The 288,358-nt window shown below is 37.7% G+C and overlaps 1 protein-coding gene across 2 annotated transcripts; it reads right to left on the reverse strand.

Annotated features, from left to right (window-relative positions):
• Positions 1-18,312: 18,312 nt before the first annotated feature.
• Positions 18,313-193,443, reverse strand: LOC149088405 (zinc finger protein basonuclin-2-like). 2 transcript variants are annotated; one of them, XM_089247493.1, is made up of 5 exons: positions 192,945-193,443; positions 187,637-187,950; positions 103,722-103,824; positions 32,162-32,397; positions 18,313-23,980 (listed from the first exon to the last, which is right to left on the reverse strand). In XM_089247493.1, exons 1-5 carry the CDS (start codon positions 192,976-192,978, stop codon positions 20,906-20,908), a joined length of 3,762 nt encoding a protein of 1,253 aa, XP_089103619.1. In that variant the 5' UTR covers positions 192,979-193,443; the 3' UTR covers positions 18,313-20,905. The 2 variants fall into 2 exon arrangements, with proteins under 2 accessions (XP_089103619.1, XP_089103620.1); XM_089247494.1 differs by lacking the exons at positions 187,637-187,950; positions 192,945-193,443 and adding an exon at positions 144,496-144,612.
• Positions 193,444-288,358: the final 94,915 nt, after the last annotated feature.

The following is a 288,358-nucleotide window of genomic DNA, read 5'->3' on the forward strand; positions in this document are numbered from 1 at the left end:
ATATATTGCGATGTTTTAAGAAAAACTCGAAATTTTAAAACTTTTTAAAATTTACAGCCTCGTATCTTTTCGAATCTTAGAGACACAGACTTGGAACTCAAAATAAGTTATAACAAATGTACTCTTCTTCAAAACAACACTTAGTTCACTCGGATCGGATTTTCAGATATAGTCCCGTTTATGGACACATGTTGAATCCGGAAAGTCTAAAATAGTGGGTCCTTTATGCACGTCCACAGTTCACGCCGGTTGTCTGTTACGAATGTCAAAGTGGTACAGATACAAACTTTTCCATCCTTCGTCTTTAAAATAAGACCAAGATGGCTTCGCTATGTCTATTTTCCGTTCATTTCTTCAAATTAGTACAGTCATGTCATCGGGTAATGACATGACCACAGAAAAAGATAACTACCGCAGAGAGTCCCACACCGAGGGGTTAGCGCACCAACCTCTCGGTGAGTATGAAAAAAAAATCTGCCGTTCGGAATCGGCAATAAATTGTAGGTCTCGGCCTAATTAGCCCTCATGAGCTAATTAGAATGACCGTGGTGCGACAAAAAATGATGATTTGATGATCTTTGCTACTAAGAGTGGCAAAAAATAAGTAAAAATAATTATATAGGCCTACAAAAGTAAATTCAAGACTAGTTGAAAAAAGGTTAATCTTACCAAGAACAGGTAGAAACGAGGGTGTACAACATGAATTCAGACACCCATGGTATAACAGAATTTAAATGCAATCGAATTTCTGAGAATTTTCAGGGGTTATTGGATTTAGATTAAAAGAATAGTTACATGGATATGATACAAAAAAAAAATGAATTTTTTTTCCAGTCACCTTGTAGGGCAAATTAGTTGTAGTGCCATTGATTTTATCCTTGTATTTGTAAACACCCTGTACGTATAATCCATGGAAAATTACTTTGAAATAAGAGAAATGCCTTTTTGTTAAGATCTGAATAAAATACCATTATTATAGAATTAATATTTTCAGTGTAAAGATGCGAATTGTGAGAGATTTTGTCTTAGAGTAGAAAAATGCACGAATGTACAGAAAAACGAAGTCAATGCAGGGAATCGCGGGATTTCTTCATATTTCGTCTGCGTGGAATTTTGAAGGGAAAAAAAAATCTTTAAAAAAAATAGCTTAAAAAAAAAGTGATTTTTTTTGTGCATACAAAAGAGAGCAGGACGTAAAAATAAAAATAGAGAAGGTAATCGGGGTTGTGTTTTTTTTCTTGCGTGGTGCATTGAGAGGAAAATGTTTAGGCGTAAGGGGGTAATTGCTTGTGCCACCAAAACGGGGGGGATTTAGCACAATTGCCAACCGACCGTACAAAAATCCTAAAAACCTCTTTTTTTTTTATCTTCGCCCTCTTTCCAATGTCCCCACCTACAACAACCGTATACGAGTATACACTCACTACATTAAGTCTCGATGACAAAAGAAGAGGTTTTCATGCCACACGGGGTTTCGAAGTGAAGGTCGGGGTGCGAAGGTGTGTTTTAAAACCCGTGTATGGGGCAAAGTGTTTCGAGTTAGTTTTATTTTTTGTTCTTCATCCACTGATACCCGTTAAATCAAGAAGAGAGGAGGGAAGTGTTGCTCTGAGTGAGTGTCATGTGCGAAAACATCCATCTTACGGACATTTTTTTTCTGTTGCCCGTCCTTACAGCCCAGACTGCTTTTTTTAAGTACTTTTTCCTTGTACTGGGACACGGGTGTGTGGGACAAGGTTTTTTTATTTAAAAAAAAATTCTTTATTTTTTTTCCCGTCGAGCTCAATTTTCAATCTATGTTCAAGAACCTATGATTCGAGGGACCTTCCACTAACATAAAAGAGCTCTCCATATGACAAAACTTTCACGATACGTCGGGGTTAATAACAGATGAATTGCTGGCGTAAAAAACGATGCTTTATTCTTGAATTTAAGAATTAAAGCATCAGTAGGGCCATTTTAATGAGTTTGAGTGTCCGAGTATATTTTAAGCGCTAATTTGGTATATTTTGGCAATATAAATTTAACATCGATAAAGGTATACATAAAGTAAAAAATTGCCGAAAGAAAAGCCTTTAAAAAAATATGCTCTTCTAAACAGAAATGAAAATTCAGAATTTATATACAAGATTAATTTCTTAAGTGTTGCGCAAGAAATAATTTCAGTATTAATACAAGTAATAATTTTAGAATTAATGCAAGAAATAATTTTAGAATTAATGCAAGAAATAATTTCGGACTTAAGTACAAGAAATAATCTCAGAATCGTAATGATATGTAAGAAATAGTTTCAAAATTGGTAAAAGAAATAAGTTCTAAATTAATGTAAGAACTGATATAAGAATGTAAGAAATAGTTTCGGGATAAATATAAGAAATAATTTCAGAATTGTCTATTCTTCCGCTCAGCAGGGTCAAGAAAAAATTGTTTACGAATTTGATTCTATAAGTACATAGGATATTTATATAAATTTTTGAAACCATATTCCTCTCTAATGTGAATTTCATAATTATACAGTATTTTCTTCCATTTTTGGCAGGCTGTAAGTTGCATATTGAGTGTTATCTCATGTTCAATAGTAATTTCTACACCAGGTGACACGGACTCTGGCGGAAACTACAAATAAGATTATCGGAAATTGGTCTAAAGAAGAAAGACAATCCTCATTTTTTTTTTAAATTTTCCATTGCGATAAAAAAAAAATATTTCAAAGAAGCATTCATTTTAGTGTGGCCTAGAACCACCAGTTTGGCGAAAAAAAATTTTTTTTTCTTTCTAATCATTTATGTGGTCAACAACACTCTTCCAAAGATTGGGCATACCAGTCTATGAATACAATCTGCTACAGTCTACACCTCCTAATGTGATCGTGTCGGTACTCGGGGTTTCTGATAACTATATATGAAAAAAAGTCCTTTTCGCAAGCACGTTCACCATAGATCCCGTTTGGTTGAACGGGATGAATGGTAAACGGGTATTGGCAGCGGGACAACTGTTTTTCTTTTCACATAATTGGTTGCAAAATAATCAATCGTTACATTTTATATTTATTTGCTTTGTTCTATTCTGAGAAACGGGACCTCTTTTTTGTTCTTTCAACCTAAAATTTTGCATTTTTGTTATTCATCCAATGTGAGACGTTAGATTGGAACTGTCTAATGTTTATCACAAAAAAACTACGATATTTTTTAATGTACACAATACGTTTCACAGATCCCTTGAGAAAGTCTCCCGGGAAAATAAAGTTGTATCTGGTCAAACTGAAAGAAACTGATCAAGAACTGAACTCAAACACTTTTTTTTCGTCATACATTTACCTTCACTATAGAAAGGCCACTGCAAAAGCACAAGCACCTCTATACGTATATGGATCACAGTGAATACTACGGACCGATTACGGCAGTGGTTCTCAACCGGTGCTCCACGGAGCCCTCCGTGTGAACTGTCCAGGGACTCCGCGGCCGTTCGAGGAAAATATAAAAAAAACTGTAAATTTGGAAAAAAAATAATTATATATGTTTTTAAATAATAAAAGTGAATCAGCGACTTTGCTGAGTAAATAAAAAATATGCTTACGGGGCTCCGCCATAGACATTATATACCAGAAAGGACTCCGCGAGTCAAAAAAGATTGAGAACCGCTGGATTACGGCATTAAGCACGGAAATGTTTGTCAACAAAGAGGATGGGAGAGAACACCTTCTAGAGCCTCCTACGTAGTCTTGCCACCTGATGACGATAATTTTGTAGGGGGAAAAATAATTTTGGATAAGCCTCAACTTTCGAATGTGCAAAAAATATTTCGACGGAATAAGATTTTGATAGCATTATCCAAAGTCCCGATAACTATAAACGAATTTTTCCCATGTTATGATATTGGTCCGTTCCGTTCCTTTCAAAAGTGATAACAATACCCGAATCATCCATGATTTTAATAAGTGGCGTCAACTGTATTAAAATTCATGTTGAGCAGGAATTGTGTGAGATGTTTCCACACGTAACTTTATTATAGGAACACCCCCTTGACAGGCCGTATTTCGTCCACAGACCGGAGATTCTGCAACCCTGGACATAGGACAGATAAGACAAAAACCTCTCGCTCATTATTTAATTTAAAAAATTACAAATCTTGCGAAAATTAATTTTCATGGATTTTGGATCTATGATCATTTCGATGTCTTTAGTTATTCAAAGATTAATTATAAAACTTGATGATATTACAAGTAGTATTTGAATTAATTCGTAGCTGATTAGCGTGATGAAAGCCTAAGTTTAAAATCAGGAACTAATTTAACTGTAGTCAAACTCGGTTATAACGACATTTCGATTATAACGTCAGTAATTATCCATCCTGGCTGATTCCTATGGTAAATAATGTTAATGAACATTGCTTATAACGTCGATCAAAAGGACCAACTTTGGATATTTTAAGACAAATTTTTGTTCTCTGCTTCCGTTTCGCTGACGTTTTCCCAAGAAATTTTTAAGTTTAGAGCTGATCACACCCAAGGACTTTTTCGTTTGCCGTTTTGTTTATACCTAAAACTGCGATTACACTATAAAAGTTTTATAAAAGAACTTTTTAAAACATTTATAGTGTAATGCCAGCCTAACGTTGAAAAAAAAAATTATTACATGTTTGACGCTCCGACTTGCTTAATGACCACTTTACAAAAAAATTTCGTGTTTTGTCCTTCCCGAATATTTCTCTGCAAAAGTGTCCCGTTTTTAAAGCGACTATTTTACTTAAATTTTCAATCTGTACTGCAATCTGGGATGAAGCGAATTTGCATAATTTATAAATTGCGTCAAAATGAATATGACTATAAATCAGGGCTGGACAAATCCCAGGAGCCAGGTCATCATGACGACTTAAAAATTGGTATTGGTGCCTAGAACTTTCTTTGTGAAGTTACTAAATTGCAGGCTGAGAGTGGCACAAACTTTTTTGGAATTTATTGCAGCATATCTGCCAACATATGAAAAAGGGGGGTCACTCAGGGCCATCTTTTAAACTTTTTCCGGGGGGGGGGGGCAAAGAACATGTACTCAATGCATTTATAATTATATATATATATATATATACCATTTTTAGTGTATTTTCAAAAGCCGGGGGGGGGGGGGGGCAACGGTCCCTTTGACCCCCCCCTTTCCCAAATGACGGGCCTGGGGTCACTATGTCCCGAAAAAGTCAAAAGAAGCATTATTTTGGAAATTTTTTTTCGGGTACAAAATTTTTGGCGCTTAAAAAAATTGTTCTGCCACCTATACATTTTTTTCGATTTGTCCAGCCGGACTATAAATATTCATATTACATATTTGTTATGTTCAAAATTTTTCCTATGAAACAAATATTAGCATAATTTAAAAACGGTGTTTGGTGATTTCGTCGAAAATTGGCAACGTGCTTGGTGAGAATTGGGGAAATATGTCACGTATCAAATAATTATCCTAATTTGAAGTATTTTTTTAATCAAATGTTGTTACCATAATCATAATGAAATAAAATCTAATAATCTATTATCTATCTTCATTGGAAGTATGTGATTCCATCTCATTATATTTTTCGTAAAAAGAGGTATTGAAAAGCCAACCTCGTTGTAACGACGATATTTCGTGGAATATTGAATTTCGTTTTAACCGAGTTTGACTGTATTTATAGTCTCTCGGACATTTATAGCCACCGAACACGATAAAACACCTCTGCCTATCAGAAGAAATTGCATCTAATCTTTAAGACATCAATCTCTATGTGTTATGTCTAATCCCCATGTTAAAGTCAATATGCAGCATCAGCCGCGAAAAACTTGCCAAGAAATTTGTGATTGTCCCCCTTTTTTATGGACGTGGCTCAAAACAAGAAATTCCTGCAGTCTTTTCGGGCGAAGGGGGGGTCAAAATTACAATCCGCCATTTTGTGCACAGTCTTACTTTTTTTTTTGTGCTCTCCTTTTTTTTGTGTGTGTGTGCGAAATGTTGAGTCAGCGATGAAAAGGGGCTTTGATGCAAATGATCCTCAAAGAAAAGACTGGAGATTACCCCGAGGGTGGGGCGAGATTAATTATATCGCTATTGAGACCCCCGTCACCATTTTCTTTCCCTTCATGCCCCAATCGTGGATGAAAGGATTGAGGAAAGACTCTCCAGGGGAATAACCATGACCAAAAAAAAAAAAAAATTAAAATTAAAAATAAAGGAACATGGAAAAAGAGCTTTGAAGGGGGGCGAAGGTGAAGAGCTATATCACCTGACACCTTTAAAAGATGGTGCAAAAGGAAAAGGAACAAAAAAAAAAATTTTTTTTTTTTTTAAAAAGGAAAGAAGAGAGAAGATCGGGAATTTTCTTTTCAAGATGAGAAAGTAATAAAATTATTACAACCTGCGAAATTAGTATCACACACACACACACATGCAAAGTAAAACCGCAAAGAAGATTGTGAAAAGCGCGGAAATACGTTCTTCCTGGAACTCTAGGGTTAAATTAATTTTTTGACTGCTCCACATGAGCTTAGTGGCCTGAGTTATCATAACACGGAAGAGACTGGAATTTTGAAACAACGGATTTGTATTATGTGCGATTAGAGGAAAATTCATCAACATGTGAATTTCTATGCTGAAAAAAAAAATGTTATTACGATTCTCATACTCAAATCTTGTCCCCTACGCGAATAATGAAAAATATCAGAGATAGTGAAAATTATGTTTTGCATATGATTAAAAGTATCCAGACACCAGTAAATTTTATTTTGTGCCGCAAATTAGTGTTGGAAACTAGAATAGAATTCTCAAACTCTTTACGTTCGCGGTACTTTAGGGAACGGTATTATAAAATAAAAATATCTCGCGGTGATCTAGTTTGATTCCGAGCCTCTTTGGCGACATCCTAATAATTGATTAGGAATTATTTTATCACGTTTGAGCACCCCGATTTGATCTATTCGATGTGCGACGGAAAGTTCCTTCTTTAAATAGAGAAAATTGTTAAATTAGTGTCGAGAGTACAATAAATATACAGGGTGTCCCATGAATTCGTAAATAATTTTAGTAAGCGTAAAAATAAAAGAAATTTGTATATTTGCGATGGTTTGTGTGAAAAAGTTATTCTCACGAAGGAGGAATTTTGCTGGTACAGGAAAAAAAATTGGTTCAAATTTTCATTGATAAAGAGCGCCGCACAATAGCTGACAAAATTGATCTCAACTTCAAACCTCACAGGGTATATGTAAATGAGCATCTTTCCCAAAAGAGCAAGCATCTATTTCACCTGATCAGAGAGTTTAAAAAGACCTATGATTATAATTATGCTTGGAAAAAAGAGGGAAAAATTTTCCTCCGGAAAACTGAAAACAGCCATGTATGGAGAATTAGAGATGAGGAAAACCTCAGGAAGTTGAACAGAAATGACGAACAATGAATATATAAATTATATTGAACTGGAGCAGAACGAAGGTTTTCTGGAGGAATTGACTGATGTAGATAAGTTTTTTAATTACTCTCAAAATTCTAACCAGTATATAAATTTCCTAATTGTAAATATACAAAGTTTAAAATCTAACTTTGATACTTTCCTTGTATTCTTGAGATCTCTACAAGTTCAAATAGATATAATATGTCTTTCAGAAATATGGGTGAAGGAGGATGAACTGTTCAACTATAACATTATTAATTATGAATGCATTACTGACTACTATTCATATTCTGGCTGTAGAACATACAACAAATCAGGCGGAGTCATTATGTATGTAAATAAAGCCCTTAAAAGTACTAAAAAATCTAGCAAATTCAAAACTGCAGAAAGCGTATGGATAAACTTCCCAGATCATGATGTTGAAGTGTTATTACTCTATAGATCACATTCTTTCACCATATCCCAATTTAATGATGAGCTTAAGATACTTATTCAAAGCACAAGATAAAATATGCTAATTGTTGGTAATATAAATATACTTGATAACAATAACGAAATCTCTAATTACTTAGATATAATGGCTGTTGGTGGCTTTGTGTCCTTACAAGAAACAACGAATGGTTACAGAGAAAAACAAATAGGACCTCGGTAAGACTTAAAAACGAATATCAAATACCAAACACGAAAAAACATCTCTTCCAGAAAAGTTTCTCTTTCAATGCACCTAAAAAATGAATTTTTTCCAATCGGAGTACCAAACAACTAACAACACTAACAAAAAGTATGAAATATATCAATATGTAAAAACGTCTGAAATAATGAAAATGATCTTTTCCTAGCATTATGAAATGTTTTGATTGCTCTATTTCATTTTCACATGTCCTTCCAATAGCATATCTAGATACTATTACATAAATTATGTCTTGCACACTGAATCACCTACAATATATATAATTCTCGAATTTTTTGCGAAACCTTCACAATTATGAGGTTACAATCGTCTATTTTATATTTTTTTTCTCTGATAAATTTTATCCCATTGCTTTATGTCTTCATGCAAATAGAAAACCTAATAACATTGTAATGTACTTTGGTTCAAATTGGCGGCTAAACAAATAGAAATATTCAAAGGAAGAGAGAAGAAAAAAAATATATATATGTATCACTCATTATATTACTTTTATAATTATTATTTTTTCTTTTTATTTCTTATTTAATTTAATTTTTTTTTATCTCTTATTTTGCTTGTGTAAACAGATAAGATATAATTCTTATAGGCTTCCTGGAAGGACCCCTTGGGGCCACACAGATGTCTTTATTGTTTGTGTGCGCGCTCAGCGCTCAATTTCATATGTATATTTGTGTATTGTTAAATTAATAAAAAAAAAAAAATAAAAATAGCGAATTACAGATTTCCACTTCAGAACCCATCTCCAACATCTTTTGTGACCAAAAAAGTTTCAGCCGGCGATTCGTGGCTGAGGTAAAACAACTTTGCCAATAGTGCTTTATCCACCTTTGCCAACAACACAATGAAAACCTTATGCAAGCGTCAGCAACAGGAAAAATTCAGAAATGAGCTGTTAATCGCACACCCTGCATTTTATGACTCTGTTTTGCATAATTCCAGTGATATTTTTCCGTGCAGCGCCCTATATCGACAAAAATTTGAACTCAAAAATTTTTTTTGTGCGTCAAAAAAAAAAAATCCTCCTTCGAGAGAATAAATTTTTCGCCAATCGCATTCAAATATAGCAATTCTTTCAATAATTGTGAATTTTTAAACCATTTACGAATTTATGGACCAGCCTGTACATGAAGGGACGTGGAAAAATATTTGAATTGAGAAGCTGTTAAATCCACGTGTCCTGAATCAATCTGACAGAACCTTATGATGTCACGGCACCTCTTTGATAGTTACTTACTAGAGTCTCCCCGAACAAAGCTTTCTTAACGACAGGCCCCCAGCCCACCCCCGGGCAAAGTGATGTTCTATGGGGGGGGGGCAAATACTTGGCTTACTAAGTCACCGCCAACGTAGCTGGAACTCCTACCTGGCTGGAAGCACCTGCCTACTAATTATACTAATTTACATATTTTCGAAAATCATTGCACCAGATCTCTTCATCATGAAGTCCCTAGGCCGTGCCCATGTGAGCATACGCGTCAAGACGGCCTTGCCTATGAAAAGCGGGCTTATTTTTTTGTCGAAGCACCAGTTGCCACTATAACTGTATCATGAAGCGTATTAACCAACAGAGTGTCTGTGATATTTAAGTCGGATGAAAAAAAAACCAAACAAACTATTACATGCAGAGTAAGATATCTCCAAATAAATTCTTCAAAAAAAGGAAAAAAGAAAGAAAGAAAGAAATTGAAGTTGTCACATGTTATTACATCACTACGTTGCAAGACGGTGTAAACAGTATCACGGGCACTGGAAAAGTGATATTCTGGGATGGGGGGATAGCTACTACTACTCAACCGTACATGCACCTCTTAAACATTGCTCTGCGGAATTTATATTTAATTGGTGCATGCCAGAATGTGCGTGTACGTGTTATGAACCTAACGTGAAATTTGTTTCAGCGTAATGCTTGTTATGTGTAGTTCTTTCTTTCAAACCGACCACAACTCAGGTCTATCACCATCTATGGTCGATTTACTACCTAGTGAGTTGTGCCGGAAGTGTAACTGTGTGTGTACCTAACAGTCTGAGTGCGTATGTAGTGTTGTGTTTGATTTTTCAGTGCCGCCATCTATATTTCAGAAGTGAAGTGAGTGATGTGTTATGATTCAATTATATTTGTACTGTTTGTAGGTCTGTTGCTCTGTGTGGGGAGACTTTTTAAAAGGAAGATCGGCTCGCATTTGCCCGTTGAAGTTGGGAACCAAAGAAAACCAACTTCAGCCGACCACCACTGTGGCAACGGTGGGGTCCGAACCCGGGACCTCACGATGCGAGTCCGTCACAATGACCACTCGACCACTACAGCAGCTATGTGTAGTGCTGCCATCTGCGGAAGGGGGGGGGAGGCTACCTAGCTGTAATTACCTGTGTAGAGCTATATTTATACACTAATTGTATTATGATTCCCTCTCTCACGAGAGAATGTGTCCGGGTGTATCCATGCGTTAACACGGCTCAGTCAAGTTGTTGAAAGAAATGAAATGATGTAGCAGAATTCCACCATATTAGAGTTCGAACTTTCTGAGAAAAATGGTGATTTTCAGAGGGGAAATGGAAAATGCAGAAATTGAATCGGAGTAATGCCGTACACGGCAAGGGCACTGCAATCTTTAGGGGAGTGCGAGCCACTTCACGGATTTGAAAATGTATCACAAGTCACTTGAGTGATCTGGAAATGTGCCGTAAGATACTTAACTGATTTGTAAATATGTTGAGGGTCACTCAAGGTGGATCTATAGCTCGCTATTGGAAGGGGTGATTTTACAAATCGCTCTAAAAAATTGTCTCAGCATGAGACACTTGAGGGCTCTGGAACTATGCCGCAGGTCATTTAAGTGGTCTGGAACTAGCAGCGGTACACTGAAGCGATCTGGAACGGTGCCGCGGGTCATTTAAGTAATCTGGGACTGGCAGCGGGAAAACCTAAATGATCTGGAATTGCGTCGCAAGTCACTTGAGTGCTCTGCAACTGCGTCTCAAGTGACTTGGAACGTGCCAGGATCCACCTGAGTAATGTGGAACTGCACCGTGGGTCACTTGAGTGCTCTGGAACTGAGCCGCAGGTCATTTAAGTGATCTGGGATCTGCGTCGCAAGTCACTTGAGTGCTCTGGAGCTGAGTCGCAGGTCATTTAAGTGATCTGAAAGTGGCAGCGGGACACTTAAGTGTTCTGGAATTGTGCAGCAAGTCACTCGAGTGCCCTGGAAATGAGCCACAGGCCATTTAAGTGATCTGGGACTAGCAGCGGGACAATTGAGTGATCTGGAAAGGTGCCGGAAGTCACTTGAGTGCTCTGGATCGGTGCTGCAGGTCACTCGAGTGAGCTGTAAATATATGCTGCGAGTCACTCGAGTGAGCTGTAAATATATGCTGCAAGTCACTGGAGTGAGCTATAAATATGCCGCGAGTCATTCAAGAGTTCGGGAACGTTCCAGGATCCACCTGAGTAATGTGGAAATGCACCGTGGGCCACTTAAGTAATGTGGAAATGCACCGTGGGCCACTTAAGTAATCTTGAAATGTGCCGCGGGCCGCTTGAGTGATAAGGGAGTGTGCGCTTAGTTCAATAAAAAAAAAATTAGGTTCAAGGTCACGGTCCACATCAGATGGCTTTGAGGGACACATTTATTCCGCGGGCCATTGGGTGAGCATGTATGGCGTAGAGACTAGTAGGACAAACGTAGAATCAATTACTTTAACGAAGAGAAAAGATTTCTCTCAGGGATTTTCCAATGAAATGAATCATTGGTTACGTTGGGAAAAGATGTATCAGGTTCATCTCTTGACACAATGAATTAGAACTTCTTTTAAAGAAGAGGGGAGGGGCCTCCCTCTCTATATATATTTCTTCTCTCATACATGTACTCATTTTATTTATTAATTTCTTCTGTCATACTATACCGTACTAGTTGAAATTTCTATCTACAATTTCTATCAGTCGTTGAGTAATAAGCAACACAGTTACTCATCTAGATTTTTCTTTTACATATACGGCACACCCCCAAGACTTCACTCAAGATATTGTTACCAGGTTGCTTGGTACCGTGATTGTCAATTGCGATTTTCTCGCAATCCTTTATCGTCGACTGGTAGAAAGGCACAGAGTTATGTATGGCCCTTGACAACCTCGGCCGGTCGCACCTACAAATCATATTGCGGTAGCGCAGCTGGAGGTCCATACAAAAACCTCGCAAGGCCGACAAATTGTCCGAATCGAGCCGCGCAGCGTCTGGTCGAAAGGTGAATCCGCTTCGAATGAACACATGCATTTTTTTTCGAGTTCTATTTAACCCTTGCTGCACGTTACCTTCCTTTAAAAAATTAAAAAAAAAAAAATACGAAAGAAGAAATTCTCTGTCATTCTGGTCACGGTGACTTCTCGCAAGGTTTACCAGTAATAGATGAAGGCCCCGTGAGGGATTCATAATACTGTTCTTGTAAGATGAATCTAACTCTTCTTGGCACATGCGCACGTCCGTTGTCATCCGCCTACGTTGGTTCATGACATGAATAGACAAAACTTTGATCTCTAATGACCTCGTGGAAAAGAAAAATCGGTCTTTGACGCTTTTTGCCCCGGAACTAAGGAGAGAGAGAGAGAGAGAGAAAACCATTGTGGTTATATATTGTTACGTATAATAGTGATAGTCAACAGAATATGAACGAGGGGAGAAAAATATATTCTCTGTGAGAGAGAACAATTCGTCACTTTTTCTGTTGATGTAAAAAAAATGTAATAAGGAAGTATAGGATTTGGTGGTTTATGCAGACCAACCTGTTGCTCGCGAGCACCACGGTGCTTCCTAAAACACCCGTACTCTAGAAACACCTCCCGAAACTATCCTGAAACACCCGTAGTGCTCTATGCCCGTGTCCTATTCAGGGCCGTCTTAAGAGCATCATGGTCCCCCCGAGGCCAAGTGATTTTTCTGAGGCCCTACTGGGCGACTTCTCAAAAAATTCAACCACTTTCTATTTTTCTGAGGCCCCTCTTCTCTTGATGCCCCCGGGCCGTGCCGGGCCCATGCGTTAAGACGGCACTGGTCTGATTTCGTGCTCGAGATCACTTTATCAAAGTCCCGATTAAACGCGTTGTATAAATTTCATTCAAGTTCGTATATGAAACTTTCCGTAAGGACGCTCTTCTTTTGGTGATGGGTACAGGCAATCAGTGTTGTCCGAAAAAATAATTTTGAAGAGCAATTTCACTCCTCTTAAAAATTTCAAGGGGTAATTTTGTAAAAAGAGGGGTATTTTTTTTCATCAGCGACTAATAACTCTTTTAAAAGATATTATTTAAAATTTGAAAGAGTATTTTCACTCCTCGACGAAATTTGAAGGGGTAAAATTGAATTTTGATGCGCGAATCACACACGTGTAGAAGCGTATTGACGAACACTGCAGGCAATGCTCACGACTAGAAAAATGTTGAAGATCCCTAGGTTAGAGAAACGTTCAAATTTTTAAGGTAACTGCTTACTGCAGTATTTAAGACTTCAATGGTATAATTTATAAGAAGTCCCTAGAGACTCGGCACTCCCTGAAATAATGCGGACCGCTCAGTCAGTCTCAGTTAGGTATAATATATTTATTATTCAATTTTTAAGCAAACCCTATTCTTGCCATTGACAAATATACAAGGTATCCTATAAATTAGTAGACATAAAAATTCATAAAGATTGAAGCAATCGGTATATTTTAATTAAGTATTTGCGAAAAGTTATTCTCACGTGGGGGATTTCTTTGGATGTTCAGAAAAATAATTTAGTTCTAATTTTTTGTCGACGGAGGAAGCTGCACGAAAGCCAATTTCAGAATTCTGGATGCGAACATTTCTTTAACCTCTTCTGTGTCCGAAACGTTCTTAAAGCTTCATTCGGCGATTCGTGGCTAAGGTTAAAAAAACTTCACGAATAGTGTTTTATCCACCAATGGCCAACATCACAATGATTAATTCAGAAATGAGTTATAAATCGTACAGCCTGCATTTTATTTGACTCTTTTCAAGTGATTTGCTTTCGAGCAGCTCCTCTATCGACGAAGATTTGAACTAATTTTTATTTTCCCGTACCTATAAATAATACCTCCCTTCGTGAGAATAACTTTTTTGCAAACTGCTTTCAAATGTTAAAATTCCTTCATTTATTATGAATTTCTAAATTATTTACGAATGAGATGAAGAAGACGAAAGAGTTCGGTACTTTGCACCAACTTCAGGGGAAACTTTGTCTAAAAACTACTGTAATTGGGCCGTCAGCGATCGGGAAGCAATACAAGATGTCTACAAATGATTGGAGAGATATCAACATTTATTGTAGGCATATTACTTGACACATAATCAGGAAGTTTGATAGTTCTTCTAAAATACTTTTTTAAATATTTCATTGACTACAAGGGTATATTTCACTACAGGGGTATGATACACGCAGAACAAAAGGGGAGTCAACGCCTCACCGCAGTAGGGCGATTGCCCTCACTCTAATTTTCATTGTTATAGGCGATGGGGAAAGGAGAGGATTTTGAAACTTCTCAGACATATTATTTAAATAACCAGTAATCATATGTAAAAATTATATGCAATTTGTTCAAGAAATTGGAAGAGCGTTGAAAAATGTGTTGCTTTCGCGTCCTCTGCTGCTTATATAAAACATTAATATCTGAATATGCATGTTATAAGCATGTTTATCTCTTCTTTTGAAAATTTTATGCTGTAAGTTATTATTGTGATAAAATTTATTACAGTTGAGCTCAATCGTAAAGAAATTTGACGCAGACAAATATCGATTAACATAATTTTGTTTAATTTTGTTTCTACCGGGAAAATTTTTCAATCAAGATTTTGTTGCAGTAATTTTGCGTGACAATATTAATTAGTGTGGTTGTTTGGCTTCATCTATTTTTGACACACTTTAAATACTATTTAAATACTATCAAAATAACACTTGGTTCACTTGAATTGGATAATTAGTCTTTGTGAGCTATAGTCCCGTATATGGACCCATGTCGAATCCGAAAAGTCGAAAATCGTGAGTTCACTTTGCGCGCAGGCAGTTCCTGAATTCCTGCCGCCATAATGCCAAAGTGATGGTAATCTGGCAAAACTTTCATTTTTCTTCTTTAAAACGAGACCAAGATGGATTTGGTATGACTATTTTTGCTTGAGTAATTGACGTTTGGAATCACTTCGATAGAAACTGTCGCTCATTTGGGTGCGATTGTTCCCCTCTCCCCACACTCGGCACCGATTTTAAATACGTTTTCACGTCGAAAAGGCTGCCAGTTAAGGTTTGAAAATGAAATTTTTTGAGTTGTTACCGTCTTGAACCAGCCCGTCGATATAAATAAAAACAGCTATTTTCCATGAGTCTTGTTCACTATATGGTACTCATTGCAGCATCCAAGATCACTCGAAATCATCTGATATTATGTGTTCAATTAAACACCCATTTATGGTGGCATTATTCTTATTTGAATTTGAGTTGCTATAACGAGTGCTCTTCACCTGATGGTGTGTATAAACCAGGCATCTTCAACCCGTTTCTCGCGAGCACCACGGTGCTGCTTTCTGCAGTACTCAATGCTCGTGTCCGATTTCATGCTCACGAGCACTTGATCAACGCTCGATTCAAACATCTAGTAAAAATTGCATTCAAGGATTGAAATCATCTTAATTTCATGTATTTGTAGGCTAAACTTGCTGTGTAAGGGGGCTCTTCTTTTGATGATGGGTATAGACAGTGCTCGCGACTGGAAAATGATTGAAGACCTTTACCAAGGGTGCTCAACCTATAGGAGATTGCGGATCATTTCATTGCTTTGAAAACGTGTGTTGGGCCACTTTAGCGATCCGGAACAGCACCACGGGTCATTTACGTGATCTCTAAATGCGCCGCGGGTCACTCAAGCAATCTGCAGGCTTAAGTATGCCGCGGGTTTTATCTGTAAATGTGCTGGGGGTCATTTAAGTGATCTGTAAATAAACTGTCGCTGTGGTCTCTTGGAGTGATCTGGAAATGTGCCGTTCACTTCATTTTTAAGATTAGATCTCGCGAGCCACATTATATAATTCCGAGAGCCACGTTTGGCCCGTGGGTCATGGGTTGGGCAGGTATGGTGTAAACAGTACTCGCGACTCGGAAAAAAGGTTGAAAATCCTGTGATTAACAGTTTCTTTGGATATTTCGTCACTACGGTATTTACTTCTACAACTACGTGGACGATGCAAGTGTGTTTCGAAGATCCGCTTTAGCGCGTATAACATGGACGTTGAAGCGACAGAAATCCGGTGGCTCCCCGCGGGGCAGGTCGCTGCCACGCGCCACGTGTCTTTCCCAATCGGATCGAGATTGATTTAGGTTGTATTTTCTTTGCATGTTAAAGTGATGTTTTTTCTATTTCAAGAACTGTCTGCGACAACCTCATTTTATTATAGCGCGAATGACCCAAACGGTTTTTATTATTATTATTATTATTGTAACTTACGCGTATGCAAACTGATGGTTTTCTGTCAAGAGTGTCGGAGGTATCCAACTGTGGGCACGTGGGCGTCATTCCTTGACCTTTGGGATGTCGAATGCACAGGTACAACAGCAATTCTTCATAAGTTCTCTCTGTCTCTCTCTCTCTGAATTCCCAAGGTTTTTTTTTGGCTCTCTTGCGACTCTCGCGATAACATGACTCAGAATGTCATCATTGGTTCTAGAAATAATAATAACCTTCCCAATAACACAAATTTTTTTTTGTACAGATAAGAATCTTTAAAACTTATTTGTCTTGCTACAAAGTTTTCTGAAGGAATCAAAATGGGTGGAGGCAGTGTCGTCGATACGGCTGCAATTTCCAACGTGGATACCTTTTTTACATTGCAATACAATTTATTTGGTATGCTGAAACTGGGGACTTCATATAAATATTGTAGGACTTGTGTCTCAACGAGATTCACTCCCTATTTCCTGAGAAATAGTGTATTAGAGTACCTCATTTCAAAAGTGTACCACGCTCCTGGTATAGTAACCAGGAGACGTATCAACACTAGTGAGGTGCAGTTGAACTTGTATCAGAAAGATCTATCAGTAGACAAAACACAAATAACGCTCACGTGTTGTATGTTACTGCCAAAGCCCGAAGTAGTCCACTTCGCGAAGTAGCCAGCCCAGTTTACCGGCCAATGTCCAAAATTCGGGTTTCCGCCGGTCACTATATATTGATACCTATGATTCGGGTCATCGCCGCATTGGCGTATTTTCTGGTGATAATTATGGCCATTTATAATTAGTCATAGTTAACCATAACTATGGCAACCCTAACGCTCAAAAGAATCTGATTATCTTAGTGATACATATATATATGGATCGACATATATACGAGCCGGCCAAAGCCCGAATTTCGGACAATTGGCCGGGTCAACCGGGCTTTGGCAGTAACATATATATATACAGAGTTCCCCCACACACAAATTCGTAGATAATTTAAAAATTGAAGGAATTGGCATATTTGTGAATGCAGTTTTGCGAAAAAGTTATTCTCACGAAAGAGGATGTTCTTTTAATTTAACTTTTTGGCCGATGTAAGGCGTTGCACGATCACTGGGAATGCGTAAATCAGAGTATTATAAAAATGTAGGGTGTGTGATTAACACCTCATTTCTGAATTTTCCTGTTGAATTTTCCACTTACCAGTAACAACATTGGTGAATTCGCACTATTGACGGAACTGTTTTACCCAAGCCACGAATCGGTGGCTGAAGCTTCCCGTACGTTTCAGACACAGAATAGATTGAAGAAAGGTCCAAGAATTATGTAATTTGATTTCGTAAAGCGCCCTCTAGCGATGAAAATCTGAACTAATTTTTTTCTTTAAAAAAAAAAAATAATAATAATAATAATAATAATAATAATCTAACCCCTTAGTGAGAATAACATTTTCGTAAACCACATTCAAATATACAATGAATTTCAATATTATTTACGAATTCATGGGACACCCTGTAATTCCACGATGAGTTGCTTCTCGAACTTTTCGTTACGCGAACTTTTCTGTGCTCACAGTAGGGCCACTCAAGTGGGCCACTCAAGTACACATCAACACCAAAGGGTATTTTGCCTACAAACAGTACTACCTCACTATATATGTACCAAAAGTATATGCCTACCAAATATTCATAGAATTGATTATTGATGATGAAATGAAAGACACACAAACGAAACATTACACTGAAACAAATGCACTTTAATGTATTTTATCACTTGATGAGTTTACTGAAAGGTAAACAAGTTGTGTATGCGCACTTTTTTTTTTGATTACCGATATATCGGCGCTAACCAACATACAATCTCGAAATAACTTAATAATCAATCGTGCACTCTTCTCGTAATAGAGTAATCAATATTATGTTTGTCGCAAATACACACACATATTATATATACATACTTCATTCTGTTTTCAACACGAGTTAATCAGATTCCGCAGAAAAGCGTTGTATCGGGGTAAATAAAAAATATTAAAGGAGATTTTTTTTTAATAGCAAATAAGCCACCCAGCGTGTATTATTCACATTAGGTTCTCTTTTGAATCTTCACAGTCATAATAATTGGCACGTGTTGAAACTTCCGTTGGCACATCTTTGTACTGACTGACTTCGTACAGCAGTACGAGTGATTCAATAGCGATCAATAGAGTCCGAGTAATTTCCTCGATGTGTAAAAAAAATCTCATAGATCTGCATAATTTGAGGGAAAGTTAGAAACATTAAAAAAAAAAATTATACATATATACAGGGTGTCTCGTAAATGGTTTGAAAATTCATAGAAATTGATGCACTTGAATGCAAAAGTTATATTCACGAGGGAGAGGGTTATTTTGGTTGGAAAAAAAATTCAATTTTAAAATTTTTGTTGATAAAGAGAGCTGCGTGGAAGCAAATCATTGAAAATATGCATATCAGAGACCCTGATATAATGCAGGGTATCATCATAAAATGCAGGGTATACAGATTAACTGCTCATTTTCGATTTTTCCCGTTACTGGCGCTTACATCAGGTTTTCATTGTGATGTTGACATTGGGAGACTATATATTTGTGAAGCTGTTTTACCTTAACCACGATTCACCGGTGAAGCTTTGTGGATGTTTCAAACACAGAAAGGATTGAAAAAGGGTTCAGGTCCAATTAATAAGGATTTCGTTTGTGCAGCGCTCTCTATTGATAAAAACTGGAGTTAATTTTTTTCCTGTGAAATATAACCCCCTTCGTGAGAACAACTTTTTTTGCAAACCGTATTCCGATATACAAATTCCTTCAATTTCTATGAATTACGAATTACGTACATCGAGACACTCTAAGTACAGTGGTAATTTTCTTATACTGTTCTTAATTGGTCGGTAGTTACTGATGTTAGAGCGAAGGCAGTCGAGAAACTCCGGCATTGATTCATAAATCAAATTGTTATGCATAAAGCTAAAGCCGTTCACCCACAGGTCTGAAACATTTAAAGCAGGGGTGCACAACCTTTTCGGTCCGCGGGTCAGGCATGCGGTATTTCTGCCGTTAGCGGGTCTTGGCCGTTCCACCTTAAGAGAGGGAGTTTCAAAAGAAACTTCATATAATGATAATTTTAACTCCGTCAGTCACATATTCTCACATATTTTGTCGAACATACTTTTTTATGGTGAATTTTGACTTGTAGTACCCAGCATTTTTCGGCGATTTTTCAGTAACTTCAGCGATCGTTGCCAACTTCACTTGCTTTTGACAACTTTTTTAGGACGTAATAGCTAAATTTACTTTACTTTGAAAATTCTTTTCGGCTGTTTAAATTTGCAAACTTTACCATTTTTATAAGATAAATGGAAATGTAGAGATGCTGATATTTACCATTTTTTATGAAAGAAATGTGGAAAAACATGTATTTTATTATACACTGTGTACTTTTTTTGTATTTCTTTATAGACTGAAATTTTTTTCGGTTTCAAGTAGAAAATTTCTTTGCAATCGACGATTTTTTCTGGCTGTGATGGCAACTTTACTTCTTGCCTTTGACAAAGATTTTAGCTCTAAATGACAACTTGCTTTTGACAATCTTTGACGGCTTTAGTTGGCAACTTTACTTGCGTTTGACAATTTTTGGTTGTATAAATGGACACTCTTTGACTGTAAATAACAACTTGCCTTCCGTAACAATATCTCGTATTTTTAATGAAAGAAATATGGTCATCATCCGAGTTGTTAATCGCGTTGTGTGTTATTTGGTAATTGTTCTACAGGAATTTAATTTCACGGGCCGGATGGAACCCATGGGCGGACCATATTTGACCCGCGGGCTGGAGGTTGTGCACCCCTGACTTAAAGGATTTATACAAAAAAAAAAGTCTGAAAAATCTTCACGGGATAAATTTCAATAATGGCGTCTATTGACATGCGTTTAATTGTTTTTTCCATATGTATATATATTATGTATAAGCGAGAGAGAAGAACAATTTTCCAAGGTTTCAAATCAATATCCAGATTGGTAAAGTACTAATATACATTCAACTTTGGCTATAGTTTTGGTTTCATTTTCTGGTGAATGTCTTTCTTTTTATTTCGATATGTACAAATAAGAAAATTGCATTGCATGTTCTAGGAGATGAAAACGACAGACAACAATAATAATAATAATAATTAGGAAAAGCGCAAAAAAAAGCATTTTTCTGTACAAAATGGGCGTGACAGGAGCCATGGCCGCGCGCACACATTCGGCTGAAATTGTTCGAATCGTGGCGAGTTTATGTCGTTTTGTGATAATATTTTGTGTGTGTGTGTGTGAGTGAGTTAAGAAGCCTGGATCACTTTGTCCTGCTTGTGTATTTCGTCGGTATGCAGGCTACGTGTCCTTCCCGACAGGAAAGCTTTGTTGCAGTGGTTCTCGTTGCACTTGAGGAGTTCGTGGGCGTGATATTTCTCGTAATGTTCTCTGAGCACGATGTTTTCGTGGAACTTTTTCTCGCAGATGTCGCAAGAGTACCTTCCCTCGGTGTCCGGCTTGAGATCTTCTTCGAGTTTTACGGGCTGGTCATCGCGTTGAGGTGGGGAATCCTGAGGACGAGGGCTCGAGGTGGGACTGCTCACGGAACTCAGTGGACTGTCTTTACCACTCCCGAGGCCGTCGTTCAGAGGGTGCCTGGTCGTGAGAGGCGCGGTCGTGGTAGGAGGTAGCATGAAGGCCGGGTGGAATCCGGGCATCATGTGACTCGGATACTGCGATCGGAGGAAACCGCTGTCCGTCGTCGCCGGCAGGCGATTGTGATAGAGTTCCGCGAAACTCAGCGGCAACGCTTGAGGGTCGTACAGCCTGGCGAAGAAGTCGCCGCGGATGGCGGCGTCCGCGGCGTGGTACGAATATATGGCGCTCTTGTCGAAAAACGGTGGTTGCTTCTCCGACGTGGTCGAGAGAAGTTTGCGGTGGAGGTTTAAATTGGCGCTGTGACGATCCCTGCTGCGCTTGGACGGGAAAGCGGCGTTGCAACCTTCCACTGTGCACTTGTGCATCAATTTTAAATGAACGTTTTGATAATGGGTCTTCACTCCGAAATGGTTCTGGAAGATTTTTCCGCAAGCGGTGCACCGCCTCGGGTTCTCCTTGTCGACGGGGATCTCGACGGCACCCACGATAGACGCGTCCCTGTAGACGGGTAACAGAGGCATCTGCTGGTCCTGGAGTGAATTTTCCGGGTCGCTGGTATTGTTTCCACCACTCATCTGCTGATGTAAAGATGGTGGTGAAATTAGAGAGGAAGGTGAATGGTGATTTTGTAGAAGTAGTGTCTGGTCACCGTGAGAGATAGGAAGAGGCGGAGGAGGCGTCTCACTGCGACTTGTCGTTGTCGAGGAACCTAAACCGAGTCCTGGTGCGTGGAAAGACACCCCTGAAGACGATCTGCCGAAGCTGTTCCTGTTGTTTCCCATGAGATTCGAGAAAGAACCCAGGGACAAAGATTCCAAGTGTCTCAGAGGGTTTTCGCTGATGTCATCGGCTTCACGATTCACTGTGCATTTCAGTTCGCTTTCTTTGGAGGGACTTTTGTTGTCCTCGCTGTCGAAGCCATTCTGCTGCTCCGTGTCATACTTTGGCGTCGGTGCAGCAGGGTAAACTACGGCGCTCATTGCCTGCGTTGAGTTGGCTATTAGAGGAGGGGGAGGTGGTGGCGGTGGCGGGGGAGAAGAACCGGACGTCCGGCTCTGTGTTTTTTCGGCGCTGTTTTTGTTACTATTGTGACCTGTTCGTGAACTGTCAACGTCTTCGTCGTCTTCGTCTTTGGAATCGAGACCATCCGAACTCAAATAGTCGGACTTGGAATCCATGATTCCGTTCTCTTCGTTCTCGTGGTCGATGTATGTGTCGCTTGACGAATCGTCCGTCGATACGTATTGCAAATCGTCGTCACTATTCACTTGACACTTCGTAGGGTTCATACTCTTCCGCTTCCTTACCCCTTTAGACGTATTTCTGTTACTGCTGTCCTTTATAGACAAGTCTATTCCTTCTTCTTGACTCTCGTTTCCTTGAGCTTCGACGAAGCTTTCTGTTCGACGTTTCTTCGTGAGTGACAGCGGCATGTTGTCGTTGGGGTCCACGATGATGGGGTTGCGGTTGTGCAGCTCTTCCGCGTGCCGCGAGAAGGAACGATTTTTTTCTCTGGATTTTTCACTCATCACACGGTCAATGTCCACTTCGTTCATTTCGTCCGTGTCCACATCTGCGTGGTTACTGATCGTGCCGCTCAACATAGGGTTATGAAACCCCGGTATTCCGACTGGAGGTATCACTGGGTAGGGATTGGCAGAACGTCCGTCGTGAGGGTTTATTTTTCGCCGATAATTAGGTGTGTGTAGCTTAGGATTTGGATTGGCACTGTGACGGTTGCGGCTTCTTCTGGAACTGAACATCATATTGCATCCCTCTACCGTACATTTATGCATCTCTCGAAGGTGAACAGCACTGAAATGTATCTTTAGAGCACCCTTATCACAAAATGTCTTCAGACAGACGTGGCACTGTACTCTCTTCTTACCGGTTGCCGGGTTCGTTGATAACGTCGACAGGACCATGGTGTTCCACCTCCTCTTCATCGGGTTGGCGGATTTCCTCAGATGGCGAACTTTCCTGGCCGCGAAAACAGAGTCCATGTAGCTAGTCGTTGTCGTTGCAGAATTAGATCTGGTTAGATTGATGGCACTCGAACTGTCATCGTCCGAGAAACCAACGTCCGTCCCGCTGTAATTTGGACTGGCTGCGTTCAGCCTAGTGATGTCCGAGGTGAGATTCATCGATGTCGTGCTCGAAGTGGACACGGCCAACGTGGAAGCACCCGGTGATGACGAGGGGCTTCTGTATGGTACCACTGTGCCTCCGACGATACCGTCGTTGGGTCTCTCTTCCGGGGTTGCCCTGTCTCTTCTGTAGTCGTAGGGCTGCATGTTCTGTAATCTGTTTAAAGGTGAAAGTATCGCGGGGCTACCGCTATTGTTCAAGGGAGAAACAGCACTGGGTGACACTGACCGCGTCGAACTCACGCTGGATGAAGTCTGTCGGGGAACAGCCTTGACTGTCGGAGGTATAGACGAGCCTGAGAAGCTGTTCAACGCATGCGTCGATTGTTTCGGTGACGTGGTAGCATTGGAAATGACTGCAGCTGCTGACCGTTTAGTTCTTTCGATGAATCGCTTGATGTCCGATTCTGCTCGGGGAGAATGAACGACGAACTCGGGTTTCTCACAGCTCTCCTGGAGCAGCAACTGCTGGGCTATCGGCTTCGTCTCGCCGAACCGCAAAAACTGTTGAAGGATCAACGGTTCTTCTTCTCGAGATGCCATCAGCCATCGTTCCATTACGCGACCACTCTGGTCCTACAAAAAACCAAATACCGTCATCAGTGACAGAGAAAATGTCTACGATGTGTGACAAAATTTTATCATAAGTAAAATTTTCCAACAACCAAATTTTTGATAAACAATTTTTTTCAGCATAAAGTGACCAATTTAGTTTTTTCTTTTTACCATTTTTTTGTAACGGCTGACGTTTTGGAAGACACGGGACATATAATCTTGAGCCTAACATTGAAAATCTTTCACAGGAATAACAAAACGAAAAGTCTTGAAAATTATACAAATTATTGTACGAGTGCTCAGTATAACTGTAGTAAATTCATATTTTTATTTGACAACAAAATTTTTCTGATATTTGATGTCCCCTCCTCTATTTCATTCTACGAATAATACAGTATTTAACAAAAGGTCGAAAACTTGCTAAAATAGCGAACAGCTACTTTATTTGACAGCATTCACGAGTGTTCGATGCGTCTTCCATCACATCAAATCTCATTCTGAACGAGAGCTCATCTTAAAAGACCACGAACATTAAACTACAACAAAAAGATCAAAGTATTTTTGTAGATGGGGAGCTATTTCTAATAGTTATATCAATTTTATATTTATTATTATTTGTGGAGAATCACCCCCCCCCCCCCCATAAGCGGAATTCTATTTATATATTTATTTATTTTGTTGCTAAATAAAATCGGAATTTATTACATGAATTTTAGTTCAAACTCAAATGACGATTTGTTTAATTATTAGTGATTTTTGGTTAAACTTGTAGATGAGTCCCGTTAACTCATAAACCCCGTTTATATGTGCAATATTGCGTTAGCATTGCGATTTGTAGCACCCGCTTGACAACTTTTTTTCCTTCGTAAGGGAATTGAGAGCAGTTATTTGTGAAAATTCTTGAAGAGGGGTTTTATACCCACTTTGTCTATTTCCCATGTAAACGGGCTATAATGCACCACTGGCAAATTTTGAAAATTGTCAAATTGAAATTTTATCGACAAATGTCGGAATTGGTCAAATTTCGATTAGGTAAGACAAAAAAAAATTTTTTTTTCTTTCCTAGAGAGAGTGCAGAATATTGTGTTTTATTCTATACATGTTCTACCCATGGCCTGTGGACCAGATGTGGTCCTCTTAATACCTCAGTAGCGCAGTAGGCAGCGCGTCAGGCTCAAGATGTGGTACTCGAAGTCATCTGATGTGTCCCGTGTCCTCAAACATAATTTTTTTAAAAATGAGCTAATCGACACATTTTCATATGACATAATTATCCGCGGTGCAGTTCCACACTACTTGCGTAACGCGTGACATATTCCAAGATCACTGAAGTGGCCACCAGCTCATTTGCAAATCACTGAAGTTGCACATTCCCAGATCACTTAAGGGAACCGCGACACATCTGCATATTACTTGAGTGATCCGCGGCACAACCGTGACCCACGGAATATTTACATATCACCGCGAAAAAGCGACAGAGCAATTTGAGACCCATGGGGCATTTAAAAATCACCGCAGCGCAGTTCTAGAGCATTTAAGAAACCCGCTGCACCAGTGCCGTAACTAGCCATTCCCGTGCAAGATTTTGCATTCAGGCCCCCCCCCCTTTTCCAAGTGGGCCCTGTGCGGGTGCACCTACATAGATAACATACGTGACTCGCGGCACATTTAAAGATCACTTAATACGACACGTTTTTAAATGAATAAAGTAACTCGCACTCTTTAAAAGATTGAACGCCCTTTTGGTTTATTCAATGTCATTAGAATAACAAACGAGGAAACTATAATGATCACACATTGTAAATTACCTTAATCCCGTTGATGTGAAGTATCAAGTACCAAGGGGATTCAAACATCATCATTTTCATTATGTACCTTTTTGTGTCATTACTAGATATCAAAAAAACTTCCATATTTATTTATCTTGATTTTGAATTAAAATTTTTCCAGTGTGAAAAGAAACGCCTCTGCTTTTATTTTTTTAAAAGAGAAAGAATTTGGCCTTCATAATTTCGATTAGTTTTTTTTTTTTTTTTCCCTCGAGAACGATATATCAACATTCTGTGTAGTTTGTCGGAGTCAACAGATGGCGCTGCAAGTACTTCCGAAGTATCGTTCCGATAACGAAACAGCGGCTGCATCTTACCGTTTTCGGCCCTTGGAAACTTTTTTTAATGAGTGGTATGGAATTCATATCACGGAAGGATGGTTACGTTCTTTTCGCCGAATTCGATACTTATTTTAGGCTCTCAATAATTAAAGATCACAATACTTGTGATAACGTACATAGTTTTTTTATTTATTTGCTCGCAAGAAATAAATTTTTAACAAAATTTCAGAAAAGAAAATATTCGGTGTTCAACATGAAGAGGAAATATAATCAACGTAATCCATAAATAATAATAATAAAGGACCAGTGACAATAGTTTCGGCACTCATGGGTGCCGTTGCCAAAGGAGATAACAAAGCGTATACAACTCAGAAAACTTCGAAATAATTTTTTGAGGACTATATTGGCAACTCGAAGTCTCTTTTCCTGTGTTTAAGGAGTAGTTTTCGATTCAAAATATCTTGTTTAAGAGTGTTATTAGTACTTCTACTGCTACTTAACCGTACATGCACCTGGTACACATTCCTCAGCGGCATTCCCAACGAATCTGTTGCATACCGGAATGTGTACTGAGTGTATGTATGCCCTAACGTATTTATGATATCAGAATTTTATGCTTGCTCCGTGTGCTTGCTGGTGCTGCCATTTGCCTTCCATATTTTGAAATGAAGATGATGAATGCTTGAATTCTTTCATGTTATGTAAGTATCTCGTTGAAAGACTGTCGGCTGTCTGCGGAGAGGCTTTTTCGAGTGGGATGTTATTAGTACTGTAAAAATATGGATGTTGTACTTTCAGAGAGAAGTTGGTATTAATAGCCTATTTAGTTCGGTGATTTGTTTCGGTATCAGAGTTTTTGAATTCTGTTGTTAGTCATGTGATTAGTTTTGTCTGTTCAAATACCATTCATCAATTGTGATAAAGCAACGAAATAGATTAATTTATTACAATTGATGAATGGTATTTGAACAGACAAAACTAATCAACTAATCATATGACGTCTCTAACAATAAAATTCAGAAACTCTGATACCGAAACAAGACATCGAACTAAATGGGTTATTAATACCAACTTCTCTCTGAAAGTACAACACCCGTATTTCATATACTTAGGCCAACAGTTGATTTTCTGGATCAAAATTTGAAAATCAAAAATCATTCATTGTTGATTTTGAATCAACATTTGATTTTCAGGATCATCTCCGGAAACTTGAAGCTGTGATTTTCACCCCAATAATAAGGAGCTGAAAATCAGCACCATCTTTCCATGGTAAGCTGTTTTGTTCCGGATTGAAACGTCATCATGACCTTGATCTATTTTGACGTATTTTAGAAAGTGTATTGCATCGTCATTGAGTGACAGAAAATACGTTCTGGAAATTATATGAGTGTTATTTATCGGGGAGAAAAAAAATGTCAGTAAAGTATACTTTTTTAAAATTAATTTAAGACTCGCTATTAGATTTTGTTATCAACAGGCTCACTTTAGAATGATCAGGAAGAAAAGATAGAAGAGAATTATTCGATGACAACCATAATTTTTGGACAGATTATTTTATTTTTAGCTGAGTTTTATATATTGTATTCTTGTTTCTTCGTTTTACTCTCATTTATTTTGGTTTACTGTACTTGGATTTACGTAATTGATATCCATATTTGTTTTGAGTATTTTTTCCGTCATTTCGGGGAAAAATTCCTGTTGTTGTCTTTGTATTCAATTTTTCTTATAAAAGAAAGGACGCTTCCTTAAAAAGTAGTCCGTCACTATCAAGCACCTCGTGGATGCGAGTTACTTCTAAGAGAGAGTACATTAATTAAAGTTAAATAAAGACTCACATCCGTCACTTTATAAGTCCATAGTTTTTCACTACAAAGTAATTCTCATATTGTAATAATTTAAATGAACTTAAACTCTGCATAGCCCAACCAAGTATGAGGATTACAATCGCAGTTGTTGTAATGCTGAAACAAAATTACCCAACTCACATTAATACGGGGTAAAAAAAAAAGAGAAACACAACGTAGTGGGGACTGCGTTTTATCGCTCGGTGACTCGTATCCTCACGAGGCCTTCCAAAAAAAAAAAAAAAATAATAATAATAATAATAAAGCAGAGAAGGGAGAGTTGCTCACCGAAATCGTTTTATGGTTTACCACAAAACGACTCAACGATGGATATATAAGAGCCAGGACCTCTACGGTAGTACGCACCACACTCGAACGGACATGAGCGTCAACGCATATAAAAGGCCACGCAGGCGAAAGATGGGCCCAAACATTATAACCATTTCTTTCGCAGTATACCCGAAATGATTCCCAGGAGGAGGGGAAATCCAGGATACGCTTTTTTTTCCCTTCTACGCGCTCTATTCTGAGAATAAACATATCAAAGTATAATGTCCTAATATTGGTGACAACTGTGCGAGAGAAACAAAGAGAGAAAGAGGGGAGGAAGCACAAAGTATTATATCAGATAACAACTTAGAGATAGCAACGTAACATTCATCTTAATCCTAGTTCCTTTTTTACCCGTGTGATTGTAACCAAAAATTCTGAGTCAAATTTTAACTATTAGATCATCCGAAATATTAATGTACAAATTTATCTGATCGAAAGTTACATTTTAGCTACTTGATGTTATAATTTTCAAAAGCATGTAGACACGCTATTGCTCGATTGTTCATAAATATCTATGGAATATGCGAAAGTATTATGCAGACACAGTTGGTTTTTTCTTTTCACTAACCACTACTTTTTAATTATTTCTTTTATTTTCCTCGTAAAAGAATTGTCTTCTTTTTTGTTATTTTGTTCATTAATATGTGTTTTTGTTCGTTCCATTCATTATAAATTTGCAATGCGTCAATCAGTACGGGTCTCTTGACCCTTGGCTGACTTCTTTTTTTTTCTCATTTTGAATATTTGTAAGAAATGAAATTAAGTTGAAATTGAAAAATTGAAGTTCACGGAGATGTTACATGGGTTTGCAACATCTGTCTAACGATTTTCCTGACCAAAACTTATGAAAAAACAAATGTAATTCAAAATTTTAACCATTAAATGTGTAGCTATGGATATAGGCAGTGCCGTCTTAACGCATGGGCCCGGGGGTCTCACAAAAATGAGATCCGGTTGAAATTTCCTAGGATTTACCAGGTAGGGCCTCCGAAAAACCACTTGGCCCGGGGGCCCATGATACTCATAAGACGGCCCAGGATATAGGCAAATGGTTCTTTAAACGTTCATTACTGCAACCAGTTCGAAGATAAAAATTCAGAATCACCTTTTCACATAAGGTAAGATCATTATCTTTCCATTTAATCTCTTTAATTTTCCGGTAGATGTCTCAATTAATGACAACTACTCTTTGTTGTACATCATGCGCGATTTCGCAAATTTCTTGTTTTTGCATTTCTTTTTTTTCCCCGTAGGTAGTTATAAATATAGAAAGTGAAATCTCGATACGACGATACGCTGCGGACCAAGGAAAAATATCGTTTAGGGAAATTATCGTTATATCGAGCGGTGATGATCGTTAAAGAGAAATTATCGTTATATCGAGAGGTGATAATTAAACATTAGTTTCTCTGCAGGCATTTCCAAACAAGACTAGAAAAATATCGTTGTAAAGGGATTCATTGTTTTGTCGGCTATCGTTGTAGAGGTATTTATTGTTATATCGGGTATCGTTGTAATCTTTCACCGTATTACTTCAATACATTTATTTTATATGCGGTTTTATTGAGGTTTTGCCCATATTCAATACGTACTTGTATAAGTCGTACGATTCAAACTAAATTTTTTTAAATTATTTTTCCAGCTTTCAAAACGTGTCATTAAATATGAAAAAAATGATCAGAAAGCGCACATATACAAAAAAGAGTATTTAATGGTGAACTTGCCACATTTTCTTCAAGTTTCAGTTTTTTCTCCGACTTTTATCAAACATTTAAATATTTCTCTGATTTCTGTCGAATATTTTACACTTTCCCTGACTTTTGCCGAATGTTTCAAATTTTCCCTGACCATTTTTTCATATCTCCGACATTCTAGATCCCTGTAAAGCAGTGTCTCTGAAAGCGCGCGTCGCGGCAAGTTAGAGATATTCGTTGACGTGCCTATTCATGCTTTGAAGTGGTTCTTTTCTAAGTGAAAATATCTACTAAACTATTGTGGGGAGCCGCAAATGCATCATGAACTGAGTAAGGGAGCCGAGGGTAACAAAAATTTGAGAACCGCTGCTGTAAGATATTAAAAACTGATCAGTTCCTGAATGTGTTGGGACAGTTTTGAATTGAACAAGGCCGAGAAGAAATCGAAAGATTGGCATTTCCTGTAGAAAAGCATTTGGTAATTGATGCTTTAAAAGGAAGTTTGTATTGAAAACAAAAAGAAATGCTACACATAGGTACTACGCGAAGCAAATTTTGTTTCTTGAAGCATTTGGAGTTCCGTTCGATTTTTTTTCCATCCAAAAAAAAAAAAACCCAATCAATTTATCATTTGTTTGTACAAAAGAAAGCAAAAACAATAGAGAGGAAGGAAATTTAGGAAATTGATATCCATCCGGTAAATTTTCAAGAGTTTCAAAAACACCTGACAGAGTGTAATTAAGTGCTAATCACAAAAAACAAAAGAAAACTTTGTTTCAAAAGGAATCATGTCAGATTATATATAAGTGAAATAAGTGAATGAATTTCAGGTTACGCTAAACACATCCCGTGCTCATCCGCCATCTGCCGCTGTTTCAACATGTTGTTCACTTGAAAAAAAAAAAAGAGCACAAGCTATCGGATGTAATCGAAGGGTCTCGGAAATCGGTTTCACGGGGTTCAATCAATCCCAAAAGAGCAGTCAAGCGCGTATAAAAAAATAATATAGCTGCTGGATTATATTTAGCGTGGTTATCCTTAACCTACTATTACATATGTCTCTAAAAGTCTAGCTGACAGGGCATACGAAAAATGGCGAAATTTCATAGGATGTTCATAGGTTGGATCTAAAGAAACGCATCCGTGTTATTAACATATGAGTATTTACTTTCGGATAGTGATGTTATCTTTGATCTTGTACAAGATTACATTATATATAATCAATTACAAAGTTTAATTATCAATAAATGATTGCATCCCACCCTTTTGTTTCGAAAGAGGTGATGGAATCGTGAAACCTCCAACTCGTGTTTTAGATGCAAATCTTCTTGCTCGAATTTTGTTTGAGACTTCCCATCTAAATTGTAGACCAGCAAGCCAGCTGCTGTCTGATCGGATTTGGGCAGTGGCTATAGTGTCCAACAGCAATGTTTTCTAACCTGAAGCACATGTAACATAGGAAGTATGGGGTGGCCCATTCAGGGGTGCGGGAGAAATAATCAGGAAGCGATAAAAAAAAAAAGGAGAGAAAGTGCAAAACACGTTAGACATTAGTTATAAAACCCTTTAAACAAGATGATACGCAAGCGTTCTCATAGGAAGGAAGAGGTAAGCAAGTCTTTTATACTATAGGAGTACGCAGGCCTTCATCCATTTACGCCTACCATGTTACTATACTATTACTAGCAGTGCGAAGCATTTGCATTTCTAAGGATACGCAAAGCCTTATATGTTCTATGGAGGTACGGAAGCCACACACGCATTTCTAGAGGGCACTTCAAGCATCAGAGGTAGAGAACCAATATGTCGTAGATCAGTGGTTCTTGACCACTTTTCCACGGACCCCTTGATGGTCCTGGAAGCGGTTTCAGGGGATCTTAGACCTTTGATGGGAAAACAATTTTCCTATTGCTTTTACGTCATTACATGCTGAATATTTTTCAGATTATTCTAGATTAGGTCAGTGGTCTTCACCTAATTGGCAGAGGGGAAGGGGGTCCCTAGCCCTTGTCTCATTGGCACAGCACGGTCAGTGGAACACAAAACGTCACTAACACAAAAGATTAAGAACCCCTGTCCTATATAGAGAAAAAAATCGCTAAACTTAAACGAACTAAAAACGTAAAATCTCTAAAGTTCTTAACTTTGAATGCAAAAAAAAAAATAAATAAATAAAAGATGATAATTGATTATTAAGGGAGATGCAGCGTTATATGTTTACCTGCAACATGTATCCCCTGTTGTAGTCATCGCTCGTCCACCCGAATTCGTGTAGCGCCTGCAGTACTTCGTCCCTCCTCAACACGCTGAACAGTCTGTCTAGTAGAATCTTGAGTCTGACCGGAACGGCTTGAGTGCCGTATAACATGAGCGAAGCGACGTCGAATGCAATGCTAGGCTGCACCAGCTCCACTTGGTGGCAATTCAAGAGATGTGTGAAACCGAGTTTGTCCAGAGCTGTAAAAAAACATTAGATAAAATTACAATCACGGATTTTTTCATGACTACGATTTAACTACATCACTTTAAATCAATAGAAAGCAAAAGATAGCAATAGAATCACCGAAAATCGAAATTATTATTATCATCCAAGTATTGTTTTAAACCTTAGGCCAAAGGCCACTTCAATGGCTTGAAAACGTTTGCGGGCCACTCATTTAAGTGATGCGGAACAGCACCGCTAGTTATGTAAGTGATATGTAAATGCACCACGGACCGCTTGAGTGATCTGGAACTGTGACACGGGTCACGCAAGTATCTATATGTGCCGCGGTTCATTCACGTAACATCTAAATATGTCGTGGCCACTTAAGTGATCGGGGAATGTAACGCGGGACACTTAAGGGATTTGTAAATATGCTTTGGGTAACTTAAGTGATCTCTGGGAATGTGCTGCGGATCACTTTTAGTAACTTGGAATTGTACCGTTGGCCACTTAATTGATTTGAAACCACGCCGCAGGTTACTTAAGTAATATATAAATGTGCCGCGAGTAGCTTAAGTGATCAGGAACTGCGCCACGGTGATATGTAAAATATGCTGCGTGTCATTTTTGTCAACAGAGGCCACTGCACAAAAACAAATCGGGAGTTATTGGACATGAACTTTTAATCAATCCCTTCTGCGTCCGAAACGTTAAAGCTTCAGCCGGTGATTCACGACAGAGGTGAAACTTCAATAGTGTTTTATCCCCTAACGTCAACATCACAATGCAAAGCTTATGTAAGCACCAGTAACAGGAAAAATTAAAATATAGGTGTTAATCGTACACACTGCAGTTTATAGGACTCTGATTTTTTTGCCATATGCCCAGTGATTTGCTTTCGTGAAGCGCTCTGCATCGACAAAAATTTGAACTATTTTTTAAAGGTCAAAAATATTCCCCTTCGTTTAGAATAACTTTTTAGCAAACCGCATTTAAATCGAAACCAATTCGTTCAATTTTTATGAATGTTTTAGCTATTTACGAATTTATGGGACACCCTGTATATAAATTCAATGAAATCATATTCTTGTATACAGCGGTAATTCTGAAATAGCGCAGTTTTAATAGCTAAGAAAGGACAACATGCGACTTGGTACAGAACGGGTCACGTGCTTCCCTGAGGAAATCAAACATGGGGGAAAAATATTTTTTTTACTCGATTTATAATAACTTTCTTACAATTTGAAATGAAGGTTAATTAACTACTCAAAAAATTCAGGTTCTTACTCCAACCGACAAGTGTACCCTTTCCCATACAAACAACGTAAGTCCACGTTCGACTCATGATTTTCCGAAGAATTAAAATGAAACGGAATAAACAAAAGTAGCGCGTCGAAACTGATTGAGCGAAATTGTCTGTCGGATACATTACAGAGTCATAACCTGAATACATTAAACGAAGTATCAGTTTGTCATTTCGAAACGAACGCGATTAAACAACGGTGATATCCCTCGACCTACTCAAGTGGTCAACAAAAATGTTTTCGGGGTCTCAACAGATCCTCAGTTGACCGAACAAAAAGCTACGCCCTATAATATGATGGAGAGGAGAGAGAGCTTACACACACACAAGAGAAAGGCAATAGAGCTATGGATCGGTTCTCCTCAGTCAAAGTGCTGCTTCTTGTGTAAGCTTTTGTCTGTCAGGAGATGATTGGTTACTTTCTAGTAAATGAAGCGTGAGTATTTTTTTCATTTTTTGCTGGAGGCTCAGCTCGTTTTCTTTCTCGGACACCCATGGAATATGAAAGAAACAAAGAATAATAATAATACCAGGCGAAAAAGAAGTCTTCCAAGTTGATAACTTTGAAAGGTCGCTGATGTCAACTAGAGTTTTCGAATAACATAATTGGAGAGAGAAAAGAAAAACCTCACTCACTCTTCGGAGAATAATAAAAAACGTTGTTCTTTTTTTCGGTGCGGTTCGAACACGAGAACACCTTGGGATTTTTCAGCGCCCACCTTCGATTTTTATTATATTCCTTTCATTTTGTTCTTTTGGTTTTCCTCTCACCACTCGCTCCGTCCGTACTCGGTTATTGCTAACCAAGTCTGGACCGAATCACCTCTATCAAGTCACGTTTGACGAAATTTTTTTCTTTTATATACATTATTTTTTTTTCTTACCCTTGTCTTAAGACCTTCTGAGAGAGTTAGCGTGTACGTATTTATCTACGTATATATCTACGTGGCTTATACGTACGGGTCGTGATTGAACCCACCCTCTTCAGTACTTCAATATCAGGTTTGCCATTCCTCTAGATATTGGGTGTCTCTTTTTTTGGCAAATTAACGCTGTGCCTGCTCTCGGCATGTAAGCTTGTTTAGATATGCCGCTGTGGTTTTTACCTTGACGTTTGATAATAATGATATGTAATATGTTAGATGGGGTGATGATCTAGCACTATCGATTAATGATCGTGTATTCCGTAAAAAAAAATAATAATAATAAAAAAAAAAAATCAAAAATTAAACGACAGAGAAAACGACTAACCTTTAACTCTAAAACTTTCAAAGAGAATGTGCCTTTTTTTCTCAACCAAACCTATAGGATCCCATTAGGTAGTTTTTAGTACTTTTGGCTTCTATTATCCAACCCAGCGCTCTCACCATGAGCAACATCTCCCGCTTTGAGCAACACTACTATAAAACCTTCTAGGACGGTTTCAAGACACACTCTGTCCCGCTTAATAGGACAACGGATAAACGGGAACCCCGCTTAAACGGAAAAAATCCTCGGGGACCAAAACCCTGACAATATTTAAGTTCCCCTCAACTTAATATGATAAATGACGACTTAATATGATAATACTTTTCCCCGCTTAATTGATTACGCTTCTCTCACACACACACACAGAAAAAACACATAATATTTTTATTGAATGAAACATTCGGAACTAATGGAGAAAATATGTTACTATAAGTTCAGATAAATACATTTGAGAGTAAGTACTGGTCTCCAAGTATTCAAGTTGTCTTCAATACGTACATTTAATTATTTTATTTTGGTTCTCTATTAAGCCAATAGACGGCGCTAACTTTCCTAATGAAAAGTGAAAATCTTAGGTATTATAATCATTGTAATTAAATATAATTTTCGTTTCATTTTTGATGTCTGATTTATTCGAGAAGCTTTATTAATATTGATCCTTCATCAGTTTTCAATATACAAACTATACTAACGGTGTAAAATGGCAATTGAATTGTTGTCCTGCATAATCGGATGCCTCGCTTAATCTGGTATTTGTGCTGAAATCGTTCAATTCTGATTTTTCAATTGTTACATTCAATCACGTACATAACGACGCTCCACCTAATATAAAGTCTATAAGTGGTTGTCCTCACCGATTTCCATAAAAAATAATGTCAATGAATCTCATTTTGTAACGTCAACGACCTCGCATATAATGACGCATTTTGGGCACTTTTTCTTTCGGTGTGTGGAGGTTATTCCGAGAAAAATGCATAGAATTTTATCGGAGCACGATGATGATTGGTCTGGCTGTTTTTTGTTGATAACTATGGAATTATAAATGGCCGTCGATCGTGGTTCGAGTGAACGATGATTCACTCGTAGACAACATAGAAACATTTGTAGAGCCGTATATCATTAATTGTTAGGTTGTTTTAATATCCATAGAACTTCTAAATATGGAAAGTGAATGACAGCACCAGTAGAACACGAAACAAATATAATTCTGACAGCATAAATACGTTATGGTCACGCATATATTCATACGCACACGTTCCGACATGTAACCGATTTGTTAGGAATTCCGCAAAGGAATGTGTACGAGGTGCAGGTACGGTGAAGTAGTAGTAATTATCTATGATAGCTAGTAAGTGTTCCAACTTACTTCTTCAAAAATCACCAAGTAGCCATATTTTGTGCCATAAATTTTTTTTTAAAAATAATTTTAATAAAAAAAAATCCTCTTGTTAAATAAAGTATGCAACACCATAGTGTTGAGACACAGCACGTTTCAAGACATTTGAATGAGTAGTTGCTCGAAAAAATGTTCCTTATATAACAGAAAACTTTTAGAAAAAAGCATTTAGTGGAAAACATCAGCATATATAATGCCTGCTAGTAGTTTATATTAAAATATTTTTAAAATATTTCTAGTAGAGGGTAGAACAAAAACTTTAACACAGACGCAGAAAATTTCATAGTATTTGAAAATTGAAAAATTCTATATAAAATGTTTTTTTTTGGAAAATTTACATTCACCACCCTCCTTAATTTGTTTCGGAACTATTTAAATTAGGGGGAGGGGGAGAGAAGCAATCACTTCTCGTGATAGCATCATCAGAGGTAATATTATATTATTTCATACAGGAATCTTAAAAACTCTCAACTTCCGTTTTAACGACACCACGGTGGTAACACGATCCCACTGTCAAATGTCATAACAACCGCATTTGACGGCATATATTCGAAAATAAAAACTAGTCAACTAAACTAGAGGACAAAAACTAACGAGATTTACTCATTAGAAGAAAAAAAATCGAGACACTATACGCGATGGTTCGTCGAACAGGATAGAAGAAGAAGCTTTTTGACAAGCTGAAACGCGCAGCCGCGAAAAACAAATAGACAGCGTGAAAATTTGCAAGAACGTGTTCCCTCTTCTAGTACTATTATATGATTTTTTTTTTCCTCTCTAATCTCAGATTCCGATCTTCAGATGCTCTTCTTCTTCGTGTGAGACTGACTCTCTACTATGCATATAAAAGGCAGAGATAGATGAAGATAGACACATAGAGAGAGTCTAGCTTTCTCTTTGTGTGCTTGCTCCTCACCTGAGCGTCATTACGAAAAAGAGAAGAAAAGGGTCTTATTTTTTTCTTTACGGTGTGTGTCCTCGGACCCGGAACCAACAGATACCCTGAGGTGATGGGCGGCAACCATTCGGACCGAACAAGAAGAGCCGCTTGCTTCTTTTCGCTTATAAAAACTCCATCTTCTTCGTCCACTATACTACGGTATGAGTGTGTATTATAGCTTTGGCACCCCTATCGCTACGAATGGTTTTTAGTTCGAAGCAATTAATGGATAAATCGATGAAAAACTCAGTGATTTGACTTCATAAAGGAACATTTGAATGGTAATAATAATGGTAGTAAAATAAAATTTAGCTGATATCCATTAATGATAGATAATTTTTTTATTAGAGTTTGTTTCAAAAGAGTTACCGCATATTAGAAAAGTTTTTTTCTTTTCAATTATTATTAATAATATCCAATGACTTCAAGATTCATCAAGGGAGTCTCAGGGAAAGATACCGATTGAAAAATACTAAAAACAAAGAAAATTAAGGAAAACTAAGGTGTAAATTGCTCACAAGATATTTTTCATGACAGGATTCCCAACAGAATCTGTTTTTCTTGTGTGCTTTTTTAAACTGAAAAACTTATCTTAAACCTCTCTCCCCCCAACTAAAACTGAAGAAAGAAATATCATTTAAAAAATCTTGACCTTTCAAATTTATTTCGAATTTCAGTCTTTTCCCCCTTCACAGAATGTTTACCCGACATTTATTAACCTTTTATACCTTGACGGTACTTTAAAGTACCAAATTAGGTAATTTGTTTTAAACTAACTGTTTCAAAACATTTTTTTTTTGCCGTTAATTAGAACTAAAATGACCAAATAATTTACATGATAAATATTTATTATTATCATTATACTGTATTTATAGTTTCATATTAATTTATTATAATTTTCTTCTTATTATACTTTTCATAATGTCCGATATAAAGGGTTTAATACTTGCATATTTCCCCGAAGTTTGCAAATATTTTACATTTGCCCTGACTTTCCCAGCTCCCCCCCCCCCAACATCTTGAAGTGGGCAAACAGGATTTCTCATGCTCTCCTTTCCTGTAAATTTGCGTTATAAAAATAAAAAAATATTAAGGTGGGTCTCGGTTATCACAAACCGAAGCGATTTCCTATGCGAGATCTATGACCACCACGGTTGTAGAGAGGTGGTGCTCAACCGGGGGGGGGGGGGAGTATATGGCCTCTTTGGCTCTGTTGAAAATCAAGTAAAAAATGAGCATGGCATGAGAATAACGAGGCCATAGAGATCTGAAAAAAAAAAATTACATAAGAAGAAACAAAATTTAAAAGTAGAGTGATATAGAGATGTTATTTTTTCAAAAACGTAACATTACATGTAATGCTGTGATGAAATTGAAAGCGTAAATTTTGAGAGAAAAGGTGAGATTAATTATAGAACCCAGTAGAAAAAATACAAGAAGGAGTCCAACTGGGCTTTGAGACTAACTTTATTTACAAAAAAAAAAAAAAAACATGCACTCACAAACGTATTTAGAAATTAATTTAATGAGTAGAAAAACTTCTGTTCTGGATGTCGGGGCACTGGTTAAAACAGGGGTCAAAAAGAAAAGAAAAAAGTTAAGAAACACGCAACAGAGTAGGAATCGGACGTTCTTACGTTTTAGTGTGAGTTTTTTCATTAAATTAAATGATGCTAATTTTTATGTTTATTAGGAAATAATTTAATTTACTACAAACATTTATGATAGCATAATACAGGATAGGTTCTCTCTCTGTCCTCGCTTTGGAAGAAAAATGGAAAGTTGTTTTTCGGAGTTGACAAGGCTTAGAACTAATGCCTTTGGCCGCACCCCACGTGGAAATAAAACAATGCGGATAAGAGGAACGTATCCGCATGTAGCTCCTACAGATGAAAATTGATTCCTTTCCTCCTCCTCTTCTTCTCTTCAGGAGGAGGAGGGGAATATAAGGAGGGCAAAAACAGCAGATACGAAGTTTTATGACAACCTAAGATTTAGCGTAATATCGCCGAAACGGAGACATGTTATTAATAGGCCAAAAGGTTAGATATGAGGGCGGGTGGCGACAATCCGCCTTCTTCAGATTTTCCCCTCCATCCTCTCTTTTATACGGTATATGGGAGCGGCCTTAACAAATGCGTTTCCACATATCTCTGTCATACGTTCCTATTCTTTCGACACTTCCGGAAAAATAATGTAAAACGTCCACCCCATGGCTAGGCTGTATCGTAGGAGAAGCAAGTCCGTGTAAAAGTTGGAGAGAGAGAGAGAAAAAGGAAAAAAAGCGTCCTTTTGCATCTTTCTGCAGCCGAACCATTCTTTTCCCCTTGTATGTTAGTATGTGTTTTGTCAGTCGATGTCCAGCGGATTCTTGTGGACATTTATCATGCGAGTGTTTGAAAACGGGAAAGAAGGCCACAGGCCCGGCCCAAGTTGAAGTGAAAGGAGGCAGAGACGAGTGAGTGTCCGTAACGTCCATCAAGTAAGTGTGGGAGGTTGAGACAAAAGTAGCAAAAAAAGAGTAATGCGCTTTCTACTCTTTTTTGCTTTGATTAATAGTGAAAAGTAGACACCATTTTTCGGTGGAAAAAGTGGAGATATTTCTCTAAGTGAGCGGAACATTTCTACTTTTTTCAACGAATTCAGAAAATACTGAAAAACGTCGTAAAAATGATTCGAGAAAAGCAGAAAGCTGATTATGAGAAAAAAAGCCAATGGCGATTTCCGATACTCCGCGCTCATAAATATTAAGTTCGCTGTTTTGTTGTCCATATAAATGAACGCAATTCAAACAAATTTCAATAAGCTCGATATAAACACATCCAAAGAACTTTCGCAATTTGTCAGTCTTAATATATTTACTTAACCTTTTGTTGTCCTATTTGCATAAAGAAAGGATGAGAAGAAAACTTACTCGCCATTGTAATGCCAATCACGGCGAAACTCGTTTCACAGCCCTTGAGAAGTATGATCTCATTTCATAGATTAAAGACAAGAGGATTCTTTCATGTATGAATATATATATAGGAAGGGATTTAAAGGAACCAAACCTCTTCTAATTCTTTAAACAAAAACCCTTGAATTTCCAATAAATCGAATATCAACAAAAAATTATTGTTTTGCTATGAAATCGATTGAAAAAACTCTTTTATTTTAAATATTCAAATTTACCACGTTTATTTCCAGAACTCTCCTAGTTGTGAAATTTAGATGTAAGACTATTTATTAACCGCTTCGAAAAAGCTTTAAAATTATTTATATGATAAGTTAAGATTATTTATTGGATTAAGATGTAGTTATAGGGAATTCCTTCTCCCCTCCTTAACACAAATAATTTCGATTAGAACTATTCACGCATGTATTTTCGGTGATGCTTCAGATAATACAAAGTTTCTACGGAACTCTGGTTCATAAACATCGGTCTATATTCCCCCATCTCCACCCTGAAAAAATTCCCCCCCCCCCCTCCAGGTAAACCAACCCATAGAATCAATCCCATGTTTTATCTGACGCTTTTACCGCCTCCTTGGTCCGTTGCATCGCCCACTTTGGGAAACACAGTCTGCTCCCCTTAATCGGGCATCAACGATTTCAGTACACATATCCGATTAAGCGGGGAACAATTCAACTGCCATTTTACAACGTTAGTATAGTTTGCATATTGAAAACTGATGAAGGATCAATATTAATAAAGCTTCTCGAATAAATCAGACATAAAAAATGAAACGAAAATTACATTTAATTACAATGATTATAATATTTAAGATTTTTACTTTTCATTAGGAAAGTTAGCGCTGTCTATTTGCTTGATAGAGAACCAAAATGAAATAATTAAAAATGCACGTATTGAAGATAACTTGAATACTCGGAGGCCAGTGCCTACTCGCAAGTGTATTTATCGATTGACCAATAGTAACGTATTTTCCATTAATTCCAAATGTTTCAGTCAATAAAAACATTATGAGTATAGTGGTTGGCTGTGTATTAATAGTTGGCGTATGAAGCCAACGTAATATTCCATTAAACGGGGGGGGGGAGGGGGGAGGGGGGGGGAGTCGTTGAAATTATCATATTAAGCGAGCAAACGTTAACGTTGTCTCTATGGGAAAAATTTTGGTGATGGAGGATTTTGTTCGTTCGAGCGAGTTATTCGTTTTCATATATTATATCCGCTATCCGAAAAAGTGGGGCTGACTGTGGTGGTCTAAATTGATCCTTTGATAGAGGGGAAAAGATTCGACTTTAAGACAATTACTGTTGGTTGAAATATATTCAATTTTCATCAGAGGAAAGACCCGTGACCTGAACTTGGCTCATAGGGGCTTCCTAGATTGGCCGAAAATATTCATATATAATCTAGTTATAAATCTATTTGTTGCGCCAATGGTTTCCGGAGCGTCCTAACGATTTCGGCAGCCTTGGCCAAACAGCTTTTTTGGAACTCTCTTATAAGCAATAATTTTATATATTTATGCAGATATTTATATTATATATTTATATATTGGCATTGAAAGAGAAAGCATAACATTATTATAGAATGTACGAGAATACTGAAAAATATCTATGCAAAAATATGAGCATCCTAAACAAAAATTAATGAAAGAAATATATAATTCAGGATTCAAAATTAGGGGTCGTTCGAGTATTACGTCAGCAAAATTTAATTATTAATGAACCCCCTCTCCCGTCACCAAAATTCTGACCCCATCCCTCTTTGTCAGCGAAATTTCATCAGCTCTGCCCCCCCCCCCACCTCAAACGCATATTGGAATCAGAGACATACGCACGGGGGGTGGGTGGTATAGACGGACTTCATCCTCCCTCCCAGACGATCAAAAATTTATTTTTTTCAAGGAAAAAAATTTAAAAAGATTTAAAATTTCGGAAGAAAATACCCTTATATGTCATTATAATCATTTTCTGTTGATTTCAATGCTATTTGAAGGCTAAGAACTCAAAATTTATTTTTAAGAAATTCATCCCGACCCACCCTCCAAGACATATATGCTAAATCCATGGCCCGCGGAACACATGTGGCCTTCCGGGTTATCTGACGTTGCCCGCCACTTTAAACCGAATTTTATAAAAATGAACTAAGCGGCACATTTTTACAGATCCCTAAGTGACCCGTGGCACAATTCCAGAGCTTTTTAGTGGCCAGTGGTAAGTTTTCAGATCATTCAAGTAGGCCCAGGGCCCATTCACAGATCACCTAGGTGACTCGCGACGCAGTTCCAGAACACTTAAGCTATCCGTGGCACATTTAGAGATCCCTTGTGTAATATGTGGCACAGTTTTAGAGCACGTAAGCGGCCCTCAGTGCAGTTGTACATCACTCAAGTTACCCACGGCACATTCCTGGATCAATTGTGTGAAACGCGGCACAGGCCCAGAGCACTTGAAGGGTCCACTGAGCATATAGAGATCACTAAAGTGGCTATGTAGAGCAGTGTTTCTCAACCGCCGGGCCGCGGCCCGGTACTGGGCCGTGATATCATTCATACCGGGCCATGACTGATCTGCCGTTTCCTTTTCCTCCATTCATGTTCCGTTAATCATGTGTCTGAACGGGCCTTCCACTTACAAAAATAAATGAAACCGGGCCGCGGGCTTCCAAAGGTTGAGAACCACTGATGTAGAGGACTTATCAATAGGGAGAATGTTAGTCCAGGTGCCCACAAAATAGGGAACGGTTTTTCTCGTTTTTTTTGGCATACCGAGTAAGATGCTATCAAGAATATTTCGGAATATTTCTATCAAGAATATTAGTTCTTGAACAGAACCCGAACCCCCTATCCCCCCATCGATGCTGACGTAATACTTGAACGACTCCTTAATGAAAGAAATGCATAATTCCAGAATTAGAAAAAAAATAATGTCAGAATTGAAAGATATATTATAATTGAAAATTAATCACAGAAATAAGTCCAGAATTTATGAAAGAAACAATTTTATAGTTAGTGCAAGCTTTTAATAATAATTCGGGGTTCTGTAAGCCCACCAGTATAAAGACTGTTCCAATAAATTTTAAAAAACAAGTATTTTGTTATTTAGGGAAATTTTTAACAAGCATTTTTTAAAAGCTCGAAAATAGACATATGGATCACGAATTTGATAGTGTAGTTGATTATAGGTCACGGCTAAACAAAAGAAGTCTCAAGACCCCCTGACTTATGCTTATTCTGACTCCCATCTAACTCATCTGAACATCTGAGTGGAATGCGTCCTCAGATTCCATTGCAAATATTTTGTTCGTCATAATATACCATCATGTGCACTATTTTGTTGGAGGAGTTCGTACATGGGAATAAGAGAAACATTGACAAAGGAAGTGTGGTTGGTCATCTATCTGGTTGCATCTCTTATAGGAAACTGCGGAAGGGGTTCTTTTGACAGAATTCCAAGTTTATACAATACACAGATAGATAGAGGTAGAGAGAGAGAGAGAGAGAGAGAGAGAAAGGGCCGCTCTCTCTCTCTCTCTCTCTCTCCCTCTCGCGGAAGCAATTTTCTTATTAAGAGGCTCGTTTTCACGCTGTCATATTTCATCTGGGGAACTTTAACAGATGTCTGATTTCATGTTCTTCGGGTTTTTTCTTTTTTTTTTTCTTCACCCGACGTCTTCGGAAACCTTTTCCTTTTTTCTTTATAATATTTTGGATACGAATATGATAAAAGAAAAGGAATAGAAAATAGGTCTAGGGGCGTATCGAAAATTACACGGAGAGATGATTTTTGGAAAAAAAATCTACTCCACAATAATTTTACTTTGACATTTTAATTTCTTTTGTTTCTAAATCTATCAGATAGAGATAATTGAAAAAAATTACAATATCACGATTATTTGAGAGGTTTATATCAAATATTTTAGCAGTAATTATGTGATTTGATCATATATGAGTACAAAATCTCAAAGAGACCAAAAGAATTGAGAAGTAATGTGTTTTTCTTTGAGAGGGCAAAAAGTTTTCCTACCATTAAATCGAATTAAATACGTCAATTCCAGGCTATCAGCTCATAACCATTTCTTTTCTTTCTTTCAATTGTTATTAGGAAATATTAATAACTCATTTTAGCACATACAACACTTGAAACGGTGATAATTAAATTTTGAAATTGCATAATTATGGTCAATGTTAAATTTTTTTAATGTAGCGGTCGGTTTTAACGAAAGTTATCCAGAATCCTATGGGGAGAGAACCTGGGAGCTAAATTCACGACATTCTAAAATCAAGAACGATTACTTGGAAAAATAATTTCTTAGATGAATGACTGATGGGAAGGGGCAAATTTGCTACTATTTATACAAATTCATAGCAATGATAAGATATTGAATGACCAGACACACACTCATACAGGTAAAAGCTCACTATAACAAGCATTACACAGAAACAAACTTCACGTTAGGTTCACAACGGATGAGGTGCATGTGTGGTTTAGTAGTAATAGCAGGTAAAAGCTGATGATCACTTTTTTTTCCCGGAATGGGATGTATATCACCTAATCCAGATTGACAGAGTCAGTAAGAATTTTGTAGTTATAAGTCACTACTGCTCCAAAATTAAAGCATACATTTAATATAGAAATCAAGGAAACCAACCGAGACAAATCTAGAGAATTAATTCCAGAATAAATAAAATAAATGAATTAGAGAAGAAATAAAGTAAATAAATTAAAGAATAAATAAAGTAAATGAATTCGGAGAATATATATATAGATTTTGGGAACCGAAATAAATCTAGAATAAACGTAAGAAACCAAATATATAAATATATACCTCGGAATATACCGAGAATAATTTTGAAACAAAAAAATAACATTTGAAACACGTAAATATAAAAACAAAAACAAAAAAAATCTAGAATAAATGTTCAAAAAAAAATCTAGAATAAATGTTCAAAAAAAAATCTAGAATAAATGTAGGAAGACAAAAAAAAATCTCAAAATAAATTTAGCACATGGAAAAGAAATGTATTATAAATTGAATACGAAAACGAACAAAGTATGTTTGAAATAAATTTGTGAAAAAAAAGAAGAGAGATCCAGAATAAAAACTGTAAGATGCAAAAATATACAAAAGAAATATTCAGTGACCAAAAAAAAAGCACATTGACGAACCTAAATCACTTATCGATCAAAAAAGCTTGATCGAAACTATTTCCGGCACCACCTGAGGTGTATTAAATTTATATTGTAATTTACTTCTTCAAGCATACTTGCAAGGGTAGCAGCATATAACCTTTGATGACAAATAAGCCAAGAAACAAACACCATGCATACACATACATTTTCACCTGATGTCAAATTGGTTACAAGCACAAGCCTTGCTACATATAATTGAATCGAATACCACGGATCCCGATAGATATAACAGCAAGAAAGGTAACATTAATAATAATTTTTGAGCGGAAGGAGGAACGATCTAGAAAATCGCACGAGTACATTCCTTGGTTCTTCCCTCGTTATAAAGAGAACTCCCATAAATCCACTAAATCTAGAATAAATGTAAGGAAAAAAATAATTAAAAAATAAAAACTAGAATAAATACAGGGAACCGGAAAAAATTTAGAACAAAGTCTAAGAATTCTGAGAAATTTAGAATAACTATAGAAAATCAGACTTGTAAGAAATCGAAAAAAATTAGAATTATTATAGGAAGCCGAAACAAAAAGATCTAGAACAAATGTAGGAAACAGACATGTGTAATATATAGACTAATAATAATAATAAAACATATATTCATAGTCTATGGTAACCATAAATGGTCTGGAGTCAAGACCAATTTTGTTGGATTCCTACATTCAGTCTAGACGCTAGACTAAATGTAGGAATCCAAAAAATTCTAGAAGAAGACTTGATCGTAAGGCAGATAGAAAAAAATTGATAGAAACTTGATCATAACTGTTTCCAGGACCACCTTAAGGCGTATTAAGTTTATATTATAATTCACTTCGAGAACTTTCAAGGGTAACCAGCACGTAATCTTTATAATTTGATGACAAATAAGCCAGCAAACAAACACCATCTTTTCACCTGCCGTCAATTGGTTACAAGCCTCGCTACATATAATTGAATCGAATATCACGAATCACAAGCGAACAACAATTGATCTAACAGCAAAAAAAGATAACAATAATAATAAAATAATAATAATTTCTGAGCGGAAGGAGAGGAACGATCTAGAAAATAGTGCGAGTACATTCGCTGGTTCTCCCCCCGTTATAAAGAGAGAACTCCCATGCGAAGGATAAACAATTAGAGCAGATGCTTAAACTTCTTGGTTCGGGAGAGATAGGTAGGCTGTCATACACATCGCCTTACGTATGTGGTACGGAAAAATCTGAAAATGTGTGTGAGAGCGTGCACACAAGGAGGAGGGCCTAGGGATCAGTATAAGGCCAACAAAACTCATTACCTTTGGCCTTTTTTTTTCCTCTATCTCTCTCTCTTTGTAGCGTCATTCTTCCATTTTTTTCCGCAGCCCCCCTCCCCCTTGCAAAAGAACGATTCTTCTCATAAGTAGAAAATCCTAACCTAAAGCCCACCCTCCAATCTGAAGGGAGAAGAAAGTGATTTCGCTTCCGCTTCAAATGATGGATATTTTTCGGTAAAACGGCTAATTTTCGAGGAGAGAGAGAGAGATCCGTACTACAGTGCTCACCTGAAACAGCTGGTATGTGGAGAGCACCAGTTGTTTCTGGGGTTCTTCCCGTTTCATATCGGTGGATGGATGGATTACAGTCCATTCACGGTACATTATAATAGAGAGTATTTTGCGCCACTTTTTTTTTAGATTAAAAAAAACTCTGTAACGTAGAATATGACATTGTTTTTAGAAAATGTTATCGTGATGAAAAGAAGGATGAAACTGTACGGTATTTAGTGGAGGAAATACAAAATAAAATATCATAAAAAGGTTACGGAGTATAGGAATACCGTTTTGTAGAAAACCCGAGAAGTGATCCTTCAATATAGCTGAATACAGTGGCATCGGAGCCGAGGGTCACAGTATTTTGTAGCATGGGCCCCAAGCCAGCACTTCCAAGAGAAGAGGAGACACCTCCTTCTCTGGAAGGTACTGCCCAAGTACTCCCAAAATTAATTTGTGTTGAATGTGCTGCAAGAAAATTAGAATTCAAATCTCACATTTCCAAGTGTATCGTAAACGGAAAAGATTTGTGAGTACCTAGTATAGAAGTTTGTGTTTTTCAACCTCCTTACCTTTGTGAAAAAGTTTTAGTAATTTCCATGTTCTAGGGTAGTAGTTTTTAAATGGTAGTACGTGGGCCACAGGAGATCAAGAAGAGTCGGCTTAAGAAATTTAGAGCCGAAACGAGTGAAAATATAGAAAGTGGCAGTGACATATAGCCCAAATAGTCCTTGATTTCTTTCGTGCTTGACCAAGGGTTCCTCAAGTTGGTGCTAATTTAAAAACGTTGTTCTAGGTTCAAAAAATTTTCACCGGAGCTCAAGATGCTCCTACGACGGCCCCGAACACACTGAAGGGATTCTGTAGAACATTACCATAACTATTTGCTCCTGTTATTTCTCACAAAGCCCCTAGCGATATCTTGGGAAATTCTAAAATTCTAGATCCGTGGTTTCTTCTCCTAGTAATCATAAATTTTATAGTAGTTTTCAATTCAGAACAATATATATATATATATATATATATAATGCAAGAAAAAATTAATTATTTTCATAGTTGACCAAGAACACATTTAGGGTTTTTTACAACCCTGTGGAGTCAAATATTTTCTACCAAATACAACGAAAATTCTCTTACATACGTGGGGTCTACTATATATTCAAGCAAGTCCCTACGCTACGATTTTTGAATTATACTCAGACCTAAAAAAACAGTAAGAATTCGGTAGAGCGTCAACCACTTTTACCGTCACCTCGTTGACAAGGTCAGTTTTTGAAACATTTTTCTGTATAAAGTGTATGTTGGTCTTGCTTTGCTATCAAGTTTCCCCGCTTATGAAGTCATTTTTATTCGAGCTGTAGTGGTGACGTTACACCGAGGTCTGACTGTAATAAGGTCGATTTCTGGGCCTACAGACTAGAGCCTCGTCAGCCTCTCTCTTTTGAGAGCAATAGTTAGTCTGGTTTAAAAAAATATAGAAAAAACAAAACGAAATTTCATTCTTCCAATGATTTTCTGTAATATGCGATTACGGGTCAGGATTTTCCCTTTTTTAAATTGAATAGTAGGCTGATAGAGAAAATTAAAAAGTTTTCCACACTCGACTCACTCACAACATGCGTGATCCATAGCGGGTGTAAACAACAGGTGAGATGGAAGGTCAAGTGAATTTAGAGGCGGTCGGGCAAACAACAACATATACACAATAGTAATTTGTTCTTTACATCGCAAGAATAAGAGCTTATCATGAGAAGCAACGGCGGCGGCGGCAACCAAACAGTTTTCTTCTGTGGTCTTCCTTGTAAGATAAATTACTCCGGTAGCAAGGGTACCAAGAACCCTCTCAATCTCTCTCTCAACCATCCTCCCTTCCCAAGAAGAAGCCCAAGATAGATTGGAAGTCGGGAGGGGGGGGGGGCTACACCAAGTAAATGACAGAGAGAGAGAGAGAAGTAGTGGAAAGCGGCTGAGGTGAAGTAGTCAATTAATTCGCCATTAATTGGGTTTCCCTGTTTAAACGATTAATGGCGGGAATTCATTACCGTTTCCAAGAGGCCCGCAGAGAGTGCGGGAAAGATCTAGTCCATCTACTTTGGGGGGGGGGGGCATCATCATTACTACTAGCACTGGCGATTATCGACGACAGTCGTTCGTCGTTTTGGACCGTCATAGTTACCATCATCGTTAACCCAGAGGATCAGGTTGAAAAAGAATAAATAAAGATCCCTCCCCCCGTAAAGGATAGGGAGAAAGTTGATATCATCCCCACTCCACTTGATCAGATTGACGGAATCGGAACAAGCCAAATTGTTGTTTGTGGAAATAAGACATTAGTTTTTCTTTTTCTGCTTTTAATGTGTACTCATTAACATTTAATGATCTTTTTTTTTCTATTTTCCAGAACAGGAACAAAAAAAAAAAAAAACTGTATCGATTACTAAATATTAAAAAAAAATTCCGGCCAGTCAAAATGGAACTTCAGAGGAAGAACACCGTATTCATTACTACAGTGAGTGTACGTACACCTGGAAGGTGTGAGCTTGAGAATATTCAATATGCATGATACTCATATTATTGGCTCCACGTACTTTGATTATTTGAATGGATAAGGAATGTAAATTGAACAACCTGGGGTGTTGAGAGGTGGGATCAAGGTGATGCTGCCAAACAACAGTATCAGAAACCACACACAACATAGCCGTATGGTTAAAAATGCATATTTTTACCGGAATGATTAATTTCAGCAACTAAACTACTTTATTTCGCATTAGTCACAAATGCAGTTAAGTTTACATGAGGAAAGAAAACGAGGGGAAAAAGAACACATCAAATAGCCCGTTGATGTCTCAAGTATTGAACATCTCCCCCCCCCCCCCCCCCCCCCCGTCCAAGTATCAGAAATAGAGCACCCATGGGAAAAATCTGAAAATCTCTGGCTCAAATTATTTTACTCAAGGCTGATTGACTGTTAGTACTTGAAAGCATCTTGAATGAAATGATCAAGCTAAGAGTATACCAACAAGTAAAAACTTGAAAGTATAAAATCAGGTACGAACACTGTCTGTACTCATCATCAAAAGAAGAGCACCCTTACGGCAAGTTTGATATACGAATGCATGCAATCAGGATGTCTCAATCCTTGAATGCAATTTGTGCAAGGTGTTTAATTGGAACGTTGGTCAAGTGCTCGCGAGCACGAAATCGGACAAGAGTATCGAGCACTCTGGACACTTCAGGGAGCACCGTGGTGCTCGCGAGCAACGAATTGAAGATGCCTGCTCTAAAGCATAGTTCCCAAACTTTTTTTGCATCGCCCCTTCTTCAAAAACTTTTTCTCTCATCTCCCCCGAACTCAAGCAAACCCATAGGATCCTATGTTATACCCGTAGTTTCTATCAACCCCCCTGGAACATTGCATCGCCCACCAGGGGGCGATATAGCCCACTTAAGGAACACTGCTCTAGAGAAATGTTTACGAGGTGCATGTACGGTTAAGTAGCAGTAACAGCAACATTTTAAAGGTGCCGTCAGAACAAAATCCCACGAATATGTTATTTATTTTTAAAAAATAAATAAAATACAGAGAAATATTCATGGAAATATTTGGATCGTGATCAGTTAAAGCGCGCAGAAGTCTTCGAAGTTTCTAAAGTCGGAAGCACTATTTTTTTTTTTAAATAATAATAACGTGATCAGCACGTATTCCCAAGAGATCGTTACGATCTGTCCAGGGAATTTGTTAGTGTTAGTAGACATCCATGCCCGACCCGGGATGAGTTATGCTGAGCATCATGAAGTCATCGGTAACAATCCTGACTTACTCTCATTATAAAGTGAATGCTTTTTGTAACGTGCAAAATATGACTTCAGTTAAATGTCAGTCAAGTCCTCGCGATCATGAAGTCATGCACAAACACCGAACATTTTAGGTAGCTTCAGTGAGCACCGATTCTCTCGCAAGCAACAGTTTGAATATGTCTGCCGTTAAAAATGCATCTTCGACCATCATTGATGATATGTTACGGATGTCATACCTTAATAAATTTGATCGCATTGCTAAACCGTAGGACCAAAGGGAGTGAAGTACGCACTCGCATACATCCACCACGAATTCTCCCTTGCCAAACTCCCCTTCAAACTTGTTAATTTAAGTCACGTGCCCGCAGCCAGGCTTTTATTGGGCATTCACGTGGTCATTGGAAAAAACGAGTGGCCAACATCTCGTTGCCGTATTCGAGACGATTAAACCCGGCCATCACCGGGTTTGTTCTTTTCAACAAAAAAAAAGAAAAAAAAGAAAGACCAGCAGAGAACTGTTTAACATGCGTCGCGGAAATCTCCTTCGAGCAGCATTGGATAGACGGGATGGAATTCCCGCTTTTCTACTATGTCCCATGCCCTATCTCTTAGTTATTTTGCTGCTGCTGCTGTTGTTATTGTGGCCGACCCAAAACTCTATCGCAACTGACTCTCCACAAACTATAATTACTATGAAAGTAGAGATCGTGAGCCAGTTGTTATTTCGCTGCTGCTGTTGATGTGCACTGCGGATGGAAGGCAAGAGAGGTAAAGTCAAAACGAAAGGATAAACTGCAATTGATGGTGAGATGCGGTTCAGTCATGAGAAGGAGGAGATGGAAAAAGTCCAAGAGGTCACCGTAAAGAAAAAAAACCTTTTCTGACATTTTTCAAATATATTCTCTCCCGCACTGTGGGGCGAACCTGTTATTATACAAGCATTTTGCTAGCTGGACTCACTCCCACCTCTAGACTTTATCGGCGACATCTATCGACGTGGTCACGAAAAAACACATCTCCGACCCTATCCCTACGTGGCTCTCCCCTGCTCGTTTTTACCTTGTATTTGAACGGGGCGTGTGTGTAGAACAAGAGTTGCACCAAAATCACCACGTCTGGATTTTAAAAAACGATTCATTTTCTTCCTCCAACGTAGCCATCGATATATCTTTTTCTTTTTCTATGATGAAAAGAGGGTCCTAAACTCGTGCATTTTCTTTCCTTGAAGCTTCTTGGGCATATGTTCCCACCTCCCGAGACATATACAGCAGTTTAGTACTGACCGACGACGCCACAGCGGGTGTCATGCTCGAGCTGCCGACACAACGATTATTATTACTGGCTACTTTTTTTCGTTTTTTTTTTCATGAAGACACCAGTTTCTAATGAATCCTGATGGACGTATGGCAAGGCATTACATACACTAAAATAAGGACGCTCAACCTTTAGGAGAGTGCGGGCCACTTCATTGGTTTGAAAACGTGCCGCGGACCACTTGATTGAGGGCCGTATTCACCGACATGGTTTAAACTGTAGTCACAATTTTTGGATAAGAGATCTACATAGATTGGTTAAAAACCTGAATCTAACCAATCCGTGTCGATCTGTTATCAAACAATTGTGACTATAGCTTAAACCATGTCGGTGAATACCGGCCTAAGTGATCTGGAACTGTGCCGCACGTTTCTCAAGTGATATGTAAATGTGCCGCGGGTCACTTAGATGATCTGTAAATGTGCCACGGATCGCTTGAGAGCTCTGGTAACGACTCCGTGGGTCACTCAATTGATCTGTGAATGTGCAGCGGGTCATTCAAGTGATCTGGAACGGCACTGCGGGTCTGTTAAGTGATTTGTAAAGGTGCAACAGGTCTCTTAAGTGATCTATGTACGTGCCGTGGCCAATTCAAGTCCTTTGGTACTGTGCCGAGGGTCATTCGTGTGATCTGTGAATATTCCGCAGGCCCATTTAAGTGATCCGGAAATTTGACGAGGGCTGCTCGAGTGATCTGGAACTCTGTCTCGGGCCATGTAACTGGGTCTGAAAATGTGCCGCGAGTCACTAAATTGATCCGTAAATATGCCACGGGTTACTTGGGTGATGTGGGAATGCACCGCAGATCACATAAGTGATCTGTTCATGTGCTGCAGGACACTCGGGGATCTGGAACTGTTCCGCACGTTACTCAAGAATATGCAAATGTGACGCGGGTCGCACTTAAATTGGAAATATGCCAAGGACCACTGAAGTGATGTGGAACCGCAAAGCGGATGGTTCAGGTGATCTGTTTATGCACCGGTCAGTTCGTTTTTAGAAAATTAGATTTGAGGTCGCGGGTCACGTCAGATGACTCCGCGGGCCATAGGCAGGGCCGTCTGGGGGCCAAGTGGTTTTTCTGAGGCCCTACCTTGTAAATTCTAGAAAATTTCAACCTGATCTCATTTTTGTGAAACCCCTCTTCTCCTGAGGCCCCCGGGCCGTGTCCGGGTGGGCCCACGCGTTAAGACGGCACTGGCCATAGGTTGATTTCACTATTTCGGAGCGAAAGAAGAAATTCGGTGCCACAAATTATTGAAGAGGACTTGGTTGACAAAGTAAAAGAAAAGTTTATTATATCATATAAAAATAACTTGGAAATTAACTAAGTTATTTTATAACACAGAAATTAACTGTGTGAAACTTGAAAATTCAACCACGGACAAGCTGCACTTGGGTGGGGAGAATCATGTAATGTTACTAGGACAAATAGACATGGACAAAATTGAAGGTGATATTTGAGATTCCCCTCGAAAATGTTTTCCTTAAAAATGTTATCGAGGTTTTATTGGGTAGAGCAGTGTTTCTTCAACCTTTTTGAAAACGAAGGACCAGTAACACGTCTGAAACAATTCGACGGATCACTTGTGTCCCGTATTACGGGAATGTAATTTTCGTTATTTTTCACGATACTTATTTGAAATTGTAATATTGACCAAAGTTGTGAAAACACACACACACGCGCACGCACGTTTTGTAAAAAAATAAAAATGATAAATATTCATCTAACATATTTTTCAGGTTTAATGTTTTATCCGCAGTTTTTCTTGGAATTTTAATTACGACTAGTGATTGCGCCTACTTCTGACCGTTGGAGATGTCCCATAAATAATAAATAATAAATAAATTTATTGATTTGACCAGTAGGTCCTTCAATGAGTGGCAATTCATTGTTGCCACATTTTACAGTCATATTTACAAAATATACCATACATTGGGAATATAATGGAGCACATATGTTGGTGTCAGAACAGTTAATATAAGGTAAGGGGAAATAATGAATGAATGATAAGCAGACACAGAATAAGCATTATAATATACCGACAAATAAAAATAGGTAATATACATACAGAGCGGACAAAAAGCAAGTAATAAAAGAAAAAGTAAATTAATAACAATAGAAAAATATGGACTTCAGTCCAAACAGAGCGAGCGTAGGCGAATACATGATAAGATAAATAGATATATTGAGTATAAGTTATCAGTGATCGAAAGAGATCAGTGATCGGAGATGTCCCATATTGTACGGAGTATTATAAGATCCCAGTTTATCGTATTTTTCCCTCAAAGAAATACGGTCATCTGATTATTTGAATACTTTTTTCGTGAAACATATTTTTTTACTGCGATTTGTAGCAGCCCTTTATTATCCCACGCTTCCGGAAAATTTCCGCAATAGCAATTACCAAATTGCATTTAAAACAGTAATTTGAGATTTTTTTTGGCAAAATTTAGCGATATCTCGTAATCAGGATCGCAATTTGCCGCACTCTTCTCGATGATGTATGTGAACCTAAGTATAAAGGTATAATTTTATTTGAACCCATATGGGGATGTGTGTCAATTAAAACGGGTGAATAATTTTATAAAGTGTGCCTGTGCGGACGGACCACCTATGCCTCGAAATTCTTCAAAATTTTTTCAACTTTCCATGTGACCAAAACTAAAAAAATCCCTAATTTTCCTTAAATGTAACTCAAAAATTTCCCTGACTTTTCCCGACTGAAATTAAAATATCCCTAACCGAAAAACTCCACTTTTATATTTTTCAGTTTTTTTTCCTTAAATATTCAGTTTTTTCTATTCACACAGTTTTTCCCTCTGACTTCTATCAAACATTTGCATATTTCCCTGACTTTTGCCAAATAAATTGCATTTGGTTTGGTTGAGTTTTGGTCAGATGATCGAGCAGATTTTGGTGGAAACCCCCGCTACTTAATTTTATGTAACACGATCAATAAGTTAACTTAGAAATGAATTTTTAAGTCATCATAATTGAACTTGTTTGGAAACAGATGAATTTACATTATAAGACCTTTATTTCTCATTACAAAAGATTATATCCAGTATTTCGCTCGCCCTGTTAGATAGCAATCTTTACTTGCTAGTAGACAGAACATGATGCTTAAATTACAGGCTCGTGTATATGTACCATCGAGTAAGGGAGGGCAAAAAAAAGGGGGGGGGGCAAACGAACCCCTTCCATCATTCTTTTGTGTTCTTTTGCTTTTTTCAGGTATGAGCATTGGAGAGTATTTTAAATTAGACACTCCTCGTGTCATCGGTTAGCTTGAAAAAAAAACAAGGTGGCGGTTTTTGTGGAGTGGAAGGTACCACAGAGGGATCACTGGTTGGGCGAACAAGTAGAGAAAGATCGAGAGTCACTTTTTGACCCCGGAGACTGTTCTTCACCGATGGACCTCATTGTAAAGCTTGACAGAAGCGGTCGGGCTCAAAGCTTTTTCTTTTTGGTCGCAGGGCAGCCTATGGATACCTCCTTTGTTCTGTGTTTAGTCTCCTCGACTTGCCAAAGTAACTTTCGATGTTCCGCGTTTTTGTTGAGAATTGTAAATATTGGTTGTACGACAACAACGAACTCGTTTGTTGAGGGGCGCCACTTCTTGAAGAAAAAAGAAAAGATTTCTTTTACACGAAAAACACAAAAATCTCAAGATGATGAAGGAGGTACGCCAGAAAAAATCCAGAAATTTCTACCATGCATTCACATACGTACTTTTTCTTATACAAATTACTACGCACTTTAGAATATTGACTTCTTCATTGAATATATTAAAGCAATTGTTAATCCAACGCTAAATCGGTGCATAATAAATTCGTATCGTATGGTTTACAATTGTGTTGTTCTCAACGAGGAGCCACAAGACCCTCTTGTGGCCGGCACTACGTGGGGGGGGGGGGGGGGGAGATCATGAATACAAATCAAGGCAGAGATCAAGTCATGAAAACTACAACATAAAGAAGAAATACTCAGGCAGTGTAAACCCTGCGAATTTATTATACACCAATTAGGTGCTAGGCCTTTCAGACAACAGCAATAGCATAAACGATTCCTGTAACAAATTAAATTAATTAAGAAGTCGTCACCTTTCCTTACTTCAAAGGAAATTTTAATTAAGAAATACACTCGTTATATTTACATGGAATTAGAGGCTGGCCTTTGGTATGACATTTAAAAGCTTTATTGGCCTCGTTGACTCGACAATAAATCGAATGAATCTTGTTGCATATTAATTGCATTTTTTTTTCTCAGAATTATTTTATTCCCAAACAAAATCCTACATCGAACGGTTTTTTTAGCTTTCGATGCAAATGAATTCCACGTAACGAAGTCGATTCGGTGTATGTGTGTGTGTGTGACCTTATACTTCAGAGTGCACTACCTAATTATTCAGACAAATTAAAGAATGAAATTTCTTTCCGAGCCCGTGCTATTCGAGACTGATGAGAGAGAGAGAGAGAGAGAGAGAGGGCTATTATGATTCAGGCAGTCATAATTGGGGCTGCTTGCTTGCCGTGGTGGCAAAGGAACGTTCCACTTTCCGGCGTGGCACGTAGTGTCTGACAAGTGCTGGAGCTGAATTTCAAAACAAAATAATACTTCTTCCTTTATACATACACACGATTAAATGCCAATAATTATGCATCGCGATGATGGGAATCGTTTGTCTCGAGTGCAACGAGTCATCTTTCAGGGCAGCCCCCGTAGGAAAGGTCAAGCACATTTCTACTCGAGGGCGACGTGCGATGAATCCATTGATCCATTTTTGGTAGAGAAGAAGAATAAAACAACATCACATATTCCGGCTGTATAAAATAGACACCGAATCGACACGAATGGCACTAGCTTCAAGGCACTGCTAATTCATGTTGGCTCATTATGAATAATAATAATAAAAATGAATCGGCATTTGTGTCGATGTCTGACCTAAAAAAGACATTTGATGATGTACACTTGAGTTCCACAAGAGGGACAATATAATAACTTATCTCTATATGTTTTCTTGATGATATAATTAAGATTAATTATTATTAATGCAATTATCGATCCAGCGCAAGAAAATATTGATTTAAAATAAATAATGATTAATGACAACAAAAAACACTATTTTTGGCGAGAATATAAAAAAAAAGCGCAAATCACACTTCTCACATTCTTTAGCCAGATTTTTTGGACTCTGGGTCAAGACTTTAAATGGGGCCTCTTAAATTGGTTTCCTAGTGAATTTATACTACTACTACTACTTAACTCGTACACATTCCCCCTCGGGATTTCTAACGAATCGGCACATGCCGGAATGTGTGTTCTGAGTGAATGTGTGGGCCCTAACATATCTATGTTGCAGAGTTGCGCTTGTTTCGTGTTCATGCTGCCACCTGCCTTTCATTTTCTGAAGTAAAGATGGAAATGCTTGAATTTTCATTTTATGTCGGTATCGTGTTGTAGGTCTGTCTGCTCTCAGCGGAGAGTCTTTTTAAATGGGAGACCAGCTCGCATTCGCGCCTCGAAGCTGGAAAACCGCAAAAAAACTTCAGCCGACCACTACTGTGCCGTCAATGGAGTTAGAACCTGGATCTTCAGGGCGAGAGTCCAGCACAATGCCCGCACGACTGCATATCGGCAGTGAATTTATACTGTTAAAAGTTAATAAATTTATATAGTTGATCCTCGATCGCCCCAAGGCTAGAGACCTGTCGGCTTTTGCGAGAAGGAGCAATCCAAGGATGAACTTGGTAGGTGTAGAGCAGTGGTTTTCAAACCTTTGCCATACGCGACTCCTTTGCCCTAACTGTCGGTTACCTGCGACTCCCAAAAGTTTAACAGAGATATGCGTGCTCTCCCAAAACAACATTTTTCAGAACCCCGACTGGCATAAACATCTAATAATATTTTCAGCTCGTTACGATGCCCTTGACAAAAGTTGGTGACGCCACTAGGAAATTCGACGCATACTTACTGAGAATTACAGATGTAGAGGTTGTAGGGGCTCGTAAAATGGGATCAAAATAAACTTGTTACATGCTTCACTTGTTTTTTAACTCAGGGATTTTTTATCCTTTCGTGTTCCACGGACTTTTTTACGTCAATAAGATGAAGAAGTCCACGGACCCCTCCCCCACCGATAAAATAAGGCCACAGAAAAATAGTGCATACTGATGATATTCACGGAAAAAGAGAAAAGATTTCTTAGTTAGCATAAAAACATAAAAATATACTTTTCCAAAAAAGTATATACTATATGGCTGGTTCTGAAATAGTAGAAAATATTTATGAGCATTTCGCTTTTACACAAAAATATCCATCTCAAAGATTTGCGATCTCTGCTGCAACCTATTTTAAATAGAAAATAAATTGTTATAATTTAAGTAAAGTTGTTGGATTCAAACCGATATGCAGAATGAAAACGAAAACCGATGCGTTATGAAACCGTGTTATTTGTTTTTATGCCGCAGACAATGTAAATTTCATGTACTAAAACATCAGTTAACATGTTTTTATGTTTGACGCTAAATTACTTCGTAAAAAACCAAAAAACACAGTGACCGGCATTTTAGAGCTTAAAATTTACGCCGGTATGCAGCATAAAAATTTAAAAATATATAGTTTCATGTGTGTAAACCAACGTGTGTCGACCAAAGCAAAAAACCATCAGCTCAGTTGTGATAATGTGACAATAAATAAACAAAGCGTAAAATTTTTGCTCGCAATGCGAATCATCGCTCGTTAATCGAATCAATTTTTTTGCTCGCTAATCGGACAGCTCGTTAACTGAAGTTCCACTGTTTCGAAACCAACAACTATTTTAGTTTAAGGGTCATGATACATAGTTTCGTTTTCATTCAGTAGGTGACAGCAGGGGTCATAGCTCAACACAGTTTTTCGTATTTATAATAGCAAAATATAAAAGAAATATATACTACGTAAAGTAAATCCAGTGATGTGTGATTTTTTTCGAGCATATAAAATAATGATTTGGACATCTATTGTTTTAAGTTGCATGTCGGGCATGTGCATTTTTTGATATTTGCCCAGCCCTGCACCGTGCATACATTCAACTTTTACAGAGAGTTACAAAGTTGTTCTACAACAGGGCCGCACAAAGTGCTCAGGCTTGCCCACGCTTCATCTCGGATCTGCATTTTCACCCGCAAACTAGACACGTACGCAGACTTGACGGGAGCTGTAGCTAGTGTCGGGGGTCGCAATGTAAATGACACAATGTAATTCCTTATCCGGTTGCATGACGTCACGGGATTAGTAACGATAAAAAAGATTGTCTTCTCCCCCTTAACGTTTCTCTAAAGCCCGTGATTAATTCTAGAGCGATATGGAAAATCTCCTCTTCGGAATTCGCAATTTGTCATTCTGTCGAGAATGTCTCCCCGGAGGTCATTCGAAGTCCCGAATTCCATTCGATATTTACTTCAGAACAAAATACAGGGTGTCCCATAATCCGTAAAAAATGCATAAAATATTGAAGGAACGAGTATATCTTTATATGCGCTGTTTGCGAAAAAGTTATTCTCACGGAAGGGATGTTTTTTTTTTGTACAGAAAAAGAATTAATTCGTTAATAGAGGGCGCTGCAGGTAAGTACATCACTGGAAATATGCGAATCTGAGTCCTATACAATGCGGTGGTCCCATAAAAGGGTGTATGGTTATCAGCTCATTTCTGAATGTTCGTGTTACCGGCACTTTATATATAGGATGAAACACTTAGTGAAATTGTTTTCTCGCAACAATGAAACGCTGAATGAAGCTTTACAAACGTTTCGGATGCAGAAGATATTGAAGAAAGGTCCAGACTCTTTCTGTGCTTTGCTTTTGTGTATCTCCATCTATCGGCAAAAATTTCAATTGAACCTTTTTGTGCATAAAAAAAAAAAAGAATAAATAAATAAAAATAATAATAATCATATCCCTTTCGCGAGAATAACTTTTTCACGAATAAGCATTCAAATATACAAATTCCTTCAATTTTCATGGATTTTGAAACTATTTAGGAATTTGGGAGACACACTGTGCGGTTTCGGAACTTTTAACACATTTACTACCGATCTCGTGCCAACGCGTGAATTCCCCATTAACTATCAATGGTCACACTAACATGACCGACAGTGAATGTGTTAAGGAGGGGGGGGGGGGGGGATGGGAATAACCATCACATTTCGTTATTGAAAAAAATAATACGCGTCGAGCGGAACTGTTGAAAAATTGATTAGCATATAGTCACTGCTATTAATTCGGAAACCAGTATTAACTCTTCGAAACTGATTCCGCCGTAAAACAAAAACAAGAAAAAACCCTTCAATATTTCCCATGCCTTAAATGCAATAACGAATTTTACTCTAAATGAAACGTTAATAAACGTAATCAAAATTGCTATTCATAAGAAAATGCCTAATCAATTGAGACCACGCTTTATGAAGAGCCGACTCTCGATCAATTATCGTTCTCACATATGAATAATTTTCGTTTCAATGTTTTATTTTGTTATGTAATGATTTTTTTTTCGTGGAAAACAAAATTGAACGCGATACATTTAAGGTAGAGTAAAAGAAGAAGAAAAAATTATTTATCATCAAGAGAGGTTTGATGGGTGGTAGAAACGAAGAGGAGGCAAATATATTTGTTGCAACAAATTACCTCACTTGACAAACTATTTCTTTTCTTCTCTCTCTCTCTCTTCATGCCTAAAACTATATTATAAAGGGGAGGGAGAGAGAGAGGGAGAGGAGGATACAAGACGGATAAGAAGGAGGTGGTGCAAAGAACGGCCAAGCAGCTCATTTCTGTTCAACAACATTGGCAAGATGGAGAGAGAGAGAGAGAAGACTTTTGATTCGTTGCGTGTTCGGCCCCTTGTCGTTTAAGGGCCACCAGCACCAACCAATGTATTCTTCCATACCTCCTCTTCATCTTTCTTATTATCAGAACTGAGAGAGGAAAAATGTTTCGTTTTCCTACAGGACCAAAAGGGATTGCAACGTCAGCCTCTGCCGAGAGTTGTCGTTTATCCTTAGCCAGAGCACCACATCAATATCCGCATGTCGTGAGTGAGAGAGGCAGGAAAGAGGCAGCAACAGCAACATCCCACGCAGCAGCATAAGAAAAGAGAATACAGTATTTTCCATATTAATAACATCCACCAGTGGTGTGTGTGTGTGTGTGGCTGGGCCATCCATGGAGTATAAAGGATGGAGGATGGTCTGGTCGTCGCTCGTGACATACATACACACACACACACACTGTCACTTAGAATAGCTGGAGAGAAGAGAGGATAGAGTATACACCACAGAAAAGTGAGTCGCTGATTTTTTTTTTAGTTTTCTCCATCCACTCTGGGAGGAAAAACCATCAAGGAGAAAGATGCCACTAATTTAGCACCAGCGGGAACGCATACCACCACCACCATCGCATAAGACATAATGGTGGTGTATGTGTGTTTCCTTGCCTCTTGCTCTCGTGTAAGCGTTCGTCATAGATCTTCACGGACTTCACCAAAGTCTTCTTCTTGTTATTTACTTTTTTCCTAACTTTACCCATTTTTTTGGATAAATATTATCTAGGTGACGGGGGTTTTTTTCCATTAAACAGCCAGGCATTTTTGCTTTTATTCTTCCGAAATATTATCACCACACACACCGGCTGAATCAGACCATTCTTGAAGGTAATTGAAGGGTTAGTTACAAAAAAACTTCGTTGCATTTGTAGATGATCTGAGTTATACGTCAGTGGTTCTAAGGCTGAAGCCGCATGACCCCTTTGTGGTCCCGGGATATCCTAAGAATACCATGGGGGTATAATTAAAAAAAAAAGGGCCATCGCAGGGTCAAGATGTCACAGAGAGTTGTTGGGAAAAAGGGTGTTAATAAATAAAGCCTTTAAGTGAAATATGGTAGAAATGTTTTTTACTATGGTGGGAAGAGGTTGGTAGTAATCATATCAATGTAGGCCTCTACATGATGAAATCTGTTAATATAATTTTCGAGAGTAAGCATGCAAATGTATGAGCTGCTATTTCCTGCTGAGAACAACACTTTGCCCAGGGGAGCGTGATATTTGCACTGCCCTGTATAGAATCTCATCTCGACGAGGGAAGTTCACTGGAGACAGAACTTATTTGTAAAAAAATTCACTGCAAAATTAAAAAAAAAAAAAATCAAAACCACATTTAATGGAGCCACGTGAGAAAGGATATCGCTCCTAGATGAGGGTGCTGAAGTCGTGGGTGAGACAGGGGGAGGGGGTACAAAACAAAAGATTCAAAGGGAGGCCATGGGAAAGAGATCGTGCCAGCCATCTTCCGATTGATGCCAGAATCACATAGATAGATACAAGCGTTAGTTTCGCGGTTTCTCAGCGGTTGAGACTTCATTTCCAACGCAACTCGTTAATGGGTAGTTAACTCGTGACTGAGTAAATTGCAGTATAGCGATATGGCCGGAGTTTGTGAAGTAGTAGCGATTGAGCTGGATGTCTTTTAATCATAAAGATGATCTGGCGGCTAATCTCATTACCACGAAAGAATGCGAAATAAAAAGATTTGATGAAACAGGCCCCGAAAATACGTCGGGAAGAAAATGACTTGTTTCCCTACTAAAAATTGAGAGTGCACCACATACGACCAGCCAATCAGATGTCACCGAGGATGAATTCAAGTAATTGAAAGAGTAATTTTGCCATTGCAACTTTTACAATTTCAAATTAAAATTCTGATATATTTTGAACGTTTATGTGAAATAATTTTTCACATAACTGGTCATAGTTTTCTTAAAAAAACGCTTTCAATGTACCCGTTAAAACATTATTCTCTCCTGATTCTTATCTGAATGTATAGGCTTCTATTCAGTGTTCAACATACAAGAAACGTGCAAGAGAAATATCTCAAAGAAAAAAACATTAGAAAAACGGTGAATACTTTAGAACTCAAAATATGAATGAATATTATTACGATCATTGATTCAAGTAACATAAATATAAATTCATAAAAATATAAGCAGCATCGACACCCTTTCCCAACCTCGTTCATTAACCGTCACCCAGGATGACCGATCCTCCTCCTTCAGGAAAAATGGCGTAAGTCCTCTAAAACCTGGGGACCATCTGGTCCTAAAGCCAAACCTCCTGTCCCCGGGTCTTCAAACGCTCATTTTCTACTTTCTTTGCACAAAAAAGTCCCAGAAAAAAAAACCAACACGTTTCCTATGTATAAAACAACACTCTACAGCCCTCTTCAGACAAATGAATGGATCGAAGGCATTAAAGGAAAATCTCACACAAACCACCCCGGCCTGGAAAAAAAACCCCTCAATTTGCATAAACCTTTTTAAGATAGTTAAAAAAAAAAGACAAAAGGCAAAAAGACAAGGAGAGGAAATAAAAAAAGAGTATTTGAAGGAAAAACTTTATGTACGGAGAAAGCCCTGCCTCCTCCAATCATTTTCCTCAATAATTATCCCCCTCCAATTTTTTATTATTATTTTTTTAAAATGGGTAAAAAAACAATTCATCCAATAATATCCATTTCTCCCCTATTTGTTCTCTAGTTATGACTACCAATCATTTACAGTAAGTACGTACGCACGTACAACATACGCTTCTTTTTCACTGGTTTTTTTTTTTCGACTATTTTTTTAATTTTTGCTTTACATTTTATTCATGAAATATTAAAAAAAATATTTTAAAGAGAAAAAAAAATTAAAGAATTTATAAAAGAGGGGAGCACATAGTTGTGAAAGCTGTCGCTTTCTACTCAAAAATTCCGAAAATGTTTTTTATATTTATTCCCAAAAAAAGGACAGCTGTAAAGGACGATGATGATGGGAAAAACAAAAAGTTCTTATTTTTAAGAGAAAATAATCTGTTTTCTTATTTTCTCTACAAAATTAATTTTTTTTCCTCTCGCACTCTCTTTCCAAAATATGAATTGGAAGAAACTAACATTCTCTACGACAAAAAGTGGGCTTTCAATTGCTTTAGATAATTCTTTTTTTTTTTTTTACGGAAAAAAAAATAATTCTTCGCGAGAAGCTATAAATTCAGTCATTAAGTAAAAATCATTATTATCATTCTTTTTTTTTGTTTTAATAACGTTTTTAAAAACAGCCAAACTTGTTAGTAATTAATTACGCAAACGCAAGTGCGTTTTGGTATCGGTTGTGTTCAAAACGAAAATTAATGCGTGATTCAACACCTTTAAATCGACATTTAGGCTCAAGGATTTAATAAGATCTTTTTTTTAGTATTTACAGGAAATAGAATAGAAAAGATTATTGGTCTCGATTAGTTGAAAGAAGCACTTGTGTAACGACGACTGACTCGAAATTAATGAGAAATTTTGGTAATTATTATTTGTACGTATTAAATTCACATAAGTATTTACAATTTACAACCAAACCCTGGCTATTTTCATTAGAAAATTAGTCATTTGATTACTAGTGGGAAATCTAGCCTTTTTGAAATATCCTTTTTGGTGAAAAAGTTCTATGACGGAGCCCTGAAGGCCTATTTTTTTATTCATTTATCAAAGTTACTGATTTATTTTTATTATTTAAAAATATTTATAAATATTTTCTTCAAATTTGCTGTTTTTATTTTCCTCGAGTGGCCGCGGAGCCCTTCTTTCATGTTCGAAGGGCCCAAGGAAGGAAAAACTCCTTCAAAGCAAATATTTCGGGATATTTTTCTTATGTGATAATGCCAATATTTTTGTCCCATTTTAATTTCCAAAAGTGCCCGTTATTCAGAAATCGTTGTCCGGAGGTTAACCTTAATGTTAATCCAATAGGACCTGTTCTGTTCCAATCAAATTTGGCCGTTGTTCAGAGGTTACCGTTGTTTGGGGATGACCGTTATGGGAAGTTTTACTGTAATTCTTTTTACTGTTAGCAATACTGAGCATAAGTTCACCATTATTGGGGGGGGGGGGGAATTTACTCTCGTAAGGGCTAGTTTTCCAAGATCGGAATTTTTTGAGAGGTTTTCACTACTGTATTTGTATCAAAACGACCGCTGATAAGGCATTTTTTAACAGTTGGAGAGGAACAATTTTTTTCAAAATTTCATAAAAGGTATGATTAAAACTTATCGAATAAACTATACAACTATACATGTAATGAATTTTTTTACCAATATATTTGCCATTAAAATAAATATTATGACACTGAAATTGAATTTAATAAAGGTGAGGAAATTGGTTTTGTGTATCATATTACTGCAAAGACAAACTTTTTCTAAATTATAGGGTCCATAATAGAATATGAAGAGTAAAATTTATAAATTACTATGAAGTGTAATTGTGTTTATGTGAAAGGGCGATAAGGTGAGTACTTACTTCATCTGAAACATTTTTAGATTTGAATTTTTTGTGAAAAAAAATTAGGTCACAATGTATCGTTGACAAATGAGAAAATTTTGATAATATGAAAAAATTTAATTAATTTTAAAGAAATATTTGTGACCATTATAAATATTGCTTATGTATATGCATTACAAAAAAACCCAAAAAACAACACTATACGAAAGAAGAATAAAATATCCACCAACAATATGAAAAACCGATAATGATGATAATCTGTTATGAGATAATAGGTATAGATATGGGATATAGTTATTAAATGCACATGCGTCTACGATCCATAAAACAACAAGAGTTGCTGGGATGATAACATTGCTGCGATTCGACACAAAATGAGATATCACAGCCGCAGATGGTCCCTATCAGAGATGGCGAGACCTTCAGAAATTCTTTGGACACAGTGCATGCGACTCTTAAGATCTCGCTGACCATAAGAAAGAAACAAAAAGAGGCGAATGAGAATAGAAATAAGAAATATGTATCCGCTCCTATATAACACCTACAGAAAAAAAAAAGGGAGAAGTAGGAGAAAAAGCTTAGAAAACCCACATCGTCTACCAAATAGAACATTCAGCGTTGAGATCCCATCTTGGTATCATCATCATCCGCTAAGCCCCGCGGAAGAGCTGCGGACAGCTGAGTTCTTCCGGGACCTGCCGTACACAAGTCGAATGAAGAGCCACGAAGAAAGAAACAAAGACAAACAACGCCAGGGCCATCCAAAAAAAAAGGCAAAAGAAGTATTAGAAAAAACAAAAAAGCTATCAGATGAACACTTTCTTGTTCGCCAGAGTTATGAGGGAAAAACGCTAGGAATTTTTGCTGCCAGAGAAAGAAGCTTTTACAAAGTGTTGCTGACAAATGTAATGAGAGTCCGCGATAATTTACGTGAGCCAGAGAGAGGAAACAAAGTTAGATGAGCTTGTGAAGAAGTTGTGGGAGGACCGAAATTTTTTCATTTTTATTACTATTTTTTTTTTCCTGTTATTTCACTCGACTCCCCTCACCCATCAGGTCCTTTACTCTGGCAACTTGAAATCGATGATGTAATATATTACACCTTAATATATATAAGAGGAGAGAGAGAGAAGAAGAAACTGCACAAACACGTACACAAAAAATAATATAATAGGATAAAAGAAAAAAAGTGGCCCTAGTCGGTATTAAGACAAGACCTTTCAATCACAAAAAGTTCCAGATGCTCCCCCGATAGCTTGAAAATACTTTGGGCACGGATTGATCGTCCTTCTGGGAAGTGATAATGACGTCACACACATCAAACGCCCAAACTCACTAATATTTATTTATTCATTGAGTTTTTTCTCCCCCGTCGTATTCTCTGAGGATAAGGCAGAATTGGAGGTAGAAAAGAAAATCGAAAAATATTTTGATAAGTTCACATATTTTCCAATATAAATTGAAAAAGTTCTTACGAGGAAATGATCATATGTTGTTCTCTGAAAATCCTGCGGGTCAGTGTTTCTCAACCTTTCTAAAAACAAAGATCAGTAAAATATCCGAAGCAATTTGACGGACCATTTGTGTCCCGTATTACGGGACGTTCCTGTAGTTTTCCATGTTCCGATTTTTTTTTATACATCCGCACCGTTTTTTCAACGACACTTATTTGAATTTAAAAAATTTACGGAAGTCGTGAATACACATCGTTTTTATAATATAAATTATATTCTGATAATTATGGCAAAAATTATATTCATCTCACATATTTGTCAGGTTTAACGTTTTGTCCTCAAATTTTTTCCCGAACCCAATTTAAAACTGATATCACCAGCTTTCCTTGCATCGACTTGTATTTTTCCGGAAAAATTTAATCCGAATATTCATTCAAATGTTTCTAAACATATTCACTTATCCGAAATGTTATACCTTGGAATATAATTTAAGACATCTAAACGGTTTTGTCAAACAAACGAAAATAAATTATGATTTTTAATGAAAATTTTAATCGAGTTTTAATCAGATTGATCGAATCGATTAACTTGACTAAAGGTTTTAACTGCGATTAACCAGACCAATCCTAATTTGAACCCATATGGACATTACTCACTCGTACCAATTACAACGGGTGAATAATTTTATCAACTCTGCCTGCATGCACACCACCTCTGGTCTGAAATGCTGCTGAAAGGTGAAGAGAAAATTGGTGTCGAATTCGGTTATATAACCTTTTCTATGACTTCAATAAGAAGTGATGTTGGCCTAGAATAATGTAAATTACCCTTTGTTTAACGTCAACGGTAGTTTATGATAATGTACATATTTTTTCATACCCCGCTACTTTACCGCTTACAACTCCGGTCATATATTACCTGATACGGTAATTTTCAACCAGTGGAGTTGAGTGAAAAATATAATCTTATGATGTGTGTGTTCTTGCCCGAATTCCAACCCGTCGACCTTGGTGATAAACTTTATGGAAGACAAGCATAGTACCACTGCGCCACTCGAGTGCTATATTTCATGCCAATATGTACCCAAATCCACAATTTCGATTTTAAAGGTACACTGATTGTAAAGAATGTTGTTATAATCGAGTTTGGCCGCAGCATGGTGCGTTGATTGCAATGTTGCTGCTGAATCAGCAAATAGTCATGAGTATCATTATACGAAATCATTAAAAGTTCTGCAAGTAGACGTTAACAAACAAAAAAACAATCACATCTCGTATAAGCTTCCAACACTAAACCAAAAAAATTATTTACCATATAACACCGATGTGTAACCCTTTTTTCTTCCTCGGGCCCCCTTCCAATATATTTTCTTTTGTGGTCCTATACTTTAACGTTCTCTTGCCCCCCCCCCCCCTTCAATTTTTATACTGATTTCTAAGTGAATAAATAACGTGTAACTTTTTTTTTACATGTCCTTCAAGTCATTTTTTTCCACGGCTCTCTGAGGATGCATTGATCTCCCACCATAGCTCTAATTCCTGATTTTATATAACCTGTGCCCTAACTTAAAATATCCCAGGTCCACCAGAGAACGTGTTCCAGGGTAAAACCCAATGGCATAGATAACTTTGGACTCGACTTTAGCATGTACAAGCCAGCCCGTTTAATCGGATAAAATCCCCTGGGACAAAAAAAAAACTCCCTTCTTTTTCCTCTTCTAGGGCAGCAGTCATAGTGGAGCGAAAAGGTACGAGATGATGGAATACGTACGAGAGGTAGAAACAATGAGGCACACGGCAACTGCTAATATACAACTACTACGAACACATACTTTTTTTTATTAAAACATTTGGAAATTATGACAATATGTTTCCAGTTTGAGACTTAGAAAAACACCAAAACCTAAGTATGAGTACTGGCTTCGAACGTATCCAAGTTGTGTTCAGTATGCACATTAATTATATTAGTTTAGTTCTCTATCCAGTCGATAGAGAGAGCTAACTTTTGCAATTCAATACAATTCTCCTTTCATTTTGGTGTCTGATTCATTCCAGAAGATTTATAAATATTGATCCTTTATCAGAGCTTTCAATATACAAACTATGCTAACGATGTAAAACGGCAATCGAAATGTTTCCCGCTAAATCGGACACCATAAGCTGAAACGGTTGATATCCGTTTAAGCGGAACCGACTGTATCTCTCTCTATTGCTAAATAAGATTTCATCATCTGTCATTTGATTGTCGTGATGATTGTCGGTACAGCATGTTTATTTTCTGGCAGAAGAGAAGCTGTTATTGCCATAGTTCACAAAGTCTGTGTCATATCTCAGTTCACAAAGTTTGGGTCATATCTCAGTTCGCAAAGTCTACCGCTTAGGTTAGCGCCATCAATGACTTCAGGTGTTTTGGGCAAATAAAGGTGTTTGAGCTGATTAAAGTCAAGGATGTTTGATTTGTACGAGGATGTATTTTTTGCTTAGTTTTGGGGACTCTAAACTGGAAAGGGGGGCCCACTGCCCATGTCGGAAATTAGGCCCCGGGTACCACTGATTTAGTCGATGCACACGTCACCAATTAGATCACTCTTTAGTAAATCAGTCCATTTCTACTAACCTGTTCGGTATAATGAACATGGTTGGAGAAAAAGAAGAGTGTGGGGGGGGGGGCATTTAACTTGAAGAGAACCCGATTTTTCTCAATATATTTTTACTATTTCTGGCTAAATGAGTGAAGGCTGAGGTCAGAGGGAGGAATAGAGAAAGCGTGCTCCATCCTATCCTAGTTAAGGGGTTTCTTTTCAGGGGGTAGCGAAACAAAGAAGTTGAATTTTCTTCATTTCGTCACAGGCGGCAACTTCTGAAAGGCTGTTCTTGTTCTCTCTGGCATACCCCTACCTGAGGACTGTATGTACCAGGTACGTTTTCCCTCTATGTTTTTTCCCCTACTTTCAGATATGGACAGCTAAGACGAATGGGACAGTGTCAAAGCCAACGAACAAATTACCAACTCCTCCCGGGAAGGGGGCAGCGCGGCGCCGAGCTGGCTGTCCTGGCTGCCAGAAATCGCACATAGCCCAACAATGTCAAGTCAAGGCAGATGAAACGGATGCAATTATGTACTTCCCAACAAAAAAGAAAGAAAATATGAGGGGCCAAAAAGAAAAAAATGAGCATAGAGTTTTTTTCTTTGACTTATTGACAATGGAAAAGCCGACTCGATATACAATAACATTTAAACAAGGTGAAATCGATCACATTTGCAGCGATTTTTGTTGATTACTTCACATACAGGAGGCTGACAGTGCTCTAGCGCGAGGCCCCAGAATAATCTTTAAATTTTTTGTTACCGGGGGGGGGGGGGGAGGGGGGCAGAGTGAAATTGAGAATGGCTACAAGGGCCTGGACTTCCCTGATGTAATTTCAGAGACTGGAACTCTGAAGTGATCGAGTGCCTACTATTTTCAAACACTATTGAGTTATAAATTCGAAAGTATATACAAAAAAGGAATTTTCAATTTTCAACTTTAAATGCTGTACAGTTTGTTGCCAGTTAAGGCGCGTGATTCACATTTTCTCTTACTTTAATTTTCATGAGAATCGTAGGATCTTTAAAAAAAAACCATTTTTTGAGAATTAGTTTTTCCCCTTCACAAAATTTTTTCTGACTTCTATCAAATATTTGCATGTTTCCCTGACTTTTGCCGAATATTTTACATTTTATCTGACTTTTGCCAAATATTTCCAGGTCGCTGGAAACCCTGTATGAGACGACTTTGGGATTCCTTAGAAGGTACCATATATAGCACTGGTTCCTTACTCTCCCAAGCAGCCAGGGACAGTTTACCGGGGTTCCCAATCGACCTGGAAAGTGAAGAGAGTGTAAAATACATTGTACTATTTGGCAAAAGTAAGAGAAATATGTGAAAACGTCAGCGAAAAATTTTGTGAGGGGGAAAAACTAAACACACATGCACAACATTTTTAAAATGTTAGAATTTTGAATTATACGGTCGAGAGAGAGAGAGAGACGCTCGTCATAACGACTCCCTTCATTTCACGGAAAACGGCCGTTATATCGAACATTTGAATAAATTAAAAAAATAAGCTTTTTCACAGTTCGAATTTCCCTTCTCGTGATGCGAAGAAGGAAACCCAAACTCGTTTGCTCTCATAACCCTGAATCATGGTTTTCGATTATGGTATATACAGAGTACTCTCTTTGGAATATTCAATAATTCGGCTATTTTGGATTTCAACATCAATTTATAGTCAACTTCCGCCAAAACTTTCGATTTTATATTTAAAGATATAGCGTTCCATTTATGAATAAGACGGTCGTGTGTGTGTCGAATGAATCATTTTTAGAATTAAAACATGTTTTTTGCCTGTACATTCTCCCATTGAGAAATTAAGTAAAATTGTGAAGAATGAATCACGTACGAAGTGAGAGCGAGCCGCCATATCAGAAAATAAGACAGAATGGTGAGAGCAAAGGGGAGGGGGGAAAGAAACATCAACATCATCCAGTCGACAAGCGTGAGTGCAGTGCGCCCTGGCATGTGGTTCGCCCTGTTTCTAGTGAGGGCGCTATTTAACCACAGGGTTTTCCATAGAAGTGACAACGGTTTATGTTTTCTCCTCCAAACGTAAAAAGTCAAGTTCAGACAAACTCAACGACGAATTTTGTGCATTTCTCGAGTTCGGTCGTTGTAATGAATTGAATGATATTTATCAGTCGATATACGGGATAAAATAACACGGTTGAAATATAGAAAAATTTGAAACCTGTCATAACGGTCGTTATATTGGAACAGTCGTTATACCGAGGAGTCGACTTTGTTTCTTTCTTTGTGAGTTTTAGCCAGAGAAGATGATCAACCAGGTTTTTCTGGGAACACTGTTTACGTTGCCCTGCCCAATCCGATCTCGAAACATTTCATTGCACTGTAAATGAACAAACATTCTGGAATATTCACTGTAGTTGTGTTTTTGCACAAGAATGCCCATCAATACGCTTCCCAGAAACGCCCAATCCTTTTTGCAAAATTTCACTGTGAAATACTGAAAAACTCCGCCCAATGTCCAGACCTATGTGAATCTATGTTCTCCATGATTCCTTCGCTTCCCTCCTTCTCAAGAAGCATCCGACATTGCACATTGATGCTAAGGACATTGCAGAGGACTAGTTACAATAACATCCAAAAACCTTCTTTCTTCGAGAAGGTCATACAGTGACTTCGAAATAATCAAATATCTGGTTTCAGTCGAATGCGGTTTATTTCTAAACTTAAAGGCTGGTACTTTTCGTATTTTATCGTCAAAAATTCTCGCATCACCATTTGAAAAGAAAAAAACAAAAAAACATTGTAAATATTCATCCGTGTCTTTAAAAAACGGAAATTCTGAATGAAACGAGACGCTTACCTTACGAAACACACGATGCCTTATTTAATCTACAACCAATGTCTCGAGGGAAAGACATACGCCAGGGGATGAGAATATTCTATTGTTACTTGACAAGAAATACGAAAAAAAAAATTCTTCGCACACCGAAATATCACTCGAGTTGGAGCTGAGAAAAGGATCATTCTTCAAGAGACATAATACCTCGGATCTTTTGTTATGGGCAAAAATAATAAATATACATATTTTTCTCGAAAGTTCTATTCCCGCGGACATTTTTCTCTTTATCCTAACTCCTTCTACATGGATTTTTTTCTTTTTTTTTGGATTCTCTTAGACACCTTACACTCTTTTATTGTTTTCTTTTCAAAAAATTTGAGGTGAGGAAAAAGCTCGACAAAGTCTTATTCGTTTTCTTTTCAGAGATCATAGTTCTCACGTCGTCGGTTGTGGTGGTAGGAAACACCGTTATTAATTGGACAGCTCCTTTTCTATTTGGGCAATAGCGTAGGTGGTAAAAAGATCATGCTCCCTTTGATTTTTCTTCACGTCTTCTCTTTTGTCAGTACTTTTTTTTTCTTTTCCTTCTCTCCTGTTCATGAAAGAATCTAAGTCTTTCCCCAATTTTTTAAGAAAAAGAGGTAAGACATATAGATGGATGAAGAGTGCGAGAGCGACAACAACGAGTGCAAAAGCACCTCAAACCTGTGGCCTTTGCTCCATACACATTCCAGAAGGAACAAAAAAAAGAAGGATTTAGAGAAGATCGCCGTCGGTTGGCGGCAACTAACCACGATCCATCAATTCCTTCACTCCCACTAATCGCCACCTTCAAATTTCTGTTATTATTTTATATATTACTGAATTTTTTTTATATTTTATTTCAGGAAAGGATACAAGTACAGATGAATCAAAGGACTTGTGTGTGTGAGCGATACGTAAAGAATAAAAGCGTCCTGGTATTAAGGATGTCAAGGATGCTGCAAGGAAAAAAAAAAATCCGAGATCTTTGCTTTATCTTTTTTTTTTCCCACGCCAAACATTGTTAGCTGTTTGGAGATTGCAGGATTCTTCCAATGTATAATCCACATTAAATTTTTTCCGCAGCCGATAAATACAGGATGTCCCATAAATTCGTAAGTAGTTTAAAAATTCACAAAAATGAAAAGAATTGGTATATTCGAATGTGATTTGTGAAAAAGTTGTTTTCATGGGGGGGGGGGGGGGAGATTTATTTTGGTGTACGAATTTTTTTTGTCCGTAGAGGGCGCTGCACGAAAGTACATCACAATATTCTTTGGACTTGAACCTTTCCCCAATTTCTTCTGTGTCCGAAATGTTCGTCAAGAAGCTTCAGCCGGCGATTAGTGACTGAGGTAAAGCAACTTCATCAACGGCGCTATTTATACCAACGCCAACACCACAATGAAAATCTTTTTTAAGCGCTAGCAACAGGGAAATTCAGAAATGAGTTGTTAATCGCACGCCCTGCATTTTATAGGACTATTTTCTTTCTTGCAGCACCTTCTAACGACAAAATGTTGAACTATGGTTTTTTGTGTCCAAAAATAAATCCCCCTTCATGAGAGTAATTTTTCCGCAAACTGCATTCAAATTTACTAATTCTTTCAACTTTTACGAATTTTTAAACTATTTAAGAATTTATGGGGCACCCTGTATAAATGAGATCCAATTGAAAACATCTGAAAACATTTTGTTACTCCCTGACATCCTTGTTAGAATATGTCTGAAAAATTGAAAGAAAAATTATGTGCCACCTTGCAGCATTTAAGTGAAATAAGGTATAGAAAAACTATCTCTGTACTGCACTTTCAGAACTCAGCCAAACTACCAGGTATGAGCATGACTCCATTCATATACGGTGACGGACTTCATGTACATGAGAAGAACATTAAGATCTGTTATATTACTATGATTTTTTCGAGAGTGTGTAAATGTGTAAGCTGTTACACACTACCAGGTAAGTAGGAGATCCCAGAACAACACTTTGGCCGGGAGGGAAAGACGTTGAGACGTAGTGATCCGCGGATCGGAGATTGTGCACCCCCTACTTTAACCCACTTGTACCCACTATACCCGTTTGAATACAGCTTAACAAGAAAACGTATGTGTTGCAAATTTTTTCGGAAAAAAAAAATACTCGTGGGCATCACTGCTTTAAGGGTAACAGAAAAAACCGTCTTCACACAACAAATGACCATTTACGAGACAGGGATGATATGATTGTTTATTATAATGCCCCATACGCAACATCCTGATGCTATGGGACATCCTCATCTCCTCTCCCAACCTCTTTTGTCACAGTTCTTTTCCAAACCTTCATAAATTGAACAATAATCAGTTTAGAATATCCTTGAGTATATATTGTTTTATATACGGTATATGCGAATCGATTTGGCATTGATTCCCATCTTCTCTTATGAGTCACTAGATCACCCAAAAATGAAAGAAAAGCACGAAATCGGTAGTTCTTCGACCATTGAAACGACGAAAGTAATAGATTCGGGATTTTTACAACACACTAAGAAAGCTCAAAGAGCCGCGGTGTGGCGAATGAAGGTTCTTCAACAGCATAACTTCGTAGAAAAGAGGTTTAAAACAACGGGGCTTCTCCGATTCTGCTGTTCCCGGCTGATAAAAAGCCAGCGGCACCGCCCTTTGCCAGAGAGAGTTGGGCCCACGTCTCTTTCCTTCCCATAGATTAATGGCTAGCTTTATTTGGAAACGCAAGATGTCAAACAGCTTGAAACTAATCTCCTCCTCTTTCTCCTGTATATAGGTACGTACAAAGGAACGAATGGTAAAAGGTTTTAAGTTGGGGACTGCATATACACATTTGCCGAACGCTAGAGAGAAAGAGAGGGGTATGTGTAGTATGGGCAGCAAGCACAGAGAGATCTCTTCACAGCGAGTACGTAGAAGTTGCTTGCGACTGTCGTTCGAGAGGTTTTAAAATCCTCCAAGTTGACGGATGGACCTTCGATCTTTGACGCTATTATCTCCCTTAACACCTTCGTTCCAAAAGTATTTCGCGAATATCTCCTCTCTCTCTAAAATTTTTCCCACCTCGGTGGGGGAAAAGTTTCGGCTAGAACAACAGATTATCCACGAATAGTGGTTAAAGCTTACCGAGTAGTGTTCATGTTGAAAGCACCGAATTTATTTGGTCGTGTATACATATATACCTAAGCCTGCAGAATCTCAAGTATAAATAATGGACCGATTTCAGAGTCAAAGTGTAGGTCCCAACGTATCGACACATCAAACCCAATCGTGAAAAGTATAGCCTAAAGAAAATTGTTTCTTTTACTTTTATTTTACTGTGCACGTTGAACGTAATTACTGCTCGTTATATATCTCATATCTGATTCGAATATGCGCTTCAGTTAAATTCGTGTCGCGGTGTGTGGCCTATTCTGTTGTAAGAACGGTTATAGAGCTCGCAAAATTCCTGTAAGATAGCGGACTTCCCAACATTTTTGGCATTGCGGGCGAAATTGAAATTTTTCAGGCAGCCCGCGGGTGACAAACTTATACGGCTTTTAATCTCGATTCACAAGGGTTTAATGTACAACGACATCTTAAGAGATGGGTCGAAGGAGTCCCTAGTTAAAAAAGGGTCTTCAAATAAATGAAGATTCTTATTTGTTCCGGAATCATTTCTTTCAGCAATTCTGAAAAAATGTTTTTGGTTGTCTGTTTCTTTTGTTAGTTAATTCTGAAACTATTGTAAATGATCCTGAATTTAAAGAAAAATTACCTAAAGATGAATTCAATTTTTTTGATTAATTTTGGGATTAATTTTTCAAAAATTCTAAAAAATTTCGTCTTTCAATAATTCTAAAATTTCTTCTTTTTTTTTTCAATAATTCATCAATCATGAAATAATTTCTTTCCATAATTCTGAAGTAATTTCTTTGATTTCTTTCCTTAAGATGCTTTTCAGAATTTCTCGTAGATTCGGTAACTATGTATATGCCTTTTTTTTAGACACCAGCTTTTCCCTTCTGAAATATATGAAATCGGGGCCCTCAAAAGCGTTTTGGGTCCCTGATGAAGAACCTGACGCATAGTGTTACTGGCGAATCCGGAAAAAATCGCACAATCCTAAATACCGCATTATAAATCTCAGGGCCCTGCGGGGTTTATCGAAGTTATCTTTAAATTTAATCGTCTCAATGTTTCTAGATATTTTCTAAGAATGATCAATGGGCTACGGCAAAACGCTCCAAGGGGCCCACAAGTTGAATTACCCGCAGTAAGACAACGATAAACATCCAGAATAATTTTCTTTCAAGTCTTCGGAAATCGGTCGATTTTTGTAGTTACTCTTAAAGAAGGCCGCCATCTTGAGATGGATCATGGATCAGTGGGGGAGGGAGATGACTATGATGTGTCTGGCGTTTGTTCTATGACTGTTGATCACTCTCTTAAAAGGAGGACCTCCTCACTGCGTTTCCTCTTGTTGAAGCAAGCGCTAGATGAATGTTTCAAACAAAATGTCAGCGCCAATTTCTAAACTTGGAATCTCCTCTCTTCTCTTTTCTGTGGAATAGAGGCACGCTCGGGCGAAAAAGTGCGTTGTGTGCGTGTGTGTATAGTAATAGTATGTGTGTGTTTAAGCTTGGACTGCAACCAGATGTCCGCGCTTCCTCTCTGGCAGACACAGCGACATTTGTCCAACATCTCTTCCGAGCCATCAGCCACACTACTCAAGCTTTGTAAACAAGTGTCAAAATGAGGCCAATAACTTCCTTTTCAGTCTGCAAATTCTGTCAACTGTAACTTCTACCACCAAAAACACGGGCTCTTTCTTGTATATGTCCGCGTGAGTGTGTGTGTGTATATATCTACAAAAATAAATACTTTTTTTTTTACTTCTAAAAAGCCTTTTGCTTTGGTTTAGAAGCAGAAAAGAAAAGTCTATATAAACTTTTTTACAGCTTTCTTTTTCGTATTTGCGCAGATTCTTTGGAAGTGCGCAGTATTTTTGGCCCACGAACAAACTCGGTCAAGAATACAGTAATTTTTTTTGCGATTCGGATCGAATGTAAGTCCCAGCAGGGTCCCTCCTCTGAAATCTTTAGGTTCTAAAACTTGTAGATCTTGTTCTCAAATTGGGGCCATTGTGGTCCTGAGAAATTTTAAGGGGTACCAGGGGTAAAAATCAAGTGGACGGCGAGCCACAACAGGTGATTCAGGGGACCACAGAGGTGTGAAAAAAATTCATAGGTGGAATATAATCCTGGAAAGGGTGACCTCTTTCATAATATAGCTGAATTGCCCGTAGAACCAGGGCCACCTTAATGCATCAGAATGACTTGAGGGCCTTATGACCATAGAGGATCTTTATGATCAGATCTCGTAGCACGATTTTCGAAAGTAAGTATGTAAATATGTAAGCTGTTACTTGCAGCAGTACAGGGTCAGTAGAACATTACTTTACTTTGGGGCTTCATGATGTTGAGACAGTCCAGGATGAGAAGAACCCTCCAAACATTGAAACAAAAAATGAGGTTCAAAAAGCCCGAAAAAGATCTTTCCCCCGGGGCTATAAATAAAAAACGTGGCTGAAGATGCTCGAAAAAAAAATCTTTAATCTCCGAGCATGAAACAAAACTGCAGCTGAAGAAGTCCGAAAAAATCATGGACCTCTTTGAAACAAAATATGCAGTTCAAAAAGCCCGCAAAAAATTCGTTGACCCCGGGCTTTCAACCAAAAAATGCGGCTGAAGAAATACGAAAGAATCTTGGACCTCAGACTTTTTGAAACAAAAAATGCGGCTCAAGAAGCCGGAAAAATTCTTAGACCACCGGGATTCGAAAAAAAAGTGACTTGACCCTAAAATGGTACCTAGTAAATCTATGCTTAATAAAACCTATACGTCTCCATAGGTACCATTCTAAGGTCAAAAAACCAGAGAAAAGAATCTTGGATTCCGAGCTTCGAAATAAAAATGTGCCACAAGATTCCCGAAAAATAATCTTGTACCGCCGGGCCTTGGAACTCGTTAAGACGGCCCGATTCCCCGAATAGGATAATGTACGCACGAGAAGGCATAAATTTTCGATTTTCAGGCATGAAGCGAGTCGATCTCAGGCTTTTTACTAGCTCCGAAATAAATAATCAAATACTCGAGTTTACATATAATACGTGTATATGTAAATTACAGCCTCTCTCTCTAGAGATTTGTTTTTAATGACAGAGAAGTGACTTCTCTCGTGGGAAAATGTCTCCGCCCTTGAGGAAATCCAGATAATGAGTTCATTATGTCCCTCTGCATAAGTGAATATAGAGCTTCGCCGAGGTTATTGTCTGGTTATACACACACAAATATCGCGCGAGAATATTCTACTTTTTTTTTTATTCCATTTACTTCTTTTTATATATGGCTCTTATTAAGGTTGTTTTATACGAGGAATGAAACGTGAGAAATGGAAATGAATGTAATTGAAGTGCAATTGACTGTAGAAGAAAAAAATTCGAAAAACTGGAATGAATAGTGTTTTATTATTAATATTATTATTGCTGCTACCTTGGGCCGTTCATCCTTCAATATACATAAATGAAAATAAAAGAATGTTTTTAACGTCACGAATGCATTATTTTTGCGACTTCCTGCGAGTACCACACGCAGCCTGATTGAATTCTTATAATTAAATTTATATACAGGGTGAGCATGAAATAAGTTGTGCTATTCGCGTTGAACGACCAGACACACACCCCCGCTCCACATCTCGGAGAGATATGGAAGCGTTCCCGAAGGATGGGTTATTCCAGCGTTTTTCAATCTGTTGTTCAGAGGTGGTCCGTGACAATGGCGTATGTGGTTCGCAAGCAGACTTGACAAAATTATTCATCCTTTGTGATTGATATTAGTAATATCCACATTGGGTTCAAATAAAATTATACCCACATACCTAGGTTCACTATATAAAAACTCAAATAAACGTAGTTAATAATATCGGACAAATGTATAAAAAAATTGGAACAGAGAAAATTACAGGAATGCCCCGTAACACGGGGCGCAAGTGGTCCGTCAAATTTTTTCAGACATGTTACTGGTTCTTTTTTTCAGATAGGTTGAGAAACTGGGTTATTCACAGCAGTCTATAGATTCAGTCAATGTTAGGATCGACACAAAAATTGGCGCATATAAGGCAGAGCTGTAACTGGGATTTTTGACTCTTTTTAACAATTTTTTTTTTGTCTTCCAAATTTTCTTCTTGGGCAATTTTTCCCATTGCCATTCTGCAAAAAGATGTGTTCAATTTTGACGTAAGTTTAGTACCTCCCCCAGAATACAAGGTTACTTTACTGCACAAAATACCTGGCTATAGCACTGCTTTATAGAGTAATTGTTTCGAAATGTTATCCGGAAGTATACCAGAAGTTGCTAAGAGATATGTGAATATAGCAGAAATTTCAATTCAAGGAAATTGTAAAAAAACAAAAACAAAAAAAACTACGAAAATCTATAACCCTCCACTCCCACGAGAGACTATGGCAGGTGTCTTCAACCTGTTGCTGACGATCACCATTTGCTATCTATGCACTGAAGAGTGTTCGATACGCGTTTCAAATTGTCGAACTTCAGAGGTTTTGATCGACACCGAATCAATTTTTATTCGATAATTTAGCTTACACACTGTAACCTCTCGATATCGGAAACAACTGGGACTAAAATTTTTGTCCGCAAAGTGAAATGCATGGCATTTAAATAATTTCATGAACATAAATATATTTCAAAAGTTCATAAAAATTGAAGGAATCGGTATTTTGAAAGCGGTTTTGCGAAAAAGTTATTTTTATGAAGCGGGATTTTGTTTTTTTTGATAGAGAAAAAAATTATTTCAAATTTTCACCTATGGAAGACACTGCACTAAAGAAAAAATCACAGAATTCCCTTTTTCCCCTTAACAGTATTAAACTTTCCTGCAGCGCCCTCTATCGACAAAAACTATATATTTTTTCTGTACCAAGGAAAGAGTGCCCCTTCTTGAGAATAATTTTTTTGCAAGTCGCATTCAAATATACCGATTCCTTCAATTTTTATCAATTTTCAAACCACAGTATTTGCGATTTTATGGGCAATCCTGTACATCGAAGCCCGCTCTTTTAGCTTCAAAAATGTTTGCTGACGAGAGGTGTCCGTTATGGAAGGGTTTACTTTACTATATTTCAAGTATACACACGTTACAATCTTCATGTGGATGCTCTATTCTGATTTTAGGTTTAAATAAATAGTAGGTATACTCACGATTTGAAAAACCATTGAACATATCCTCTGGCCATTAACGTAGTAGTCTTTGGAAATGTGATTGGCAGAGCTGTCTGTCCTCGGGTAGTGCTCTCTATTGTAGAGTTACGAGTGTGAGAATAACCCAAGTTCCGACATAATACCATGGGACAATTTACCACTCTTATTGGATACATTCAAGTGTCCTGTCGTTGGCTTATATGCGTAGAACGTTTAGAAAATCATTCTTTTATAAATAATTCGAAAAAAAAAAAGATGTATTCCGCAGTATATCCCAAAGCACGCATGAAACGCTCACGGCGTGCACCTTGCCTCGATCCTCTTCATTCTGTATCATGAATAGAAAGATACCTTCCCATATTTCTTTACTTTCTTCCCTATATATTCCATCATGAATGAATTATATTATATCAAATCTGGGCTCTCTTTATAAATGTTATACCGTATGTAGCGAGGGCTGTGTATTTCGAAACGTTCATTGTATTTTGTGTGTGTCCCTCTGTTCAGGAAGTTGACACTGAACCAACCCAATCTTTCTGTTATTCTGGTTCAGTCATCTATGTGTGTGGCATCATCGTCCTCTTTTATGCATAATTTTTTACTTTTTTTTTTTTTTTTAAACTTAGGAGGCTCACTGAGCCATGCTGTTGTATGCGGTGGGTCCGAGCGAATTGCTGGGTCCTCCGTGGCCTTTCGCGTGGCTTCGTATACAAAATGAAAATAAAAAAGCCAGTGTTCAACAATCCATTGTTGAGTACTTTTTCTTCTCTCTTTTGTGATGATTTTCTTTTATTTTTGAACCCATTTGAAATTGCACGACGTTGCGACAGTATTCATCTAACGTGACCCGCTTCATTTCACCTCAAATCAGAGCTTCTCTTCTCTTTTTTTTCATTCTAAATTACAGGGTAGGCGGTTGTGGACTTAACCTTAGCCATATTTGTTGGATAATCGGTGGGTCTTTTTTTTTTTTTCGCGATTCTACCCTATAAGCGACACCGAGTAAACTTTGCGGCCCCCAACAATGTTTTCGGAGCAGAAAATTTTCAGATATTTCAAATGGAATCATTATTGAATGTAATTCAATTTAATTTGCGATAATTGCTGTACGGGGTGTTTTGTGAAGGGTGTCTGATAAGAACGAAAATTCCACGGTTTTGATTCGAAATTGAAATAGCATTATTAAATAACATTCACAGTATCAAAATGGAATAACAGAAAATATCAGCAGAAATCGAAATTCAATTTTTATAAGTTTTATTTCCATCATTTAACTATTTATCAGAGAAAATCAGGAAAAATTTGAAATATTTCGCAAAAATCAGGAAAATATGCAAATATTTGCATATTTTCCGATATTTTGGCATTGTATCATGTGTATATATTGTTTGTAATTTTTGTGATTGTGTTTGTAATTGGGTTGCTGTATTTTTGAAATATATGACATCCATATTTGTTATGGGCATCTTTTTCTCAGCCACCTCGTTGGGCATTTTGCTTGTTGTGGCGTTGTATTTGTATTTATTTGTAAGTGAGGGAAAATTTCTGTGAAAAAGGTATGGAAGGTTAAGAGATTTTTCAAGCATATATATTTTTTTCTCTGTTCGTGAGTTTTGTTCGGGGAAAAGTCAGGGAAATTTTCGAGTTTTGGTCAGAAAAATCATCAAGAAGTTTTTTTGGGAACCCCTGAAGTTCTAAAGAATAAATTTTCGGTGTAATAGAGACAGTTGTAAAGTTTTTACCAATCACCAGCGCATCTTTTTTGAAGAAAGTATAAAAAAAATTACTTTTTATGTTTCCGCCAATACAATTTTTCATTTCCCTGATTTTCAAGGTTACTGGGATCCCTTTATTTGCATAAAGACTCACTTAGATACGGTGCAGTACAATCTTAGATTTGCTTTTCGGATCTTCTTATCCTGTACGAAATATTTCGAACCATGTTTGCTTGTTTAAATTAATACAATACAATTTCTGATTTTGAGGATCCGTGATACCACTAAGTGGTCTATCACGGATATTGCCCTCATGTAATTTTTTTTTGTCCAGCGCGTCTGGTTTAATAATTCTACATTCAAGCCACTTTTGAAGTCAAAAAAATTTAGAAATTTTAGTGCTTTAAAAATGGTGAAATATTAATAATTTCAATAAAACAATTGTTTCGGCAAATTTTTATTCGTTACAAGATAAATTTGTTTCGGTGCTATCGAGAAAGGGTGATTTTCTTAACTTATTTTTTTTCATTCAGGGACAAAAAGATCGCCTACACGCAAACTCAGACATGCTCTAACCCAAATCAACGTGATCAGCTTAATTTCGATCATCTTTGCATACAATTTGAACTGCTTTCCTAGCAAAATCTGTTTGATCATTTCTCTGACTAAACTTCAAGAAGTTTCATTAGGTTTCCTGGAAAAGAAAAACTGAAAAATTTCAATGTCTTTTACTGACAAAAACTCCTGAACAAAAAAATATTATTAAAAATCTTAATCTCTCAAATGTGTTTTTCGTATCAGTTTTTTCCCCCTCACAGAATTTTCTCCTCTTCTTATCAAATTTTTACATATTTCCTTGACTTTTGCTAAACATTTTACGTTTTCTCTAACCATTTTTCATTTCCCCGCTTTTCTAAGTCGCTCTGAAATCTGTTGCTCAACTATAGAGAGGATGAAATACAATGGGTCTAGGTCAATTCGTCGCGATCAACTTGTCGCACGACAATTCGTCGCAATCAATTTGTCGCAGCGTCAATTCGTCGTGCTACAAACTCGTCGCGGTACAAATTTGTCGCAGAGTCAGTTCGTCGCGGTACAAATTTGTCGCAGAGTCAGTTCGTCGCGGTGAAAATTTGTCGCAGACTCATTTCGTCGCGGTACAAATTTGTCGCAGAATCAGTTCGTCGCGGTACAAATTTGTCGCAGAGTCAGTACGCCGATCAAATAAATTTTCAAAATTAAATTTTCACCGTATAAGCCGCACTCCCGCTTTCTGGCGGGATCTCCATTTCTCGCAGCGAGGGGCGTTGGGCGAACACACCAAGATGATAAATTACGATAAAATAAATTTTCAAAATTAAATTTTCACCGTATAAGCCGCACTCCCGCTTTCTGGCGGGAACTCCATTTCTCACAGCGAGTGGCGTTGGGCGAACACACCAAGATGATAAATTACGATAAAATAAATTTTCAAAATTAAATTTTCACCGTATAAGCCGCACTCCCGCTTTCTGGCGGGATCTCCATTTCTCGCAGCGAGTGGCGTTGGGCGAACACACCAAGATGATAAATTACGATAAAATAAATTTTCAAAATTAAATTTTCACCGTATAAGCCGCACTCCCGCTTTCTGGCGGGATCTCCATTTCTCACAGCGAGTGGCGTTGGGCGAACACACCAAGATGATAAATTACGATAAAATAAATTTTCAAAATTAAATTTTCACCGTATAAGCCGCACTCCCGCTTTCTGGCGGGATCTCCATTTCTCGCAGCGAGTGGCGTTGGGCGAACACACCAAGATGATAAATTACGATAAAATAAATTTTCAAAATTAAATTTTCACCGTATAAGCCGCACTCCCGCTTTCTGGCGGGATCTCCATTTCTCACAGCGAGTGGCGTTGGGCGAACACACCAAGATGATAAATTACGATAAAATAAATTTTCAAAATTAAATTTTCACCGTATAAGCCGCACTCCCGCTTTCTGGCGGGATCTCCATTTCTCGCAGCGAGGGGTGTTGCGGGAACACACCAAGATGATAAATTAGGATCAATGCCCATCCCAAAGCACAATTTGCCTAAGGGGTCATTCAAGTATTACGTCAGGATCGGGGAGGGAGTTTCGGATTTGTTGACTTTTGATGGCGGGGGGGGGGGGGGTTGAAGGTCGCTTACGTCATCAACCACCCCTTTTTGAAGATATGAAATATTCTAAGCTTCTGGTGAAATTTTGCTGACGGGGGAGGGGATGGGGGTCAGTGTTTTGCTGATTTTTGCTGACAAGGGGGAGGGGGTCAAAAATGGCTGCAAATCTGCTCACGTAATACTTGAATGGCCCTAATTCACTATTGAATATGTATCTGCCATGTAGGGAATACATCTTTGAGGAATTTTTTACCGACAATATATCTAAGGCTAGCATTACACTATGAAAGTGTTCTAAAAGTCCTTTTATAAAACTTGAAAAATTCAACCAATAAGATTATCGGTTGCATTTGCTCGAATGTAACCTATGAACTTTATTGGTTGGATTTTTTGAGTTTTTAACTTGAGCAACTTATCCGGTGCAAATTAAATTTTGAAAATGTATGTGATCGCAATTTATCATCTCGGTGTGCGCCCCAACTCCCCTCGCTACGAGTAATGCAAATCTCGAGAGAAAGCGACAAGTGTGGCTTATCCGGTGAAAATGAAATATTAATTAAATTAAATTATTAATTATTTCAGGTTCTTGTGGAGATACTGTAGTGGTTAATGTTGGTGGGAGTCTCGATTCCACATGGGACAGATACAAGTTTACACTTAAAGACAGCCTCCGCTGTACTGTAATTTGGGGAATATCATAAACACCGACATTTTTTTACAGAATTTTAAAATTTTATCATAGAAAAAATGATTTTTTTAACATTTACAATAATTAAATAATAAAACATTAATATCAATTGTAATTTTAATTTCGATGTAATTTCGATGATTTTTTTCGAAATGACAAAAAAAAAAATTTAGTAAACTGTGTGCATTTCTTGATGGAAAAAAACTTTTCTTCATGTTTATTTTTTCACGTATGAGACAAAAAAACCTACATACAGATCGCGTGACGAGTTGACTCTGCGATAAATTGACGTCCCGACGAATTGGTTACACGACAAATTGTCACTGCGACGAATTTGTACCGCGACGAATTGGCTCTGCGACGAATTTGTACCGCGACGAATTGGCTCTGCGACGAATTTGTACCGCGACGAATTTGTATCGCGACGAATTTGTACCGCGACGAATTTGTATCGCGACGAATTGGCTCTGCGACGAATTTGTACCGCGACGAATTGGCACTGCGACAAATTGATGCGCGACGAGTTGAGCGCGACAAGTTGATTGCGACAAATTGACCGGCTACGAAATACAATTTGCGAGTCATATATGAGAAGTCAAATATGAGCATTTAACACAAGGGGGTCTTCGACCTTTCTCGAGTCGCGAGCATTGTCTATACCCATTATCATACGTAAAGCACCCCTTACGGCACAACTTTGATAGATTGATACCTGCATAATTTCAATAATTGAATGCCATTTCTACAGGGTGTTCAATTGAAGCATTAATCAAGTGCTCGCGAGCGCACGAATCCGACACGATTATTGAGCGCTCTTGGTGCTTCGAGGAGCACCATGGTGCTCACGAGTTACAGGTTGATGATGCGAGCAACTGATTAAAGATGCCCCGATATACAGTAACAGTTTTCAAGACTGTTGTTCAGTTGCTGGCTCTTCTCTTTTGTTTTATAAAAAGACCGCTTCCTTTCTGAAGCGGTTCTGGAAAGATATGCGCTTCTGTTATTCCGTTCGTTCGCATGAAGTCATAATCATTTGTAAATGCACAATGTAATTTCTCTCAATCTCACATTCGTGCGCATTCACCCTTCGCATATTTAAAATTCACCAGTTAGTTTCAAATCGAAATTAATGGAATCCCATGCAAAACGAAACGTTAATAGAAAGCCGGGATCATCATTTTGTGTCTCCCCCCCCCCCTAAGTCCCAGTGAAGACCAACAAAAGCAGCGGAATTCTTAGGCCATCCAAAGGTCTCTTGCAGACAGGTCGTACGCCACTGAATCTTCGGAGGAGGGGGGACGGGCGAGTCTGACATTTCTTTTAAGATTTTGTTTTCACGTTGAGAAAAAATGACGTCACATACAAAAGAACATTTTTTTTTTGTTCAAAAAATCTTTTTGGGAATGAAGAGAACTTTTTTTTTAATAGAACAAGGGAGCACTGGGAGATATGCGCTTCTGTTGCTGGCTGGCTGGCCCCGTGGAATTTCCGAGATCAACAATAAACCCTGATGACCCTTTTTCCTTAATCTTTCTCCTTGTGACGGAGAGAGAGAGAGAGCACCGTCTTGGCTTTATTTTTTTTTGAGAAATCGTGCTTCCGCTTACGGTGTTTGTTATATTGTTTCCTTCCACCTTCGCTTTTGCACTTCTGTCCTCATAAAATTAAAATGGGAGTAAAGTGTAACGTAATTTTGCAGCTTCTTTATGGAGTTTTGGCTCTCGTATGTGTGCGCCTCTCTTCTTCATCTTCTCCAGCTCTTTTTTTTTATAACTCTTCCTGGACAAATTTAGCTCTTGGCGTTTCTATTCACACAACGTGACAAATGAAGCCTTAAGATATGCAAGACTTTAGACAAATGGCCGCCGCACTCTCGGAGCAACTCGTTGTGTGTGTTAGAGCTATATTTCATCGAGCGGTGGGAGTGGCCAAGAATTATTGCACCTTGTCATGGAATATGTTCAAGGTGTACACACACATTCTTCTTTTTAACCTCGGGATTCAAAACAATAGCTGTTGAGTTCTTAATTCATGTTGGGATTTTGTAACCGTGAAAAAATTTCAATTTATTTCACCCGCAGAAATTCGGCGAAACTGCAACGTGGGCAATAATTTCGGTCAGGTATCGTCAACCAGTTGCTCGTGAGCACCGCGGCCCTCACCGGAACATCCACGAGTACTCGATGTCTGTGAACGATTTCGTGTTCACAACATGTTGATCGACTGAAGAACTAAACACCACACAGTCCAGTTGCATGCATTCAAGAATTACCGTTATGCTGACTTGAGTAGTTATGCTACTCGAGTAGTTTGAATTTCTTATAGGGCAGTGTTTTTCAACCTATGGTCCGTGCACCCGTGGGGGTCGGTGAGTAGACCCTACTTTGTATTGTGAAATTGCAATTTATTACTTCAATTTCTTTTATGATATTCAAGATATAAAAAGCAATACATACACATTTTGTATTTTACGTGGGGTGGGGGCGGCGTTGACATTGAGCTCAGCTACGGGGGGGCCTGTGACATAAAAAAAAGTTGGTTGAGAAACACTGCTATATCGGGTGCTCTTCTAATGGGCTCACATATGGTGCTATCAACTCTAAAAAGTTTGAAGACCATTCCCCCTCCCCCCAAAACCTAAATCATGTTTAATGTTATGTATGATTCAAATGATTGTAAATCAGAGCTGGTTATATTATAACCGAAGACATCATAAAAATATTTTATAAATTCGTGAAATATACATAGTAATTTTAGGGGGGACATCTTAAAGTATGGGTACGTGACCCTCAGGTGCATAGGGGACTCCGAGGAAAAGGTATCTGGCGATATGACTTTCGAGATTAATTATATAAACTGTTAAGCAGGTATCTCCCGTCTGGTAGGGAAGGACATCAGAACATCTTTTTTTGTCGGGGGGGGGGGGAAGGGCACACGGAGCTATTAAGATTGGGTACGATATTTAATGTGACCTATTTCATCGGTAATACTACTTGTGTTGGTTATGAGAGAGAGGTCACTAAAATATCAGAGCAGATGGGTGCTGGCATGGGACAGAGTACTTCCAAGATTGATTTTCAGAAATCAAAATTTCCTGCATAATACTCAAGCCGACACTTCCGAGGCCCCTATGACGGGTTACCAAGAGCGTTGGTTAGGTTTCTTGTGACTCAATGACAAATGGGAACGTACAGCAAGAGTTTCGCCAGACATTTGATAACGACCAGCTGAAGTTTTCACTCATATTCTGCCGGGCATCAACAGTCTGAAAATTGCAATTCGTCAGGAATGTTCTCGTCGGAATCAGTTGCGGAGAAGAGAATAAATAAGGTGCGAAATTTCTATTTTCTTACGAGGACACTCTACATCGCGTGATGACAAGTGCACCTGGGAGATTGCCGCAATGTCAAAACACATGCCTTTGAAAGTTGTGTGGTGAAACCTGTTTTGAATCCCCGACACTGACTTAATTGCTGCACCCTGTACGTATGAATAATTGCTCTTATTGTCCAGAAGTGCTTTTTGAGACGAAAAAGAATTTAAAAAAAAAGAACCATGAACTCATGTTCCTATTATCACGAATCAATCTTTTTTGCTTGGTTTTTTTATACCGTGTGAATTTTTATTGATGGCGGAGTTTAGTGATGTTCGCATTTCGGAGACCTCCCAGACAACGACGACTCTTCAAGCATGAATGAAACCTACGCATCAAATACCCGTAAAGTATCCAAACGAGAAGGAGGGTCAATCCACCCGCCCTTCTTTGTGAAACAAGCATGATACCGCCTTCTAACGTCATATGCCAAAAATCCAAGCTCTGACTTTTTTTTTTTTTTTTGTGAATATAAACTAATCCTCGACAACATGTTCAATGTTCATTCAGCTATGTTGGAAGAAATGAAAACAAAAACTGCTCAGCCATAAGATTTAGTCTTCGGCAGCCACTTACAAATGTATCTGGATCGAAGATCGTAGATGCACGTGTGAATTCGGAATACGTTGAAATGTTTCAAAAACAGCCTTTGATATTCAACCGAAAATCTGAACTATTTCTGAAAGTGTGTGAAGAGCCTCGCAGAAAAAGATCGGCCAATGAGAAATAACTTTATAGTCATTTCTTTATGAGCCAGAACAAATTACAGATTCACTTTTGTACACAGTTTGTGACCGGTGGCGTGTTGGAAGCATGTCTCCTGGAGTTCGTACGCGATGCGAGACGTCACAGTACGCAGAGCTATATGCACGTCCCACCGATGGTCTCTCGTCATGCAGTGATGACCTTTGCGAAACTCATATCATAACGACGACAGTCCACATACCATGCATTATGCTAGTAATTTCGAATTTGCAGTAGGGTTGACGTCGCTGAGGCGTTTCGATGACAAGACACGACAGGAGGAGGAGAATCGCAGGATTTGCGTCGCTTGCCTAACTTTGATCTCGTTTCATTACAGACTATACTACAGTAGGTCAGTGAACAACTGCATATCGAACCGAAAAACCCTTCTTACGTCAACTTACAGATAATAAGATAAGTACTGTCTTTCAGCGGAAGAAGATAGAAACCAAAGAATACAAAAAAAAAACCTATGAGAAATACTTGTCTTATAACAGCCTTTCAGGGACATAGTGGGCCAAATTGAAATTCTCAATGAAATCCGCGGGCTATCAAGTTTTACAGTTGCATTTAGAATTGTAAGATGGTATCCCCAGATTTATAAACATTCAATGTGATTTATGGTGGGGTAGGGGGATAACTTGTGTGTAGGTAGATTGCCCTCTCACGCTCAATCGTTTTTAAGTAAATTTGAGTCTCGATTGTGTATGCCCTCACCTCAACTAACAAAGCGAACGTATTGGCGTATAAAAAAACGTATGCCCGCGAGGGGCAGACCTGTTTTTTAAATTTCAAACAGAATGGATAAGCATTACGAAATATACATATTGCCACGCGCATCCCAAGTTTTAAAATGTTATTTCAGTGGTTAAGGCTTTCGAAGGCAGAACAGACATCTTATTAGCCGATATTTCACTTTATCGGATTTCATTATAAGTGGGCGCAACCTATCAAAGTGATCAAGAACCGTGTAAATTAATGAGAAATTGATCTTTTTTGATAAAAGAAATGATAGAAAGTATAAATATATATATATAAATCACCAAAATTTATAAGTGTAAAATCAAGAAAATATCATCTAAAAGTCAGAAATAGATGAAAAATCAAATTTGTTTTTGCACACGCCCTCTTAACCTTCATTGGCATATCGGGGTGCCGTACGAGACTTTAACAGCTCTTATCCCCCTCCCTTATCATCGCTGTGCATTGAAGCGACGGTTGATACAAGGAATAGAGATGGTGATGTAAAGTACAGCTTCAGCCCAGGAGTTACTAGCCACCTTCACAGGAACTAATAGATATTTTATATCGATGATTAGTATATGATATTAAAAAAAAATTACATTAACCGATATTTAACTGCATAAAATTTCTCTATAATTGAGCTCAGTTATTATGAATTTTACAGAAATAGTAACTTGCAGCATGAATCCCCCCCCCCCCCAAATAAGAGATAAACGTACTACTATGATATGCATGAATACAGAAACTAGTGTTTCAAGTTAACAGAAGAGGACGCTAGTAAAAATGTTTTTCTAGCAGGAGCATCAACTTGTCTTGATCGTCATCTGGGTGTGTGTAGTCGATCTTATAATTCGTAACAATTCTTCAATTTTTTTTATGATAAATATACATTGCAAATGGAGATAGGTTTGATTTTATCGACAAAAGTGAGCATGCGGTCGTCGAAATCGTAGTGAAATCTTGCAGGGGGGCAGCGAGATATTTCAAATTTTCACAAGGGGGAAAAAATGTTTTTCGTAAAATTCCTGTTCCAATAGGTAGAATTTTGATGAAGTAGTTAGCATTATATATTGTACAGAATATAGATGTGCTGATGATTGATACATGATGTTGGGATCATTTATTATACTTATAAATTCGCCATTTTATTCAGAGAGAAATGAGAGAAAAATGATTTCGCTCGAGTTTTTTTTGTTATCAATGGAAAAACGAGATTCTAAAGAAAGAGAAGAAAAAAAACAACCCCTCATTTTTCTCTGGTAGTAACGAATAAACGTCGGGAAAACGTGTTCAGATGAGAAAGACGAAAGAAAACATGTTGCCTCGCATGCATGTCTGTTGTGAATGGCGCCCCCAACTGTTCATTCAATACTAGCATGCGTATTTCCTTCCCCGAGTAAATTGCCAGCGGTCCAAATAACTTACGATTCGAATTTCTACATTTTGTGGATCGTACGCAACAGTTTTTCGAACCACAGGAAGTTGTCTTGGCGGGGAACCTCGGCTCTTACAGCGACCTATCGGCAGGCCAAAGACACTGTAAAAAAAGCGATTCCGATGTAGGGCTCTTTCTTTTCTTTTTATTTTAATTTGCTGTTGAAAAAAAAAAAAAAGGCTCAAAGACCTCTCAACTCAACCAACCAAACCATTTTTTTCTTACATGCACACACACAACTCTCTCAAATGTCTCCCCGAGGGGAAGTCATCAAAGTAAGAACCATCATCCAATTAGCATATATGAGGACACTGGCCGAGACTGATGGACGATTTCATCGTGACACGACGGCGTATTAAGTACAATTAACAACAACCTTCCCGGAACACCGCCGGTTGCGACAAAGTAAATGTCACTTTCAGAGACAATCTTATTTTGATCGGATCTTTAGAAGTTGATTCAAAAGTTGATATCTCTTGAAGCTGTGGTTCCAAACCTGTAGTACGCGTACCCGCGGGGGTACATTCATTGGTACTCAAAATGTATCCAATAATGCTGGGGGAAATTAAAATACTGTAATAAAGAGTACACATCGTTGTGCATATATATATGTTACGGTAAATGTGAAAAATCCGTTATTATATATAATGACCGGTTATTATGCATACTTACCAATCGTCTTGGGAAGTTTGATAAATTCATCACTTTTTTCTTCGAATATGCATAATACCCAAGCGTCGTTGGTAAATTTGATAAATACTTGAAATTTATCGCCTTTATCTGTGATTACGTATAATGCCTTAGTGCATAGTTCCCCAAACTTTTGGTTCCATCATTGAAAATTCTTTTCTTCCCAATGCCCCTTAGCTGAAGTCAGTCCATAGGATCTTTTACCGCCTGGATCTTTTGGACTCTTTCCATCGCCTCCAGGGGTGATATTGCCCACTTTGGGAACGCTGCCCTATATAGTGTAATATATGAATTTGATAAATATGAAAAAAATTCCTCTGGTATGTGTGATTAATTAGTCGGACCATACATAATGATAATGAATTTTACGATTTTACCCCGGTATTATGACATAATACACACATGAATTATCATGAATCGTATAGTACGATTTAGCTTGTTCACCAACGACGCGACGCTTGGGCACTATGCATAATCGCTGGTGAAAGTGATAAATTTAGAGAAACTTATCAAACTTGCGAAAATGATTGATAAGTATACATAATAACCGCATTTTCACATTTACCGCAACACACACACGCACACGCACACGCACACGCACGCACGCACGCACGCACACACGCGCGCACGCACACACACACACACACACACACACACACACACACACACACACACACACACACACACACACACACACACACACACACACACACACACACACACACACACTTATAGTTACGGTACAATATACAGTATAAGGGGGGCGATGTAAGTCCCATACGCATACGCAATTTCGTTCAATTACTGGAAGCAGTGTTGGCGTAGTGGAGGGCGGTCCAACAGCATCAAGGGCCTTTCGAGAAAAGATGCTCTGGGGGCCCCTCTACATTCCTGCCTATTTACATATTTATTCTAGAAAATGATAGTATAATAGATCTCATCATCATCATAATTCCCTCGCCCCCTCTGCTTTAAGGTGGCCCTGGGTGTGCACAGCTCTTGGCGACAAAATCACTACATTAAATAACTTAATGATTTGTATTGGTCAAATGGATATGCAAAGAATGATCTTCATCAGGGTTCTTCAACATTTTTCGAGTCGGGAGTACCGGTCATGCTCATCATCAGAGGGAGAGCACCAATTGGCAACCCTCTTACGTATGATGAGATTCAGATAAGCATAACGGTAATTCTTCAATGCAAGTTGAATATGTTGTTCAATTGAGGATTTGATCGATACATCTCAAAAGTTTAACATCATCTTAGATCAGGGGCGCACAACATTTTCAGCCCACGGGCCAGAAACATACATGCATATGGTGACCATAAGACCCGTATTTTACGGAACGTTCCTGTAACTTTCACCGTCCCGTTTTTTTAATCTTATTTTCAACGAGGTTTATCTAAATTTTTAAATCAAGTATTAAGATTATTTTTATGACTTATAAACTATATTGTGATAACTATGACTCCACATAATTATATTCGTCTTACATATTTAATAAACATACATATTTTTGTGGTGAATTACATTTTACATTATTATTGCGACTTGCGCTATTAGTGACTTTCCGCATTTTTAGCGATAGTTGGCAACTGTACTTGTTTTGGACAATTTTTTTGACTGTAATCGGCAACTTTCTTGTATTTCACAATTTCTTTTTTGGCGATTTCTCATATTGTCACTGAGGAAGTATGGTCAGCTTAGGTATTTATCGTGTTATGTGTATTGATAACTTTCTACAGGAACACCTTTTGCGGGTCGGATTGAACACCTTGACGGTCTGAAGGTTGCGAACCCCTTGTCTTAAATGCTTCGTTGCTCGTAAGAGATCAATGTAAAAGATTCACGGTCTATATATAAGATAGATACATCCCGCAATAAGCGTAATTTATTAGTTGGAAAGAGTCATATATATCCAATTAAGCGCGTTACATATTTCTGAGAATTTAAAAAGTTTTGTGAATTTAAAATACTTGGTGTCTGAATGTGCCTCTTCTTTGGCGCAGCATGATCTTACGGGTCCTAGCACCATTTAAAGCCAAAATTCATTCATTCTAAAGAATAGCGAACACTTCCTCTAACAGTAGATGATTAACAACAAGCGGCAGCGCTCTGAATCAAAGTCTCTTCAGAGCACAGAGAGAAAGAGCGTAGAAATCATAACTCAGCAACTTTTCGAGCCATGGTTAAATGCTGTAAACAGTTAATGGAGTGAGTGAGTGCCATTTCGTGGTTCACTTAAGAAGACCTTCGTCTCCTTTCCTTTCGGTTTCCATTTTTGTATTTTTGTATGTGCTTTAACAAGGGCTCGGGCGGAAAATAAATGACCGCCGTCATTCGAAACCTCATGTGCTCCGCTCTTTGCAGGTAGACGTGATGTTGGAAACGAACAGCACGTGGTTCGGGTTGAGTGTGTGTATGTGTTGTTCTCTTTGCGTGTGTGAGTCTAAAGTACTACTTACTTGTACCACACCAACGACAAGAAGTAGCCGTGTTTGTTACCGGGACCAACCCCCCACCCCCCTCCCAAATATGGCGTGTATGCATACCTGGGTGATTTTCTTCTTTTTTTTTATTCGAGATCGAGAAAAATGAGAACAAAATATCCAATGGTCCTGATACAATGAGGCATAATTTTGAACATCATGTTCTTGTGTTTCGGAAATAACTCGCGCTATCCTCCTCCTCCATTACATCATTGTCATGCATGTTAATCTTTCAGTTCAACTTTTAGTTGGCGATCAAGTGGTCAAAATGGAGGTTTTTCCAAACTTTTAAAGTTCGTGGCATCCTAGGGAAATCTGAATGCCTCGGAGCACTACAACGACACCCTGAATCACTATGATACGATAATCTTTGTTTCGGAGTCCAATCTTCAGAGGTATATACTTCATCCTTATCGATAGCGTTTGATCGAAGTTAAAAATTGGTAAAAATCAATCGTGAAGCGATTGAAATTTTGCACGTGTGTAGAAATATATTTCTTTCTCGTCCTTAAAGTACTGGATTCACAAGCTTAAGGACTGGATTCCCCAGGAGCTTGAAGACTGGTGTCCCAAGCAGATCAAAAACTGGATTTACAAGAATATTAAGGACTGGATTTACAAGAATATTAAGGACTGGATTTACAAGAATATTAAGGACTGGATTTACAAGAATATTAAGGACTGGATTTACAAGAATATTAAGGACTGGATTTACAAGAATATTAAGGACTGGATTTACAAGAATATTAAGGACTGGATTTACAAGAATATTAAGGACTGGATTTACAAGAATATTAAGGACTGGATTTACAAGAATATTAAGGACTGGATTTACAAGAATATTAAGGACTGGATTTACAAGAATATTAAGGACTGGATTCACAAAGAGCTTAAGGAATGAATTCCCAAGGAGTTTAAGGACTGGCGTCACAAAGAGTACCGGATTCACAAACAATTTAAGGACCGGATTCACACAAAGAGCTTAAACGCTGGTTTCCAAAATATTTAAGGACCGAATTCACAAAGAGTTCGAGGACTGAATGAACAAATGACAGAACTCTGTCACTGGATTTATTCCGTTGCTGAGATCTCGTCCAGCGTGGCAGAGTCCGGAACTGAGTTAAAGGACTGGATTCATGAACAGCTTTTAAGGAGTGGATCCACAAAGAGTATAAGGACTGAATTAGGCCGAGGAAGTGGTAAACTCCCTCGTGAGAAGCATGAAATCAAAGACGTTTTTGTATCAATTGCTGCTTGTAGATGTCCCACTATTCATCTATTATGTTCATACAATTCCTGTGAGAAACAAATACGACTAAATAATCCACCCATCGTCTACATATATGAAGGGCGCGGGGGGGGGGGTTGAATGAACTCTTGAATCTGGGACCCCCAGATGGACATCTTTATTTTTGTTGTGTCTTCTAGATTAAAATTTACTAGAAATAAATCCATGCTAAATTCTGGCACGGCAGCTCCGTTTCGAGATGTGAGGGGTCCAGAATCTTGAGATCACGCAACAATGACAAAGGATATTTTTATTGATATACTATTCATCCGTATGAGACAGGCGTGACCCATAGACTAAAGATATAAATTTATAGATATATTATTCTTACTCTGTGGCGTGACCGCATCGGGCCCACGCTTCGATGGCGGGGGGGGGGCATGTTTTTAACAAGATAAATACAAATTATAATAACAGCAAACACAAAGTGAATCCCATTAAACAACGAAATATTATAAAAGTCTATCGAAAAATCTTCGACCTTAGCCACAGGAGTCCCTCATAATTTCTGCTTCGCCCAAGGGGCTCCCTCATATGAGAGTTGGGTCCTGATGCTATATGCTGTCTTCTCGATATAAAGTACGTTTGTGATTGAGCGATGGGGATCGTAATAAGGAGCGACTGTACAAGAAATTAGATAAAATTATCTTTATACAGGAGAGGAGTTCCGCTATCTATCAACTCGAAAATTACAGTGCAACTTGGCTACAATGATATCCTTCTACTATGATAAATCTCTCTATTGCGATATTTTTTAACAGATTTTGTGAAACGCTGCAACTATATATTTTCTTATATTTCGCTCAAAATCGTTTTGAATTTCATTTTGACTTCGTCACTTGTTTCTGGTCTTTCGAGGGCGTCTAATAAACATCGGTGTTTAGCACCAGATGATCACCGAAAGTATTGATGAAGTTGTTGGTATTGCCACTTTCCGTGTAAGACACGAGAGTGAAATGCGGTAAACTTCTTTACAGGGGGCAATACATCTAAATGAATTTCATTAATCAATCAATCAATTTCCCATTTCTCGTGGTGAACGGACTTCTCGTTATAAACGAATTTCCATTTTTTTGCCCTGTCATAAATATAAAATTGTAAACAATTGCTACTTTATCGGGATTAAAACGTATTTTAGATCGTTTCGTTCTAATATTAATGAATGAACGGAAATGATAAAAATGAAATGTCATGAAATTAGTTTTTGGTCTTACAGCAGTTAATTATAATTAAGATATTTTTACATAGAATTTCGTATTATCAAAGCGATTTAGTCGACCAACTGAACAATCACAAATCTTAAATTACTATATCACATTTAGAAAGTCTTAATTACTATATCACATTTAGAAAGTCTTAATTACTATATCACATTTAGAAAGTCTTAATTACTATATCACATTTAGAAAGTCTTAATTACTATATCACATTTAGAAAGTCTTAATTACTATATCACATTTAGAAAGTCTTAATTACTATATCACATTTAGAAAGTCTTAATTACTATATCACATTTAGAAAGTCTTAATTACTATATCACACTGCTTGCTTCCATGGCTGTATATGGAGTCTTCAACATTTTTCTGCTGATCTAAAAGTTTTTCAGCACACTGTCATTCGGAAACGACTTAAAATTTAAATTTCTGGTCCTGTCGTCTATTAGTCATTGGAAGAGACAAAAGTCGAATAATATCACATAAACTCATGTGTATAGGGAGAAACCCAAAAATATTAAGAGTGGGTTAAAACAATTGGACTTTTCTGTGTACATTCTTTATTCTAAATAGTTCAGAGTAATTAGCAGGAGCATGTGCGTATGATGAGAGTCATCATAATCAATTCTTGAAAATAGAGAAGGAAAAACTGGAATTTTTGAGAATTTTTTGTGACGTTATAACGAATGCTTCCTAATTTTCAACGAGCTTTAGCAGAATATTATTTGTGTCTTTAACATTAGCTATTTGAAAATAACTTGCAACCACTCGTTATTGTGAGACTCGTTATTACTCGTTAGTACTCGAACTTTTCAGCACATTTTGTGATGGCAATAACAATTGCAGATTTATAAAAGATGTCAACAAAAGCACAAATTAGGTGACGACAGTGCTGCCTCTCGATATTATGATAATTCCTCTACAACGATATTTTATCTTGGTCCACAGAGTATTGTTATATCGAGAGATTTCACTGCATTTGTTTCCAAAAAAAAGAAAACGATACGATTAAAAAAAAAAAAGTGCATCCCCTTCAACCATTTTCCTCGACAAAAATTAAACTGCTTCTTCGATGTCGTTTGAACGCTCATAACAGACACTACATAACGCTTCAGTTCATTTTTTTTGCACGAATTTTCACGAGACTAACATCGTCAGTATGGTACCCTGAAGAAAGTGGAAACTCTCTTTATAATGTATTAAAAAAAAAGGTAAATAAAGGGACGGTGCATTGTAAAAGCAAAAAAGTGGGCATTTACTGCTGGTTGAGCTTTTAGTTCCGTGCGAGCTGGCAGCTCAATTTTAAGAGGAAAGACTCGCGTCGGTGGAACAAAAAAAGAAAAAAAAAATTGAAAGTAATGCCACTACCGGGGGCTCTTCCTTTTTTCACACAAAAACAACGTCGGCAAAAGCAATTCTTCGGGGACCACCAAGATGAGGATGAGGTGGAAAATACAAGAAGGGCCGATTGAAAAAAAAAAACCACCTCATACACACTTATACAGCGACGTCGTCGTTGGATGTAGTAGTGGTCGCTTCACCATCTTCTATTTTATCCTAAAATAATATAGAAAAAAAAAAAAATTCTGTTCCGCTTCCGTGTTCTCTCCACCTTATATACTTTTTATTTTTATTTTTTTTTCAAAGTCCATCGCTGTCAATTTGGGGGTCGTTCCATCCGAGCTGCAGCATAAAAAATTGATTTGCAAGGAAGCTTCTTTCGAGCTATAAATCTGAATTCCGAAAATGCCCTGTCAAATTGTCCACATGGGAGACACTCATCTTGCCCACGGAGAAGTCTTCTTTTGCTGGTGGAATAAAAAAATATAAATTCCGAAAATTTTTTTTTTTATTCTTAAGGAAAGTGCTGGAGATGGTCTCCCTCTATCTCTCTCTGCTAGGGAAGTTGAGAAGAGACTCACTAAAGTATTAAAAAAAAAAAAGCTATTCTCTTCTAGAAGTGAATATTTTCAAAGGGTCTCTTAAGAAGTGCTTTCTTTTGTACGTATAAAGTGGATGAGCGAGAAACAAAGTCGTTTTAAATCGGATTTGAAAAAAAAATCACTTCAGGAAGAATTCTATTTATTTTATGATGATTTCGATTATTCGGATATGGTATTGATTTCCCTACACCTAGGATAATGGACCCTATTACTGGTGGTCCCACCGGATAGGAGTTTTTAATTTCAATTAAAAAAATCCATAGCATAAAAACCATGACATTCATGCGGGTCGCAGGGTTCCAGCCCTGTGTGAATCCCCTTCTCTCAATATAGTTATTTTATTCTTTACGGAGAGATTTTTATTTACAATATTCCGAAATTTTAAAAAGGAATTACGAATTATACTGATAAACGAAAGTATATATAAGTTCCACCAATAAAATCACTGAGAATTTTTCGAGGGTTCCACATCCTGGAGCGACCTCAAGCTAGAACTCTTCACGTGGAGCTTTTTCTGCTTATTGAAGAGATGTTTTAGTAAATTTGTAGTTTGAAAAGTTATGTTTCTAGGTGATCATTGGGCCATAAGGCTCTCAAATACAGTAGCAAAATCCATAGGCTGGAATTTTGGATAAACTCCGGGTCAGATTTCTCACGGGGACCCCCTTATTAGTAAGTTGTGAAAAAAAGTGATAAGAATCGTCTCTGGCCCCCTGGACTGAAGCAGTCAACCCCAACCCCCATAATAGGGTCTATGCATTGGACTTACAGGCAAGAGATCTTCAATCTTTCCCCTTGTCTGAATCCTGGTATAGATCACCTGTTTTCGACGTCTTTTCAGTCACGCGAGCACCGTTTATGTCCCCAAAGAAGGGAGGCATATTCCCCCGGTTGCTTGCGGTCACCGAAGAGTGCTCAGCATTTGAGCACCGATTTCGTACTCGCTGGTTTTTGGCAACCAACCACTTGCGCTTAAAAATTTACATTATGCTGGTCTAAATTGAAGAACATGTTGTGTTCAACAAAGTAGCCATGTCCCTATAAAGGTTTACTTTTTCTGGTGCGGAAATTTTTCCTACACATTATAATTCACCTCTATCGAAGGGTCTCCTCTTCTGAAGGAGAGTTTTTGTTTTGAAAAATGGAAGATGACTCTCTTGAAAAAAAAGTTTATAATTTTTTTTTATACGTTTTTCTGTGAAAGCTTGACAGGACAAAAGTATGTCTCTATGTGGTCCCCATCGATCCCGTTATATTCCAAAACTTACACAAGGACCAGAAAGAGCCTCTCATCACCGATCCATCATAGTCATGATGAGATACATATTTTTTGCTTCCCGTGACAAGAGGCTGAGTCAAAGTATGTTTTCCCCAGGACAAATTATTAAGGGATCGGATCAAATTTCTAGCTCATATACCGATCACGTCGTTAGCAGTCGATATAGTTCTTATATGACTTGGCACAAGTTTGTTTCAGTGAGAAAACCACGGCAGAAGGACACGGCTGATTGGATGACAAATAGGCGTCATAACTCCTAACGAAATAAGTACCGGGTAGGAGTCGTAGCATTGATTTGTGAGGCGAAATGAAAAAAGTAAATTCCATATATATAGCAGAGGGTAGAAGTAAGTGATAAAGTATATACTGATCACCTAAGAGTTATAAAGTGGGAGGTGAAAGTAAGCCGTAGATGATTGAGCCGTTCTCGACAAGCGGGTCGGGTCAGTCGTTCAGTCATTTCTCTCTTTCGCCAACACAACCCTCCATAACATTCATTAATCAAAAATGTCATTTCTTGTCATTGCTTTTCCCATCTCTTTTTCCTTTTTTTTAATATCCTCGATTTATACCATATATATTTTTCAAACACCATAATCTTATAAATCACTGAGCGTCTGTCTAGTTAAACGAAAACATTTCACACGGATCAATTTTTTGCCTATGAAAACAGCCGCGGCTATTCATTGGTGGTGGAAAAAATCTTTCAGAGAGATAATGTTTATGAAGAATAATAGATTTTTTTTTTCCTATTGAGGCTGTGCAATACACTGGTGGTTTTCTACTTGAAGACACATGGTCTCCTTGCGGTCCTGGGATATTCTGAGGCCACGAATGAAAAAAAAAATCAATCAGGGTTTTCATCAAAATCTGCTAGATCATTTGTCTGACTTTCCCTGACCAAAGCTCAAAAAGTTCCCTGACTTATCTCACTAAAGATTAAAATATACTCAAAAAGTTTCCCTGACCAGAGCTCAAGAAGTCCCATCAAAGAAGCCCAAATAGGTCCATTCCAGAATAGCTCAGACACCTCAAGGGGGAGGGGAATACATAAGTGATATAACCCTGAGGGTTTCTGGCTTCAATCTCACACCTGAGGGTGTCTAAAATCAATCTCAAACCTGAGGGTCTCTAGAAATACGTTTACGCATATTTTAGAAAAGAAAATGCTAATTAAAAGAAGTGTGACACAGGGTTATACTACTTACATGACAAGGCCGTCTTAAGAGCATCATGGGCCTCCGGGCCAAGTGATTTTTCAGAGGCTCCTTACCTGGCTAGAGATGACTGGCTACCAATTAACATGCTTCCTCTCGAAAATTTGATCCAGATCTTTCTTTCACGAGGTCCCTCTGCTCTTGAGGCCCCTGTGCCCATGCTTTAAGCCGGCACTGCTACATGATCAAGTATGATGCAATGAGATATTCTCGGCAGTAAGTACGTATGTATGTTGCTTCCAGCTAAGTACAGGCCTCCAGAACATCACTTTTTCTCAGAGGCCTATGATATTGAGTCGGTCCAGCATAGACCCTCCTTGAGATAGTAGCTCACTTAACTATAGCCGAGGAATCCGGAGAACGATATTATTTATAAAATCCTTCTTTAGCATATATTTACCCAAAAAAAATTTCTATAGGTAGGGAGTCCGGACATTGGATAAAACGGGGGGCCCACTAGGAAAAAAATGTCTAAAGTGGCCATGGACGGAAAGATGTTGAGAAATGTTGCAATAGACTAGAGACCAGTGTTTCCCAAAGTGGGCGATATCATCTTTTGGGGGAGTGCTGGAACACACGGGGTGAGGGGGGGAGGCAGAAGCTAAAGGTGTAACGTAGGATCCCATCGTTGGCGGGGGGGGGGTTATAACATTAGTTTTAGAATAAATATGGAAGACTCTCACGTTGGACGTTTCTCACACATCGCATTTCCTGGGTATTATTCCCGAGCTCTTGACATCAACACCCAATTGTCTAGTTGCAAATTTTTCTTTTGAGGGTATTTTATTTCATAGAAATCAGCACAGAAATACGCTTTGTCATTTTGGGTGCGGATATATTGCGTGTCAATTCAACAAAAAGACTCTACATACAGTCCTGATTAGGTGCGCACCAAACCTTCTCTTCGAACAAGAGAGCGATTCTTGGCCGTTTGCCATGACACTCTTGACATTTTTGTTCTGATCGACCAACGGTTAATGAATTATAATGCAATATACCACTCTTATTCCGTTATTCAGTTATGTAATACAGAGTGGCAACACACCGTCCGATGAAAGATTGATTATGAAAAAAAAAAGCAAACCACAGCAGATATGACAAGCTCGTATTTTTTTCCCTCTACCTCGGAGACGTTTTCGAGAGTGATTTAATTTCAAAATCTGGGTAGTCGGGATATATACAGATCGTCGAGAGATAATTCTTCTCGATTCATCTTTGTTAATGAAATCAATTGGCTTATTCCCTGTTTCGAAAATTGTCAAGATGATCCTCTGAATATTTTTTTAGTGCGTCAATATTGGAAATCTCCGAGAGGAAACTCTTCGATTTAAGGTTTAGAATTAATTTTAGGTGTTTTTAATTTTAAATAAAGAAAAGAGATTTCCATAAAATCCAAGCAGTTTAGCGTGATCAAATTTTTTGGATTCGAGGTTTCTGATAACGATAAACAAATGATAAGTATATCCGAAAAATTCCGTTTTTTAGTACGGTGAGCATACATTTCGTTTAGTCGAGCGAGACGTGGTAATCTGAGATTGTTGGAAGACAGTTCGTCGTCGGAATCTGAAGAATAGAGCTTAGAGGGCTTTAGCGAAGGGCGACAAGTTCGAAGGAGGCGGGAAATTTGAGGAATGAATGGTCGCAAAATTTGTGTACCCCCCCCCCCCCTACAGGTGGTAAAACCATATATACGCCTCTCCCTAGGCAGCGAAGAACTAGTTTAGTGAATGACCACAAGGTGACCTAGAGAACAAGGGATCAGGTTAGTGAGTAACGTAGAGGGTGTCGGAGAATAAGTGTGACCAAAAAGAGTGACCCATACACAGCGAGGGACCAGGTGAGTGAGTGACCTAGAGAGGGTAAGGGTATGGGAGTGACCCAAACAGTTTGCAAAAGTGACAACAATACCCAAATGGTAATATTATCTATGATTTTTTAATAGGCGGCATCGACTGTATATCCCGCAATAACTCAACCTATTTATATTCCCAGCGTATTAGGGGATTGAGACTAGAATTCTAAAAAAAAAAAATGATTATATAAAGCTCTGAAAAAGTTTCTCTAAAAAGACGCTTCGGCATAAAAATTGTCAATTCGTATGGCAATACTTGCTAGAAATCGCTGCTTCAATAGGAATCTATTTTTTAAAATTTTTTAATTCCGAATGCTGAAGTTTTTCTTGGAAATCTACCGAAAATCCCACTTTGGATGGTGCAAGAAAGAAAGAAAAAAAAAAGAAGAGGAAAACAGTACTTACCATGGCTGACCCAACCGTGACCACAACCACCACAGGTGCGTATTTGAGACTTGCATGGAGTGAAACAGTCGCAACAACAACTTGGAGCCGTACAGCGGATGGCCTGACAGAGGAAACAGAAAAGTAGTTATATACTAAATATGAATGTACATACACAATACAGGTGAAAATACAAAACAAATGCACACCAAGAATATTTCATCTTCAAGTTTTTGGAGTAAATTTTGATGTTGCAAATTATGGAATATATATTCATTTCATAACACGCGACAGAATTTGAGAATAAAATTATTCTCGCGAAAGAGGGGATTTCATTTAAATATGTCGAGATATGCCATGAAATCGAAAATATGTGCGAAAAATGGGGGGTGGGGGAGAAGGCGTTTGAAAGTGTCGAAAAAAAAAATCATAAAATTCTGAGATTTGTATTTCAAAATGCTGAAACACGTATTTAAAGTACCGAAATATGCATGAAATGAAAAATATGCCTTATTAGGGTGGATACATTATAGGTATATTGGAAAATATACATGTAAAATGAAAAAAAAAATGCATTTAAAAATGCTTATGTTTCCCCAAAAAAGAAGAATATGTGTAAAAAATGCGGATTTTAAATGCAAAAATATGACCTAAAAATGAAAAATATGCATAAAAAGAACTGAAGTATGGCCTAACGTAAGAGTAAAGAAAAATATGCAGTAAAACTAAGAAAGTATGTGCAAAAATATGCATTTAAAAATGCCTAAAAATATGCCCTAAAATGAGCAATACTCAATGGGGAGAGTTTATTAGGAAAATTTAAGAAATTTGATTAAATCACAAAATGGAAAAAATATTCAAAAATAATCTTGCAAACATTAGTACAATGCGATCAATGGCAAAAATGCTAAAAATTTTCATTCATTTAAAAATTTCCGCGATTTTATGCATTTATGTGCATTTACTAGAAAACTTACTAAAATATGCAGTTGCATATGCACTCATTGGCGTACTCAAAGTGGGGTTTTGGGCTTCTAACACCCCAAGCCGAAATAATAGTTTTATTTTGCAGGAAAAAAAAGTAATCACCACCCCCCCCCCCCTGAAAAGAAGAAAAAACACACGCCTATGTACGCACTTATGCATTTTCGTATAATCCGGGCTCTAATGATAACATTATCCTATGTCCCTGTAACTAAAAACGAATTTTTTTCCCATGTTATGAAATTTGTTCGTTCCGTTTCTTGCAAAAGTGATAACAATACAATTGTGTATATATTGTTTAAAATTTTTGTTAATTGCATTTGTTATTGGGTTGCTATATTTTTGAAATATATGACATCCATATTTATTATGGGCAACTTTTTCTCAGCCACCTCGTTGGGCATTTTGCCTGTTGTGGCATTGTATTTGTATTTGTATGTTTGTATAAATGATAAAATTACCCGTGATTCAACAAGCGTCGTCGACTGCATTTACGAATTTATGGGACACCCAGTACATATATACACAGACACTGTATGGTAGCCGATATTCGTCAATTTACCATTTCATCCCCGTAATTAATGCGTGAAAACAAAGATGGGAGAGTAAAAAAACGGAATTACGGCCGTGATAGCTGGGGGTAAAAAAAAAAAAATGCGCATAATTTCTGGCACGCTCTCATCGTGGAATAAAGAAAAAAAAGAGCTTGGGGTAGAGCATTTTTTTGTTGTTGCTGATGTTGTTCCCCAGCAGCAGCATCCCATAGGATTAGAGAACCGTGGCGGCTGGAATTGTCGGATAAGTGGAGAAGAGCGAGTACAAGGTATAGGAACAAGGGAATCCAGGCCCGACACCCACGGGGGCGGCAAACACTTATCCTACTGCTAGCGATACTGTGTTTTTTTTTACCTCACTCTCTCCTCTCGCGACCAACAGTCCAGAGGTGAGTGCATATATACTGTACATATAAAAAAAAATGCGCTGCCGGTGTCAAAACTCATCTCTCCCGGGGGAACAATGATCCCGACTGAGTGAGGATCTCTGGCCAGAATACTGCTGACATCGCTCGGCAAGAGAGAGGGGACAGTTACAAATATAGAAGCGTTACCAAATATGAACCATGTTGGAATCGTACAAACACTCAAAATTATAAATATTCAGGGAAGTTGGAAGTTGAAGTCATTACTCGGCTTAAAGTATTTATCTTCCAGTTTACATACAATATAGTTACTCTCAGACATAGTAACTAAGTTTCTTTGACATAAGGCCTATTCGCACATGTGGCATACGTGTACGTTCTTGCGTTAAGATGGCACTGGTTCCGCCACGCTATGACATAAGTTTATCTGAGGTGACGTGGGACTACGTGGTAATGAGTATGATATAAAATTATTTCACCTATGATTCTCTTATATAAGTATACGTTCACACCGTGTTGACGTAACGCAGGATTAAGTGGGATGCCACAATCTGACGTGACACGCTTTGTGACTCGTCAGAATCGAATCTTACACATTATCACGTCACGTCGTATCAAGGCACTGAACTCACCTAAAGAAGACCGATGGGTGGAATTTCACATCATAAGCATTACTACGTGGTCCCACGCCACGTAACAGTAGTGTGTATGCACCTTAATAGCTTCATATCGACTGATGGAGTGGGGCATCTCTTAAAAACATCAGACTAGTGAGGACAACGCATCATGTCTGATATGATCCCACTCTGTCTGATCTGGGGGGGGGGGGCTACCAAGGCACGTTAGAGTAGCCTAGTGTGTATGTATACCCAACTCTCAAAGCAAACATAATCAAATTTAGCAGTGTCTTACTTTTATCTTTGCTCACTCAAATCTCAAATTTATGCAGGGCCGCAACTATATACTTTGTCACCAGGGGCAAGCTGTAATTTTGAGGCCCCGTGCATGTGGAAGAACGTAAAGAAGGTAAATTCGGCGCCCCTTCTGGTCCAGTTCACGGGGCACCAGATCCGCCTGCTCCCCCACCCCAGTTGCGGCCCTGAATGTATGTGAATTCCCAATCAATAGGAGCGACATTCACAGTGCGATACATAAAGTCTTTTCTAGTGATTAGCATCCCGATGATTATATTCACGTGACTAGAACGCAGAAAACCATGACTATATGCAAATATTGCACACAAAACTCGCTTTACTCATAATATTCTCATTATAAATTATATTCAATAAGCATTTGAATTACCATAATTATTTTTTTTTCTTTTGAATTTTCCTTCATTAAGGATGGTGATAGTTTTTTTTTTCTTTGGAAACATCCCCCAAAAACGATGAAGCAAGTGGTGTTTTTTACCTTCCCTGTATAATATTCATTGGTAGGGAGCCAGTATAGGAGGAAAAAAATAAGAGAGAGATACTCGGGGGGTATCTTGGTTTCGGATCAGTGTCGCGGAGGTCTCTTCCCAGATTGTGGGTGAGAATGACGAGACTTGAAGCGTAAAAACACTAGAACAAGAATACGTGTTGTATGTGTATATAATACCACATCACCGTTTCATGTAAGCAGCTATATCACACACGAGCATAGATATGGACCTAATGGAGGTGTGGAAGTCTGACGAGAACACTTTCTTTTCATCCTTTCCCCTACGGGTCGGGCGGCACTTTTTTTTGCTTTTTTATATCGTGTTATAACATGTCCGTTTTTTTTATCAGAGTTTCGCAGATGCCCTCCCCAGACTACGAGCCAGACAAATTATTACGCCCTCAAGAACACTTACTAGTATATTATATATACACCGGCTTCAAAAAAAAAACAACGAAGGGTCGTCGGGAATAGGATTTCAACGAGCAACCAGGAAGAAGAGTTTGGATACATTATAAATATCAAGGGGAAAAAAAATCGTGATAGATAAAACTCTTCTCATGCTCTCGTGATATTTGGTTTTTTTCTAGGAGATAAAAAAATTAATTTACTTCTCCAGATCTTCTCCCCGAAAATATTCTAGGCGGGTTTTTTTTTGGAGTTTTCACGAAGAAAAATACGTTTTTTTCCTATTAATTTTAAGCTTGGTATTGGCTTGGTATAATCTTGGGTATTTTCACAATTTGTCCATGTGAAATTTAGCTGATTTGGACTTGGAAAGTTCATCCATGTGGTTTTTAATAGCTGTACATAGCTGTGCTCTTAGGAATGTTTACAATCTCTTCGTCTGTAATATTCAATTTTCTTAGATTTCTGCCATTATGATACTATCATAACTCTGCAGCGAGTCGTTCACTCATTAACTCTCTATCCAGAGCAGTATTTCTCAATTGGTTATAGCGCAGAGCCGTTTTTAGGGTTGTGCGACAGATGCGGTCACACCGGGCACTTACGGTAATGATAATTTCTTTCGCAAATTCTGAGTTTTCATCAATTGTAGGAGATTATTTCCTTCGTTTATACAGAATTTTCATCAATTCTTGAAAAAAAAGTAGGCTATTTCTTCACTTATTTTGTGTTTGCTCTATTTATTTATTGTGATTTTCGTCAATTACGAAATGCTAAGTTTTCATCAGTACTGAGTTCCCACCAGACATTCACTTTGATCGGAGATGGGGTGCTCATGAATAAAAGCACTTTTCTATACAAGAAAAGTGTTGAAACATGAAGTTCATTTAGGCTTAACGACCTTTCATGTTAGACAAACACAGATTTTTAGTGTTCGTATTTTTTGCTTGTAGTTCGTAGCGTAGGTAATATGAAAATATGAATTCTCAATGTTCAACAAGATTTGTTTTAATTAATAAGCAGTTAATTTAATAAATTCAGTTTATTTTAATAAAAATCCTATTTAAATTTTAAAAAATCCGATTTTTTTTATTTTTTGAAAACAAATCATGATTTTTTTCATACCCTGGTGAGAAAATGAATGAGCAAGTGAGGAACAAGGAATAAGTGAGCAAGTTAGGAAATTGCTTTTTAGGTCAAAACACCCAGTCATCAATTCACGGTCACTCACTCGCTTACTCAATCGTATCGATCTGTTGTATGCGAATTTTCCATCGATGAATTTTTTTGTCGGCGCATTTTATTGTGCGACGGTGAATTTTTTGTCGCACAACAAGTCCCTATGTTGACCTGTAGTTTCTATCAAATTAACCCCTAGTGGCACTCTTCCATCGGGCGATATCACTGCCCTAAGGAAACAGTGATACAGTTATTCATCGATTATCTCTAAACAAATAAATTTTTCAATACGGAAACAATCGAGAAAATCATTTAAAAAAATGCAAAAGAATCATAGAGATAAATGAAAGACTATTCCAATAGAAAAACGTGACAAAGTCGGAAAAAAAGTACTTAAAGACTACACAACTCGTCTTTAATATTATTATTATTATTTATTTATTTAACAACCTTCATTACCGTATGAAACACGTAATCCTATCTTATTCATACATAAAAATATACACGTGTTAAAAAATACCGTTCAAAAATAATAATTGAGGAAAAAGAGCAGAAATAAAAAGACGTATAACCAGTCGCACATAATTGGCAGATCGTTTTCGAGGTAAGAGCCACGCCTTTTTCGTAGGTCCAACCTCGTCCAGCAAAAATAATAACAATAATAAAAGAACCAACCAGACATAGTGTGTGTTTCGATCCAATACAGCGCCACAGGATGAGACGCTGTCTGCATAACAATGGGTTTTTGCTCAACACTCACATACCTAACAGAATTAGATATATATATATAAAAGAATAGACAAAGGAGTAGGTGGTGAAGTAGCAGCAACCAGCCGCTACGCCGTCGAAAAATTATCCAAAAATAAAAAATGAACACCTAAATCAATCGTTGTGCACTGTCCATCATCGGATGCCAGGGCAGAAAAAAAAGAGAAAAGAATAATAATATAATAATGTTAATAAAAATATCTACGACGAAACGAAGAAAAAGTAACTGTCCGTGGCCTCTTTTGTTTCTGGGGCCCCGAGATGAAGCCATAAAAGAGACCCAATCCATCATCATAGTGTGGCCAGCGGGCACAAAAACCGATTCTAGCCAGCCAAAGCTAGAATAAGACAGAATAGAATAGAAAAGAAAACACCTCAAATGAAAGGTGTGAACTTAAAAAGAGAGAATTTGTTTCATGCGTTGGTGGTGGTGAAAAGAAAATACTATTATTTTTTCTGCGTTGTGTTTTATTTGATACGAATCAGATAATCGTCGGTGCAGATTTTAAGGATCGTTAAGCAGGAATTCTAAACGATTATTCCGGTCGATTATTATTATTATTATGAATCCATCGTGTAACTATCCCTTTTTTACTTTTCTAGTTGATTTTTACTCTTTGACATTTGGCGTTAAACGTTTCATATGTTCAAGAGGAACGATTCATTAAATGATGAAAACAAATGAGTAGTTTTATGCGAGAAATGATTCGAGAAATCGAATTTTTTTTCCAATGTCAGCCAAGCCGGTCAACTTATTGGTCTTCACCGGCCTCTCTTTAAAAAATACTTTAAAAGAATGAGATAGCTTTCCCCAAGCAACCCATGGGATCTTATATTTTATCTGTGGGGTTTAAACTACAACACTCCTCAATTCCCCCCATTTTAGAAAGCATTTTCTTTTTTACATTTTAATTATACGCAAACCAGGCTCTACTTTGAGAAACACTAGGTTAAACAGTCATCGTTTACTGTGATGAAAGAAAACGATATATGAGAATTTAAAATTATCTGTATAAAAGAATCTTTTCCTTTTTTTGATAGTCTTCAATATATTAAAAATTGAGTGGTGGGAGAGCCGCCTTTACAGGTGTGGGACAGGTGCTGTCATACTAGGACCCGCACTTACAGTGGTGAAGGTGGAAAGAAAAAATACTTATATCAAATACATTTTGTTGCAATAAACAAGATGTGCAAGATTCAACTGATTTGATTCTTGAATTTTTATTCTGGAATTATTTCTTTCATTAACTTCATAAACTTTGGACCTCCATCAATTCTGAGATTTTTTCTTAATTCTGAATTTTCATCTCATTCCCGATTCCGGGGTGTTTTTCTTCCATTAATGGTATAAATTTTCATCCAATCTTTTATCTATTCTGGGCTTTTTCTCTTTCATTAATTCTGCATTTTCATGATCTCTTAGATTTTTTTCATCAATTCGGAGATTTTTTCTTTCAATTCCTAGTTTTCTCTTTCATTTATTCTGAATTTTCATAGATGATGTAATTACATCTCTCAATTATTTCTCATTTTTAATTCATCGATTCAAAATTTCATTATTTCTTAGATCATTACGTCCTAATTTTCATTAGTTTTGAAATTATTTTTCTCCAGTTCTGAATTTTCAACGATTCAAAATTTTCATTAATTTTTGTGTTAATTTACACATTTAATTATGTCTATATTTTTTTTAGTGGATATTTTTCAGCATTCCTGTACATTCTGCGATGATGCACGAATTTGTACATGTCCGATTTCCCTAGTCAAAATTTATAAAGTAGGATCTTAGAAGTCCCAAAATTATTTTCGCACTGAGCCCCGTGTCTGATAAGGGCAGGCCTGAGCGGTGGGACTGAATACCATCATATGCCATTCAGGCCTTAAACTATTTGATTTCTGTTATTTACATTTGTGGTTATTACATTATAATGTAGTTTATTCCTTGATATAATTTTACAGATTTTTCGCAGAAATTTTGAGCAGGGAGATATGAAATTTTGGATTGAAACTTTTAAACAATCACACCTTAGGTTAGTGTAAATCCACGGTAGTGGTTATGAATATCGCTACTTTGAGAAAACATTGAGAAAACTAGCATTGTATAGTGCGCAGCGGTTGATAAACCGCGTGTGAAAATTCCAACATTCAATAATGAAATTTTGAGGAATGGGAGGGGTTGTTTGTGACTTTTTTTGTAGAGAAGAATGTCAATTTGTCTATTCGCATTTATCAATCATCATCAATGAAATCATTCTAAAAAAGTTAGTTTTTACAAATTAATGTTTAAAATATTTATACGTATTCAAATTTTCCACACACAAAAAAAAAGAAAAGAAAAAAGAAAATAACACGCAGCAGCATATAATTCACGTTAAGAAATTCCGATTTTCTTTTTAAGCATAATCCACGGATTATAAGCATGAAAATACGATAACTAATAGTTAAAGAATTTTTTTTTTTGCCAATATTGTGATCTCTTGGTAAGAGTTGTCTTTCGGACTGTCTGGACTACATGAACAGTGCAGGGGGGAAAATGGTATACTCTTGCTCTACCCCAGACTTCCAACTCTACTTGCATCTGTGCTGGCCACAATATAGGCCAGTGATTCTCAACCTTTGGAAGCCCACGGCCGGTAAATTTTCCCTTTTTTTTTAAGTGAAAGGCCCAGCCTCACATACAGCTGACGGAAAATTAATGGGAAAAATGAAATTACGAATCATTTACAACTCGGTGTGACTGGTGTCAGGGCCTAGTACCGAGCTGCAGCCAGGAGGTTGAGGAAACACTGATATGGGCTATTTTGATCAATGCATAAATTTCAATTTTTTTCTCTGAAATTCAAGTTTTGAGACTTTGGTGATAGCGTTCGTTTTTTTTCCGCTCGTTTTGGAAAAAAAATGATGTGGTAAAAAAATCTCCAAGAGTAACCTAATAAACTAAAATAACGGACCGGAGAAATGGGAGCTTAGATGGCATTTCACTGTATTGAGTCATGAATTTTGATGGCACAACATGATCTACTGTAAGAACTACTGTAGAGTCAGTGTGTAATGACAAAATTGATTGGCGATTACCATTGAAGCTATCGAAAAATACATTTGATATTACCTGATATGAAAAGATATCTGAGTCACATTTTCGGAATGAACTTTAATATATATATATATATACATTATATATATCTATATATAAACATGACGTATTATCATGTTGGAAAATGACACGCGTCTAAATTTTCGAATTTTTGGCAAGACAAATTCACGAGACACATAAATGAGCACTCCTCGCTTGGTGGGAGAGTTTTCTGGTGATGTCGCGTAACACTGTATCAGAACAAATGCAAACAGCAGGTGTTAAACTAATTCTTGCCAAGACATCACAAGTAGGACGTGTATGTGTGTGGTGTATCAGGATATGATACTCTCTCTCTCTCTTATTCATGTTGGGAGGAAAATGAGCGAGGTGCTCGTGGGCGAAAAGTATCGCGTGACCACATCGAAAGGGGTTTGTCCTCAACGTTGAGTGAAAGCTGTCACGAGCTTTTAACGCAACGAATACCTAAACGACGAATGAGCGAATGGACGCTTGCCACTTCTAATATCGCTACAACGGAATCCCCGAGTCGCAAACACAGTTGGTCTTTCTCTTATTCTCTTGGGTCTTGTAGCTGATATCACGAGAGCACTGCGAGAGTGAGAGAGAGAGAGAGAGAGAGAGAGGACTTGTGATGGAGTGTTTGGAGACGCGAAACATTAGAGACCAGCTTCGGTTACTTGACCAAAGGCTAAGTAGTCTCACCCTTGTCTGTTGATCGCTAACAACTACATGACGGTGAAGTTCAGCCGCTAAAGGGCTCATTGAGATTATATATTAAATACAGTTGAATTTGCTCGTATTAACCATTACTCGATAAACCCGTGAAAATATAAGAATTAGAAAATAAACAAGTATCATCATACGAATCGGAAACGCAGTAGTTGCAAAATGACCACATTATCTAACAACTGTATTACAGGTTATAAATTCATTACTGCTACTTAACCATGAGAATACACACGCATATAATTCAAACTAATATAGTATATAATAATTTTAATACTAATATTTTTGTGGGTAGTTTTATAGCTATCAATTAGACTGGGTGAGAGTTTTTCAATTGTTTTTCGACCTAAAATTGAAAATTTTGCTTCAAAATGCTCGCAAATAATCAGCAATTCAATGATTCATGAAGCCTAAAGAAAGTTTTCTTTTTGCCCACATGCGGCCCAAAACGGTTCTTCCTCTTTCAGTGGCTGTTCTTAGAGTTTGTCTACATATTGACCCACGAACTGACATCGGAAAGTAGGGTATTACCATATACAAACAAAAGAAAGCCTTTGGAAAATATTCATCGATTGTGACTCGTTTTTGACTACAAACCAAGCTCGTAAAATAACATAAAATTAGTGACACAAAAAAGAAACAAAACAAAGTTTAACGAATAGAAGTGTTTAGAAACGCTTGTATCAGCCGTGATCATCATCGTATATACGATACTCGTATTAAACGAGTTCGAATACTACTAATGAATCGTATAAATGCATGTCTGAGGAATTTCTAGCAAAATAAGCGAGTTTATTATCAGTAGTTTGTCTTTTTGTATGTTTGTATGAACAAAAATGTATTCAAGAACAAATTGTTAGTTGAAAACGTTTCCTACAAAATATGAACATTTCTTGAGCACTGAATTGATATTAAAAAAAAAAACATTAGTTTATGCATTCCAATTTTTTATTTTATTTCTTACCCCAATATAGTGGATCCCGCGTAAAGCGTTTTTAAAAAACAGTCATGAAAAACGTTTTAATCGAGAAAACGCTCTAAACGGGGAAATCTTGATGAGAACTGGTTTGTGTTGGGAAAACGAAAATAAACCGATCAAAGCGGGAAAACTTTCTGAGGCGGAAACGTTATGAGCGGGATCCCCTGTATTCAATTTTATTTTAAAATGCAATTCCATTTAGCGTTTTGTCGCTAAAATCATTTTTTCAGAAGTTGAAAAGGTGGCCCTAGCCCTCTCCCCCTCCAAACCCGTTTAGATGGCCGTGGGCGATGTAAAAGAAGAGAAAAGTAATATTTCTCCGAAAAGAGAATAAGTTAAAGAACAAAAGATAAATCGCATCACCTATCGGTCGGAGAAGGACGTATCTATTTAACGATGAATCGCTCAGCGGAAAAATATCGATCTACTCTCGGCGTGTCTTCATATTATGTATAATGTAAACACGAGCGAGTCACTGAGCGGAGAATGATATTATTATCATTTTGTAAAACGTGTGTGCACGTATCGATCGTCCGAGAACTTTTCCGAGTGACTACTTACGATAAAGGGTCCTTCTCAAGCCTCCATTATCACCGAGTTAATTAAATATGAGAGAGGAGGGAGGAGAACCTCTTTAATTACTGGCGGCCACCGCTAATTGCCGCATCTTTTAATCTCTGCCATGGAGACAACACCCTTCCGGATTCGAAGCCTTCCTTTCCTTTGGCTCTTTTCTTTCGTAAGGACGTCCTTTTTGGAAACGGAAAAAAAAAAAATGAGTTTTTTCTTCTTTTTTTTTTTCATTTTACCTCTTTGATGTTCTATACAATTTTTTTTCCTCTCGTCCTTTTATATTTATCTGAACGAAAAATAGCTTGAGAAATTACTTTTCGTGATTTTTGTTCCGAAAACTGTTCTTCAAGTCTTATGTTACTGTTACGGTAAATGTGATAAATCCGGTTATTATACATAACAACCGGTTATTACGCATAATCACCGAGCATTTTGGTAAATTTGATAAATTTTCTTAAATTTATCACTATTACCGGTGATTATACATAGTAGCCAAGCGTCGTTGGTAAATTTAGTAAGTATAGGGCCTACTAAAAATTAATCACTCTTACTAGAGATTATGCACAATACCCAAGCGTGACGTCTTTGGTAAAGATGATAAATCGCACTGTGTGATATACTATACATGATGATTCATACATTTGTTGTATCATTATATCGGGGGTACGATCGTAAAATTTGTCATCATTATATCGGGGTAGAATCGTAAAATTTGTTGTCATTATATCGGGGTCCGGCTATATTCGTCAGAAATACTAGACTCATTTGGAATTTTTTTCATACTAGGGTAGTGTTTCCTAACTTTTTGAAACATGAACCTCTTTTGACCCAAAAACATTTATTGCTGACCCCTATATTGGCTGATCCGGGACATGCCACTTTTTTGCCAGTAAATGTGCGATCCCGAAACCACTTTTCAGAGCGTTTGTTTCGGTTTTAATTAAGCGAAATGTATTGACATTTCACGATATTCAATATTTTTTTAAAATACCATTATAAATATTTATTTTGTTTTTTGATGTACGGGGTGATTATAAAAAAATTATCCCGACATATGGGCCCCTAACTATCATACCATTCACAGAAACTGAATGAAATTTTGGCATAAGGTATTTTGATGTATGCGCTCAAGAATGATATGGAAAACAACAGTGTCACTCTAACAGTTACGGTTACAATGAGAAAATTTCGAAAATATCAAATGGCAACACCAAGTTTTTTGTATTGGAATGCGATCTCCATACTGAAAAACACTAAATAGCGTTGGAATGGCACCTGTAGCACGAAAATCCCCGGAGCTAGGCAAGGAAAAAGGACTTTGCCGTGCACCAGAGCATTAATGTTCGTTTCATTCGTCGCACCGTTTCTTCGGCTGAGATCCCAGCCTGATTGTCCTCCACAAGGTCATGTGGAAAATTTGTGAAACACAATAAAATGCTTTATTTTATGCTGCTTCTATCTCTGTCCTTATTGGTTGTCCTCACTTTTAGCCTATCTACCGCCGCTGATTTTCATGCTACAGTTGCCGTTCGAACGCTATTTAGGGTTTTTCACAATGGAGATCACATTCCAATACAAAAAACTTGGTGTTGCCATTTGATATTTTCGAAATTTTCTCACTGTAACCGTAACTGTTAGAGTGACACTTGTTTTCCATATCATTCTTGAGCGCATACATCAAAATACCTTATGCCAAAATTTCATTCAGTTTCTGTGAATGGTATGATAGTTAGGGGCCCATATGTCGGGATAGTTTTTTTATAATCACCCTGCACTTAGTGTCCTTATATAAGATGGAAGTTTAGCGACATTTATTCTTCTTGATTTTCGTATACAGGGTGACTAAGGAAGAATCGTCTGATTTTAAAATGATCTCACACTTGAAGTCGACAGTTAATAAAAATTGTTCGTATAAAACGTAGACATCTTCCCCTTCATATTCACACATATTACTTATCATTCTGTGTTTCTAATTTTTAAGAAATATACAATTTTGAAATCGGGTGATTCTCTCTGACAGAGTCACCACCCCGTATAATTAAGTATTGACTTTGTATATTTGTAATTCGTACAAGTAGAATTTGATAAAATTACATTGTATATGATACATGGGTATTTGGTCTGCTGAGTAAAGGCATTCTTTAGTATTGACATATTTTTAAAATAAAAATGAATTTCTTATTTGCACGTTTTTATTTTGGAGAATCGCACGATCCACATTAGTTCATTAACGTGACCCACACCTTGGGAACCATTGCAGTAAGGTATTATGCATATAATCACAGATAAAGGCAATAAATTTAATCTATTTATCAAATTTAACAACGACATTTTATTACTCTTCATAATCTCCGGCAAAAGTGATAATTTTTTCAGTATTTATCCAATTTACCAACGACGCTTGGGTATTATGCGTATTCGCCGGTGAAAGTGATATATTTTATCAACTTACCAAGACGATTAGTAAGTATGCATAATAACCGATTCATCACTTTTACCGTAACATCACTAACGTGAGACTTGAGTAATGTCACTGAACAACTGCATAAGTCAAACTCCGTTATAACCTCAGGATTCCTTTCTGTTTGATCATTTTCCTGAATTTCCATGACTGGAACTGCTGAAGAAAGAGTTCCAGGTGCACGAGAAGTTAAAAATTGTACTCTTGTTAAAAATTAATTTAAAAAATCAACCAATTGACATAAAAAGGTGCGGTTTACACTAAAATACTTATCGTGGCCCAGAACTTTTTCTTTGATAAATAAAAAAGTTCAAACTACACTAACAGATGGCGCTGTAATACGAAATAATCTACGTATATAAAATACAACAATTGGCGTTACATAAAACTGATAATTTGCGTGGCATAAAACTTTCACGATTTTTCCAAAATACACATGTTTGTTTTTAAATCACACGCAGAACGAAATACGATTTTTCTTGAAAACATACGCAGAAATACAAATGGTGAAAGCTATTCAAAGTACAGAATTCATTCAAAGAAATGAGTATATATTTTTAAAATTTATTAATTTTTTTTTCATATAATTGAATTTTCAAATTACAATTGCCTAAGGATTGGAAGATTTTATTTTCCCTCGCAACTCATTCATGCAAACCTCAAGACTATGACCGAAATCTGAATTCCCGAATAGAAAGAATTCCTCGGATGAATGCTAATCATTCCATCAAAATTAGGTTTACATAAGTTATGCGATCCGTGAAGTAAAACATGATTTTCGTAATGCAATTAAGATTTTTGTCGTAACATTTATATGCTGTCGCATAGAATCTAGGATTATAATACATAAAATCGTATTTGCTATAAATTTAATCTTTCTTGTTATTGGTTTATCATTTTGTCCGTGCACTGATTAACTAAAGCCCGAAAATATAGTATGGTTGATGTAGGCAACGATGGTACGTTTTTCGCTGTAATAATCGATGTTGAATTTAATTCAGATTTATGTTTTACATGAATTGATTGCATCGATAATCGTATTAGCTATCCTTGGAGAGATAAAAATTCTAATATTTTCTATGGCGACATAGAAGCAATAACGCTCGTGTATTCAAGTACAACGACGGTGACCACGTGACCCGCATTTTACGGTATTTTACTTCTCGTATTTTTTTGGCTGTCCGGTTCTTTAAAGAAGCTTACGAATTCACTATCTTCATTGTAACCGTAGGGAAAATATAATTTGAGTGACTTTATGACATACATGCTCAACATGGTTGATGGGACCTGCGACCTCAAACCTAATTTTGGGAAAATGAACTAAATTAATTTGCACATTTTCAGGTTACATTAGCAGGGCCGCAACTAGGTACTTTGTCACCATGACCAAGCACGCCTTTTGACGCCCCATATAATGCACAAGGATCAGTTAAAGGGTGAGTTTGTCGCCTCATCTAGTCCAGCACTTGGGGCACCAGACCCGCCTGCTCCCCCGCTAGTTTCAGCCCTGCAAATTAGTGACTCGTAACACACATCACTTACGTGACCCGCTTCGTATTTCGAGATAATTGAACTCACCAGCGGCACATTTCCAGATAACTTAAGTGTCCCACGGCCCATTTCTAGATTACTTAAGCAATCTACAGCACATTTTCATATTATTTAAGCAATCCGCAGCACATTTTCATATTACTTAAGCAATCCGCAGCATATTGCTAGATCGTTCAAGTGGCCCGCGACACGTTTCCAAACCAGTGATGTGGCCCGCATTTGCCAAAAAGGTTGAGCATCCCTGCTTTAGGACTTCGAAAATTTAACTTTTATTAAATCAAATGCAATGTCAATTCTCCGTGTATTTTATCCATGATTATGCTACGGTGTGTTTAAGTTTAAATGGAGTGCAGTTTTTTTGTATATATTATAGACTTTATAGACGTCTATATACACTTTATATCAGTGTTTCTCATTTCTCAAAGTGTGCATCGCGGCTCTTACAGGCGTCACCAACTTTTGTCAGAGGCGTCGCGGTGAGCTAGAGATATTGATTTGTGTGCCTATTTATGCTTTGAAATAGTTCTTTTATAAGTGAAGCTTTTTGGGCAGCAGCAGATGAATCATGAATGGGGCAAGGGAGCAGCAGGTGACAGAAAAAGATTCAGAACCACTGCCTTATATTATGGGCCTGATTTCCAAATGGGTAATTACAGTACATGCCCAAAATTCAAACGGCAGCTTAAATAATCGAAAACTTTGACCCTATTTGTTTTTTAGACGGATATCATTTCTCACTCTTCCCAGGACCCATTGAAATTATACTCGAGTATTGCTCGTGTCTGATAATAAAAGTCCCTTCGAATGTCCTGGACCAAAATAACGACCTCACCCTTCCAGGTTCTTGCGAGATATGAATTCCTTTCACATGTCACTTCTACCTCATTATTATTATTTTTCGTTCCTATTTCTGGTGCTCATTTAGGTAACCATGTTTTTTAAATTCTTTTTCTTTTTGCTCTCTTTCACGACCAATGGGAGTGATGCGAATGACTGACTGTCGTGCATACATTTAACATATACACATGCACACGTACGACCGACTTTGTATGTGGTGATGATGTGACACACACACCGCGTGAGACACACCCATCACGCTGTGTGTGTGTGTGAGTAGCGTTATATTATGGCGTATCGCCAATGCGACGACTAGAGGACCAGGAATCTCTCTTTTTTTTGTAGAATTACTTACCCCCTTGTGTTATGAGTTGGTTGGTGAAGGTGGATTTTATGTGTGCATGGTGGGCTAACACCCAGGAACGAGGGTTGATAGTTATTAACCAAGTGGCTACGTAATTGTGTTGTGTGTGTGTATGGTGGAAGTATGGCGTAAGTGGCGGCACGAGCAGTGATATTTCCAGAGAAAGAAAGAGCAAATGACTGACTGTTTGCTGCCCCGTTGATAAACGTGATTTCCGTAAATTAGGGAATGGTTTCTGAAATGAATTACCCATAAAATTTGCTAACGCTGAAATAGTAGAATAAAATGTTTCAGAAACTTCTTTCTTTTTCATAAAAAAATGCACAGGAAAACACGGAATGTCGTTAAACGGTAAAAACGCAGAAACGCTCTCGAACCACGTTCCAAGCAGTTAAATAACGAAGTGCCCCCCCCCCCCCCCAAGACAATTTCACAGTCACTGACCCACATAGAATTAATATCTGATATTAAATACGTTTCGATTTGAATTTTACTATATGTGTTGTTTCGGTTTGGATTTTCCTCAGTTCAATTTGTTTCTATTACGATTTGTGATGGTTATTACGAGATTCGGGTTTCAGTCTCTGATAGGAATGATTCCTATACATTCGTATACCGGAATTCCGTTGAAGTTTTTCGATAGTTTTCATTGGTCCAGATCTCTGTCACTTTGAAGAGTCTAAAACAATGGACTCCACTTATAACATTTTTTGAATTTGAAATAAACGTCGTGGAAAACGTTGTAAGCGGGAAAACTCTGTAAACGGAAAATCTCGATGAATAGTCGTATTATAAGAGTTGGGACCACGAAAATAAGGCGAACTAACCGGGAAAATGTTGTAAGGTGGGAACGTTATAAGCGAGATCCACTATAGTGATTCGTTATCATCGTATGCTTCTCATTTTTATGAATATTTTTTCCAAGCACGTATCTCTTAATGCCGCTCTGAGAACCACACTCAGTTTGACATTTAGATCATAAAATTGTGTCATTTTTACCAAGGTTGAGGTTTTAAAGAAAGCTCACACCACCCTCAGAAAGCTATTCTCATGTTTCCGAACACACAAATATTTAAAATTTAAATAATGGTGATAAAAATAAAAATAAAATAAAATAAATCGATGGAGATAATTCTCTGTGCACTGGAACGGCAGAACTTATCAAGAGATACACATGTCATCAACTTGTTAGGTTCGAATTCTGCAAATTTGTTGGAAATTTTAAGCATAAGTACATCTCTTCGGGGAATCAGCCAAGGTAGTCCGCCTTCCTGACATTTTTTCCCCGAAGTGCTGGGATAACAGCGGTCGTTATGACAAAATTCTACTGTAATACGAACGTTAGAATACAGTATAACCTAAAATTAGTAGGAAGGGGGTGTCGAGTATTCCATAGATTTTGATTAATAATTTTGTGAATTAAAAATGCTTAAAGGATTTATTAAATAATTTTATAAATTTAAAATTTGCCCTGTTTTTAAACCAAACATAATACTCAATTTCAAAATAACACTGTAATCTCGGCTTGAGTACGCCAATGCCTCTCTATGATCAACGGCTCACCAAAAAAATAGCCTAGTGACTTTCCTTTTACTACCCTGTTTGTATATTTTATATTTTTATTGAATAAAACATTTGAAATATTGATGGCAATGTGTTGCCAACTTAGGACTTGGAAAAAAAACCCTAGACTTGAGAGTGAATATTGGCCTCTTCCGCAAGTGGCTTCCAGGTGAACCAAAAATATTTGTTTCCTTGAGAAAAGAGCCGTTTGTATTTTTCTACCGTCCACGTGGGGCAACACTATCCATAGCAGAAAGCCTCCGTGCGAAGCTCGGGACGTCACTGAAGAAGATCATCTCACCTATAGTTATTAGATATACTACGAAAGCGGTTTGCTATATCTCATGGCTAGAGGTGAGATTACCTTCTTCAGTGACGTCAAAAGCTTCGCGCGGAGGCCTTCTGCTATAGATGGTGTTTCCTGGAGAGCCATTTACTGAAGATAATTGAGTCTTCTACTAATGACTCTACTTCAGCACCTCACGCCACAGTGCGCCAAATAAGGAAGCCAGGTGTCCAGTGGTGTAAATAGTAGCATGCTTGCCCGGTTTGCAAGAAGACCTAGGTTCGATTCCCAGCGGAGACCAGATGAATTTTCTTTCCGAGTTCACCTCGACATAATATCCAGAAAATATTTGTTTCCTTGATATCTTGGAGTGAGAAAGAGCAAATGATCGACTGTTCGCTGCCCCGTTGATAAACGTGATTTCCGTAAATTAGGGGAATGGTTTCTGAAATGAATTACCCATAAAATTTGCTAACGCTGGAATAGTAGAAATAAAATATGTTTCAGAAACTTTTTCTATTCCATAAAAAAATCGTAGATATCGTATATAATCGTTGTAATATTCAACAGAATTTTCATTTCATTCTGATGACTGATTTGATACAGAAGCATCATTGATTCTCCGTCAGTTTTCAATATGCAATCTAGCCTACTAACGATGTTGCGACAGCAATCGAGTCGTTCCCAGCTTAACCGGATATAGTGTGTGGTGGAATCCTTGATATCTTTTTTTAGCGGTGTCTTTAATACTGGTTTTCACGATTAAAATTGCCGAATTTATTTTTGCGAAATTCCTCGCAAGCCATATTAATAAACTGTGCTCATTCGAAGAATACGTTTTCAACATACATCCGTAATTGTTAATTCTGTTCACAAGGTAAATTGGCAGAACGACAATGATAAAAAAAAAAAAAAAAATCTATAAGGAAGTACATTGAGATCCAATAGATCCCGAAACTAATGTTATGGGAAGAGGTTTCAAAACCACGTGACAAGAAACAGATACCGTTCAACGTTTGGCTTCTAACGAAAAAAAAACAACAAAAATCATGTAAATAAATCCATATCCTGTTAAAAAGCGACGACGTTCGGCCAGAACTCGAAATAATAAATTCGCATAAAAGAGAGAAGCGAAAGGAGCAGAAAGAGCACAAACAGAATGGAATCGAATAAAATATATTGAAAAATAAAAATAAGGCGTACGAATGAAAGGAAGCTCTTCAGCAACAACAACAATTCTTTCTAATAAATTATTTCGCGGTTGCCTGTCGTTCACAAAAAATAAAAAAGATGAGCAACGCCCCTAGCGCCCCCTACTGGTCATTGCCTCTCTCTGTCTGTACATTTTATTTTATTTCATTACTATTACGTATTATTTTTCGTGTGTTCCTTTGGAGCCACCGCCGCCGTAAGAGAAGACTCGCAGGTTAAATTGTTTTCTAATTGTCGGAGACCTCCTCCTCTTATATATTTCGCTATTCTTTTTTACCTTTTCCTTTTCATCCACCAAACACAGAGGGTTGCTGCACCAATGACAGAAACAAATATTAAAGAAAAACAGACGAAAAATCAAAATTCTCGCCACACCGTGACCATTTGGCGTGTAAAATTCATTCGATTCCTATTGGAAAATCGTCTTCGGTTCGATCTGCGACTAATTACTTCGATGATTTCCCATCTAGATCGATCAAATTAACTTCATCTAAAAAATTATTTTTTATTGTTTTAATTTGTTGTAGTTGTCGTTTGATTAATATGGGCGTATCCACCTTGAAAAATTGTAAAATTTTGATTCCTATCACGTTCTTACTCACGTTGGATTAATTATGAAAGAATAATTACGGACACAATTGTTTTAAGATTGTTTACTGTAAATCATGGGCGTGCAAACTCCGCCTTATTCTATAACGTCATCCGGAAAGTAGTCAGAAAAGATTTGTAACCAAATTGAATAAAATAAAATGCGAATGCAACTGACGGTCACAAAGATTCTTCGGTTATATTTGAATTGATTTTATCTATGTTTTTTTAACCATACTTGGCCCTCGAAGAAGAAATTCAGATCTCTTATATCAGAAACCCCATAACTAACGAAAAATTCGAAATTGTATATTTACTAGTTTCTGTACAACATATATGCTCAACCCATGGCCCACAGTGTCCAAATGTGGCCGTCGGCGTCATCTGGTGTGTCCCGTGGCCTCAAACCTAATTTTATGAAAATGATCACTCAAGGAGGTCGTTGCGTATTTACAGATCACTTGAATGACCAGCGGCACAGTTCCAGAGAACTTAAGAGGCCCACGGTACATATAAAAATCACTCAAGTAACCCATGGCACATTTACAGATCACACAAGTGATCTGCAGTGCGGTTCCACATCATACAAGTGGCCTGCAGTGCAGTTAGTTCCACATCACACAAAAAAGCAACACAGTGTGGTCCCCTATTATTTGTGTGAACCATGACACATTTATAGATAAATTAAGTGGTGTGTGGCACAGTTCCACAGTGCTTTAGGTGGCCCATGGTAAATATACAAATCACTCAAGTAACCCATGGCACCTTTAGAGATTTACACAAGTGACCTGTGGTGCGGTTCAACATTACACTGAAGACCTGCACAGTGCAGTTCCACATCACCTATGTTACCCGTGGCACACGTGTGTACACAAGTGATGTGTGACCCAATTCCAGAGTACTCAAGCCAGCCAGCGGTACAGTTGCACGTAACTCCAACGGCCCACATCATATTTTAACATAACTGTAGTTACCCGCGGCACATTTACAGATCACTCAAGTGACACACGACATATTTACAGATCACTTGAACGACGTGTGGCATAATTCTAGAGCACCAGTTCCACATCACTGAAGTTGCCCGCGGCACAGTATTAGATGATTCAAGTTACCCGCGGCATATAAACAAATCACTTGAAAGACGAACGGCTCAGTTTCAGAGCACTTACTTCAGCGGCCCGTGACACATTCTGAGATCACTCAATTGGCACTTTCATAGATGGTGGCCCGCGGCACGTTTCCAAACCAATGAAGTGGCCCGAACCCTCGTAAAGGTTGAGCACCTTGTCGTACGTGCCTATAACTCAATCTGTTGATTGATTGAAACTTTGTTTCAAGCAGAAATCCACTAATAAAACAATGTTTTTATACCCGAATTTGGGGACCTTGAAATAATACAGAAACCAGCGTTAGAAATTTTTCTCAAATATCTCAAAATTCGAAATTCTGTACTTAAAGGCTTTCTGCAATAAGTGATTCAATTAAGCTCTGATATACGTCACATTAACAATTGTGGGAGAATTGTTTTGAGAATTGAAACTATTCCATAAATATCTCCCCCGGATTATGGCAGATTTGAAAGATTTCAAGCACCTTTCTTGCCATGAAACAAGCCATTTGACATGAAAAATTGACAGATGCAAAGCAGTGAAAAAGTGCACGCCTTTGAGCTATACAATTAAGTAATATTTGTATGGCAAGAATTTTCCCCTCCTGAGTCTGCGAGTCAAAGTTAAAAATTCGATTAATATTTTTCCCCAAATTACATGAAATAAATAAAGAGCTAAATTAATTCCCTGCAATTGATTTAAATTATTAAAAATCAATTTTTAATTAATCTTGAATAAATTTTAAGGCAAATTTTTAAATCAAACTAATTAACTTGAGGGCTAGTTTTTTTTTATGAAATTGTTGTGTTCTTTTACACACACCAAAAACGAACCCTTAAGAGAGGGAAATGAATAGAAGTAATCCTTGAATAGGAGGGGGAAGGAAGTAATATTAAATTAAAATGGAGAAATTCCAGACTAGTAAAAATACAGTGCTAATATGGTCATTTAGACAACCATTCTTCATGGGCATTGTATAATATTTCATCATGTATATATATTGTTTGTAATAAACGTTGTGATAATGATAGATTATAGAAAATTTCTTAAACATTACAAAGTATGTATAAGCAAATATAAACTTTTTTTTTTATCAGATAGAACAAGTTTCCCAAACTTTTGATTTCATCGCCACCTTCTTCAGAATTTTTTTTTCTCTCATCGCTCCCTCCCAACTCAAGTGAGCCCATAGGATCCTATGTTAAATTCGCAGCATCTACTGCTACTCCTGGACCATTTGGTAAACACTGAGATAGAACATTTGAAAAAAGAAACCTGGGGATTTGTGGGGGGTTACCCTATTGTCCAATCTGGCTCCAGTACATTTTAATTATTTTATTTTGCTTTTGTTTGGCCCATAGGGGGTGCTAACTTTTTCAATGAAGGTTAAAATATTCACAACGTCTTGGTTTCATATACAGTACAATGTCTTATTCAAATAAAATGTTTGTTTTTTTTTCATTTCGATGTTTGATTTATTCCAGAAGCTTTAATAATGTTGATCTTTCATCAGTTCTCAATACACGAACCATGTACTATAGCCACGATTACACTATAAAGTTTTATAAAATAAGTTTTATTAATAAATTAATAATTAATTAATAATTAATAAAATTTATTTTATAGAACTTGCAACCATTTATAAAAATGCAACCATTAAGCGCATCGGTTGCATACGAGCGAATGTAAACAAATAGGCTAATTGGTTGTTTTTCAAGTTTTGTAAAAGTTTTTATCAAACTTTTATCGTGTAATCCCAGTCTAACGGTGTGAAACAGTTATTTAATCGTTCCACGCATAATCGAGTACCCCTCTTAATCGGATATTATGTGCTGGAACCATCGATATCCGTTTAAGCGGGGCCGACTGTAACGTCACAAAAAAACGTCCAAAAACACTAGAAGCATCAGAAAATGTCCAACCTCATCTGCGGTATTAATTAATTCAACGGAGAAAAAAAAAAGAGGATAAGCCGCCAATACAAGAAAACCATCAACCAAATAAAAATTGCTAACCACTTTTTTTCCCAAGCGTCACTTTTGTTAAAAGTTCGATGATGTCTACAGGAAGATGGTAGTAGAGGCCAGTGGCGGCGGGAGAGGAAAAAAGGGACATAACATCCCAGCGCGGACATAACATTTGGTGGCAGTGGCGGAACCCTGACAACTTCAGCAATCGAAAAAAAAAACACCTCGAAATGAAAAATCAAAAAGACCATACTTTTTTTGATTTTCTTATTTCATTCTTTCTCTCCCTCAGCGTAATGTCGACAAGCTTCTTCTATCCTCCTCCTCCTTTTGGATAATTCTTACCATTGCTTTAGATAAGGGGACAATGAAAACGAAAATTGCAATGAGGAGGGGGACGGACGGCACTAACAAAAAAAAAAATTTAGCCAAGAAAAAAAAATATACACACGTTATATACGTAAGGTTCCACCTCCCCCTACTTAAGGCTAACGCCCACATATCACGCTACATCGCGTGTAAATCGGGATTTCTTACGTCCCTACTCCGTCTCCAAAACGATTCTTTCCACCAGAGCCGTGTGGGTCCGTGTTTACATTCCAAACGTTTGCGGCATAAGAATATAAAAAAAAACCAGAAATTGTGACACGAATAAAAAGAATAAAAAGAACCCAAAGAAAGAAATTTAAGACGAGGAGAAAGGACACGCATAAATATTTTTCTGGTCGATGAGCTTTTTTTTTTCTTTTGTCTTTTCGCTGCTGTTGGTGGATGGTATGACACGCAAACCGTCTCCGATTCCCTTCTGTGGCCACCAAAAACAAAAAAAAAATCATCCAGTAAAAAGACACTTTGGAAACATATTCCCGTCCACCCCATTCCGTTGGAATTCCTATCCGGTTAAAATAAATCCAATCTACGGCATTTCTGTGTCATGTTTCTGGAGAATGCGACACCGAAACTTTCGTGTTTAGTGTTATTAGTCGACACCCCCCCCCCCCTGCGTCTTTAATGCGATTTCTATTGTGATCAGTCTTTGGGAACCATTAAAAGATCATAATATTGAATTTTTTCGACGAACTTCGTTGGTTGAAATTTTTCACGGGAAAACAAACATTACAAATACGGCAGTATAGGTAAGTTTAATAATTCTGAATTATTTGAATAAGCAATTTTTTTTATTGATTCAGGATATCCAAGAGTTACAGTAGCAATAACGGGTATACAGCACGTCCCGTAAAAATTCGAATTCATAAAAATTGAAAGATTTCGGTATATTTTAATGCGGTTTGCGAAAAATCTTGCGGAGGAGTTTTCTTAATGCAGAAAATGAAATTGGTTCAGATTTTTTGTCAATAGAGGACGCTGCACGAAAGCAAATCCCTTTAAATATGCAAACCAGAGCCCTATAAAACGCAGGGTATACGAATAACAGCTCATGTATAAATTTACTCGCACTCACACATGGTTTTTTTCATTGTGATGTTGACATTGGCGAGGTTGTTTTCCTTAGCCACTAATCACCAGCTGAAGCTTCCCTCTGTTGACACAAATTTAAAGTATTTCTTCTTGTTCCAAAAAAAAAAAAATAATAATAATAATAATAATCCCCTTTGTGACAATAACTTTTTGCACAAATATACCAATTCCTTCAATTTTATGAAATTTTTCAACTATTTGCGAATTTATGGGACACCCCGTATCTTAAATTAAACTTCAGATCACCCAGCAAATACTTAAGATTGAAATTTAAAAAAGTGTTTGTGCGGAGGAATTTTCCGGTAATTAATAATTAATGGCTTTTTGTGTGTGTGTGTGAAAATAACTAATCTAATCTTCATGTGGAACGAAAAGAATAGGGAAATAATTTTGTTTTTGCCGCCACATCAAACATGATTTCATGCGAACTTTGATCCTACATTTGATCGTCACACAACAACCATAATAATGATAATAACAATAATAGCAACTAACTCGCTTTTTTGCTTTTGCGCACACACACACACACGTACAGCAGCGACTTTTGTTTTTCCTCTGGTAACACTAACGTTAGTTATCAAAGATTTTTTTTCCGTTCCTGAGCATCTTTTTCGTCACGTAGTAATGAAAGGACAGAAGTCGGGACAGCAAAGAAAAGGGTGCTCTCCCGGACAATAATACGGCCCCGTAGAGTGCTTTTCGCGGCTTTGCCCATCAACTAGGTGATTCCCTGGACACTCGTAACCGGCCAGTGGTCATTGCTCGGACTCGAACCTCTTTCGACTCCCCTCCAGCGAGTCGTCCTTCCACTGTACCAGAAATCTCGCACAAAAACCTCGTTAACTGAGAAAAGGGGTGATAGTGAGAGAGGGAATGGAAATCCGTAAATAGGATGTGTGTGTGCGCGCGGCAAACCACAGATGGAGAGACGCAAACACACACACACACACACAAAAAAGAAATATAACAGTGGAAAGGGTGAAACGGATTTGCCAGGAAAATATTACTCCCGTCTCTCTCGTCATCAGCTCGATTCAACGATGACCGAAATGCAACAACGTCCGGCGCGTGTTACCGAAATTGGCACACCAGGGGGTTCTTATAATGGAGAAGACATACGTATTTGTGAGGACCAACCCCTTGTTTCTCACTGCCATTATTGTGTTTCTAACAATGTGTAAGAAAACCATCCAACAAAAAAACACAGTGGTGTAACTTGAAATTCTCACTTGGGATTTTTTTATCGCTCGAAACTCAACTGGACACCACCTTGACCTCTACATCTTAAAACTCTAAAGCAGGTGTGTCTATCTGACTCTTTTCTGGACTGACTACACTGGCTGAAGAAAACGTTTCGGGTCACGCTACAATGCGGATGATATCTATTAGAATCATATAGAATTTCAAAGCTAGACCTAAAATTCCAAGCCAAATAAAAAAACGAGCCGAGCTTTTTTCTGTTGGCAAAAAGCACTTGAAGTTCACCCGAATCCGCATGAAAAATATTAGTAAAACAGCTCCATGGGAATCTAGGCTGGGCTCACATGTTTTAACCCTCTTACCAGCATCGACGAGACATTTCGTCTTCTTAACAGTTCTTATTTTAGTAATAATAACCCATGTATAGTATTTCTTAAAGCTCATTTTTCAAAGGTACACATTTTCTTATCCCCTTTCTTCGTACCTACTAAAAATCGGAAGAACACCTATTTCATAAAAAAAGAAAAGAAAAGAAAATGAGGTGTGATATTTTATAGGGGGTTTAATTTTTAAAAGTTAAGGAACTAGAGAGTTTTAATATCAGGCCTCACTCAAGTGTTCGAGTGTCATAGAACATGCCTGAAGTGAGAAAAACGCTCCTCTTCTTAAAACACTGAATAACACAAAAAAAAATCCAGTGGCGTAATCAAATTTTAATTCCAAAACGTTCAATCTGTACTTCTTTTAATAGCTTGAAAACTTCCTAAGAAAACTAGTTTCGGCGTCTCAAAACTTTAAGGGACTTGAAAATTTTATGTAGGGGAAAAATGCCCTCTCCTCTTGACAATATAAGATTTTCGGAAGACTGGTTATATCTAGAGAAGGAGGAATATAATATAAGAGAGAAATATAAATATAATAAAGAAAATTAGTATCTGCCTGCAGGGGGACTCGAATCCCGGTCTCTCGTATGCAGGACGAGTGCGCTGCCTCTAAGCTATGTGAAACCGATACAATATTTCTTCCTTTGAGCTTCTATGTTCTGAATGGCTCCGTGCAACGGACGGCGGCAGCAATAAACTAATACCTTGTAAATACAAATACAAGGCCACAACAGGCAAAATGCCCAACGAGGTGGCTGAGGAAAAGTTGCCCATAATAAATATGGATGTCATATATTTCTAAAATACAGCAACCCCCAATTAAAAATGCAATAAATTAAGGCGATTTAAATGACATCACGGCAACCAGATGGCAACAAATATTTAGAGAGATGTCCTCTCCATATGTTTGTGGAGAAAATAATTTTGTCTGCACATAATGTCACCATATGGTGGCCTCGATGCCATTTACGAACTATTAGTTGATTTCTGCCGTCGTCCATTTAACGAAACCATTCAGAATATACAAGCTCCAAGGAGGTAACATTCTGTTTCCATAACTTAGGGGTAGTGTACTCGTCCAGCATACGAAAGTCTGAGGGTTCGAGTCCCCGTGGAGGCAGAGATGAATTTTTTTCGTAAATCATCATCTTCTCCAGAAATCTTCCAAAAACTTGAAAATTTTAGTTTTAAGCTTGATTCGAGTGTCACAAGAATGTGTCTCAGAACCAAACAAATTCAGCACGACTTTGGGGACACGTGCATGTTTTCGTGAGAGAGCACATACGGAACACTTCACACACCGCGAGAGGGCTCCTTGGGAATAAATAATTTTAAGTCCTATCTAAAAGTATCACAAGAGTAAAGGCACCAAAGAAAACCAACGGAGGAGGAGGAAGAGGAATTGATGATAAACTTTCTTCTAGATCTTATACATGTAAGCAACAGTGGCGTACCTATAGGCATGGGTCTCTCGCATTTCTAGAGACAGAGAGACGGGTGGGGGGAGGTGGGTGAGAGCATCATCTTTCCCACCTTCCCGTCAACCTAAACTTAAAACTTCTGAAGAAAAGAAAAGTTTTGTCCGTGTCAAATCGCATCGTCATTCCGGAGATGCGAGTGCCTCTCTCACTTGTCACGCGATCACCAAGACACACAACAACACGAGAACTTCTCAAAACTGGATAGTTGGTATCTTCAAAGTAATAAGAACATATACGTAGCTACTCACACACACACACACACACACACAAGGTGCATATGTTGTATACAGAGGAGGCAATTCTCGAGGCTTGGAAACGTGACGGGGGATCCGAGAGGAAGGTTTTAGAACTGGAAGGAGGTTGGAAAATGTCGTGGGGACGACGTTGAAATCTTAAAAAAGAAAACAAAGAGCTAAAACAAAGTAGCGGTAACAAACCCCTCCAGAGGGCAACCGTCGCGTGAAAGAAGATGCCTGATTGGATAGGGAGACATCATTGGTGGTTCCAGACCGGTAATTGTTGTCATTGGCTTGTAACCGACCGATCAAAAACACCTACCATTGGTCCGATGATTATAAGTTATACATTTATTTTTTTGTTGTTTCGAGTCCATGGCTCGTTAGATATGCCACAGTGTGTTTGCTGAGTTCTTTGATGGGCCTGGCTTTTTTTTTTAATTTTTCCATTCCGTGTCTTTCTCGTCTCGGCACGTCTCCGTTGAAAACTGATGTCCGGCCGATTACGACAAAAGAGGCAGATACTAGTAGGCAACAAGGTCACAAAAGGAGATGGACCATCCCGATAAGTAATTGGACCTCTCTGACTAGCACTTAACGAAGTATTTCCCTTCACATGTAACATTTTTTGTTTCTCTTCTCTTCTCATCAAGTTCTTTTGTCTATTGAAAGAAGTCTATAGCCTCGACGTCATCAACCTTATATATACAAGATAAAAGAATTTTTTTTTTGTCAAATATCAGAGATCATTATAACCACCATTTTTTTTTTCTTATATACAGTAGATAGTCGAGAGGTTCGTTATCCGACGTTTTCATTTTCAAAGCCATGGATGGCGTTAGTCTCAATCACTCGAATTAGAATAACAAAACTGAAGAGCACAATGAAGCGCAATTGACGGAGGGAATTCTTCGACATCTTCATCAATGGAAAAAATATACTACTCCCCGGACACAAAATTCGACCAGGGGTGTCCAACAAATACCTCCTAGATCAAAGGTTTTTAACCTTTTGCATTCCATGAACCCGTTCAACAAATAAGACAAAGGCCAAGCAGTTAAGAATAGTTTTCGGCATATAACAACGTAAAAGCGGTGTTAATTGTTATCTGATCTTAGCTCACGGACCCCCTTCCCCCCCCCCCCTCTAAAACTTCTACAAGGACCCCTGGTTAAGAACCACTGTCCTAGATAATAGGTAACATATTTGGAAAGTAAAAATAGATAACCCCATATAGATAATATATCTAAGAGGTGTTGGTCTAAGGACCACACTCTACCAGTGTGGTTAAAGAATAAATTAACATCAATTTCTATTTTACTTCTTTTAAAAGAAAGAAATGAAAAGAAACAAAAATAAATTTTACATTATAAGGTTTTGGAAAGATTTCGAATGGCTTTTGTGCCAACACATTTTTTCTCCATTCGGATTTTTTTTCCCTGCAATTTAGCGATAAATTTAGGTTTCGAATTCTTCTCTTGTATGTGTCCACCGTCCGTGAAATTCACAAACAGAAATCGCGTGAAATAGCCCTCACCACATTGCATCAATGCCACTTTGCAGGAGTTGCTGCAAATTGTCAATAACTCCGTCAATTTTTACTCATTACAATCGCACATTGTTGTTTCGTATGGCTTCTTCGGGCTGGTCCCATGCACACCGTAAAGAGAACTGCATGGCATGAACATGCAAAGGGCGGAGTAACACCATATCAGGTAAGATTTTGCATGGGGATCTTATTTCTGTATAGAGAGTATAAAATGCAAATACAGTTGGCCCCGCTAAATCGGATAACGGATAAACTTATAACCCACTTAAACACATAAAATCCTGCCTGCACAAAAATTGAGAGCACACCATAGAGACAATGCTAAACTTCTCCGCTTAACGGAATATTACGCATTGCACGTCAACTGTTAATACATATCAACCACTATGCGCATAATGTTTTTCTTAAATGAAACATTTGGAATTTATGGAAAATATGTTGCTGAGTTAGAAGAAAAAAAAAACTGGCCTTCTCTCTTTAGTATTAAAGTTGTCTCTCTACAATACGTATATTTATTTTTTTTTGTGTTGAGCCAATAGAGAGCGCTAACTTTCCTAATAAAAGTTAAAATCTTAGGTATTGTGATCATTGTAATTAAATATAAATTTCCGTTTCATGTCTGACTTATTAGAGAAGCTTTATTAATATTGATCCTTCATCAGTTTTCAAATACACAAATTATACTAACGTTGTAAAATAACAATTTAATTATTTCCTGCATAATCGAATACCCCACTTAATCGGATATTGTGCGATGAAATCGTTGATATCCGATTAAGCGGGGACCAATGAAAGCACTAGTTTCAACATCAATATAAAACAATTTTCCTTAGAATTTTTTGTTTTTAGGTTTTCATAATCCCCTCATTGGAAAAACACGAACTTCAACTTTTTTTTATCCTAAATATCCATTATACATCCCATACTTCACTATCCCCGATATCAGATCTCTCGAACGCACGTGGTCTAAGAGCAGAAATCTAATCAAGTATCACGTAATAACGATGTAAGATTAGAAAATACATACTGACAAGAAGATGTCTCAGTGCACGTTTCCTCGTACTTAAGAACGATTAGCCCAAAACGAGAGGCAATATATTTAATAAATATACAAACCCCAGAGTAACGCGTCGGAATTTTTTATTATTCGGCGATCTTTTTCCCCAAAGTATAGAAAAAAAATTATCTCATGTATTTGATAAATCCTTTAAATATATCCCGTAAAAATCCGAGTCCGTCCCGATTCCAATGTCATTGCGAGATAACGACACGGGCAGCAAACGAACCGTCGATTGGAGCCAATGTTAGCGCGCTTGTAATCCTACATCACGGGATTAAAATATGACCTCAAAACGAAAAGAATCGTAAAAAAAAGCTCTTAAAAACATTGCCGATGAGGATGAGGTTTTTTTTTAAGAGAGTATAATATAATATAACTCGGCATGATAGCTTTTGATGTTCTAAGTGAAATTAGAACTCACCTCTCTCTTTCTCCCCCATCATTTCAGATGTATAAAGCTGAAGATGGGTTTTTTTTTTGTGCAGTTACACAACAACGGTGAAGCCCAAATCCGATGAAATATGTCGTATTTTTCGGAGAAAGCTGGATGAAAACTACGAGAGAGGGCCGACGAGAAACCGACCAGGTGGAAGAGAGAGAATAATAAAATTAAAACATCAGGCGTCCATTTATTTTTATTTTTCTCTTATGTCTCAAAAAGATGAGCCGCCGACTCGACGAATATCCACTTGATATCTTCAAGACATAAAAGAAATTCTTCCCTTGGACCCTAAGGACAATTGGCTAAATCACAAACTTGCTAGTGTCCCTTCGAAAATTTTACACTTATCGGGGCTTGCTCTGGAGAAGTGTGTTAAAAATTTTCAATTGTCTTACATTTCGCTTCATTTTCCATAGATTCTACCAGATATTTTGGGACCTCCCAAATCCGGACAGTCATAATCCGGATACTCAACCGAGGACTTTTGATGGTTTTTCCTTTACTCAGGGGCGTAGCCAGAAATTTCGTTTGGGGAGGGGCCACTTTCATTTCGGGGGGGGGGGGGCAAAGTGACAGAACAATGGATTTGGCCATCTTTTTCCCTTTTTTCGGTCATTTTCTCACATTTCGGGCCCCCCCCCCTCGCTACGCCCTTTCCTTTACTCATATGCTGTTTCGGCTTTTTCTAATGTATCGGTCATTTTCTTCTATATACGCACTTCCACTCACCCATACCTGATTAAACCATATTTTTCAAAACATCGATCCGCCCAAAAAATTTGACAAAGCTCACTAACCCCAAACAAACAAATTTCAGCTGCAGGTGTCGATAAATATCTTCCTTCTGCTTTGTCAAGGTCAGGACCGTGGGTGTAAATGAGTTGGCACTACATACGTTGTGGTATTGCATTTCCCAAAAGACTTTTGAGCGCTACTGTATAGACCCAGTGTTTAATTAATTTTTTTCAAAGGAGGATAAGAATCACAGTACTCAAAGAAGTATATTGCTGTACTGCTTTAAATAGGAAAACAAAACTGGATCCCCATAATCCGGAATTACCTAGGTCCCGAAGAGTCTGGATTTTAGAGGTCCTACTGTATTTTCAATTGGAACAGATCGAACTAGTTCACCAATCAACCATCGCTTCCGAACGGCGCGTGTGACCGTTAGGTGTCCGCTTTTCGGTCAAGCAAGTTTTTTTCACTGTTAGGTGACGCGTATTACAATATTTCTCAAACTGAAGCTCCGCGGAACTTTAGTTACAGTATGTTTCGGAATTATTTTTAAATGACATAGGTATTATTTTATCTCTATACCACGAATATTCTCTAGACGATTCCTAGAACGCATATATATGACTTTAAAAATTCCTTAGAATGTGGACATCATTTCAAGAGTTTCGTGATCATTGACTCATTGGTAATATTTGCTTCAAAGGTTTCTTAGAATATCAATATTTTTTCAAAGGCTCTCTGGAGCATTAGTTCTCGATTTATGATCAGTGAAGCTCTTAGAGCTCCATGTATACTTTCCAGCGGCTTCACGGCCAACCCCCCTCCCCAAAAAAAAGGAAATAAATCAGAAAAATTTAGTATATAAATAAAGAAGAGGCGCACGGGAGCTCGACCATAGAAATGGATTCTAAAAAGCCCTCAGCAAGTAAAAAGAGTTGGGAAACGCGGGTCGTAGAGCATTTTTTTTTGAAGCAATGGGTTTCATTTTTCAAGGGGTTCCACAAGGAAAAAATTCTAAAAAAATCTGGTGTGTTATTATAATACTATTTTTCACAGATTAGCCTACTGCAGACCTATAAAGTCGAAATTCAATTGGTCTGCATTCGCCGCTTATAATGATCAATTTCACACTTGCGAGAATATCAGCAACAAATATGCGCCATTCGTCTCTATCACGAGGTGACAGAGACAAATATGCTTGAGTAAGCTTGATTCGGAACGTATGCGGAATAGGATGCCCCAGAGCATCGCGGATATGGAGTTCAGGATCGAAGAAACTTCAACGCATTCGAGGTGATGGGTCCACGATATTTCCTTTTTTTTGGACCATACCAGAATATCGAAGTGTGAGAAGTTCACTCACCACGATATTGTGACTAAGAAACAACAAATTTTCTAGAACAATGCAAAACAGGCCCAACATAAGGCGAATCCAGAGCAGTTGGCGTGTGGATTTGTGTGAAATAAATTTGTGAAATAAGAGGCCGTATGCAACATACATTGACAAGACATTGATTATAAAACGGTCGATTGGTGAACGGGTGACGTTAATAACAGGAATACCCGTATTATTACATTATTTTTTTCCTGAATAAAAAAATATCAGGCTATTATAATCATATCAGCAGAATATTCCCGTCATTAAAACTAGAACGTTTGTGAAAGACTTCGATTAGAGATTAAAAAATGAAAGGCTATTAAAAGCGGAATATTCTTATTACAGTAGCAATAAAAATGGTTAGACTATAAAAAGAAAATTGCCTCCGTATAATTCTATTTAAATTGTAAGAATAATGTTTTTTTCGGTCTTAGCACAGGAGCTTTGCCGTGTAAACAATCTCACGAGGGGCGGACTCCTTATATATCGTAACTAACAACTTAAGGACTATAAGCATGGGTGGTGTCTGTAAGAAGCCGAAGCAAAAAAAAAAAATTGAATCCTGTTTCAGGACAGATGTTCTAACACGATGGACTCATCAATAGGACGGTTTCAGTATTTATTTCCCTTCGAAAAAAAAAACCCACACGTACGATGGCTTCGGAATCGTGAGGTACGACGCCCCAAAATTAATTATAGGCCCTTTCTCTCCCTATAGATGTGTGTATACTTCTCTTATTTTTTTTTTTTTTTCAACATGGATGGACCGAAGAAACTTTCGAAGAGCGAAAGACTTCGTGACTGGTTAGAAACCTACACAATAGTTTCCAAGCCTGTCCGTGACACAAGCCTATGATTGGGTCGTCATACTCGCTCGGACATGTCAAGGTCCCAATTCTTTGGCTGTCCGGATCGTCGACAACAAGCAATGAATTCTAGTACGTAATATGTAAGAAAACAAATACGCGCCGCGTTTGTAGAATTTCGTAAGATAACATATTTATACATTGCTAATATAAAAAGTAAAGCGGGTTGACATTTTTCTTGTCCAGGTCAGTTTAATCTCTGATAGGATGGGAGTTTTTCAGGGCGGGGGGCATCAACTGCCCCGGGTGGAAAAATTTAGAAGGTGGAAGTTTTAGGTGAGACAAAGAACACCGCTATAGAATTATCGAATTTTAAAGTTAAAGGGGCGGCTGAACCGTGTTTGCCCCGGGCGGCAAAAATCCTAGGTACAGCCCTGGGTGGGGTACAGCATTGACTACAATTGTCGATCTTGCCAAAATGTCCATAGGTATGCGTGGTGTAGGGACCTATTTAAAACCAAGGAAAGCTGGAAGTTAGGTAATTGCTCGGAATTATCATGGACGCACATGCATTATTAGTATAACAATAAAGGCTGGTAAAGATGGCATATCGCTCGACAATTTGCAACTTGCCTCAGACGAAGCCAAAAACATGGAGTGTAATTAGTATGTATACAGGGTGTCCATAAAGTCGTAAATCGTTTGAAAATTCATAAAAATCGAAGGAATAGGTGTTTTTTGTATGCGGTTATATTCGTACACAGAAGAGATTAAAGAAAGGTTTATAGGCGAAAAATTATGCGATTCACTTTCATGCAGCGTCCTCTATCGACAAAAATTCTAACTATTTTTCCGTATAAAAAATTTGAATACCCGGAGGCCAGTACCTACTCTCAACTGCATTCATATCAACCTAGTGTAACATATCTTCCATTAATTCCAAATGTTTCATTCAATAATAAACATTATGTATATAGTGGGTGATGTGTATTAACAGTTGACGCGTGAAGCGTAACATTCGATTAAGCGGGGAAGAGTCGTTGAAATGATATAACATTCATTTTATTTAAAAAGTATTCTTTTTTTTTTTTAATATCATATTAAGTGGAGAACTTTAACATTGTCTCTATGGAAATTTTGAAAACTCTTTGAAATTCTCTATGAAAACTTTGTTGCCGGAGGATTTTATCCGTTTTTAGCGGGGTATACGTTTATCCGTTATCTGATTAAGTGGGGACGACTGTATTCATTGAAATTTCCATTTAAGGTGTCTTCCCGCTTACAACGTTGTTATGAGTTTTTTTTCAAAAATGTTATCAACGCGATCCACTATAAGTTATTCGCATGTTCACAAGATTTCTAACATGGTAGCCAGATCGAAAGTCGACATTTATTTACTAGATGTATAAATTCTGAAAAACTCTTGAATTGCTCACAGGTGTAAAAATTTCATTAAATAAACCACGGTAGGCACCATTTCCAATAATCGATGGACCATTGCGTCGTCGCTTCTAATTATAACGAACGGCTATTGGATATATATTTATGAAAATGGATATTCATTATGACTTGGATAGTGAGTGTCTTTCTCAAGGACTGAAAAATCTTATACATATTCATGGAAATATTGCTCATAATCATTTTTATCCTTAATAATTTCATTGCACATCACGGATGGGGGGGGGGGGCGGAGGAAATATGCGGATAAACGAAAATCGGCATATTCCGATTCGTTTCGTCCATGGATATGGATAGAGAGAAGGTCAAATCAAGTAAGCAATACACACACACTAAGAGAATGATGGTATGTGATAAGATTATAAATTTTCAAGGACTCTCTACTAAACATAAGCGGGTCATCTGCGATATTATAAGTTGAGAGAGAGAGAGAGAGAGAGAGAGAGAGAGAGTGATTGTGGAGAGAAAGCCGATCGAGACCCCGAGGGCATCCGCTATAGTTACGTTATCACCATCTTTTGTCCAAGAGGATAAAAAATCACCGTAGCCATCTCCTTTCGGGCAACATGACATCTTGCGCACGATCCCAGCCTTGGGCTATCACGACTTCGACATACGCAAGAGAGAGAAATAATAATAATAATGCGTATAAAAAACGAGCAAGAGAGCACCATCGTCCAAGAAACAATCGGTCGACTCAAGATGGTTGGTGGGTCGATCCAAGGAGAGGAGAGTGATGGTGAGCTCTATATATTGTGTGAATTAAAGTTGCCCCCGCGTTTTCCTTATTGGAGAGCATCTCTTTTTCCTCGATCGGATTTTTCTACCTCACCTCCCTGCCCTTCAACAATAAGATATAATTATACAAAATAAGAGAAAATCGAGCATCACCAAGAATTGGTTTCTTTTCTTCCTGATCTTATTACTGTATATATATATACTCGAGGGGAAGAGAAAAAGATGCCCATTTACAGTGTTAATAGTTATAATACATGTGGCATGATTATAAATATCCCCTGTTATAATAGCAGGGACCGACAAATGTGGACCTATTTTTTGTTCCTCTTCGTGTTCACTGACATCAATTTTCCCTTGTTTTGTTCGGTTACAACAGCCTTTTTTTTTCTTTCCAGCTTGTTACATGTGTAATAATGCAATGTTGTGTTTTTTTTTTATCTTGAGAGTCTTTACTGAGTCCTACTCGTTTTGTACGGTGATATTCAATATTTACTGATGGGTAACTGGGGGGAGGGGGAAGATAATTTTCTTTGTCGGTAATTCACTCTTCTTTGGAATTCAACGCGGGACTTCGTTTCAGCGATAAAAAAATCTAAAATCAATTAAAATAAGAAATATTTTTCTTCTCGTAAAAGGAATTCAATAGATCAGTGTTGTTCGACCGCTGGTCCGTGGACCACAGTTCGCAGATATTTGTCCCAATTCATATCAGCCGCTACATAATATTAGATTTCATTTAAATATTATACCGTGGAGAGAGGAGAATATTACAGATATTAGATTTCATTTTTCTTAGTCGTTAGCGGGTCTGCAAATTATTTTTCCCATTTATTTATTTTTCTGCAGAAAATTATGCGGACCTATTAAGTTACTTTTTTTTGTTCCATTCATTCCAACTATTTTTCCCATTAATTTTTTGCAAAACCACAAATTACAATATTTCTATGTAATTTTTGTCTGTCCGCAAATTATTTCACCCACTTATGTACGTTCTTATGTACTATTATTTCTTCACAAATTTTCTTCGATTACCTCCGGTCCGTAGTTATAACATTGTAATATATGGTACATGCTCGACTCATGGCCCACCTATAAATATGTGAGCGGAATCATCGTCCCCCATATTTGGACAAAAACCTGATTTGTCACCCCAAATTACGTCTAATCGTTGAAAAAAGAACAGGATAGGGAGCAGCAATTGGTTATAGCGATAATTTTGTCGTCACACGTCTGCTCAAATATGACGGATGAGGCAGCCTAGGGTGTCAAGAAGCTCTATAATACGTAGCTGCATGAGATTAATTTGTATAGGGTTTTCACAGAGACACACACACAAGTGGTTTTCGCCAAGATTTAATGACTGAGTAAAACTAAATGACAAACAAGAAATTTGAATATTTTTAATACTGCTGATTTTTTTTTATGCTATAAAATTGCATGTTAATGTTCACCAAATCATGTCAAGTTTTAAATGAGTCATTTTAGGTTGAAGTTTTCCCAAAAATCGACCAAGAAAACTGAATTTTTCAGTTCCAAAAAAGTCGCTAAATAAAACTTTATTCATAACTTTAAAATTTTCAATTATATCGAAATTTTCCTAAATGTTATAGAAAGAAGTGAAATTATCAATTATTCAAGTTTTTCTTTAGAGGACGAGTGGGACGCAAATTAGAAGTCAATTACGCGGAAACGGACCAAGAAAAACTCACTGAATAGTCCAAGGTCAAAGAAAAGTATATAGAAAGGACATAAAATAAACAATCGGTCTCTCTCTCGGAAATTAACCGATAATTGAAGAGTTTCTAATCGTTATATTCACGATATTTTCCTTTAAAAATATATTATTTTTAATGTCTGAGAAAGACCTCGACACGAACATTCCTAGCATTGATAAATCGATTGATAAAATCGTGATTCCAGTTAGAAAACACAAAATATGTCATTATATATTAAGAAGAAAACATTATTTTGGAGACCAAGAAAGCTAATTAACAGTTTCTTTCGGACAAAAAATGAATTAATCTAGTCTTTGGGTTTCCCCCCAATCAGGCTTCCGCAGAACTCTACCAATCTGGTAGATTTAGTACAATTAGCACAATGAGTGAGTGGCTACTGGTAGCATAATCAATGCCATTGCTTAACGATCGGAACTTAAAATTCAAATCAGGTAAAGGTATCAGGTTGTTTGAATGCGTAATGCGTACTAATGTACCAAAATAATTCGTATGCTCTTTGGGACTTCTTACTCTTCTCTTTCCGATGAAAAAATATCCGAGAATAAGGTAAAGACAAGATCAGAGTGATAATGATAACTTGTAAGTCGATGATGAAACTTCGGCGGCGCCTCCAGTCTTCAACCTGTGTCAACAAGGCGTTGTTAAGTTGACTAGGTGGAATCGGGACTTGTCAAACCGATTTGTCATTTGGCTCATTTGACACGTCAGGGCTGAGAGAGACAAAGCAGGTGCCCCATCTATTCCCTATTTCTCTATCATTCCTCCATTCCACTTACGATCGACAACCTGATGATGGGTGAAGAATTACAAAATGATAATCTATTTGGAAAGGCATCTTCACACCCTTTTTTTCACGTTCGAGAGTGGTCTTGGTATCCAATCACGAACGAATCGAAGAGTAACGTAGATATTCTCATAGAAACCTGTAACAGTGTAGCTTCAAATTACTTAGCTAAAAGTATGGTGCATGGTGTATGAGATCTGAAGCAAATTAATATCGAAAAATTAAAAAATTTTCCGATATATCTATCTATACAGGATTCAAGTCTTCCTAAGCATTTTAATGTTTGAAACGTTCGTCGTAGAAACAACTTCCAATAACAAAAGGTGTTCAATAACATAGACACATAATTCATTTTAATATATTGTATGAATGAATAATTTTATTAAAAATTTTTTTTTTAATTATTGACCTATGACGCTTTTTTCTAGACCTTTTTATACTGCATTTAATGCAGGGTTTCCAGCGACCTGGAAAGTCGGAGAAATGAAAAATATTTAGTAAAGGTCAGAGAAAATGTAGAATATTTGACAAAAGTCAAGGAAATATGAAAATATTTGGTAAAACTTCGAAAAAAAATTTAGAAGGTCAAAATTTTGATTTTTTTTTCTCCATCTTTAGGAGTTTTGGTCAGGGAAATTTGTACGATTTTTGGCTAGGAAAAGTCAGGGAAATTATCAAATGATCAATTAGAATTTGATGGGAACCCTGTAGTATGGAAGAAGTTCCATATTTCTGAGCGAAACATCCGCCAATATATCGCTCAATAAACCATTAAAGGGATATCTCAGAAGAGAGAGAGTGTTCTTCGTTAATAACTGTATCTATTCATGTTCGACTCTTATTTGGATGTTTCACGATCGTGAAACTTGAATTATAACCTTGAAACTGGGCGAGACCGTCCGCTCCGGCGGATGCGAGTCGATCCCGGAAAACAATGAATTGTATTTAATTCACGAGTTAATAAATATTTTTAGAAAAATCTAAAAAAAAACGGGATCTTACTTTTACTTGGGCGCGGTAGCTCAGGGCGCTAAGATACTCGCTTAAAGTAACAAAGGATGTTTATAGGTGTCACGAGTTCGGTACCCGGTTCGTCCTTGTCAGAAACTTTCCCGACAACAGAAATTGCGACATGAGCACAGAAAAAAATTGTTAGCGCACCAACCTCTCGATGAGGATAAAAATAAACCTGCCGTTCGGAATCGGCAATAAATTGTAGGTCCCGGTCTAATTAGCCCTCGCATGCAGAAAATGATCGTAGTACGACCAAAATGATTTTAATTTTACTTTATCTCTTAGATAGTCCCTCAAAGTGAAAATGTTTATCTCCGAAATATAAGGCTGGTGATTGCAAAAATCAGTGACTTTAAATTTGAATGTCTCTTTGAACATTTGAATTCTGAAACTTTTTTGTTTGACTTATCAAATGTAAACAAAAAATTAGGTAAAAGTAATAGGGATAGATTTTTGTGAGACCTCATTAAGATATTAAAATCAGTATTTTAATGCCTATTAAAACATAATACGAAAGATGTTGCACGAAGAATTCCCCAAAAGAACAGAAATTATATAATTTTGCTACTATACTGTCGAATGTCCACGTTTCGTCCAAAATCTAGTTATTTTAGCAAGTAAAAAGTGACGAAAATAAAAAAATTTCAGCTATGGATATCTCGACGAATACGTAACGGAATGTTGATTAAGTGATTTTGTTTTCAGTACAATGAAGAGAGAATTCCAATTGACACTTTTCGATTGGGGAAGGGGGCGATATAAAAATTCATTTTTTGTATTCACTTTTCCCAAATTACCATTTCATGAAAGCGAAATCATTCATCACGGCGAGATTTCCTCTCTCACTGGTGATTTTTCAATTTATAACCTAAAAATCTTAGAATGAATCGTATAATTTTCGTTCTATTTCTTTCTGAACACTTTTCCAGAAACACCCGGCATTTATGAACCCTGGTAAATAAATGACACATATAATACTTAAGTGGGAATTATTTTTTCTAAGTTAAAGGATGTATAAGAACTTTATTTCTCACCAATGTGTGTCCAACACGTTTGTTCAAAATATTCTCTAAGTGACATTTAAATGCGTGTAATTTTGGAAAGAAATTCTATTTCCTGTTCTAAAGAAATTGATAAATTTGGAAGAAAATAATCTATATAATAATCCGGGGAGTTCTCCAAAGAAATAACAGCAATATCCATTCTAGCGCTATGTGAGATAATTGACCGTTGGGTCGTTCGTGGAAGGAACGTTTTTCAACGCCCGTCTGGAAAATTTTGATAAGAACCAACACAGAAAAAAAAAAAAAAAAAAAAACTCACCGAATTCGGGAACATGGTGGTGGTGACCGCTGGAAGGACAACAACAAGCTCTGGTGCCACGATGCGATCGGAAGGATCGGCTGGAACCGGCATGATGGCCGATCATCGGACAGAGATAGTGTGAGGGAGGGAAGAGAGAAAGAGAAGTGAAGGAGGTTGGTGATGTTCACAGTAGTTACGCAAAAGCTGACCTATGGTATTAAGAGACTTGAAGAGCTGAGAAAGGAAAACAAGTCAAGAAAAAAAAATTTTTTTTTTTTCTTTTTGACACGGATGACCCCGCGACTTGTTGACACCGCCATCGGGAATCGGGCAGAAGCAGCAGCAACAGAAACGCCAAGGATCAGCGGTTTTCTGTCCTGCCGCTTTGGGCATCTCGACGATTGACGAGTTGCTGCTCTCCTTGATACTGTATATACTCTTCATAATGTTATTAGTATTTTACACTCTATCGGATTCTCACGACCTTGAACCGACTGCGAACTTATCGGACAGCGGACCCTAATGAGATCGAGCCAAATAAATATCTCTATCTTCCTCTCAGACGGGCGCGACCATGTCCTCTCTCTCTCTCTCTTCCTCCGTATCAATGCATAAGTTGGTCCACCAGAGACATATTGATCGTCCCTAGCCACTTCTACAATTCCATCACGTCGTTCTCATCAATTCCATGCATGCCTCTATTAATGCTATACATAATCAGCTGACCGAAATTGTCATACCTTTAGCACCCGTGGCTAATATGCCCTGTGATCATACACGGTCGACCCGCTAAATCGGGTAACGGATGAACGGATAACACGCTTGAACGAATAAAATCCTCTGGAACCAAAATATCTCCCACAGAGACAATGTTAAAGTCCCGCGCTTTGGATGCAATAATTTCAAAAAAAGTTTCGCCGCTTAATAGACTATTTTGACTCACACGACAACTGCAAACATGAATTAACCATATACATATTACTTTTATTAGATAAAACATTTGAAAATTATGGCAAATAAGTTGTCAGTTAAGACCTTGACTTGGGGTATCGAAGTCTCTAACTAAGCTGTCTTCAGTACATTTTTTTTAATTCGTTTATTTTTGTTTTCTCTCAAGCATATAGAGGACGCTTACATTTTCAATGAAAGTAAAAAATCTCAAAAATTCTGTACAAAAGGCATGGTTTCATAAAGCATGTCTTGAAATTAGAGAATGATTGCGAAAAGAAAGGACTTGAGCTGGCGCAACTAATTAGAAGTTTTGGATGCAATTAAAAAAAAGTCAAACTAAAATTACCAAAAAGTATGGAATATCTCAAGCCTAGAAACTGAACATTAGGGTTTCCCGAGACATCGAATGGGGTTCTACGAAAATTATTAATAAATGATATGGTGTTCCAGGATCTAGAATGTCGAAGTTGACTACAACAGGGTTGCGCAGCTTCCGGCCCAACAAAAGGCTCAATTTGACAAATGAAAGTTGTTCCGGTAGAAAAGTATCAATACGATACGATGCCTAATAGGCTGCCGTAACACAATGCCACGGCTGACCATATTTCTTTCAAAAAATACGGGAAATCGCAATCCATGCGGTTTATTATAAGTTATCGCGAAAAAAACTGCCAAATGCAAGTGAAGTTGTCTATTTCAGACAAGAAGAGGCATGTGAAATTTTCAGAAGTTAATTTATATGTCATAGAACAAATTTTAATTTCTTGATCTCAAAAATTTAATTTCGCCAAATTGAAAATAAGAGAAAAAATTGGGCATTTTATGCAAAAAAGTTGGAACGACCAACGTTAAGGGAATGTCCCGTAAAATACGGGTAATATGGTCGTGCACTATATACAAGTTTTCGGCTCGCGAGCGGCAGAATTGACGCATATCTGGCCCGCGGACTAAAAAGGTTGTGCACCCCTGGCCTACAACATGCTGATGATAATCAAAGTGATTATCAAAATTTCGCAGAAACGATTTCGTATCAAAATGAGACAAATCGAACCGCAAGGGGGGAAAAATTACATATATATATATATATATATAAATTTTCTTTTCAACTTACATAATAAGAATAGAAAAAAAATCGCATGACATGTGTAATGACGTCATTGCGGCACGCACATTGTGGAAAGTTAAAAAGAAATTTCAGAACAATTCGGCAACCGTCGGTCGAGAGTCGTCGGATACATGAGAGAGATATTGATCTCCAGGCTGTGCATAGAGAAAGAAAGATCGCGAAGACAGATAATTATTATCCGAGGAGTTATTCATCGCAATTTATTTTTGGGTACAATATTCTTTGGACAGTCCCGGCCACACGATCGACCTCGTCATCATCTTCTTCTTGTGTTATCATGAGTTTTGCACCCAGAATTCGTCTCGTACGTCAAGTCGTTGGTTTGACCTCGACCCTCCGAAATAAAACAAAAAGAAATCCGATAAGTTTCGGATTAAAAAGAACAGAAAAAATAAAATAAAAACTATATCCAGTTTTTTGTGATTAGATGCGTTACCTGATCATCGTGATCAATCGTTTTTTTTTCTCTTCGTTTTTTTGTGTGTCCTCGAAGAAAAACAATATTGTTGCCATGCATCTAGGAGGAAATTTAGAAACATCGTGTCGTCCAGGGCTGGACAAATCTCAGAAAATTTACGTGCCCGACCGGGCCTGTAACTTAAAATAGTAGATGCCCGAATCAATATTTTACATGTTCGAAAAATATTTATTACTGAAATTAATTACTTAAAATATTTTTTGAAAAATCTATAATTTTATGAAAATTATAGATTTTTTTTTTTAAATTAAAATTTCAGAATACAAAACTTTAGGAGGAATGTGACCACCGATTAAAACTCTAGTCAAACCACTAATTATAATTTTCAGCACTGTTGGTGTCAGAAAAGAAATCATCGAGTTGCAATTCCCCTAGCTTATAAAATTATTCGTGGCCGATTTATCGTACGGGACGGCACGGCGGGCGCAGGATATGGTAGCTTTCTTTACCAACTCTGGCCATAACGGTATGTTGCAATTTACTGTCATTAATGAGTTGGGTTGGAAATGAAGGAGCCATCTATCGGTTGTCGCCTCAAGCTCTTTAGAGAAAACACCCTATTTATATTCTTCCCCGGGTTTGAACCTGGGACCGTGACTATCACGGTGGTAGACGAGGATCTTACCTTCACGCCACTCGGGCGAGATGATAGGGTGTCTAGATCATGCAACTGAGAATGTTATAGATGGTAGAAATTTTTTTGGAAAAAAGTTATTTAAAAAAATAGGAAAGAAGACTAAAAGAATTTTCCAGGAGGAAAATTAGGAGTTTGGAGATAGCTCCTGAATTTTAGTGTTTTGTCATTATTTAACGAGAACGTCACCAGCTTCGAGTAGAAACTTATCGATGATTACTCGTCGTTCTTTTTTGGAGCTCATATTTATTATGTCCTCGAAACACGACCTAGCGGCGAACTCGAACATTTCATATGTTGAGTTATGGCTGGTAACCGAGTGAGAATCAGAGTCGGAGAGAACCGTACCATCTTCATGCTTGGATGCATTTGGAGCCATACGGTGGTTGGTGCTGTCGGATGTCTCAATACTGATGACCGGAGTGCTTGTCGTTAATTGAGCAATGTGTTTGCCCGAGTTTTTTCCTTTTCCCCAGAAGGTTGGTGGAAAGGGCAAATAGAACTGGACTGAGGATATTGCTTGAAGCTTGCACTCGAGAGTTCTCGAAGTTTCCCTTCACTTCTGAGGTCATGAGGTTGAAGCTCGTATACTTATCTTTCAGCAACTTCTTCGGGCGTCGGCATCAAGTTGTTTTTTGTCATTTTTAAAAAACTGTGAAGAGAGCTCCCCAAGTTGATCAAACCTGTAATTGCGAAATTAGAAATTTTCTCACTATTAACTGGAACCTTCACTCGGAAATCCCCCCCCCCCCCCTGTTCATGGAATTATTTCAGAACATTCCTCGGAATGTATGTCGTCTTTGAGTAATTGTTACCAGATTTAATATATACCTGTTCTGGTATCGTGTTCTATTCCGTGGGTCTTACAGGATTTAAGACTTGGGATTTCAGTCATTATAGGAGCTACATTTTTTGGGATTTGCTGGGTAAAATTTCCCACAATTTACGCATACAGGGCATAGTCGAAGATAGACTTGGAAGTCTGGGGGGGGGGGCACGGTCATTATTGCTGGAGGGGCACGATGATGATGATGTCAATTCATCTATACATATATGCATTAGATCAGTCGACTTCACCTATGATGAGGAGGGGGCATGCCCCCCCCCCCCGTATCTCCGCCCATGATACAGGTGGGATCAGTACCCTTGACGTTTGGACATGGTTGATTTGGATGGGATTTTACACATTTAATGCATCTTCTTGGAAAGGTGCAATCACACAGAAATTTTATGCGTTCAACGGTGACATCTCAAAGGCGTCACTTGGTTGGGCCAAAAAAAGTTCGATTTTTTGATGATCACACGACAGATATTTGAGAGTTTAAGAATTTGTTTCGACAAATCATTTTTTGGAAGGTTGATTTTCCGTTGTGAAAGTTTTTTTTTTTTATCCCTGTTGTTTTTTGTTTTTGGATGTCATTTGATGGATAATTAATTAGTGAGCATCCAATTTTTTTCCAGTTCGGCGCTGATTTCCGGGTCTATTTCCCTTAGCATGACCTTTGAAAGTCTGCTCATCAGCGAGGCAAAGGGAAGAATCTCGATGCTTTTTTCCCGGAAGAATTTTAGTACATTATCGCAATCAGTTTTATTGTGCAAAGTTATTTGATGTCGATATTTACTGAATTAAACCTCAAAGTTTTGGATACAAATTTTTTCAATGCTTGGGGAAAGCTTTATTCAACCTCCGCCGCGACTCGATCGGGAAACAATGTTTATCTACCATGGACAAAGTCGGTCCGGTCGCTAGACGTACCTATAGGCGTGATCTTCTCAGGAAGAACAAGAGATTTGGCCGTTTCTTTGTTCTGTGTCAGTGTTATTACATAGTCTCCCTGTTTTCGTATATTATTCGCCTCAGAAGTTTCCAGTATTATTGGTCTCGTACTGGAACCTTTAGGATTCGGTATGATTGAGTTTCGTGAAATACCAATATCTGAGTGATCTTATTATCCGCGATATATTTTCGGTTGTAGGTATCTTCATCATCAAAGGATGTAGGATTGTCAGAATTAGAGTTTTATTTCGGAAACATACAGTCATGACTCATTTCTTTTTTTAGTTATTTAATAGAAGAGAGAGAGATTTTTACGACATGTTCGGTCGACAGTTGGAGCCAGACTGAACTCCAATACAAGAACACACTAGATAATGCCTAGCTAGTGAGTGGCATAAAAAACATAATAAAAATATAAAAATTGTACAAGACAAGTAGCGCCACGACTGTATAATAGGGACATATAACATGTAGTTGTTTTTTGGCAAAAATATATTTTTTATGTAAACTAAGAACATTTCAATTTTTCTTCCCTCTTGAGTGGTCAGTTTTTAATCTTCAAGAGATCGTCACCCATTGCAACGGGTCATCTATTCCAATCCTCATCTTTTAGATTTAAACAGCCGGATTTTAAACTTCGTGAAATCATCAAACTGCCAATTTACATGAAGCATTTTTTGACATTAAAAAAATGTCTGAAACGCAAATTTTCATCAGTCTTGTAGAAAATATTAAAAATACTCCAATTATAATGACATCTAAATTGGACACCTCAGTAGACTTTCAAGATCCAAGTATCGCTACAAAAATAATGTTTATTTTATTTACGATAAAGAAGACACTAAGACACAACAACAGCCTAAACCCGAGGCTACTAAAAACATTCGGAATGACCTAATAAATACTTTCATATAAGGGTAGCCAGTATTTACATTATACACGCAAAAACAAATGTTTTCATAAGAAGAATGACCTCAAGGTAGAGAGTTATAAAATAATAGAAAATAATAAAGCTTACAAATAATGCACATATTGCCGCCACTCATTTCAGAGAAATGGCAACTGGTTGAAGAGAATAGCCAATGACAGTCTCGTAGTTCCGGTTCTCTCACTTACACCATGCAATACAGGTTTACGATAAATAATCATGCTAAAAAAAACCGCACAAATATTATTCCGATAGCCATTTATACTCCGGTACGATTTTTATTTTGTCAAGATTTCCCGAATGTTATTACGATTATTATTTTTCCTCAACCCCGAATGTTTACCTACTACGCGCGTTTTCTTCGATTTCGATCTTTTCTCCGACGTTTACTTTCTGGGATCGCGTAATGACACAGACAGGCGCATGACATATACACACAAAAAATGAAAGCTGTTCTTATGTATAAGGACGACTTTAGATAAGGAGGAGGGGGAAGGGACGTCTCTCAATGACCAAAATGACTATAAAGGGAGGAAGAGAGAGAGGGCTAGTTACTATATAGGGAGAGGTGGAATTACATAGACACATATAAATGTTGCTCTTTTCATATCCGGGTCAGCATCCAAACCCCTTTCCACGACTTTCTTCTCGAAAATACTTCACAACCTTTTTAGCCTAGGCCACGAACTTGTAGTAAAAGAGTCCAATAATCTATTTGCAATTTGGCGCCAGTCGACCTTGCAATTAGTAGTGGCAATGCGGTATAATACCATCTATTCGGTCGCTTGATGTCCCGTGTGTCTTTTTTCCTTTCTATCTAAGAGTATATATTTATTCCTTGGTCACCCCAACCCACAGATACTTTTGGTTTTATTTGGTTTTTTTTTTGTAGGTCTGATACTGTTTCTTAAAACGCGAGATACCATACAGCAAGCCGCAATCTCCTTTGGTGTCGTTTCTCGTAATGATGGTAGTAGTAATACTATCGCAAAATGATTGTTATTCATAGTATGTTTTCCGAACCGTAATTTTGTCCAATTAATGCAGACATTATATAACCCTCGTAGTTTGGTCTGCAGTCATACAGGAAAGCGGTTTTAACGTTGATGTCATAAATTTCATTAGGATAGCGTTTCTCAACCTATGGCCCGCCGACCAGAGGTGGTCCATGATGATGCCATAGGTGGCCCAGAGGCAGACTTGATTATTGAATTTCAACTAAATGAAAAATTATTCGATTGTTATAATTGATATTAGTATAGTAATATAATTTTGGGTCCAAAATAAAAATTTTATATTCATACTTAGGTTCACCAAGGGAAAATGCGGGAAAATCGGGATCCTCAATACGGGATGTCACTAATTGTAGCCAAGAAATGCAATTTACAAAAAATTTGCTAATTACTGATAAAATGGGTAAAGGGTGGGAAAATAAAGGGCTGCTACAATACTACAAACAGCATTAAATAAAAATGTATTTAACAAAAAGAAACATTCAAATGACCAGACGATTATATTTCATTGAGAAAAATGAAAAACTGGGATCCTTTTTTCCCTTTAAATACGGGGGGGGGGGGGGTAACCAATTGCCATCAATAACATTGCCAAAATCCCCATTTGTAGTTGAAATCACTGAAAAATTGAGGAAAACACGTTGAACCTTACCAAATATGTAAGATGAATGCTTGTATTTATATAATATTATTTATTATTTATAAAAATAAATAAATTTTTAGAATAAATAATATAATTCAATTTACTCTGTATAGCCTCGATATAACGGTACTCTGAGGATGAAGAAAAAAGTCGTTGTAGCAGAGTTATCGTTGTATCAAGAGGTAGCATTATCATCAGTCACTGCCAAATTTATGCTGTTGTTGGTATATCTTCTGAATTGGTGTTATTACCAGCAGAGAAATGCATTTATGAGTGTTTATTCACAGAAAAAAAATTGTAACTGAGTAGTTGATGAATAAAATTCAGGTATTGATAGGAATCGTTTTTCACTCTGTAAAGTAATTTCCTGCACTACACTTTTTTTGTATTAGGCAGAAAGTAGCTTCATCGCAACTTCATTAATACTTTCCGAGGTAGAGCAAACGAGATAGTGCAAAATACTGTGCTATTAAACATTCTTGAATGAATAAAATCTGGTAAACACTTCAAAAATATATTGAAGGTGATTTTGAGCGAAATATAAAAAAATATCGTTGCAGGATAAGGGTGCTCACTACCTTTAAGAGAGTGCGGGCCACTTCTTTGGTTAGAAAACGTGTAACGGGCCACAAGTGATCTGGAACAGTGCCACAGGTCAATTAAGTGATGTGAAACTGCCCCGCGGGCAGCTTAAATGCTCTGGAATTGTGCCGCTGATCAATTTATTCATCTGCGAACGTGCCAAGAACCACTTAAGTGATCTGTAAATACGACGCAGGCCACTTGAGTGATCTGGGAATGTGTTGCGGGTCACATAAGTGATCTGGGAATGTGTTGCGGGTCACATAAGTGATCTAGGAATGGGAATGAGTTGCGGGTCACATAAGTGATCTAGGAATGGGAATGAATTGCGTGTCACATAAGTAATCTCTCAATGTGCCGCGGGCCACTTGAATGATCTTTTCAATGTACCGCGGACCACTTAAGTGATGTGAAACAGCACCGCGAGTCACTTGAGTGATCTGCAAATGTGCTGCGGGTAGCTTAGGTAATATAAGTGGGGCTGTGTCGCAGGTCACAAGCGATCTCTAAATATGTCGCGGGTCATTTAAGTTATCTGGGAATGTGGTGCGGGTAACTTAACTGATTTGTAAAACGTACCGCATTGTTCATTTCTAGAAAATTAGGTTTGAGGTTTCGGGCTACATTTTGAGATGGCTTAGAAGGCCGCATGTAAGCATTTATGTTGTAGCAGTTTGGAAATCTCAAAAAAATATCGTTATGGAAAGATTTATCGTAGTAAAGGATATCGTTGTATCGAGAGAGGTCTAACATTGCGTTATAGGCAATTCTAAACAATCTATGAGAAACATATCGTTGTAGGAAGGTTCACTGTATTAATTAAACATCGTTAGCAGCTTTTTTGAATAATTCGCCATCAATAATGTTGATTGCGATTTACAGTATAATAATAACACTTCAGTTCGGCCATGGTTTCGAACTTGAAAAGGGGAAAAAAAGCCACTGATGAATTGAATAAATTAACTCTAAATTTAGCTCTAATTATAAAACACAAAACCCATTTCTGGGAATATTATTAATAAATGTTCCCACACAGTAGCAAATGCACTTCCCAAACCCACAAAAACCGACAGTCACAAAAAGGTTTCTACACTTGTTCTTTTTTAGTTTGAACCGCAAGAAAACTTAGCTTCGGGTGGTTCGGTGTAATCCGGTTGCTGCTCAATTTTCTGGTTAAGAGGCAATTCGGAAGGACAATCTGAGTTAACCTTCCGGTTAAACTAATAATAATCGGATCACTTATATAGAATTGCTTCCAAACATACAGGGGCCCACAGAAGGTAGCCCGAAATAATAATAATAATACTAAAGATACCCGGGGGGGGGGAAACAAAAAGAAGACGATGACACTGGGGTGGCGACGAAGTCTCCATGAATAATCGGTGTCCCGATGGCTTTTCGGAGGCGCCGGTGAGCAGTCACAGTAGCCGAAAATAAGGGACTTAGGGGTCCCCTGTAATTACATCATTCGATCCGGCTCTAGGCTAAAATTGAGGGGATGGGGAGTGGAAAGCGTCTCGAGTCTTCTACTATGTATGTACCGATATGGACGGAGGGTCGACGCTCAACCGCACGTCGTCCCCGGCTCAACCTCATGATTCCGTGACACAAAAGACACGCCAAGACGCGAGTCAGATCCAAAATTGAAATAACCTCAAATTATCCAACTTCTATGTCCGGTTCCCCTGTTAAATGTATGGGGAGAAGAAAAAGAGAACTCTTATATTCTTCTTCCCGTGTCGTAAGAGTCTTTTTTTGCTTTTTCTTCAGGTAATCTTCTTTTCTAACTGTCATTATGCGTACGTAGTCACGGGCAAACCGGAAGCAACATATAGTTGTTAAAGTACCTTTGAAGATGAAGGTAAAAAGGGGCAAAAAATGTACTGTTAACAACTTCTGAAAACAACGGCGAAACTATGGCAATTCGGAGAAACTTTCTATGTAGGGAGGATAGATCGATTCCTCTCTGGTAAAGTTAATTCCTGCATCACAAATGAGCTCAAGTGACATCATGTTATGACCCTATGGTTATTAGAGCGAAACAGAGAAATTTCATTGTTGCAGCATTGGTCTGAATTCGACGTGTCAAACATGCGACATTCTGCAGCAGCCAGAAAGTCAAAATCCTGGGAGAAGTTAAAATCGCACAAAACGACGCTGTGAATCCCTTCATAGCTCTAAATCCCTACAGAAAACACCGGGAACATTTTTTTTCATAAGAAACAGGATTTACATATCTTTTACATACGAATTGAAATGAGACACGTAATATAATGTTACAATAGTTGTTAAAGTACCTTTGAAGATGAAGGTAAATACTCTCATCACTCTTTTATTCAAGTTTAATCACTAGTCACATGCAGTGGTTTGTCGATTCTGACACAGATCTGGTCATCTCGTATCGAATTGCTGCGTTGAAAATACTTTTGGCATCCACGCACTTCGAATGATTAAGAATATTTTTTGTCTTGGGATTTAAGCTGTAAGAATTCTGATCTAGACCCATCTAGAATATTTTTGCCTTCTCGACATATTTTGGCTGTAGGGATCCTGACCCAGACCCGGCGACATACTAGATTGTAGCATGGAAAGTTCCTTATTTTAACGAGTATAAACAGCCCCCCCCCCCCCAAAAAATGAGCCCCAAATATAGGGAATAGGGGGGATATATATGGATATCATATTCTTGTAATATTTTCAACTTTCTTCCAGGATCCACCTTTCTAGGGGATACAAAAGGCTAGGGGGAGCACAAAAATTTTCTTCTCGAGAAATTTTGAGTTACCACCCTTCAAAAAGCATTTAAATTAATAGACATGGGTTAATATAGCATTTGAAGCGTATCTTCTTTCAATATTTTAATTTTTTTTCACCGAAATATTCATTTTGTCCCTAACTTTTTGGTTGGCTTGTCACGAGCCTCCTGCGACCCCCCCCCCTCCGCGTACGCCTTTGTTCCTTATGAACGTTAAAATACGTTAATTCTCACACACATGCATTTCGAATGATCCAGAATATTTTGAGAATATTTTGTCCTCTCGGTATTCAGCCTGTATGTATCGTGGCCCAGACCCTGCCATGTCGTAATAGACTGTAGCATTTCCCCCATGTATGCAGTAAAGAAGACGTACAGAAATTTCAAGTGATTCAGAACAAAGTGGTCTTGTCAGGATTTTGGCTGCAATGCTTCCGACCCAGACGCATCCAGAATATATTTTCTTGTCGAGATTTTGGCTGCAGGGATCCTGACCTCAGACCCGATCATTTCATACTACATTGCGGAACTGAAAACAATTGTCGCATACATGCATTTCGAATGATGAAAATATTCTGTCTTCTCAGGATTTTGACCCCAGACCCGGCCGTGTACTCAATTGTTTGGGTAGCATGGAATATGCTCTCATCATTCATAAATTTTATTTGGCTTTATACAGGCACGCACAATATGTGCAACTGCGCAGAGTATCAAGTTTTGTTTAAATGTTTCTAAAGTGTGGTTGGGGAAGAGCGTAAAATGTCCGGCAAGTGTTAAAGACCCTAAACACCGACCTAACAGCACGATAACCTAGCAAGTTATTGACAATATGATGGGCAAAGTCTCGATTATCATCAATTTCCAATACGCTCTTAGTTGCCAAAGTTTGCTTTTGAAAAAACCTCATTATGGATTTTTGAAGCATCAGGTCTTCTAATAGAAATAAACCATGTATAATGTAAAAGTATCGATTTTCAATTGCAATAATTGTCACTCATCCCCCTAACAGATCATATTCTTCTAGGACTATACATCGGAAAAAATTGGTAATGGTCATAATCTCTGCCCCGAAACAAATAAATTAAAAAAAACTCCATCGTCATTGAAGCTCATGCTGGATTGAAATATATTCCGATGTCCCTCGACGATTACCTCGCCATCTATCGCTTCGCCAACCGATCAATTTTCAAAGCCACTTTGAAAAATATGCTCTTTTTTTTAATACTTTTTAGTTCCAGATCCGGTAACCACCGATCAACTTATTATATACGAGTAACTTAAAACCATTTGTTAGTGCTATAAATATCACTTTTTCTTTTCTCCCTTCCACAGGCACACGGTGATATTTGAAGCTTGAAAATGACTGAAATTAATTACTAAAGTGAGTCGGTCCAGCAGGGGTTGGACAGTAATGGCCAACAGAGTCAGTATAATACATTCCGATCAGCAGAAGTCGGTCCTTTATTCATTATTTTTAATGCCGAAGGTCTTTAGTAGCCGTTGGGAAGGAGACTTGACTCGTGTGTATTATATGTTGGACACAAAAGAATGGGCGATGGATATTCTTCTCTCGTGAAAGATTGTGAACAGAGAAAGAAAAAAAATATTTTAAGGGTAATTTGAGGCCGCTCACCAACGACGCAGGGGCCCCCAGAGAAAGGAACACGGGAGACCTGAACCCGCGGGACGGACACCGTAAACGCATTACCGAAATTAACCGTCGAAAATGAAATCACGAGGGCTTCTGGCAAACGACTTCATACAACGACCAGCGAGCAAAATAAAAATAAAAGATGAATAAATGAGTGGGTGGGTCGTTAGAAAAAGTAGGCCCTATATATGCGCGGTGGGTGTAGGCGAAGGACGACGATCGAGTTCAGTATGAATTACAACGAAGACGGGAGGAGAAGACACATAAAATGACGACCAATGGGCATCTCGTCCTAACTTCATGGGTCTGTGGTCAGAGATGACTGTGGTAAAAATGTCATGATGGACGGTTTTGTGCAAAACGCGCTGCCGTGTTTTTAGCGCATCTAATTAAACACCGCCTTTGAAGAAAAAAAAAGGTAACGTGAACCGACTTGGGAAATGATGGTTGATGGTGGCATCGTCGATGAATGTGAAGTATGTGCACTTACTATGTGGGAGGATGGATAGTGTAAGTGGACACAGCGCGAATGAACGAGGTGCGGCCAAACCTCTCGAGCGGAACATTCGAAATCAACCACCGACCTCTTCGTGGACGTGTTGTCGACGCCGCAGTCGCATATCGAGACATTGTTTCGCATTTTAGCAGTGCACACATACGAAGAACCACGCCCCTCACTTATAGTCGATGGTCACAATCATGTATATTTAATGATGGAAAATCGTTCTGAGTGAAACGATACGAGAAATTCATAATGATGGCGACACACACACACACATGTTATATGCGCATCCTAATTGCCATGTTTGAAGTCAGTTGTGCTCGAAATACATTTGTATCGACCGTCTACACAAAAGAAATGTTCAATAATGTTTCTCTCTGATGTTATCATGACATGGCGAAAAAGTGTAATGAGTTCTGTCTTGACTCTCAGAAACAAAACCCTATGAATTGATAGCAGTTGAGATTCTTATAAATCATATGAATGAATTCTAATGACATTCATATTTATGTAAATTAATACTCATATATACATACTGTATATATTTTCCCTAGAAAACAATATTAAAAAAATGTGACTTCATCATAAGATGAAACGGACTTTTTAATATACGGCCTAGGGTTTCCTACAACCAGAAGCCAGGGTGCCAAGCCAAGAACTTTTCAAGAGCCAATAAAATCCGATCGATTCTGCTCTCATCCACACCGAAGATAACCGATGTGATCACTCAGATATCTTCGGAGAATCAAGAAACCGATCGATTCCACTGCCGTTCATATTGAAGATAACTGATATGGTAAGTCAGATATCTTCATAAAATCAAAAAAAAGATAGATTCCGTTCTCGTCCACTTTGAAGATAATTGATGTGATTACTCAGGTATCTCCAGAGAGTCAAGAGAATCTGACCGAAATCATTCTCGTCTCCACCTAAGGTAACTGACGTGATAACTCACGTATCTAACGAAGTAACTAACGAATTGGCACATGTTTGAATTTGAAAAGCGTGTGCGTATTGTGAACCAAACGTGAAGTTTGTTTTTGTTCACCACTTGTTGTAGTGCTGCCACCTGTCATTTATTTTTTAAACTATGAGTGAAGTGTAATGATTAAAGATTTGTACCGTTGTAGGCCTGTTGCTATATGTGCCGAGAATTTTTAACGGGGACCGTTAGAGCTCTAAAATGCCATTAGAAAAAGCTCTAAATGTGGAAAAACCGTTGTTACCGCATTTAACTCTGTTTTTTTTTCCCAAATTTCCTCCGTTTTTCGAATTCCAATATCTCAGTGAATTTTGCATTTAAAAACGTGGAATTTTTTTCTTTTGTGGGCATCAATAGAGACAGGGCAACAACTTTCTGATCAGATTTTTGAGCACAGGGTGCTCATATAAAAAGTCAATTGTTTCATTTTAATAACTATACAATCCCTTGCAATATAAATGACATATCTGAGTACTACACGTTATTTGGAAACTTTTTCTAATTGGAAGCATGCCGCTAGCATCAATGAATCGTCAGTAAAATATCATACTCCCTGTTTGCTATGCACCCTGTGCATATATATATATATATATATATATTATATAAAGTCATCTCTGGGTTCTTCATCAGGGAAAGCACCTCACAGACTGGACGAAATTCGCAAATGTTTTTGGTAGTACTATGGCCTTAAGATTGTGTATACAGTCGAATCCCGTTATAACCAACGCCAAGAGACCGGAGGAATCACTTCGTTCAAACAAAATTTCGTTATAATGGAATTCCAGGTTACCTACCATTGTTCCTATGTAAACGTATTTGGGGGATTAGAAAAGTGTTCGTTAAAACGAGATTTTCGCTATAACGGAATTCGTTAAAATGGGATTCGACTGTATATGTGTATGTATATATATTGCCTCGGCGCCTTTTTATACTGCACTGTACAAGGCTTCCCTCGCTTTCAGCGATTAATAGGTCCCGTCCCCCAAAGTGATCGCGTAAAGTGAGTTTTTCTTCAGAGGGATGAGAGATAAACCTTCTTCTCTTTATAAAAGCAAAATTATAGGAACAAAGCTAGAGAATTCTGAATATCCCTCGCAAATATGAAAATTCATTAGGGATCGTTTTCTTCGATTGAAATTCAAAACCAAAAAAAATGATGGATTCGAGCGTTCCTTCCATATTTGTCTCATCCATCATCAACAAATCGAACGGATTTTGTAATTTTAAGTATGTCGTATTTATAATTTGCCAGCCCATTTTCATGACTAAAGTTTTTCATGACTACAGACCAAATTTTCAGTGTCGCAGTTTCTAAAATTAACTTTTGAAAATCGACTTATAGAGAAATCACGTAAAGCGAGAGATATCTGTATCATTATTCTTTTTCAATATACTTACTCGAACTTCTAGAAATTAGTTTCACAGACATTCCTCTGACGGAATCGAATAAGTTCTTAATAACATGCAAAGTTTGACCATCGGGATTTCACAAGGTTCAGTCCGAACACGACTGATAATTGGTTCGATTTCCACAAAATAAAACTTTTCAGAATTTGTCGAGTTGTATTTCAGAAACGATTTCGGAATCCTTTCCACCGCACAAGCGCGAATATGATGACGGATTTATGCGTTTCCCACCTTATTATCAGGTGGAAAAAAAATTCAGTCGATAAAATTTTTACGACACGAAATGGAAAAGAATTAGCTTTTTAGAGAATGGTCCCGTAGATTATCATGTTCCATAATTTCCACGTGATCACTCACTTATACAAGGGAAAAATTGTTCGTTTTGTGCACTGGTCGATTACGATATTATAAAGAGAGAGAGAGAGAGAAATTTGGCTCGATTTTGAAAGTCAAGAGAGACTGCTGTCACGGATACAGGAGTGGAATCGAGCGGCAAAATGTTTTAAAAGCCGAGAAAATAGAAGAGATTGAAGCTTTAGAGCCATGTTTCGTGCGTGACTAGAGCATCGAGACAATCGCTTTTGATTTACGGTTCGCCGTTTAGTCTTCCATGCCATGCGTAAAGAGGAAACAACCAAAAAATAGCCCTAAACAAAAATACATATAAACAGGCGTGGGATAATATGTAGTTCAACTTGATGGAGCGAATTCGTAACTTTTTAGGGATTTTTATGAAATGCCATGACACGAAAAAGAGGTGCCGCCGCCCGTCGTGTTCGTGACATAACTTTTCTAGATGTGAAGAGCCTTAACGCGTTTCGAGTAAGACGATGAATACAATTTCTGGTACCAATATGAATGGAATATCGAAGCAGGGTTTTTTTAAGTTCAAAGCATTTTAATTATTTGGGGGGGGGGGGAGTGGCTTGATGATTCGATTAGGCCCAACCCCTTAATTCGAGCACAATACTTTTTTTAGTGTCAACTTTCAACAATGGCATCCCAAGAAACGTTTATCTGTCTATAGCCTCGCCCGTAACTGTATTGGGTAATGTGCGGCAATGTCAGAAAGCCTCAGGTAAAGTGACAAATCCAGGCTCGAACTCCACCGGTGCCACCGAAGTGGTCGGCTGAAGCTGCTTTTGTATAGTAACAAAATTCGAGGCGCGAATGCGAATACGATCTTTCCGTAAAAATATCTCACCACAAAGAGCAACAGGGCTACAATGGTACAAATATTTCTACCCTTACACTTCACTTGCAAATTTCGCATATCGATGGCAGCACTGAAAAATCAGACACCATGCCATATACGCACTCAGACTGCTAAGCACACATACAGCTCCGGCACAATTCACTCGGTAGTAAATTGCCCATAGCGATAGACCTGAGCTGCGCTCGGTTTGAAAGAATGAAATGAAAGGTGATAACCAAGCCGCGAATTGCTAGGTTTTTTTCAGACTAATGACCATGGGTTCCAATGCAACGTACACTAATACAAAAACGTTTTTTGAATTGTTTAGGAATATTTTTACTCAGTTGACATCCTCCGGAAATCATTGTTGTAGGACAGGGTCATCTCAACAGTCATCGGCATTCTTGCGCAGCAGTGGTGTTGTGGGACCAGCTATATACCTAGAAATGACGCCCAAAGCCCCAGGCCGTTCCTAGAAAGGCCTACCTATAATAGCTCTCAGCTTTGGAGATAGTGTTTATATGCACGAATTTTTATTTGAATAATGCCCTGAAAAATTCAACTTTTTCTTGAAAAATCGAGAAATAAAATCACAGCGAATTTCTGAAAGATCGTTTCCCAGTACGCAGGCTTTCCCATACGTCCCGACTTGAAACATCTATTCCGGATATTTATTACAAGCACGTATACTTGTAATTCGAGGGTTGTCCCGGTTCTCTTGAAAATTTGAAATGTTATGGGTGGAGCTTTTAAGGCATTTGAACATTGCTTCAGCTTTAAACAGAGTTACACAAAGCCTGCAACGGATCGATATGTGAATCACAAAAACTTATTTTTTGTAATCTTTGTTTATGTTGGTTTATGTTGTGCACTTTTTGGAGGTCCAACTCTGTGAGACGAATCACCTATCCATAAAACCAACGGTCCGTAATTTTCTTCCATTTGTGGAACGGTCACCTCACAGAGGGACCTCTACAAAAAGTCCTCGCTGAGATTTTACTGTATCTACGCAACTGGATTTGTCTTTATGGCAAGTTTTGATATTTTAGGGAGAAATAGGCTATGATCGTCTTAAAAATATAGGAGTTGTAAACCCGATGACCTTTATTACAATTGTTACATCTGGTTCCATGATGGTGGGTGGCATTTTTCAAGCGAATCTCTGATATCTATCCAATGCTGTCGGGTTTGAAAAAAAAAAGTTCAAAGGTGTCGGAAGAGAACACAGAGAGAGATTAATACAGGCTCATCTCACTAGAGAGAATCTCCCCTTGCGCCAAAAAATCTTCTCTCTCTGTTTTGAAGGTTCTTGGGGTGGCCATGTGCACGCGTGTCACACGCAATGTAAAGGCTTTTCCTAAGCTTCTCCCCCAGTTCGAGCTGCTATTTTCCAAAAAGGACCGTACCGTTATCTGTTCTTCTCTGGGAAACACCGTTTTGGTGTAAAAGAGCGAGGACGTAATGCACCACATCAAGGAATATCTATCGTCTCCCGTAAGAAAAAAAAAAAGGCGGGCTCTTCCCGTTCGTCCCTTGGATCCCATAGTAGCGGCCAACATCAAAAAAACAGAGGAGGACCCAATCTTATCTCGAGTTAAGGACTCTGATAATTTATCCCATCGGTCCAGTATTTCTAGAAGCCATAATGGCTTAAAGGGTCGCACTAGGAGAGAAGAAAACAGGGACCGCGCTTAGTGAAGATGATGTCTCCATTGAAGAAAATAAATAAATAAAGTCGGTTGCCATAAATATGGCGGTTAGAGAACCATAAGCGGCAGTTTTTTGTGTGTCTGTGTGTTCGTGGGAAAGGTCTCTAGTGTTTAATGTTTTTTTTACGTTTTTTAACCGTATATAAGATCAGGACTTTTTCTGTCATTATTAAATGTGATCATTTATGGGCAGTTTTGTTATTATTATTATTATTAGAGCTCAGTGATCCCGGAAAATCATTAGAAAAGTAATAGAGGCGACGCACGATAAAAATCAGAAAAAATCGTGGTCACAGTGGAAATCACAAATATAAAAAAATTATAAATAAAATAAAATAGCAAATATATAGAATTTTTAGTTGGTCAATTTATGATATTTGACCCCAGCTACTGTCATTATCATTATCACAAATTATTTGTTTATGATTGTCTACATTCCATGTTACGCCCTTGTTGGAAAATTCATTGTTTGGAAAAAAACGAGACAAAAAAAAAAGTATATATATATATATATATATATATATATATATATATATATAGTGCTCTAGCGAAGGAAAATCAAATCTCTATCTCCTCTGTAGCTTAGTGGTTAGAACACTCGTCCGGCAATCGAGGGACCCGGGTTCGACTCCCGGTAGAGGCAGAGATGAGTTTTTCCTTCCTTAAAAAATTAACATCTCAAATAATAATTATCTTCACAACATATATATATATATATATATATATATATATATGTATATATACACATATATTTATTTATTTATTTATTCCGAAAGCACAATATTGTTAAAGTAAATCGGGAACCTCATTTCTGAAATCAATCAAGAAACTCTCAAAAAATAATCAAAAAGCTATTAATCAAAAATCTCATTGTTGACTGTATCAAGTATCCATTTCTTAAATTGATCATGAAATTCGGAAAAAATCGAAATGGTCTCATTATTGAACTTCTTAATTTAATAATATCATAGTTTGAAAGTAATCGAGAATCCATTTTAAAAAAATTGATCGATTTCATTGTTTAAATTGATCAAGAACGAATTTCTGAAATTCGTAAAAGAAATCTCATTGTTGAAGTGAATCAAGAAATATCATTTATGCTATCCATCAAGAAAGGCTATTGTTGAAATTGATGAAGAATCTGTTTCTGAAATTGGTCAAGAATCCATTTCTGAAAAAGATCAAGAAATCTTATTGTTCAAATTGATAGACTTTGTTGAAATTGATCATGAATCTGTTTTTGAAATTAATTATGAATGATTTTTTTTAATTAATCAAGAAATCTCATTGTTGAACTCAATAAAGAAATCTCATTGTTGAACTCAATAAAGAAATCTCATTGTTGAACTCAATAAAGAAATCTCATTGTTGAATTTAATCAAGAATCTGTTTTCAACATTGTGTGTGTGTGTGATCATGAAATATTTCAATGCGTCTTTGGCGAATTTATAAAGATTTATTTAATTATATTAATTCTAAATTACAACATAAAATGAAACATTAAAAAAAAGAAAAGTTCACAGTAAATTAAATCTAATTGTTTGGTGGAAGGGGGGGGGGCTTGTTTGACTTGAAACACTGGGTTTGTGTGAGCCCCCGTCAACCCTTCTTCCTGTTGTCCAACAAACAATACAATAAAATAATAAAAATCGTGCTTTTCTTTTTTTCTTCAATCGTCACATTACACGCAAACGAACTGTCGATTGAATAATTACGGTCGCATTCAAAAACGTGGTCAACTAGTAGAACACGGTACGAAGACACTACACAGTATATATCAAATATCAAGGAAACAGCTGTGTACTTTTTTTAGAGTTTTGTTAGAGTTTAAGTTTGTCATTTTTTCAGGCTAAAGTAAATAGTTATAGACTTTGAAAAAAAAGGGTTTAAAAATAGGACAATAACAATAAAAAGTTATGGTGTCGCGTTCGTCATCACTTGAAACATCCCTCCCCCAGATGTCTAGAGAAAACTATTCCGAATAATAATAATGGTGTCTTAAAAAACGCCATTTGCTCCTTCTTACTGGAATTATATTGTTTAGTTTTGACTCGTTAGCATTTAAGTCAAAGTGTATCGTGCAGGATGTCGCTTAAGAACTAGCAACCAGTTTCTTCGAGAAGAGTATTTATAGGAAAAACATTTATATAAGAAGGTAGGGGAAAAAAAAGATCAATGGATGGTTGAAATTGATCACGAAGTCTCATCGCTGAAACTCATTTAGAAATCTTATTGCACAAATTAATCACGAATAGCCGTTGTTGTAATTCATCAAGAAAATTCATTGTTGTAATTCATCAAGAAAATTCATTGTTGTAATTCATCAAGAAAATTCATTGTTGTAATTCATCAAGAAAATTCATTGTTGTAATTCATCAAGAAAATTCATTGTTGTAATTCATCAAGAAAATTCATTGTTGTAATTCATCAAGAAAATTCATTGTTGTAATTCATCAAGAAAATTCATTGTTGTAATTCATCAAGAAAATTCAATGTTGAAATTGATCGATTTTATTGTAAAATTTATGACATGAATGTCGCTCTCCACTTGTTAATACAAGATATACGGAAGACTGGATGTTGTGAAGATATTTATTATTTGAGATGTTAATTTTTTAAGGAAGGAAAAAACTCATCTCTGCCTCTACCGGGAGTCGAACCCGGGTTCCTCGATTGCCGGACGAGTGCTCTAGCGAAGGAAAATCAAATCTCTATCTCCTCTGTAGCTTAGTGGTTAGAACACTCGTCCGGCAATCGAGGGACCCGGGTTCGACTCCCGGTAGAGGCAGAGATGAGTTTTTCCTTCCTTAAAAAATTAACATCTCAAATAATAATTATCTTCACAACATCCAGTCTTCCGTATATCTTGTATTGTAAAATTGATAAATTTCATTGTTGAAATTGGTCACGAATCTCTTTTTGAAATTAATCAAGAATCTCTTTTTGAAATTAATCAAGAAATGTTATTGTTTAAATTCATCAGGAAATTTTATCGTTGAAATTCATCAAGAATGGTATTGTTGAAATTGACCGATTTCAGTGTTGAAATTGATTGGCCAACTAGTAGAACAAGGTTCGAAGACACATAATATTAAATATCAAGGAAACAGCTGTTGAGAAGTACGAATTTTTTTTTCAGAGATTTGTTTAAGTTTGTCATTCAGGCTAAAGTAAACACTACAGTCATAGACTTTTAAAAAAACAAAGGTGGAAAAAATAGGACAATAAAAAGTTATGGTGTCGCGTTCGTCATCACTCGGGACGCAGATGTCTCGAGAAAATCATTCCAAATAATAATAACGGTGCTTTAAAAAAAAACGTCATTTCCCTCCTTCCTGCTTTGAATTATATCGTTTAGTTTTGACTCGTTGGCATTTCAGTCGAAGCACATCTTGCAGGATGTCGTTCAAGAAGCAGCAGCAAAAGTATTTATAGGATAAGGAGGGTAGAAAAAAGGGACGTGTCAAGAAAACATTTGGACTCTTGTGTCAACACTTCAACGACGACAACGACGATGAACTTGACGAGGAGTTTAGCAGTCGTTCATCGCCGGCTTATGACCAATCCCTTTCTCGAGCCCTAAAATCTCTCACTCTTCTCTCTCTTTCCTGTCTTTTTCTTTTATTTTTTTTTGCTGGTTCTTCTTTATATAGAAAAACGAATTGTTTCCGAAAAGACTGTATTTGCTCCGTCAGTGGCTTTTGACACCTTCTAGACATACTAGACACATGTCGCATATCAGTAATTACTAAATTATAGCTTTATCCTGTTCCCCGTGTATTCAAGCTTCTCATGCTTCTGCTGATTCTGTTTGTTCGATACGTGAGGAAAAAAGTTATTTGTATGTTGAAATGAGATCAATTTGTGCTGGTCTTGAGTTTTTTTTTGGTGGATATTATAAAGCAAGGGAGGATGGGGGAACGGCTCTTCAATGCAAAGCCCGCGGGTCACGTGTGAACCCCGAAGTTTTTTTCCAGTGGCCCCAACGAAAATGCTTTTACATAGTTACAAAATTTGTGGAAATGCTGAAAAAACCTATAGGAAAAAATGTGTATAAAAATTGTTGACAGAATTAATTTTAAAATTACTTTTAGAAAAAAATTTTAGAACCTAGAAATAATTTCATAATTAATGAGAAATAATTTCAGGGATAATGGGATCACATAATTTCATAATTTTTGAAAGAAATATTTTCAGAATTAATAGAGATTCATATTTGATGAAAATTTTATTTCAGAATTGTTGGAAATGCATATATTATGAACAAATACCTCAGAATAAATAAAATTCTCCAATAATATAGGGCTCCCCTATTCGACTGCAGCCCCTGGGCTCCGTTGGAACCTTTACTGGGAACCTACTGTTACTACTACGGGCCCATACGTAAGCCTTAGGTGTAGAACATTGTTTCCCAAATTTTTTGTTCCATCGTTCCCTTCTTCAGAAATTTTTTTCTTCATCGCTCCTCCCCTCCACCAACTCAAGTGAACCCATAGGATCTTATAGGGATATATATAATACACTTTGGGAAACACTGGTGAAGAAGGTCGTGATTTCATTGAGTTTGCGACACGAGATTGCCTAGTTCTGCCAAAGCATTTTTTCCTCGACGTTTTTCAAAAAATTTCACAAATGAATATTGTATGGAAATTTCTTCATTACATAAAAAGACTGAGATAAAGATAAGTACTGATTTTATGAATCTTACGGTCGACCCTCGATGTTACGATTATTAAGATTGTAGATGCCCCACGTGGATGGGTTTATAATAAGGAAAAAATATATGGAATAAATTCCATAACGTCCCCCGTCCTACCTTTCTTATGGTAATGAAGCAAAACCAAAGAAGAATAATAAGGAAGAAAAATCTATAGGCATACATGGAAAAAAGAAAAATATGAAACGGACATTGAACGCCTGGAAGAACCACGGAACTGCATCTCATGTGTAATCATCAGTTCGTCGACAAGGCGTGAAGGAGGTGAGAGAGAGAAAAAAAAATTCCTGTCGGGCTAAAGCAATAATTTAGTTTTGGTCCGAACACCATTTAAGTTCTGCCTTTGTAGTACGAGTCGAGATGCTATCTATCCGGCTCTCGGTGTGTTATCATAAGCATATCGTGGAGCAGCAGCAGCAGCAGAGTGTCTGACTCGATGGAATGCTATTGTTAGTGCGTGTGGTGGTGGTCTGGGTCCGGCCATCAGAGTTTGTTTGAGGCTTTATCCACGACCATAACCGGATCTAACCTTCTTATAACATGTCACGATGTTTTCTGCTTCTTATATGTATACGAGATTCTTCGGGTCCCCTATATTAAGATGGGGGAAATATATCGTCGATTTCCATCATTGCTTCTCGCCTATTTCACGAACCTACTACTACTTTCATCCCTGGGGCTCTCTCTCTCTCTCTCATAGAAGGGAAATATCAAGAAGAGCCGACTTTAATATCGAACTTTTAGTGCCCTGCGTATGCCCAGTAATTGTTATCGTTTTTGGCTGCTGTGGCCCTTTAATGTGTGTCTTCCTCCACAAATCGCCCTTCTCCATCTGGTGCTCCAAGGTGAAGAGGGTTTAAGCCGCTAAGTCCGCTTTGACTAATGAGTCGTTACGGACCATGAGGAGTCGGCGGCTCTTTCTCCTCGTCCTCATCCCTGTGGTATCAATTCCTCCTCCAGCGCTCTCTCTCCTTAGTTTTTGGATTTTTAACCTGCAGCCAGGAGCCTCCTATTTCCAACATTCTCTTCTTTGATTGCGAAAGGGGTGAAGGTGCAACGATGGGCATTAACTCTACGTCACATGCGATGCTGCTGCTCTTTTTGTGCGTGTGTTGTTTTTCTTTTCTTCTCGTGATTCTCCTTAGGAGAAGTAGCACCTTTCATGTCGAGGTTCTCCTTTTGGCGATCGTCTAAACAAAAGAATTGCGCCAAACAAAAATCATCTTTGATTTTAAGTCAGAATGAGGATGAGCATTCTTTGGTATGTTTTATAATGGAGACGAGACAACATGTCTTTAGAACGTGAAAATTTCGTACCAGATTTTTATGTGAAATTTATGTCGGTTCCAAATGCAACTGAGGAGAAAAACTAAATTTGTGCGACAAGGTAAATACAGTGGATCCCACATAAATAAAGTTTTTCAAAAAACCGTCATGAAAAAATGTTGTAAGCGGGAAAACGCTTTAAACGGGAAATCTTGATGAGAATTACTTAGAATTGAAACCACTAAAACAAAACGTACTAAGTGGGATCCACTGCATTCACTTCCGGTATTCATTCTAACTCGCAGGATGGGATGAAATATTTTAATTGATTCCTAATTAAAATCTCAAAAGTCAATCGCGGCGAAAATCTTTCTGAAGCAATGAAAAATCAGAAAATAGTTTCTCAAACAGGGTTCCATTGGACCCGAGGTATAAGTGAGACCGCGAATGAAAGTATGTAAAAGCAGGGTTCTAGTGTGTTATATCCTAATAGTTCTAACTAGAAAACTATTAGGATATAAAGTACGGGTTTCGTCACTAGAATAAAGTTAGGAAGCTCCTATAATGTAGGAGTTTCTTTAGAACGTAGATAGTTGCGAGGAATAGTCTCGCAACTATCAGGGGTCACGCGTGAACTGAAACATTTGAAACTTATTCCCTAGAACATGGATATTATTGTGGCCCCGTTGATGAAATTAATATGCTCCCCCCACCCCACATTCTGCATTCAGCTGGCCCTTTAGGCGGGGATCTACACCGGGCCCCCTGGTCATGTCTTTCACAGGCCCTTCTATAGTAAATTTATAGTGCAAAAAAAAAAAAAAAAAAAAAAATAGACATGAATCATTCTGCCCCCCCCCCTTTCGTCTGGGCTGAAGTCCGGTCCTTCTGAGGGGGATTATTTCAAAAGCAATACAATTCTAAGCATCTGTATTTGCCTTAGGTGATTCCTATAACATGTATGTGTGACTTCAAGAATTTCCTCGAACATGGATATTATTGCAAGGGTCCCCAAGAGCAAATGAGTTGAAAAGTGCTGCATTATTACGTTGAAAACGGAGGCCACCCTGATGATTAGTTGTTCATTAGTTCCACAATTAAATAACTTCCATCCCACCCATTTCCGTGAATATACAATGAAAGATCAATATTGTTACAATCTAAAATAAATATCGAATTGGTTTTTCAAATAGTAACGATTACGGTATACTAATCGTTATTTTTATGAAGGACAAGAAAAGGCATCGAGCCAAATTGGCGATGGAAAAATCGTCCTAATATTTTTCTGACTGGTTCTGGGAGGAAAATCAGAAAAGATGGCCTCGTGAGGGGATGGGGGAGAAAAGATCATGCAGGAGCATGAGGTTAATCCTGGTAATGAAAGAAGTGAATGGCTTTGGATCAGATTCCGACTTCCCCTCCATCGCGTTCGTTTCTCGCTCATCTTGTTCATCCCTCGACATACGTACCATCCATCTATCCATCCTCCTCTTCTTCGCCAAAGCCACTTAACGGTCCGTCGAGGGGACGAATATAGATTCTGATCGACATAACAGGGATGTGTGTGTGTATGTGGAAGAAACAGACAGCAACACACAACAAAAAAAAAGGCTCTACCGAGACTCCGAGAAGATGGTTACGCACCTATACCGAGAGAGTACAGTGGGATATCGTTTATACGTCGCTCAGTAATACGACTTTCACATTTATACGATGTTCGCAATTGGTTCCTATACATTTCAATGTTAAAACATTTATTCGACGTAAAACTTCCATTATTCTACGTTCTCACTTCGACTCGAACCTAAATCCTTAAAAAAACGTCATTTATATCCATCAAATGCGAGCAATTTTCATAGACAATAAAACGTGAAGCAGAGCAATTCTTCAGTACCGCGAAATACATTGCAAAAGGAATCAAGTTTTTTTTTAACGTTGTGTTGATGATTTAGGATCATGAAGGCAAAAGGAAACATCGTATTAAGCATCCGATTATTTTATAAAAGTAGGCACAACCTATCAAAATAATTAAATATTTTGTAAATTATTGAGAAATTGATTTTTCAAATAAAAAAAAAAGGTAGAAAGTGAGAAAAATATGTCCAAAATTTATACGCGGGGAACTAAAAAGTAGTATTTTAAGTCAAAGATAGATGACACTAAAACCAAACTCTAATTCATTTTGACACTCACAACTGCATACGAAACCGAAACTAAACTGAAACGGAATGAAATTTGTCCACTCGAACAATATAAAAAAAATTTATGCTAACCGATAATTGGCTGCATTAAATTTACGTATAATTGAGTTCAGCTGCAATAAGTTTTATCAAAATAATAACTTGCAATATGTATTCATACAAAAGAAGACACAAAAACATTATTGAAACATGAATTCCGAAATTAGTATTTTAAACAAACAGCAGATGACGCTACTGCTTTTGTTTGGAATGCGCATTAATCGGAATTGAAATAAGTTTGGATGGTTGAAATTGGGAAAGTTCATTGTAAGCATTTGTAGGGTACAGTGAGGTCCTCTTAACAGCGCCATGGGCTCTAGGACAAAGCGATATTCTGGGGTCCCTAATTAGCTGAAAGTACCCGCTAATAAATCTCTATGATTTCTTTCGAAAATCATGGCACCAAATTATCACAATTACCCTTATAGACTCAAGGGCATCGGGCCGTTCCCGGGACGGCACGTGCGTTAGGACAGCACTGGGTACAGGTCTGGCAACAAGACATACACGGTACACATACACTAGTTTTTTCAATTATTTCCACTGAAATTTTCATTCGTTGCGGCTTGCTGGCTGTGTCAAAAAATAGAGAGAGAATTTGAACTAATTTGTTTTCTTTGGTCTTCAAAGGAATATTACATGAATAATCGGATAAAAGTAATTCTGTGATAACTTTAATTCTTCAAACTAGTGGTTCTTAAACTGTGAACCATCGACTTTTGACAGCGGGTGCCTCGGAGCAAAGATTCCTCGGGGCAATTCTTTGTTAGACTGCTTCTTGGGAAAGTCACGGACAAGCGTTGATATGAGAAAGGGGGCACCGCGGGTAAAAAAAGTAAAGAGAGCCTCTGCTCTGAGCAATTGGAAATTTGATTTGAAAAAATTTGTTTTTTTGTTTTTCTCCCTCAAGTATGATTAAAATGATTTTTTATAACCGAATTGGAGATGCAATTGAATTCATCGAATTTCATATTTTTTATGTATGTTGACATTTTTATGAAGAATTCTCAGTTCTACGACTTTCCCATTTATACGGCGCTTTTACCCGGCCTCTTGAACGACGTATAAACGAGGTTCCACCGCAGGAGCTGAATGTTGATGGCGTGGGGGGAGTTGAAATAGGAAGAAACAAATTTACCAGATCTTCCGGCAATTTATGTTGGGAACACAATCGGACTCCGACACAATTTCTCATCTCCCTCACTCTAGAATAATCCATATTCTCTCCTCTCTCTCTCCATCTAGCGACTTCTCCCAACAAACAAAACGACTTCACCAATGAGTCGTTGATGTCGCATTGATATCCGTCCTTTCTCACGTACGCAAATAACACAAGCAAAAGTGAACGATGGCAGCAGCATTCCGGGATGAATTACTGATATTGCTCTTTCCGTATTGAATATTTTCTGTATTCCGCTTTCATCCCCCCACTCACATTTCAATGTATACTCATTCGATGAATATTGTTTCTTATGAATACGTGATTCAATAAATTTATGACTTTTTAGATATCAATCAAATTCCCATTTTTTGCATTTTTCTTTTATCCTCCCCCTCCCTCTCAGATTACGGTTTATTTCTGTCTTTTCGTCCATAAATTTACGGGTGTTTATCGGTGATCTCCAACCTCTCTCCGAAGATAGATTCATCTCCAGATATGTCCGATGGGAATTTATACATTGCAATTATTGAATTGCATTATCCTTCTTCATCCAATGCTGTGTTGTTTTCCATCATGTCCTATTTTGAGTGTTTCAATCATCTCAGTTGCTTTTAATATTTTAATTATCATATATGAGATATAATAAATTTTTGTTTGGTTTCTGAGTCGCCTCCATAGATTGATCGATATTTATTTATTGCATTGTTGTTGACTTGAATCCAAAGCTGCTCAACTCTCTAGAAAGAGTAGGCCGTCAAAGTGATTAGCTAACATTCCGGGAGACGCTCAGGTGATTTTGTGCAGGATTACGGGCCACAAACAATCTAATATTTAACAATTCTGATTTTGATTCTTCTAAATAAAGTAATGATGCTTTAAAACAATTCACAAAAACCATGATTTCATTGAACTTATCTGCAGTTAAGACCAGTGACAGACTTTCACTCACCATGGTCCCTCACAACCTGCAACAGGCAGACTGAGATCTTTGGCGCGCCCCGAACCCCAGGATAGATTTTTCGCTGTTTATTTTTATATACTTCCACCAATTTATCGTGTGGGAAAAAAAGATAAGAATCATCCCGAGAGCCCCGTCAGCCCCACCCTTGTGGGAGTTATGAGTACCACTATAATAGAAACATCAATGATACTCTAATTCATGGAATTTCCAAAAATTTTACGATCGATCACTACCAGCCTTTGGGGATGAGAATATAAGTTTGATTATCTCGTGGTACTTCCTGCTTGATTTCGAGGCACTTCGGGTGACTTCCTAGATTACCGTGGTACACTTTTTAGGATTCAGAAGAGTATTAATTTAAAACCTGTCTAAATAGGCATCAACGGTTTCATTAAAATCTGCTCAAGTTAGGTGTTCAAGATATAGAAGGTAAATTTTTTCCGACACAACTCTGCCTCTTTTGAGATAACGGAAGTAAGGAGCTTTGCATCAGTCCGGGGCTGTGAGCGGTTCTATCTATCTATAGAAGGTACAGTATTGTGGAAATTCTGTGTCTTCTATTAGGAGGGGGCTCACTATCTAGTCAAATCTCAAAAAAGTCGAATGTACAGAGGCCGACAAAAAACTTATCGTTATCATATCGTTCGACCTGTCGGGAATTCCGATTTCATAGTGGGAAAAAGAAAGATATTTAACTTTTTAACTGCCAAAAATTGGTATTATTAATTAGAAAAAAACATTACTCTTGCACGAAAGCAACTGAATGTTTTTTCTGAAAGTGTGATTCCAAACTTAATCTTCAAAACAAAAATTTCATTCATTTCAGCACTTACACCATAAATTTGAGTTTTTTGAATTACTAATTTTAAAGCAAGAATAAAATTGAATTTTTTTGTTTTTAAGTTAATGTTGTTTCTATTGCCATGGCCAAAAAGTCCAAAAAACACATTCAGGAAATTTTTTTTTTCACGAATTTTTTATGGTTGATATCTCTAAATTGAAATATCAGAAGGCGAAATAACAGAAAAAAAAATAGAAAATCAATTCAAATCTCAATTTGGCTGGTAAAAGGTTAATTATTGAATGAGAATATTAAACTAGACACACATAATCTGTATTAAGGAAACGGACTCATACACGATAGCCGTGTATGAGATACATTAGGATACATTAAGAGCCCAAGAACCACATTTTGAGACGCAGCCACTTATCAATCACGTTACCTTCAAACGCAAGAGTCGGAAATTTCCTCATAAAGATCAAACGTTCAGTAACCAGGGAAATGAGAGTGACTACAAAAACAACGCTATTGTAACTTGGGTGGTTCTTGTTCGATAGTCTGATGAGATCTGCCACCAGCTCTGACTCAGTCTCCTCTCTCTCTCTATCACCACAGATGGACGAATAATGGCTTTCAACGAGAATCAACGTTAAACAGACCATGTCGAGTGGGAGATCGACATTAGCTGACTGACCACCGGCTAGCCATTTTCGCCTTCCCGATTCCTGCGTTGGTCATCACGTTCGGGTGTGAGGAGGGCCTGCGAATTCGACTCATTAGTGTCCAGACACTCACATAGAACCCTCCTCCCCCTCCCCCATGGTCATTTAATGCGCGAGATTCCCCGTCTTCATCACCTCGTGTGAGAACACATGCTCTACAAACCAACATATCTTGAAGAAAGGTATGGATACGTATATTGCCCCTCAATACAGATACTGTATTGCCCCTCTCAGTGCACTGTAAAAACCCATATACGTAACCAGAGAAAACATATACGTAATATAGGTACAATTAAAAATTATACCCGCTGGAAAATCCTCATGATAGTAAGTGCTAATGTGCATAATATAGGTTCCAGAGAACCCCCGATTTCTTCGTATTAGAAACAGATAATGAAAAACATAGCAAAACCTCTTCCTCTATTTAAGTCAGGGCCGTAACTAGGATTATTGCCGCCCGGGGCAAATATGATTCATCCACCCGGAGCAAACATTATTTCCCCCCCCCACAACTTTAAAGTTCGATAATTTTATAACACGGTGTTATTAACCACCTGAAATTGCCACCCGGGACAGTTGTCCTCAACCCCCCCCCCCCCCTTAAGTATCTGCCCTGATTTAAGGAACGGATGTTCTAATCTATGTCCCTTTGAATAAGAATTCCTTCACCTTTGAATGAGGAAGACCATGGGGCCCCCACATCCTGGAACAGGGCTCCTAGGCTGAGAAATTTCGCGGACCCCCATACCATCTTCTCACAAGCCCCCTCTACAGTGAATTTATAGCGTGAAAAAACAAAAAATGATGAGAATCGCAAAGGGCTGCAGCCCTGTCAGCCCCACCCTCGTTGGGGAGCAATGAGAGAGGCCTCTATTTATTTTGATACCATGGGCGTGTCTCATTGAGAGTTTGCACCGTATATCTTTGCTAAAATAAGCCCTGGAAATGATGCCCACATTTCAATCCCACACGTTTCGCCATGTGCTTTGTGACCTGATAAAATACTCTAATATCTATACTATGGATGGAAACGTTGACGTTCATCGCCAGCTCTAAAAAGTTTGTGGATTTTTTTTGGTATGAAGTCTGTTCGAAATTATCCCCACAGAAAGTAATGAGGCCGGAATGGTAAGATCTGGGGATCTCGGTGGATTTCGTAGATGTTTCTGTCATTAAAAAAAAAATTTCCAGCTTTACCGTAATGGAATTTAAATATGACACACTTAGTGTCTCACTGTTCATCGCGTCTATCCCCTTCAAGAGAAACTGCTTGACAATGTCTATCTAGACGTCTGCATCTAAAGTTGCGTCAAAAAGACAGAGACCAGATTTTCCGTTACCTCGCAAACCAAGCAATCAATGACCAATCAAAGCCACTGACGGTTCAGCTGGTGATGAGCTACAGACATAGACGGCGGATACAGGCTCTTCGAACGACGGGGGAGGGGGTATTTTCCACTTACACCCTTCCACCTATGCGATTAATAAAAGTTTTCGGAGAACGCCTCCCCTCCCCGTAACCGCCTACAAATGTGGACCCCGAGGAAGAATAGCTGCATTTTAAAAATGAAAACTGCAGAATGTATAGACAGGGGGCGTGACATACATGACTCCTATTTTTGCAGTGGTGACTTGACAAAAGAATGTAGATTTCCAGATTTGCGTAGTTTCAGTTATTTTAGCCACAGACATATCTACTAAGTTGAGAGAGATTTTCCTCACTCCATTTCTGAGAAATCGATGCACAACGTGGGTATACGGGGGGTGGGGTTAAACTTTGGTTTTCCCCGGACTCTCGGACTCTTTGTGCCAGTAAGACGAAGGAGGTCACGGCCCCCCTTTTTACCAAGAAATATTCAACAATATAAAACGAATAAGTTAATTGGTTTCTTCTACGGACACCAAGAAACCTTTCCAATGACGCCCTGGTTAAGAACTACTGCAAAACAACCAACAGTTTATCATTGCAAACAGCAATAACACAAGCATATGTTATGGCCGATGCCCGAATATCGGGCTTTGGCCTGTTCGTGAAGTAGCTGGAAATCCCTCGCCACAGGAAAGGCATGATTCTGGGTCATCATCCAATTGGTGTATTCTTGGGGATAGTTACGACATTTATAATTATGGTTAGCTATCGCAACCCAAACGATTGAAGGAATCGGAACATCGATATTTTATCGATATCATAGGGATATCCAGTCACACACATTTTAGGGCAAATGTCCGATATTCCACAAAACTTCGGACATTGGCGGGGCAACTGCCGGCCAGTTCGGGAACTGGTTAATTTCGAGCTTTGGCCGTAACACATACACAGATTCAGTAAGGTACTAATCGATGTGCGGAGTGAGATACAATTCTGAATTGTCTTCCAAAACACTGAAGAGAAAAACAGTATGGACTCTGAAGTCTGTGCATCAGTAGGAAAAACAAACAACTTATTTCGAACGAAAGAAAGAGGTCTATGCATGGATTTTCGAGGAGTAGTTTGCTTCCAAGCACACGAATGCAAAAGAGTATCGAAATAAGACATATATCGGATTGAGAGTTAAAGTGATTTTTATCCGGTTGCAGACGTTATTCTTCAAGCGGTAAAGACATTAAATCTATTTTTGAAGGAAAAAAAATCAGTTCGGGAAAAGGGTGAGAAGAATCGAAGCTTTAGATAGAGATACGCATCTTCAGAAAAGGGGTTTTCAACTTATAGAAGAATAAGAACCGAGAGAGAGAACTCACAAAATCGAATTTTACGACACGGAAACCTCGAACTTCGATCCACCACCGCCACTGATGGTTCTTCCCTTCTCCCCCCCCCCCCCCACATCATCTCGGTATCTACTCTTAGGACTAACTTTCCCATCCGCCACTGTGGTAGTCATTTGCTCAGTCATAAGTCAAACGCCGAAGGAACAACACAGAGTGAGTGAGAGAGGGATCGGCCAGGCGCTAGCGACGACCTTCGATGAAGGGATTAGTTCTTATCTGCAACGTGGAATTAAGGTTTTAACGTTGTTAATCTCCTTTCCAACCCGGGGCACGGTAGAAACACATCCTTTTGGGCACCCTCTGAGAGGAGAAAATTTTGAAAATTCCCTAACGACATCGTGGTAGGACGACGTCGACGACTCGTCCTCAACACCTATCACCACTCTCTCTCTTTCTCTCCTAGTGTACGGTACTTATATACACACACGCACAATCCTTTCCTTCCGCCACTCACGACGTGATTAAAGCAAACATGATCAAACTTCCTCCACCACCATCTCTCGTCTCCACGTACAAGCAATAGCGTCAACTTCCGACGACAATCATTAGTTCGACGAGATTATTTTAATAACAGAGCGGGCAAAAGCTCGACAAAGCCGTTAATTGCGTGAATGCTCATCGCAACAATTAGACATTCCGCGGGATTTGTCTTCCGGCGGTGAAAATAAAATTCCCAATCCGAGAAAAGGCGCTCTTTTCTTAAAATCTCCTAGGATCATCGGATTTTTCCTCATTACTCATCTCATCGAGCCTGGGATTCGCTGAAAAATTCCTATTAAGTTCATTTACGTTTAGCAGGTTTAGGATCTCATAATGAAAAACCGACTTGAAGGTACGTAAATATGAAATATATTATATTCTCGCTCTCTCTCTCTCTCTCTCTCTCACTCACTCATAGACAACATGTTAGGACAACATTTTTCAAGATTTCCGAATTTGTGGAATCCTTGAATAATTGCTATGTTCGAATGAGAGAATTCCTTGACACTGTATCTATATTCTAGGGAGCCCTTAAAACTGTATCTATGTTTTAACCCTTGAAATGATATCCATGTTCTTACGGGGGGAGGGGGGGGGGGGCTTGGCACTTGAGCAATTAGTTCGTAAATGAGTAAAATGTCAAAAAAATATATCGAGGTCTTTTTGCTTGGGACCAGAGAGGACCAGTTCGTAAAAATGTATCGGTTCTTAAACTGAAGGTTCGCAAAATCGAGCGTCGACTGTACCTGGGCCGGACAAAACTTCTACATGCACTGGGCGTAGACATAGATTTGTCCAGCCCTATAAGTACGCACATATTCTGAAGAACCTTCGACAAAATATCATTTTTCTTCAACCCCAGAAATAATATCCACATTTTAGGGAATCGATGAAGCTATACACACATGTTTTAGGAATCACCCAAGTAACATCCATTGTCTATTTAAAGAATATCTATTTTCTAGGGAAACCTCGAAAAAAGTGTACGAGTGTTCCTGAAATATTGTATGATTCTGGGGGGGGGGGGGGGTGGCGGGGGTGGTTCCTTGAAATAACATTCACGTTCTCAAATATATAATATTATTATAATTATTGATATTGCCATCCCTTAGCAGTTCTCAAAGTTTTTAGAACCGCTGCCGTCTGGATTGGTCAAGGGAGGAGGCCTATGCACTGAGCAGGCGCACATCAGGAATATCTCAGTTTGATAGTCCTTCTCAGACGACCAATTATTATTTGTCTAACTCAGTTGCTCTAAATTGAGGGTCTTCGGAGAGATTTCGGGGGGGGGGGGGATTCAAGATTTTGAAGAGAAAAATTAACTCATTTTTAGAAGTTTTCATTGCTATGTACTCATTACCCTATATGCTTTTTTTGGCCTCTATTTTATTTGCACAAAGGGTCTGTGGAAAACAGAAAGTTAGGAACAACTTATTTCACTAAATATCACCTCGCTGATTTGAATCACTATTCAACAAGGCGGAGATTGTCTGCAAATAATATTCAAGCTATACATAAAATAGATATGATAGATCAACATATAAAAGTGAACCGCGTATTTTATTCATTGTGGAGGAATATCGCTATTTTTCTGTATTTCTGTCAAGTCTAAAGCAGTAATTTATGTGATTTTCCTCATTCATGACACCGTCTTTCTTTCTCTCTCTCTCTCAGGTCAGTTCACACACACACACACAGCAGTAATTAAGTGAAGGCACAGAATGAAAGTTATCGAATTAAGGGGAAGACATACGGTGGTGGTATAAAGAGTTATAAGTGACATAACTTACGACATCGTGACTGCTGCTGCTGCTCAAAAGGAAGTTAGCGCCGTATACACGGTGGACGGACCCACACGGCAGCCAGCGGTGCGGCCCCGTAATTGGAATTAATTGTGATTAAAGTCGGTCTGTCTTTCGGGTAGGACTTTGTCTGATTCATCGGGGCGGGAAATCACAAACGAAAGTGTCCGACCGACTTGATTTTTTTACGACCATCACTGGTTGCTCTGACATCGTATTCATTCTCTTTGTCGTCGTGTGTGGAAGCCGAAAACACTCGAAGGACGCACGGGAAAGAAATCTCTCTCGCTTTCTATCTGTGATTACAGGGATTCAACAAGTCTCATTACGACAGCAATGTCGTCATCATCTATTAATAACGTTAATTTAAAAATTATGAGAGAGAGATACCAGAGACACCACGTGAGTGCGTGATCAAATTAAAAGGTAAATGACGACTTTCGGCTAGGATTCACGTGTCAGTCAGCTATGGTATGGATCAGGGCCGGATAAATCTCCAAAAATTTGCACGACCGCTCGGGCATGTAACCTTAAAATAATAGATGCCCGAATCACACGCGCACACAATATTTCGCATGGCGGAAGAATATTATAAATGGATATTCATTAAGTATTCCATATTTTTATACTTTTCTAGCATAAATACGATAAACTGCTTCAAGCTAGGACCCCTGCTGTCACCTATTGAATAAAGTCAACACTATCTGTTAAAATTCTCAAAATAAAATGTTTTTTGGTTCTAAACCGATGCGCAGAATGAAAATGAACAACACGTTGTATGAAACAAATGGGTTTTTTTTTTTTTTTAAACTTCGATATGAATACCGTTATAAATTTTATGCTGCAAATACCGGCTACTATGTTTTATTGGCAAGTAAGCTAAACAATCTAGCGGCAAATATAAAAACATATTAACCGGTATTTTTGGCGCATAAAATTTACACTGGTATGCACAAGAAAACAAATAATGTACAGTATCATAGCACATTTTGTTCATTTACAACCTACATACCAATTTAAAAACCAACAACCAGAAATAATAACAGATAGTTTACTTATTATTTGATTATATAGTTGGCAGCAGAGGACCCGTATCTTTGTGATGGATACTTTGTGTAGAAGAGAAATGCGGCGTAAATATTTTCTATAATTTTAAAGTCAATCACGACATTTTTTGTCCGTAGCGTAAACTTTATACACTGTATAATATATTATGTTTTTGGAAAATATATTTTTACGTTTATAAATAAAAACTAAGAAAATTATTTCTCGTTCTGAATACCATTAGGATATACTATTTCGTTGGAATTGGGGTTTTCCGTTTTCCAGAACAATCCGGTTGCCGTATATGATTCCATTTTTAGCCTAGTTGCAGTATATTAGTCTAGTTAGAGCCTAATTGCAGTATGATTTCATTTTGAGCCAGTGTCGAGCATGTGTTCGGAAAGAAAAAAAATGCCCGGTCAAAAAAATTTTATATGCCCCGTGCATGTCGAGCAATGGATTCGTCTAGCCATGGTATGGATCTTAGGATCCACCGAACTTTCACAGACGCCATCTGAGCGTGTTCATCTTTCCAACCTATGTAATATACGATGGAGTCAGAGCCTTAAAAAGTTAAGGTAAATGATGACTTTCTCCAGCATTTTTCACGCGCTAAGCCGCCGCCGACCTAATGATATTTTAACTAGTAGGTGGAGTGACTGACTTCAGCTTGAACCTGAGGATTTCACAAATAAAAGTACGTGTTAAACTGAGGTATGAAAACACGAGAAAAAAAACAAGCTTGGGGGAAATGGGCACTCTGGGCCAAATAAGTGACTGTGTAACCGGTGGGTCAGTATTAACTGTGAAGTCCTCCTTGTTATTTAGTGACGGGAAACTGAGAATTGACTTCCTGTTTTGGTTGTTGATTACCTTTAGCTTTTGTGTGTGTGTGTGTTCTCTCTCTCTCTCCTTTCAAGCTTGTAAAGTTCACGCGACAGGCGAGAAAACGCGATGAAACTGATCATGCGAGGATTCCATGTAAAGTGTCTCTACTTACGAACAAAGAAATGAAATCGCTAAAAATGCTTCAACTTACGAGCATATAACAAGAAAACAAGCATATTCCAGACACCCCTAATCCACAGTGGCTGAAAGGGCTCTAGTCTGGGTACCCGGGCATCATCCTTTCTTTATCATTCAATTTTTACACTATAAATTTCCGAAAAAATTAGAGTGAGATGGTCGCTAGATGTCTTGTCATGGAAGACCCACTCAAACACCTAGGGATCCAGTCGTTTTGAACAAGTTCAAATCGACAGCCAGCAAAATCTACTTGATCATTTCCTTGGTTTTCCCTGACCAAAAACTCCTGAGAAACGAAATACGATTTGAAATCTCAACGAGTTTTATTATTTTTTCTTGTCACGGAATTTCTCCTTTGAAATATCAAATATTTGCATGTTTCCCTGACATTTGTCACATATTTTGCATTTTCCCCGACTATCCTCGATTTTTCAGGTCACCGGAAACCGTGTCTCTATTCACAGCGACAGGGTCACTCATATCAGACGCGGGACACGGAGCTGAAATAATGTCGGGGCTCCTCAATCCCGATTTTATACATTTGTAGGGGAATCGGCGTACAAGAACTTATGCAACGTCGCACAATGTACAGGAATGCTGAAAAATATCTACTCCCCGATGAAAATCAACAATTCATATAAAACAAAAAAAAAATATCCAGAATTGATGAAAATTGCAGAATGAATGAGAGAGAAAAGTCCCAGCCCTTAAAGGGCTGATTAAAAAAGCGCCTTAGAGAAATTTCACTGACAATTTCAGAACGAAAAACTTTTTTTCTACCGTTCAGATGAAAATTATTGACCGGATTTCAAGAAGGTAGACCCGACATCAAATCGATACGAGACGAAATGACCAAAACACTAGTGAGAAAGCATAAATCACGCAATTAATGAAACTTTAAAACAGCCACCACCGTCCGAAAACCTACACGAACTGCTAACATCAAGAAACCCCGGTTACGTAGAACCCAAGGTTTGAAGGGGACTCTCTACTCCTCCTTCTTCTAATAACTGCTTACCAACCGCATAGAAATTATTTCTATCAACTTTTAACTGTATATATATATATATTGTAGCCTATATATTTTTCTCTCGCCAAACGTGCAATTACACTATAAACGCAGCGGAGGAGGGTGGTAAGACAGCGCAATAAAAACTCGCCAATTTTCATTTGATCATCACTTCGAACCAAAATAAGAAATGCACAACAATAATTTGCAGGTAAGAAAGAAAAAAAAAAAAGCAAGATAAGAGAGAATGAACGCGTCCGCTCGATTAAACAGATTGTCATAGTTTTGATTGATCACCCCAACGAAACAGATTCCTCTGAATCTCCACTTCTCGTGGAGAGAGAGAGAGAGAAATAGAGAAACCCCCTTTTCGTTGAAGATTTTCTAACATTTCTTATACATTTATTTTATTTCCCATATCAATCAATAAGGGGTTCTTATGCGTGTGAGATCCTTGTTATTGGGCTTCTCGCGGAAAAGAAAATTCACATTTGCCTCCCTCTGTCTCTACATCTGCTATTTTTCGTCCCTATTTATACGCCAAAATATTTGTCATGGACGAATTTTTCGTAATCTGTATCCGATTTGATGCCAATGACACAGCCATTCACCTACGACGTGCGTATGAAGGTGCATTCACACGACCTCCAACTATGCTACTACGAATATAATATCCGTAGTAAAAAAAACGTGGTAAATAAAATAAAAGTCGTCGCACAGTGAGAGTTCTCGGAAGCGACTGCTACTGGTTCGTCTACTGGCGCGATGAATAATGAGTCGTATGTGAATGCGTTACCTAAATTAAAACAAATCTTACTTTCCCGGACCGAAACTAAACATTTCCCTGGCTTTCCCTGTGTGATCAAATCTAAAAATTTTCCTCCACTTTCCCAAAGTAAAAATCTCTTCACTGACTCTCCTTGAGTAAAACTAAAAAATTTCTCTCACTTTTCTCTGACTAAAAATAAAAAAATGTCTTTGCCCAAAAAATTTTTCGACTTTCTCGGACCAAATCTAAAAATATTCCCTGATGTATAAATTTCTGATTAAACTCATATTTTTTTTCTGAAATTGTGGACTATTTTAATCGAAATTTAATTCACACGATTACATATTTTGATTGACGAGATGCAAATGATTTTGTCATCGGCTCAGATCTCGTTTCTGACCATAGATATTCCTGAAAAATTGTCGTAGAGGTTAAAATCTATTTGAATAGGCCTGTCTATTCATGCGTATATCAGTAAAAAAAAACAACAACAAATAATGCAAGTTTATAATTGGTAATATTTTTAGAAACAAAATAATCGTGTACAAAATCGATATGAAACACTCGAAAAGAAGATTCGAACAACCGATTTCTCGGAAGAAATTTTCGTTTCGTAGCACTGATTATTAATCGAAAATCAAAACCACACAAACAGACAGAAAAGGTATTGTTGCGGAGCTACACTCTTCTTAATAAATTCCATGACAGTGAACAATGTAAGTTTGCACAAACCCCCCCCCCCTGCACAGTACAAACACTACAATAGTCTTCTTTCAACAATATCTACGATTGTTTCACAAGTATCGAAATGGATTCGCAAAAAGTTGACTGATTTGTAAGTATTAGCCAGGCCCGTCATTTAACTGAGGGGAGATCTTCTCCCCTACCCCCGGCTTTAAAAATACACTAGAAATGGTATATACATGTATATATATATTGAGTATATGCTCCCCCCACCCTTGGGCCTAGCATTAGCTCCCATGGTATCAAATATTTCTTCCTGGTGAATAAAGAATAAGATAAAGTAGAAATGTGAAGGGGAGAGGAAGAACAAAAAAATGGAAATTAATTATTAATCACTCCACCCCTTAGAATTTATTTTCATATTACACCTATGTAATGAAAATTTCGATATTTAGTTTCGTTTCTCCTCGGAGAAAATGTAATGAATTCAACAATATCACGTGTTCAGAGCTGTCCGTCTTGATGAGTGCAAGGGTGCGGGGACCAAGCATCTATTTGGCCCTTGAGCCCAATTTAAAAGTAAAAATGCTCCATGTGAGTATTGAAAAAATTTAGGGGATCGGTGTCGTCTTTAGTTTGTTAGCCCTTACCTACTCAGTGTGCCCAGTCTGCGCACACCTGAAAATTTCCTTTTCAAACACTGAAAATAAACGATAAATAAGATGAAAATTATTTTAGGGCAGCGGTTCTCAACCAGTGCTCCGCGGACCCCTTGGGGCTCCTTGTGCACTCTACAGGGGCTCCGCGGCCACGTGAGGAAAATAAAAAAAAAACTAAAATTAAAAGAATAATAATTATAAATATTTTTAAATAGTAAAAATAAACCAGTAACTTTGATGAATAATTAAGAAATGGGCCTACGGGGCTCCGCCATAGAATTTTTTTTAGTGAAAAGGGCTCCTACGAGTCAAAAAAGAACCGCTGGTTTAGGGATTACTTCGAACCTTCTTCATCAACACTCGATAACAGCACCACACAAGCCGATACATACTTTTAGACTGTGTTTATTTTTTGAAAACCCTTATTTTTTTTAAAAAAATGGATTCAAGATTTTTAAATTTATTTTTTATATATAAAAAGGATTTCTGTGCTATTTTGTTGGCTGTACACTAACACCTCTTTATTCCGTATAAGTTTCAGCAACTTTTTACATCCAAAGCTTGACTAAAATCGAGTCCCGAATTCAAGGTTGGGCACACCCACAAAATTAAAACGGTATGTGCAATCTTTACAAAATTATACCTACGTACTCCTTTAGGTCTGAATAGATTGTCTACAAATTTCCTTTGTGAAATTCCAACTTTGAATGATAGCGTGCCCCGGAAAGGGTCGCTACATTCTGCATAATATCTATGCTCTATTTTGTGAATCACTTTTCCTTGAACCGATACCTCAACATTTTTGCCCTTCAAATAATACCCATGTTCTTGGGGACTCCAACGTTGTAGGGCATGGAGTGCACAACCTCCTGCCTGCAAAGGTGTTTCTAAAAAATAGTACCATTACACACAACACGGTAAGCGCATCAGTTTCTGGCCCGCGGGCGGTATCCATATCGCATATTTGGCCGGCGGGCTGAAAAAGTTGCGTACCGCTGCAATAAGGGTTGCCGGACTTAATTCGAGTTGGAGGACTTTTTATCCAAATTTTTCCCAACCAGAACCGTTGAATACTTTGTCCCGCGAAACCCTTAGCAATGCCTTGGGAAAATGGAAGCAACGAGTTCCATGACGGTGGGCTTTCGGGAATTTCCGTGGCTTGAATAAAGAGGGAGAGTCAAGTGACGTTTCAGAAACGATTGCGGGACTTTTAATTGTTTTTATATGAAATATATTTTCTCTTGTATCTCTGATGGGGGAGGGGGGGGGTGGTTCGAGTTGAAGTTAGTTTCGGAATTTATTAAGGCTTAATACACTTTTGCGAAATAAAGAGGGAGTAAAGTATGAACACAAAATTTTATCCCTCTTTGCTTATCGATCTACGATTTACGTGATGGGGGTGGAAGGAATACTAAACCCTTCAATAATACCACGGACTCCATTCATATCAGGGCTGGAACTAGAAGGGCGCAACTTCCACGAGCGAGAAACTTTGAGGAAAAAATGAGGACACCGTAATAAAATGATCGGATTGAGCAGCGGTGGGGCGGCAAAATGTTTGGACCCTTTCACAAAAATCTTAATTACGGCATGTGCGTCATACCCTAAAATATTTGGTGAATATCGCATTATAAGGCACAATTGTAGTACCAGTAAGAGATTATAGATTCAATGTGTAATGCCAATTTAAATGTTATGTGAGGGGGAATAAAAGAGAGAAATATAACCGGTTTTGTTTTTAGAAATTAGTTTTGATTTCTTTTTTTTTTCCGTGTCGTTCGTTCATTTATCTCTGAAACTTTTTGAGGTGATATTTCAAGGAAAACGCGTATTTTCCGAAAGATATTTTATTTTTCCTTCTTATTTAACGAGTTTTTACATTGTAATAGGGTTTTTGCGGATGAGAGATAACGTAGTAGGACATTTTGTGGCTTTTGCTTTCAAGCGAAATTTAACTGTCTTTTTATATGCAACTTGATCTACGCCAATATTATCACCTTAGGAGAGTGCGGAACACTTCATTGATTTGAAAACGTATCGCCAAACACTCAAGTGCACATCGCAGGTCACTTACGTGATCTGCAAATATGCCGTGGATCACTTAGATGACCTAAAAATTTGTGGCGGGCCACTTAAGTGATCTGGAATTGTGCCGCGGGTTAAAATAAAGGATGTGAAACTTCACCAAGGACCCCACTTAAATCCTCTGAAACTGTGCCGCGAATTACTTGATTGATCTATAAATATGTCGCAGGTCACTTGAGATTTTCTAAGATCCCTTTTTGACTTAGAAATACCTGATTACACCAATTTGCATTCTTAGTCTCGAAAATTGTAACCAGATCCTTTTCTACACTCGAGACCCCAGGATCCGTGCAATTGATATGGCAATGACGCAGATGTGCCGCGGGGTCACCTAAGTGATATGGAACTGTGGCACGCGGGTTCTTCAAAGTGACATGGAAACGTGCCACTCAAGTGATTTGTAAATATGCCGCTTAGTTCATTTTCACAAAATTAGATTTGAGGTCGTGGGCCGTAATCCGAAGGCAACATTTTGACTGTGGTCCATGGGGTGACGTATATGGTCAACGGCATAGCCAGTCAGAGAGGGGGACTCAGATTACTTTTACGAAATTCAATCCGCCAAGTCCGAGAACTTCGTCAATTGTACGGTAAAAACACATGTCAATTAATCACTTATTTATCTCAACCGAAAGCTATTGTGTACTCACCACGTCCATGAGGAGCGGAGGCTGTCGGACGTCGTCCTGACTGCTGTTGGTGGTCGTCGCGTGCAGATGATGATGATGATGGTGGTGCCTGTCGTCCTGCTGTTGTTCGTCGGCAGGTAACCGAGAAGTCATCGTCATCCTGTTGGACGGCAGGACGAGGTTCGGCGGAGATGACCCGGCGACGGGAGTCGTCGTTGTCGCGTGGTGTCCACCACCGCTGCCGCCTTCGGTCGTCACGCCGCCGGCAAGGGTGGTCGTCGTCATTGCTGGTAATGGTGCTCCTGCGCCGGTGCTCCGATGATGATCGTCGGCCCCTGCGGAGGACAAGACAGTGTGAATCGCCGATTCGTAAACAATCCGATTATTCTTTTTTCTTTCTTTCTACTACTACTACTACTACTACAGGGCGCTGCTGCTCGCGAGTTTTCTTCGCTGGCACACACAACTCACACGCACTCACTCTCTCGCAGGCTCTTCCTCTCTCTCTCTCTCTCGCTCACTTCGGCTACGACCCTCGTACGATGAAAGGTGGTAGGGGGGAGGGGCCTACGACAGTTGAAGGTTGGTACGGGACAGTCGCGCCGAGGCCACGCCTTTTCTCCGGGGTTTCGCCCTCTCGCGTGACAACTCGGCCGTGACGTCACGGCGAGGACTTCACGACGTCACTTGAAATGGGTGGCACCCAACAGGTGAGTCAAAAGTCGTAGAAGATTGATCCTTTTCTTCTTCTCCCGACCGATCCTTCCACTCCACTCCAAGCCCAACCCTGTATTCAATCCACGTGAAATAAATGGGGGGGGGGGTGGTATGGAAATGTATCGCTTATTTGATTGACGGAATAGAAATTAATCTCGAGCGCAGAATCTCCGCAATGGGAACGAAGACATGTTACTCTACTCGAGAAGTTTAATATAAAAGAGGAAACTTGTGAATCTCTCGATAACATAGAGACAAATTAAGGTTAAAAAACCTCTGGATGACAGACACGCATGGGACAGAGAAGTTTGTCCGCTGTCAGGGAGTGTCCGCCAGACCGTTCGAGACTTTTACTCACAAAAGTGATATTCAAGGAGGCGTCCGCCCAATTCACAATGATGTGCTAAATAATTTTTGATTAATTAATTTTCTCCTATTTTCTGTATTTATTTCTTTGTCGGTCCGCAAATTATTTCTAGAATTTAGTTTTTTAGTTACTCAAATATACACTTTGCCAGACGGTAAATTATTTCTTCCTGGTCCGCAAATTAGTCCAACTTACTTACTGTATTTATTTCTTTGTCGGTCCGCAAATTACTTCTATAATTTATTTCTTGTCCCCTCACAAATTATTTTTCCCTCTTTCTGGAAATTATTCATCTCATATATTTTTTGCCGATTCGCAAATTATCACTAATTATTTTTCCCCTAGTCAGTAAATTACTTCTCGAATTTGCACATTGCAAACCCTCACGTTCATTTTTTTCAGGTCAGCAAACTATTTTTCCTATTCATCGTATTTTAACGTGTATATGAAAACCCTTTTTTTGCCAGAAATTGGGTAATACAAATATGGTTTCCTATGCGTGCTTTTAGTGCTTTCTCAGCCTACGTTTTTCTTTTGATATTAACAGAAAACTCAATTCCTTTCCAAACTCAAATCTTCGTAACTTCCAACGCCGCATGTCACGAGATGTTGACGTAGCTGCTTGCGATGCATGAGGTGAGAGTGATGAGGAATTTAGCAGTTTCAGTGATGAATAAATAATATTTTCTTTATACGGGATGTCCTGTACAGGTCCTAATGCAGCTTTTATCTCATCAATCTACGTCCGCTGTAGAGGTACAGTGATATAGTTGCAATTTAAAAAAATGCTCAAAAATTACCCTGTACCAGTTTTGAGGGTGAAAATAGTGTGTAATAAAATAAAAAAATCTAAATTTTTATACGATCCCCCTGTCCTCTAACTTCGAATTAGAAAGTTGTTGCCCTGTCTCCCCTGAGGCAAAAGAAAATCAAGTTTTCAAGTGCAATATTCGTTACGATATTCGAATCCGAAAAATTGGAGGAAAGTTGGCAAAAGACAGCATAAATGAGGAGTTAGTTTTTGCCGTTAGTTTAGTCCGTTAGTTTTTGCTGTTCTTTCATTACTTTTCTCCGGTTTTGAATTCAATATTGCATTTACAAAATTAAAATAATAATAATAATTAAGATAATAATATTGAAAAATATTGCACTTAGGAATTTTTTTCAATTTTTGCCTCAGGAGAGACAGTGCAACAATTTTCTAATTGGAAGTTAAATGACAGGGGAACCATATAGTTTTAGATTTTTTATTTTTATTTTCTGACACTGTATTTTCACTCTCAAAATTGTTAGAATGCAATTTGTGAACGCCTTTTGAGCAATTTTTATATTGGAATCATACCTCTGCGATGGTAGGTTAATGATATGAAGGCCGCATTTGCACTTACAGGACACCCTGTATATCTTGAAATAGTTATAATATAATATATAATTCAGTTTTAGAGCCGATCCGCATATTGATTCTCACATTTTCGCAAGTCAGTGAAATTGTTCAAACACTTTCATCGGTCCGCAGTTGTAAAAAATTTGAAGAACACTGCGTTACGGGATCATTGCCTATCTGACGAGAATAAAATAAAAGTTAGATAAAACCAATGAAAATTATCAGATCATTTAAGTAATTTAATTATTAAATAACGCGCCCAGATATAATAATAATAATAATAATTAATACTTCATCAATTGATAAGAAAAATTATTAGAAGGGAAAGTATACGGAATGAGCAAGGTTGGAAATCCATCTACGAACTGATCAATCTCAGTAGGTAAGGCTTGCCTGAGATAATTGATAATTATATCTATGATTATTATTTTGTGTGTGTGTAGCAGTTTTACCTGTTCATTGAGAAAAAGAAAAGAAATTGCACAGAAACATGTATGGATAGTCGACATGAAAAATAAGAAAAAAACATGATATTAATCTCTACATACATATAGGCACACAGTTATATGTAGTAATCGTTCATTCTCATAACAAATGATTTTTGAGGAAGTAATAGCATCCATACCTTTCGGGCTATGCATTATATACGTAACCACATATATAATGTAGGCTAAAAATCTCCATCAGAAATTTGATATAGTTAACACACATGTTTCTTAGTATGAGTTTCGCATGTTTCTAGGTTGAAGTTTAATTTTCACGTGATTAACATTTTCTTGTAAGTTATCCCCACAAACGAATATTTGTCAGAAAATGCGAACTAAATGTTCTGAATCGTCTTTGAATGGTAATTATTACAATAATTTGGTAGTAAAATTTGTTTAGCTAACATCTGTGTACTACAGTTGTATATATTCTACGGTAGGTATTGTTATCAGTAAATTTCTTTAAATAGTGTTTTACAAAAACAAATTGCATTGTGATAGCTCCTCCTTGTGAAGCCTCCAAACGCTTTCCCCCCCCCCTCCCCAAGGACGTAATTAACGTGATAGATAGGCTGAGAAATACGGTATGTTAAAAAAATAGGTTTGATGAAGTATTCAACTATACATTCAGAAAGCTACAGTCTCTAGAGTATTTCGTTCATTTAATAAATACGAATTTAAAAAGCATATGTGTGGATTATATTCTTAGAATTTAGACGAGTATGACGAGATATTATATAATTCCCCCACAAACGAATGTCGAAAATCACTGAGAGGGGAATGAAATACGAGAGCAGATTGTTTGTCGTGATTTTTAGATTTTAAAAATAAAATGAGTGAGAAAGCAGTCAAAATATAATAATAATGATTTTGAATGATCGAAGGAGATTCACATAGAAGAATGTATGTGCACATAGTCACATCGTTCCGAACTTTCTGAGGGTTTCAAACTTTAGAAACATCATACTTCTGTATATGACTTTATGCAGTCAAAAAAAAATTATAGTGAAGCGTTTTCAAATGACTTCATTTTAAACTATTAATTTTCTAAATAAAAATTGTGAATAATTTGATGATCATGTACCTACATGATATTTAGACTACTCAGGACCATAGCGTGCCTTCTCGGGACTCCGGGGCAAACTTTTTCTTGAAGCCCCCCCCCTGAAAGGGTTATTATTATGCAAAATAAGTGTACAATTTTTGTGGGGCCCTAGGGCAGTGCCCCAGCTTAGTTATGGGCCTGAAGCCGTACTAATACTTCATAAAGCGTTAGTATATTGAATTCGGCATAATATAGGTGAAACGGATGCCGCAAATTTATCGAAACCTGCCGAAAATGCGCTAAAAGAAGGAAAAGAATTTTTAAGATACTTTTTAGAAAAAATAATGAAATAAATTTAAAAAAAAGAAAAGAAAAGTTACGTGAAAGTCGCTTTTTGCTAAATCTCACTCACTCACTTCAAGAACTGTGTCGGAGATATCTTTCCTTATTATATCTCTTCGACGGACGTTCGATGAGATAAAGGCCGCATCAGTTTATGTTGGAATTGAAAATGTCTGCTACGTTTCGGAACTTTATATGTTAGAGAAATACGTACACCGTGGGAAAAATCGGGAAAGTAAAAAGATAATCGTGGGGAAAAAAAAGATATTAATCTGTCTTCGTTTAATGTATTAATAAAATACATTATTTCGCGTAGTGCTCCCATAATAATGCATTGCGTATCGCATCTATGCTGTAGTAGGCCTATTGTCAGAGTTTTAAGTTGTGTGCCGTGAGACGAGGAAAGTCGCTTTCAGAGAATTTAAGAAGAACGGGAAGAAACTAAAGTCGGAGAGATACAACTGAAACATGAAATTTTATAGTAAAAATTAACAAGAAACTATTATTCGAAAAAATTAGAAACATTTTCGGTGTGTACAGCAATAGCGAAATCATGTTATGATTCAATTCGAAAAAAGTTTTTCCGTCGGAGAGACCAAACATATCTTATCAATTGCACATAATATTTTAGACCTACACAGACAAGAATCTTTTCTACACCCCCGAAAAACAACCATGAATAATTATTTGATTAATTTCATATTAAATTGTAACTTTTCTTGGATTTTTTTCAATAAAACCAATTGAGTGAGTTTAATCATCATAAACGTTGAAAAGCCACGTGAAGCTTCTCTGACAAAATATTATTTTACTTAACTCATGAATTCGTTCCCGCTCAGTCGCTTCCCTAATATGATGGGTTGATTTAGTGATCTCTGTTGATGGTTATTTAAATTTCTTTTTAATTTTCCTCTTTTTATAGAGCATATTTTCATTGATACCTGAATAGTTCAAGGAAGAAAATATCCATAAATATCGCATCAACTCACCAAAATGAAGAAGTCCACTCCAAGGAAAATACATCCAGTCTGAAAGTAAGTGTTTTAAAGCCCATTTTGCAACATTGGAAATGTTGCTTCGAATAAAAATCTCACGGTGACCATCGTATACACAACTCTATGTATTCGCAATCCCTCTGGAAAACTACATTTACTATCACCAATCAAAAAAAAAAATCGAAAATAAGTGAGAAAAGTTTCAAGGCAGTCTCGTGAATCAAGCGAGTGTCAGTTTTCATTCGAAAAAAAAAGTTGAGAATTCCATTTCTAAATTTGAATGGAGCCGGAGAAGTTGCACATTGATGTTATTTCATTATCACCACACGTAATAAGAAGAGCACGTGCTAATTTTTTTTCCTCCCCCGAAACGCATTGAGAGAGTGTATGTGTAAAGCTGTGGCCGTCGAACTACTCTTTACTTACACTACTGTAATTTTTCCATGTTTCTCTATTTTTTCCTGTCCCCTCTTTTCTGAGTCTAGAAGCATTTAGCTCGATTCACCGCACAATAATAACCAAAAGCACGCAGATTCGACACCAGCGCCATCGAGCGGGATCCGGGTAAATGTCTCTCCTCGCTTCTTGGTTGCCAGTTTTTTTTCATATTTGGCGAGAACTTTATTATTCGCCAAATAAAAGTTGTTGCACCCATTACTCACGCAACGCTATGGAAAAAGTCTAGGTACTGTAATTCTCACGAGGAATTAATTCTACATGTTTCTCACGAAAGAAGGAAAAAACCATACTTTTCTAACTGGTTGGTCGCCATTTTCCGAACTTTATTCAATTCTTATTTAAAATAAAGGCATAAATTCTCATTCTTCTATTCATTGATGTTTACATTTCTTTAAATCAAAATGATCATTAAAATTTTTAAATTAAATTTTAAAATTTTTAAATTAAATTTTAAAATTTTAAAATTTTAATTACCCCTTAAAAATTACGTTTCCGGATATACTATTATTCATTTTCATGAGTTAGGAAGCGGCTGTTTCTGTGATAAATCGTTTTATACATAGGATAATATAATACGTACGCATGTCGATAATGAATTGTGAGTGGCATTATTTTGCATCTTATCAACCCAAGTTATATCTGCATATTTATAATTTTTCGTTTGGTCTCACAGTAACTTATTAGGGCTGGGAGTCGATTAAAATCTTTAACTGGTTAGATAGAAAATTAATCGATTAATAGAATTTTAGTCGAACATTTTACGCAACTATATAATGTTAATCGTTTCATGCATCCATTCCCCTTAGCTGTAGACAAATATAGGAATATATTAAGAAATTGAAGGTGCCCGCGTATGAAGTAATTTAATATGCATAACATATTTGTCGAATCCTGGAATTTCTTCGCTTGGATGTTGTTGTGGTTTTATTATTATTATTATTTGAAATCGGTTATTTTTTAGGTAAGTCACTGATTTTAAATATAAATACAATGGCCACAACAGGCAAAATGGCCAAACGAGGTGGCTGAAAAAAGATGCCCATAAAAATATGGATGTCAAATATATAACCAAAATACAACAACCCAATATAAAAGTATATATCACGAAAGGAAAAAAAAACCGAATAAAATTGTTACTGAATATTGAACATTGAAGGACCTGATAAGGAATCACAGCCTTCACCAAGGTCAAATTCTCGGATAAACTTTGGTTCAGGTGAACATTGAAGAACCGGACATACCCCGCTTCCCATTTCAAGGAGATATAGAAGCGTTGCCGAAAGATGGGTGCATCCGGAATTTTATTAAATGAGTATATGTATATATATATCTATATAAATTTGTATAACAAGTTGTTGTACAGGAGTATAATCAACGAAATAATTATGATGAATCGTGGTCTAGGAATTGAAGTCTAAATTGATATTGTAGTGTACTTGGGGCACGTCTGGACTCGATAACCAAAGTTCCGTTGGCGGTGGTCCATGCGCGTGCGTTGAATGTCACAAGTTGTAGTCGTGTAGGCCGTACAACGACAAATCGATGTCGTGTTTGTGTCATACGGAGTCCTGGTCCAAGTCAGCCAATGTTCGGACACCCCGACGTTTTAGCTGGTTCTAGGCGCACATTTCTGTTTCATAAGTATCCTACATCTTAATTATCCTGGGAAAATACAAGAATTTCATCATTCCCGAAGCTTCATCGGCTGGCTAGCTTGATGAATAATTAATACTAAATAATGCACGGCCCATAAAAAATATCATGGTTGTTTTATTCTAAGTATGTATAGATTCTCGATTTATCCTAATATAGCTATCGTATTTCTTTTTAAACGTATCAAATGTGTTAGAATTCGCAACCCCCCTCCCCCGTTCCTGTAGGTAAGCTATTAAATTTATTAGCATTTCTACTAGAGGAAAAACCCCCCTGCAGCATCACAACATGGAACTGTCCCTTACTAATCGATACTGGTGTCCTCTTGTCAAAGCAGATTATTGACGATATATTAATAACACTCATGTATATATGAGTATCTTGTACGATGGAGGGGCGGCGAAGTTATGTTTAACCAAGGACAAAAATGATCCTGACTCTCTCTCACTTACAGCCCTGTACTGAAATATGTTACCGTTATCATGTTCGAACTTTTTTTGTAGAAATGAGCGAAATAATGGGGGGGGGGGGTTGCGTAAATCTAGTTAACTCTAGTGGGCCAATATCATTTTGACTTAATTAACTTCTTAACCGATGAATCTAACGTTATGATACGGAAAATATGAATTTGACGTCCCGAATACACATACAGATACAGGGCCCCCCTCTAGGCTTGGGTTTTAAAACACTCTCCTCAGCCAAAACTTTTAGTCAGCCCATATATTGATTTTTTTGGTAAATTTATGTAACAAAAAATTAAAAAAAGTAAAGACTATGGGCCTATATATAGCCTTGAGAGCTTCTCCTTAGTGGAGGCCATGCATACAAATATTATAGAATTCCATTTTTTCACCTAAGCTACAAAGACAACCTTCACCCATTCGTTGGGTGGGTGGGTGGGGGGGGGGAAGCTTATCAAACACGCATACACTCGGTTTTCTAGTAAATTTATAGTGCAAAAAGAATATGCATCTAATGGGCTAGAGCCTTTTTAGTTGTCCCCTTGTAGTTGCATACTTGCAGGTATTCTATAGAGCAGTGTTTCTCCACCGCTGGGCCGCGGCCCCGTACCCACCTCTGACATTAGTCACACCGGGCCGTGAGTGATTCAGTATTGTTTTGCTCCATTTGTTGCTCATTAGCCGGGTATGTATGGCCGGGCCTTCCACGCGCAAAGAAGAAATCAACTAGGCCGCGGGCTTCCAAAGGTTAGAAACCACTGTTCCAGAGGACCACAAAATTGTTTTCGCATCAAGCCATGTAGTAACCGAACCCGGCAGTAACATTGTTACAGTAAACTGCAGTAAACATTGTTACAGTTGAACCCCGATTCAACGCCACCATTTATTTCGCAGAATTTTGGTGCTATGACGTGTTTGTCGTCATAACGAGTCGCGGTTTAACTAGTAAAGTTGTAAAGCCTAAAAATGGAACATTTGTTCATTGAAAACTTGTTGCGCTAAGCGGGTATGGCACGACATCGGGGAGCGCTATAACGGGGTTCGACTGTTCATTTATTACAAATTTAGTATATACCTACGCACATAGGCGTACGCAGAATTTTCTCAGGTGGGGGGGGGGGGTGTTTCAATTTTTTTTCTTCTCAAGGAGGGGTTTACGTTTTTTTCCTGCAAAATAACACCATAATCTCGGCTTGAGGAGGAGTTAGAACCCCAACCTTCCTCTTTGCGTACGCCAATGCCTAGGCATGATAACTAGGGATAAGTAATTTTTGCATTTACGAAATGGATGCGATAAATGCGAAATTCGCAATTTTTGACTAAAATAAATGCAAAAATTTTTGATCTTTTTACCCACTTTTCCGCAAAATCTTGATAATTTTCACTTTTTGAACCGAACATACAGGTAGGTAGTAATTTGACTCAGCACCTGAATTCTCGAACTTTGTGAGGCCTACAGTGACCTACTTTAATACTTCGTCTCGTAATTGAACTAGAAAAAATAATTCTATCGTTAGAGTTTAGTTCGTTTTTGTGAATGGATGCAAATATTTGGATGAATTTTTTTTTTCGTGGATGCATGAAATATCTTTGATTCGATCTTTTTTTGTGCGGATGAATGCGAAATTTTTCATTTGAAAAAATATTTTTGCATATAGATGCAAATTTTTGATTTGAACACATTTTCTTTGCGACAAAAAATCTTCCTACTTGTGAATGAATGCAATTGTTTTGCCAATTAATGCATATTTTTAATTTGAAATTTTTTTTACGGATGAATGCAAAATTGTATTTCAGAGAAATATTTTTGGGAATGTGTGTGTGTGAAGCAATTTTTTTTTTTTTTTTTTTTTTTGCGGATGAATGAATGGAAGATTTTCGATTTAAAAAAATATTTTTGGGAATGTGAATACGAAATTTTTGATTTGAATTTTTTTGTTTTTTTGCCGCAAAATTTCTGATAAAAAAACATTTCTGAATAAATGCAAAATTCTTTTCGGGAAAATTTTCAATGTTATACTTTTACGAAATTTCCGATTTGGATTTTTTTCTCTTTTTGTGTATTTGTAACGATAGCCGTGTTTGGCAAATTTAAAGTTTCTTATCGCCAAATATCTACTAGCGAAATTGCCAAGGATGGGGCCCAGCGTTCTGGGGAGGACACCGAAAGTTTTGTGGTGTGTGTGTGTTCTGTTGTATGCTTGCTCTCCTACCTGTCGCGTAAGAGCCAATAGATTCGCGACTTCAACTAAGCTTAACTCCGCCTTTTGGTGACATCAGATGACACTGAGTGGAAGATGGTGTCACGTGACAATTCGCGACATCGCATCCTATTGTCTTTGTGAGGATGGCTGGGCGCGGCTTCCGTCGATTGACATGGGCACTCGAATCATCCCTGTCCCGACCCATCTATTTCTAAGAAATTTAGCCTAGAAATTAATCGCGAAGAATTGAGCGATTATTTTTTCCGTCAATTTAATCAGGATTTCAGAACGTAAATGGAACTGAAAATTTTATTTTCCCATCGGAAGCAACTTGTGCGAGTCATTCTCAATGCTGACACGTTTGGATCTACGAGCTCGTACCCGTTCAGTATTTTCAGACAAATTCGAAAAATAATTTATAATTACAACAGCTCTTTCGTATATCATCAATGAAAAAAATTTAAGAATTTTGTTGCTACAAATTATAAAAATTTACATTCATCGTGTATGCAACGGTAAATATGGGAAATCTCTGCGATTCGAGGAGTGATCGGCAATTTTGCAAATTGGCCAAAGTTACGCGTTGGCCAAACTTTCCGTGAACTAGCCAGACTCCATGACATGGAGGAGGCCTATTATTCTGCTGATTATATGGATTTCAATATCAATGAATAAAATTTTATGTATGGATTAAGAGAGAGAGAGGGAAAGAGAGCACCCCACCCTATAAAGTTACAACCGCAACCAACGTTTTAATTTTTGGGTTTTTTTTTTTGTTCGCGTGCGTAAGTGGCCACTGAATTTAGCAGGTGTAGTCGCCACGGGCAAGAAGGGAAATTTCTTATTTTAACCTCTAATCTAAAGCAACGGTTCTCAACTGGGGCTCCGCGGCCGCTTGAGGGGGGAAAAAAACAGTAAAATTAAATAAAAATAATTATAAATATTTTCAATTAGTAAAAATAAATCAGTAACTTTGATGAATAATTTCGAAATGGGTCTACGGGGCTCCGCCACATAATTTTTTTACTAAAAAGGACTCAGCGATTCAAAAAAGGTTGAGAACCGCTGCTCTAAAGTACAATAATTATCTAGAACAGGAGAGTCTTCAAACTTTTAGACATTGATGGTCTAATTGAAAATTTTCAAGTAGGCTATACCTCAGGCCAAACTGCCGTTAATTGTAAGATGATATCTAGTTTCATAAGGACCTGATATAATTACAGCAGTGTCTTAAGGAGTGGGCCAAACCTTTCGAGTCAAACAGAAGCCTTCAGAATATTGAGGAGTTTTATTTATTATGAAACTACTTTTTCCATTAAATAAGAATTTTCATTAAATGTGAAATCATTCCTTTTATTGAAAATGAATTTTCATCACACAATTATGAAATTACTTCTTTTGCTAATTCTTGGAATAATATCTCTCTGTTTCAATAATTCTGAACATATTTCTTTCATTCAAGTATTTCATATCAGCATTTCCGTAATTGTGTATGATCTTCTGTCGGTAGGTCACGGCGAAAACCACCACATGTGGCCAGCGGACCATAGGCTACAGACCCCTAGAGAGATATCTGACGTTGTGATGTAACATGTTGTATTTGAGAGAAATTCACGATTTTCACTCGAAGAAGTATCAATCGTCTTTGTCAGAAACTTTCCTGACACAAGGGTACAACAGAAACGATGACGTGACCACAGAAATAGATTGCTACCGCAGGGAGTCCCACATAGAGGGGATAGCGCATCAACCTCTGGGTGAATTTAAAAAAAAGACTGCCGTTCTTAACCGGCAATTGTAGGTCCCGGTCTAATTAGCCCCCGTGTGCAGAAAATGACCGTGGTGCGACAAAAATTATCAAATTGTAAACATGTAGAGAAATGAAAAAAAAAAAAAACATTCTAAATATATTTCTACATTAACTTGAATAATAAATACCATTTGCTATTAGACAGACACCCCGTCATTTTTCTTTACATTGTGATATCATTACATGATACTTCCAACATATTATTTCAGAGATTATGTAATCTTCTTTTTTCTAATTTAATTTTACTATCAAGGAGAAAAAAATTCCATTTTATCCAAAACTCTTCTTAAACTTGTTACGTTAGAAAGATGGAAAGAGAGAGAATCTAATGGAATTCGTAAATAAACGGTGGTAGAGAAAAGAAAAGACACGACCATGTCTTAAGCCTTGGAGAAGAACCCGAGTAAAGAGATCAAGAAGTAGAGGGTCGGTTGACCGACAATTTTGATTTCCGTCCAATTTTTGATGGCTCCGAATTGAGCCAATCACTCCCAGGCCGTAGTTGGGTGCAAAAAAGCTGCCTCCTTTTCATCTTTCAGAAACCAATCAACTTTTATATATATATAATATTATTTTTTTAGCTTATATTCTCATATAAGCCGCTTTTTTTTTCTTTTCAGAATTCTTTTTTGCCCTGACTTTACCGACCAATCACATAGAGTGACAGCGTGAGGCAGGTTAGACAGGTTAAAAGCACTATGCTCAATGAGTTTGCCGTATGTGAGAGAAAGAGAGAGATTGCGATTTTTTCTATTTTCTTTGTTTCTTCTTATGTATTTTTTTCCCTCCAAATGTGCGATTCTTTCCGACGATATCGTCTCGGGAATAAGATATAATAAAAGAAAACAAAAAAGAGAATTCGTATCAGAGAAATGGAGCAAAAACTTCAAGCGATGTTTTTTGTGCTATTTATCGTTTTTCTTTTACCAGTTTTTTGGTCTTTTTTTTTTTCCATTGCGTATATGTGTGTAAAAAGTCATACAACTGCTATTTCTTGATGCTCTCGTTTCACTTTGCCCGGGATCAAGCACATCCGTCCAAATTGTCGGTAGCGTCCACGAGACGATCAAGATAAAAGAAAAAAAATATCATATATACGAGTACGAAAAGAGCAAAAGAAACGTAGGGTATATGGATTATATAAAGTAAAAAAAAAATGGACACGTGTTCCTTTTTTTTGTATGGTTCTCAAATTGATTTGAGGCTTGGAGAAAGATAATGGAAATGAAAGAATTGATGGCCAAACCAATGGAATTCGTCGTTCATTGCAATATTGTCTGAAACAATGATAATAATGATAATAATTTCTTCCAAATTATTGTTGAAATCGGTTATAGCCAAATTCTGCATAGCGATATTGTGTCGTTAAATCTGTGTGACGTTTTTTAAATAGTGCGTGGAGGGCGTAATCAGATGCTATACTATGAATTGGACGTTTTATACAAATACAGGGTATCCCATGAATTCGTCTTAATAGTTCAGAAATTCAAAAAAAAAAAAATGGAAGAAATTGTGAAAGTTATTCTGGAAGTTTGTGAAAAAGTTATTCTCACGAAGGAGAATTTTTTTTTTTTTTTTTTTTTGGTACGGCATGGAAATCTAGCAAGAGTGGTTGGACCTGAATATTTTTTCAATCTCTTCTGCGTCCGAAACGTTGTAAAGCTTCACCTGGTGATTCGTGGTTGAGATTATTGTTCAACTCCCACCAATATTGCTTTATGCACCAATGCCAACATTACAATGAAAAACTTATGTAATCGTCAATAACAGGAACATTCTGAAATGAGCGGCTAATCGTACACCCCCCGCATTTCATAGGAGTCTGATCTGTATGTTTCCAATGAGTTGCTTTCGTGAGGCTAACTCTATCGACAAAAAATTAGAACTAATTTGTTTTTCTGAGCTAAAAAAGTCCTCCCCAGAGAGCAATTTTTTTGCGAACCGTGTTCAAATATGCCTTACCAGTTCCTTCAATTTTTATGAATTTTTGAACTATTTACGAGTTTATGATACACCCTGTATATAGTCAGACGCTATAGCCTATCTTGAAATGGCCATTTCATTGGAATATTAATAAGAAGAAACTTGAGTCGCTTTCATAGCTAATTTGGGGTCTATAAAATGAACATTTTATGGTATCACGTGCCATAATGAATATGCTACATTATTTCATTTTATTAATATTGCATTTGCTACAATATTTATATATATTATTTACATTTATTATATTACAAATTTTACGTAGCTATATCTTTGTTTATATCTATAATATATCTTTGCTATATCTTTTATATAGCAAACACTGTTTCTTCTGGAGACAAATTGAATGAAAATTTATTTCCAAGGAAAGAGACGCCAAACCTCTAATATCGATAGAGGACATGAAAGAAATCGCTCATTCAATAGGGGAAAACCTTTATATTCCAGTTGTTTTTGCAAGAGAAAACATGATATAATATATATTTTAATCTCTAATAATTTTTTTTCTCGGGGGTTAAATTCTGAGAATTTCTCAGGGAAAAAAAGTTCAAAAACGCCAAAAATTCATTTATACGGTGAATCCAACTGATACCAATCTCCCGTCATGGAAAAACATTGTAAGCGGGACAACGTTTTCAACGGGAAAGCTTAATGGAAATTAGAGTTGAGACCACGAAAAGAAGTCATACCACGCGGAATAAACGTTATAAGCAGGATCGACTGCACATTAGAGATCATTGCATTCTATCAGGAATGCCAATCATCTATACGTTATAGCCGAGGTGCCATGATGACAGAGGTCAATATAATCAAAAAATTTTTCTAGAACAGTGTTATTCAACCTTTTTACTACAACGAACCAGTGAATGATGCAGTTGAACGATTTCGCTGACCGGGCAAAAGGGGAGAAATATTTTGCGGACCAGCAAAAAGTAAATGAATGGGAAAAATAATCCGAGAACCACACCCCGACGAAAAATAGATGAACAGAAATAATTCGGGACATGCTGACACCTAACAGGGAAATAAAAACCAATATAGAGACGGTATGATATTTAAATAAATATCCAAAACATTCGTGAAGCTTGAACCGGGAATTTGTGTCAATGGTTCTTCATCTTCTAATGTCAACATCACAATGAAAACTTTATGTGAGCCCCAGTAACAGGAAATTTCAGAAATAAACTGTTAATCGTACATTTTGCATTTTATGAGACTGATTTGCATATTTCCGGTGATTTGATTTTGTGCGGTGTCCTCTATCGACGAAAATTTGAAACGACTTCCGTTGTGAAAATAACTTTTCCGCAAATCAACTTTCAAATATAATACCAATTTATTTATTTATTTTTTTGAAAATTCAAAATTTTTATGAATTTTTAACTACTTATGAATTTATAGGACACCTGTACCTTCACGCCTGAAATACAGGTAGCCCCACCTTATCTGATAAACAGATACCCTGCGTAAAAAGAATAAAATCCTTCGGCACCAAAATTTCTCCCATAGAGACAATGTTAAAATTTTTCCTCTTAATATGATAATTTCAACGACTTTACCCATTTAATCGAATATTGCACTTCACACATCAACTGTTGATGCACATAAATCTCTGTACACTCAATGAAATATTTGGAATTATTGGAAAATATGTTTACTAAGTTGAGATAAAAAGAAAAAACATTTGAGAGTAGGTACTGGCCTCCAAGCAGAGCCGTAATTGTGGGGGGCAGGAGAGTCTGGTGCCCCGGGCGTTGCACCAGAATGGCACCGAATTCACCTTTTAACTGCTTCTTCTATATGCAAGGGGTGCCAAAATTTCCGCTTGCCCCCGGTGCCAAATTATCTAGTTGCAGCCCTGCTCTAAGTATTCAAATTGTTTTCAATACGTACATTTAATTACTTCATTTTTGTTCACTGTTGAGCATGGGGCGGTGATACGGAGGGGAGCATTTCTCTTCCCCCTCCCCAGCGTCAAAGGTAGAGTCGACTGATCTAATGTATAATTGTAGATATGAATTGACATCATCATCATCGTGCCCCCCCCCAGCAATAATGACCGTGCCCCCCCCCCAGACTACTTCCAAGTCTATCTCCGCCTATGCTGTTGAGCCAATAGAGGGTGCTAACTTTATTAATGAAAAGTAAAAATCTTAGGCGATAGTTGTAATTGCGATAGTTGTAATTAAATATAGTTTTCATGTCATTTTTGATGTCTAATTTATCCGAGAAGCATTATTAATATTGATCCTTCATGAGTTTTTAATATACAAACTGTACTAACGTTGTAAAATGGCAGTTGAATTGTTTCCTGCATAATCGGATACCCCGCTTAATCGGATATGTGTACTGAAATCGTTGATATCCGATTTAGAGCGGTATTCACCGACATGGTTTAAACGGCTTATAGACGACTGTAGTCACAATTTTTGGATTAGAGATCGAGACGGATATTGATTAAATTCAGGTTTTTAACCAATCTATGATTATTCAAAAATTGTGACTACAGTTTAAACCACATGTCGGTGAATACCGCTCTAAATCGGAGCCGACTGTATCTCTAAACTCACGAGCGATCATTAGGACACACCCTTTAGGAATTGGAAATCATTGCCCTCTGAAAATTGAGATGAAGAAAAAAAAAAGGTCTTCACAGAAAACAAAAATGTGAAACATTTTTGCTTCGTGAGCAAAAAATCGTTACTAATATTTACGTCCAGTCAAGAGCGTTGAGAGAAATAGGATGTTTAGAAATCACATGACATCCGGTTCACCTCCGAACATTAGACAATAGTTTGTATAAAAAAAAAACAAGCGTCTTCCAAAAAGAAATGCTGGTCTATAAATACGCGCGACTGACATATTTATTGCTCTCACAACTTGCAGATAATGATAATAATAATAATAATAATATAAAAAAATTAGCGACATTTTACCCCCTGGAGAATCACGAGAAAAAAAATGCTTTTATTTTTTAACACAAATGAAAAATTTTTTCGCACATTTGTCCATAACCTTGCGACGAGTTTTTTTTGTAGATGGAAGAAGAGCAAACATAAGGAGGGCTGAGCCCACCTGCTTGCTACCAGACAAGTTCCAGCAGCAGCTCCTTCAGAGAAAACAGAAAAGAAGTTGTCACTTAAACGGTTGGCAAATACGCCACGGACTTTGCCTTTTTCTTATTTTTCAGGCAAGTCAAGGTTTAAAGGTCTCTAATGGACCTCTTTTCAATTCCACCCCCTCCGAGTGTAAAGACGGTTTTTTTTCCCTCCACCGAAGTAATGCTTTTATATGTGTATATCCGAATCTATCCCCCGAGATGGACTTTTCGACTTATTATTATTGTTGTTATTATTATATAGACATATTTTCATTTTTTCTCTACATATGTTCCTCGCTTCAACCTTGACGGACTAAACGGAAGCAGCAGCAGAACCTTGTGGACTTTTACAAACAGAGCGCGGAAGGATATATAAAGTGCCTACGTTTTTGATGCGCTGATGGTGTGGGTTGGAGAGAAAGTGTGTTTATTCGTGGTATTTCTTGGAAGAAGGGAGAATGGAAAAAAAGATTTGATGAGAAAATTCTCGACTTGAGAGAAATTGGTACTTTTCTCACTTCCCTCCAATGTCCACAGTGTGGTGGAGGAAAGAACTATATGCATTGTTTTTTGATTGTATTCATAGATGCTGAAGGGAAACAATCTATTTTTATCATCATACTCAAGTCTCGTTATGGTAGCAAACACTTTTCATAGTAATGTTGTTGATCGCTCTCGTGAATGAGAAGTGAAATCGGTTCCGACAGTGCTCGTCAGTGATTTTCAGAAATCGATTGTATTCGATAATATGAAATAGGAGTACATATGTTAAGTGAGATCAAATGAGTGGCGAGGGCTACGGGGGAAAAAATTATTGCTGTGTACATTTTACAGAAGCGTAGTAGATGGTCGGTGTGAATCACACATCAGCATGACATTATTCGTTCTTGATAAAAGAACAATACGAATAGGCTACAGTGGTTCTCAAACTTTTGCCACCCACTGCACCCACCGGAGAATAATCTAAAAAAATAACCGAAGCACTGAAACAAATTACTACTTAACCGTAAATGCACCTCGTACATATTCCTAAATGAAATTTCTAACGAATCGGCTCATACCGGAATGTGTGTTCTGAGTGTAAATGCGGACCCTATAGCGTATTTATGTTGTCAGAAATGAACATGTTTCATGTTCTAGTGGTATTGCCTCCTGTCTTCCGTATTTTGAAGTGGAAACGGTAAAATTCGCCTCAGTACTGTGAAACTTGTCCTATAATCCGAACCTGTGACTCCAACAAGTCATATACACTTGTCTGCACTCTCCTTCTCTTCGAAAGCATTGAAAGAACTCGCACGCTGATTTGAAGCCCATTGGGAAGAAATGGTTGTTCTCACAGCTCCGACGCTTTTTAAAGACGATTACACATACACTGGTTGGCGTAACGATGGGATTTTAATTGATACGCATGGTCAGGAATTTCCATCACCTTCTCATTGGATCAAACATGCATTATGTCAGTGATGGACAAATTTTTTTAGGAGCGGGCCAAAAAACAAAAGAAAAAACTTTAACGGGCCGGACATATTCAGACATTATTCATAATTGGATTTTTTATGCTTAGATTAAGAAACCTCAGGATTCATAAGGATTTCTAAATGAAGTGGCATAATATACTGCATACTTTGAAGGTTGTTACGGTTTTATCATAAATGAGACAATGTATACGTGCTCTATTTTTTTTTTTCATATGCAAAAGTTCTTATAAATCAATTTCTATTTGAATTCTTACAACTGTGTTTTCCATTTGCAAAAAAGAAACAACCCTTTACATAATTTTTAAAATACTCTAAAATTGCAAATTTCTATACTATTATTTTGAAATGTGTGGCAGACCGGATAGAACTCTAAGCGGGCCGCAGTTTTCCCATCACTACATTATCGGAACGCTTTCTGTGATAACAAGCTATGGGAGTACGAGAATTCATTCGTACTAGACATGAAATTAGGACGCAGTAAAATTTTTCCAAGAATGCAGTTTAGCCCTGCTTAATCGGGTAGCGGAAAAACGTACAGCGTGCTTGTACGTTCAAAGTGCGAATTCTAGCCGTTCTCCCTGTTTAAAAGCCTCACTACTGAGAGCAACAGGCCTACAACAGCACAAATATTCAATAATTGCTCTTTACTTATAATTCGAAAAATAGATGGCAGCACTTAAACAAGCATTACACTGAAACAAGATTCACAACACGCATTCCAACATCTACAAATTTGTTAGAAGTGCCGAAGAGGAATGTGGACAAGATGCATGTGTGGTTTAGTAGTAGTAGCCTCCTTATATACGGATAAAATCCTCAATCAAAATTCCGCCCATATAGACAACGTCAAAGTTTCTACACCTAATCGAATATTGTGATTCAAACGACCAACTGTATATACATACTAACCACTTTGTACATAATATTTCTATTGGATAAAACAGTTGGAAATTATGTCAAATATGTTGCCGATTAAGATCTATAAAAATCCTAGACTTGGGGTTTTGGAGTGTCCAAACTGTAGTCTACACTTAATTGTTTTATATTTTATTTGTATATTTTATTTTTAACATTTTAAATAATTTCGAAAAATCTGCACAAACAAATGGCTTCATGCAATGTCTTGAAATTAGAAAAACGAGCGAGAAAATGAAGGATTTGAGTTTGTGCAAGAAATTAAAAGTTTTAGATGCAATAAAAAACAAATAAAACCGAAATTAAAATTGCCAACGAGTATCGAATTTCTCAATCTCAGGCGTCAAGCTTTAAGAAAACTTTTGATGAAATTGAAGATTGGCGAAAGAACGGAAGCTCTTGATCAGAGAACGGAAGAGGAAAATCGAATTTCGATGGTGTCGACCAAGATTTATTTCAGTGGTTTCATACTAAAAGAGCCAAAATGCAGTTATCAAATGCATTTTTGCGACAGCACGACTAAGCAAAAAGTAGAGAAAAATCAACAACGATTTTTAATACTGTGAAAATTTTTCTGCTTCAAAAACGGTGGTTACACAGATGGCAGCAAAGGAATAGTTTAATGTTGAAGACATTGCAAAATATATGCGACATTTTACAAACTGTATAATATAACGGTGTGAAACAACAATTGAATTGTTCCTCACATAATCGAATATAGCGTTCAATCGGATATTATGTGTTGGAACCGTTGATATCCGTTTAAACGGTGCCGACTGTGACTGGAAAAGAATTTTATGGCCGGAAAGAAATCGATAAAATTAATGAGAGTTATTTGCTACTAAATAGCATTTAAAGAACTACTCTGTAACATTTCATTCAAAATGCCAAAGGTTGATCAATTCAGAGGTGGTAAATGTGTGTGTGTGTGTGGGGGGGGGGGAGGAAGGTTGGCATATGTCAAACTGAAGGGCCTCGCTATTGTCAAGATATCAAAGCCGAAGAAAATAAAAAGAATCGATGGAACGTCTTCTTGGTGGGTCCAGCTGTCCAGGTATGGTATATACAGAGAATGAGGGAGAGCACTGCAAACATACCCGAGTCCATCGACTTGTTGACTCGCATCTCGTAATATGGGGAGAGCTGTTACTCTTCAGAGAGAAGAGTTGAGTTTGTCTTCTCTTTCCATTTTATCGTCATTTTTTTTTTCCGTTGGCATGTACGACGGTGATGCACGTTTCTGTACAAAACTTTTTCTACTTGCTTGACAACAGAACACTTTTTTCCCCTATTTTAGCACCGCGGCATTCATAAGTAGCACGTGTGCAGCCTTAAAACATTTGTTTGCCATCGGCTAAGGGATGTTGGTCTTTCTTCTTAGCAGGCAAAATATTTTTTGGTCCCATTTTCTAACAGACGATGGATTTCAAAATAAAAATAAGTGGACAGTGTTTCTGTTTGTGCGCGTCTAGTGGTTCGCGATGAGAAATCTGGACGGATTCAATTAATGGGTCTGATGATTAAAATTTACAGGTAGGAACCCGATTATATGAAACTCGATTAACACAGGGCCGTATAACAACGGCTATCTCATGAGGCGCTGGAGTCGGTAGGAGCCGACGTCACGCGTGACGCCATTCTTCTGCAGAACCGAGTGCTCCCGCTTTGCTTGAGTTGCAAATTACGGTGGTTTGCACAATCGCTCTGTGTGTACTGCCCATTTTTCTGAATTCTTCCCAAAATCGTCTTTTCGATTATTTTAATCAGTATCTGTTTATTTTTCGGCTCGCTTCGTTCAGCCATTCATACATTCTAAAATAAGAAGTGTCGCATTTGCTTTGTTAAGTAACTTCCACTAAGAATAATTTTCTCGTAGCTTTTAAAAGCCTTGGACTTCGTTACTACCAATACAAATGCAACATAAAATCATGGGAAGCAAATATAAAAAAAATCATAATGTAAAATTGTTTAAAGTTATTATTATTTTGAATGCTGATATCAAGGGCATTAATTGCTCACCAACTATTTCTTAGATTTTATCGACTTCTTTTCATTTTTATTAAATCTTTATTGAATGCACTTTTTTATCCTTATTCAAACTTTTAATTGTGATAAAGCCCTTATCCTACAATAAATGGGGATAGCTTGTGAGCATATATCTGGGAACTCCTTCGTGAGTCTCTTTCAATTTAGCAAGCTCTTTAATAGCGTATGTCTCACTCTCAACATAGAGAGATTTAAAAACTCTTTCTCGAAGCTATCAACCGTTCTTCTTCATGTCTCCGACGGCACCGTTATCCACCAAAGGATAAAGTGTTTATCTAAGAGAAATTCATCCGAGAATTGTTTTTGTACGTTGCAATCGACAACAACTCATATTTGTTTGTCACTGATTTACACAAGAATCACAATAAAAATATATATTATAAAAATACCACTCGCGCATATACAGTGACACCAAAACAACATCATGAACACATTAATTACTCGCTCACTTTAAAATCCTCTTCATTACAGTATGTTTTGTAAACTGATGTCGTCTGCGAGAAAAAAAGTAGCAGGACCGCGACGTTCCATAGCAGCTGCGAGACCACGCCCACTGAGCCAAGGCGGCAAGCTCAGTATCAAAGAGATGAAAAAGCTCTTATTGTATAGCCCTATTTTAACTGAGTTCCTGGTTATTTGAGGTAATTTTAATGAATTGATTTAAAAAATTAGCTGCATTAAAATGCTTTGTGTCCCAACAACCTGGTTCAAAGCGCGTAACGAGAGCTTTACAAGTTGTGAAGGTAGACTAGTGTTTCCCAAAATGGGCGATGGAACTAACCACGTGGCCGTTAGAAGCTACAGACGCAGCATAAGATCTTGGTTAAGATGGGTTGGTCAAGATAGGTTGGTTAGGAAGGGGGCAGTTAGGAATTTATTTTCCTATCTTTCCTTTTTTCTGAGAAGGGATCGATGAAGTAAATGAGTTTGGGAGATTTCGTACCATAGACACAAAAATCTTAAACCTGTATGAGCACCACAGTGCTCTGAACCATTTAAGAGCGTGTTATGACAGGACACACTGTGAAAGGTTATTTTTGGAAGCTATGTATGAAACGTAATCTTCGAAATGTTGTAAAATGCATTTAGGCTGCTACACGCGAGTGAGATCGTCCGCATCTGAATTTGCGCTTGGTTCAAGGACTCTTCAGTCACAGAAGATAATGACCAAGCTGAAGCCATAAAAGTGAATTAGTCGGGCAACCTACTAGTACCTCATCTCATCAAGAACTCTTTCCGACCCAATATCATACTCTCATAATTTTCACGCAGTAACATCGGCGATATTTCGCGATACGTACCCTACATTGGGATTTTGATAAAAAATATGCGGGATTTTTTTTATCCTGCAGCCCACGTCATCTTTTTAAGCCTTTAAGCGGCAATTAGAAATCACTAAACCCCTCTTCAAAATGTCATGTTTTTTTTTAATGAAATAGGCTTTCTTCCGATTTTCAGCCGGTGCAAACCAAGGGGTGTAGGTTTTCCATTGAGAAATCAAGTTTACAAAGTACCTGGGATCGTCAATGCTGAAATAAGAAGCTTTTATGGAGGCGAGATATCTCGTCATTGCAGCTTAAAGGGTTAATTTATTACATTTGATACATTAATCACTGCTTGAGGTTCGATGTGTTGAACTCAGATATACAAAGACTTCCTGAAATGAAGAAATCAATGGTATCGAAACCAAAGAAAGAAGACAGAAGTAAATAGCAGTGAGAACAAAAATGGAGAGGAAAAAACAACTCAAGGTAAATAAAGGTAGAAAGAGAGAGAGAGAATATCAGTATCTGCTCTCAAAATAATGAAGAAGACAGTCCGTTATTTTTGCAGCAGCAGCAGCACAAGAAGAAGGCAGCTGGGGACTCGGGACGTTCGTCACGTCTTTTGGCCATACCAAAAGACAAGCCCAAAAAATATATATAAAAGAACTAGAGTAAGAGAGAGAGATTGAGGGACGTAGAATCCTCGGCAGAATTGGAACGTGTCCCCTTCGACGGGCACGTCCGTTCCTAATGGACCGCGGGCCCTGACCTTCCAGCGCACACACCGACCAGCCACTGCTTGGTGGTGTGGCTCGAAAGTATGTGTCATCATAGCTTTTTTTCTTTCTTCAAAAACTTCAGAGTGACCTGGGCCTTCGTTTCGGGCTTGCAACCTATTACCTTCGGATGGAAAACAACCTTTTCCCACAAATCCACCCTGTCTGTCTGTTAACTTAGAGAGGTGGATGTCATCCTGGATGCTGTTGTAGGTGTTTACTGTAGGTGACGGACGGGAAAAAAGTTCCTTCTCTTGTGTTTTTCTTTTTTCTGTTCTTCTTGAAATTCAAACTTCAATTTCTTTTTTTCCTCTTTCACTTGTTCTTGCTTACTTTCTTACACATTTTCTACCACGTATTTTTCGAGTTCTCCTGGTCGAGTCGAGGAAAATCCTATTTCTTGTTTGTTTTCCTCCGAGTTAGGGATTCAATTTCTTTCTGAATGAATTTAAATAGGGATTTCAGAATAGCGTTTGTTCTTCAGGCGCTGATCCGAGGAGATTTTCTACTGGTCAGCGGAACATTCCATCGAAATGCTTTTGAACTGTTCAATTGTGTGAAAAGACTTGTACAGTCATTTTTGTAGAAAAATACAAGCGCGGAAATCGAAGGAAAGTTAATACAGCGCTTAGTATCTGGGGGAAGGGGGAAGCAATACTTGCGTGCAATTCCTGGTTAAACAAAAATCATACTTTTAAGGTATCAAAAGGTAAGGGCTCAAAAACATTTTGCGTTTGCGTCACTCCTGTCAAATGGCGAGACGCTTCGTGGCACTGAAAACTGCCGTGACACAGTGTCTCCATCAAAAAAGTATCTCCACAGAGAACAATCACGCGTTCAAAGCATTAAAATTTATACAATTAACCACGTCAACTTGTCACTTTTGCATTTCGGAGGCAGATGGCAGCACTTCTATGAATATATCTATTAACATAATTACAGGGTGTCCAATAAATCCGTAAGTAGTTAAAAACAAAGTAATTGGAAAGTTTGAATGCGGTTTGCGAAAAAGTTATTTTTTCACGGAGGATTTCTTTTTTGATACAGGAAGAAATTAGTGAAAATTTCTGTCAACAGAGGGCACCGCACGAAAGTCGCGCAGGACTTATTGGCCCTGAACTTTTCTCAAATCTCTTCTGTGTCTAAAACGTTCGTAAAGATTTAGCCGGCTATTCATGCGTGTGGTGAAACCTCACTAATAATGCTTTATTCCCCAATTTTATCCACAACTGTCAACATCATAATGAAACCTTATGTAAGCGCCAGTCACAGGAAAATTTATAAATGTGCTGTTAAGCGTACACCCTGCATTGTATAGGACTCTGATTTGAATATTTCCATTGATTTGCTTTTGTGCAGTGCCTTTAACAAAAGAAATTTGAACAAATTTTTTCAAATTTTTTTGAATTTTCATAAATTTTTAAATTGTTTGCAAATTTATGGGCACTTTGTATATCTTACATAACATGAAAATTCAGGCATTTGCCGTTCCACTTTAAAATATGGAAGACGTATGGTAGCGACAGCGTGGACCCCTCCAAGACTGGGGGTTCATAGGGCTCCAGTTCTGGGGCCCATTTGTTTTTTCACGCTATAAATTCACTACAGAAGGCCCGTGAAAAGTCTGGCTTGATGTTCCACCGAAGATCCTAGCTCAGGGGCCCTAGCCCACGATACCTGATCCACGAGCACCAATGTAACAGGAAACGACCATAACGGTGACAAAGGGTCGTAAGAATAATTTTTTTAGGGGAAGGGAAAAACGTAATTTTCTCCGTTTTCATTGTAAAATTGGATAATTTTCCGTCCCCTCAAGATTGCCACCCGGGGAAATTGCCCCTGTCGCCGCTCTCTAGTTCCGGCCCTGTTATGACAGCATAAATACGTTAGTGTTACGTATTTAATTAACGCGAAACACATTCCTGCATGCACCAATTTGTTAGAAATTCCCCAGAGGGAATGTTAACGAGTTGCATGTACGGTTTGTCAAGTCTAAGTAATAGGGGACTTTGATACATAACCAATGTACACCTCAGTCAACCTCGTTGGGTGACCGATATAGTTTCGGACTCTTTCCTCCCAACTGCTGCAATTTCTATCTAGCATAAAGTCGGGATTGGATTCGGTGTTTCGGTTAGGTATGGTTGATTCTAACATCAAAGTAAAATATGGAAAAATATCAACAAAATGAGGAAAATCCATGCGGTATTTACATATACGTAAAATGATAATCAGCGTAAATGAAAAAAAAATTGAAATTTGTGCACGGCTTCCTATCAGAAAAACGTCGTCAAGTAAAATTTAAGCCCCCCCCCCCCCAATCAAACCGAAAGAAATTTTATCATGGAATATTTGAATGGAAATTCAAATCAATCATTAGATTTCTTCCAAGACTTCGACGATTTCAGCCCGTAAAAGGCGGCAAAAATCAAGAATTTCAACTACCGATATCTCAGTAAATTTTCATTCAAATGCTACCGGGTGCACTTCCATCGGAAAAATGAAGACAGGCAAAGATTTTACTGATTCGAATTTTTAATTGGGGGATAATTTAAAAGTTTTCATTTTCCTTCCACAAATATCGTTATACAGGGTGATTGTAATTGAAGTTCCTGTACTCTGAGCGGTTTTTATCGCAATACAGCATAATTTTTAGGATATCTTGATGAGACCATGGAGAGAGATTTATGAAATTAAAAAAAAACAACAATAGTTCACTTTTCTACCACCAGGTGAAAAAGTGTCACTTTTTTATTGCATTTCACATTCTCCCATGGTCCATATAGCGTATATATACCAAGTTTCAATGGAATACGTCTACCAGAATGGGCGCTACATAGGCCTGAGTAGTTTCGGTATACTGTCACTGCACAGACTAATGTGGTGCCCGAACTGGAGGACGTATTGCATTGAAACTTGGTATATACTCAACATGGTCCATGGGAAAAGGAAAATTCAATAAAAAAAGCGCCACTTTTTCACCTGGTCATCGAAAATTGAGTTTTTTTTGTTATTTGAAAAATATCTCTCCCACGGTCTCATTAAAATATATGGCTGTATTCGGAAAAGCAGTTTTTGGCAAAAACTATTCAGAGTACATGGGAACTTTAATTATAATCTACCTGCATAAATTTTTTAGCGAACCACCCTGTATGCCTAATATTTCTAAAATTAACCTAACTGAAGACTAAAAAAAAAAAATCAAGTTTGACTTGTATCGCATGCCCTAAGCGCATCACCAGCCAAAAATAAATGACTTTGGCTCCCTTTGATGATTCTCTTAATGGCGTGCGAATCTCTCTCCATCCACCCTTTTTTCTGATCTTCTCTTCCATTCTCAGACACAAACACTCTTATAGGACCCATATACCATCGATTAATGTCTGCGTCGCATACACAGGAGAGAAAAAAAAAAAAAAAAAAAAAAAAAAAAAAAAAAAAAAAAAAGATATATATATATATATATATATAAACCTCTTCTCTCCCCTTCAAGTTATCGGGTGTCGATAGTGTGACATTTGTCGCACACGCTGTTCTACTTTTTCCCCGTACACACCAACGCATACCATCCAACCACCAACCCTCTTCTTCCAGTCAAGTCCTCTCTCATCCTTTCCCAAGATCTACGTGTTAGAGCCACTTCTGCCCTTCGTCTATCCCCGATATCAACTATCGGGGGTTGGTAGCTTCAGCACACAGCGCAAACTTACCAATAGCACCATCTACTACTACCAACACCGCTGCAACTGATGACTATCCGACCCGTTGCGTTTTGTCAAGAGAGTACGATATTTTTATTTTTTATGTTTTGCGCCATCCATGGGGAGGGCTGGGGGTGGGGAGTTCAATCGAAGAGACGACGGTGACGGTGACGTCGACCAGTCAGTTTCACTAGGCAGTATTGGATTCTCCATTAACACCACGAATCAGTAAGTGTTGCCGCGAGAAGCCGAAATATAATTTACTCGACCCGAAGTTTAATCAAGTATCAATATGGGTCTCGGAAAAATAAATATTTTCCTCCATCATTTTTGCCGGCTGAAAATCATTTGTGTTTCAGGGAGTTGCCATGAGTTAATTTTTTTTGTTTTTTTTTGTTTTCGGATATACAGGGTGAACTGCAAGTGCTAGCACGGCCTTTATCTCATCAACCTTCCGTCATAGAGGTATGATTTCAGTTTAGAAAATGCTCAAGAGACGTTAAAAAATTACCCTCTACCAGTTTTGAGAGTGAAAATACAGTGTATAGCATAATATAAAATCTCTAAATTATTATAAAAGGATTCCTTGTGCTCTAACTTCTAGTTAGAAAGTTGTTGCGCTGTCTCTGCAGATGCCAAAAAAAAAAATCCATGTTTCTACGTTCAGTATTCACCGAGATATTGGAATTCAAAAAACGGAGGAAATTTGGGCAAGAACAGCGTTAAATGCGGATAAAACGGGTTTTCTGCATTTAACGCCGTTCTTTACCAAATCTCCTCCGTTTTTCGAATTCGAATATCTCTGTGAATATTGCACGTAGAAACGGATTTTTTTTGACATCGGAAGAGACAGCGCAACAACTTTCTAATTGGAAGTTAGAGCACAGGGAAACCGTATGAAAATTTAGATTTCTTTATTTCGTTACACACTGTATTTTCACACGCAATACTAGTACAGGGTAATTTTTGAAGGCCTGCTGAGCATTTTTTTAAATTAGAATCATACCTCTACGACGGACGGTTGATGAGATAAAGGCCGTGCTAGCACTTACAGAACATCCTGTATAGTAAGTAACATTACACAACGATCTAGGGACTCATTCTCGCATGGACAAACGGAGTACGAGCCCACATATTTTCAGGGACCCAATTTTTTTTTCGCTTTGTATTTTAGTCCCGACTCACAAGTTCCTTTCCCACGCATATGCCTTGGTCTCAAAGAACACTATACAGTGTGAGTGATTACTCAATTCCCATTACTGTATCCTACTGCCGAACCGTTGATCCTAGAGGCATACTTCCAATTAGAAAAAGTATCCAAATAACGTGCAGACTTCAGATAACGTCATTCATGTTTCAAGGGGGTTGTATAGTTATTAAAATAAAAAAAAAATTGTATGGACACCCTGTGCTCAATAACCTAGAAAGTTGCCATGTATTTCCTGAGTCCAATAAAGGAAGTTTCACGTTTGTAAGTGCTTTTATAAGTTTATAAGTGTAAGTTTTTTTTTAAGTTTGCAAATCGAACGCTAAGTTTATTACAAAGACCGTTTATTAAGTTTGTAATTCTTTTTGTAAGTTTGTAATCGCTGAATATTAGAATTCGATAAATGGAGAAAAATTGGGGAAAAGAACAGAGCATAAACGAGGGAAAGAAGCGTTGTCCGTTAGTTTTTTCTGTTTTTCCCCAACTTTCCCCCGATTTTTGAATTCAAAGATTTCAGCGAATGCCGCACTTAGAAACGTGAAATTGCGTTTTTGAGGACAGGGTGTCCTTATACCCCCCCCCCCCTAAAATATGCATGATGCATCTGAGTTCTACACGTTATTTGGATAATTTTTATAATTGTAAGTATGCCTCTAGGATCAATAGTCCACTAGTAAAATGCCATACGCCTGCTACCTATGCACCCTGTAAATATGAGGCCCTCGAAAATTCATATTTTCCCAAGGCCGGAACATATCAGGAAGAAGGCTCCGCGTCGATCCGGTCATCTGGTTTTATTTGTCACCATTATCCAATTTCTGCACACCAGGGACAAATGCAATCGGAAACAGTTGCGAAACTCAAGAATCAAATCAAAGTTTGTTTATATATAGGTTCAAAACATCAGTCTCGAAACCATCATCATAGATCGATTTCTCCTCCCCGCCGTAGGGGAAAAAAACCAGCCTTACATTTCTCCTATGGGCTATAGCAAGTTAATAGGTAAGTGGCCGTATGAGTAAACGACTGTGAGTGACTGTATGGGTAAGTAATCACCATATGGGTGATCAAATGAGTGGCCAAGGGAGTTACCGTATGAGTAAGTGAGTGCCAGTATGACTGACCAAGTCAGAACCAGAACTAGGGGGGGGGGGAGCAACTGTTTCGATCGGCAAAATTAACAGAATGGCAGTTTTAGGTGGGAACAAAGAACGCCATTACAAAATTATCGAATTTTAAAGTTGTGGGGGGGGGGGGGGCATCAAAATAACGTTTGCCCCGGGCGGCAAAAATCCTAGTTACGGCCCTGGAACAATTGTGTGGCCATATGAGTGGAGTGGCCAAATGAGTGACTGTATGAGTGACGAAATGAATGACCATTTTCGTGATCAAGTTAATGACTGTATGGGTGACCAAGGGAGTGACCGTATGATTGATCGCATTTACTTGGTCTCTGTTACGGTCGCATACTGTCACTCACTCATACGCTCTACCACCACATAAATTGGTCACTCATGGTCCCACTCACCCACTCTGTTAGTGACTCACCCACTCTGTCACTCATATGGTCACTCACCTATCCACTTCGCCACTCACATGATCAAGGCATGCGAAATGGCAGGCGCGAAATGAACATCTTGCGTGTCGTTCCCTTCCTTCCTTGACTGTTGACGCTGGCCTAGCGTTCAAGGAAATGAATTAGCAGCAGCGCTTGGCCGTCGAACCAAGCTGAATTGTTAACTGAACAGTCAACCTGAACCGCAACGGTACTGCTTCTCTTATCAAACAATCTTTTCTCCGAACGAGTTATGTCATGCTAATGTAATTTGCATTTCAGCATCACTCACGTTACAAAAACTTTTTGCAAAAAATCTGTGTATTTTTTCCTCTAGCCCTCTCACCAACTTTTTAGTTTGTGATCACACCTAATAAATAAAAGCAGTCTCTAGAGTCTAGACCAGTGGTTCTCAACCTTTGGAAGCCCACGGCCCGGTAAATCTCTTTTGCGTGAGTGAGATGCCCGGTCAGACACACAACTAACGAGAAATAAATGGGAAAAATGAAACTGTGAATCACTCACGGCCCGGTGGTTTAGAAAAACTGGTCTAGACAACAGTAGGTATACATGTGGAGAAAGTTCTTACGTGCGCCTTAATGTTGGATACTTTCCATGCAAGATGATGTTGCAGTGAACACTCACTACAGGATCTCCAGTTTCTTCGAGAAAATATTATCGTCCCCCTCATGTCAGAAGCATGCCAATGTGCAAATTTCCCTCTTTTTTATCAGCTAGGTGGATCCCTTATTTTAGAACTTGAAAGTTTTGTGCCTGAAACACGGTTTATCCCTATTGAAACACATGTTGAAGGATATTTTAGGAAAATATCTTCCATAGCGGGAAGTTCCATAGCATTGGCAGAGTAAGCATTGAAAAGTCATTTCCCACGCTCTTTATTTTCCAAAGACATTGCATATTCGTGCTTCTGGCATGAGGGGGGGGGGGCGATATAAATTCTACAGGGTTTCCACAAATTATTAAAGTGGCTTAAAAGAATTTTTACTCATAATATTTAACATCACAGAATTTTACAAAGTTAAGAAAAACAAAATTTATATTTCTTGCGCATGCGCAACTATTAAGCATTTACTAAAAATACTCATATCTAATTGAATAATAATTTGTCACATTTTATATTTCTACACAGTATATCTCATGCATAGCGGCATATTTTCTGTAAATTTCGTAAAAAATAAGTTGAAATATCGGCATGTTATAAGCAAAAATCATGCGATGAAAATTGAAATTTTTATAGAAAGCATTTATATTTTCGTGAGTATACGTGCTATTCTCACGAAAATGCACAGAAATATTGCACAACGTTAGTAAAATATTTTTTCACAGTTGCAAATGATTTGCAGCTTTTTCTGATACACGGTTGATCAAAAGCATTTTTTTCCTATTTAATTCTTTGCTGGTTCCCTAAATGCACTCGGGACTAAATTCGCAGTGGAAATGGAGAGTGCAAATATAGGGTACATATATGACCGAAAATCCAGAACGATTCACCCAGCATTCTTCTAGAAATTCGAGCAAATGTCTTAACATCAAAAAATGTCTTAACTACAAACTTTTGGATACATAGTGTACATATATGCATCATATACCATAATGTATTAAAATTCTGCATCTACAATAGCCGATACATATTTAGAATTGATTTACATACGTAGAAACAAATCAAGAAAACTGTTTGATAGCAAATGGTAGTGTAGTGTTACTGTTCTATTTTTTGAATGAAGTTAATTATAACAGGAGGGATCAGCAATAAAATTCTCGTACAATGTGGGGGGAAGTGGGGTCCACTAATAAAATATTTATTAAATGGGGGGTCAGACGTGAAAAAGTTTGAGAACCACTGATTCTGAGGATAGCGTTGGTTATCATTCTCGTAGTGATCTGTATCGCTGCTAACGAAAATTTAAGAAACGCAATTTCCCCGAAAAATGCATATTTTTCTACAATAATAATAAAAAATAAAATTGTGGATTTAATAAAAAATATCTGAAAATGAACTGGTAGATAATAAGTAGTGGTCTATAATCCACACAAATAAATTCTGATGTTTTTATGACGGGTTTTTTTCCCCACGGATTATAGGAAATAACGGTTCACACTGAAAAATTTCGCGTATTTATTTTCCAAAACACGAAACTAGTGACAGCTCAAAACTAGGATATTTCTTCAGCATGGAAGGAAGAAGTATAGAAAAATATTTGAGAAAAAGGTCTGACACATATATTCGTTTTTTGTTTGTGGTAAAGTGAATGGAACGCAAAAAAGAACGATAACGAACGAAAGCAGAAAGTTTTACGGGAGGTTTTCTTTTGCTATTTTGGGAGAATGATGTTGAGGAGAATTTTGTTTCTTTGTCGGAAGCCGCCGACTATCGACATGGAAGATCAGCTGTCTCGTGAAGAACTCATTTGCATGCGACAACATCGCTTTGCTTTTGTCGTCATCGGGTGATGCGAGCAAAGAAAAGTGAGAGGAAATGAGAGCCAAACATTCGCTTCTTTTTTTTCACCCACAAAGATGACTTGAAGGGAGCCAAAAAAAATAGAGAAAGGGATTTTCACATATATGTATGTGGTGACTCGGTCTTCTCGTAAATCTGAATTGGATTTCAATATAGACTGAATGTGGTGCTTGGAAGGGAACAAAAAAATAAAAAAAAACCAAGTACATGAAGGACATTGAAAAATCGATCATTTTCTGCTGAACAAAAAAAGATTGATGTTCCTTGTGTTGAAAAAATAGGAGAAAAAGACGATCGTATTTCGACTCGTATTGCGTTGTACAGAAAAGATATGTTGTTTCGATATGAATTCACACTTTGAGTTTCTTGAATGTCGTTCCGAAATTATTGCTTTCGAAATTGTAAGAGAGGCTTAAAGAAATTAGAATATTTTCCCGTATTTAAAGTTTCTTGATTCTGAATATACGGGGAAAATTCATTAAAAATTCAGTAAAATGGATCATTTGTTGTAAGAAAAAAGTGATTATGAGTAATCTATGTGGTTACTATTGTGCAATAGAACCTCCAATAATTGTAAGACTTGAAGAGAATAAAATATTGTCTACACATATTTTAAAGTATTTGTTATGTCTGGGAGTCTGAACTTAAATGAACGTAACTTATGAACTTAAAAATTTCAAATGAATCGTTTGATATAAGAAAAAAGTGCCCGTGAGTACCGAACCAATGCCAATTAAGATAAACATTTAGTATAATATGCATTTAGTAATATAATCAACATTATAAGTAATATAAATCAACATCTTCATTTAGTTGTAAAAGGACTATAACATGCTGTTTCGAAGCTAATAAAGAGCTTAAATTTATAAAAAAAATTGCCACGTTTTCAAGACAAATAAAATTCAATTGGTCGAATGGTCGACGCGTTTCGGCTCTTCAATGGAGAGCCGTTATCAGGACCTCGTGGTCAGAATTCACACGAATGAGTCGTGGAGGGGTGATGTTTACGTATGGTCGACTGAAGAGTTCGCCTTTGTATTTGCTGCGTCCGAGTGGTCTTTGGATGCGAATTGGGGAGCCATCTCTTGCAACGTGTTGAAAATTTTGTCTCGACTGAGGTTAATAAAGTTTGTCCAAGCTGACGAAATAGGTGGCGTGTTTCTTCCATCAGGAAATTCTGGCATGTTCTGATGAAGTATCAATCGAGAAAATTCAGTTTGGAATTATGTGTTGCTTTTTTTAAAAACAAAAGCTTTATCAAAATCAAAATTATGTGAAAATTATCACAAAATTTTTGTTATAAAAGAGCTTAAAATTGTATAAATTTCTATGAATAAAATTTCTATAAATCTAACAAAGTTAACTAACAAATCATCTGCACTATTTCTTTAGTCAATGATATCGTTTATATCCACTTAGCCGAACGTATCTTTAAATACGTAAATGTTAAAAAAAAATTGTACCGGTAATATGAGAAGTTTTATTGTATAAAGGTCAATGTGTTTTTGATCAATCTTCACTAAATTTTTGAAAATATGCCAAAAAAAGTCTTTTAAACGGTAATTATCAGCCAACAATGTTTTGCAAGATTTGCAAACTTTTGAAGGCAATAGTTATAGTTCCTTGCCTTTCAGAAAAAAATTTTGAAAATATTTACCCGACAATGTTCCAAACACAATGTGTTTTAAGAAGTGATGTAGAATTATACTTTTGCCTCTGTGGAAAGATTTGATAGTTTTAGTTCTTAAACCTGAAGACTATGCGAATGTTTTGCTCACAAGTCCATACGCATCAACGAAATCATCAGATATAACGAATACTATGTTAGCAACTAAGCTATAACCTACCTGTTATATAAGGCCTATTAAGCCAGCACCCTTTATATCTGAGCTTTCCCGGCCTGAGAAAATCTTGTTCCGTACTTTGTGTTGCTAGTGATCTTGTTATACAGGGTGCCCTGTAAGTGCCAGCACGGCCTTTATCTCATCAACCGTCCGTCATAGAGGTATGATTCTAGTTTAAAAAATGCTCAAGAGACGTTAAAAAATTACCCTATACCACTTTTGAGAGTGAAAATAAAGAGTGTATAACAAAATAAAACTTCAAAGTTATTATATGGTCCCGGTTATTATAACTTCCGGTTAGAAAGTTGTTGCGCTGTCTCTCCCGATGCCAAAAAAAAAAAAATCCGTTTTACGTTTGCAATATTCACAGGGATATTCGAATTCGAAAAACGGAGAAAATTTGGGAAAGAACCGCGTTAAATGTGGAAAAACCCTCTTTTTGTCGAATTTAAATATCTCTGTGAATATTGAAATTAGAAACATGGAATTGTTTTTTGTTGCATTAGGGGAGAGACAGAGCGAAAACTGTCTAATTGGAATTTAGAGCACAGGGAGACCGTATAATAACTTAGATTTCTTATTTGGTTACACATTGTATTTTCGCTCTCAGAAATGGTACAGGTTAATTATTGAATGCCTGTTGAGCATTTTTTTAAATTGGAATCATAGTTCTACGACGGACGGTTGATGAGATAAAGGCCGTGCTGGCATTTACTGAACATTCTGTATATTGAATAAAGTATCCGTGTTTTCAGTAATTTTTAGTTTTAAAAACAATCTCCAATTTTTTATTGTAATTTAACTATATGTTTTTATTGTCCTTTGTTAACTGTATGTTTGCAAATGGTCCCCAGGTGGAGGGCTTTTTCTCCCCCCTATATATCAAGGAAACAGATATTTTCTCAATTTTAAGCCGAGGTGAACTCTGAAAGAAAGACCAGTTATCTGGTCTCTACCGGGACCTGAACCTAGGCCCTCTTCCAAACCTTGCAAGAGTATGCTGTCATCTACACCACTGGAATTGAAATATTTCTCTATGAATCAAAAAAATATTTGATATTAAACACATATATATAATGAATTTTGTATTGGCTTGATCTCCCTCGATTAACCGGATTTTCATTCCGCAAGCTGACCCTGGGTTCTATTTAGGTCTGTCAAGAGAGGTTCTAATGTATATCCGAACAGTGTATGACTTCAATGATAATATAGCTCTTTCAGACTCAGTTCTCACAAACCGTGGGGTTTTCTTCTCTCTATCTTTCTCTTTCGCTGTGTATATTCTTTTTCAACCTCAGGGAATTTTGCACTGACTTTTCAACGATAAAACACCAACAATCTTTGAAATTAGGGCTGAGCTACTTAAGGCAAAATAAAAATAATAATATCTACAAAAAAAAGCAGCTCTACGTTCGTGCGTACATGAAATGGTAAAAACATTAGCCTGAAAGGGTAAAAACATTGATTGAAAAAAATGTCACACCAACGACTATTATTGACTTTCATAACATGTCAATTTGTTTTAACTAAAGCTTATTCTATTTTTCCCCCAAAACAGTCGAAAATTTCTATATATATATATATATATATTTCGCACTCACACCAGTCATTCATAAAAATGCTACCGCAGGGAGTCCCCCATCGAGGGGTTAGCGCACCAACCTCACGATGAGTACGAAAAACAAACCTGCCGTTCGGAATCGGCAATAAATTGTAGGTCCCGGTCTAATTAGCCCTCGTGTGCAGAAAATGACCGTGGTGCGACAAAAACGATCAAAACGATCCAACCAGTCATTCATTTTTTTCTTAAGCTGCATAACGTCAGTGATTTAATGAAAAATATAACGATATCAATTAATATAATATATTTTTGCATTATTTCTAGCAACTTTTCTCCCTCTCAAATTGAGGAAACCCTTAGAGAGGGGAAAAAAAAGCGTCTTATTTTCAACAGGTGATGCGTAAAGAACAATTTTACGACACGTTACGGAGCATTTTCTTCTCAATTAATTCGAACGTCAGCCTCGGGTTAATGAAGCTTTTTCCGAAAACTTAATGAACTAAAGAGACAACGAGAGAGGAGCAAGCACCAGCAGCTCCCCTCCCACTCTCATCTTTTACTCCTTCTCCTCCTTCTCCCATCTCGAGGTCATTATCATGGACATTATGAAATAACAGAGATTGCTATCACCATATCATCGCTCATCATCTGGTGATAAGCAGCGGAATCATCAGAGCTTTAATGAATTTTCCATCTCCGCCCTTTTCCCATCCCTTTTACTCCTTGTTCCTGTCCTCTCGGAACTGACATTATCAAAATTTTATCCATCAACTCCAGCTTCATTAATTTGTTATTTAATACTTTTTTTCCTCCTCTCATCTCCAATATATATGGTGCCATTTTTTCTTAATATCTAAAACACGAAAACTGCGGATTTTGAAGATTATGAATGCTGAATATTAGAAGTAGAGATACCTATCACTTAGTTGAATTGAATGAGCTTAATTTCTTTTATATTGGAAATTTCTAATTTGAAGCGTTTCTTAACCGGGATTCCTTGGAATTGAAGGATAATGGAAGTGTAGAAGAAGTGATACTGAATAACAGTAAACCACTGCTGTAGAACATGCTTTTCAGAAACCGGTCCGTGCGATTCACAAGTATTTATTACCGTATTTTAACGTACATACGAAACCCCTTTTTTTGCCAAAAATTGGGTCCCAAAAATGGAAGGGGGTTTCTTATACATGGATAGTATTATAGGTATACCTTTTTAACTTTTTTTCCAAATTTTAAGCCAAAAAAACAGGGGGGGGGGGTGTTCCTTATACCCGGGGCTGAAAAAATCGCAAAAAAATCTGCCAACATTTTTTTTACCGGAAGAAAAATGCCCAAAATAATGCGTCTTTTGACTTTTTAAGGGCTAGTGACCCTCTTTCATGTTAATAGATGAGCTACCAGAAATTCCAAACATTTTGTGTTGCTCTCAGCCAGCAATTTAGTAACTACACAAACATAGGAAAATTTAGGCACCAATAAAATTTTTTTAGTCGCCATGGAGACCTGGCATATGGGATTTGTCAAGCCCTGCCTTATACACGTTAAAGTATGGTAAGTGTTCCAGGATGTAAAGGAACTTGATAAGGAGCAAAGCAGACATTAGAGCAAAGGTATAGCCAGTGGATATGGTGTAGCCTAGAGAGATCTTCAAACTTTTTCTAGTCGTGAGCACTGTTTGTACTCTTCTCATGCGAAAGAAAATCAGTATGATTATAATCCTTGAATTCAATATGTACAAGGTGTAACTGTACGTTGGTTAAATATTCGCCAGAGCGAAATCAGACACGCGCATAGAGTACGCCTAATATGTTTCTGGCGTGCAACAGGTTGAAGGTGCATGGTGTAGCCGAAGGACCTTTGATGCCTTAGTCGTCTAATCGAAGGTTCCTTGTGAAAGTGGCATTTGGAAAACACTGTTTTAGATTCAACCTCTGTGAAGCAGGCGGCCAGGTTTATTTGTTTACTGTGAGTGGAAGGCCTGGCCCTATATACCGAACTAATGGAAAATAAATGGAGGAAATGAAACAGCGAATCACTCACGGCCTGGTTTGACTGTCAGAACCCAGCGTTTGAGGAAACACTGATCTGGCCCAGTCATTTTCAAACTGTTGTTCGTAACAAGAGTACTTAATGTTCGCATTTGGTTTTCGTGTTCGTGAGCACTTCCTCAACAATTAAACATACAATTTACATACCTGTAAAAATTGCATTCAAGAATTACAATAAATGATGATTTCAGACATCAGTGAGTCAAAGTTGTCACGAGGTCTGCTCTTCGTTTGATGATGGGTATAAGCAGGCAGGGCCGGAACAAGGGAGGGGTGGAAGTCAATGCAATTCGTGACAATAGCCCGGCAAATCGTCTAGAGACAATTCAGTGCCGAATCACTTTCGGGGTGGGGGGGAGGCAACTGTCCTGGGTGGCAGATTATAGGGGGGTGGAAAATTTTAGGTGGGAACAAAGAAAACTGTTATAAAATTATGGAATTTCAAAAAAAAAATAGTTGGGGGGCAACAAGACCTATGTTTGCCTCACTCAGCAAACATTCTAGTTTGGCTTTGGGTATAGGATATTTTATTTTTTTTTCACGGAATGAATTAATTGAAAATTGAAATGTGATTTGTTTGGCGTCAAAGAAAATCCATTTACTTAGTCAACGCTAGGAACCAAAAAAAAAAGGCATTATTTGGTTCAAAATGATAAAGTGGTCCTTTTCCAGGTCCCATTATGAACGGAACAGCAATCTCGTATTGACTTCCACGGGATTCGATGCGTTTGGAGAGATGGATAAAAAAAGTCCATCATTTATAATTTGTCTTCGGAATAATTAAGAGATAGAGGAAAGTGCTTCTTCTGGGGCATCGCGTGCCTCGAGGTAAATCTTTTCCAAAAACAGAAGCGCGCGCGCTCATATTTTCCACTTTCGGAATGAAATAATTTTTCATCTTCCACTTTTCTTGTAGGAATATAATTGAATTTATTTCTTAAAGAAAGGAAAAAAAAATCTCAAGTTTTTCATTAAGCTCAGCTTTCTTGAGTGTGTGTGTGATTTCCCTGAGCCTAGTGAAAATCTTCTTGATGAAGTGAAAGTTTTCTTTATATTTATATATTTTTTTAATACCACTTCCCCATTCCCCCCCTTTATGAATATTCTCATTCGTAAAAGGGCCCTTTCCCCCCAAAAAAATCCCTTTCTTTTTCAAAATTTATTTTTACTCGTCCAACCTCGTTTGCATGAAGCCTTTAGGGAATTTTCCTCTTATTAAGAATCTCCGAAATTGGATTCAAGTCTTTGGCTGCATTTCCGTGCGGACCGGAATTAGCAATGGACATTCCATCTCCCGTGGAAAAAAAAGAAGCATATCAAAGAACTCTTCTGTGCCATTTCCATGTAATTTCGCTGCTCCAGCTTTGTATATCAGAGGGATAAAAATGCATTAATTCTGTGTCGTTAATGCCTCACTAGTTTGATATGCAAAATCGACGAGAAGATTACCGTGTCGTGGAATATTTGCGGGCGAAAAAAAAAAACCCCAATAAATATTTTCTAGCTTTCCTTGCAATAGCCAGTTTGTGAATATTCATTTGATATATCATTCATCAATGCCATTTTGTCAGAGCCGCCCTTACCAGATGCGGGGCCCGGTGCTAAAGTAACAGTGGCATCTTGATAATTTCGGGACCTCTTTGTCCCGAATTTTTTTTACTTTTTATTTATTTTTAAATAACGTATTCCCAAGGGATCAGCATGATCTGCCTGCCTAGGGAATTTGTTAGTATTAGTAGACATCCATGCCCGAAACGGGATTCGAACCCAGACCTGCACAGTGAGAAGCTAGTTCCCTAACCACTCGACTGCCGGGCAACACGGATAGAGGTGGTGCCTTTATACTCCTCACACAGAATGTATAAAGGCACTCCTTTATACATTCTGTGTGAGGAGTCGAATATTCAGAAAATGAAAATCATGAAAATTCAGAATAAATGCAACACCAATTCCAGAAATTGATGAAAATTCAGAGTAAATGAAAGAAATAACTCACGAAATAGATGAAAATCCAGAATAAGTAATATAACTAATATAAGTAATTTTGAAATTATACGTAATAGAAGAGAAAAAAAAAATCAGAATTGGTCCCTTTTTCAACACGGAGGCCGTTGGTCCATCCGTTAAGATGACAATGGTGGTATTACATTAAGTCATTGTGAGTCCGCACATACCGTCTTACTAGTCTAAATTTTATGCACCGTGTTTATTTTTTACAACTCCAGAAGGCATGAAACTGGAAAAGTAATAATAAATAAAAATAATAATAAAATGATAATGAAATAAAAAATACAGTAGAGTCTCTCGGACAAACATGGGACGAAAAATTTTGTCTGCTAACGGGGAGTGTCCACTAATGGGGAGGTACGATGTACAATAGAATCTCGTTTATACGACTTCCACATTTATACGACGTTTTGCTTCGGTCGCAATTGATTCCCATAAATTTTAATGTTAACATGTATATGTTACTGTGTAAAAGTGAACACCGATGCGGTGGTTATGCATAATCACCAATTGTCTCGATGAAGAAAGGTTTTTGATTAAATTTCACTACATTTATCACTTTTACCTGCGATTATGCACAATTCTCAAAGAAAAATGGAAAGTTTGATAAATATAGGAGAAATTTTTGTAATCTTTCTTCTCTTTATTAAACCAGTTAATTATTTTAACCTGTACATGATACGAGCACTACATATATTTTGCAATAAAAATTAAATTAAATTAAAATAAGTGTGAATAAGAAATAAAAAACATTCATGACGACATTATCAGTCTTGTGGTGTTGGCTTTTTTTTCTTCACACGTACCATCAAGCAAAACCAACATTACCATTCGGAATCGGCATCCTGGCTCCATAGTTATTAATTATGTTCAGTTAATCAAGTAATTAATTGACGATTTATAATATTTACCAATACGAGCTTTGGATTAAACATAATCGTAGTTGAATATCATAAACTTTTCGATTTATGAACAAAAATTAATAAATGAATAAATGAATGACTGCCACCTGGCAGTCGAGTGGTTAGGGAACTAGCTTCTCACTGTGCAGGTCTGGGTTCGAATCCCGGTTCGGGCATGGATGTTTACTAACACTAACAAATTCCCTGAACGGATCATGCTGATCCCTTGGGAATAGGTGTGGATCACGTTATTATTATTAACTAGAGTTTGGAAAAAAAAATTATACAATTCGCCGGATTTCACTGTCCACTATCTAGACGTCTAGAGTATCCGTTAACGGGGAGGTTCCACTGTAGTCAGTACGGAAAGCACTTCGTTTGCGGAGCCAAGTCGAAATCTTAAATAGCGGAAGCAAATCTTGCGTAGGTCGCGTGTACAAGTTATGATGGCAGACTATATGTTATATTCTAGCGGCTCGGCATTGTTGAAAAAGCAATATCTTCTGGCCGTTGGTATTTTATTTAGAAGTGACCCCTACGTAGGTTGGCTCGTTTGTCCGTGATCCCGAATAAAGGTTCTTCCAACGGTAGTTAAACCATTTGAGTGGACTAGTTTGTAGCCCATTTCCAGATCTGAAGCGATTCTACGCATTTGCAGACAGAGAGTGCAAACCTAGAAATTCAAACCTCTCGTAATAAGACCAGCTATTGGTTTGGTGAAGGACCCATTTTGTAAGGGCTCCATACTTGTGAACAGAACTCAGAGTCGGTCGAACGTACGCACAGAAACTATATGACAACGTATGCGCATCACATTTGCGGCATGTTGCATATAACATGAATGAAATTCTATTGTCTTTGCTAACTATGAAATGATAATGTTCAGTAAAATTCAGGATGCGGTGCAATACCTAAATCGTTGCAATACCTAAATACACACATCTAATTTCTGCAACATTTCATTGCCTGGCTGAAAATATTCAGGATCGGTGCGTCCGCCCAAATGCATTGATTCGCTTTTTGATATTGAAATATGGAGGTTTATACTGACAACTCCGCTGGAAAAGTAGTCGGCATGCAATTTTTAGGCTACTAGTGTTTTCTAATGGAGAAAATAACTTCACGTCATCAGCGAATTGCAATAAAGAGATGGGTGGATCATATTACATCACTCAGACTGTGTCAGATAGGCACAGCTTGAGTGATGTAAAGTGTGACTCGGCAGCCCCCGGGCTTTATGGGAAAATTCTAATTTAGCTCACAATTTCGGAAAGGTCGAAGACCCCCTGCTGCATTTAACAAACCTCGTTAACTTCGTGTGATTCAAATCATTGATACTCAACGCATACAATATCATCACGCGATACAATTTAGTACATGACGAATGTAATACGATGCCGATCAATAAATAAGCAAATCAATCTCCTCTTACGGAAATAAATATATAAACCGATAAATGATGATGCAATTTTTGTATACACATCTCAATACGTGATAAATTTATTATACTTTAATAAATGATCATCTGATTGAATTCTATTATGTCTGAATATTATTATTATTAAGGTATCCTTAGCACCAGAGATTCTTAACTTCATGTGCTCGACGGGACCATTGTGTCATTAATATGAAAAGAGAGAGGGGGTGGGGTGGGAGAGACCATGGACCCCTTTCCAGAACAATATTCAGTATACTAAGTAAAATAAATGAGTTGATTGAGTTATAATACATTGATTAATTCAAAAAAGCTAATAGACCCCCTTGAAATAATTTCAAGTACCCAGAAAATATGCTTAGATTCCTTGTTAAGAACCGCTGATGTAGAGGATTTCAAGAGTGTCAGTTAAAAAATGGCGTAATTGTATGATGTATCATCTCAACGTGATGCATACCATTAAGTTGGCCAAGATAAATTGTAGCCTTGCATAGCCTTACAAAAAACGTTTTCCAACTTTTACGGAACCTTAAAAAGGATAGCCCATCTTCCATGGGACCCGTGCAACCCTATAAAATTACTAAAAACGTAAATCACGGAACCTCTGAGGATGTCCGTGAGGAATCCCGGCTTTGGGTGGAATCATGGTTGAGAAACACTGGTGCACACTAAATTACACATATGCATGCAATCATCAGACATTTTTCACTTCCTGAACATAATCATTTGATGGAATGAATAGAAACACAAATATCATTTACTTACATGGGAAAATATCAGAAATTCGTCTTCTTCTGACTTTAGACATATTTCGGGAAGACCAGATTCAAATGAATACGGCTGATTATGATGGGTCCCGGGTACAGCAGCTCGATGAGATCACGAAAGTCCTTCTTCGCACATGAATCTAAAATCTTCATTCACACGAGCCTTTGTACGAACCTGTCTCCAACATATGGTCACTACTTCGCACTGAGACAGCAAACTAATTTTTTAAAAAATATAATGAATCTCGTCTTTTCGTCGCGACGCTTGGAAAAGAACGCGACGTCACGCGGAATCTCGTCCCACGAGACACCGAATCCGTGACCATTGTCATGCAATAAATAGTCTGTAGACTGAAATCAGAGACATAATTTACGCCGAAGCATGGAATTGTTGTCGCGTCTCACTAGCAGTTGACGAAAGGAGGATCTGAAGTTGTGTATCAAAGTATTTCCTCAACCTTGGGCTATATGCCGCCCCCCCCCCCTTGTGGTCCTGAGATACTACAAGGGAGGGAAGGTGGGGAGAGGGGGCACGGATGAAAATCAAGATGAAGAGTAGCAATGACAGGCTGCTGGGGGAGGGGGGCACAAAGCGCTGTGAAGAAAAATTCGAATGTAAAGAAATAGAGGTTCAAGTGAAATATGGTGGGACAAATGTGTGACTACTTTTAGTGAAGCAGTGCTGCCTATAGAGCCAGGGCTACCTTGGCTCTATGCGTCCACCCGGACACAGCCTGGTGCCTTGAGAGCGTAGGATGTAACCCCGATAATGAGATTTGATACTTTTTAATATTATTTGATACTATATAGAATAAGTATGTACATTATATACCAGTAATTTTCAGCCAGGAAGGGGGCCCTCTGATGATACTAAAATGGCCCTGCATAGAACCAGGGCAATCTTAACACATGAGCCCATCCAGGCATGGCTCTGAACATGATGCCAATAGTGGATCCTGCATGATGATATCAAGACGTGAGAGAATAAGTAAATACGTAAGCGGTTTCTTCCAGCTGAAGTAAGGGCTCCAGAACAGCTTCTTGCCCATAGACCCATGTTGTTGAGACGGAACTATATAGTAGAACATGCTCAATCAACATCAACCTTCTTACTCATGGAATATTTCCTCAATATCAATTCACTCAAAAATCAATTTAATTGAATAAGTAAGAAGGGTCTCCCTCCTTGATGGGGGAGGGGTGGTAAAGGAAAGGGTGCCACGAGAAAAAAATATGATCTATGGGGGGGGGGGGTCGTGGGGAAAAATAGACTCAAAGAACATAGCTTGGATTGGCCGAAATTTTGATACTTCAAAGTTAAAACTTTGAAGTTGATACTTTGTACGAGTGCCACAGATTTTGATGTTGAAAATGTCGTTACATTCCACTTCCACACGTTATTACATTCCGATTTTTCTCGGGGCTTTGCCGGGGGGGGGGGCGTTTTGAGAGAGCACACCGGGTTTGGGGGTGGGAGAAAAACACAAACAATATCTTCCAAAGAAATTTCACCTTCAAAAAATATTTATAACTTATAGAAGTAGATCAAGATATACGTATGAAGAGTTATTTTCCGTTATCAGTTTCATTTTTCACAAATTTTGTCTTAGAGGGGGGGGGGGGCACAAGCCCTGTATGCTCCCCTTTAATGGGAACGTCTTTGCTTCATCCAAGGCAGAATGAAATTATAGGCTTTATTTGATAAGAGTCATATTTCACCGAGACCAATGGGAGGTAAGTCAAGTATTCACGACCCAGACTAGGGTGATAATATTATTCAATCATTTCCAAGTTCATAAATATAGTCAAACCTCTCAATACCAGGTCTTCAGAGGGGAGTAGCTAGCTATTAAGTAGAAATTAATTACAAAAAAAATCATGTTTCAGTCTACAGATGTAGTAAACAATCAGTGATTTATACACCTTCTTTTCAGGCATGGCCTCTTTGAGAACATATTTCCTTCTTACGGCTCCCCTTGTCTTATACAGGGCTCTCCCTCACTCAGGAGTGAGACCCTATCTATGTATTGAGTCGATTTTTTGAGTAAACTTTTGTGAACAAAAATTTTATAAATAAGTCCGGTCTTTGGACTCATGGGCTGAAGTCCATTGAGCTTTCCTCTTGGTGTAGGGTCTATATAGGACCGTCTTAAAATCACGAGACCCTGAGCGAAGTGATGCTTTGGGGGGGGGGGCGTACTTTGCCTTTTTCTTCACATTTGTATATTTTCACTTCTCTATGCCCCCCCCCCTTTCCAATCATTTTTATCATGGCTCCTTCTTTCCCTTGATTCACACCAAAGCCTTCTGAGAATAATATCCCAGGACCACAAGGGCACCACGTTGTCCCAGGATGAGAAACACTGATTTGCATTATTAAATACTCTATGTGAAACTTACACAACATTTATAAAATGGGCAGTATAATATTTGTAGGCTTAAAATGAATTTAGACGTCTGAGAAACGCATAGCCTGAATCTTATTCAGCTTTTACCGCTGAATAAAAATTTGTTCGTTCTATATTCTCGCAAGTTCTATATTCTCCAGTATCCATATTCAGCATTTAATATTTGTTATCACTCATTTCAAATTCCCTTAAAGGAGTCATTCGCAACGGTTTTACTTCCAAACTATTTAATAATACTGTATGTTCCACAGACCCTTTGTGCCAAAAATGTGCCAATTCATCTTAGCTATGCAATAATCAAGTGGATTTAATTTTTATGCTTCTGCGAAGTCGAGTAAATGAGACAATAATTAAAATTTTGACTTATTTTTTCAAATTCACGATTTTATTTAAGAAGGTTGGAATCATTATATTTTCCTTCGGACCTTTTCTCGTTAGATACTTCGATGTACATGCAACAGCAGGTCTTCAACATTTCTCGAGTTGCGAACACTATTTATGGCCAGGATCAAAACAAAAGTACCAATAGGGCAACATTACTTTCAACGCCCTCTCGAATACAAATACAAAGGCCAAAACTGGCAAAATGAGCAAGGAAGTGGCTGAGAAAAAGACGCTTATAAAAAGTATGGATGTCAAATATATATCTATCTCACTCATGCTTAAACTTTGACAATTAATTTCATACTAAAATTAAGATGTCGATAAAAAAAACCTATTGAACACTAAATAAGACACGAGCGACGAGCACTCTTGGGTGCTCACGAGCAACTGGTTGAAAATGTCTGATGTACATGTCAGGATATGAAATGTCTGATGTACACACGGGGTACGTAAGCTATGAAAAAAGACTTGATTTTTTTTAAAAATATGTTTACATTGGGATAGCGCTGATGTCGGGGGGACGAAGATATGGTCGAAGTGTTTAAAATTTTCAACGGGATGAATAAAATATGGCCCATGAGTTATTATACCGTCAATCAACTGCTTCGACAAGGGGACACCAGTAACGACTAGTAGTCATTACACTTCACTTAAAGTTAGAAAAACTGATGGCAGATGGCAGCACTACACATAACAAGCATAACATAGAAACAAACTTCACATCGGGTTCACAACACGTGCATTTCAACATGTATCAATTCGGTGGAGGTTCCGCAGAAGAATGTGGACGAGGTGCACGTGGGGTTTAGTAGTAGTGGTAGTATCGATTAGTAAAGGATAATTCTATGTTGTGGTGTCGCAGGGAGTTTTCTCTAATAGGGTTGTGAATAAATGAAATAGCTTCCCTCTGGGGGGGGGGGGGTCTCGTGAATCGACCCGTTTGAAAAAAAATACAACAAACATATTAGAATAAATCGAGAAGCTATCCTTACTTTGATGAGACAAACCATAATTTTTAAGGGCAGTATGGATATATGTATTTTAGCATAATTATTGGTTTTTTATTGCTCTTATTGGGCTGCTGTGTTTTGATATAGTTAAGATATATTAGACATTCATATTTTTTATAGGCATGTTTTTTCAGCCATCTCGTTGGGTATTTTGCCCGTTGTGGCCTTTGTATTTCTTTAAGAGGCCGTTGAAAGTAAAGTAAAAAGTGCAATTAAATACAAGATTGCATTGAACTGACTGACGTTGTACCCGGACACTTGCTCATAATCACATTATATATACTTTCTCAACTGCTATGAAACGCCATAATTTTTGTTATTCATCAATATATTCATGTGTTCCAATGTATACCACCGGTAAATCCACTATTGCGCAACTGAACTTTGTATGTTCAAGTGAACTTTGTAATTTCTTCGGACTTGATCTCATCATTAGGATTTATAATATCCAAATCTAAACATGCCTCTAACTGGCAATGAAAAGTCCCCCCACCCCCGGCTCCTTCAGTCTTGTGATATTATTAATACCAGCAATTGATCATTATCGATAATTACCACTTACATATTTATAGTTCATTGGACCTGAATTTGTACATGTATCCTGTTTTTCCATGTTCTATTTTCAGATTCGGACCTATGAAAAAACCCTTCCAACAAAAGACAAGATTAGTGAAGTTGGTGTTGCAGATTGGCTGATGGTTGGGGACAGAGTACAGTGATGAAGGCGGATGGCTCGAGATGTTTTCGTTGGCCTCTTGCGGGTAATTCGCCCGGGCTCCTTGGCGGGGGTTTCCGGGGACTTTGGGGGTGTGATTGCCGTGAGTCGGAGGCGATGGGGGCATCGGTGGGATTGGGTCCTGTGGCTTACGGGCCGGGGATGCCTGCCGGGCCCGGACATCAAGAGAGTTTTTCCAGCATGGCCCAGCCGCTAGGTAATCTGCCTCAGAGCTGGGTCATGTTTGGTGTTAGTGTCTGTAGTCCTTTCCGTGGGTTGGGCGGACAGTGATCTTGATGGCTAGCGGGGCATTTTCTTTTTTCCAGCATGGCCCAGCCGCAAGCAATGTAGCCTGCTTATATCCCACAAGGGACAGAGCGGGGCCATGTTTGGTGTTTGTATTGAACTGACAACGAGCAGTCAGTGGGTAATTCAAGAATCGAAAGTTTCGCGTATGTGTAGCAGTGAATTTGAATAAAATTTACCCATTAATCTAATGAACCATTTCTTCTCCATAAATTACTAATGAGGATAGACAACGGAAGTTGAGTAATACATAATATATTTATAAGGAATTTAATCATTTTTGGTTGTCTTAAATCATGGTTTATGGCTGTGTCTATATTACTTAAATTCATATACAGTAGAACTCGGTTAATTCGAATTTCTGATGATTCGAACTTTTAAGAAATTCTCTTGAGTGTTTTCCATCCAATTTAATGTAAAAATTTCTTGTTTAACTCGAATTTTTTTGGGTAATTGTTCAAGGAAAAAAATTATGATTTTTCTGAGCACAAATTTAGTTTGAAGAATTTCTTCAAGAAGTTAGTCTTTGATTCTCTCGATCAAGTTGTTAAACAACAAATTTTTAAAGGCAAATATAAGTTTGAAAATTTTCTTATTCTCTACTTATTCCCAATTTATTAGCGTTGTGATCTAATTGATGATTAGCATTATTGTGATCTAATTGATGATTAGCATTATTGTTATCTAATCCACAGCATTGTTAAACTGGAGTGTATCGAGAAAGTGCACCACTTTAATATCGATTATATTGTTCAACCAATGGATCAAAGTGTCCCATTCAAAATCTGAATCTTTTTGTCATCATTAATTAGAGTATGGAAAGTATCGGAAAAAGTTCATATATATATATATATCGTGTGATACGTTAATGAAAGTATATTTCCTCGGTAACATAAGAATGATAAGGAAAATTTAGGAAACAGTTTCGTAATGAATGATCATGAACTGTTTCCTTAAATCGGGCATCGAACATAGTCGAGAAATAATGCAGTGATGCTGATTCAAGAGCAGTGGAATAATGTAGAAGCTAAGATCGATTATTATAATTATAAATTAATAAAGTTTAGGAAAGCAGTTTCGTAACTGATGATAAAAAATTCTAATAATTGATAATTATTATCCAATGTGAAAGCTGATGATTAAGTTGTAATTTGTAATCGTTTTACAGATCCAGGATAGCTTAATTGGGTAATTCGAATTATGGATAATTCGAACTCTTTTCCAGTGACTTTGGACTACGAATTAACCAACTTCGACTGTAATTCGACGTTATTATGTTATTAGCTTATACCATGTTAGAGGTTTCGATACGGCAAGACTAGTGTGGCTAGTACGTTGACAGTTATAATACTATAATAATATTTTTCTATACCAGTTGGATCTGTATATGTTTCAGACAGCTTTTTTGGGTCTTTTCCCTCTACTTGCAAAAATAAATTTCAACAGATGGAATAAAGAAAAAAAAACCATGCTTTAATTAGGTTTATATTATAAGTAGCCATCTGCTAAAAAAAAATAACGTGGGTAAAATGAATGGCTTTCAGTCAAAGTTCATTGTATGGTGATGTCTCTTTTGCGACAACTTGTTCATTAACTTTTCGTTTCATCTTTGACAATCCGACATCTTCTTGACAGAACATATGTTCAGGAATTGTTTCCGCTTCGTGGGAAACATTGAGTAGGAAATTGTCTGCGATTTTTTTTCTTTTTGCAACAAAGAAAGATTATTCTCTGAATTAAACAAACATAATTTACGAAATAAATCTTTATAAAAAATTGAAGTTATTCAAAATTCATTATACACTTTCTTGTGAGAGATTAGCTACACACATACTACTTTACCGTACACCAACGCCGGTGTCTTATTGGCATAGAGCAATTTAGTACCGATGGAGTTGGTTGGGAAATGAAGGTGCAATCTATTGGTGGACGCCTCAGTTCGGTATACCTTATTTCATCCATATATTTTCATGGGCATCTTTTATCAGCCACCTCGGTGGTCAATTTGCCTCTTATGGTCTTTGTGTTTGTATTTGTATAAAGAATTTGCATCTATGTTCTTCCCCCGGATCGAACCAGCGGACCCTTACGGTAACCTTCATAATTGAAGACGATCATCTTAACACTGCACCACTCGTGTGCATAGAGAGATCGACTGGACTGTATTTCTATATTGGCAAGCGAGCATCCGCTTAGGAGGTCCGTAATTTTAAGGGCCTTAACTTAAATCGAGGTCTCCCCCCAATTCATAAATTGTTCGAGGCCCCAGAAAATCACAGTCGAGCCCCGCAAACCAGAATAGGAATAATCAGGTATGTCCATATTCAACAGAAAAAACGCAATATTACGTTGAGACAAAGAAATTACAAAATGTCATTTTTGATCACTTTTGTTGCACCACTATTTTCTGCACACGAGAGCTAATTATACCGGTGCAGTTTCTTGCGAATTTCGAACGGCAGCCTTTTTTTATACTCACTGAGAGGTTGATGCCCTAACTCCTCGGTGTGGTGAGCTAATCCTTGCGGTAGCAATTTGTTTCTGTGATTATGTATTTGTATTTGTATATGTTGTTACCGTTACTGTTGCACCTCCGCGTCAAGAAATTTCTAACAAGGAAGAATCTGGTATTGAACTTCGACACCTGAAAACATACTGCGGTACTTCAGGTGAGTATCTTATCGACCTGGGCTACTGCACCCCATTTGAAAATGTGTACTTATTTATTCAATATTGCTTTTCCGAGGCCTATACAAGAGGATGCAAGTATGACAAAAATGACGATTGATGTTAAAGGAAAATTCAGAAATCGTTGTACAATCTGCAATATATGGTGGTAGGATGTTGCAGTGAATAATAGTTCTTGGGAAGAAACTAAATTGAAACAAAGAAGCAAAGATGGGCTGTAATTTTTGGGAGTGGTTGAGTCTAACAGAGAAATTTGAGGGTTTAATTTTAATGTTGGATGTGTCGATATTAAAAAAAACCCATGAAGGATTTTGAAAAGAAAAGTTAATCGAGAGATAAGTGTAAGAAAGGTAAGCGGTTGGATATTGAGGGCGCTTGAGCTCCGTAATGAAGACAGATGAAGACAAACAGTTAAAAATGAAGCGAGTGGACGTATTTTTGATAGATTCTGATTTGGCTATGTTGGTTTGAGTGGGGGGGGGGGGGGTTCCCAAGTTTCACAGGCATAGGAGAGAACATGGAGGATAAGTGTCTGGACGCACAGGTGACGGACATGACGGGTGGAGTTTTTCAGGTTAGGACGAAGGAAAAAGAGCTTTTGGAGACATTTACGAAAAATATAATCAACGTAAAGATTCCAGCGGAGATCGGAAGAGATTATAATGCCCAGGTATTTATAATGAGGGAACCTCAGAGATGAGAGAATTGTTTATCGAATAAGGGAAACCGTGGGGAATTCTTTTTACAAATACAAATATAAAAACTGTTTTTGAGGAATTGAGGGCAATTCCCAGGTTGAGCACCATTCGGAAATAATGTTAAGGTTGCGTTGGAGAGATTTTTGGTCGGATGTAGTGGACACTGTTTTGTAAATGACACAATCATAGGCGAAAAGTCTGATACGGCAGTTTATGGAGTTAGGTAGATCATTTATATGAAATAAAAATAGTAATGGCGAGAGGACCGAACCATGGGGGCGTACCAGACTCGATATGAAGAAACGGGGAGTTCTGGTCCTTGAATGAGACAAACTGGCTGCGATCAATGACGAACGTCTCCACTCATTTAAGTAGTTGAACATTAAGACCAAGGTTAGAAAGTTTTAGAAGTTTATTGTGGAGCACGCTGTCAAATACTTTAGAAAAATCTAGGAAAATAATATCGGATTAAGGTTTTTGTCAATGGTATTTGTTAAGTTATATATGAGAAGTGTTAACTGGGTTACAGATAACTATGATCTAAATCCACGTTGGTTCGGGAAGAAAAAGTTAATCGAGTCGAAGTGAGTACGGATTTCCTTTTGCAACTATGTGTTCAAAGAGCTTGCAGTATGAGGAGGTGATTGCAATAGGGCTGAAATAAAGGGGATGGGACAGTGATAGTGAACATGATTTATGGATGGGTTAATACCCATCCATAAATCTTATTAATTTTCCAATCAGATGGTAGATTAGGTGTATCCAGTGAGACGTTGAAAATAATGAGGAGATAATTAGAAATTTCATCTGCGCAGAATTTGAGGATATGATTTGAGATGACGTCGGGGGCCAAAAGAGAGGGGTTTTAGTTCAAAATATTTCATCGTATGTAACAGTCTTCATAATTTTTAAAGGCTTCTATTACTGCAACAAGTCACACCAAATGATCTGGAAATTATATACTCAGAAAACACATTTCTGAAGTACCTATTCTTAGAGTAACTTTTTTTGCTAGTCCGTAATTTCTTCCTCGATTAAAGGACCATTTCTTGTCTTAACACTTTTTGATGAGGAAGATGATACAGTTGATGATTTGTTCATTATGGCCCGCGACCAGTTACAGAATCACTTCTGAGTCCAGTGAGTGATTTTTAAATAATTTATGCGACCAACTGTCTTCAAAAAAGTTTAGCAACCCCGCTATGCATGCTAGTTATAATGTTATTCAGCTGTCTTTTTAAAAAGGGTATTTGAACATTTGAAGTCATTTTAACCAATCTAATATACACAGACAAATTATCAAACAAGATGTAAAAAAAACCAAAAAAAAAAAAACTCATGAAATTGAAAACAATGCCTACTACGAGCCAATTCTACCAAATCTAAATAAATCAAAGATAAATTATGATTCTTGTTAATAAGTTCACAGATTTATAAAAAAAAAATCATTTTTTAAAAATAAAAATAAAGCCAAATATTATAATTTCGAATCTTATTACGCATCAATTCATTCTGATCACTTAAAATACAATTGAAAGTTAATAATAAGTGATTTCTACTTACTATTAACGAGTATCATTAATATTCGATTTAATACTCATAAAAGAAAAAGAAAAGAACCTTATAATTTCTAAAGCTGACTTCAAAAATTAATTTTTCAACGACGGAGAAACGCATCATAAAAGAAAGAAAGAAAAAATCCATCTTTTCTTATTTTTAATAAGGAGAAGAAAAAAAAAATCTTTCCATAAGAAAAGAAGCTTTATTCAAAGAAAAATGAGTGAAAAACCATTTATGAAGAACATGGAGGAGACTGATTCGGCACTGCAATCAGTCTTCTTGCGGGTCCAAAAAGTTTGTTACTAATGGATGTTTTCCATTAAAAAACGGTGGTCCATTTAATTTCTGACTACGATTAGACTTGATAAATCTCCTCATATACCTTTTCGTATTTACCTTTTTGTAACCTCTCCTCAAGAAATTAAATTTACCTTCCTCTGGTTATATTTCCTCCACCGTCTTCTTTTAATGTTTGTTTTCCAAGATGCAATGTAAAAGAGGGTAATGTAGAGAGAGGGGAAGATAAGCAAGGGAAGATTTTGTCGAACTAAATTGCATTTCCTTGTTTTTGGCAACGCGTCATTTGGAATTTTTCAATTTTTTTACTCCTCCTCTCCTTGTACTTCGACCAATCTCCCCACTTCTTATACGTTGTTCATGGTACTAGCTCCATCTTGCTCTTCATATTCCATCGTCGTCCAGGTATAATACAACCAAACGAGCTTCACTGCACCCTTTCCGCCTCAGTTTTTTGCGGAGCCCCTCTCTCTCATACAAAAAAATAAAATAAAACACCAAGGTAGCTATCTTCCCAAACTCTTTGCTCTAAACTCCAGAGACTCCTTGTAAATGGCCATCAAGACCGCTTTAAAAACTCAGTCGCTTCTGTTTTCGATTTGGAATTCATTAAGAAAATATTAAACCCAACCTCCTCGTCTCTCACATTCCTCTCCCCTCTTGCTTTTTTTTTCTTTCTTTCTTTGAAGAAAATAACCTACCGCTCCATGACACGAGTAAAAAAAAATTACCGGGGAAATACAGGATTTAGTATAAGCAAAGGAGGAGATCGGGATTTTATTTGTGAAGGGTGAGGTAGGAAATGAACAGAAACGGGGGGTGTTGTGGGAGGTTGCTCTCGTGCAAAATGAAAGAAAAACTACACCGAAAACACACAAAGTACAACCAACATTCCCCCTTTCACCCGTTTACCATTGAATATAGGAATAAATGGGCGAAGGAGAATCTGGAAATGCAACCGGTAAGTGTTCCGGGAAAAAGTGTGTGTAGTGGAAGAGGGAAGTTATATCAGTCCAATCACAGAAATTTTCTACCAAGATGAGATTTCAAGAATTTGGGATCCATCGCCAAAATTGGCGACCATGTCGCTACCTCAGTGAGATGTAAATTTAAAAGAAAGCAGTGTAGAAAAGCATGGGATATTTATTTTTGCGGTCACTTCGTTTACTTATTAGTGACTGTTACCAATTTGATGATGCATGTATGAATTTTTTTACAGGGTGATTCAGAAAAGATGGGGAAAAACTTTCACAGGTGATAGTGCACACCAACACAAACAATTGTCATCAAAGAATACCTTGTCTAACACAAAACGCAAACGTGCTAGCGCGTTCCGAAACGGCCGCTCCACAAACGTTAAAACGCCATTCCTGTTGAAATTTATCGGGAGAAAAAGAGCACCACATGCATGCAAATGTAACCTGGGGAAGAAGAAGAAACCGTATGCAAATCTGCACCACAATGAATAAAAGGCGCGGGCACCAGCCCCGTGAAGTTATTCCAGCGTGCTACAGTTCTAACAGTCGTAACGCACGGGATAATGGCGCATTTTAGTAATACTGAATAGCAGACCTGCATTTCATTTACGGAGCTGCAGACGGAAGTACCACATAGGTAGCACGAATGTACGGTGAGAGTTTTCCCCACAGACGGTTGCCCAATCCGAAAACATTTGCGCGCTTGCATCAGCAGCTGTGCGAAACGGGATCCTTTCTTGCTTCCCGGTGTGATGCAGGTCCGCGCCTTTTATTCACTGTGACGCAGATTTGCATAGGGTTTCTTCTTCTTCCCCAGGTTACATTTGCATGCATGTGTGGTGTTCTTTTTCTCCCGATGAATTTCAACAGGAATGGGGTTTTAACGTTTGTGGAGCGGCCTTTTCGGAACGCGCTAGACGTTTGCGTTTTGTGTTAGACAAGGTATTCTTTGATGAAAATTGTTTGTATTGGTGCGTACTATCACCTCTTAAAGTTTTTCCCATCTTTTCTGAATCACCCTGTATATTCGGCAACTCAAGTTTAGATATATGACCGATGATAACAGTTTTTTGTTGATTCCCGAACAACTTTTCTAATGTGGGCTCCAAACCGACGAAAAGGTGGGTTTCAACTCAACAACCATTTGGCATTTCAATGTTGCAACAAATTCATGTCTACGCATATTTGGAAAGTATCTTGCTACAGTTAAAATAATTCAATTCCTCAGCAGTCTCTTTCAATTGATTAGACTGATCTGTGGATTCACGAATGGCATTATAATTCAAAATATGTTACAAAACTTCAGCTTTAGCAGAAAAGTGAAGTGGCACAAGGGTATGTGCCTGACACCCACAAGGCTGTGGCTGACATGGGTCCAGCTAGAGGGCCTGGTATGATTCTTACCATTTTTTTTGTTTTTCACGCCATAAACTCACTTTATAAGGGCTCGGAGAAAATCTGACTGCATGGGGGGGGGGGGGGGGAGAACAGAGTTCCCATCCTAGGATCCCTGCTTTAAGATGTTGGGGGCCATGTGTCCTGGGTATTGGATTCGTGGTTCTGGCCATAACGAATGGAAACTGCACAAACCAATGCAAGTAGATTCTAGGTTTCTCCCCTGCAATCAATCCTTAATATCTTCAAATAAATGATTGGCTAATAATTAGACAGGGATATCTTACTATATGGGATATAATTTTCCATAGTTTATCAATTTTATTACCGCTGCTGGGTCATCGCTGTTCTCTTGGTGATGGGATTGGCGTGACATACCAGAGGTAGCCGTACGGTGATATGGCCGTGGTATCTACCGGTTTAACATATTGGAATCACGATCCTATCACTAGAGGGTGTATAATTTTAATCCCAATGTACATCGCGGCAGCCTAGAGTGCCGCAGAACACAGTTTGGGAATAACTGAGATGGTCACAAAAATCTTTCTCGGCTAACTGTTTAAAAGCTAAGGAAATTTTTCTAAAAACGAAGGTATTTTTTGTTCGGTTTCGGCTTTTAATTGAAGAAGAGTAAAGTTTTATTTATTACATTTTTAAGGCCTAATTGTGGCCCTTTGTTCACCTTTATATGGAAGGTAAAACTTATCTAACCATCTACAGTTAAACGATCTTAAAAATGGGCGGCTTTTAAACTTTTTTAACGTTTCCACAAACATAACAATTAACCCCCCTCAGCTAAGAACATTACCCCTAAATTCAATTCGCATAAAATCAAAAATGGATAACAAGAGCGATATTTTGGCATAACAAAAACAATGAGCAGTGAAAAGCAACCTTTATAAGAAAAACTGTCTCTCAATAGGATCAATGTTTTCTGGTCTGGAATTAGTTGAACTCTACTGAAAGACCATCTCAGTCAAGGGCTGTTTTTCTAAGTGACTAAAAGAGGTTCTCTCTCAAAGATGTTTTACTTATTTTTCAACTAAAATGATAACGTAGAATTTTTCTTAGCCATAGGCTAAAGATAATTTTGATTAAGAATTAATAAAAAGTATCTTTAGAGTCTATTTTGGTATTTTTGGCGAAAAATTATATCCCCAAATCGACGCCAAAGAAAGGAATGGTAGGGTAGTAGAAGGAGTGAGCTTGCGGATATTTCATTACTCTTATCTCTCAAACTTTCAAAATCGAAAAATTGCATTATAAAACATTTGAGATTCCCAAGAAGTGCGAGAGATAACATCGATTATTTCCTCTTTGCTCCATACATACCTCTCTTTTATTTTCTTCTTTCTTTTCCAAAAGACAATAATATTCTTTCTTCCAATTTTATTTTTGTTTAAAACTTTTCTTTCCACCGTGTTTTATTTTTTTTCTCCCACAACACAAAATATCTCATGATACCGCATTACCTAAATCTGATTTTCTCATTCCCTCCCATGGAGTTCAAAATAAAAGCCCAGCTACTAATTTGTTAAATTGCCAAATATGGATATTCTTGTATATACCAACTACCTACCATACCACCGTGAAATTCCTTTACAAAATAAGCCTTTCGTAACACTTCATGAAAGTACCCGTGACTTTTAAAATGCTACTCCCGTAATGATACTTTTTAAGTCCGATACAGAGTGATCTTGAATTTATTTCCCACGTTTCTTAAATATATAGAATATTTTGTGGCCCATGAATTGCTAAAAACACATACAGTCGAGATTAGTTTCATTGATCATTTGAAAAGATCTGCAATTTTTTTTATTGGACAGAACATGTTATAAAATACAAAAGAAAAAAAGAAAGACGGATGACAAGACAAAAATTCACAAAAATAAACAAAGATAAACAAAAATAAACAAAAATGGACATACATATACAACCACTTTGTGACTCTCGAAGGGACTGCTTGTCCTTCCAGAAGGTCGAAAATAATTTATAATATTAAATTTTTATATTTTTCAAAGCAACCTTCGTTATCATTCTATTATCATAAGCAGTAATCATTTATAAACGTGTACACGCACAATAATTAAATTTTTATAATATGTCACAAAACAATAAGTCGTAAAAGTTGCAAATTCAGATAATTATATCCTGTTCTTTGTATGATCTCTTCGAATTTTGATGATCATGCAAATTGTTGAAAATATACATATTTTGGATAAATATTTCTATACAAGATATACGGAAGACTGGATGTTGTGAAGATATTTATTATTTGAGATGTTAATTTTTTTTTTTTTTTTTTTTAAGGAAGGAAAAAACTCATCTCTGCCTCTACCGGGAGTCGAACCCGGGTCCCTCGATTGCCGGACGAGTGCTCTGACCACTAAGCTACAGAGGAGATAGAGATTTTCCTTCGCTAGAGCGTATAACTAAAACATTTCTGGAATAGAGTTTTATTTATTTTTGGCACTTGATATTTAATACTTAATCTAGTTGATTATCTAATTTGATTCTTTATTAACACTATTCTTCATTTGCTATAACAAATTTTATTATTCTGTATATATAGTTTTTCCTTATGGACAATGCGTGGCAATCAGTTTTGTTTTGGTTACAGGAATTAGTTTTCATTGCGAATCTGATTTTATTATATATATTATCTAATTTATTTATGTTAGTATAGTATGCATCTCCCCAAGCACAGATTCCATATGCTACAAACAATTGATCATCTAACACACACACACACACACATAGCATCAGCATCCTGTACGGTGGCATCCCGAAAATAAAAATTGTGTATAACTCGGTAAATGCTTATTTCTTTCTAATCATAGAGTTAGGCGCGCAATCAATACTTTCGGTCATGCAAAATTTGGCGACGTCCCCGAGAGATGCGATGCACACGTGAGAGCCCCTTACTAAATAATAAATTAATTATTTGAAGCTATTGGTGATTGATGAATATTTTGATCTAAAACAATTCAAAAGAAAGGCTGGAAAGCAGCATAACTTTTTTTAGTTCCATATCAGAATTTTTTAAATATATATTTTTGAATCATATCGTAATGTTTATTGCTTCTGATACTTTGTACTATTTCGATGATACGAAATGAACATTTCGCATCCGAATGTCTTCAACGATCGGAAAACATGCCAGTTACCTAGAAACATCATAGAACTCCACACTGAGAAGAACAACGTACTACGTATGATTCAGTATGACGTGAGTACACAAATATTCACTCATACTATATTGACCCATCATAAAAGATCAGTTTCGCTCGAAATATAAGAACATTTCTCGCAAATATTCTATCGTTCTAATGTTAAGAGCAAGAAAGAAATATTCTCAGAGATCTTTTTCTGTTTTTCTTCAGGAGAGCGCGTATTGCTGCTGATTCTATTTTTCTGGTGCCCTTTGTTTTCTTTCTCGACCCAGAGCCATCTTGGTCCAACGCTTCAGGAATTACAGATCAGAATATATTTTGCATTCGATAATACTTTTCTTCTCTCACACCCACGGGAACTTCACGTAAGAGAAGCACAAAGACGATGACGCCCCGCACGGGTTCTGTAGTTGGAATATTGAATTTGGTCCTGCAGGGGCTTCATCTGTCAGGACTCATACGTCAAGCCTGAGAAGAATAACAAAAAAATAAATAAAAATAAAAAATTGGTGGGAGAATCCATAGGCAAAAGCTGATATCCATTTTTTTTATTTAAAACAAAGGAAACTTATATCGAGATAGAGAGGGGAATGTATATCGGTCCACTCTTTCACGGCTCTTTAGTAGTCAGAAAGTACGAGAGGAGGTTGCAAAAAAAAAAAAAAAGGGTATCATAGCTCCACTGGGAAATTAGGATACGTGAAACTGGAAAGAGATATAGATGGAATAGGTCAGCCCCCCTCCACCCTAATCTGAACCGGAGCTCAAGAATAAATGTTTGCCAAATGCCATCATATGACCCCAGAGCTGTATATGTAACACCTACGGAGACGACGACGTTCGGATTTGATGCTCATATTGTTCGGGGCCTATCTATGGTGTGAAATACCTGCTGGAGAAAAAGAAGACCCACACAGTGTGTGTGCGCCATAATCACATAAATTTAAACTTTAAGAATACGTGAGATGCATAGGTTTGGGTAAAAATAGCGTACACTTTTAATTTTCCTATTTTCACAATAATAATACTATGTGTATATGTTACGGTAAAGGTAAATGTGATAAATTGGTTATATATATTATTCATAATTATCCGGTTATTATCTACAATCGCCAACCGTCTCAGTATGATAAATTCACCACTTTTACCGGTGATTATGCACGCAATACCCGAGCGTCGTTGGGTATACAAGTTATTGTAGTTAAGTTATAGTTAAGGTTACCTCTTTACGATCACGGGCGTAATATTACGTCCAAATACCAGTGGAATAAATGCAAACATGTTCTCTGTGTTTTTCTTCCTCTCTCGTCGCCATCGCGGAGCTTTATATTACCCCTATTTGCGGAATTACTTTTTCTTTCCCTCTTTCTTTATACTGCTGTTATTGTTTTTTTTTTTTTCAAACATGTAGGATGAGGGTGAAAAGAAGACTAGAAAACTCTCTTATCTACCTTTTATCTATTATATTTTTCCTTTTCTCCTTCTTCCTTTTTGTAATATGCGGTTAAGTTAGGGCAAGGTTATCAGATTTATCACCGATCCGTTAAATAGAGATAATCCAAATTTCTTTCCAAAAACTTGTACAGGAAGTGGTTATGTGAGTTCACACACACACACTAGATCGGAGCACAATAATAAAATTTGTCGAATAAGGATTCGTTATATCTAGGTTTGACTGTAGAATTCGTCAAATAGGTGTCAATTATATCGGGACCGAGTGTAGAATTTGTTAAATAGGAGTTCGTTATATGGGGTTACGATCGTGGTTTTTTTACCAACATGTGCAGATAAAACCAAACATTACCAATTGAATTACCGAAGTTTGCTCATAATTCCGGTAAATTTGAATAATTTCTTCGGCAATTTAACATATTTATAGATATGATTTCTGAGTTATACATAATCAGCGGTGAATGGGATAAATTCGTAATAAATTAACAGAAGTCACCAAAAAATGGTCTTATCACATTTACCGTAACACATATTCTGCATGAGTCAAGATTTTGGAAGAACTACGCTATTATATAACCTCCTTCACTTGCTATTAGCAAGAAATTCGGATGATCTCTATTTGACGAATCGGCAATAAATATCGTAACCTTGTCCTAAGCTAAACGCACGTTAGAAGAAGGGAAAGAAGGAGAAGGAAAAAAAAGAAGAAGAAAAAAATGAGAGAAACGGTATAATACTAAATAAGTTGATAAGAGAGTACGTTCGAAGTAGAGAGATTTCTCTTTTCACCCTCACCCTACCTAATTTCTTTCGCTCATGAGAGCGTAGTAGAAGGATAGCGGATAGTTTATCACATGTGGGGAAAAAAATCACTAATAGGAGTATGGAAATAAACGGAGGTTAAAAGAACAACTTTTTTTCCCCAGGGTTTCAACAAAGCTTCACGGTGATGAGGAGAGAGAAAAAAAAATGGAGAGAACTTGTTTGAATTTATTCCACTGGCATTTGGACGCAATACCACGTTCTTGATCGTAAAGTGGTTGAACTATTTTTGTCAAGCGGTTGAAATTGCGTTTACAATGGGATTTTGGAAGAAAATAGCTATTTTTATTTTTCACTTTTTGTGAAAGCCTCATTTTTTATCATTTCAACGGGTCTTGTTTTTATTTACATGCCATGCCGCTTGGAAGAACCTAAGTTACGTCTACTTTAGTGTTGCGTTTTTACATACAAGTATCTATGAGTAAAAATCGTTTTACGAAGAATGCCGTCTTTGACACAAATACAAGACATGAAATCTTTTCGGAATTTCACTTTTTATCAAAAAAAAAAAACGTCTCTATCTAAATTGGTGCATATATAGCTGAGAAATACTCAAATGTTTTTATAAAACAGTGAATTTATATTTCTTTCATACGATTTCAGCTTCGTTAGATTCCTTATTGATGCTCTGAATTTAGTCGTGACGGTGTCCTTTTATCGCAGTTCTGGTTTGGGAGCAATCAGAAGTCTTGCGTTATCTGGGAAATACATAGGGATCATTTAAGTGATCATTGAAGGTTGCTTACGTCATCAACCACCCTTTTTGAAGATATGAAATATTCTAAGCTGCTGACGAAATTTTGCTGACAAGCGATGGGGGGGGGGGGGGTCCAGTGTTTTACTGACTTTTGCTGACAAGGCTAAAAATCTGCTGACGTAACACTTGAATGGCCCCATACTTAGAATGAGATGACGGACTGTCCCACAACGGTGGCGGCAGGGGTTGTGACAGGGCATCAGCCTAGGGGGGCCGAAATGATTCTCATCTTTTTTTTCACACTGTAAACTCACTATGGAGGGACCCGGGAAAAATATGGCTAGGGGCCCGCTATATATCCCAGCCTAGGGGGCCCTGCAGCAGGATATAGGGAGCCATATAGTGATAGCCAAATATTTTATACTAAATCCGATTCCTGGATGTAAGAATGTGTAGAAGTGATCTACAACCATTGTGTGAGACCGAATTCGGACTACACAAACTGTCCGCTTTCCCAACTCTTCCGTTAAAAATGAGAAGCAAAGCAAGTTTAGATACTCCTCGTAAGTCCTCGAAAAGTCTTACAATATCGGTCTGATGCATTCAAGTCACTTTTTTTGACATTTTTATCGGCACGATTTGTTCTCGGCTTTCATGTCACGTGGAGCATTTGTAATATCCTCTGTACCTTAACGAAATAGAGCAATGACTCTCAAAGTGCGCGTCGTGGGTCCCAGGGGTGTCGCTAATCTATATCAGGGACGTCGCTTCGAATTATCGGTATTTATCTATTCTGGGAAGCAGCGAATGAACTTTAACTGAGGCAAGACGGCGGTGGAGAAAGTTTGAGAACTCCTGAAACAGAGCATAAAATCGAAAAATGTGCGATAGATTTAAACTCTCCTTACACCAGTATTTCTCAAAGTGTGCGTTGCGGCTGACTTGAGTTGTCGTCAAACTCTGTGACAGGCGTCACCGCGAGTTGAGATATTAAAGTGAGTGTTAATTTCCGCTTTGAAATTGCGTTTGTTTTGTAAATGCAAATCATCTACTTAATTATTCTGGGAACCGGCAGGTTAACGATGATTAGGGCAAGGGAACCACGAGTGGCATATATCACCAATGCGAATGTTTTTACGGCAGTTTAAATGAACTTGAAACACAAAACTTGATGCGAGCTCTATTTTTGTTCACACTATGGAATTTCGAAACCATTCCAATCATATGCGAGATAGTCTGCATTTCAGTGATTTCCCTCATTACAAGAATTTATTCCTACTTCACTTTATAGGTTTTCAAACGCATTGTAACCCTTTAGTGGAAATGTCTTTTGTGGCCTTTTGTGTTGCGAAACAAGCTTTGCTTCATTCTGTGTATATTATGGACATCTATATAAATCTAGGAGGCCTGAGGTTCCCGGACGTACATGAAGGGAACAAAAAACATGTGCAGAGCAGCACTCATCATGGAAGGTATGAGCGGCGAGAAAATCTATATCATATCGCCATTTCCCCCTCTCCCCCGATTCTGATCCTGTTCTCACGAAGTAATTCAGAAGAGAGGAGATGGGTGTTTGAGTGGGGGGGCTCTTTCACTCCTCTGGCTCATATGCCCAACCTTTTATATTTGCACCAAAAATATCACACAACATGGTTATCGCATCTGGACACTGTTTGGTCGAGGTGATACCAAAACTCTTCTGACAGCTGAAGTCCAGGAAGGGGAAAGAGTCAGGTGACATTACCCACAACTCTTATTATTGCTGTGTGTAATACGTATAGAGCTGCTGCTTCGACGCGCCGCTGTCCTCCAACAGCTCAACATGAGCGCTAATTCATTTAGCAAAAGGATGGGAAAGACGACCAGCAGCAGCACCTCCAACCTCTGCTAATTTCGTTAACCTAACGGTGAAGTATTGAAAGAGCGTTGCGTGTGTGGGTACAGTGTACTGATGTTTTGCGAGCAAGGAGTTGGGGGGAGAGTACTGTGTACCCATATATTCCCTCGCCCTTCACCCCGAAGATGGCTTACGATACAGAAAATCACTTCGTGAGGGGAAGTATCCAAGGTTTATTGCGCAAAACACATTCCCCGCCACAGAGATACCATCCGCGAGCAACACTTTGATTTCACTTCACCGATACTGACGCTGATCCATTGACTCCACTTTTCCCGTTGTAACTTATATAAGCAAAAAAAGAAGAACTTGGGGGAAGAAAATTTTTATCACAGCCGTAATTTCCTTTATCATCATTATTTTGTTAGCATTAGTTCTGTACAGATATGATGTGCGCCTCAATTATTCTCAGCTTCCATTACCTTCACCGCAGCTAGGAAAAAATACGTAAAAAAATTGTAATGGAAATGAATGAACATAAAATTTGGTTATTCATCAGGACTGTGAAATTTTATCATTGTCATTGAAACGGAGGTTGTGAAGTTTCGAGATTCTGATTATGACGTATCAGATCATGAAGTTGCTATTTCACGCTATTGTAAATACAAAATGCACAAATAAATACAGCTTGCAACACGTCATAAATATACCGTAATTCTTACGTGTAATTCAGAAATTTCTCTATTTTGAGAAAAAAATATCGTCGTATGTGGATATTTATTATCGCGGATAATACACAGCAGTGTATTATGTGTACATGTGATCGTTTTAAATATCAGTAATGAAATTTTTTGAGGAATTTAATGCGGTTTTTAGTCACGTTGTTTGTTTATTGTCACTTGCCTAATGGGTTTCTAATTTTTTTTGCACAGAACGTATGTTTATTTTTTTAATTTTTCAGTCCTTTCATATGTCTATTACTGGGAAATAACAGATAACTACTGAGACTCGTACTTAATTTTTTAATTAACCAATCCTTACATTTTGATTCACTCATTAAATTTTTTGATGTTAAAAAAAAGTTTGAAAATTTCTTATTTAAATTTTTTGCATGTAATATGTTAATATAATCTAGTTTTTAGATAGATTATGTAACACTGATTATGCATCTATGTAATTATATTACAAGACCACGTACTTAGATATTGCTGTTGCGTGAGGCCATATCGTTTGTGCAGATTTAGTTAGATGTTCACTTTCCGTTAGTGCCCTCTAGGGGATAAAGATTACGATGACCATATCAGATACGGGCATGCGCCTGCCCGTATTCACCCCTTTATCCTTTGTAAGCCATCTATAAATTTAATATATCTAAACCAAGATATTTTATACAAATTCTTTTTTTATTCTTATTTCTATTCCAATTACTCGGAAAAAAAGCACAAAAATGAAGAGACGCTGTAGGTAAGACAAAGGCTGCTCTGCGAATGTGTAAGCATCGTAAGGATCCTGGTTCAAACAACAGTGATGGTTACAGTATAGTTATCAACATGAAACGAATCTTGTATAATAATGGTCAATAGGAAATTCAGACTTAACTCTTTATGGTTCCATCGTTTTTATATTGAAGATGTTGATTCTTGGGTGTTGTCATTTTCTGAGAGCTGATGAAATTTCACGTGTTCAAAGATTTCGATGTCGCACCAAATTGAGGGAATCGAAACAAAATTGAAGTTAAAAACTATTTAACTTTGTTAAACAAGATTTTATCCGTTTATAGATAACATTAAAATCAAGACAAACTGTATATTTTACCTTTAATTAACCATTTTAGCTAATTAAAAATGGCACTGAGGTACATCCGTTCTTGTAAAAAAAAAATCGATATGGTTTTATGAGAGTGAAGCATTAGGGTTAATATTTCATCAATATTTTTAGTTTTAATTGTAAAAATAACAAAAAAAAATTTTCTCGGACATTTTTTTGGTAGTCTTCTGTGTACTCAAATTTTAAAACTGATAACGCTTGAAATTTCAACATCGCAAAACTTGATTTTCGAAGTAAGTTTAGTCAGGACCAATAGGTGATACCTTAGACAAAGCAGGATTTCGTAAACATTTGCGTTTTCCAAGCTATTGGTGACAATGAGAAGATGAAGTCCGTGGACCACTCCTGCGAATAAAATGAAGGCCATGGACTCCCTTTACAAAAGAAAAAAATATTCATTATATAGCAATGTACAAATGTAAAATTTTATAGTAAAATGTGTGAGTTGAAGGTTTCCTTATCCAATATCACGGAATCCTGAAATTTCTCCAAGGACGTTAAAGTGGTGTCCATGGGCCCATAGTTAAGAACCCTCAGAATGAGGGAAATTCATTTGAGTTAGGCAATCAAGCAAGAATCAAGTCGATTTACTTCTCATGAGTTTGCGAAGTCGAGTAAATGCGAAAATCAATTGAACCATATTCTACCAGTCGTATACAGGGCTTCCACAGGGTGCCCCATAGATTCATAAGTAGTTCAAAAATTCGTAAAAATTGATGGAATTGGTAAGTTTGAAAGCGGTTTGCGAAAAAGCTATTCTCACATAAGGGAATTTTTTAGTACAGAAAAAAGTCAGTTCAAACTTTTGTTGGTAGAGGGCGCTGTACGAAATCGAATCACAGACTGGGATGGGACACACATGGAACTTTCTTCAATCTCTTAAGTGTCGGAAACGTTAGTAAAGCTTCAGCCAGTGATTCGTGGCTGGGGCGAAACAACTTCACCAATATAGTGAGTGGTGATATCCACTAATGTTAACATGACAATAAAAACCTTGTGCAAGCGGCAGTATCAGGAAAGTTCAGAAATGAGCTTTTTATTTCACATCCTGCATTTTATAGGACACTGATTTTAATATTTCCCCGATTTGCTTTCTTGCTTTCTATCGACAAAAAATTTAAGCAAGCAACTTTTTTTCCCATCTCAAAATATACCAATTCTTTCCATTTTTATGAATTTACAATTTACGAATTCAGGGAATACCCTGCACATCAAGCTCATATTAGACTTTAGTAGTAGGCCTGATAATGAAAATAACATTAATGATCGATAGCAAATTCAGGAAAAATAGAAAAGTGCATGAACATGATCAATAATTTATATTATCCAAAAGAAACATCTCGGACCCCCCCTCCCACCTTACTGTTTCTTATTACTTGTGGGGCTGGTTTCTGACCATGACGGTTGTCCATTGCAGAGGCGAAACGCGTAAACCAATGTAAAGAAAAAATGCATTAGTCTTAAAAACGTGTTAATTATTTTCTGTGAATCAATAATTTATAAATAAATAAGCTCTTTTATCGAGTTTGGCTAAAAAACTGAAAAGTTTTTTTCTTCTTAATTATTTCAATGTTGCAGAACTCAAAGCAAAATATCCACGGATATTAATATCATTATTTAATTCATATAATAATATCATATAATATCATAATAATTCATATTAAATCGAAGATACGAATTATGTTACCCAATGGAAAGTTTGGTTAGTATCATCCCGCAATTTCTCAACAGGACACTGACAATGTTCGAATTTCCTCATACTTTTCTTGATAGATTCAAGGAGTTGACTAAAAACTATTCCCATAAAAAAAAAGCAAGAAAAAAAGTTGAACCAATTTTTTTTTGCGTGTTTTTTTATTATTATTATTATCATTATTATCATTTCCCTCTTGTTTCTTGGGGGTATTCTTCTTTCTTACTTGGAGGACGAAAGGCAATCGAATGAATGAGAATGTGGAAAAACTAAGCCGATTCGTAGGGATTGATACACTGTCTGTATATATTGCAAAATAAAATATATATATACAAAAAAAAGTTCTCTTAACCTACCGTTCTATGTGGAAGAGAATGTGATCTTAATCCAAATACCACTCCCGTCTAAAAAAGCTCGGTGTCCCTTCTCCGCCCAGGTGGTTTCTCTCCAATTAAATTGTGCCAGAATAATCCCAAGAGATAGATAAAAAAACACTGGGGAAGGGGGGGACCCGTGGTCTTCTAATAGATTAAAAAATGGTCCTATGTACCGCTGTACTCTGTGGGTTGCGGTACGCCGCAGGTCGGGCGGCACAATATAATAATAAAAAAAAAAGAGATAAAAATGAGAGCAAAAAAGTCCTCTCTGTTCCTATTTTTTTTTATAATCTCTTTTCTTTTATGTGTGTACTATAAATGTTCTCATCATTTTCTATCTTTCGATACGTACGCGAAGGGGGTTTCCATTGTGAATGTATGTATGTGTCTGAGAGAGAGAGAGATTATTGCCATAGGATTTAGTTGGACCTCCGCTTAATCAAGATGAAGTCTTTCCGAGAAGTAAATCCTTTCGTTTCTCAAATTGATTCGGCCTGTGTGCCGTCGAGTTCATATTTTTCTTGTTTCATCTTCTTACTTTCCCCCCATGCGAAAGACTTATCTTTCTTTTATGTCCTTGTTTCTCAAGTTGTACACTGAATAACAGATTGAAGAAATTTGTACTTGAATTATTCGTACGTGTGTGTTTCCCATTGATCTCCTATGAAATGAGAGTTTTTATTTGCCTCTTGTAATTTTGTTTTCCGTTTTTGTGTCTGAGTTTGATATCACCAATAGTAAATTCATGAATAATATTCAACAGGTAAGTGATTACGATGGGGGAATTTGATGAATGTGGTCGATTCGATGGCATATTAAATTAACTTGTGTACTAATTTACACTAGGGATGCAGAACCTTTGGCCTGCGGAAGTTGTTTCGGCACAAAAGTATCATTACACACAATACGATAAATACCTAGGCTGATCATATTTATTTCCTAAAAGTAGAGGGATATCACCAAAAAGTGGCAATTTACAGCCGGAAAAAAAAGTGTCAAACACAAGTAGCCCTATAATTGACAAAATTGTCAAAGGTGGCAACAGTTGCCACCTATCGTGGCAAAACACCACGGAAAAACGGGACATTTTATAAAAAAAAAGTTAGGTCACAATGCCAAAAATTACAATTAGTGTAAAATACGGGTTATATGTCAGGTGGTCACTCTTTATGTTAACGTTTCTGGCCCGCGGTTTTTCTGGCAGAAAAACCGCATATCTGATTTACAGGGAAAGGGTTTAGGCAGCGGATTTGTGGAACAGACCACAGAATTTATTTGCCAATTGGTTCTTTTAGTACAAAATCTCAACGATAGATGCCATTGCATTACCAGCGATTGCTGCGATTGGCAATACATAAGTGATTAAAATTTCACGATATTTTAGAAATATCAGCCCAATAATAGAATGAAATTACCAGACATTTTCTGTAAATCATTCTACTGGAATGCCTACGCATCAGGTCCGTAACTAGGCTGGATCAACCCGGGCACTGCCCCAGGGCACCGAGCTGAATGGCCGCCCCCCCCACCACAAAAAATTTTTGCATAATAATAACCCTTTCAATGAGGCCTCCAAAAAAAAGTCTGTCCCAGGTCCCTGAGAAGGCACGCTACAGTTCTGCGCATCGAGAAATGATTGGACTTTTCAGTACCTATTCTGTATCGAAAGATATCCCACCGAATCAAATCTGGTGTACATTGGATCCTTCTGATAATGTTCCCACTTACAACGTTTATCATGACTGTTTCATGAGAAACGTATTATAAGGAGTAATCCTGTATAGTCCTGTATCCTGTATCTAGAATCCTGTATCCTGTATCTAGTGTTATTTCGATTTCCTCTTCGGTTGAATAGGGCATAGTTAAATGCATCGAGACAATTATCGAAACGTTTCTCCAGTAAATCTAAAAAATCAGCAGAGACCGATAAAGCCTTGCATCATCTTACATAAACCGAGATGTCTCAGATGATAAAACTGGGTGTCAAACCTTTATTCCAGCCATTAGGTGTGGCTCTTAGGCCAAAAACTAGTGTAACTGCCTCTTTTCAGAAACACTTTTTGTGGTGCGAATGTAACTTCTTGTGAGGCCATATTTTCACAGGAAAAGATTGCTATCGAAGAGAGTCCCACACTGAGTGGTTAGCGCACCAACCCCTCAGCGAGTATAAAAAAAAAGGCTGCTGTTCGGAATCGGAGGTAAATTGTAGGTCCCGGTCTAATTAGCCCTCGTATGCCGAAAATAGCAAATGATTCAAGTGAAGCCATATTAGGCCCTCCGGTTGTGCGCCCTTTATCTGAAGCATTGTAGATAGTCAAAAATTGAGAAAAATTTGCATCTTGCATCGTCGACAAAAAAGTTCCCGCAGTGCCATCTCTCGGAGGAATAAATGTCTTAATAAATTTTGTTACTTGTTCCCATAAATCTGCTACCAGAACCACTTTTACAACGTTAAACGTAGTACTGTCAGTCAATTTCGGGACAACCTGTATATAAATTTATAAATTGATAAGCTATCATTATAAGATCCTTTCATAACTGAAAAAACTGTGAAATATCGTTTACGCTAAAAGGGGGGGGGGGGAATAGGGATAAACGTATTTTGGAAGAACGATTCTGGACTTGGTGAATATTTAGTTAATATCAGAATCCCAGTCAATCATCAATGGAATAAGAAGAAACCTCTAGAGAATCAGGATAATTCAAACAACCATCAGCAGAATCCAAATTGATATCATAAACAGAATTAAAAGACTCCCCATGAAATCCCAGAAATATTCTTCAACTGGATACAGTTAATAATGAACAGACTCTGATTTTATCATCAACGAATTTCATCAGATTTATTGATCATCAGCAGAATCCATATACTCAAATAAGACCAAGACCTACATGACCCACAAAATCAAATGAATTTTTAAACATAATTCACACAAATGTTGAATACCAATATGTTATATCATCAACAAAATTGAAAAAAATTTCAACAGAATTTAAATGAATCACGAACGAAAACAAAAGGATTTTTCAACAGAATTCAAATGTCTTCAGTTGAATCAAGGTTGTCAACGGAGTTTAAAATGATCAACACAGAATCCTAGCAGTCATTTGAAATAATCACCAACAGAATCAGAATCATTCTAATCAACTTGTGAAACTGTGAATGCTGACCATTCAGGTTCAACCCTCGACCTATATGATTCCACAAAATTTTTTCGGAGCAAACTTTTCCCTTAGAAAAATCTAACCATTCCAATTTTATCAGAGGGCATTTTTGGAATTTTTTCATTGCAGGGATCGTCTATCATTCGGTCGAAGAAAACGATCCTTACAAAACCCATCAATATCGGGTGAGTTTTTCCCGTATGGAGGAAGTGAGTGACTTCTGTTTGTTGGTTCTTGTGTTTAGAAAAGCTATGGCATGTATACTTACTACATTTTCGCCTTCAAGAAGTTATTTTTCTCCTCCACCCAATCCGATTTGGAGGGAGCGCGTATCTCTTTCGGACAGCGTCAAACCAATCTTTCAGAACGCCCAGTGCGCAAAGAGCCAATTACCAAGGCCACAAATTTCATTGTGGAAAAAAAAAACCCCGCAATGTATCTAGGTAAGAAAGCACCAACACACACAACTACATATATGTATGTAGTTTTTGTGCACAGGTATAAGGGGGGTCCCTGGTGCGACTAATGAGGAAATTCTGAGGCGGTAATCCGGACAGGTGATAAAACAAGAGAGAGAGCTGGGCCCCCAAATATAGAAAATAAAAAAATTGGAAGGGAAGCCGCGCTATGGCCAAAGGCCCTCCCTCATTATCTTCGAAGTTTTACGATCAGGACGACAACGAGAAACACTGCGGGGTCCTGGGACCTACCTGAGAGGGTCCCCTGCGGAACCCCCTCCGATGTCGCTCGTAAGTCAAGGTGTGGATTTTCTCCCACCTTACCAGATAGTTTTTTTTTTCTTTTCTATTAATATACCAGTTTCGTACCACAAGCTCTTTATTTCTGAAGATATTCAGTCACGAACATGGGACAAGTCTTTTATTTCAGCCGCTTTTCTAGGGTTGACTTTGGTATATAAAATTAATATATATATATATATATATTTCTTTTTTATTTTATGATACACTACTTGAAGAGGTCGTTGTGTGATGGAGATTGTGGCTGGAAAAACTACTGATTAACACTCGCGTGTTACGTCGGTACAGATCTTATATTACTACACCTTCAGTGGTATGTATTTGTAATGCAAGAGTATCTCGGCAATAAATTACGTTGTTCGTTGTCAGAGGCTAAGCTTTGTGAGGATAAATAATTTTATGAGTGTTTTATACTTTGTACCGACGCAGTTTTAGTTACCGTAAGTCGCTTTCTTTTATGGCGGCAGTCAAAAATTCACTAAAAATCTGAACGGAGGGGAAAAAATAACATGCAATTTTTTTTGCTTTTTCTTAGGTGAAATCTTTAAAATGAATGCTTCAAGTTCATCATATTTTTACAACACCCTGCATTGTACATATTTCATTTTCATTGGCAGCATGGCATTGGGTCACCCCGTGAGTAATGTCGTTTTTTCTTCGCATGGCCGAATAAAGTATGCTACCTGACGGACGAATTACAAACTAATCCGATTCGTAACCATTATATTGACCAGTTTATTATGTATCTGTGCACGAAGCTATATTGATCTGCAGCAAGTTGTATGGCAGTGACACATGTTTGAACACAGCAGTGTCTGAAGACAATATGTAATATGTTTTGTTTCATGAGTTTCATCAGAGACATCGTAGTACACCAAAACGCCAATGTCATGATGATCATGGGATCCTTGACGTCCACAGATGTCACAAATGGTTCGAAAATTCCGGTCTGAAAATACCAGTCCTTTATACAAAGGTGACATGTTGAGCCGTTGCGACGACGTTCTGAGAGCAACTTTAAAAGTTGCAAAGACAATCAAACTTACGAGATGGAAAAATTGGAAAAAATACTCTTGATCCGTTCAGCCTTCAACTGTCATCTTACCCTAAGGATTGTGGTTGCGTGTCAAAACTAGGAAAATGGGTAGCCTATGAATTGGCAACATAGCAGCAACATGTGAAAATTTGCTAAGCCCAACGTTCCGAACCATTTCAAAAGTTGAAAATTCTTCGTCCACCTTATCCGCTGGATCACGTTCCTATAATAGCCCCGTTCACATGGAAATATAAGGCGCGGTAGTCCAGGTCGATAAGATTCCCGCCTAAAGTACTAAAGGATGTTTAGAGGTGTCGCGAGTTCGATATCCGGTTCGTCCTTGTCAGAAAACTTTCCTGACACAGGGCTACAACAAAAATGGCGACATGACCGCAGAAAAAATTGCTACCGCAGGGAGTCCCCATCGAGGGGTTAGCGCACCAACCTCTCGATGAGCATAATAAACAAGTCAGCTGTTAGGAATCGGTAATAAATTGTAGGTCCCGGTCTAATTAGCTCTCGTGTGCAAAAAATGACCGTAGTGCGACAAAAATAATCAAGTCAGGGCTCAACTCCCTGAGATCAAAAGAAACAAAAATACAGTGAGAAAAAGCAACCCATACATTTGTGGCACCAGGATGTAAAAGAATTATATGCAATTTTCATAGGGGTCGTTCGAGTATTAAGTAAGCAAATTTTTAGCCATTTTTGACCCCCCCCCCTTTGTCAGCAAAATTTCGTCATCACTGCCCTCACCTCCTAACGCATAATGGTGGGATCAGAAATGTACGCGGGAGGGGGGGGGGCATAGGGGCTCGTGGGCCTCCCCCTCCTTCAGACGAAAAGAAAAAATTTTTTTTAATTAAAATTTCGAAAGAAAATATCTTTATATGTAATTGTAATCGATTTCCGTTAACTTCAATTCTATTTAAAGGGTAAGAACTCAAAATTTATCTTTAAAAAATTCATTGCGGCCGACCCTTTAAGCCATACATGGTAAACCCTTGACCCGCATCCCAAATGTGTCCCTGAAGGTTATCTGATGTGGCTTGCCCCCCTCAAACTTAATTTTGTAAAAATGAACTTAGCGACACATTTTTACAAATCACTTAAATGACCCATGGCACAATTCCAGAGCATTTAAGTGGCCCGTGGCACATTTTCAGATCACTGAAAAGTAGGCCTCAAAGATCACTTTCATATTCAAAGATCACCTAAGTAACCCGCGACATAAGGTACAGTTCCCGGTACAGTTCCGGAGCACTTAAGCGACCCGGAAACCTTTTCAGAGAACCTTTTCTAGATATAATTGGGGGTAGAGAAGACTTACATCAATATCATCAAAAAAATATATGACAAAGCAACTGCAACGATTCGTTTGGATAAAGGAAAAGCAAAGATTAAACTTGGAAAAGGAGTCAGACAGGATGATAATATCTCTCACCAAAATTCTTCAACCGCTGTTTTAGAAGAAGTATTCAGAAAACTGAATTGGGATGAGAAAGAAACTAAAATAAATGTAGAATTTTTCTTAACCATTTGCGTTTTGCAGACGACATTGTTGTTGTCAACAGTAATCCAGACGAACTAGAAGAAATGTTGCAAGAACTGGCGAAAGCAAGTATTGAAGTGGGCTTGAAAATGAATGTGCAAAAGACTAAAGTTATGTTCAACCCCCTTTGCGTTGAAGAGGACAATCTTGCTCTACAACACAGAGATTGAAGAAGTAGAAAGCTATGCGTACCTGGGACAAGAAATTACCATGGACAACGGAGTCATTAATGAAATAAACAGAAGGAGCAGGATTGGATAGAGCACTTTTGGCAAAAACTCTAATTCTGAAGAGTCACATGCCATTATGCCTGAAAAGAAAAGTATTTAACCAGTGTGTGCTATCAGCAGTGACTTATGGAGCTGAAACATGGACACTCACATGCAAAACGGTACAAAGGCTACAGATAACACAAAGGAGCATGGAAAGATGTATGGTAGGCATCACAAGAAGAGAAATAAAATGTATCACTTGGATAAGGAACCACACAAAGGTATATGATATCATGGAAAGAATTAAACGTTTGAAATGGAAATGGGCTGGACATATTGCAAGAATACAGGACAACAGATGGACCACAAGTATTCTAGAATGGTACCCCCGTGTTAAACGTCCTAGAAGGCGTCCCCACCCAAGTTGGATTGACGAGATCAGGAAATTGCAGGAGTCAACTGAATGGCTAAAGCATCAGGCAGAGCAGAATTGAAAAATTTAGAGGAGACCTTCATCCAGCAGTGGATTGAAAATGGTTGTTGTTTTTGTTGATGGTGATATATACATTTACTGGGAAATAATATTTGAACTACTATTTTTTCTATGTTTCAACACTTCATACTAATAGGGAAATAATGCTTTGTTCCGGTGGCAACATTGTCTGTTGGTGTTTATATGGTGGGTGGCTACCATATGGGTGGCTATATGGTAGTCAAAGTGTATGGAAAAATAAAAACTTCTTTTAGATGCCATGCTTGTAAAGCAAGTTACCTCTAGGACGATGGTTTTGTTGGAACATTTTTAAAAAGAGTGTCACAAACCAAAATGTTCAAGCTGACCAAAGACGATAATTTTGTGTCCAGAGAAGATGTCATCAAAAACTGTCCTCGCCAATTTTGAGTACAAGTTCAGGTTCCAAAGACATACTACTTTTTAAAGAGGATCTCATCTCATGTTGTTGTTTATTAATGATGCCAAGATTATGGTGAAGAGTTGTATTATATATAGTATAGCTGATACTAAGATATTTTTGTTTATTTTACTTACTTTTTATGTTAATAAACTGCTTCCTTGAGAGAAATCACTGTTCACTACTACGTTTCCTTATAGAACCACAAATATTTTCATGTTTCTACTTCATTTCCACTGGTTTGAAAATAAACAACAATGCATTGAATGCCTGTTTCTACTCATCCCCCTCTCTGCAGGGTGAGTAGAAATACTCTTTTATTACCCTATTATTATTTTTATTTAATTGAAATAATGATAACACGTAAAATATCATAAATTACTAGGGACAATACGGACCTGGGTTTTGGGTAAAAATTTGTAATTTTTCATTTAATTTTCATTTTTATGTCCGATTTATTCGAAAAGCTTTTAAAATATTGATTCTTCATCAGTTTTCAATATGCAACTATACGAATGCTAATATTAAACTATACTAACTAATTATAGGTTTTCTATTACTCTTATTGGGTTACTGTATTTTCGATATAGTCTAGATATTTATTCGACATCCATATTTTATTCTTTATGGGTATTTTGTTTTTTGTGGCATTTGTATTCATTATGAAATGGCAATTGAATTGTTCTCTGCATAATCGTATATCGCGTTTTATCGGATATTATGAGCTGGTATCGTTGATAAACGATTAAGCGGGGCCTATGTATTTTAACACGCGTAGAGTTGGCTATTGTGACTGAAATTTCTATAAGGTCGTGGACACTGTGATCAAGTGGGTACCCATTAATTTCAGAGCTTGCACATGAAATTAACCACTGTTTGGATTCTTGCAATTCTCAATCCGTCTTCGTTTCATTTCCCCCAGTTGGAGACGCTGTCGCGATAGCCTATATGCGCTGGTTGCGAGGAGTTTTCCCGGTGTGACAGATGATTAATCGAATTCGATATTAGCTTGACAGCTATAATTTGGTCGTTGGAGTGCAAAGAATCTGGTTCCCGACATTATCGAAATCTAAACAGTTCAAAATCAATTCCAAAACTGATTTTATTCCGGAAAAAATAAAAAATATCGAAATTGAAATTTTTTAAAGGCATTAAATTGTTAATGGGACGGTGCGGTGCTCAATAAATAGAAAAAGTTTCCATCAAAATATAACAAGCAATGATTTTCAAAAGATAAGCCATATCTTTTTTTCTCGAAAACTTAATTTTCACTCGAATCCCATAGTGGTACGGCACAAAATAAAATTAATATTGCACCGTCGATGCTCGTTATAACGACCCTTTATTATATGACCGTTACAACGAGTCTCAAACTTTTTCCTATTTCTGCCACGTTATTTTCTATCCAATATAACGACCGGTAAATAGCATTCAATCCATTACAACGGCCGAACTCAGCTCATCCTCCAGTGTTTTTGTTTTTTTCGGCAAAGTAGAGAAAATCCGTCTTTGAGTTTGGCCTTGACATTTGATGCTTGGAGAAGGAAATATCAAGCGTTGTCACTTCTACGGAAAACCCTGTAGTTAAGTGACACCCCCACTGAAAACGGCGAGTCATAGCATTGCGCACTGCGTTTACGCGAGTTGGATGCACGATGTTGATGCCCCCCCCCTCCCCCACTGCTTACTATTCGGGTTTATTTTCTGACATTGTAGCTCACTCCCACTTCCCACGCTACTGATTTTTTGCAATTTTACTTAATTTCTCAATGTAACACTTTATATACACAAGTACTCTACAACACTGCATACAACTGAACTTATGTTTCATTCTGAAATTATTCCTTCGACATGGCTGTCTTTAGTAAACGGAGAGTTTATCTTTTCCGTATTCCCACGCATTAGACGACATACCAGGAAACATAGAGGGATAACAGCATACCAGAATACAACATTCAAAAAAACCTGGTGTCCCTCGAGTTTGGCGAGCATGACGGCTAATGCCGGGAAATACGGTAGATCTCAAACTGAAAGTTTAGAGGAAATTGACTAGAAATTGATGCCGAAAGCTGAAATAACTGAATCATGGAATATTCCAAAGAGTACTTTCCTAATTAAGAACTGTGATTCAATTACCAAAGCAGAAGAGTTTGGTGTTTCCTCCAGCGTAGTCGATCACGAGAAGGGCAATTCCACTAGCTGGAAAATGCAGAGAAGCTGAATTTTATGATTTTTTGAAAATGTTTGATATAACGATCTCCGCCTATCGATATAACGATATGACGCCCGTTTTCGGTGGAACGAAGGAAGATCATTATAACGAGCGTCGACTGTATATGGTAGTTTTTGGGGGGGTCTTTTATAAAAAAAGGGAAGTTTACTATTTTATTTGGCAGCACGTCATTTCGTTAACAAATTAATGAAGTTAAATTAAATTAATTCCAATATATATTTCTGTAATGAGATTGATTTTCTTCAACGCGAAAGCTCTCTGTAGCTCCCTTAAACAACTATGTGCTATGACTCCTCTTCTATTTTATTGTCACTCGGAGCCCCCTTGGAATGTATCAGTACCACCAGAGACGATTATGGCCCCACGTTGAGAAACGCTGACCTAGACCCCAAAGAGGTAAGAAACATATATTTCTCCGGTAAGAAACAATAACATGACTACACTTTATGGACTAGCATCGATGGATAAACAGATGAAGAGTTTGGTTATATCGAGAGTGTCAAGTACTCATTTAAGGAAGTTAACCACCGGCCCCACAAGAAAATATCGGAAGTTTATGCGACGGAATATATAATTTCACAGCTCATCGTCGAATTTCTCAAGTCGTAGAAGGCACTCACTCACTCACGGTGGAAGGCAGTTACATGATTATATTGGGCGCTGAACTTCTCATTACTTTTGCTTAATCGCGCATGCATCGAATGCGGTCTAATTAACGACATGATGACATCCTCCTTGTGGGTATGAAATAAAGTTTTTTTTTCGTTTTTTTTTTCAGAAAAGTGCTTTCTGCCAGGTGACGCTGCAACGCATTTGCATGATATTAAGGGGTTTTGAATCTCGCTAGAGATCGTTTTGCTCTCACCAACCATCACTTCCTCTCTCTCTCTCTCTCTCTCTCAGAGTCGTGATGAGACAGAAGCGAATAACATGTACGAGATCTTTTATGAATATGGGGGAAAATACCCCATAAAATAAATAAATGAATAAAAATTCTCGAGCGCGTATTATCTCGTTAAATTGGCTGGCTATAAAAAGGGATAGGCAATAATCAATGAAATGTCATCCCTATTGAGAGCATTATTATTTGCATTGACATTCTTTTTAAATGTTAGTGTGTGTGCTTACCTCTTTCATATCTTTGGATTTTATAAGAATAAATGCAAATGTTGAACGTATTGTTTGAATTGACTCGTCTAAAAACATTTACTCGAATAGAGAGTAATTCTTTATTATAATAATAGTCTATCTTCTATATATATAAAATTGATTTTCTGTCTGTCTGTGTGTGTGTATGTTCTCTATACAAATCTACAATTTTAGATCGATCGTCACCAAATTTTGCATATATACCAAATGGGACCCGACTTGAACGACAGTCTACTTTAAAATTTCGTCAGACCAGGGCAAATGCCCCAAACGGGCAAAAAACTGGCCGGCAACAATAGTTTTTGGGCCTCAACAATCACTTTCCGAACGTTTACTTTGGTTACCGTGGTTCCCTAGCAATGCGTTTCAGACGTGTATATGCCTTTACAACGGTTTGTCACTTCTTTAATCCTGTTAGTATATGTATAATAGTTTATGCCTTTATAATGGTTTGCCACATTTTCAATACACTCTCAGTAATGAGGCTTTTTGAATAGACGTCATAATCATCATCAGCATCGCTTTGAGAGTCAGGAATGACTCATCCTCATAGAAATCAGTGCTAAAATTGTCGATTTTACTGTAGAAATGCGGAAATTAGTGGGACTTTCCGCCCCATCAATAATTTTAAAAATTGTATTGAATTCTCGATTTTTGAAATATTCAGTTCGCTTAGAGATATACGAAGCCCAGGAGATTAAATATGAAGTAATTAGCCAAACCTATACTTTTGAGTTGGATATTCGAGCAATATCATTGATTTCATTTATATCTTCTCAAGTATGAAAATTAATGTCTCCATATTGTCTCTTTTGATATTTATTTGCATAAATTCATGTGGGTTAGGATATTTTAAAATTAGTTATGAGCCCGTGAAACGTGCATCGAAAAAATTCCACAGCTTTAAGGATTTTTGGAAGCTGGAACAGACAGATGAACAGACAACTTGAAGTTCGGGGGGGGGGGGGGTCGAAATACCTAGCACCCCTTAAAAAAAGAAAAATATATATTCATTTCTACGTTTCTGTGTAAATCTAGATTTGTTTATTTCATGAATCGCGCAGGTCGCCATATTGGTTAACTTGGACACGGTTTGTATGTCCCTCAAGAAAAAGAGAGGGAGATATCACGTGATCCAAAAAAGCCTCATTGAAGAAAACCCGGGCAGCGCCGGGTATTATAGCTAGTAGGCTATATAGGTGCACTATGATATATGCAGGGTGCAACAGACCGTATGGCATTTACTGGCGAACCGTTGATCCTAGAGGCATTCTTCCTATTGTAAAAAGCATCCAAATAACGTGTAGACCTCAGATATGTCATTCAAGGGTAATATTAAAATAAAAAAAATTACTTTTTATACGGACTGTGCTCAAGAACCGAATTAGAAAGTTTTTGCCCTGTCTCTCCTGTTACCAACTAAAAAAAGTTCCACGTTTCTAAGTGGAGCATGTATTCATTGAGATATTCAAATTCGAAAACGGAGGAAAGTTGGGGAAAAAACAGCGTTGTGAATGTTTGTTAAAAACAGCATGGATTGGTTTTTCGAATTCGAGCATCTCAGCGAATATAGCACTTAGAAACGCGGTTTTTTTTTGTTGGCATCAGGGGAGACAGGGCAGCACTTTTCTAATTAGGTTCTTGAGCATAGGATGTCGGTATAAAAGTTAACATTTTTATTTCAATAACGCCGTGCAACATGAACGACATATCTGAGTATTGGTTATTTGGGTACTTACTACACGTTATTTGAATAGTTTTCTAATTAGAAGTATGCCTCTAGAATAGGAACAACGGTGCGCCGGTAAAATGTCATACGCCCTGTTACCTGAAGGAAGCGTTCTTGGTCCTATACTTTTTTTCACGTTTTATCGATAAACTCGATCAGGGTATCGATTGGATTGTTAGCAAATTCGCAGATGACATGAAGCTAATGGGGGTAGTTGGGAATCAAAGAGATAGGGAGTTGCTCCAGACCCACTTGAACAGGATTGGATCATGGGAAAATGAATGGAGCATGAAGTTTAGCGTTGACAAATGCGTGGTCGCTCATTTTGGTTCGAACAACTCGTTTCTCTTACGAGTTGAATGGTGTCACTATCACAGATGCAACTAGGGTGACCGATTTGGGAATTCCCATTGATGAGCGGCTTAGGTTTTCAAAATATTGTTCAGCGGTGGTAAAAAATCGAATAGAATGCTCGGTTTTATTTTCAAAAAGGTGTTTTCGCGTTCTCCTAAATTCATTGTTCCGCTTTTCCTAGGCTTAGTTCGTCCTGGACTGGAGTGTGCCGTAAGATTTTGGAGACCATACCTACAGAGGGACATAGACTTGGTTGAAGGGGTGCAAAGAAGAGCTACGTGTGTACTCGTTGGCACAAGGGGCTTGATTTATGAAAAGAGACTTCATTTTTTCAATATGTTTTCATTGGATGAACGCCTCCCACCCTTGGGGGAGGCCTGAAGCTGACAAGACCTCACTCATAAAGCGTGGAACAAATCTTATTTTTAAAAAATATTTTCACTGTAGTGCTCAGTGCAGCTCAATGTAGAGCTCAGTTTCCTTAGCATTTGTTCCCCCCCCATCTTCGAAAACTTTTTTCGCTCATTTCCCCCCCCCCCCCCCCAATTCAAGAAAATCGACAAAATCCTATATTATTCGCATAGCTTCTACGGCGCCCAGGACCGTTCCACCATTCCACTTTGCGAAACACTGCTATAGAGAGAGACAGAAAGACAGAGAGTAACCCATGAAAAAATCTATTCCGTTACTCGCCAAAGAACCCTATCAAAGACTGGTCACCAAGATGTAAGGACCATGTCAGTATCCATGCACGAAAAGATCGCATTCCATCCACAGAAATATGGATGGTTATAATTTATTCCTTATAATATTGATGGATTGAGTTGATAACAATATAATTATAATGTAAAAAAAAACGGATATGAGATGATGATGATATAATCATAGCTACACTTCATTCGCTATCAACATGATTAACAATGTTAGACGAAGTATGAGAAACTATTTAATTATATTCCGGCGAAGACGAGAATATGGGTTCTTGTAAGAAGTCCCTAATCGAAATATACGGAGGAAAATATCCCAGCAGCGTAAGGCTTTGTATCCATAATATAAAGCAGATGCGTGTAATTAGTACATGCTTGATATAATATCACGAGATCTCTGGCTTATACTAATGATAATCTCGCGATAATATTTTAAAATTTTTGGCCAGCTAATGTCAACACTAATGAACTTAGTTTTGACAAGACTTTATACTGGTAAAATTACCCGAGATGATCTTCACTTGCGTCATGAGCACCATAATCTAGATAACACCGATATTAAGCATGAGACGTTTAAAAATGATTTTTTTTTTAATTATTTTAAAAAAAATCGTTTTTTCTTATAATCAGTGACTAAAAATTGACAACATTGAAAAAAATCACTTTTATAAAAACATTTTTTTTTTAAACTTTGGTTCGAGTTTTGAAGCTGAAAAGTTAGTGACAGTTCTCTTCACTTTTAATAAGGACTTTAAAACTTCGAGCGACACCTTCTTAATTAAAGTGACCGATGTGTGTGTGTGGATAGAGGCCTTCCATCGTTGGTGTTTACCTCCATACACTCCAATGACTTTTTTTTTCAGCGTATCTTTTACTTACTCTTCGGCGAGGAATCGTCGAAGCAGGTAATTTAAAGCTTCCATGGTAGAAGAGGGGGAAAAAAATAGCGACTCTTTATAATCTTATGTGTTAGGAAGGCACTAATTTCTTCTGACGTCGAGGTTACGTTCAGAATTAAAAAGGTTCAGAGCGGGATTAAGTAAGAGTATGTTGACGAGATTGAGTCATTCGCTTGATTGCTCCTCCCACTCCGTCTTTATTTTCTTTCTTGAACGTCTTTTTTTCCGAGACCAGAAAAGATTCCATATTTACATCCTCATTTCTTAACATCTTTTTTTTTCCTGACTTCGTGTTTTTAAACTAGACTTTTCTGTAACGTTTTCTTGTCTTAGAAGATTTCGATCGATTCGACTTGTAGATTACCGTATTTTTACGTGTATGAGAACCCCCTTTTCGATTTTGGTCCCAAAAATGTTTGGGATTCTTATACATTGGTAGTATTATAGATATTAACAAATTACCGTATATACTTGTGTAAAAGCCGAATTTTTTTGTTCAGAAAATTTTCATATATTGGGAAGATCAGGTTTTGAGGAAAAATATTCAACCTGAGTTTTATCAACCCAAACCTCCTGTCTATAGCGAAGTGCACTAATTGTTATCCGCAAAGTTGGTTCAACTCGTCCAGCGAAGACAAAGCCATCTTTCAGCATCATGGGGATGCTCTGGCCTAGCGAAACATTGAGAGCACTACAAATTGGATCTAGTTTATTCTTATTGCTACGCAAGGCGGCTTCTTTATAAACTGGGCACCTTTTTAACAAACCAGCTATGCAGTTGCTAGATCAGTTCAGGACATACTTTACAGATGAATCTGCAAATTAGTTACATTCTAATTGGGTTTTTGAAACAAGGTGTCAGTATAAAAAGGTCTTTTTTTTATTTTCATAGCTACACACCCCAATTGCAATATGATTGACGTATTTGAGTTCTATCAATATTCATCAATGCCTTCTGAAAGTTTTTTCCCAAGATTTTTTCTGTTTTAGGATATGACCACGATATCCTACGCCCACGCCTGCAGTTTAGTCTCGTAAATCGGTTATAAAGCTATAACGAGATAAATTGTAACTTGATGACTTCTTTCAGACGCCAACAGTGAGGAAAATTATAATTTGCGGTTTCACTAATTTTATATTTTTAACTGATGACCATTTCCTTCGCAGTGACCACCTTCCTTTTACGTTCATGGCAATCCCGACAGACTGATGGCTAAGACCTAATGAATTAATATCGTAATTCCAGTAAATAAATCACTTAGATCTAAATAAGCTGCATCCAGAAAAATTACCGTAAAAAAAAAGTTTTCGTTGATACAAAACTGCAGCTTCGTATATGCCACACGTAATTTTCATTCGAGAACAAAAAGATAACATTTCTCCAAATTTTCTACGTTCGGAATATTTTTCAAGTTTTATTTGAGAACTTTAAATTGTTACTGATTTAAACATTAAGCATTATTATATAGTAAAATTTAATATTTTTAATCAGATAAAAAAAGAACACATAAAATAAAAATACCCACGAAAATTCATTAGAATGTCTTGAAGTCAGAACGAAAACAAAAATATATTACATATATTGAACAGGCCGTGGCCTAATATTATTCGCAAGAGCAAAAAATTACCTTTTACAACTATATAAGCCGTGGCTTTATTACGGGAAAGTACAGTAGTTTTTTGAACTGTAGATATAATATAACTGCAGATATTATAGACACTACATTAAAAATAAATGCATAAATAAATGTTCACATAAAAACTGATTCGAATCCCTCCAGAAATCTCAGAATATCAAGAAATAAAAATTATCGAATACATTTGACTTTGAAATAGACACAATAGCTAGAAAAGAACTTTCCGAACTGTTTAAGCTCCGGCTTTGTTACGGGAAATTACGATAATTGGGATATTTCGAAGAAAAACACCGCATTGCTACGTAGAATCTTTTATCCTTGAAAAACTGTTGAATTCAGCTGGCATTTGGGGTCATTGTTACATTCAGCTTGACCATGGAAAAAGCGCTGGCACCTACAACATTGGATGATTTTTCCTCTTCGTTTGTACGGTTCGATGGCCACTTTGATGTTCATTATAGCTTCAATGTTGAATATATTCTCAAAATTCTGCGCTTTTTCTACTTCCACCAAAAATATAGGCAAAGGTTTCTTATTTCTGAAACTAGTTAGCTTACTCACTGAAATAATGGTCAATTCCGTTAAATCCGAAAGTTCTTCTTTTAACCCTTCAGTACCACTCTCAGTATCTGCTTCTCCGCTATTCTATATGTATGATATTCCACACTTTGACCCTTCAGAAATCTTGTTACAGCCACCCAGTCCTGGGGACTCTCTAGTTGTAACCTGAATTCGTCGAACTTTTGTTGTCCTGTAAACGGTTGCTTACACATGCTGAGTAACTCCGTGTGCAACTTTCTCTAACCAGTCCTCTAAGTTATTTATCACAAGTTGGGGGGGGGGGATTTCCCGTACTTTTTCATATCCTTGAGAGTCTTTTTATTGACCATTGTTGAGAAGCCATTGTTATCCAAAGATTCGTCCTCACTACCGGAAATGAAATACAGCTAAATTTAATCACAATAGTAAATTTTTTATTTCCAGTGGCGTATACAGGGTGTCCCATAAATTCGTAAATTGTTTAAATATTCATAAAATTGGAAGGAATTGGAAAATTTGAATGCGGTGTGTGCGGAAAAATTTTTGCAGATAGAGGGCGCTGCACAAAAGATCGGCGGGACTAATTGGACCTGGTCATTTCTTCAATCCCTTCTGTACCCGAAACGTTTGTTATGCTTCAGCCAGCGTGGCAGAGGTCAAACAACTTCACCAATAGTCCACCAATGTCATCATCACAATCAATGCCTTTTATAAGCGCCAGTAGAGGGAAAATTCAGAAATGAGCTGTTCACCCTTCTTTTTTATAGGACTTTGATTTGTATATTTCCAGTGATTTGCTTTTGTACACCGTCCTCTATTGACAAAGATTCGAACTAATTTTTTTCTCCACAAAAACAAAAGAAATCCCGTTCGTGAGAATAACTTTTCGCAAATCGCATTCAAATGTCCCGATTCCCTGAATTTTCATGAATTTTTTTTGAAGTATTTAATAAATAATTCATGGGTCACGCTGTAGACACGTGCGCACATGTGTAGCTTAAAAATGTCTTTCACAAGATTAATATGATTTAGTCGAAAATCGTGTGTGCAAATTTTGTTTTTATGCGCTATTTATTTTAATCGGCCATGCATAAATTTTAAAACGGAAATTCCAATTAGTCTTCTCTGATTAGTTTGGGATTTCGCTGCGTACTGGACATACGTAAATATCTCAATGTTTGAACAAATAATTCTCCGCGGTGCCCGAAATCGAACAGAAACCGAAGAAAGAAAGATGGAGTGAAAAAAAAGGAGGAGGAGGGAATACAATTTTTCAGGGAAATGTATGCTATTTGAAGATGCATGATAGCGCTAGGCTGTTCCCTCTTTCCCAAAGGGACCATAAATTTAATCCGTTTAAAGTCGGGGATGCAAATGGACGACAATATCAGGAAAGTCGAGAAGGAAGGTCTATCTCTTGGAGAGCGAGAGGTTAAGAGTAAGCAAACATTGTCGGCATATGTGGCAATAATACTGGATGATTTGCGAAGGTACGTGTGTCGTCCACCCCTCGTTTATTATATAGAAGAGACCTACTACTACTCCCTTCGTCGTACAACATACATGGGTCGAAGGAAGCAACGCGAAGTTAATGTTATAGAAGGAAAGAGGGAGAGAGAGCGTGTTGGAGGCACACACACACACCATACACACAAGCAGCGATTGCCCGTGTTATTCCAAGTCACGTCGTCGCTGTCGGAGACGTCCCTTGGCTAAAGGTAACAGATCGCTGCTGACTCTGCGGCGAGAAAGAGTAATTAGCACTGCAAACACTGTGTATAATTTACTGCGTCTAGTGAGAGAGAGATTCCACCGTGGCGGTCTCGCTTAAATCGCGTATTTTGTTAAATGAGCTTCTCGAACGACTCTATCCGCGTGCTTCTTGACTTCACTGCTGGGCGATTTTTCAAGCTCTCGCGAGCCTATCAAGTACATTAAAAAAAATAATAATAACTAAAACAAAGTCCTATACGATTATAATTATTATCATGTTGAACTTTAAATGTTAGCGAAATGGGAACTAATTTTTAAAAATGTGCAAATGAGATAAACAGGGAAATGAAGTAAGCTCATTCGAAAATGTCAAAATGAAGTAATCAGGCAAATATAATGCGAAGACCGATATTTTATATTACTTTTATTAGTGCTCTTGTCATTTGGTTTGGTTAATTTTGTGGTGATGAAGCAAAATATGAAGAATATATAGGACTTACACCTTGGCATATTAATTTTTAAATTTTTTCCTCAGTCAATTTTTACAGTAAAATTTCATTAAATTTATTTTTAGTAACTGCATACTGCATGAAACATTATATAAATTTTAAATTATCCCTTTTTTTTCTTACTATAATAATGAAATATGGATTTTTGAAAAGAAAAAGTACAACAAGGGGTCTTGTATCTTGAAGCCTGCACTGTTGCACCGTGTAAAACTACAAAGACAGAAAACTACGACTGTTACTGGGGAAAACAACATAGTAGGTATTTTTGCAATATAAATCATATATTGAAGTATAAAATATCAAAATAATGACACAAAAATATGGTTATAAATATGTATATAAACAAAAGTAACAATAATGGAGGTAGGAACGTGCATGCAGTATGAAATGTATAATTATTCTTTATTATACTTGCATAAAGAAAAATTATGCTTCTAAATCTTTAGTTTTGCCATTTCCTTTGATGCTGGGTTCCTTTGATTGCATTAGAGATCCGTGATGTCAATATTTGGCAATATCTAACACTAATGACAATGGATTTCGCAAAGAAGGACATACATTTTGCGGAGGCTCCCGTCCGAGACTGTCTGGCACTGATAAATTGTAAAATATTTGCTCACCTCTCCTCCTAAAGAAATTCATTGGTAAAAGTTGTTGTTGAACGCATTCCACACTGTACACTTTGTTTTTTTCCAACAAATTTGACTAGGAAATAACCGATGGAATGGAAGGGAAGAAACTAATATATATATATATATATATATATATATATATATATATATATATGGGATTCCGCCGTAGAAATTATATATTAAAATGGGCGTCGATAAAGGTTGAGAACCAATGCAAAGAATGCAATGGACCCCCTCTACAAATAATATTCAGTACACATACAATGTAAAACAATGAGCTTAATGTTTCCTTATCTATGCTCACGAACCCACTCACGAAATCTCTCCAAGCAAGAAACCCCAAGAGGTTCCAGGACCCCCCTCCTCTAATTAGAACCGGGTCTAGGCAACACCTTCTGTAGCAGAAAGCCTCCGAAGTGCGGCCACTTCATGAATTGACCAAGAGTTTTGGCATATTATGCATAAATAGTGTAATTGGTGAATTTGATAATTATGGAAAAAAAATCCTAGTATGTGTGATGAATATAGTCGGATCCCGATATAATGATATGATACATGCATGAATTATCATTTATAGTATATCATATAGTGCGATTTATTATGTTTACCAACGATGCGACGTTTGGGTATTATGCATAATCGTTGGTAAAAGTGATAATTTTTCAGTGTACTCATTAAATTTACCTACAACACTTGGGTACTATGAGTAATCGCCAGGGAAATTTAATAAATTTATCAAAATTACTCGGTGATTATGCATAATAACCAGATTTATCATATTTACCGTAAAATCTATAACTCATGGGTATTTGAAGACAAGCATTTCCATTTCGATGTGATGCATGGTTTTCATCCAGAAAGAGAGCTCGGTACTGCTATTGTGTTTTTTCTTGGCAACCTTACTCTGCGGACCTGAATAGGGTTATTTCAAAAGATGTAATTGTCAACTTCACGTGCTTTGAAGGACACTGTACGATGGAACTTCTCTGTTACAACAAAACGCAAATAATTATGATGAGGGATGAGAGAGGGGAAAAAAAAGGAATAAGTAAGGAGGAACTGTTCTCGTATCATCAACTTTTCTTTATCTTGGGAGAAAAAGAAGCAAGGTGATATAAAAGCTGGATAAATGATTCATGAGGGATACCGGATCATCAAGATTCGGCGAAACCAGTGATTAGCCGACAACCAGGGAGGACGCACTTTGTTTTCGCCTCTAATTGCTGTACGGGAAAATGTCCACGCACAAGCAGTTAATGATCTTCTTGATTCGACGATGAGAAGAACAACCAACACCAAAAAGAACAAATTTTTTCGCCCCGCGATTTACCACGCGCACCACGCGACCACCATTCGTTCTTTGGTTCGTAGTGATGATGCTGATGATGATGCCACTCAGCTTGTGTGTGTGTGTATGTGTGTGTGTGTGCTCGATACCCGGTGATTTGCGGTACAAATAAGCGCCGTGATGAATTGTCAGGTAGGTTTCTTGCGACACCCGCACCTGATAATTAGCGTCGGAGACGCGAGACAGTGCCGAGGAAAAAGTTTTGCTGTTACTCATATACACACGCGGCTATATATATATATACGTATTTTGTGTATGTTCATGGACAAATTATGTGATGAGTTTGCCCTAAAGTACATTTATTATGCATGGTTAATGCATGTTTGAGCTTTATCTGCGCACGACACAAAAGAGTCGTGAACGTCGAGAACGACACAAAAGAGACGCTTATATCAATTACTTGTGATATATTGCATGGAGACAAAATTCAACACCCACATTCCGAAAATACAAATACAAAATACGCTTTCCAAACAGTTGACCGTGGGATGTGTTCCCAGACATAACAGAATTTAGAATGAAAATATACAGAGGCTATTTCACGCTCCCGGGGGGGGGGGGATCCTTGGTTCTCCCTCGGTGTTTAACCAAGGAGTCCTCGGATATGTGCTAATTGGGAAATGCTGGTATATATATTTTTTTTATTTTTCCTGTAGACACTGCTAATATTTTTCTGTTGGTGATTCGGAAATTATATGGAAATTCGCTCAATGATAGCTCTTTAAGTAGACTACAGCTCTTCATATTGATTTTTTCCGAAAAGTTGCTAATTTTCCGGTAATTAATTTTTTATTCATTTTACATGTGTAAACATAGAGGTATAAATTACTTCACCACACAACAACTCCGGCCATATCGCTATAAGCAATTTACTGCTGTAAACGAATTGGACTGGAAATGAAGGTGCCATCGATCAGTTGCCGCCTCAAGTTCATCAGGGAAAATAGTAGAGATATGCATAGACAAGGACTGATTTCTGAGTGGGCAAGTAGTGGGGGGGGGGGGGGGGCTTTAACTTAATAAATATATAAAGCAGTGTTTCCTAACCTTTTTGAGTGAAATCTTTTGAGTAGGCAGACTTTTAACACGATGCTTACATAACACGTAAAACTTGAAACTTGAACACGTTTCCACTTGAAAATATGGCTCACAGTTGACAGCACCAATATAACACGAAACACACACTATGAAAATATAAAAATTCACTAGGAGACCCACATACCCTTAGAACGCACGTGTACCGATTCGTTAAAAATTTCCCAGTGGAATATATACGATGTGCATGTACGGTTAAGTAGTAGTAGCAGCACAGTGCTGCAACCATTAGAAAGCAGGGTGGTTTAACGGAAAGTTAAGAATAACTGGAAGTGAGGTCGCAAAAATGGGAATGTGCCACGGGTGATAGAGTAAATTTTCGTTTTGAGTTGTGGCTCTGAGTACTCAAATATTTTACACACATACTAAAGCTCTTTATGGAGGCTAAAGTGCAATTAAAGTACTTGGAATATACTCAGCAAATTTTTTCCGATCGAAAATTCGCGGCCGTGTCGCTCTGTGTAGTTATAAAGAGCACTTGCATTAGAACAGGGGTCCTGGACCAACACCTTCTAAAGCAAAAACCTCCGCGCGAAGCTTTGACGTCACTGACGTCGACCATTTCACCTGTAGCCATTGGATGTGGCAGTCCGACATATGCGAAATATTTACCTTTTTTGCTGTATATTCAATGACACAAGGTGAAATGAATGACTTCAGTGATGTCACGAGCTTCACGTGGAGGCTTTCTGCTACAGAAGGTGTTGCCTGGACCCGGTTCTTATTGGAGGGGGTCCTGGAACCTCTTGGGGTTCCTTGGAGAGATTTCAAGTGGGTTAGTGAGCATAGATAAGGAAACATTAAGCTCATTGTTTTACATTATACAAATACAAATACAAATATTTGTATTTGTATAATGTAAAACAATTGTATGAGTACTGAATATTATTTGTAGGGGGGGGGGGGTCCATTGCTGTCTTTGCATTGGTATGGAGCAGCTGTTCTCAACCTTTATCGACTCGTGGAGCCCATTTTAATACATAATTTCTATGGCGGAGCCCCGTAAGCTCCTCTCTTTCATTTATCTATCAAATTCACTGATTTATTTTATTTTCTTCGAGTGGATGAGAAACCCCCTGGGAAGTAAAAGGGCTTCGCGGAGCACCGGTCTTAGAGACTCTAGTTTCCCAAACTTTTCGTCCGATCACCGCCTTCTTTATAAAATTTTTCTTCTCATCGCCACTTAAACCAAGCCAACCATGGGTTCTTATACTAAAACTCAAAGCTTCTACCGCCCCCTGGGCCTTTACATCTCCCGAAGTCGTCGATACTGCCCACTGTTTGGGAAACACTGGTATAGAGCATAATTTCAAAAACTTTTTGTTCCATCACCCCGATATTCATAAATTTTTCTCTCTCTCTCTCTCTCATCTTCCCCTGACTCAAACGAACCCATAGGATCGTATGTTATACTAATAGCCTCCATTGCCCCCTGGACCAATCCATCAACTACCGGGGTCAAAATTGCCCACTTTGAGAAACACTGGTATAGAGGTATATTTAATGGAAGTTTAAGTTTTTAATGGAAGCAATAAGTTTTGTATCTCACTGTTCCCTTGCCCTAATGAACATGAGTCCGCGGCTCCACGGAATAGTCTAACAATTAGACAATTAGGAACCGCGACTCACACTTTGAGAATCACTGATTCAGGGATCCCTGGGGAACTTACAATTTATTAGCGCAAAATGTCCGTGGAACACAAAGGTTCAGAACCCCTGTATTAGAAAAGAGACACATTGACTATATCTTGATATGTGACTTGTCTAATAAAATTGCCCTTTGTGCCTGATAAATCAAAGTTTGGGGTTTTATGCAATTTGGGTGGCGTGGAGCGTTGATGATGCGTGATTGCGCGAGTTGCATACATCGAAACGTTTAGTTCTCCAGCATTTGATGAGAGGAACTAAAGATAAATAACTTGACTGGTTCAAAAGGGACAATTATCCTTCAGTCGGAGGAGTTTTTGCCACCGTTTCATTTCCGAATAAGGAGGATGAGGACGAGGAGGAGGATGGTACGTACTTGTTTTGTAACGAATTAGTAGATAGAGTGAGGTGAAATAATGTCGGACACGTGGGAAAACTTTTCGGTGAAACTTCCGCATAAATAGTGGAGAGAGAGAGTTTTATTTCTACGTGGCAAGATGCAGTAAACGCCCAGCTCACACTCCAATCCAAGAAACTCATTTTTAATTCCGAAACAGCAAAACTCACACTTTCAGAGATTCGAGCGGTTGCTTTTTGTGCTCGTGGTTGGCTTAGCTTATTATATCGGGGCACCCCTTCATCCTGATAAATTGCCGAGTTTTCCTGAATTTTCTCTCTTTTCCGGGCAGTTTTTCCGGATGAAAAGTTAAGTGTGAAGTACCTACACCACCTCTGTATTTTAACCCGTTAATTGCGGCAGGGTAATAACGGTACGGAAAAACTCGATTGCTGCTGCTGTTTTGCGCGAGCTTTTCCCAGAATTTTGTGCTGAGGTTCGAATTAAATCCTTTTGGCTGACTTTTCAACAACTTTCTGTTGTGGCTTTGTTTTGACTTTTCTTTAACAACTTTTCGAAGGTATCTTTGTGTTTACTTCTCCTGTGCGTGCGAAGATTGTCTAAAAATTTACGCATGCACAACACACACACACACATAAAGTAAAAAATGGCAGGAATACTTCTTACGCGGACAGAGAAAAGAATTTCTTAAGACGAATCAGAGTATCGAACTTTCTCATAAAATTGTTAGATTTCACTCCGGAAAAAGTTTCGCCAAAAATGAAAAGAAAACCTGAATAAGCTTGAAGTTAAAAACTTTGTGTGTGTGTGTGTGTGTGCGCTTTCTAATAACTTCTTTGAGAATGCATTTGTTCTTCTACCACTTCATAAACTAGTTTTCCGCAAGTTAAAAAGCTCCTTTTTATTCCGTTGAATTTTCACCTTTCACACCTTTCACAAATTAGTTTATGAAGATGTAAAAAAATTAAATACTAAGCGGTATTTCTGATAGAATTCAATAAAGTATATTCACACTTCTTATGGAAATGTTTGTAAAAGCACGTGTGAAATTCACAAAAATTATATAAAACATTTTTTTTTTTGTGAGGGGAATATTCGTATATACATATATTGCACTACAGTAAATATGTGATTTGAAATAATTCTAACAATTTCGGAATGTGAAATTTAATGCTCCGTTTATGTATTTTGTTTGCGCGAAATAGATTCTATCAAATTACGTAATATTTTCATTTCTTGTATGTAGCCTATTTGCTTATTGGATGCGGACGTGGAGAATAAATTATATTGAGTTTATCTTGAAATGATTTTTTTAAATTCGACTTTATCATTGAGAGAAATATTAAGAAATATTTCCTTTTTCTTAAATACGTTGTTTTCCTTCGTAAAGCGGCTAATTCTAGCTTAGAAAAAATTTAGCCATAAACAATTTATGTGGACTTACAACAATTTTCGCGTAGCATTTTTCTCTCCTCAAGAAAGGATCCTCCTTTCTGGTTTCAGAGCAGTGGTTCACAACTCACTTATGAGCAATCGCCCAATTCACGTATGTGCTTTTTGGAATTTGAAAGTTGGTGACTACTGCTTTTTTTTTGTCAACAAAAATATTGGTAAAGTTAGTTGTTTGAGTGCTAATAACCACGGCAGTTACAAAAACGATTTCTTTAACTGAGTTTGAGTCAGAATGCCGACAACCCGATTCCGTTAAGTCCAATATCCCCCGAAATTCTGATACCGCAGAAATTCCAACAAGGATACTCAATTTCAAAAATTAGAAAGGAAGACGCATTCATGTGCACTCTAGGATACGTCCGTCATTTACATGTGTTCACAACAACTGGCGCTTCATACCCTAAACAAAAAACAACATTGTTTTTCAATGAAAACAGGATCGCTTTTAATACGTTAATGCGTTTATAATACGTTACTTTACATTTTTTTAAGGAGGGTAGTTATTAAGGTACAGGCATTTGAATGTTTTTAATCCATTATTTCTGAAAGGAACAAGAAAGATGTAACAACAGGACCATCGTAACGCATGGGTTCATTTGGGCAGTGGCCTTAGGGTGCATAGGAGGACAGGTAGATCATGATAATTAGACCTGGTGCCATGATTTTGGAAATTATGTAATTTAGTAGGTTGGTTCTCTATCTGGCCAACTTGGGTATTTTTCTGCGAATTTCGACGGTGGTCAAAGCATGTAAATGTGTGTGTGTGTGTGTGTGTGTGTGTGTGTGGTGCGGGGGGGGGGGGACATTTAGACTCACACAGCGATAAAAAGATATAATTTTATGTTTCGGCATTACAATTTTTTCGTTGAATAGAAAGTTAATTCTCTCCTGAAACCTCAAAATGAGGACAAAAGGCAGAAATTTCAAAAGCATATGATGATGCTTAAAATGAGGATCATTCCATGGGATATATCCAGGGAACTCTGCACCCACTAAAAATAGAGGCAATTTCTATTATTCCAAAAGCCTTATAGCCGTTATCTCCCGACAATCGAATACCCAATACTGTATAATTCAATAGTTTCAGTACCCTGTTTTCAAGCCATCAAAATTATGAGCAAACAAACGTTAGAGTAATGTACAGGAAAAGCCCCATAAATTCGTAAATAGCTCAAAAATTCATAAAAATTGAAGGAATTGGTATATTTGCATGCCGTTGTCGCGAAAGGGAAATTTATTTTGGTACAGAAAAAAGTTCTCATTTATGTCGATATATTATATATATTATGTCTGCACAATAGCGCAATTTCCAGATCCATTTGGAAAACTTCCTCTCTCAATCTCTTTTGTGTCTGAAACATTTGTGAAGCTTCAGCGGGAGATTGTGGCTGTGGAGTAAAACAACTTAACCAATATCCACCAATGTCAACATCACAATGGAAACCTTCTGTAAGCGCCAGTAACAGAAAAATTCTGAAATGAGTTGTTAATCGTACACCTTGCACTTTATATGACTTTGATTTTCATATTTTCGGTGATTTGCTTTCATTTATAGCCCTCTATCGACGAAAATTTGAACTAATTTTTTTTTCTGTACCAAAAAAAAATACTCCCACTTTGTAAAAATAGCTTTTCCGCAAACCGCATCAAAATATACTAGTTCCTTCAATATTTTATGAATTTTTAAATTACTTACGAACTAATAGGACACCCTACATTTGGGAATGCGAAATAAATTCTTTCTGAAATTTTCTCAAAATTTTACTGAAAATTTCCAAAATGTATATATCAGTAAATTTCTCATCCCCAATTTTTCATTCCAATGAATAATCATATTTTTCTGTTGGACCGCATTAGAAGACAAAAATAATCCGAAGTCAACCAACCTCTCGTGATGCTTTATTTGTCCGTAAGGGGTTTAATTCGTTTTGCGTTCATTGGATGGGTGTCTATTTCTGTGTGAGTGTGCGGCTCACAGAAGTTTCGTTCATTTGAACGCTGAGCGAACGCTCATTTCTCAGATGTTGCGACGCAGACTCAACAACTTCCATCAAAGGCTGAATGTAAAGACTAAGAAGAGAAAAGTGGTGGTGGGGCTTTTCCGACTTCTCTTGTTGAACGGGTGAGAAGAATAAGGGTAAGCCTTGCCCTCTCCTTTTAACACCCTGTTGATGCCAGCCAGCCTAATGAAGGGGAAAGTGATAAACGTGCTTGAGTGCGAGGCTTTCTCCTCGCTAAGCCTCTTTGCGAGAGGAAAACACCTTTCCCGAACGTTATTTCTCCTTGATCTGATCGCGAGACCCGATTCCGGATACGCTTAATTCGTCCATGTTATTGATGACGATCGGGTGGGTGGCCGGAAGGTATCCTTAAGGGCAATTACCCCGAAATTAAATGCCTAAACAGCATTTGAGCTCACTTTTCTCCATCACAATAGATGATCTCTTTCATCCGACGCGCGTCATGCATCTCAGACACGCTACTGTGTCTTTTCTCAGGATGTACTGAGTATAATTTACGTATATACTTTGTATATCTGCCGGATGCATTGTGATAAACATACGACATTGACGAATAATAAAAGTCATTCTAGTCTGAAAGTTTCACTTTTTATCATTAGGGTGGATCAAATCAAAAGGTGACGAGAGGCCCTGCCACAAATATGCGTATTAAACAGAAGTACAGTCAAACCTCATTGGCGAGCCACCCGAATAACGCGTCACTCTCCGCTTACCCAGGTCACTTTCGTGAAAATACCTCTCATAAATTTTCATAGAAATCTCCATACTTGTATTTTTATATAATGAGCTCAACTATTAAATGTTATAAATGCTCAACTATTAGTGTTTTCCACGCCATTCGACAGAGATTACCCACATAAAGGAGTTTGATGGACGTGCAGCCCGGGAGCCAAGAATTAATTTAATTTTGTATGAATACTGTCTATTTATTTATTTTTATACTACGAATTTACTCCGAAGTCCTCCACCAAATGTGTTACCTGCTTAGAGGCCCGGCTATAGGAGAGGAGAGAATGTATGACCGTCTCAATATACCGCTGCCTATCTATTTACAGCAGTCTCGAAAGTTCGAGGTTCCGAATAATCCTTATCAAACCCCTCTTTTTCTATTATTTTGCCAACAAGTGCTTTATTCTATTTTGTTTGATTTTTCTAAAATGTGAGTGGTTTCAGTTTTAAAAGGCCCTTGATCCCCAGGCCGAGGTCTCCAGTAGAACCTCCAGAAAGGAATTTTTCACATAGCCCCGTCCCTTTATAGCACAGCCTGTTCCTCATAAGCTCGGGCCCTGAGCAAATATGAATTTTTGTTGCTCCTTATAATGCAGTCTTCTTTGAAGCAGAGACGTGCGCAGGCAAAAAGGGCATATAGGCTGTCTCAAACACAAAATGCAACTAATTTTAAAAACCTGAAAATTTGTCGGGCCCGTACGTTCCCGTTTGTTCATGCGAGAAAAAGGTCCAGTATAAACAGGTAAATATTTACATAATATACACAGGTAAATATTTTATAAATTAAAGAAACATCTCCACAGCACATTTGAAATGTTTGCGTTTATCACAAAGTCCTAGTTTCTGTGCTATTAACTTTCGTGTACGTTAAGCTGCCAATTTTTACTTCGTTGTATCCAAAATAAAGCAATCATGATCCATGATTATAGTCCCCCATTACTCATTCCTTGCGGCAAGGGAGAAATGGCAACCCTAACTGCCGCTTTGAGAGACGTCGGCTCCCTTACTCCATCCTTAGTAGACAGACCTCGCCACAGTTGCTTAGCTTGCCATGCTGTCAACTGCTACCTCCTATAACTGCCAACGTCTATCAGGAGATGCCTAGCGGAAGGACTACCCTCAGACTCTTCGGATGTGTCAACTAAGACACACGCCAGTAAGGAGGCACATTAGACCACAACTCTACCATCTAAACCAGTGATTCCTAACGTGGGCGTTGACGCCTCCTTGGGGGCGATGGAATGTTCCGGGGGGCGGTAGAAGCTACGGGTATCTTAGGATCATATGAGCTAGATTGCATTGGGGGCGATGGGAGAAAAAAATTTTGAAGAAGGGGGCGATGTGACAAAAAAAAAGTTGGGAAACAAGTGATCTAAACCATAGTTTCCCAACCTTTTTATCACTTGGTTCCCTTCTTCAGAAATTGTTTTCTCCCACCGCCTCCAATGCAATCTAATCCATATGATCCTATGTAATACCCGTAGCTTCTACCGCCCCCTCCTGGAACATTCCATCGCCCCTAAGGGGGTGTTAACGCCCACGTAAGGAATCACTGATCTAAACTGAATCAGCTTCAAATTGTCAGTCGAATTTATAGGAGTTTCTAAGTGCAGAATCTGTTTGTTTACGAGAAAGGAATAATGCAAAAGTAGGTTTGTTGCTTCTTATCTTGTTGAATTTACAACAGTGCAAAAGGCTTTGTTAAAAGTTTGTTTATGTTGAAGCATGTTGTCCATGTGCGGTTGATTGTTGTCGAAATTTGTAGTAATCTTCTGTTTCGGGATACTATAGAGTTTCGAAGAAAATCATACTATGATATTTTCGTAGCATGTCATAACTATAAAGGGTTTCATCTATCAAATTGCATACTCTATAAAGTAATATTGCCCAGCAGTTCCCAGAACCCTAGGTTTCAGGTTTACCCGAGATATCACGCGAAATTACGCTAAAAATCCTTATTGAATAACAGTGACAAATAACTCTGCTCTGAAGCAGTTCGTTTATTCTTTTCATGCGTATGAGTTCCGAAGAATAGGTACCAGAATACCTCATGATGTCACAAGAAACGTGGAACACGCGGGGGGAACTGCGTTTAAACGCATCGATGCCGTTTCTAACATTTTTTGTAACTACGAGATTCACGGAAAGTTCACCGACAGGAAAAGTCACGCAATTAAAAATTCACTTACAAGCATTTCGGAAATCAATGGGAACCGAGAGTGTGAATGAGACTAAGGGACCGAGAGAGAGGGATCTCTCCCTCTAGAGACGCTAGAGACCAGCTGAGAAGGTAAGATAACGAGTAATTGAGTGAGAAAGTGTGAGAACGAGTAACCAAGTGAACAACAGAGAAAGAGCGTGACCGAGTGAGTGTTTGTGACCAAGTGAGAAATCGAGAGATGGAGTAACCAAGGAAATTACTGAGAGATCGAATAATAAATGAATGACTAAAAAGCGAGAAACAAAGGGAATGACAGAGACAGTGAATTACCGAGATAGTGACAGAAAGTGCATGTGACCAAGTGAATTACTGACCGTCTTTACATTAGATTACAACCATCTATAAGATAGAGGGTACATAAAGAAGCTGTGTAAGAGAAAGATTCTGCAGAGATAGCAGGAGGAATTTACAGTCTTCAAAAGGAAGAAAAACTTGTATCATATTTCCGACTATAGATGTTAAAAAAGTGGAAGGGGACTTCTTCCTGAACCAAATACTTACGGGACACGGATCACTTGCAGAGCATCAAAACAAATACTTCGGAAAACCCCTAATATGTGTATTCTGTGGGTCAACCGAATGTGACGTACACCATGTGATATATTGGTACGAATTCGGGATGAGCATGAGGAATGAAATAAATTTGAAGAACGAGACAATAAAACACTACCAGCGTAACTGAAAAACAACGCCACAGGACAGTTTATGATAAAAATAATGGAAGAGGCCACAGCAAGATATATTGCCTGCAGCGAGGTGGAGGTGGAAACAACACAACGAATGGAAGCGGCAAGTAACTCCGAATATGAGCCACAGTAACCCCTAACGACCCAAAACCTCTCACTATCTTAGTGCGGTGACAACCCGAATTTTCCCGAGTTCCTTGGTTTTGAAATAATGTTGATTTGACTATAGACATTGGCGTAACTATAGCATGTGATCGATGAATATATTATTGGCCGTAGGGTATATGCGTGTTGTGTATGTTTCGGAATTCACAGCCTTCGAACCATCGCAATTTTATATTCTATATTTTATTTGCCTTTTTTCTTTTTGTTCTTTCAGCTTCTAAATTTCATTCCAAGTCTTATTTGTTTTTGTGTTTTAATCTGTCAATTTTTATTTTGGTTTTTTAAAGTTTTGTATGTTTAGAAGGTTTTTATATATATTTCAATTCCTAATGTTTCTGTGTTTTTTAATTTGTATATTTTTATATATCCTTCACCTTGCTTTTAATCTTATATGTTAAGCTTTTTATTTATTTCAACGATAGTTTTAAGTCTTAATGTTTTTGTTTGTCACACAATTACTTTTATTTGTTTTTACTTTGAAGTTTTATATGTTTTCGTTCTTAACTTCTTTTAAGCTCAATATATTGGCGAAAGAGTTGTTTGCTTTTATCGCTGTGCAATTGTGATAGCTGCGTCGAACCCACCTTGCCGTATGCCTTGTAAAGGCAGGCGGGGCGGCCGAACATATTGATATATATACTGACCGTCTGACAGACAGAATTACTGAGAGAGCGAATAATCGAGTTTGTGACCGAGAGAGCAAATAACCAAGTGAGTTAATGACGGTGAGTTACCGACAGATCGCATAACCAAGTGAGTTGAGAGTAAGTGATGAAGAGCGAGTAACCAAGTCAGTGACTGAGAGATGGTATAACTGAGGGAGTTACCGAGAGAGTGAGTGTGACCGAGTAGTTAGTTACTTGGACAGTGAACAACGGAATGAGTGACCAAAGGCGAAAAGCCAAGCGAGTAATCGATTGTTATCGAATTAGTTATCAAGAGAATTACTGACCGTCTAACTGAGGGAGTTCCTGAGAGAGCGAATAACCGAGCTGGTTAATGAGGGTGAGTTACCGACAGTGCAAATAACCAAGTGAGTTAATGAGAGTCTGTAACCAAGAGCGAGTAACCAAGCGAGTGACCGAGAGAGCGAGTAATTGAGAGACCAAGTAATCGAGCGAATAACCAAGTGACTGGTTTAAAAATAGAGCAACCAAGTGAGTGACCGATCGAGTAACCAAGCGAGTGATTTAGATAGCGGGTAGCCGAGTGAATTATCTAGAGAGCGAGAAAGCAAGTGAGTGACCGAATAACTGATCCATGAGTGGGCGAGGATACACATGGGGATAACCCCACCCCCACCTGCTGTCAATTAATTTCCCCTTCCCTGGTTTTCCTTCCAATGAGTTCCCTATCGGGGAATTTTCCGAAGACGTTTCCAAGGTATACGTATTTTTCCATTTATACGGGCATTAATTCTACTCTCGTGATACCTCTCCAGTGGGGCACAGTATAAAATTGCATTTACTTTAATCTCATAAAAAAAGAGACAGCGAATCGTTGCAACTCCCAAGGCGCAACGAAAACAACGAATCGCGTCTCTTTGTTTTTCAATTTAGTGTGAGTGCTATTTGTTTACAAACAGCCCTCGCGAGTGTGAGAAACAGCGATAATCAAAAAAAGAGCGAAAGTGGAATTCCAGTGGAGTGATTCTTGCTGTCGACTGTCTTGAAACTATTGTATAATTCATGTCCCATCGGTCATCCCCAACTCCAGACTAAAAACTCTATCCCCCCCCTATATATACACACACGCACACGTTCTTTCATTCTCTGACGCTCCCCCCGATTCCATCATCGCAAGTAATCTCCGAAAAACGTTCGGCATTTCAAGGGAGGAAGTTGTGTAACCATTAAGCGTCGGGAGGGGGTTTTTCCGGGGCGCCTAATGACCCTCGGAGGTCAGCCGCGGTGGATAAATGACGTTCTTGCAGGTCCTTGGCGGCAGCTGCGATTTCTTCACTCACTCACTCTCTGTG

Source organism: Pholcus phalangioides, unplaced genomic scaffold (genome assembly GCF_987345545.1).
Source record: "Pholcus phalangioides strain wild (caught in Gottingen) unplaced genomic scaffold, Ppha-v1.0 ptg000003l_1, whole genome shotgun sequence".
In the NCBI taxonomy this organism is placed as follows: Eukaryota; Metazoa; Arthropoda; class Arachnida; order Araneae; family Pholcidae; genus Pholcus; species Pholcus phalangioides.

Bases quoted from the DNA above. Each gene is read 5' to 3' on its own strand.
- LOC149088405 (XM_089247493.1), bottom strand. From the start codon at position 192,978: ATGTATTTTCCTTGGAGTGGACTTCTTCATTTTG. The intron at 103,825-187,636 runs GTGAGTACACAA...TTCCTCTGTCAG, and splicing joins CTCCGCTCCTCATGGACGTG to GCCATCCGCTGTACGGCTCC. The intron at 32,398-103,721 runs GTAAGTACTGTT...GTTTTTTTACAG, and splicing joins TCACGGTTGGGTCAGCCATG to CTCTGGACAAACTCGGTTTC.